At 38.8% G+C, this 288,358-nt stretch overlaps 1 protein-coding gene and 1 pseudogene across 1 annotated transcript; both read left to right on the top strand.

The window, feature by feature from the left end:
• Window positions 1-14,932: 14,932 nt before the first annotated feature.
• Window positions 14,933-239,818, top strand: FBN2 (fibrillin 2). The gene is made up of 65 exons (XM_055548444.1): window positions 14,933-15,556; window positions 16,375-16,457; window positions 21,837-21,935; window positions 25,051-25,146; window positions 29,149-29,244; window positions 72,789-72,986; window positions 83,825-83,950; window positions 115,733-115,858; window positions 131,598-131,750; window positions 133,242-133,475; window positions 134,407-134,544; window positions 136,950-137,069; window positions 138,769-138,894; window positions 139,738-139,860; window positions 141,495-141,617; window positions 147,304-147,456; window positions 149,921-149,974; window positions 151,519-151,644; window positions 153,841-153,966; window positions 159,185-159,304; window positions 164,504-164,641; window positions 165,231-165,281; window positions 165,745-165,870; window positions 169,206-169,433; window positions 169,965-170,090; window positions 176,061-176,189; window positions 176,958-177,083; window positions 179,692-179,817; window positions 180,277-180,399; window positions 180,564-180,689; window positions 181,010-181,135; window positions 182,243-182,365; window positions 184,837-184,959; window positions 186,664-186,789; window positions 191,724-191,846; window positions 192,410-192,532; window positions 195,214-195,375; window positions 196,105-196,173; window positions 196,899-197,024; window positions 198,431-198,556; window positions 199,164-199,316; window positions 202,607-202,675; window positions 203,547-203,672; window positions 203,851-203,976; window positions 204,682-204,807; window positions 207,148-207,264; window positions 209,549-209,677; window positions 210,116-210,235; window positions 212,985-213,110; window positions 213,764-213,916; window positions 214,828-214,893; window positions 215,197-215,322; window positions 215,905-216,024; window positions 217,142-217,264; window positions 217,714-217,845; window positions 220,876-221,001; window positions 222,533-222,739; window positions 223,679-223,804; window positions 225,410-225,532; window positions 226,192-226,308; window positions 227,267-227,395; window positions 229,499-229,618; window positions 234,329-234,560; window positions 235,913-236,084; window positions 237,902-239,818. Exons 1-65 carry the CDS (start codon window positions 15,303-15,305, stop codon window positions 238,274-238,276), a joined length of 8,739 nt encoding a protein of 2,912 aa, XP_055404419.1. The 5' UTR covers window positions 14,933-15,302; the 3' UTR covers window positions 238,277-239,818.
• Window positions 239,819-278,871: 39,053 nt separating this feature from the next.
• LOC129642547 (uncharacterized) lies at window positions 278,872-278,967 on the top strand (annotated as a pseudogene).
• Window positions 278,968-288,358: the final 9,391 nt, after the last annotated feature.

Consider the following 288,358-nt stretch of genomic DNA (forward strand, 5'->3'; position numbering starts at 1 on the left):
TTTCCAAAGACATACAGAAGACCAACAGGCACATTAAAAGATGCTCAATATCACTAATCATCCGGGAAATGCAGGTCAAAACCACAGTGAGATGCCACCTCACACCTGTCAAAAAGATATCAAACAAGTGTTGTCGAGGATGTGGGAAAAAAGGAACAATTGTATATTGTTGGTGGGATTATAAACTACAGCAGCCACTATAGGAACTAGTATGGAGGTTCCTCAGAAAATTAAAACTAGAACTGTTGTATGATCCAGCAATTTCACTTCTAGGTATTTACTCAGAGGAAACAAAAATATTAATTAAAAAACATACATGCACTCCAATGCTCAATGCAGCATTTTTTTTTCTTTTACAATAGCCAAGATACAGAAGCAACCTAAGTGTACCTCAGAGGAAGAGTGGATAAAGAAGATGCGGTATACATACACACAGGCACTCACACATACATACATACATAACATACATAATGGATTCTTACTCAGCCATTAAAAAATAAATTCTTGCCATTTGTGAAAATATGGATGGACCTAAAGGGTATTAGACTAAGTGAAATAGTAAGACACAGAAAGACAAGCTCCATATGATATCACTTATAGTGGAAGCTAAAAACAAGCAAAATAAAACAGAAACAGACTCACAGATACTTAGAACAAATGGGTAGTTGCCAGAGAGGTTGGAGTAGGAGAGTGGGCCATATAGGTGGGGGGGATTAAAAGCTGCAAACCTCCATCCAAGGGGATGTAATATACAGCATAAGGAATATGGTCAGTACCATAGTAATAACTTTGTATTGGGATGGATGGTTACTAGACTTATAGTGAACATTTCACTATGTATGCAAATGTCAACTCACTATGTAGTACAACTGAAACTAACATAATACTGTCCAGCAACTGTGTTTTAATAATAATAAAAAATTATGTGGACAATAGACAAAAACAAAAATAACATCTGTCATTGAATTCAGGGACCCAACATGCAGAATGGAAAAGATGGTCAAAGATAAAACAATACAAAATTTACAGAAAATAGTATGAGTTGAGTCTGTAGAAAAATATTATAATGTGTTCTAAGGAAAAAAAATCATAAATGATGATATATTCTGAAGTATGTCTTAAGTAAGTTCATAAAACTTCAAAAGTAGTGGAAGCATTTTCCAGGGAGAAAAATCAGGCTGAATGTGAAGTGGAAGTGAGAGGGGAGAATCAGGTTGACCACAGACTGATCCACAACCGCATTCAATGTCATTAAAAAATGCATCAATAATCTACAAAGAGCTAATGAAAGGGATACACGACTCCAAAATGTCATGCCTTGTGCCAAGCTGAGTAATTATCCAAACATAAGATATAAAGACATTCTCAGGCAGTAGGCAGATAGATTTAAAAATAAACAAACAAATCATAGAATATATATTCTTAAATCTTTAAAAAATGACAGCATTGAAATATTTTACCCAAGTTAGAAATAATAGGACAAACCATATCAAATACTGGTTATTTTAAATATATAACAATGACTTGGGAGTTCCCTGGTGGTCTGGTGGTTAGAACTTGGCACGTTCACTTTTGTGGCCCAAGTTAGATCCTTGGGAACTAAGCTCCCATAAGCTGTCTCGTGCAGGCCAAAAAAAAAAAAAAAGGACTATTATAAGATGCATAATTAGGGGAGAGAAATGTTAAGTTGGCATAAGTTGTAAAAATAATAAAACTGAGGGAAAAAAAATGTATTCATTTCTCATCTTTCTTGGTGATAAATCAATAAACTTATCCAAGTGAGCAAACTGACAAGTAGTAGTATATTATTTATATAACAGGAATCACCAGAATTAAAATAACAGTATACTTGACAAAGCAGAAAGTGAGGAAGAGAAGGGGTAGGAGAAAGAGAAGAAGAGAGTGATAGAGGATGAGGTAGCTGGATGGCATCACTGAGGCAATGAACATGAACTTGGGCAAACTCAGGGAGATGGTGAGGGACAGGGAGGCCTGGCGTGCTGCAGTCTCTGGGGTCACGAAGAGGCAGTCATGCCTGGGAGACTGAACCACAAGGAGAAAGGGCAGTGGGCTAATTGTCTAATATTTCAGAGAACATCAACAAATACTGTTTAAATTTGCTACATCAAGAAGTAGTGGTTAGATGGGCTTCCCTGGTGGCTCAGATGTTAAAGAATCTTCCTGCAGTGTGGGAGACCTGGGTTTGATCCCTGGGTTGGGAAGATCCCCTGGAGGAGGGCATTGCAACCCACTCCAGTATTGTATCCCCATGGCTATAGTCCATGGGTCACAGAGTCGGACATGACTAAGAGACTAAGCACAGCACACAGTGGTTACATATTACAAAATATATAAATTTACAAATGTTTCAGGGGCAACATCTAAAAAGAGGATAAAAGCCTTTCAAATGATAACAAGGAAGTATATAACGTATACATTTAACCCAAGTAACAGTAAGAAAGGAGAAGGCAATGGCACCCCACTCCAGTACTCTTGCCTGGAAAATCCCATGGATGGAGGAGCCTGGTGGGCTGCAGTCCATGGGGTCGCGAAGAGTTGGACACGACTGAGCAACTTCACTTTCACTTTTCACTTTCACGCATTGGAGAAGGAAATGGCAACCCACTCCAGTGTTCTTGCCTGGAGAATCCCAGGGACGGGGGAGCCTGGTGGGCTGCCGTCTATGGGGTTGCACACAGTCGGACACGACTGAAGCGACTTAGCAGCAGCAGCAGCAGCAACAGTAAGAAAATCCATGTACAAGAAGGCAAATGACAAAGGAAGCATTTGACACAAAAATAAAACATAAAACTAGATAAAAATTAAAACAAAATATATTGTTTTGACACCAAATATAAAAGGGATATATTTACACAAAGATGATCAGATTTGATTTTTAATCATACCAAACAATATGTTAAATACACAGGAAGCATCGAGAGCTATAACATACAGATTATATGGAAAAAGAAGATACAATAGACAAATATGTTGTAGTAATAAAAAGAAATCTCAAGTGAAAAATATATTACAAAGACTAAACCCAAACAAATGTCAGATAGAGTTCTATTTTATAAATACAAGGTATATAATTACAAGGAAACTAGAACTGCCATAATTAAATTCATTTATAATAAGAGATGAAACACAAGCTGCAGAATAAGAAATGGATAGAAACACAGTATTAGCAGTAGATTTTACCTTGCTTCTGTAGGCTTATGACTGACTGACTACACATCAAAATAAGCATACAGAGAATTTTAATAATATAATTATGCTCCAGCTAACTGATATGCCTCAAACTATAATATGAAAGGTTATATATCTTCTTTTCATGGAAAATTTAACATTTCTTTTCAAGGAAAATTTTCAAAATCAGAGCTGTATAAAGGACACAGATGATTTTCAAATATATACACAAATACATGAAAAAGAGACCATGATCCATGAATATATATACACTAAAATAAAACTAGAAATTAGTAATCATAAATAGAAAAAAACCCTAGCCACAGAAAACTGTATGCTTTTATTTTAAACACTTCAAATTCAGAATGAAAAATGAGGAAAATTTATAAAATACAGATAAAGAATACAAAAAATTTAGGGATTACCTGAAGTTGAGAATGCATGGTTTTACACATTTATGCTATTAAAAGGGAGTCTAAATAAGCAAATTAAGCATTGGACTAAAAAATCTGAGTAAGGATTACAGAATTAAATCATGTATTGTTTTGAAGGAAAACATAAGGAATAAGATTAAATAATGATTAAAGCAGAAATTTCTGTATTTAAGAAACAGAAAATGAGGAAAAGTGATAAAACCTAGAGTGTGGATAAAGTTTTGTCTATCGGGAAGGGAGAAAACATGGAGACAAGGGCAGATGAAAAAGGTTCTAAGGAGCAAGTCTGTAGTATTTTAAAATATCTTTTCATTATGAAAACCTTCAAATATACACAAAATTAGAGAGAGAAATATAATAAACACGCATGTATCCAATAATCACACTGTCTTGATTACAGTAGTTAATTCTTGAAGTCGGATATTGTGAATCCTCTATGCTTCAGTATTATTTAGGATATTCTGGGTCCTTTCCTTATTTGTATAATCTTTCAAATCAGTTTGTCAATATCTATGAAATAACTTGCTGGTATTTTAATTGGCATTGTATTGAATCTGTAAATCAAGTCGAGAACTGACGCCTTAACAAGTTTGAGTCTTTTTATCCATAAACAAACAATATCTCTCCATTTATTTAGACCTTCTTTCTTCAGAATTGTGTGGAGAAGGAAATGGCAATCCACTACAGTATTCTTGCCTGAGAATCCCATAGATGGAGGAGCCTGGTGGGCTACAGTCCCCGGGGGTGCTAAGAGTTGGACACAACTGAGCGACTTCACTTCACTTTCTTCAGAATTGTGTAGTTTCTCTCACATGTATAGATCTTGTACATATTTTGTTATCAGTTCAGTTCAGTCACTCAGTCATGTCCGACTCTTTGCGACCCCATGAATTGCAGCACGCCAAGCTTCCCTGTCCATCACCAACTCCCTGGGTTCACCCAAACTCATGTGCATTGAGTTGGTGATGCCATCCAGCCATCTCATCCTCTGTCGTCCCCTTCTCTTCCTGCCCCCATTCGCTCCCAACATCAGGGTCTTTTCCAATGAGTCAACTTTTTGCATGAGGTGGCCAAAGTATTGGAGTTTCAGCCTCAGGATCAGTCCTTTCAATGAACACCCAGGACTGGTCTCCTTTAGGATGGACTGGTTGGATCTGTGTGCAGTTGAAGGGACTCACGAGAGTCTACTCCAACACCACAGTTCAAAAGCATCAATTCTTCGGCACTCAGCTTTTTTCACAGTCCAACTCTCTCATCCATACATGACCACTGGAAAAACCACAGCCTTGACTAGACGGACCTTTGATGGCAAAGTGATGTCTCTGCTTTTTAATATGCTATCTAGGTGGTCATAACTTTCCTTCCAAGGAGTTTAAGTGTCCTTTAATTTCATGGCTGCAATCACCATCTGCAGTGATTTTGGAGCCCAAAAAAATAAAGTCTGACACTGTTTCCACTGTTTCCCCATCTACTTGCTATGAAGTGATGGGACTAGATGCCATGATCTAAGTTTTCTGAATGTTGAATTTTAAGCCAACTTTTTCACTCTCCTCTTTCACTTTCATCAAGAGGCTTTTTAGTTCCTTTTCACTTTCTTCCATAAGGGTGGTGTCATCTGCATATCTGAGGTTATTGATATTTCTCCCAGCAATCTTGATTCCAGCTTGTGCTTCTTCCAGCCCAGCGTTTCTCATGATGTACTCTGCATATAAGTTAAATAATCAGGGTGACAATATACAGCCTTGACAGACTCCTTTTCCTATTTGGAACCAGTCTGTTGTTCCATGTCCAGTTCTAACTGTTGCTTCCTGACCTGCACATAGGTTTCTCAAGAGGTGGGGCAGGTGGTCTGTTATTCCCATCTCTTGAAGAATTTTCCACAGTTTATTATGATCCACACAGTCAAAAGCTTTGGCATAGTCAATAAAGTAGAAATAGATGTTTATCTGGAACTCTCTTGCTTTTTCCATGATCCAGAGGATGTTGGCAATTTGCTCTCTGGTTCCTCTGCCTTTCCTAAAAGCAGCTTGAACATCTGGAAGTTCATGGTTCACATATTGCTGAAGCCTGGCTTAGAGAATTTTGAGCATTACTTTACTAGCGTGTGAGATGAGTGCAATTGTGCAGTAGTTTGAGCATTCTTTGGCATTGCCTTTCTTTGGGATTCAAATGAAAACTGACCTTTTCCAGTCCTGTGGTCACTGCTGAGTTTTCCAAATTTGCTGGCATATTGAGTGCAGCACTTTCACAGCATCATCTTTCAGGATTTGAAATAGCTCAACTGGAATTCCATCACCTCCACTAGCTTTGTTCGTAGTGATGCTTTCTAAGGCCCAATTTGACTTCACATTCCAGGATGTCTGGCTCTAGGTGAGTGATCACACTATCATGATTATCTTGGTCATGAAGATCTTTTTTGTACAGTTCTGTTTATTCTTGCCATCTCTTCTTAATATCTTCTGCTTCTGTTAGGTCCATACCATTTCTGTCCTTTATCGAGCCCATCTTTGCATGAAATGTTCCCCTGGTATCTCTAATTTTCTTGAAGAGATCTCTAGTCTTTCCCATTCTGTTGTTTTCCTCTATTTCTTTGTATTGATCGCTGAGGAAGGCTTTCTTATCTCTCCGTGCTATTCTTTGGAACTCTGCATTCAAATGGGAATATCTTTCCTTTTCTCCTTTGCTTTTCACTTCTCTTCCTTTCACTGCTATTTGTAAGGCCTCTCCAGACAGCCATTTTGCTTTCTTGCATTTCTTTTCCATGGGGTTGGTCTTGGTCCCTGTCTCCTGTACAATGTCACGAACCTCCGTGCATAGTTCCTCTGGCACTCTATCAGATCTAGTCCCTTAAATCTATTTCTCACTTCCACTGTATAATCATAAGGGATTTGATTTAGGTCATACCTGAATGGTCTAGTGGTTTTCCCTACTTTCTTCAATTTAAGTCTGAATTTGGCAATAAGGAATTCATGATCTGAGCCACAGTCAGCTCCCGGTCTTAATTTTGCTGACTGTATAGAGCTTCTCCATCTTTGGGTACAAAGAATATAATCAATCTGATTTCGGTGTTGACCATATGGTGATGTCCATGTATAGAGTCTTCTCTTGTGTTGTTGGAAGAGGGTGTTTGCTATGACTGATGCGTTCTCTTGGCAAAACTCTATTAGCCTTTGCCCTCCTTCCTTCCGTATTCCAAAGCCAAATTTGCCTGTTACTCCAGGTGTTTCTTGACTTCCTACTTTTGCATTCCAGTCCCCTCTAATGAAAAGGACATCTTTTTTGGGTGTTAATTCTAAAAGGTTTTGTAGGTCTTCATAGAACCATTCAACTTCAGCTTCTTCAGCGTTACTGGTTGGGGCACAGGCTTGGATCACTGTGATATTGAATGGTTTGCCTTGGAAATGAACAGAGATGATTCTGCCGTTTTTGAGATTGCATCCAAGTACTGAATTTTGGACTCTTCTGTTGACCATGATGGTTACTCCATTTTGTCTAAGGGATTCCTGCCCACAGTAGTAGATATAATGGTCATCTGAGTTAAATTCACCCATTCCAGTCCATTTTAGTTCGCTGATTCCTAGAATGTCGATGTTCACTCTTGCCATTTCTTGTTTGACCACTTCCAATTTGCCTTGATTCATGAACCTAACATTCCAGGTTCCTTTGCAGTATCGCTCTTTAGAGCATCAGACCTTGGTTCTATCACCAGTAACATCCACAACTGGGTATTGTTTTTCTTTGGCTCCTTCCCTTCATTCTTCCTGGAGTCATTTCTCCACTGATCTCCTATAGCATATTGGGCACCTACCGACCTGGGGAGTTCCTCTTTCAGTATTCTATCATTTTGCCTTTTCAAACTGTTCATGGGGTTCTCAAGGCAAGAATACTGAAGTGGTTTGCCATTCCCTTCTCCAGTGGACCACATTCTGTCAGACCTGTCCACCATGACCTACCCATCTTGGGTGGCCCCACGTGGCATGGCTTAGTTTCACTGAGTTAAACAAGGCTATGGTTCCTGTGATCAAATTGGCTAGTTTTCTGTGATTATGGTTTCAGTGTGTCTGCCCTCTGATGCCCTTTTTGCCAATAGTTTATTGATGTATAGGAAAGCAAATCAATTTGTCTATATTGACCCTGTATCCTGCAAACTATAATTATGTGTTAGTTTCAGGAATTTTTTGTTGGTTTTTTGGAATCTTCTAGATAGACTATTATATCATCTGCAACTAAGGACAGTTTTATTTCTCCCTTCCCTATGTGTATAGCTTTAATTTCCTTCTCTTATCTTATTCCAGTACAATACTGAGCAGGAGTGGTAAGAGGGGACATCCTCTCTCTGCTGGAGAGAACTACGTTTTGCTTCCTTCATCTGACATCTTGATTCCCCCTTCCTTTCTGAAAAATACCGTCACTGGGGATAGAATTCTGCACTGACAACTTTTTTTCAGCACTTGAGAAAGGTGTGCCACTTCCTTCTTGCTTCCATGGTTTCTAATGAGTAATCTGCAGTCATTTCAATTGTTTTCTTCTCTGAGTATGGTGTCATTTCTCTTGCTGCTTTGTCTTTAATTTTCATAGGTTTGTCTATGAGGAATTTCAATGTGAATTCCTTTGGGTTTATAGTGTTTGAGATTCACTCAGTCTCTTGAATCTGTATGTTTATGTCTTCTTCTGCTGCTGCTACTGCTCCTGCTAAGTTGCTTCAGTTGTGTCCAACTCTGTGTGACCCCATAGATGGCAGCCCACCAGGCTCCCCTGTCCCTGGGATTCTCCAGGCAAGAACACTGGAGTGGGTTGCCATTTCCTTCTCCAATGCATGAAAGTGAAAAGTGAAAGGGAAGTCGCTCAGTCATGTCTGACTCTTCGTGACCCCCTGGACTGCACCCTACCAGGCTCCTCCGTCCATGGGATTTTCCAGGCAAGAGTACTGGAGTGGGGCGCCATCGCCTTCTCCGACGTCTTCTGCTAAATTTGGCAAATATTCAGTCATTGTTTCTTCAAGTAGTTTTTTTTAGCAGCACTGCTTCTGTTTGAGATTCTGATAAATAAATGTTAAATATTTTTGTTATAGTCTCACAGGTCCCTGCAACTCTGGTTGTTTGTTTTTTCAATCTAGTTTCTCTTTTTGTTCAGTTTGGGTAATTTATATTATTTCATCTTCAAGTTCCTCGATTCTTTCTTCTGTCCTCTCCATTTTTCTGTCAAATGTATCAAGCTTTTAAATTTCAATTACTGTATTTTTTACTTCTAAAATTTCCAGTTAGTTCTTGATTATATGTTTTATTACTTTGTTGAGGCTTTCTTTCTTTTCTTTTTCTTTTGTTTCAAGTATGTTCACAGATACTCTTTGAAATACTTTTATCATGTCTGCTTTAAAGGCATGGTCCAATAATTTTAACACCTGCATCATCTCAGTGTTGGTGAGTATTACTTTTCTTTTCTCATTGAGATTTTCCTGGTTCTTGGTATGAGGAATAATTTTCTCACAAATCCTGGGCATTTTGGGTGTTATAAGACTTTGGATCCTATGTAAGTCATGTCTTAGCAGCCTCTTCCAATACTGCATGGGTTTGGGGGTTAAAAGAGAAAGGTGTTGCCTTGTTACTACTAAATGACAGTAAACATTCACATTCTGCCTCTGTTTACACAATTGAAGTGTGAGGAGCATTTTGTTACTGTTGAGCAGAGGTGGGAGTACTAGCTTCCCACTAAATTTCAGCTATACCACCTTGGCTGGGAGGGAGAGACATGCTTCATTAGTGCTCCCCATGTAGCTTCCCTTAGCTTCCCATGGGGATGGGCAATGATAGGAGTCCTGTCTACTAGGACTCCTCTCATACCATCCTAGCAGAAGGGGCTCTTCACTACTGTTAGGTGGCAATGGAAGTCCAGGTTCTCTACTGGCACTCTGGGGGTGGCTCCATGGGGGATGCAGTGGTCCATTACCTGGTCTTGTCTGACACTCTTTCCTCTTCTCTGACACCTCTCTGATACCTTCTCTCTTACTCTGAGGAGGGACACCTTGTTACAGCCTGGGATGGACGAAGTTTAACGTGTTCACTGGCCTTTGCTGGTTGGGGGTGACTGCATTTTTTTTCTATGATGTTGGCTGCTTATAAAGCAGTTATCATCTACAAGTTTTCTGTTGGCTAGTATGCCCCTTTCCTGTCCTTTGGTTAAAGACTGCAGGGTTTTTTGGAGGCTTTTGTGGAGTCTGTGCCAGTTGGTATTTCCAGGTTGCCACCTATTCCGGCACTCAGTCCACAATGTATGAAGCAAAACAAAACGAAAAAAAAAACAAACCTCAAGGGACACTCATTTCTATGTTGTGACTCAGGTCCCTGGCCAGTCTGCCATTTTCTCTACACCATTCAGAGTCCCCTTATTCTCTTTTCTATACATAATGTCTAGTATGTCAGCTAAGGATATTTAGCAAAAGGAATAGAAAAAAGTTGATCTACTTCATCTTTTTCCTATAGTATTTAAGAAAAATCCCAGGCATCATATCATTTCACCCATAAAGAATTTAGTCAGTATTGGAAAACATTATTTAAAAATATAGCCATGATATCATTTTCACACTTCCTAAAATTAAAAATAATTGAAAATATACTAGCTAATAATCAACTTTCACCCAGACCTCTGCAGATTGCCTCAAAATCTCATTTACACCTGTGTTCAAATAACTAACCCAGATAAGGTGCAATTGTTGGATCAAAAGCGTTCTCCTCCCTTTTCTCTACTCATATCATTTATTTGAAAAAAAAAAAAAAAAAAAAAAAAAAAAAACTGGTTCTGTGGTATTCCCTACATTCTAGACCTGGTTGACTACATTCTTGAGGTATCATTTAATGTGTTTTACTATATCCTCCATAGTTCTTAGAAACTGGTGAAAGTGAAAGTAGAAGTCGCTTAGTCGTGTCCAACTCTTTGCCTAGATCCCATGGCCTATACAGTCCATGGAATTCTCTAGGCCAGAATACTGGAGTGGCTAGCCTTTCCTTTCTCCAGAGGATCTTTCAAACACAGATATTGACCTCAGGGCTCCCACATTGCAGGCAGATTCTTTACCGGCTGAGCCACAAGGGAAGCCTAGAAACTGGTAGTTAAACATAAAGTTATGATTACATTTAGGTTCAATTGTTTTTTACAAAGATATCCCATAGGCAGTTCTGTGTGCCTCCAGTTGTACCACTTAAGCAGACACATAATATCTGATTATCATAATTTTCAGAAGTTGGCAATAATCAGTAGGTTCTGGGGGGTAATAGCTTGAATTACTCATTAAAAAGTTCCCCACTGACTTCACCTAATGCAAGGGTTCTCAAATAAATTGCTATTTTGGACCAGAGAATACTTTGTTATCAGGGACCATCCTATAAATTATAGGATATTTAGTGGGATCCCTGGTACTCTCAACACTCTTGTCCTGTACACACCATCTTATTGGTATATGAGACAATAAAAAATGTCTCCAGATATCGCCAAATGTATCTCAGAGAGAAAATGGCCCCCAGTTGAGAACTCTGACTTAACAGTTTTAGCAAACATTAATAACTATTGCCTGGATTATTATTTCATTAAAGTTTGCAAAGTTGTGATTTTTTAAAAATTCTATCATGCCTGTGTTTACAATTTTTTTAAAAGAAATTCTCTCTTAGACTATCCAGCAAAGGCAGAATAAGTGCTTGATTATTTTATCGATCGATGTTTCTAGAATAAGCTGTTCTCTAACAATCTCCAAAGTGACCAACTAACCTTTGTTTGGAGTATCATTTGTAATTCTTGAACATTTATACATCTCATATGTTTCAATCCTTTGCAGTAATTTTTCTTTTTGATGTTTTTTCCCACCTTTGGTCAGTGGAATCTTTTTCAAGTTAGGTCCAGTTTCCTTTCAACATAACCCTAAATTGTTTGTAATTTCCTTGCTTTCAAATATGACAAAACAGATAGTCCAGATTCATTTTACGTGGTTCTTGCCCCAGACCTGAAATCAGCCACCTACTCAAGAAACCCTCATTCCTTTTCCTGGGAAATGGTACTTAGGGACCATGATCTGGGCACAATAGGTGTTTATTGTTATTGGGTTGTCACTACAGGTCTTTCAATGCATGGGACTAGGAAATGCGTATTTTTGAATAATAAAGGTAAGTTCTGATTATATATATTGGCATTTTAACTAAATTTAACCTAGTGTTTTTACTTTTATATTTAATCTCTTTTCTCTTTTGCTGAAATCATGCTTTCTAATATCTTTCTCCCTCTTTCTCGTTTCCCCCTTTCAATCTCTCTCTCACATTACCATTATGAAATAGAATTTCAAACTTCTTTGTGCTCATTTCATCCTTAGGTTATATCTTACTGAAGATGTAAAGTTCAAACATTGTATTTAAATGTAACTTTAAATAAGTATTCTCCCCATTCTTGTGGAGAACCACATTATGCCACTAATAAAATATATACATGGCTCCAAAGTTAGAACTATAAAACAAGGCATACTGGAAAGATCTAGGTTCCACCATTATTTAATCCTTCGTATCCTCTTCCTTCTCTAAGATAACTAATTTTATTAGATTTGGTGTTTACTTCTAGTTTATAAAAAATGCACACATACATACATGCACATGTGTACCTCAGAAAGGTAGCCAACAGTATGCAATAGCCTGCACCTGACATTAAAATTTTTTATTGTACTAAAATATACATATGAAACTTATTTTAGCCATATTTAAGTATACAATTCAGTGGCAATAAGTACATTCACAATGTTGTGCAATCATTATCACATTATTAATTTTCAGAACATTGTCATCATCTTATATGGAAACTATACCTATTAAATAATGATTCTTCATTCCCTTCTCCCACCTCAGTCCTTGGTAACCTTTATTATCCTTTCTGTCTCAATTGATTTGCCTAATCAATCTGCACTTTTGTTTTTTGTTGGATTGTATATTCTAGGGGTCACTCATAGGCGTTTAGAGTGATCCTCATTCATTTTTTACAGCTGTATAGTATTCTACTGAATAGATTAAACTATATTCAACCAGTTCCTTATGGATGGGAACTTTGTATTTCTAATCTTTTGCCATTATAAATAGTGTTTCAATGAGCAGACTACAGCATTCACCAGTTCATTTTTTGCACGTTTATCTTTTAAATACATTTCTAAATGTGCAATTGGCAAGTCTAAGGATAAATGCATATGCAATTTTAAAACATTTGGATTTGATATGATAGACACAAATAAACCACAGAACTATGTAAGTATTAAGTAGAAACCCATTTAACGGGGTTTAATGTTTAGAAAGTATGATTAAAACTGCTATAACCCAAGAGATACTTTATTTAGTTGTTTTAGTTAAAATGAATTTGTTTGAAGGACAGCGCATGATGAATCCTCTATTGCTGTCTTTAAGTTCTTTTGATTTGAATAGATTGGTGTTGTGTCTACTTTTTCTTATGCCTTATGAGAACACTGTAAGAAGGGATACTACCTTAAAACTCTTTGCCTGACTACATTGGGGGAAAAAAGGAAGGGGTTATGCCAATTCTCAGAGAATTTTGGCTGCCAAATAGTACATCTGGGCAATTTGGGCCAGAAAAAAAAAAATGTTTACGTACAAAAATCTTTAAAGTAAGTTTCTCTAGGCCTGACTAATCCAGACTTTGCTCTCTCGTACTGTTTCCTAAACCATACTTGGATGGCCAGTCCCAGTTTTCAGGGATGTTTGATTTTTAATTATGAAATGCTGACAGACGAATGGAGCGTCACATAAATATCATGAAAGCGGAGCCACAAAGGAAGACCTCAAAATCGGGTGAGCATAGAGGCAGGTCTACAGGTCCAGAGGGCAAGTGACCATCCAGTCTGGATGCATCAATTGTTAGAGTTTAATCATTAATCAAGAGTCCAAACAGGGAACCAGGGATATGCCCCAAGACTCATTTACCCACCATGCCTGTTCCCCCTAAACACATTTCAGGGGCTCTAACTTGTCCCTCCCTGGCTGCAAACTCACGCAGAGTCCTGGCAGGGCTCAACCCGGAGCACACCTCCAGCACGGACTCCCCAGGACCGCGGCGCCTGCAAGCTGCCGAGGTCCCCCGCGGCAGCTCGAGCTCCCTCTTGGAGGCGGAGGGCGCCTTTCAATCCGGAAACGCCCAGCCCCTCTGCGGGTTCCGCAGACTGACGCCGCTCCCGGTGGGGAGGTGGGGGTAGGAGGGCGATGGGGAGAGCTCGGCCTCCTCCTCGGATTGAGGTTGCAGCCAACTCCCGCGCGAGTCTATTCCTGCTTGACCGAGACTCCTTCAACTCTGGGCCTGGGTCCGGGTCCCTAAAGGAGGACCCGTTCTCATCCTCAACCTTGTGGCCTCTGCCCGGCGGGGAAGTTCATCTGCGGGTCTAGCCAAGCCAGGCGCATTTAGAGATCCTCGTCCCTGGTCCGTGGCCCGCCGAAGGCGGAGGAGAAGGGAAGGGGCTGCCTCCTTTCCCAAATCCGGTCCCTAACCGCCCCCTCCCCCGTCGTCTGCTCGCTTTGTACAGGCAGTCAAAACAGAGCTAGCGGCCAATTGAGGGGGACGGGAAGCAAAGCCGACTAGCGCCTCGCCCCCTCCTCCCGGGCCCCCCGGCCCTCCCTCCCCTTTCCCACTTCTCTCCTCGCCCTAACCTCGCCCCCATCCCCCGCTCATTTCCTCTCGCACCCAAGCTCGCCAATCTCTCTTTCCAAGCCCCCTTTCCAAACCCTGACCTGCCTCTCCGGCTCGCCCCCTACTCCCTCTCCCCAATCTCAGTCCTCTCCCCTCCCTCCCCCCTTCCTTCCTCTTCCCCTCCCCCAGCCCTTGGCTCCCCTTGTTCCTCCCCACCCGGTCGCCCCCTTACTCTGTCTCCGCCCACTCTGCGCCAGCCCCTCGGTCAGGGCTGCGCCCCACGTGTGGACGGCGGCGCTCCAGCCCCCACTGACAGCCGCCGCCCGCCGGCCCGCCCAGCGCCCTGCCGGGCCTCAAAACCCCCGCGCCGCGCCCTCGCCTGCCGCATCTTCCCCGGCGTCCAGTCTCCCGCCCTCTCTCGCACCGGCGGTTCGCCCTGGCCCCGCGCACCTCCGCCCGGCTCTTTAGCCGCCGCCGGCGCGTCGCTGTCCCGGGGGACTCCGGGAGAGCCCCGAGAGGACCTTCCTCTTGTTTGTAGGGACAACTTTTGTTTGCTTTCCGGCTTCTTTCTGGTGACTTTTGCAGCTTCCAAGATCTGTGCCCGGAGCGCACGGGAATCCGCAGAGTCGCTGCGTTCAGGCCTTTTTTTTCCTTTTGAGGTCCGCTTTCTTTGTAACTTTACGCCGCGGCTGCTCGGGTTACTTTTGTAATTTCCCGCCCCCACCCGCTGGCGGTCCTGGAGTCGCTCGGGGCAGCGGCCCGGGGGATGCAACGTGGACCGAGCGGGGCTGCCGGCCGCTCTGCCGCCGCGCCTCGCCGCCCACTGCGCTAGAACCCGCACCCCGCTGGCAGCCAGGGGGCCGGCGCTAGGTCCCGGGCTCCCGCTAGAGCAGGGAGCCCGAACACACGCAAGTCTCCGGGGCCGACGAAGGGCTTGTTAGACCTGACTTTTTTCGGGCCGCGCAGATTTTGTCTTTGAGCGCTCCCTCTCAGCGGACCAAGGTCCGCGCGCCCGTAGCGCGCGCGATGGGGAGACGGCGGCGGCTGTGTCCCCAGCCCTACTTCGTGTGGCTGGGCTGCGTGGCGCTTTGGGCGCAGTGCACGGCCGGCCAGCCCCAGCCCCCGCCGCCCAAGGCGCCCCGGCCCCAGCCGCCTCCGCAACAGGTCCGGCCCGCAGCGGCGGGCTCTGAAGGCGGGTTCGCGGTGCCCGAGTACCGGGAGGAGGGCGTCGCGGCCGCTAGCCGCGTCCGCAGGCGAGGACAACAGGACGTGCTCCGAGGGTAGGTGGACAGGCGACGCGGGGGCGGGTGGAGGGGAACCTCGGCTTGGCAGCTTTCCATCCCACTCCCTCCCAGAACCTAGTTCTGTGGCTACAGCCGGGGCCCCCTTCCACCAGTAGACCCCGAAGAGTCCAAGAAGCGCCTCCTCCTCTTCCTCCTGCTGGCAAAAAAAAAAAAAAAAGCCCTCCCTCGGGGGTTTGTCGGCGGGTGAGTTGGAGGCCTCTGGGTGAGGATCGCTGAGCGCCTGCGGAGCCAGCTGTGCGGGAACAAGTCCCGAAAGTCTGGCGGAAGGCGCGCCTGAGTCCGCCCCGCGCGGGGGCCGGTAGAGCCTGCCTGCTCCCCACCGTCGGGGGCGCAGCTCCGAGCCTTTTGTTTGAGGACGTGTGCGGGGCTTACTTACAGCTCCATCTAATCATCAGGCCCAGCGCTCCACCTTCTGACACGCCATCCTTGACATGTCGGGGCCAAAGTAACAGTCGATCAAGGAGGGATGGATTTGGGGACAAGGGCAAGGATTTTTGAAACAGAGCATTCCCTTTGTTCTCTACATCCGGAGGCTAGAATGGTAGCAAATTATATGTTTCCCTGTTTCTTTTCGCTCTTTTTTAAAGAGCAGCAACAGAGGGTAGATGAAAGGCAGTGTTTAGACGTTTCTGATCCTTCCCTATTTCAGTGTCTAGCCCATTTACTTCCACGTCTGAGGCCCAAGCCCCAGGAGTTTGACGTGTAGTTTTGGTCGTCCTGAAAGCTTAGGAAAACCTCTAATATATTACCACATCCCTCTCTTAAGTGTGTGTGACTTCACTTGTCTCTCGCAGGCCCAACGTATGTGGATCCAGGTTCCACTCCTACTGCTGCCCTGGATGGAAGACGCTCCCTGGAGGAAACCAGTGCATTGTCCGTGAGTGCTAGGCTGGGATCGCAGCTTGGGGTTGCCCGCTCGGCCCCATCCCAGGGCGGACCTTTTGCATTCTGTGGTTTGGACACATAGTTCCGTTTCTAATCCGGTGGCCACTAGTAATGATTAGGGGTGACCCCATTTGAATGGTGGGGAAGAAGCAGCCGGTTTGCATCAGTTTAGACTTCACTTCTAGACTGTTGAAGGGCAATAATGATAAAGGTTTCAGAGATAACTTGAAAGTTTTATCTTTCTATGTCTATTAATACAAACTCAAGGGAGAGCACAGCAATTCCCCAGATAACCCCAAACCACTTTTTCCTGAAAGTTCTCAGATAAGACCACAAGGTGATTATGTAAACGATCTGCCTTTTGACTCTGCAGGAGGTTTAGACCTTCTGAAGATAAGGCTTTCTTAGCCCTTGGTACAAAACCACTTTATTATCTCTGGTTTCATCTCAGCAGCCACATAACATAGATAGGAAAGGAGCCTTCTCAGAGATTTGGCGTTGACCCAGGTTAACAGAAGTTTTAAAAGAGAGAACTCTTCCACATGGCTTGACTTTTAAGACATTTACATTTAGGATTTCCAGACCCCAGATCTCATAAAGTACAGTAGATTTCCAAAGTGTGAGCCTTAGAACTTCAGAAGTTTTGCGTGTCTGACCTTTCATGTTTTGATTATTTTATTCCATTTCCAAAGTATGCAGCCAGTTCTCCACGTTTTAATTGGAGAAGTCATTAGTTAGCAACTTCGCTGTGGTGGACTATGGGATGTCTTATTTCACATGCCTGTGAAATTGTGAGTTAAAGTGTGACTGGCCTTTTCTTGTGTATTTATATAGCACAGCCACATTTGTCTTCTTGGGAGGAGAGCCAGGTATGGTAGACAGCACGTTTATTTAGAGCCAATCTTGACTTTAGATTGACCTTGATGTTTTCCAGGAGAAGATAATGATGCCATATGAACAGAGAAAAAGAGCAAGCCACACTAACCAAGGGATAATAAGGATGTAGTGGCATCTCTGACTCTATAGTTATTGGTTTTGTGGTTCAGATAGACCCTTAATGTTATTTCTGTGCAGTTTTTTAAAAGGCATGACATCTTAAGTGTTGTGAATATTAGCTTCTCATTTTTTCTACCCTAAAAGTCTCACAATATCCGGTAATGAGGCAAAAATAGGAAGCAACAACTGTGTTCTTTAGGGTGATTCATAAATATATTAAATAAACCCTCCGATTATAAGCCTTTCCTTTTATTAAAAGGAATGGGAGGGTATTGGATTCTTTTCCCTCCAGCACACAAGTCATATATGGCAGGCATTTGTGGAGGGTGCATTTACTTTTCAGATCAGTAGGGCGTTACCGTGCCTGCTTTAAACTTATGTGGCTCCTAGAATCCTGAAGCAGCTAACGTCACTCACCACACACCTGCCATACTAGCCGGGAGTGACTTAGGCACTGCGGAAAGTCTGACTCACGGAATGTAATGAATGTGGCTGCCATTATTGAGTTGGAGAGCAGCCGAGGAGAAAGGACTGGTTTATGGTACGTGTTGAAAATCTGTAAAGTCAGATTTTATTGGATCAGTGTGGAATGGGAATTCCAGAGAACAGAGCCTTCTAGAATATTTGCAGTAGGAAAAAAAATATGTATGTGTATATATATATATATATATTCCTCTGAGTGTCAGCTTTAAATACTTGAGTGTCAGCTTTAAATACTTTTGGTCTTTGAGTAACATTGTGCCCTCTAACTATATAGAAGATCAGCTTTGGAAATCTCAAAGTAACAGTGAATATTGTAGCCCTCATTTCTACAACTTAGGGTATTTGGATGCTTATGAAATACATTGGAATGTAGAAGTACCATAACTCTATAAAAACATAACTTTGAAATGATCTTTATATCTCCAAGAAACATTTATAGCACTTGTGTCAAGAGATATCTACAAAAATATTTATTAGCACATGTAAATGATAATTCAAATACCCAAGACTAAAACAGTGTGCAAAAGAGAGGGAGAATGTAATGCACTTATATTCTCTTGGGTGGGTCTCATCTAAATTTTAGCATAATATTTTGCATTGAATTCAGTACTTCATTTATTTTGATATTGACAACTAAAGTATAATAACTGAAAGTATATAGAGATAATAACTGAATTGAAAACAAAGTCAAAATTAGGAATTTTCACTCCATGAAATTCTGCCATTTGCAGCAATGTGAATGGACCTACAGAATATTATGCTTTGTGAAATGTCTGACATAAAAAGACGAATACTTTATGATATCACTTCTATGTGGAATAGAAAAAATAATACAAATAAATGTATGTGCAAAATACAAACAGACTCACAGATACAGAAAACATGGTTGGCTTCCCTGGTAACTCAGTGGTAAAAAAAATCTGCCTGCAGTGCAGGAGATGCAGGTTCGATCCCTGGATAGGGAAGATCCTCTGAAGTAGGAAATGGCAACCCACTCCAGTATTCTTGCCTGTAAAATCCCATGAAGAGCAGAGCCTGGCGGGCTACAGTCTATAGGGTCGCAAAGAGTTGGGCACTGACACACACACATATAGCACAGTGGTTACAAAGGGGAGATGAGGTGAAGGGGCAAATTACGAACTATTATGTGTGAAATAAAAAACAAGGATATATTATACAGCAAAGGGAATTGTAGTCATTCTCTTGTAATAACATAATGGATAATGGAGTATAATCTGCAAAAATACTGAACCACTGTGCTATACGCCTGAAACTAGTATAATATTGGTAATGAATTAGATTTCAGTTGAAAAAAAGAATTTTCATCCCATGACTTTCTTATGATAACAAATTATTTATTATATTTATTGACTTTCCACCATTTAGCAGAAGAAAAGCTCCAACGGGACTTACAAAAAGAGAATAAGTAAAACACAAATAGAAAAGGAGGACCAAAGATTAATTTCCTCATATATTTGTACATCAACATTTTTTCTTTATAGAAAAATATTAAAATGATCAACTCCTAGAATTTTAATCTGGTTGGCCTTGACCAGGCTTCATGAGAAGATATTAAAATAAAAATATATTTCTCAAACTACTGGAAACCTAATGCATTTTGAGTTGAGTCTGTGTTTTGTTGTTATTGTTCTTGATTATGGCCTGCGAAAATCACTGAAGTACTTCCAAACTTCCAAATATTTGTTTCCAAAACGATGAAATTGACTTACTTTCCATTTGTGTTTTTTTTTTTTAAAAAACTCTTGTTAGGACATGAAGCAATGGAAAAGTTTGCTTATTAATTTTTCGTTGTTGTTGTTGTGAAATTATGCTATGAAGAGCATGTTGATCAGTGGAAAAATAGTGGGAAGGGGTTGGCCCCGAACCATACCGTTTGAGACCTGAAGAGACATCAGGACATTCCAATATAATCCCTTTGTTTTATTTTACCAATGAGAGCACTAAACCCAGAGAAGCTGTGGGTTTTCTCCAAGCTTGCACTGGGTCAGTGGCAGAGTGGGAGCTCAACCTCAGACCTGTTGCATAGTACCATTCGTTTACTATCGACTTTTGACTTGAGTCTTCTCCCAGCATCACTGAAATCCCAACACCCAGGTCCTCTCTACCTCCCTCTCTGGTATTTCTGGGCCTCATTTTTTTCCCCCCAATTGTGGTAGGGACAAATACTTAGATGAGATATACTATAGTTTGATATGAGTGTGAAGAGAAAGAGCCTAAGCATTCTGCTTTTCATGGGTTCACAGATGTAGAGGGTAGACCTGCGGCCATGATAGGGATGTGTCTGAAGATGACCAGTCTCCAGTCCATCAGACCTTCTTTGGGTTTAGGACCCGGGAAGGGGCACTTGGTATATAACCTAAGCCTAAACTAAATGTCTTTTGAGCAAACTCTGAGAGATAGTGAAGGATAGACTTGGTATATAACCTAAGCCTAAACTAAATGTCTTTTGAGCAAACTCTGAGAGATAGTGAAGGATAGGGAAGACTGGCGTGCTGTAGTCCGTGGCATCACAAAGAGTCAGACATGACTTAGCAACTGAACAACAACAAAACTAAATGTCTCCTTGCTGAGAATGAGGGGGCTTTGAGATAAAACAGTATTTTACTAAACTTTTGTCATTGGAAAGTTATAGGTGATCAGAAAGTCCAGTATACTTTAAGAATAGTCAACTCCATAGCAGGAGCCATGTTCATGCCTAAAATCGTTTTTTACTTTTACACTGTGATCTATGACATCCTCATTGTACTAATGGAGATGCAGGCCGTATTATGTGGGTGTCAAAGGCAATTTGGAGAAGCAAAACAATTACCGAGTTAGTTCACTTCTATAAAACACACCCTTTACATTATGTATTGAGGGGGTCTCATATCTCTTGGAAGACTGTGAGACTCCTCGCTAGCAGAAGATAGGTACACACATTTACATACATATGCACGGCTAGTTTCAGGACATTCCCATGCTCTCCTCTTCCTGTCTTCATCCAGCCACTCATGGAGCATTAAAACACTTGCCTAATGCTTTGCCGAGAGACAATTTAGTTGTGGGTATAGAGATAAATCAGCTCCTAAATGAAACTGACTCTGTATGGGAGAGACTTCGCATCTGAAGGCTACTGATTTTGAGGATCTGTGGTATGTGCTGTGTCAGTGAGCCTAACATTCTTTGCTCTGATGACCCTCATACCTTCGAGGTCACAGCTGCAGGAGGCTTTGACTCTCCCTTCATCAAAATGTCTCAGCAGCTTTTCTGAGCAGCAGGAATAGGCTAGGTGGTGGAGGTAATACAGGAGAAGAACGGCTGGAGAAAGGAGAAAGAGAATTATTAAGGGGAACAAAGATTGATGATGGGGCAGGTCAGATACCAGCCGGGAAGGAATGTGTATGGAACCCCTGGGGCTTGGCCAAGTTGTTAGACCGTGGAGTCTCCAGCTCAGCCAATTTCACTTTCTCTGTCTCCTGTGAAGGTCCTTTACATAGTGGGCTGTGTTTTCTGAAGGTACCCAGGACCTCTGGGTTTCCTTAACTCTCCTCGCTTCCTAGGATTAAGACTCTTCTCATGGTGAATTCTGAATATAAGCCCTCTGCCTTGAATGGAAAAGATGACCCATACTGATAAAGAGTTGAACAATTAAGATTATGGAAATTAAAATAGCTTCATTTATGTGCACTTTATCATAAGAATACTTAAGAGACTCATTCACTTGTCTACAATGGTTACTTTTGTTGCATATCTTCAATTAGGCATTATATATAGCATGCATTTTTATATCTTAGTTTTTCAGCTTTATTGTTTTTAACTATAGCTTCCTTGGTTTGTAGTCAGTGGTTTATTACCTTATTGTTCACACGCTTCCCTGTTGTGCTTTCCACAGCAATTTGTAGAAATAGTTGCGGAGATGGATTTTGTTCCCGTCCTAACATGTGTACTTGTTCCAGCGGTCAAATATCACCAACCTGTGGATCAAAATCAAGTACGTTTTTCATATGTGACTTTATTTACTGAATTATCTGTAAGTTATCTTTTGAATAAATGGTAAATGTCCTTTTCAATGAGGCTGTGGACCCATGATTATTTTCTGCGCTAACTAGGTCAGTACTAATCTTTGGAGTAAAAATCTTTGGTGGCTTAGCTGTTGCCACCAACAACTAGGGGCTCTTGGGGTGGTGATGAAGAAAAACGATTTCGTACCGGTCCAGAAGATATGCGTTTACCGAGTAAAAGAGCCTGGATTTAGTGAGAAGTAATTCTTTGTAATAGCTGGAATTTACTGTGTTTTTACCAGTGCTTATTATAGGTACTAAGTGTTTGACTATATCATTGTATTTAATTAAGCCTCACATGAATACAATGAGATACTATTATTACCCTATTGTCAGAGAAGGAGATTGAGGCACACATAAATTTTAACTCACCGAAAGTAAGACAGGTTTGAATCTGGGGATTCTGATGCCCAAGTCCGTAGACTCAAATCCTCAGCTTTATTTACTGCCTTTGCTTAACTCCTGTGTCTCATATACTATTTCGTGGGTTAACTAAAGGGGAAGGAGAAGAGCACTGAGATGATAACAGATACTCATTGTGTACTGAGCAGGTGTTCTACATACATTAACTTATTTTGCTTTACACAGACAACAGCTCTGTAAGATCTCTGTAACAGTGGACTAAAATCGTGCTTTACATGACCTAAGGAGGAATTGTTGGGTCTTTAAGGTCCAAGATTAATCTTTTAGGACAGTATTTAAGGTAATGTTTTATAGCCAAGTAGAAGCAGTTATTATTTATGTAATTGCTCAGTAATTAATAAATCTTTATCTGCCTCAAACTAATATGAAGTTGTTACATTTTTAACAGTTCTTTCTATAAATTTTTCCTAAGTAATAGATAATCTGTCTGATTGAGGAATATAAGATTGAAGATTCATACAACAGATATCATTGTCTCATGATGAAACTTCTGATTAACACTCTAGTTTCATTTTCTTTTAAAATATCATGTAATTGTCTAAACCTTTCAAAACCCAGAATTATGGGTTTTGAAGGGAATTATGTAGAATTCCTCAAGACTTTCTTGACCACCCTGAATACCGTTTCCTCCACTACTTTCCTGTCCTTCCCTCTGACTGCCTAGAAGATACCATTCCCCATATCTTCATTATTCTCTTCTCTTAGTTTTCTCAAATACACCCTCAGCAAAACGCCCAATCCTGGAGAAACGTTTTTACAATTCAGTTTAATTCCTCTAGCGGGACAGCTGAAGAATCATTGGTTGACCTTCAGTTTGTGGTATACAATTTAATAGGAGAATCCCTGAGTCATTTGGCATTGAGTAATACTGACTGCTTTTCCATCAGAAACTTTTTTCTCCTCTCTAGTCCTCATAGTGCTCCAACTTCACAAAGCATTTAGCACCATTAATCACTATCTTCTTGAAATGCTCTCTTTTCCCTTGGCTTATATGAAAGTAATGGCTCCCAGCACTCCTTTTCTTGATCAATTTTTCTTAGTGTCCTTTCTGTATCCCCTTTATTAGCCTTACATTCACAGTTAAGTATTCCCAGAAGTTCTGTCCTCCCTAGGTGAACTCATTTACATATATGTCTTCAGCTACTACTAATATGGGCCTTCCCAGTGGTGCAGTGGTAATCCACCTGCCCGTGCAGGAGATGCAAGAGACGGGTTCGATCCTTGGGTGAGGAAGATACCTGGAGAAGGAAATGGCAACCCACTCCATTATTCTTGCCTGGAGAACCGTCATGGACAGAGGAGCCTGGCAGGTCCTCTGTCCACGGGGTCACAAAGAGTTGTACGTGACTGAGTGACTGGGCAAGCACTAACCAGTATGTTGCTAACTCATAACGATTATCTCTAGAGTAGATGCGTCCACTGGGCTTCATATTCACGTGTCCCATTTCCTACTGGACATCTCCACTTGAATGAGTAGTAGGCATCCAAAACTGTGGCCTGAGACTCTTGATCCGTGGCTGACAACAGTCTGTTTCTTCCACAGTTGCCATGGTCCCAGCAAATAGCACTGAACTCAATGCCTTGCTATCATAATGGGCTTGGTATTCACTGTCACGGAGCTTACATTCCTGTAGAGAGACAGACAAAACACAAGTGAAGAAACCCCACAGTGTCATTAGAGATTGTGGTTAGTTCTTGGAAGGAAACTTGGCTGTGAAGAACAGCCTGGAACCAAGGAAGAATATAGACACAAGAGATAGACAAGATCGTGCTGATGCGACATGACATTGAAGCTGAGTTCGGAAGGACTAGGATGAACCAGGGAGGGATCCTCACAGGGAGAGAAAGGAGCAAATCAAAACATCTTTCCTCCACTTGAGAAACTAAAAGTTTCATGTGATGACAAAGAGGCAGGTTGGGAAAAGGAGATCTTAGAGAAGCAGGCAAATCCAGATAGATAATACATGGCCGCCTCGGTCATGGAAGGATTTGCGTTCTATCCCAAATGTGACATTAAAAGGGTTTAAATAAGACAGGGAAGCAGTGCTATTTGTATTATTACAAGATGACTGTAGTTGCTTTGCAGAGAAGGAATTTGAAAAGGGCAAGAGTAGAAGCTAGGGAACTCATCAGGAGGTGACTGCAACAATCCAAGTAAGAGATGAGGGTAGCTGAACCACACAATATCAGTGGCAACAGAAAGGAGAAGGATTTGACATATATTTTCCAGTGGAACCTACAGACCTTGTTAAAAGACTTGATTTGAGAGAAAGAGAAGCAATTGCTTAAGCACTGGATGGATGGCAGTGCCCAGCACTCAGCCATGGCATTCTGAATGGATACTTGAGTGCCTCCTGCATCCTAGAACTTACACTTCCAGTCACCTTAGATTTCCTTCCTTTAACATTAAAAGTGTAATAGATTTTAAATACATACTAAATAACATGTTGTCACAGATATGCTCATCTGTGTACTTACAAATAAATAAATGCATGCTTGGGTCATAACATTTACTTCTGTAGAGTACACTTGTCATTAATTGGGCATTTATTATAGTTTTATAACTCTCACAGATACTATAGTTTTGGTGATTGATAATTTTATGTTTTTTGTTCTTTGCAGTTCAGCAGTGCAGCATTAGGTGCATGAATGGTGGGACCTGTGCGGATGACCATTGCCAGTGCCAGAAGGGATATATTGGAACTTACTGTGGACAACGTAAGCAACATTAGAATAAACTCGATTTATTCGAATAATTTGATTGAGTGGGTATTTCATACCGAGTCATAATTAAGGTCTTGTAAAATGTGTGATCCTTTAAAAAATAGTTTTATGTAGAAAAGACATACCTTATAGCTGAATAGATAATTTTTTCCAGCTCCTAAAAATTTTTGTTTTAGAGTATTGATGTTGTTGAGTACCACTAGGGCTTTATCAAATTTGACATATATTACAATTAAATATTTAGCTGATTTTCATTTATCTAGTTCCATAAAACATGGATGCCTTTCTGAAAAAATGGTAATGTTTGCAGTGATCTCTCTCTCTCTCTTTAGGATATCCCAAATTTAACCCTGGAGAGCCAAGCTTATAAATTGTCCTTTGCTCAATTATATTTTATTACTCAAATCTATTGTAATACGACAGTAAAGGGCTATGAAATGATTTTTCAATGAATAGGGGAGTTCAGAGACAGAGGTGTCAGTCAGGCCTTATAAACCAAGGAAAGAAATTTGGACAATACTCTAAATATTATGTGATGCTATTGGTACAGTTTAAGCAGTAGAGTGAGACGACCTGATTAACATTTAAAAAGAACCACTTTGGCTGCTGTATTGAAACTGGATTGTAGAAAGGGAAAGAAAAAAAATAAAAAGGGTCAGTTAGGAGGCTAGACCAGTGATTCTGGTAGATGCTGCTGCTGCTGCTAAGTCACTTCAGTCGTGTCCGACTCTGTGCGACTCCATAGACGGCAGCCCACCAGGCTCCGCCGTCCCTGGGATTCTCCAGGCAAGAACACTGGAGTGGGTCGCCATTTCCTTCTCCAATGCATGAAAGTGAAAAGTGAAAGTGAAGTCGTTCATTCGCATCCTACACTTATCGACCCCATGGACTGCAGCCTACCAGGCTTCTCCGTCCATGGGATTCTCCAGGCAAGAACACTGGAGTGGGGTGCAATTTCCTTCTCCATCTGGTATATGATGCTGTAGTAACTCAGGATGTGATTTTTGCTTAGACTGAGCTTTCACTGAAGGTGGAATATATGGAAGGAGGTGTGTACTGATGGAATGGGTGTGATGCATGAGACTAAAAGGAAAACCAGAGATCCATAATGACGACTGGAAGACTTGAGTTGAGCTCTGGGCTGAATGGTGATGCCATTTTCTGATACACAAAAGACTGAGTGGGGATTAGGTGGGACGGGGGTCAGGTGGGGCTCAGAGCGTGGGGTGTCAAGAGTTTTTGTTTTGGATTTGATGAAGAAGTCTGTTAGACTTCTAAGTGAAAAGATCTATGAGCTCAGCCCTTAGGAGAGAGGTCAGAGGTAGACATACGAGTTTGGGAGCATATAGATTGAATTTTGATACGGCTAGCATTTTCATCGTGGGCCTGGACAAAGAACACTAGGAAGTTGGTGCAGGTAGAGAAGAGAAGTGGGCTGTAGTCGGAACCCTGATTGTTGCCCAGCATTTTGAGGTGGAGACGAGGAAGGAGAAACCAGCAAAGAGTGAGAAAGAGTAGGTAGTGAGACAGGAGGAAAACTGGGAGAGCATGATAACCTGGAAGACAAAGGAAAAAGGTAGCACCAGGAGTAGAGATTTATATTGTCTTGTGTGGAAACAACAGACTTTTCTTTCTTTTTTTAACATTTTTGACCCAGATTCTGGGAAAGATTGAGAGTAGGAGGAGAAAGGGGCAATAGGAATAGATGGTTGGATGGCATCACTGACTCAGTGGACATTAATTTGAGCAAACTCCAGGAGATAGTGAAGGACAGGGGAGCCTGGTGTGCCACAGTTCATGGGGTTGCGAAGAGTTGAACATGACGAGGAGACTGAACAACAAATCTGGTTTAGCATCTTTTTTATATCTGATGTTTGTGTAGTAGGAAGTAATGATAATTTCAGATTTGACTTAGGCCTCACTGTTTTTACTTATGTTGAGTGGTACAGGAGTCTGTCTGATAAAAACAGACACTTGTCATATTTCTGAGCACAGAGTAGGTGCTCAGTAAATATTTACTGAATAGAAATATTCAAACTTCAGCAGTCATGATCAGGGTTCTATTACCGAGCACAGAGTGGGTACTCATTAAATATTCATTGAATAAAAATATTCAGGTTTCAGCAGTCATGATCAGGGTTCTGTTTCACAGTCTGACCATCTTGAAATAGGGCTTGCTTCTCCCTTTTCCTCAGATCATGGTAGGCAGTTCATACTTCTTTCCATAGTCTTCTTTTTCTCCCCTGCCTTTTGCTTTGTCCCACACTAGGTGTAAGTACTTTTCTCTCTTCCTGTGTGGTCAGCATTCTTTCCATGGTGGAAATTTAGGCTTATACAAGTTTATTTTCAACTCCAGTTGAGAGGTACATTTGTTTCTGTCTTGTTTTGTTACCAAAACATTACTTTATAAAGTAACTTTCATCATAATTCATTCAAAAGAAGGAAATTGCTTCTTTTATCCCCCTTTGGTCCACTTTTATCTGTATTGTCTGCTTCTCTTCTTTGGCTGTTGCTCTTCAGTGTAAACTTTGGTTGCTATAGAGCACGTCATGTTTTCCATACAGATCCTTTTCAGTATAAAAAGGAAGGGGAATTAAGATTGTAGAACACCTTAAAGCATAGCCACTGTGCATTTTGTTTTTTACACCATTTTATTTTATCTTCAAACTATTAGCTCTACTTTACAGGCAGGGAAGCTGAGAATTGAAAGATGATGTGATTGAGATGTGCTGAACACAGCAGAACTCCTTTATCTATTCACTTTGTTGTTCCACCTCCCAAAAAAAGTGGGAAGAAGGATGCAAGATTTTGACATATGGCAGGAGATTTTGAGAATCTGCAGTATATCAAGTACTGTAGCAAATGAAGGAATACAAAGACACCCTCCCTGCAGTCACTCTGCTGGAAGCACGCTCTCTCATGTGAGAGCAGGAATAGAAGCAATGGCTGTATTGGCTTGTCCCATTCTTGTTCAGAGAAGCTCTTGATACTTTCTTCAATTACTGAAGATGCCAAGGACCTTTTGTTTAAATGGGTTATACCTGCTGATATTTGCTGTGTTAAAAATTAAAATTGAGAAATTTAAAAAAATTATTTCCTTTCAAGTAACAGAAAGCCATGTTACCTGTTAACATAATTTTTATGAATAATAACTATGTTTTCCACACCAGTAGAAAAAATTCGTGAGAAGAGAGGCATTGTTAGTCTGACCTGTGTAGGTGAGCCTGGTATTTACCTGTACTGAGCGAGCTCTCTGAGGACATGGTCCAGGCTTATCCAGCCCTCTTCTCCACCTGGAGAAGCATTTGGAAGCTCTGTCTTGGAAAACCCTGAGAGAAGCCCTCCTTTCGCCTCCCCAGGGATAGATCCTGAGGGTCAGTCATGGATGTGTTTTCCCATTCATGTCTTAAGGGCTAGCATGTGTTTAATGAGGGAGCATGTCTGGGACAGTGACTTTCATTTACATCTCTTACACCTTGATAGTATTTAAAGAAAATTCTTTTCCTTTTGATTAATTACATTAGGTAAGTGTTACTCATTTGCAGTATATCTTTAGAAATCAAAATATTCAAATACTTACAGTTGTTTCTGTGAACTTATACCCTGTGGAGAGTTTTCTCCCTCTCTCTGTTCTCTAGAGTCTGCAATCTTCTTTCATATTTTAATCACCTTTTACCTATGAAAATAGATTGTAGGGTTCATAGAACTGAAATAGAGGATTAAATCATTGTATTCTAACTGTATGATCAGAGTCAGCCAATTCTTGTGATTCTGATTTATAGGAAAAAAAAAAAAAACTTACCGAATGATTGCATAACAAGGTGATTTATGTGAATTGTGGAGGTTTTAGTCTCAATATACAATGAAATATATGTATTTAAATGCATGATGGGACATGTTTTGGAGGTAAGATCCATTATCAACTACATATCTACACTCCTACATTATACTTGGACTTTTACTGTATAATGAGCTTCTTGCTGTGTTTGTGTGCAGCTGTCTGTGAAAATGGATGTCAGAATGGTGGACGTTGTATCGGACCTAACCGCTGTGCCTGTGTTTATGGATTCACTGGTCCACAGTGTGAAAGAGGTAAGAAGAGAAAAAAGAACCTCCCTTTGGAGCAGTCTGCTGCTGCTGCTGCTGCTAAGTCACGTCAGTTGTGTCTATCTTATTGTAAATATGTGTAATATTTTTATTACCCAATGAAAATTCTTCTAATGAAACAATGTTTTCATTCTTTGATTATGTCTGTAACTTGCATAGTCAGATTTTGTGATGTAGCGAATAGCAGCTGAAGTATCTCAGTTTTTTCCACCAGAGCAACCTCAGTTTAGAAGGCCAACTCTGGTGCTATGGCTGTGGGGTAATTTTGAGTGAGTGACTGGATGGCAAATTCTAATAATTTGGAGTTCAAATTAGGAGTCACTGTTGGGAGCACTGCCTCAGTTAAAAAAAGATGTAAAGATGTAATATGTTCTTGGTTGCAAGACCAGCAAAAACCTGAAGTAAATGAACCTAACCAACAAGGAAATGTATTACTTTGCATAACAAAGTGTCCAGAGTCAGTGGGCTTCAGGTAGGACGTGATCAAGGCTTTCATTCAGTTGTTCTACTTCTCCTGGCCCTGCTTTCCTTCGTGCATCAGTTTTGCCCCACCCACCAGTTCTGTATGGTTGTGAAATGACTGTCAGCTATAACTAATGCAACGTGCTTTCTTGTTCACATCTAGAGAGAGAAAACCTCTCCTCTAACTATGGGCCAGTAATAGCCTTCAGTTATTTCATAGGCTGATCGGCTTCATCTTGAGTTTTTGAACCAATCCCTGATAAGAGGAATGGTATTAATATGCTCCATGTAAACGTATCAGGACATATGTTTGGAGCAGGAGATGATGAAAGCTTCCCAGAGTCACCTGAAAGGGGGAGTTTGGTCTCAACCCAGTGGAAGTTGTGGTGGGTAGGAGAAAAGGGGTAGAGGAATGGGCGCTGGGTGGGTTTCCATCCTTGTCTACCTTATTTGTGTAAACTGTTGGTCAAGCCCATTTGAAACCAGTTTATCATAATTTAAATAGCAGCAAAGCTTGTGACCTGTAGAGTACTGAAAATCCCCAGTGTTGATGCAATAAGTGAACTATTAGTAATGTTAATGTATTGCAAAAGGGCATATCAAAGAAGATGAATTTTATAAAATGTGATAAACAACTATTTACCACTGAACCATAAAAGTAAAATAAGCTTAAACTAAAATCAGTATTACATAATCTTTCATAATTGCATATATATTCAATTTACTTTTCCAGGATTTGTCATAGCATCTAAAGTTGTATAGTGCTTTCTCTGTCGTGAAACTTTGAGTATATGAAGTTATGTCATTGAAATGTTACAGATAAATAGTGGTGATGGTTTATGTATGTACAGAGGCTTTGAATTGCAAAGAAACCTTATGTTTTTCAAATTATATCCATTACACTGACAAAACTTAATCCTGGCATTCAGGTTAAAGCTCAAGAAGCAGCTGAGAAATTAGAATTATATGGTAAAGTTTGAAAAGTAAGATGTATGCAGCCTTTTAACATACACTTGTATGTATATGTACATTAAGATATTTATATTATTTCTGGGGTAATTGAGATTTCTTGGGACCGAAGTACATTCCACAGATGACAGAGTTTATAGTTATACTTAGGAGAAATTTAAATGTCTTCACCAGATGCTTTTATTTGGGGAAGAAAAATTAATTATGAAATGTTAGCATAAAGTGATAAGTTGTTGAGAATGGAATAAAACAAATTTCTGAGATGATGTTTATTTAAACACCATAGAATGGAAAAATAGTAAAATTTAAAATTTAAAACATAGTTATAATTGATGGAGATCATGTTCGTTTTTCTGGAGATCATGTAAACTTTTCAGTACTTTCATCCTAAAGCAGATTTCAAATTCAATTCCTAATTGACAAAGGAATTGGGTAGTTTTTTTGACAAAGAGGCTTCCAGGCATTACATCATTATTCTGTCTGCAACAGTTATTCATTCATTGGGTTTGTTTGTCCTTACTAAATTTATGGAAACTTAATAAAGACATTAAAATATATTTTACATGTACAGTAGCGTGTTTTCAGAAGAACTCCAAAATTAAGTAACAAACTGGCCTGAAGTATTTCTTTTTTAACGTGGGTTTGCTTCTTAAAAATCTTTTTACGTATTCACCTTCAGATGAAAATTCTAAAACTTCATTTCTTCCAGAGAAGGAATTAGCAATTTCCAACCTGAGATTGCAACTGTGAACTTTAATGTTCTTAAAATATATTTTTAATTGAATATTTAATGTGTGATAGCTAATCCCACTGAGAGTGAAGTTCCTAGTTTTTCTCAAGAAACACTGAATAGCTACAAAAAGAAGAACTTACTTATGTTGAGGTTAGTGAATAGCCCTGTGTGCCCAGTTTGCATTTAAGATTCATATTGTCTTTTTCAATTTGCGTGCGTGTGAAGTTGCTTCAGTCATGTCCGACTCTTTGTGACCCTATGGATTGCAGCCTGCCAGGCTCCTCTGTCCATGAGATTCTCCAGGCAAGAATACTGGAGTGGGTCGCCATGCCCTTCTTCAGGGGATCTTCCCAGCCCAGGGATCAAACCAGCGTCTCTAATGTCTCCTGCATTGGTAGGTGGGTTCTTTACCACTAGCGCCACCTGGGAAGCCCTATTTTTCAATTACTAAATTTAAAAACATATGTTCTTTGTTCCTCTAAAAAAAAGACTTTTGTAAAATTAGAGATACTTTTCTTCTTAGTGCAGAACACACAATTTCCCTTTAAATTGGTCTCTTGGGATCCAGTAGTATGATAAACCTGACAATTTTTCCAGTTATCTGGGCTTCTGGCAGACTGGTTTCCTGCCTGGAGATAGAGACTGGGTGGTGTTAATGACTGGCATGATTGTAGTGTTTAACCTGAATCTTGGTACTGTGTAAGCTGAACCTCTTTGGAGTTTTCTCCTCTTGCTGATACGTACAATGACCTTTTATACTTAGCATTAAAGAAAGAGTTCTTGTGGTCTCAAGCTGATTATAAAATGCAGATTATAAAATGACTTAGCTGTGTCCAAGGCACATGAAGATACTTAATTCTTTTTGCTTCTCTCTTCAAACAGATGGCATTTGAAAAAAGATAAATATTGTACTTAATGTACACCTGAGAACATGTAGAAATTGAATCATTATTATATATCAAGACTCAGTGTTTTTTTCTCTTAACGCTTAAAATGTATTTTATTATTTGTTGGTAGAAACTTGGAGGGGGCAGGCAGGCAAGAAACAAATATACCTGAATGATTTCTAGACTAGAAACAGTGATTACTTGATAATAAATGCGGCCTGCTCAAGGTCCCTGTTTCAGCTTCTTTACCTTGAATGATTGTTGAAATCATGTTTTGTAATTGAATTTTCCTTGAAGTTTATATAAGGACCATCTGTTAGAAATATATGAGACCCTTTCAAATTATGGGTCTCTGATATATTATAAATTACTGCTACAAATTGTTTAGCATGTAAACATGAACTCCTTTTGAAAAGTGTGTAAATTTGGTAACATTTCAAATATCCTTATGCTTAGTGACATTTCCTTTAAAATGTACGTCTTTCAGTAAGTGATGCCTTAAAGAGGATTGGAAATTTACTTTTTAACCTTTTGACATTTTAAAGAAAAATTCCTTTTGTTAATCTTAATCTGCATTGGAAGAAAAAGTGAGATCAAGTTGCAAATGTTTAAGTTTACAAAATCTAAACTTTCACATCTTTATGGAAAATGTAAAATAGATGGATTTTGCCTTCAGGGTAACTGTCATAAAATCATCCAGTTAACGCATGAATTCAGTGTCTAAAAGCATGTCCAGGAGGAGTCAACTCCACTTCTTCTCTAATGCTTCCGGTCACAGGGTGCTCACTCCCCCCTCCATCATGAAACAGTATTTCATTGTCAGGGTCCTGATTGTTCATTATTACGCTCCTGTTTAAGTGGACATTTGACAGACATACAGTGCATCTCTTACTGCCTCATTCAGGAGGAATGTGATGATGGTGACTTCCCTAAAGGCATCAATTATAATTTACTGCCCAGTATTGTGTGATGACACCTTGAGGTCTATTATAACCTCTTGAATTATTCTGTATATTTTTGGTCATCCACCCATATTTCAGTTGGTAAAGTAATTGTGACTATTATTAAACCCACTCAGACCTTATCCACATTCTCCAAGAACAGCAGTGGAGATTTCAAATTAGGGTTTTCCAGAATTCTAGGGATTCTGTAGAGCAGACTCAAATTTGTTCAGAAATAATTTATCAATGTTTATTCCATGGTCTTGGAATTTAAGTATAGTGAAAAAGGTGGAATTCTCTTTGGAATTAAATATGCAGTGGACTTGATGTTTTAAAGAAACGTATAGGCGGTATTTTTAGAAAAAATTCCTCCCATGGTGTCGTTCTTAGCTAAAGGTGACGTGTGTTTATTATAAGATAATTTAGAAAATAAAACAAGGAGAAATAAGAAACGCTGTTATTCATGATTTCTCCCAGAATTAGTTACTTTTAAGATTCGGGTTATACTTTGAGTCCTTTATTCTACTTCACATATATTGCTTACAAAGAGTGGGAGCTTTCCATTCTTACTGGAATCAACTATAAGAATATTTCATGTTCTATAACATGAAATGTGCTTATATCCTGCTTCTCCTTTCAGGTTACGAACTGCATTATATTATATATGAATTGTAATAGTTACACTGTATGTTGTAATAATGAGGCTAGGTTTCTACATTCTAAACAACCTTATGATATTTGTAAAGTTATTTTCTCTATCTCATTGGAGAAGGAAATGGCAACCCATTCCAGTGTTATTGCCTGGAGAATCTCAGATGAGGATATTTTGCCTACTTGCAAACTTCTGGTAGCATTGGGATATTAGAATGGAAGGAGGATCTCAAACAATTTGATTTCAGACCTTAAACTCAGTTGTGGTGATATATCTTCTTACTGTAGTTATATTTCTGATTAATTAATGTTTAACATTTAAGGTCATTTTCAGGTTTTCTTTTCATTTTGTTGGTTGGTTGGTTTGTATGTTAGCAAAGCTGCGATAAAAATCTATGTAGGTAAGTATTTATCTTTGATTTTAGTCTTAGAATATATTCTAGAAATGTAATTGCTGGGTCATTGAATATTTATTCCTTATATTTAAAAAGTCTTCCCCATTTCCAGATCTTACAGTATTTTCCTAGTGCTTTTGCAATTTTTCCCTTTTTTAACTACAAGTTAGAATATACAGGAAGGTAACTAAATTTATTTGTAAATATTTAGCACATATTGAGTATTTATTAAATATTAGGCAAAGTACTTGAAGCTCAACTTACAAATACAAATAATACATATTCCCTGTTATGAGGAGCAAATTATCTATTTAAAGAATAAGCCTAATCATTTATTTAAATATTAAAGTAAAATGTGACATAGAAAATACTATAATAGGAGTAGGAACAAATTTATGTGCGAGAGCTCAGAAATGGTTTCTGATTAAAGGAGAATTACAGAAGTCTTCTTGCAGTTAATCTGAATGAAAAAAAAAACCATCATAATGGGAATAAAACAGTATCAGACTAACGCTCATGTTGATATTATACTATATAGCATGATAGAATCGCATGCTAAATAACGTATTTAAACTCCATAATTAATACCAGTTATCACAGTTACTGAACTGATGTTGTTTTATAGAAATAAGAGGTCTCCCTCTTTCTTAGGCTCAGAGGATTTAGTGAGAATGAAATTGCAAGGAACAGAGGGAGAACATTACCAACTGCAGATGTCAAACTCACATGCTGCTGTACACACACACACACACACACACACAGTTCTGCACTCCTGAACGTTTTATAACCTTGCACTCACTAAGCTAAACGTAACCTTACATGGGCATCAGAGAAATACCAGAAGATCTGTGGGAACTTAACTTTTTGGCAGTAGCTCAGATGACATCCTTATCTTGAATGCCACTAAGAACACAAGAGAAGGAAAATGAGGAAGGGAAAAAAAAAAAGCAGGCAGTGGAAAGTGGAAGGAAAAGAAAAGAAGAATAGGACGAAGAATGATAGCACAGGGAACTGGAAAGCTAAAACTCAGAGTGGAGGCACCAGGCTATATAAAGAATGGCTCTAAGTTTGGGAGAAGATCAGCTCATTGACTGGTCTGATCTGGGAGAGGCCAGGCCTTCCACTTCTCACTGTCCAGTTTAAGCCTGTGCTCTTTCGATCTATGCAGTTGGATTGACTGTGTTGGCAGCCTGTTAGACCTTGATGCTTTATTTATAAAAGTCCTTTGAGTTAAACCAGTGAGTATTTTCATTTATTCCATCTCTAAGTGCTCTGGTATATTTATCACTTTATTTACCTAGAGGCAGAGGAACCTGCAATACAAAATAAAAATATTCAAGTATTTTATATTTGTGTAACTTCATAAACATTTTCCTATTTCACCATCAAGACCAGAGACATTATAGTTCTAGTATGAAAACTAGATGAAGCTGCCACACACACAGACAGACACGCATATGAGTGACATATAACGAAAGGTTGAACGCATAGGAGTCAGCCAAAAGCAAGAAATAAGAAAATGTGCATGTGTGGGGAGAGGGGTTTATGTTATATCATCATATATTTTTAAAAATTCCAAATACTAAAAGTTCTTAAACAACACCTGTTTCCAAAGGTTTCAAATAAAGGATTGTGGATCTGCAGCTACCTCATAGAGTTGTTGGGAAGATTAAAAGCAATACTGTGTTAAGCTCCTAATACCTAATAGGCAGAGTGTGTGACACATGGTAGACATCTGTTGAGTGACATTTCCTGTATTTTAGGAACACAGTGTATAGCCAAAATAGAACCTTAATATTAAGACCTATGTGACCTTGGGAATGTGATCGCCCTCTCTGATCTGTGTTTCTGCATATATAATAAGTGTCTCCTCTTTCAACCTTGAATTATTTTTAAGACTAAATAGTATAATACCTGGTATCCAATAAATGATAATTATTGATGCTAATCTCTTTTAAATGAACCCCCTAGTTATCAAAAAGATAACAATTCAGTATTAAAAATGGAATTGCAAATATGGAATAAAGGCATTTAAGTCATACAAATAAAGTTTAATGCGGTTTTTATTAAAAGAGTAAGGACTCAGAATAAACAGCATATTTTAAGAGTGGCTCACATTCCCGGGATGAGAATTAAGTGAAAGATAAAGTGCCTAGCCAGTGTCTGGCATAGAGTAAGGGCTTAATAAATAATAAGCTATAATTATGAGAAATAAAGCCAAGATATGATATGCTCTCCTAGACAAAATAGTCTTTATGGATGAGGGAGATTGTTCCAGCGTTACTAGGAATGTCTCAGATCAGAGTACATCAGTTGTGAACAGTGTTAAGTTTCACTGTTTGAATTTTTGTAGTGGATTTTTTTCTAATAATACCTATCAAATGAAAAATATCATATATCGTCATCACTGCCTTGCATGCTGTGCTGTGCTTAGTCACTCAGTCGTGTCCGACTCTTTGCGACCCCATGGACTGTAGCCCGCCAGGCTCCTCTGTCCATGGGGATTCTCCAGGCAAGAATATTGGAGTGGGTTGCCATGCCCTCCTCCAGGCCTTGCATGCTAGGCAGTTGAATTTTTAGACCCTGCTCATCTTGTTTTGAAGTATTGCTACTGTAAATATCCATGTTACTATTAGTAGTTACCGTTGTACTGGTCTCTTTAGTCTTAGTTTCGGCCTTCCCTGTGCACAGGGTCTTGTTCCAAGCATTTCACAGTGTAACTAATATATAGTAGAGTTTATTTCACTCAAGGTACTTGTAATCAGTGGGCTTGTACATTGCTAAATCTAATAGGAATAGGTCGGAAGGGTCTTCAAACAGTCCAGAAAACAGTTTCTCTGTGAAGCTTTCTTTGACCACCACCTGCCTCCCTGCCTTACCTTACTTTTCTTGGAATAGTTAGGCCTGCTCTTCTTTTGAGTAGACCTGCTGTATGTCCCATTCCTTTAGACTAGCTTCCTTCATCTTTGGGTTGTGCCTGCTTGCTTTCTTAGCTGTGAGCTTTTTGCGAGCAAAGCTTTTTATCTTAAGTTGCTTTTGTGTTCCTGTGCTCCACATAGTGCAGTATATAAAAGGCAGACAGTATGTGTGACTCCATAACCACAGCAGTTCCACGTAGAAGAAATAGGATGAAAAAAAGTACAGATGTAGTAAAGGTCTTTGAATGTTCATGGATGCTTATTTTTCAGTATGGCTCTACGACCCTGGTGAAAGGGATGAGGAGAAGATGAGGCTGGAAAAAGAGGCTTGAACCTTAATGTATGAAGTCTGGAATGCCAAAGTCAAGAGGCTGCTCTCTATTCAGGGGAGAGGGATTGTGAAGGACTTCTAAATTTAAAAGAAGTGCTCTGTAAAGGTCAACCTGAAGTGGCAAACAAAAAGAAATGGAAGTTTGAGAGGCTGAAGGCAGAGACATCATTCAGTAGAGCTCATTGCTTGCATGTCAGTTGGATAATAGCTACGAATCTGTCACCTTTGCATAGTCCGTTCAGTCAGATTATGATTTATATCTGCATAAGTTAAATCACTATTAGTTTGAAATGGAAAATTATGTAATATTGGTGATTGTGATAAGTTCTTTAGAGGAATTAATACTTACACCAGCGCAAAGATATTTTTAAACATCATATTACAAGAGAAAACTGAGGCACAAGGAGGTAGAACAATTTGCTGAAATTCACTCAGAAAATCAATTGAAGTAAGTCGGATTTGAACACAGTGGTATACCATCACAACTCACACACTTAATCACAACTTTATTTCAACTGAAACACAAAATTACAGAAGTAATGTGTTTCTACTCTTTAGCAATATATTGTATTAATTCATGGGAATGTTAGGTATACGATTCCAATTGAATGAAAGAGATGGCTTGTTATTTTATATTCTTTTGGCCTAGGGAAATCTTTTTGATATGTACATTTTTGATTATACCTCTGAATGTTTCTACCCAGAATTTCTTTATGTGTGTGATCTGCTAAAATGTTCATTCAAAACTCATAATACTTAAAACAAATTTGAGACTTGTATTTCCAGCGAAGATGGACTGACAGGATTCAGATTCAGCCTCCTGCCTGAGAAGAATTGGAAAATAGAGTAAAATATATGAAACAATGCATTTCAAGATACTGGATCTCAGGTAACAACAGAAAGTGATCCTTGAAAGAAGGACTCAGCTAGATTTTCAAGCTTGCTTGCTCAGGGGAGTTTTTTCCAGGCTGTGCTGTGGGCAGAAAGAACCCAGGCATAGCCTGACAGATTCTTTAAGTATATTCAAAGTGTCTTCTCAGTTCACAGCAGAATTAAATCAGAAAGCAATAATAGAAAGATCTCTGGAAAATACCCAAACATTCAGAAGCTGTGTAAACCCATTTCTAGTATCCATGGATTGAAGAAGAAATCAAAGGGGAAATTAGAAAGCATTTTGAACTGAACAAAAATGAAAACAGTATCAAATTTTATGAGATGCCACTGGAGAAATGTTTAGAGGGAATTGTATAGTTCTAAAGGTCTATATTATAAGAAGGAGAGGTCTTAAATCAGTGGTCTCAACTTCTTCATTAAAAAATTAGAAGAAGAATAACAAATTAAGCCAAAGGTAAGCAGAGGAAAAGAAATAATAAAGGTCAGAGTAAAAGCAAATGAAGTAGGGAAACGTAAAAAAATGAGAAAATCACTGAAACCGAAAGCTGGTTCATTGAAAAAAATCAATAAAGTTTTATTACACTAACAAGGGAAAAGTAAAGACACAAATTATCAGTATAAAGAGTATGAGAGGTAACATTAATACAGACTTTACTAATGAGTGAACTGAGGCAATACCATGAACAACTTCAGGCTAATAAAAATGAAGTGGACAGTTTCTTGAAAGATGTAAATCAACAAAGTTCACGAGAAAAAATAGCACAGATATCCCTATACCAATTAAAGAAGTTGAATATGTAGTAAAAAACCTTCTTATAAAGAAAAATCCTGACTCAACTTCATTGGTCCATTCTACTGAACATTTAAGAAGGAAATAATGTCAATCCTAAAGGCAGGTTTTTCTAGAAAAGAAACAGGAGTTAAAACTTACCAATTCATTCTAGGAAGCCAAATTACCTTGAGACCAAAGCCGGAAAATGGCATTGCAAGAAAAAGAAAATGGCATACAAATATTTTTCTTGAGGCAAAATGTCCCAATTTTAGCAAAGCACACCAACAGTATATTGAAAGAGAGTATGTTATCTCAGCATACTTGTGCTCAGTTGCTCAGTTGTGTCCGACTCTTTGTGACTCCATGCCCTGTAGCCCGCCAGGCTCCTCTGTCCATGGCATTCTCCAGGCAAGAATCCTGGAGTAGTTGCCACTTCTTACTCCAGGGAATCTTCCAGACCCAGGGATCGAACTTGTATGTCCTGTGTGTCCTGCATTGCAGTTGGATTCTTTACCTGCTAAGCCATCAGGAAAGCCCCCATACTAATCCTAGAATAAAAAATCAGTGTAACTCACCATATCAGCAAATTTTAAAGATCACATGATTATCCAGATAGATGTAGGAAAAACATTTGACAAAATCCATTCCTGAAACTGTCAACCAACTGGAGAATAAAAGAGATCTTCCTCAGTGTGAAAAAGGGGCATTTCCTAAAAGGCCCTAAAAACATTATACTAATGATGCATAATTATTTTCCATTTCCTTGATTATTCTTTCTTCCTATAATGGAGCATTCTTGTATTCTTAATCTGCTTTGTGCCTTAAAAAAAATGATAATATATTAGGTAGGTTCTGTCCAATTTCTTTTTGTCTTATGTTTGCTTAAAATGGGCAGCTCTGTCCAGAGCTTCTATTTGCACCAATTTGGTAAAAGTGAATTTTCCTTTTCTCCCTTCCTAAATTACCTAAGAGTTGTCTTCCTGTGTTTGCTCCTGTTTGAGAGCCAGGGATTTAAGTACTTGGTGTTCTGAGCCCAGAAGGGGAGCGGAAGATCTCAGCTGGGGTCTGGGCAGCTTCAGGGAAAGCATCTGTGCTCTGTACTTTCTCAGGATATTCTTCGCATGGTGTATGCCTGGATCACTCTGTATGGTATGAGGATTATTCTCTGTTCAAAGAGGATACCCCTGAAACTTGGGTGATTCTACCTATTTCAGCTACAGTCCCTGGCGCACCTTTGATTTCAGAGTCATGCTTGGTACTGATTTCTCCCCTGTGCCCCAATTATTCTCCAGCGGTAGTTTGTCTTCCCCATTGTCATCATAAGGGGCTTCAGTTTGGCCTCCTGCTCCCTGAGAATCTTTTTTCCTTAGTCCCTGGGTCTCCTCTTCTCCTGATGAGTACTGGGGATAATTACCCTGTGTGGCAAGGAGCATCCTGTCTTCACTGTCTGGTTTCCTCCCATCTGGTAGAGATCACGGTGGCTATTCCTCTCTGTTTTTCTGCTTTCTGATGAGATATTATGTTGGTAAGTAGGGACTTTCATTCTTTCAAATTTCCCCATAAGCTGAACTCTAATTAGCTCCCCAGGGAGAATTAGTGAGACTTCCCAGGATACTGATGAATTGTTCTTATTTTCTGTATTATTTGGGGAGCAGGTACCTTGCTGCCATTTTCAAATACTATGGCAGGAGTTTGTAACTGCTTCCTACTTCAGATGCTAAGAGTGAATTTTTGTTGTTGTTGTTATTAGCATTGACCTTTTTTGTTGCTGTTGAGGTTTGTTGTGGGAAAGGGAGTTTCTGTGATATGGTTTCAATCTCCTGTGTTTTCCAGGAAGTTGATACTACATTTTGACCTGAAATCAATCTAGTCACACAGAAAGCCAGGTATAGGCGTTCCTCATGGAAGATGCTATGATTTGTGATATTTACAAGTTGACATTTACAAGTATGATTGTGGTGGCTTATTAAGTGCACATTATGGTACCAAGAAGCACTGGTTCTATGGGTGCCTCATCTTCTGTGGATGAAAAACTATGTTTCCCATGACCATACTTAATGTCATGGCTTAATGCATGCAACATTCTTCCATATGGGCAAAGCTGAATGTTTGTGAATATCTTCCTCTGATTTAGAAATAGCATACAAGGCACATTCCAAATTTTGAACATTGTTTTTATCTTAAGAAAAATTAAGTTCTCAATGTCACAGAGAAATTTTAATTAGAATTTGATATATTAAGTACGCTCTAGCAAGGCAATGGCAACCCACTCCAGTACTCTTGCCTGGAAAATCCCATGGATGGAGGAGCCTGGTAGGCTGCTGTCTATAGGGTTGCATAGAGTCGGACACAACTGAGGCAACTTAGCAGCAGCAGCAGCAGCAGATGGTGGTGGTAGATTAGTCGCTAAGTCGTGTCCAACTGTTGTGACCCCATGGATTGTAGCCCACCAGGTTCCTCTGTCCATGGGATTTCCCAGGCAAGAATACTGGAGTGGGCTGCCATGTCCTTTGCCAGGGGATCTTCCTGACTCAGGGATCGAACCTTTGTCTCCTGCATTACATTCAGATTACTTACTGACTGAGCCACCAGAGCAGGTCAGTTCATAAGTAATCTCTTATTTGAAAAATAAGGTCACTGGGCTAGATCACTGTTTACCTGTCTTTGGTCATAAGAATCACCTGGGTTTTTTGGCCCAAAATACTGATTGTTATTCCTATATCCTAGATGCCCAAATTGAGTGTTCCAAATACAATGATTTTCAGCCATGGTTGTATATTATCATCTCCAGGAAGCTTCATCCAGATCGATTAAACAAGAATCTTGAGCAGTGGGACCCACACTTGAGCATTGGCATTTAATTCTTAAAGCCCCCAAAGTAATTCCACTGTAAAACGAAGTTTGTGAAATGCTAGTCTTACATGAGATTGTTACAAAATATCCCAGAATATTCTAATAATTGGACAAGTCTGAGAAATCATTTATTGAAGTATCTTCAGGATTTTATCAGTGATTTAATTTTGGCATTTAGAACCCCAGATGAAGCCATTCTAAATAAAATTTACTGTTGGGTCATTTTGAACAGATTTATGATGTTTTAACATTATTAGAATAGACTTTGCTTCTCTCTGAGGTGGCAAAATTGGATTTGAAAAGAGTCAATTTTATCTTTAAGTTTTCTCCATATCGCAAATTTTTAAATCCCAGTGACTTCAATAAAAAGTTAACATTCCCTGTAGGGGGCAAGATTGAGTCAACAATGTTTATAATGGTTTCAAATCGTGGCTTGGTTACTATATGGTAAACCAGGAAGTAAATCCAATATACCTTAGAAATCATAAGTAGAAAATGGAAAGCATTATCTAGGCCTTTTTAAAAGGAAAATCTCAGTTGCTTGAAGCAATCTTACGACAGCATATCTTGCTTAAACTCTGTAGCTTATTCAATGATAACATTTTATAGTTTTGGAGATCATAGTGAGATTTTAGTAGTTTAGTTTATAGTGAGATATACAGAGACACAATATCGTATAATTTTGTATTACTTTATGATACTTTTAAAAAATAATTGCTGACATTTATAAGTATTTCTGACTGCAGAATATATACCTTCTTTTGCTTATGACTCTGCAAAACTAAAAAGTATAGTTTATGCCTTTGTATCTGTATGGGAGCCAAGGAACTTGATCTCTTTCTTGTAATTGTTTCAGGAATGATTTGTGAAGGAGGTGGTCTCTGAAAAGCTGTTTGATGATCAGACAGTTTTGAGGGCTTGATGGAGGCCAGAGAATACCAAGCAGCATTTTTCAGGCACGGGCATTTGAGGAAAAAACCTGGCACTGGAACCAGACAAGATCAAACAGCCACTGAGCAGATGGTGGCTAAGGAGCTGAGGGGGTGAGGAAAGGACTTCGGGGAATCCCAGTTAAACTCACAACTCTGTGGCGTGATGTTTTTAAAGGGTTTTTGCTTATCTGTTAGGTATGAACAGGAGTGTAGTATTTTGCAAATGTCCTGGCCAAACCCTCTAGCAGTCTCGTAGTTCTTATGGGGACATGCAGGAACCATTTTAGTTCTCTTCCAATTGGGGTGGGTTTCTGAGGTGACTTCTTCCTGGAGTCCCCAGAGGAGGCAGATGTGCTGTGCCCTTGGCCTTCCCATTGCTGTACCTGACACCCCGTCCCCGCTCCGGGCTTCTCATGCTTTGCTTCTCCAGCTTCCCTCTGAGAGAACTCCTCAGCACAGAGTCATCCCTTCCTTTGGCTTTTCCTTCCTCACAGGACTTTCTCAAGTCTTATCCTCTTCCTTGAATGCGAGCTGCATAGCCAGTTTGGTGCCAATGAATGCTAGAAAGGGAGAGATTGATCTATAAGTAAGGGGCTCTGAATTGTGGATTAATTCACAAAATATACCCTGATATATAAAGAACTTGGTACATTGCTTGGTTTGTTTTAGTCAGTAAGTCGTGTTGAGCTCTTTTGTGACCCCATGGACTGTAGCCCATCAGGCACCTCTGTCCATGGGATTTCCCAGGCGAGAGTACTGGAGTGGGGTGCCATTCCCTTCTCCAGAGGATCGTCCCAGCCCAGGGATCGAACCTGTATCTCCAGCACTGGCAGGCAGATTCTTTACCTCTGAGCCACCAGGGAAGCACACTGCTTGGTAAAAATGTCTAAAAATAGTTTCTATTATTTAATTACTAGAGTTTTGAAAGAAATCCATCTAATCATTCAATTAAAAGCTATTAGGAGATTCTGTGTTACTTATTTTATGAAGTGTCACATTACAAAGGATCTTGAAATACAGCTCTAACCCTGTGTGCTAGCCCAAAGACACAATAATGAACTAGAAAACGTACCTCTTTCTGGAAAAAAATTTGTAATGATAAATGTAGAATTCTAGATTACTGTACTGTGAATTACTCTGCCTAGGTACTACAGTTTCCTTGTCCGGTGTAGAGTAGCTCTGTATGTAACAGCTCTCTTACGGCCTGCCACGATGATACAAGCAAAACCTCAAATACGGTAGTTACTTAACTCATAAGCACAGTAGTTCCTGACTCAGGGCATTTCGGAGAAGTTTGGAGTGAACTCTCTGACCCTGTACTTTATTCCTTGTTCATTTTGGATTAGATTTATGGTGACTGCCAAAGCAAGTCTAGGAAATTCCACTCACAATTCATAGCAGTCCAAGGAAATCTGGCTCACAAATCTCTGAGTATCTGGAATTTCTCGAGTGTGCTCATCTGTAACACACGTACACGTGTCACATGTTAAGTTTTCATGCCTGGCGTTCGGGATTGTGGGTGCTGACATCAGACTGCCCAGGAAATCCTGCCCATCAAGCTGTTAATCAGCATAAATCAAAGCAAGGATTCTCCTTTCCTACTGTACGCTCATTGGGGAATACATTTAGGAAAGAGTATCCCAGAATGTGAAGATAATTGTTTAATTCGTTCTTTTTTCTTCTTCCTTTTATAGAATATCTTTTTATTTTATATCTTCTTTAACAATGCTTTGTATTTTGAGAATGTGGTTTTTATATTTCCTGAGTCAAATTTTGTTAAAATTGTTCCTAAGTATTTTTTTCTCTGACGCTATGTAATTGAATTTGTTTTAATTTCACTTTGTCATTATTCACTGCTGGCATGTAGAAATATAACTAACTTTTGTGTATTGATCTTGTGTTCTGCGACCTTAAAGGACTTGTTAATTAGTTCCATCTTTTTTAGTGGATAGGGCTTCCCTGATGGCTCAGCTGGTAAAGAATCTGCCTGAAAAGCAGGAGACCTGGGTTCACTCCCTGGGTTGAGAAGATCTCCTGGAGAAGGGAAAGGCTACTCACTCCAGTATTCTGGCCTAGAGAATTCCATGGACTCTTTAGTCCCTGGAATTGCAAAGAGTCAGACACGACTGAGTGATTTTGTATGTATTCTTTTTTAAAATTCATTTTATTTTTGGTTGCACTGGGTCTTCGTTGCTGCATGTGGGCTTTTCTCTAGTTGCAGAGAGCGAGGGCAACTCTCTAGTTGCAGCGAGGAGGGCTACTCTAGTTGCGGTGTGTGGGCCTCTCTCGTTGCAGAGCACAGACTCTGGAGCACGCAGGCTTCAGTAGTCGCAGCACACGGGCTTCATTGCTCCACAGCGTGTGCAATCTTCCTGGACCAGGATTTGAACCCATGTCTCCAGCACTGGCAGGCTGATTCCCATCCACTGTATCTCCAGGGAAGTCCTCCTTTCTTGCTTTCTAATACACATGCCTTTTATTTTCTTCTCTTGCCTGATTGCTCTCCCTAGAACCTCCACTACAATGCTGAACAGAAATAAGAAGAACACTTTCATCTTACTCCTCACATTAAGGAGAAAGAAAGGAACCAGTTTCCCCCATTAAGTATGATGTAGCAGTGGGTTTTTGTCGATGGCCTGCAGCAGGTTCCCTTTTATAACAAAAGCTTTGTTCCTGGTTTTGAAGTGTCTTATGAACACAGCGGTCTGTGTCACCTCCTCCATCCTCCCCCCTCAGCACAGTGTGTGGTCTGTGAAGTGGGGCTCGTTCTCCCCCTCAGTTCGCCATCAGTAGCTGTGCCATCTCCCCAGAAGGGTAGCTTACAGTATTCCCAGTGTACATAGCATGTACTAAATGCATTGGGAGAATAAGAAAGGGGGAACTGGGTGTCAACCCTAAATTCTAGTCATGAAGTTCTCCAGTGGGAAATTCAGGCAGAGAGAGTATCAAGTACCAAGACATATGGTGAAAATGAAGAGCGTCTTTAGGAAGAGAAGGGAAAACTGGTCTACCATCGCTAGAGTAGGTATAATTTGGTCATACGAGGTTGAAGAATTTATCCTTATGAAGGGAAAAGGGTAGTAATAATGATGAAAATAACAGCTAACAATTTTTGAGCACTCAGTAGTTCTCAGACACTGGGTAAACACTTGACATTCATCATGTCATTGAAACTTGACAGATCCTCTAATGAGTAGTATCCTCTCATGATCTCAGGTTCAGAAACATTAATGGTGTGCAGATATATATATAAAGGACCTTCTCTGTCAAGTTAAGAAATGTGGACTTTATCATATACTAACAGGAAGCCAGCAAAAATATTTTGTTAGGTGGGTGTTGGGATTCCCTGATGGCTCAGTGGGTAAAGAATCCGCCCACAGTGCAGGAGACACTGGAGATGTGAGTTCAATCCCTGGGTTGGGAAGATCCCCTGGAGAAGGAAATGGCAACCACTCCAGTATTCTTGCCTGGGAAATCCCATGGACAGAGAAGTCTGGCGAGCTACAGTCCAGAGGATTGCAAAGAGCTGGACACAACTTAGCAACTAAGCACTTTGAAAATATTAACTTAGATGTGGAAGAAAGTAAACCCTGAAGACTGTAACACTGAAATAAGGATGCTGCTGAAATAGTCTAGTAAAGAGAGAAGAACTGAGCTAAGGCATAGGAATTGTACTTAGGGGAGGCTGTGCATTCTAGTGGCAGTTCAAAGACAGAATAGATAAGACTTAGTGACATATCTGGGAGACTGGAGTGAGAAATGTCAAGAATTACTCTAAGGGTTTTAGCTTGGATGATTGTGTGAAGGCCAATGACTGCAATCTGATGTGATGATCCCAAGAGAGAGAGAAAGAGTTATCGGAAATAATGGATTCAGGGTAAGACATGTCATAGCACAGGCACCCATGGGACAGTCAGGTAACTGTGTCCAGTAAACACTAGCAAATGTGGTCTAATTTCAGAAGAATAGGTGAAAAGTAGAGCCTAGGAACGGAGTAACATTGCTGAGTGGAAGCAATTAGCCCAGGAAAAGAATCAGAGGGAATAATAATATCTAATGGATAAATACACTTTCTGCAAAAAGTGGCCAGAAAGGAAGAAAGCTGATACATTAGAAAATAAAATGTTAATAAGACACATACAGGCCAAAGAGCTCTTTAATCTGGTCCTCAGCATTATTTTATAATAACCAAAACTGTTCAAAAATATTTTCAAAAGCAACCATTTTAAGTCTCTGAGCATTTCTGAGTTTGACGAAATGAGATGGAGGGAAAACATTGACTGTTATTTATGAACAAGTCTTAGTACCTTTTACGGATGTTAGGAGAGGAGAAACGTCATTCAAATTATGAAATAATTGCAGAGAATTTGTAGGTCATGGATCAAAATTAAAAATGATGATGGTGTTATTAGAAGTGGTTGTAACAGAGAATGGATCAAAGAGTTTCTAAAAACTTGGCATTGATTCCAACAATAAAATTTAATTATTTATCATTTAATTAGAACTGGGTTGAGATTAGATTTTTTACCTTTAAAATTGGTGGCAAAAATTCTTTATTCATCAAGATGGACTTTTTTTCTTGATTTGTTATTATTGTTGGATATTCCCCTCTGTGTTTCACATTAGAAAATTACCCCCTTTAGATGTTGGAATGATTTTGGAAGAAATAACTTCAGCGTTATTAAAGAGTAAGAAGACTGTCTATGAAATAAATGCCAGTATTGTGCCAAAGTCATTAGACTTGTGGCTTGTACTGGGCTCTGGTAGCATTGTGACATGGCAGCCCTAGCAGCCTTCAGTTGCTCCAGTTCTTGTGTGGACAGAATGGGATTATTTCCTAAGCTCCATTACTACCCGATCATGCAGGGAAGCGTGCCAGCAGTACTTTTGCCAGTAAACTGAATTTGTTCTCAGTAAATCCCAGAATCTCAAGGTCTGTCCCTGCCTGGAGCATAGTTTTCAGTGTCCTAAGAACCATTTGATTGCATTGCAGAAAAATCAAGTGTCTTATTAAGAAAATTCTGATTGTATTTTAGAAAGTGTCCTTTTGAAAGGTTACTCAAGCTGATAAAAGCCTGTTTTAAAACTAGTACATTCTGTATGTATCCTTTTAAATTATAACATGAGAAGGAGGCCTCTCTGGTTTTTGAAAGTAATTTTTTCTTCTTTACTTAACTCAAAATTTGTAACATGAGTTTATCTCTGTTTCTCTCATGTTACCATTTTCTTTGAATGTAGGGTGTTACCTACCTCAGCAGTTAAACATTAGAAGAAATTACATACAATGAACGTTTTTCTGAGTATTGGATCAAATCACAATTATGGAAATAGATCAGCAAAAACTCAGGAGCACTCTGTACTTGGAAGGAAAAAATGCATTCCAAAATTTCTGCATCATTAATGGTTAAGGAATTGATGAGTAACCTGTTTGCTTTTCATAGAAGCCCGTAATTGGTGAAGTAGAAAAATTGCAATTTATTGTTTATATGCTTGTTACTATTAATATAAACTTGCATATCTGAATATAAATGGTTGAACTTAGACATGACCCATGTTCCCTGGGTACATAACCGTGGGGCTGCATGTATGTTGCTGTCTGTCCTTCGTGTGTCCCTGTGGGCACTAGCATTGATATCTCCACCTCACAGTACATACAACAGCTGCAAGTCTGAGCAGTAAACTCTAGTTTTTCAGTGTATACCTGTGGCAGATTCATTTTGATATTTGGCAAAACTAATACAATTATGTAAAGTTTAAAAATAAAATAAAATTAAAAAAAAGAAAAAAGAGAATGAGTTGTGGAACCTTAAGGAATGGGTTGGAAATTTTTGTTATTCTCTTATTTTCTTTTTGTATTTGCTGTGGTTTCCATGATTCATCTCACCCTTTCTGGGGCTTTTTCTTCAGTAGAAATGCCAGTGAAAGTTCTTATAACTGATACTTGATGCTTTTTCACAAACTTTTCTCACCATCAGTACAGCTAACATATGTTGAGATAAAGTTGATACAAAATTGATCCGTTTTATTTTTAATACTTGATTTGATACCACTCTAATCTCAAATTGTCAACATTAAAAATTATTTTTTATATGATTTATTTTTTCTGTTTATGAAAATAATAATACATGCTTATCATACAAAGCTTGGGCAGTGCTGACCATTAAAAGAAAATTATTGAAGTCATGTCTAAATAATAATATGGTAAATAGCTATTTTTTAATGAGCACCTACTGTGTGGTAAGACTCTTTCCATTATTTTTTTTTTCCACTAAATTGTTGTCAGAAAGCCAGTAAAAAATGGCATTGAGATTAAAATCCATATCTGTCTGACTGTAATGCATATTCTGCCATTCTGCTATTCTATTGTGTTGGCCAAAAAGTTCGTTCAAGTTTTTCCATTACATCTTATGGAAAACCCTGAATGAACTTATTGGCCAACTCAATATATACTATATCATTCTCCAGTTCATGAATTATAACTAATAACATACACACGCTTACTGTTTTTTATGCGGCTATATTGCTTTGGATGTAGCACCTCGCCTCTTAGAACCTCTGTTTCCTCAAGTGTCTGTTGAGTATAGAGATCATATCTACCTCACTGTAATGAATACGTTTGCTACTATTTTTAATATTACAAAGAATCATAATTACTTTCCTGTTAAAAGTGAATTCATCTGTTATTTATGAATCATGATTACAAGGCATAGATACAAACACATTTACTAGAAAGCCAGGGTTTTTAACTTCATTATGGTATTAGATACATCGCCTGAGTGCATTTCCTGTGGAGAAAAGAAAGAAATATTTTAAATGCAAAAATATGAAAGGGACAGTATAAAAGCATATAAAAGAGGAAAACAAATACAGACAGAGGAAAGTATTGCTAATTCATTTCTACAAGAACAAATATTCAAAATAAAATTTGGATGGGTGTTTTGTGAGCTATCTTGGTAAGCTAGATATTAATGAGTAGAAATCCAGGTGCATTGCGGCAGGTGTAATTGCCATTGTTGACTCTGATCTAGCATGACTATATAGAAGTACTAATTTTTACCATATTTAGTCTCAGTTTGCTTCCTAGCAGGGGCATCTTGCCTTGTCTGAAGCTAGATCTTGAAATGTTATTGAGCTAAGATCTCCAGGCATGCTCAAGTCTCCCACAAAATACGTGGTAGATTGTAGCTCACCAACAATCCATGCTTGATATATAGTCGTTGGCAAAAGTGTGGCAGCTGACAGCGACTGTTAGTACAGCAACCGTTTTTACCTTACATCCTGGCAGTGGAAGGAGAAGATTTAGGACTTCAGTGGATGCCAGCCTGAAATTCATTTTTTCTAATAGATTCTTGAGTCTGAGTTTACTGAAGCATGAACTCCTAAGGTTTTATCCTGGCAACGAAAAATATGTGGAAAATGAAATGGTCATAAATATGACTGAAACGTTTATTAAATTGCTAGCAGGAGAATAAGGACTCCAGCTCAGTATATGTGTTCTTTACAGCTTCAATAAAATATCATTTTTGTAGCTTTTATGACTTTTTATATGTTGGGAAAGTTTATGTCTGTACTCTGTTTACATGCACTGCATCTGAGTTTAACTGGAATTATTTTTTTATGATAAATCAAGAAATCTTCTCTAATTGATGTTGTCTAAATTGGAGCAGTGGTGTCCCAAATGTAAAATAGTTTCTAAGTCGTAGGATATTCAGATTCAGAACTTTCATATGTGTCATGAAAATTTATGGTGCATTTTATCTCTTTGTTGTCATTGGACTTTCTTGCCCAAGCATGTTAACTGTATATCAAATTTTCTAAAGTACCCAACATATTATTTTTAATAAAATAAAGTGGAACAGTCATTCATTTAACAAATATTTACTAAGAAGATAGCATCTACTGGTCATTGTGCTGATATTTGAAATCCTTTTTGTATGTTGCTTATAATTTTTGGGGGGGGAAATGTAAAGCACAAACTAATACACTAAAAAAGTACACTGTGATAAATGCTCTGAAAGAAACAGAGTGTTTTCTGGATTACAGAAATTTCAATAATTGTGTAAGAAATTCCACACTGAAGAGATACCATTTAATCTGAGACCTCGGATTAGTCAGGATGGTCTAGGTTATGCTACCGGAACAACTGTGAAGTCTCTGATTTGTTTACTTAATGTCAAGTGAGTGAAAGTTGCTCAGTCATGTCTGACTCTTTGCGACCCTATGGACTATACAGTCCATGGAATTCTCTAGGCCAGAATACTGGAGTGGGTAGCCTTTCCCTTCTCCAGGGGGTCTTCTCAACCCAGGGATCAAACCCAGGTCTCCTCATTGCAGATGGATTCTTTAACAATTGAGCTGCAAGGGAAGCCCTGTTTACTTAATAAACAAAGGTTAATTTCCCTTCACACTATATAACCAAGTGTCCAGCATAAGGTGTCAGGGAACTTTGTTCATCATGTTTTCTCAGGGAGGCAGAATCAAAGAGACTCTGTTGCAACATATGCCTCCGTGGTCGCCAAAGCAATGAAGGAGAAGATGACTTGTGCACTGGCTCTTAAAGGCTTTTGCCCAGAAAATGACATACGTCTTCTTATGATTGGCCAGAACAGGTCACATGACATGGCTAGGCCTAATTTTTAAAAATACAGGTTTATATAGCTTTCTATGTGCCAGAAAAGAGAAAAAAATGGATTTTGATGATCAGTACTAATGATTTGCACAGACCTCAAGGATGAACAGGAACTAGCCATTTTAACAACTGAAGGAATAAAGTTATTGGAAAAGGAGATCACATTGGAAAAAGCCCCGAGATGAGAAAGAGGTGAGTGTTTTGAAGACAAAAGAACAGTGGAACCTGTAGTTTTGTGAACAATAATTTTTATATGATTAAATATTGATTAGGAGAGCCATTGTTTTGAATAATCATCTGTCATCTATTAAAAAATACTAATGTGGTAATAGTGACCAATTATTTTTCCAATTAGGAAATATTTTTCCTAATTATTTATCATTAACCTTTTCATTCATTTTCTGTAGGGTTATCTTGGGATTGTGAAAGGTTTTCCTACTGTATTCCATTTATTGTAGGTGTACAGTTGTATGGAATAGAAGTCATGATATGCTGATTTTCCTTTAGAAGACTTACATTTAATGTTAAGTCTTCTGGGTTTATAAGAACAACTGTATTTTTCTTTTCTGTTATTTAACTTGTCTCAAATACTCCTCAGAAGAGAAGTCTTAAGGATTAAAATTGTAGGGTAAAAGAATATAGGGCAGATAACATAACATTCTCACCCTAAAGTTATTTTCATATGTATTTTCATATAGTGAGATATGTCTGATCTCTTGCAGTTAAGTAAACCCTGAGCAATACCTCTAAGTAAATTCTCTGCTTAAATGATGTTTGATTTAGTCCTGGAAAATGGGACAAAATTCTGTCTGATCACCCAGCTAGTTAGGAATGCTCTGTTCTTAATTAAGTGGTCTTTTTAAGTGTAATACTATGGATAATTTTTAAAGTCTGGAATGTAACAAAAGACATTTCAGGAAGTCTTTCATGTGCATACCGCCAAATGAAAAGAAAACTAACTTTAAAAAAATTGTGTCAGATCACTTCTTGCTCTTTCTTTTGTTAAGAATACGACTTTACAGGTAAATTGAAATCCCCTTTGTTCTTTTTATTTCCATTTCTTCTGCTTTTCCAGAGATAATCACTATCATGAAGTTATAGTACATTTACCTCATTCATTTTATATATTTAGTGTTTCCATAAACTATATATATATATAATTGTTTTATATTTTTCATGAACATAAATGCTATCAGTCTCTATGTTATTTTCTAACTTATTTTTATTCAACATTGTTTTTGGGGTCTTTCCATTAATACATACAGAACTAGCTTATTCATTTAAACTGCTCTGCAATATTCCATTGCATAACTATAAAGCAATTTACTTATTCTTTCACTGATAAGCATTTAGATTCTTTCTCATTTTTCCTAATAAAAAATGCTATGATGAACTTCTAATGAAGTGTTTCCTTGTGCACCTTGTGCATATATACAAGAGTTTCTCTTGACTAAACAAGATTTTAGTTTTAACTAATTCTCTTTTACTAATTTCTTCTCTTACAATTTTTGCTTCAAAGTATCTAATATGTTAGTCACTCTGTCCTGTCTGAAACTTTGCAGCACCATGGGCTGTAGCCTACTAGACTCTATGGAATTATCCAGGCAAAAATACGGAGTGGGTTGCCATTCCCTTCTCCAGAGGATCCTCAATCTACGGATTGAAACTGGGTCTCCTGCATTGCAGGCAGATTCTTTACCATCTGAGCTACCATCTAATATGTAGCCATATTAAAATATTTAATATTCTGTATCTGTTTCATGCTTGAGTAATAATAACTTTAAAGGACCTAGAATACATGCATAGAGAGAATATGAGCAAGAATGAACATGCTCAAGTTTAGATAATATAACAGCATGAAAAAAAACTAATTATATGAAAATATTTTAAAAATTGAGTGAAATTTTACATTAACAATTAGTTTTTCTCACATCCTCCACCTTACCCATTCCATATGCAGTTCAATTTCTGGGAGTATATTCGACAGCCCAATCACTCACAGGCTTCCATCACATATGTGGTGGAAAATGTTACCTCATAGCAGCCAAACCATACCTGGCAGAAAATGCTGTTAAGTAGCCTCTACTGGCAGCCAGATTCATCTGATCTATGAAAAGAATTATACTATTGAAGAGAAGTACTATATACTTGAAAATTTTTCCAGCTATTATCAGTTAAGACAGAATGGTTTAAAAACCATCGATTTGTTCAAAATATTATGAAGATTCCTGATGTTTTTCCCCCAAGCAACTTATTTTTCAATGCTTGGGATACATTTATGGGTTCAGAGTCATTATATTTTCTGTATCCCACAGGCTTGCCTGTTGAGAGTTGTTCATTAAAATGTTAACAGAGTTAGTGAAAATCCAGAACTTGGGAACAGGTGGACTTTAAGCTTTCCTAAGGCTGCAGCCCCAAAGTAAAAGTTTGCTTGGAGACTATTGTGAGTCTCTTCCAAGATAAGGTAAAGTGTCAGCTGGTCTCAGGTGGTTTTTTCCAAAAGGCTGGATCTCATTTTCAACTGATAGATGTTATTTTCATGAAGTGCTTTTTATTCATGTCAACCCTAAATCACTGCAGACTGTCTAATTTCTTGTTCATATCTTTTAAAAACCTCTTAGGTGGTCCCACATCTTGGGCAAGTTAGTGTAAATTAGGCAAGAGCAGGTTTTCACATTCTAATGATTATGAAGACACTAAAACAAGTATGTGTACCTCTTAAGAGTTAAGCATCATTTAAATATCTTAATTATTAGCATTTGCAGATGGCATGGGAAAGATTAAAAATTGAAACTCCAGGGCATATAATTAATATATCAATGTTCTAAAATTCTAATCAGAACACAGATATTCTTGCAAAGAATGATAGCTACCTATGAACTTCACATCCTACCTACAAGAGTCCAAATGGAAAAAATTATGTGGAGTCTTAAACTTTAATTAACATTTTTAACTTTAATATTTTCACAATATATAGGGTGCTACCTAAAACAGAGGTCTTAACTGTAAAACATGAAAACCAAATTTGACTCATTGATTTAAAATAATAAATTGTATGTCATGGAAAGGGTAGATCTAGAATCTATAAGCAGTCTGGAGAGGCAAACTTGGAGAAGAGGTAAGAGCCAAGGGAATCTAATAGAAAAATCAGCTGAGGTCTTCACTGGTTAGCACCTAGTTAGTCAAAGGTGTCCTCTTCTGTCCTCTTGCTACTGAGACAGATTTCTGAATATATGCCTTTGTATCATTTCCTCCACCAAAACTCACACAATGGAGCTTTCTCTTAAATGGGAAATAGGTTTGGATGGAGAACAAGGCAAATATGTTCACATTTTCTCTACATAGCTCATCATATCTTTTGGCCATGATTTTCATGAACTGTATAAATCTGTTTTTGTTGAGAGTCCAGCTTTAGAATAAAACAATATTGAACATGGTGTTATTGCAGTCCTGTGGATCTCAACTATTCAAACATGAGGAATTAAAATAGAGGCCTTTCTGTTAGGCAGTTTAGTTGCCCTTAAAATGTATCATTGATTAAGGAAACCCTGTGGGGTTTATTACTTCATCTCTGTATTATGACAAGCATTCTGTAATGACCAAGGAATTAGGAAAACTTACTTACTGAGTAGAAATCTGATGAGCACAATGCTTATATTATATACCAAAAAAAGATAACATGAAAAATATGAGTATATTTATAGGTACTGGAGGAAGATGTTTTCTCTAGTAGGAAATTTCAAGTTTGATTTATTTTACTAATTAGTGACAGAAGATATAAATAGACAATATAAAATAAGAATCATAATCCTCTAATTTTTGAAGTCAGTCAGAGACAACATACTTAACCTAGGGAAACATCTGCTTGAAAATTTAAAAATTTAACTTAAGCGTCAGGATGTTTTTCTATATCTGGAATGTTAGTGAAGTTTTTAAACATGTGGACGTTGAACTGGGGTTTTCTTTGATGTTCATCGTGAGGCAGTTGGAGCGTCTCCCATAAGCTCAGATGCTGACATTCCCATTGTCTTCTGTGCCATGAGTCCTCTCTACGGAGGGCCTGCCCTTGGTGGCACGAGGCATAGTCTCCTGTCCAGGAGTCTGAAGATAGATAATCTGAAAACCAGATAATGTCATGGCTAATCACAAATTGATGATGGTGCTTTTGTTGCCAGGCTGGAGAGGTAGTGCTGGAATAAAGGCTAGGAGTCATGAATCAGAAGGGGCGCTTCCTTTTACAGACCACATTAATGGATAAACATTGTGCTTTTATATCTGTCCATTGTACTTTCTGGCGAGGTAAAAAGGGAGGTTTTTTTTTTTTTTCCACCGAGTAAAAATTATGTGGGTCTGGTATTTCTCTTTGCAAAATAATTTATTTCTGGCTGCACAGTATTAATTTTCAGGCTGTGAAACCTGGCTTTGATTCGAAACAGATCTTTGGGAAAGAAGGAGCTTGAATAATAGAGAAAATAACTCCGTAAGGAAGTATATTATTTCTTGGAAGGATCTTGCTATCCATTCAAGTGGTTTCTTCCATCTTTCACATCCAGGAAAATTGTCTCCATATATAATTATAAGGAACAAAGCTATGGTGAAGTAGATGGAGGCTTTTCTCCCTCCCTCATCCTTCACCTTGCAATCTCACTGTAATGGCTGTGATGAGATAAAAGCATAGGAAAGTATGCTATAAAATAGACAATGCCCTAAAATGTTAATAGCCACAATAGCCTCAGTCTTGCCACCAGCAGCTGAACGTTCATTAACATCCAGACACTGTGTTAACCCGGGTCTCCTGCACTATAGGCAGATTCTTTACCAACTGAGCTGCAAGGAAAGCCCAAGCTCTAAGTAAAGTTCTTGTTTTATACTCATTTTACAAATAAGGAAACTGAGTTACAGAGCCTCACTCAAGGCCATGGTTGAGTAATTTGTGAAGCATAGATGAATGGTTGTGAATCTAGAATTGTCTGACTACAATCCTATGCTCTTAATTATCGTGCAAAGTGCTTCTATCTGCATATAATGCTAGAGCCCCAAACAATGACAGTTTACCTGTGAAGATTTCAAGGTCGAAGATAAACTGCTTGAAAAATCTCAGTACTGTGTGGAATAATTGTATGTACCTTTTTGTATATATACCTAATTGTATATAGGTCGTTATCATGAGTCACTTTAGGAAGAAATCTTGAGAAAACGAATCCTGTGACTATCACCTCTTTTTTCCCCCTAGTTCAGCCACTTACTATCTTTGTGATCTTGGGCAAGTTACCTAACTTCACTGTGCCTCAGTTTTCTCATCCCTCAAATGGGCATCATAATAGTGCTTAAGTCACGGTTTTGTTTTGATAGTCAGAAAAGTAAAAAAAAAAAAATGTATTTACAATAGTGGTATATTACTCTATCTCTACCTCTACACATGCCACAATTTACATGTCTATTTCCTTGCATTGCTGACAAAATCCTACACAGGACTATGGTGTATGTATGTGTTAGTTGTTCAGTCATGTCCGACTTTTTGCGACCCCATGGACTGAACCTCTCCAGGCTCCTCTGTCCATGGAACTCTCCAGGCAAGAACACTGGAGTGGGTTGCCATTTCCTTCTCCAGGAATATGGTACTATATGCTTTCTGTCACTAATTATGGAATGTCAGATTTTAGGCTTTAAAAGAATAGATGTGATTTTCAATATATAGAAGAACAATGCAAGGAAACACAGAAGAATCTCTGAATTATGATCACTTACAAATATTTTCAATATTATTAGCAATTTAGGCAATAGTTTGGCAGCTGCTAAGAAAACTTGAATGCTGCAAGCATGTCATAAGTTTCTGAAGTTCTTCATGATATTTATGATAGTAGTGATGTCATCTGGAGGAAAGCCATCTTACACAAAAGATACCATTTTATTAAATCTATTCCAGGCAGCCATGTTTGAGGATACGAGGGACTCATCTGCTGATAAAGTTAGATAAGTGTTTGCCAAAGTGCATTTCATCCCACACTAATCTTGAGGAATGCTATTGAATGAAAATATTTTATGAGCAAGTAACTTTTGAACACTGCCTATGATAGCCTTCTCTTGGCAGTTAATAATGCACATAAGCACACTGAGGGCTCCTGAAAGACATGGAGTTTTCACCCTCACATGCACACACGCACACTCTTCCTTTTTTTTTTTTTAACTCAAATATATTTGATCACAGAATCCTTTTTTTGACATAATACTCAATACTCTGTGGAACTAGTGTTCCATTGACCACATCTTGGGAATTACTGAGTTAAAACATATTTCTGGATCTCAACTCAGTGGGTGTATTTTGTCATGAAAAGCCCTTGACACCCTAGACTCCATCAGCTGTAAGCCTCTAATTTGATCTTGATTACTACAGGAGAATGACTCAGGAGGCTCAAGCTGTTCCATCAAATCCTTTTGACGTAGGGCCAGTTGCTGAAACTCTCTGGACTTTATTTTCTGATCTCTTCATCACGTGGTCAGATAGTCTCTAAGCGTGTTCCATCTTTAAAAGTTGCTACTGAAAATAATTGACATTTAAATAATGCTATGTCGTTCTCAGCATGCTTTTCTATGCCTCCTCTAGAATGGCCTGGAAACCTTTCGGGAACCTGGCGGCAAAGCGCACCACCTACCTAGCAGTGCAGATTAGTTTGCAAGTTGACAGAGCAGTAAGTTTTGCCTTCTGTAGATAGCGTTTCTGGCTTCTCGGGCACTTGGCTAGCATTGTCTACAGTTTCAGGACTGCAGCCCCTCTCGGTATTGAAGTAATGACTCTTCATAGTCCACCTACTCAGAGAGTAGAAGCTAAGCTGCTGGTATGACTTGAAGTCAGCTGGATCATCATGCCGTAGAGTGCCTGCTGAAAGAGAATTTCCATAGCTGAGGAGTACTTGCTCACTGGGAGTAGTGGAAATTCTAAATCCAGTTGGACATGCAGCCGTCTGAGACGTGGTGGCTCCTTTTGGAGGCATATCGAAGTGGCCATTGAATTTGATAAACTGGACTTCATTTATTAGCTGAATAAAGGGGTTACAGTCTTGAAACCAGGGCAAGAATAAATGTATTTAGTAAAGAGTATTTAATGCAGAGTAAGAAGCATTAAACAGACACAGGACACGGCCCCCAGTGTTGATGCCACTGTGAGATAGCAGATTGTGGTGGTTAAGAACACAGGTGTGGGAGTTGTATACATTTGTCATTTAAATTCTGGACTTGTTTTGCACCATTTTGGGACTCTGGGCAATTTGATTTTTATTTTATTTAACTCACCTAAGCCTACTCTTGAGGCTTCCCAGGTTGCTCAGTGGGTAAAGAATCCGCTTGCAATGCAGGAGATGCAGGTTTGATCCCAGGGTTGGGATCCCCTGGAGGAGGGCATGGTAACCCATTCCAGTATTCTTGCCTGGGAAATCCCATGGAGTCTGGCAGGCTATAGTTCATGGGGTCGCAAAGAGTCGGACACAGAAGTGACTGAGCACGCAGGCCTACCATCATCTGTATAGAAAAGCTATTCATGCCATCCAAATAAAGTTATTGTATAGATAACTTTAAATGCTGCACTGCACAAACTTCATTTTAGGCACTGAAAAAGATAGGGATGCTTTATAGCTTCAAACATAACCTCTTAAAGAACTCTTGCCCTAAGACGAAAGGCTGTCTCCTTTTCTGTTTCCTCGTGGTGCTGGAAGACATCTCCTCCAGTGTACATCAGTGGAACTTTCTGGGATGACGGAAATGTTCTTTGTGCTGCCAGCGTGGTAGCTAGCCACTAACCGCATGTGGGTCTTAAGCACTTGACCTGTGGCTAGTGTGACTGAGGAACTGAATGTTTGCTATATTTAATTTAAATTTAAAGTTTAAATTTAGAAAGCCACATGTGGCTAGTGGCTACTGTTTTGGACAGCATGGTTACAGATTATAACAAACCACATTGGTGTGAAATTTATAACTGCTGAAGTTTCTTTCTCTTAAAATATTGTTTCATGTCACAGACAAATTCTACAGTTTAAAAAGTTGATTGTGATCCCTTAAAAAAACAGCAAGGTATTCTCTCCTGGTGAATGTCATCAGTCACAGTACTTAGAATTTTTCTATGCAAAGAAGCCTCCACACTGTGGAAGAAAAAATATTCAGTAGAAATACCATGGGATCTTTCGAAACTCACTGAAATAATGATGTGTTTATGATCAGGTATTTGATTATATTAATCAGGGTCCTGTAATAAAGCAATACCACAGTCTTTGTTTATATGGTTCAGTTCAGTTCAGTCGCTCAGTCGTGTCTGACTCTGTGCGACCCCCATGAATCGCAGCACGCCAGGCCTCCCTGTCCATCACCAGCTCCCAGAGTTCACTCAAACTCACGTCCATCGAGTCAGTGATGCCATCCAGCCATCTCATCCGCTGTCATCCCCTTCTCCTCCTGCCCCCAATCCCTCCCAGCATCAGAGTCTTTTCTAATGAGTCAACCAAAGTACTGGAGTTTCAGCTTTAGCATCATTCCTTCCGAAGAACACCCAGGACTGATCTCCTTTAGAATGGACTGGTTGGATCCCCTTGCAGTCCAAGGGACTCTCAAGGGTCTTCTTCAACACCACAGTTCAAAAGCATCAATTTTTCGGTGCTGAGCTTTCTTCACAGTCCAACTCTCACATCCATACATGACCACTGGAAAAACCATAGCCTTGACTAGACGGACCTTTGTTGGCAAAGGAATGTCTCTGCTTTTGAATATGCTATCTAGGTTGGTCATAACTTTCCTTCCAAGGAGTAAGCGTCTTTTAATTTCATAGCTGGAATCATCATCTGCAGTGGTTTTTGAGCCCCCCAAAATAAAGTCTGACACTGTTTCCACTGTTTCCCCATCTATTTCCCATGAAGTGATGGGACTAGATGTCATGATCTTCATTTTCTGAATGTTGAGCTTTAAGCCAATTTTTTCACTCTCCTCTTACACTTTCATCAAGAGGCTTTTTAGTTCCTCTTCACTTTCTGCCATAAGGATGGTGTCAAATTGTAAATCCATCTATGGAGGCAAGCTTTTTGATTGTATCCCTATTTATTTATTTATGTTTGGTTTTATTTTGGAGCATAGAGATATTTTTCATTAAAATGTACTATTTATGTTAATATGCAGTGGGATTTATAACATTTTTAAATGAATACAAATTTTAAAAATTTCTCAGTTTTAACTTATAATGCAGTAGTGTTGATAGATATAACCCACATGAGTAAAGGCTTTTGGGGAAAGTCAATAATTTAAGGATCCTGAAAACCAAAGAAGTTTGAGAGCTGCTGACCAAAGTCATTCTTAGGTGGATTTTTCTGTTAATTGCTGCAGAAATTGCTAATTTCTTGAATGACTTGGAGTAGATTTTTTTGTCTACTTGCTCTGTCAAATGTGAAAAGATTCCTTTTATAACTTTAAGCTTTTCTTGTTTTTCTGAAACTTTGCTCTTGATATTTCATTGTAGTTTTACTGTATAAATCTTATATCTTAATGAATTGTAGTTTTTAACCTTATGTAATACTTTTTTGAACTCAGTGATTGCTTTCTGTACTTGAGTTCCATTCTATTTGATACAATTACTACTTCTGTTTTATATCATTTATATTTTCCCTAATTTTTCTCTGTCTTGTTTTCTACTCTTCTTGTCATTTCATTTTGATGGTTTTTCTTATAGACAGAATAGAGCTAAATTTTGTTACTCTAATCAGATCTACAAATGTCTTTTTCTTTGATTAAAAACGACTTATGTTTGTGTTTATTGTTATTTCAGTATATTTGGTTTATTCTCATTATTTTACTTTATGTATAAAAATCATTATATTTTGTAGTTTGTCTTTTCCCCTTTGCCTATCATTTTTGGCTTAATCACTTATATTTCATGCCTCTGCTTCCACTGCTCTTCTTCCTTAATTAAGAAATTCTGTGAAGTGAAATGTTAGTTGCTCAATCGTGTCTGACTCTTTGCGACTCCATGGACTGTAGCCCGACAGGCTCCTCTGTCCATGGGATTCTCCAGGCAAGAATACTGGAGTGAGGCGCCATTCCCTTCTCCAGGGAATCTTCCCAACCCAGGGATCAAACCCGGGTCTCCTACACTGCAGGCAGATTCGTTACCATTTGAATGACCAGGGTAGCCCTAAGAAATTCTGTATTCTTCATTAAATTAATGATTACCATTGTATTGAAATCTCTTTCCTTCTCTTACACCTGTTGAGCAGTATAGAAATTAAATAATGCCTATTCCTCTCATTCCTAGACATTTTACTTTTTTCACATCTCCCAGTCTGAAGTTGAGATCTTAGAAGTAAATTTTTTCCAAGTCCTCATTATGGCAAGTATCTCCCCTATTCTTCAGTTCCTGAAATTATCATTTTAAGCTACTGTCTTACCATGTAGGCTCTTTTGTTTCAAGAATCCTTTATCAAAAATTATAAATTAATAACCTATAAATGTTTTTTCACTGTATTTTAAATCTCGACACTACAAATGAGAAAACTGCTGCTGCTGCTGCTGCTGCTAAGTCGCATCAGTCGTGTCCGACTCTGTGCGACCCCATAGACGGCAGTCCACCAGGCTCCCCCGTCCCTGGGATTCTCCAGGCAAGAACACTGGAGTCACTCAGTCATGTCTGACTCTTAGCGACCCCATGGACTGCAGCCTACCAGGCTTCTCCGTCCATGGGATTTTCCAGGCAAGAGTACTGGAGTGGGTTGCCATTGCCTTCTCCACAAATGAGAAAACTAATGCTAGGCTATTCTGTCTTCATGGTAGATAGCCTGTTCTTTCTTTCTGGAAATGGAAAAATTCTTTTCTTTCTGGTCTTAAGGTTCAAATATCTAGAGATCTCATGGGCTCTTTTTTTAAAAATATATCTTTCCCCCATTATTCTTGTCTAGGACATTCTGGTCTTCAGTCTCTAACAAGTCTCACCTTTTACTTATTAATTTCTCAGGAATTTTGCTCTGTGTTGCAAGCTGTTTCTTCCATCTGATCTTCTAGACAACTAATTTAGCTTGAAGCAGCGACCATTTGTTTTTCTGTTGAGTTTGAATATTGAAAGCGTGGTGGCTCAGAGGTTAAAGCATCTGCCTCCGATGGGGGGGGTGGGGGCCAGGTTCGATCCCTGGGTCGGGAAGATCCCCTGGAGAAGGAAATGGTAACCCACTCTAGTATTCTTGCCTGAAGACTCCTGTGGACAGAGAAGCCTGGTAGGCTACAGTTCACAGGGTCGCAAAGAGCTGGACACGACTGAGCGACTTCACTTTCACCTTACTTTCTTAAGCCAAAAAAAAAAAAAAAAAAAAAGAATGGCTTTAGTCTTTTAATATGTGTTTGTCTATTCATGAAGCGAATCCCCTTAGTACCTAGGCTAGTCAGGCTCCCTGGGTTTCTCTAGCAGTTACAAACTTGCCATCTTTGAAAGATAGGGTCTTTTTTATTTTACTGAGCTGGTATGGAAGTACTGTAACCTTCCTGGTGAGTGGTCACAGGGGCATCTTTTGCTCTTGAGCCTCTCCTGGTGCTTATGTGTGGGGAACAGGTATACAGCTCCAACCAGAGAGCCAGAAATGAGTCAATTCACTAGTGTAGGCCACCACCCGTGCTAGGCCACCCCTGCCAGGAGGATCTGGTGACTACCTGCTGTTCTTCATGTGGCAAGTACAAAGGCAGGGCCTCCCCCTTTGCAAGTCAAGTAGAGCCAATGATACATGTTACCTGTGTCTTTTTAGAAGTCCTAATGACCTATGGTATTTTTTGCTGTTCGGTATTTCCTTAAAACTCCCCAAAAGCTAAAACCCCAGGATCACATGGCACTTACTGTCTGCTCAGGAGAAATCCCAGCCCCACCCTGCTAGTTAGATGTTATATCGGAAGGTCTATGTCAGGACCAAATCACAGAGAAGGACTTTTGTTTTCCAGCTGTATAGTGTGTCACATTTCCAGGTAAAAGCTGTGGTTTACGAGGTTTGTTTGACTCAATATATATATATATATATATATATATATATATATATATATATATATATATAATGTAGCTGCCTGTGTGACTCAGGAGGAGATGATTTAGGCAGAAATATCAGAAAGAAAGCAATTGCATGCATATGATTGCATCTATATTATTATATAGAGAGTCTGTCATTAAATTGTGCCTAATATTTTATTTTATTCGCCGCTGCTTTAATCCAGTCTTGTGATCTCATTGTATTTGATTCAAGGAATGTATAAGGTCCATTCAGACATTGGTTTCCGTTGACTGTTTCTGACTTCTTTGATAATGGGTAAATGTTTTGTGAGCCTGTATTACTTTTCCCTGAAATTATTCAGGCTTACTTAATTATATAATAGGTTTTTCTTAGATACCATAAAATTGATACTTTATAGATTTGACTTGCTTATTATCCATCTTGTATGTGAATCATTTATGTCTGTGGGTCCCTGGTATTTTCATCTTTTTAACTTTTTTCTTTCAGAAGTGACAGTATCTGTCTGGTTAAATAATTTTACTAGTTTATAATCTTACACAATTTCTGTCATCCTTAAAGTAAGTTAATTGGTTTTGCTCTTGGGAGAGTGCACTTTAAGTTCATAGGCAGTGAGTTTTAGGACTACATCTCTGATGGCCCTCCTCCTTATGAAATGTGACATCAAAGATAGCAATTTTGTTTGCATCATTGGCCAGCACCTAATTATCTTTCCTGCCTCTTCATTCTTCAAGTGCCCTTTGATGTCAGCAGTAGCCTTGTGCTTTGAAAGACCAGAGAATGGTGAAAGGGGTTCTTATTTGCTGAGTCCACGTTCTGCTGAAATATTAAGTAACAGTATTATGTTAGAAACAAAATGCAATACAACTGTGGTAATTAAAGTAATTACTCATCTATTTGCAGAAGCAGGGTCTTTAATGTTTCTCTGTTAGAGAATTTCTCCCTAACGTAATCTGGCTAGATGTAGACTCATCTTTGGGAAAAATCAGAAACAAAGCAAGACTGGACTTGCCTGTTGGGAGTTAGGAGATTGTACTTGGGCTGGGAGGAGGCATTTGTGGAAATGTGACAGTATTCACTTAAATGGTAAAGGGGTTTGTTCTGTTAGGAGATAGCAAAGTTACCAAAAGTTGAGACCGAATATTCTGCGTCTTGGGGCCCAGCAGATGCAGCAGGTGTGAGGTAGATGGCCAAGTCCAGTGTCACTTCACTTTCTATTGGCTCTTTGATTCTCCACATACTACTTAGTGTATGATTTTTAGTTTTTTCATGGGTAAAAATGACACACACTTTTTTTTAGCACTTCAAAATAAATTGAGATAGTTTATAGAAAGAGTCATTATAAAGTGCCTGCCTTAAAGACTTAATTTTATTCTCTTGCTTATTAATACATGAGTTGGCCTGTCAGAGATACCGTTTTTCACTCATTGAATGAACACGAACCATTTGCTTCTACTCAGTGTTGGAAGGAATGGACTACTGTTGGAATGGACTGCTGTATATTGGTTACCATTTACTCAGAGAGCAATTCTGTAATATTTTTCAAACTGGCTAGTTTAGCCAGCAATTCCAGTGCTAGGAAGCTACGTTATAGAAAACCTGTCAAGCTATGCAGTAAAGACCCATGCAGCCTTCTGTGCCTTTGTGGGCAGTTGTGAACAACATCAATATCCATCCCAAAGAAGGTGGGCAGTGTGGAAAGGGGATGTTCCAGTGCCCTCAGTGGTGACTCTATATATAAAAAAAGACTCAAGGTTTTTTTTTTTTTATTTTGGTGTTAAAAACTCAAGTTTGTTTTATTTAAAAATGATTTCAAAGTCCTGGTTATTTTAGGAGTTTGTAAAAAAAAATTTAATTGTGTAGAACATATAACGTGAACTTTATCGTGACCATTTTTAAATGTACAGATCCATGGCATTAAATAGATTCCCAGTGTTGTGCAGCTATCATCACCAATCATCCACAAAACTGAGACTCTGAACCCGTTAAACACTAATTCCCCACCTCTTCCCCAACCCCTGACAAGCCCGGTTCTATTTTCTGTATCTATGAATGTGGTTATATTCGTAGACACAGACATTTTATAAAAGTGGAATCATTCAGTATTTTTTCCTTTTGTAACCGGCTTATTTTACTCAGAATAACTTCCTTAAGGTTCATCCATGTTGTAGCACGTGTCAGAATGTCTTTCTGTTTAAAGGCGGAATAATATTCCATTGTATGCATTTTGCTTATTCATTTATCAGTCAATGGACATGTAGGTTGTGTCTACCTCTTAGCTATTGTGAATAATGCTGTTGGATACATGGTTGTTCAAGTATCTCTTCAGATTCTTGCTTCAGTTCTTTAGGGTATATTCCTTGAACTTTTAAATTTAGCTTATAAATACCACTCATCTATTAATAAGTCTGGCAGATTTTAGTAGTCACTCTAAGAGGCCTTTAAATAGTATTTGGTTCCATTTTCATATGTTGTTAATGGAACACCTCCCTACCTTTTAAACTGCTATAATATATTGAATATACCTAATATCTCCCTTAAGTACTTAAATTATACACCTTAAAAACCTTTTTAAGTACTCAAATAGCTCTCATAAACCTAATTAAAATTTGAATGTCTAAATACTCAAATTTATAAAAATCTGAAGTTCACTTAAATGATCCAGTTCTGTATGTAAGCATAGTCACATTTTAACATGAAAAATCACAACTCCAAATAAGTTACCTAATTATTAATTTTAAATTGTGCTTACAGGATAATCTGATAGAGTGAATGAGATGCCATTAAACGTTGTTTAGTTGCTAAGTCGTGTCTAACTCTTTTGCAGCCCCATGGACTGTAACCTTCCAGGTTCTTCTGTCCATGGAATTTTCCAGACAAGAACATTTTGGTATTGGTTTCCATTTCCTGAGCCAGGGATCGAACCCGTGTCTCCTTCTTGGCAGGCGGATTCTTTACAACTGAGCCACCAGGAAATATTGAAAGTGAAAGTGTTAGTCTCTCAGTCCTGTGTGACTCTTTACGACCCCGTGGACTATAACCGGCCAGGTTTCTCTGTCCATGGAATTCTCCAAGCCGGAATACTGGAGTGGATTACCATTTTCTTCTCCAGGGGATCTTCCCAAGCCAGGGATCGAACCCAAGTCTCCTGCATTGCAGACGAATTCTTTACCACTGAGCCCCAGGAAACATTACAGGTGCATAAATTTTGCACAGGTTCTTAATTTAATGGCTTTGATTCTCTTCAACATTTCTGTACTTAATTCTAAAATTTCCTGAGGTTAGCAGTTGTTTGTCCATCGTAGAAGATAATTGCTGTCTCATTTATCTGAGTTAAATATTTAGACCCACCATGAAGTCTGGACTTGCAGACATTCAGGCAAATTTTATTGAGACTAAGGAAACTATATAATTTGAGGTGTTGCTTTCCCTGCCTGCTCTAGTTATATCAGTGATCAGAGATTTCAGCTGGCAGACTGACTAGATAGATTCTCAATCAGAACCATAATGGGATGCAGTCAACCTTATTGTCATTGCTGTGTCAACAACTCCATTACTCAAAGGAGGCGGTCATGTCACCAGGACCATTTGACTTAGGTTTCACACAGTCCAGAGATCTGCATTGTACTCACTCCTGTCTCCAGTTCCCACACAGGGTAATCGCTGGATTGCATGTTGCATTTCTTTGGTTCCTGAGAATGGAAATGCTGCCTTCTTGCTTAAGTTCAAAGACTGTGGAACTTGATGGGAAATCTTACATATTTTCATACACTGTCTGGGATCAGGGAATTCTGTATACTAAAGTGGGGATGAATGGAGTTTTGAATATCTTTAGGGCATTATTTGACTGCACAACTCCAGGGGATGTCATTTACATTAGAGTAGTTGTGGGTAGCTTTCCTGAATTATGCAGTGTCCATCTGTGCAGCTGTGGACCATAACTGCATTCTACTGACAGATAAATAAATAATGCAGTTAACTAAATAATACCACTTGGACAGCTGATGTATGGCTATCACTATGACTCATTTCCCTTCTCTTCTGGGGCTTCTTGGGGACACCTCGTCTGTTGACCTTACTGCTTTTCTCACTTGTTATCTGTCCATCTGTTCCTTTTCTCACTTCCCATCTCATCCAGTGTAGATTCCACAGTCTATAAATGTGTCCTAACACATTTGCTGTTCTGAATCTTTTTCTCCTCTGACAGACAAAACTCTAGTCCTGGATGCACCCTTATCTTTCAGAGAGTTTCTCTGCTGCCCAGAGCTATTGGAAAAAGTCACAACACAGACAGATGGAGCCCACTCTAAGTTCCATCTTGTTCATGCACCACAGAGACGTGCTGGATGTCCCCTGGGAATCCTCTGTGGATTCTTAGGACAGGTCCCTGTACTGAGAGGTATCTTCGGTGTCCATCTCAGTTAGTCCATGATCTGACACTCCAGCCAACTTCTGCCAGCGACCTAGCGTCCACCTCCTGCTTCACAAGGAAAGGAAAAGGTATCCAAGAGGTCATGACTCCTTCTTCTCTGCTGTATAAAATGCCGACCTCTCTGTGCAGTCTGCTCTTCCTCCTTTGGGTTACAAGAACAGGGTTTTTGTTCTTCTATCTAAGGATAGCTCCTCTACACAAATTCTGGTTTCGCTCTCAGCCTGGTTCCTTAGGGGTCTTGTACTAGAAATTATTATCTTTTAGAAATCTTTGTCTCTTCCACAAAACAAACAAAAGAATAAATAAGCAAAAAACGAAAACAAATTTTTTTCTCTCAATCCCAAAGCTCCTGCAGATCTATGTTTATCTTTACCTCCCGGAAACCTCTCCAAAGGTTGTCTGGTTGTCCACATGACGATGATGCTCACCTTTTGTTACCTAGCACTGTTCAGCATCTCTAATTATACTGAGAGGACTTGAGAAATACAGCAGAATTCTCAAATATATTGAATTGTATTCGTTTGAAATAAAATGGTAACATAGGCTATAATAATGATAGAAAACAGAAACTATTAGCAAGGATGTGGAGGAATTAGAATCTCTTTTATTACTGGTAGAAATGTAAAATCATGAAGATATTTTGATAAACAGTTTGACACTTTAACAGTGAAACATATATTCGCCATACAGCCCAGCAAAAGACTAATACTTGGTTATCAGATGTGATACATCCGTACAGCTGGAGAAGAAAATGGCTACGCACTCCAGTATTATTGCCCCTTGAATTCCATGGACAGAGGCGCCTGGCAAGCTACAGTCCATGGGGTCGCAAAGAGTTGGACACAACTGAGCAACTAATATAATATCCATATAGTGGAATATTATTCAGTAGTAAAAAGAATTGAAGTGCTGACTCATGCCACATAGCAAGCATGGATAGTCCTCAAGAACATTATGCTGACTAAAAGAATTGGTCAGATTAAAAAAAAAAATCACATACTATTTGACTTCGTTTCTGTGAAATTTTCCAGAAAAGGCAACTTTATAGTGAGTGACAGAAAGATCAGTAGTTGACAGGGCCTGAGGATGAGCACAAGGAATCTTCTTGGGATAATGCAAGTGTTCTAAAATTGGGTTGTGGTGATGGTTGCACAATTCAATAAAATTTATGGGAAATTATTGAATCTTTCATGTAAGATGGATGAATACATGCTGTGCAAGTTAAAGGAATTTAATTTCTGATGAGTTTGCTGATTGTACCAATTGCTTAATATGAATAAAAGTGGAATTTTATTAAAAAATCAAAATAGCAATATTTATGTTTCACAGGATAATTTTTAACAAAATTCTCTTCATCACATGGTAATGAGGAAAATATCTATTTACAGCTCACTAAGTCCAGCATGCCAGTTGTTAAGCAGCTTGCTCCATTTTGTCCTTTGTTAATGCACTGCACCTCTGACCTTCACTATGAATGGTTAGCATAGTATACAGTAACATTTTACCCAGAGTGAAACTGTGATGAAATGTATAGCCAGTCATAACATTTAATTAAGGCCTCTCTGTGCTCTTTGACCATAGTTAAAATGCTAGTAAAGTCTGGGACAGAATGTTTTTAATCTGATCAGGAAATTTAAATCTCTTTTCAATATCTAATATTTGTTCACATTTTACTTGTTAGTATTTCTGGAATAAGTAGGTTACATTGTAAGTTTGAAAGCAAAATGGAACCAGATAAGAAAGTAGATTCAGTGCAGTCTTAAAGAAGGGAAATACAAGCAAAAGAAATAAGGAATGGTTAACTCTGTTCCTGGAAAGGGGGGTCTGGGGTTGATTAATTAGGGCTTCACCTGGAAAGGTTCTTTGCAGAGGATGTTCTTGTCTAGATAGTCCTCTTCTCCAAAAAAGAGCTAAGAGGACATAATTTTAAGAAGGTGTTGTAGTTAGAAGAAAAGAATTTTTGACAAGTTGATTTACTTAAGAAAGAAATTATGACTCTATTCAGGCTTCTCTGTGGGAATCCTAAAAGTGTACAGAATGTGAACATAGGCATATATGAGTGAATCTATCATAAAGTAAGCATGTTAGATTTTTGGTGAAGAATGGACTTTTCCCTACTTGTGCAGGACTGGATATAGTTTATCATAAGTCTTATATTTATTTAAAAGGGGAAAATAATGTGTTGTCTGAAGGACAATAGAGTAGGTTTAAAAAATTTACAACCTGGCAATGTGTGATGTGGGGAGGGAGCATGTACAAGGTTGACATATCTACAAGTATAATACAAAGATTGTCTTCTTCAAAAATGTGATTTGTAGCCAGCACATATGTTGTTCTTATGTAAGGGATTAAAATGAGCTATTTTTGTTGAAGTTCAGCTGCAGAGTAACAGAATGTTAAACCAACTTGCTACAAAGGTTACCTATTTTGGATTTTGTTTCCTTTGTGTTGAACTTCTAAAATGTTTTTTTCTCTGACAAAGCCTTATTCTTCATTAAGAGACAGAATTTTTTTGCGACTTTAAGTTGTGTTTTTGTCATGTTACAGGATTCAGATGACATCTAAGTTGTTCTAGTTTAGCATTTTGAATGTTAAATTAGACCCAAGTTTGATTCCCCTCCTCCCCACCCAGGAGCAGTTTTTCATAAAAATGTTACCAAAATTATTGAGTATTTTTCCATTGAATGTAACGTTGTTTTGTTTTTACAAAACTCTGAAATAAACTTGTCTGTCTTTCCCCTTCACATAGAATTAGGTTATTTGCATAAAGGCTTATCAGGAAATCCTGAATATCACCTTACATTCCCAAGTGTTAATAAACTGTATGCGTACAACCTTTGTTTAAAGGAGGGGAAAACTTTTTTGTGTATTTTGTTGTAATTCTGTAAATGTTAGTCATTTAACTGGTCAGTCTTTAGGAGACTGATGTTTCTGTGATTTCTTGTGTCTTTCAAAGTACAAGCAATGAATTAAAAGCTTATTAAAGAACTGTGGTGTTGGAGAAGACTCTTGAGAGTCCCTTGGACTGCAAGGTGGTCCAACCAGTCCATCCTAAAGGAGATCAGTCCTGGGTGTTCATTGGAAGGACTGATGCTAAAGCTGAAACCCCAATACTTTGGCCCCCTCATGCGAAGAGTTGACTCATTGGAAAAGACTCTGATGCTGGGAGGGATTGGGGGCAGGAGGAGAAGGGGACGACAGAGGATGAGATGGCTGGATGGCATCATTGACTCAATGGACGTGAGTTTGAGTGAACTCCGGGAGTTGGTGATGGCATGCTGCAATTTATGGGGTCGCAAAGAGTCAGACATGACTGAGCGACTGAACTGAACTGAACTGAATGGTTCATCTCTGCTTAAAATAATACATATATATGTATGTGTATGTATATATGTACTAATCATCTTATAAGGTCATTATAGCATGGAAAGATAGAAATGCCCAGCTTTCAAGTTGCTTATAGTCTAGATCAGTCCTTCTTAAACTTTAAGGAGACTGTGAATCTCCTAGGTGACTCAGTGGTAAAGAATTTACCTGCCAATGCGGGAGACATGGGTTCAATCCTGTGCCATGAAGATTCCCTGAAGGAGAAAATGGCAACCCACTCCGGTACTCTTGCCTGGAGAATCCCCACGGACAAAGGATCCTGGTGGGCTATCAGTCCATGGGGTAGCAAAGAGTCAGACACAGCTGAGCGATTAAAACAATAGCAACAGTGCATCTCCTAAATATCTTGGGAAATGCATATTCTAGTTCAGTGAGTCTGGGATGACAGCTGAGTTTATCTCTAACCAGTTCTCGAGTGATGCATGTGTTGCTGGGCGCATGAACCACTTTGAGATGCAAGGGTCATAATAGACTATCCTTAATATGCATAGAAGAGCCTGCCTATAGATCATATGTGACATACATTTGCTGAAGTTTTTATTATCATGTAACAGAGCTGGACAATGGTACAAGCATCTTCTAGAAATCAGAGATCATATAATATTAACTTGGAAAGAATCCATGATCATGGGCCTCATTAGTACCATCTTTCTAGGTAAGCTACACAGAGAACTAAACAGACTGACAAGGAAACGGAAACCAAACTGTTAGTACTAAATGATTATAATCAATCTAGACCGCCTAAATATACATATATATGCGGTATGGCAGGGTGTGTCGTCATTGGTTCTGTTTTGATTTTCTGAACTTTTCTCGGGACTTCAGAATATTGACAGGTACAGAGGAGTCATTAAAGCAGGTGCCCTCAGGGCACAGGTGCGGAAGCCCAGTGAGTGGAGAGGGCTGGGTGGCTGGGCTGTGGTGTCATGGACGGGACTCTTCACCACCGCCATGCAACGTGACAGGCCTAGCATGGCCAGGACATCCAGCTTTTTAAGAAAAGCCAGAAGTATAAATTTCATGTGAAATTTCCCAATTTACAGTGTTGGCTACTCATTTTAAAACATTAGACGGGCCAAGAAAACACATCTGTGTCCCAGACACAGCCCTTGAGCCACCTATTTACAATGTCTAGGGTAGAATACATTGAAGTCTTGTAAGGCACTTCTCATTATCGGCAAATGCTGAGTTTTCACGATGGAATTCTCTGGCCTTTTGTCATTCAGCATTTTGACGGGAAGCAAGTCTCTTGTTTTATGAATTTGGAGGTGCTGGTTTTGAGATTGGTGCGTGGCTATAAAACCTGTCTCTCTGCCTTCTTTCACATTCCAGATTACAGGACAGGTCCGTGTTTCACTCAGGTCAACAACCAGATGTGCCAGGGGCAGCTTACAGGCATCGTGTGTACGAAGACTCTGTGCTGCGCCACCATTGGACGGGCCTGGGGCCACCCCTGCGAGATGTGTCCAGCCCAGCCTCAGCCCTGCCGACGAGGCTTCATCCCCAACATACGCACTGGAGCTTGCCAAGGTGAGTGAGCCTTCAGCCCGTGTGCACCAAATCGCCCACCCAGTTGTCTGGGCTCCTTTCACTGCACTGAGGGGATCTGCCTCGGTAGATGGGAGCCTTTAACCCAAAGCTGTTTCCAAGAGGGGCCTTATCATCTCTGATGATGAGGGGCTTGGCTACAGATAGCTTATCTTCTGGCCACTTAGCAAATTATTGTTAACTGACAGAGAGGGAGAAGAGGGATATGAAAAATTGGGGGAAATTTAAAAAATATTTAAGACAATCAGAAGATAAGCCATTCCATGTCTTTATCCAGATGGCATTACACATTCCCTACTACAGCCCCTCAAACTATGCATATGTAAATATCTGGGGGACACATTTTTTTCTGTCTTTCCTGTCTCATTAAAGATATGAGAACCTGAACTCAGGTGACAGGGAAAAAGTGAGTCATCTGAGATTATCAACAGTGTCTTCAGAGACAAAGCAGTAACCCCAACAGTGACTGCAGTTACTTCTGAGTTTATTAATCAGTCGGTTACAATCTTGTCTCTAGGCAATCTTCCCAACCACATCCTTACATATATGTATCAGGGCTAGATCCAGGCCCTGAGGATGCTACAACTATCAACTTTAACCCAAATAGTGGAAATTGTCATATACTTACTGAATAATTAATTAATTTTCAGCCAACGTGATTCTTAGTCTTCTTAACAACTTCTCTGATATATGGATTAAGTGCATTTTTAAAGCTTAGAACAGGGTGCTATGATGAGCTTTCAAGCAGTAGTAGGGTGAAAGGAAAGTGGAAAGTACTTTTGTATTATTCAGAGAAATGATGTTATTCATTATTAGACATGGGAGTTAGTTAAATTTTGTTACAATTAAATCATATACAAAGTTAGATGTGAAATCTTTCAAATTGATGTTAGTAACCAGTGTCAGCAGCCAAAGATGGAGAAGCTTGATACAGTCAGCAAAAACAAGACCAGGGGCTGACTGTGGCTCAGATCATGAACTTATTGCCAAATTCAGACTGAAATTGAAGAAAGTGGAGAAAACCACTAGACCATTCAGGTATGACCTAAATCAAAGTGAGAAATAGATTTAAGGGACTAGATCTGACAGACAGAGTGCCTGATGAACTATGGACAGAGGCTCGTGACATTGTACAGGAGACAGGAATCAAGACCATCCCCAAGAAAAAGAAATGCAAAAAAGCAAAATGGCTGTCTGAGGAGGCCTTACAAATAGCTGTGAAAAGAAGGGAAGCAAAAAGCAAAGGAGAAAAGGAAAGATATACCCATTTGAATGCAGAGTTCCAAAGAATAGCAAGGAGAGGTAAGAAAACCTTCCTCAGTGATCAATGCAAAGAAATAGAAGAAAACAACAGAATGGTAAAGACTAGAGATCTCTTCAAGAAAATTAGAGATACCAAGGGAACATTTCATGCAAAGATAGGTACAATAAAGGACAGAAGTGGTATGGACCTAACAGGAGCACAAGATATTAAGAAGAGGTGGCAAGAATACACAGAAGTACTATACAAAAAAGATCTTCATGACCCAGATAACCACAATGGTGTGATCACTCACCTAGAGCCAGACATCCTGGAATGTGAAGTCAAGTGGGCCTTAGAAAGCATCACTATGAACAAAGCTAGTGGAGGTGATGGAATTCCAGTTGAGCTCTTTCAAATCCTGGAAGATGATGCTGTGAAAGTGCTGTACTCAATATGCCAGCAAATTTGGAAAACTCAGCAGTGGCCACAGGACTGGAAAAGGTCAGTTTTCATTCCAATCCCAAAGAAAGGCAATGCCAAAGAATGCTCAAACTACCGCACAATTGCACTCATCTCACACACTAGTAAAGTAATGCTCAAAATTCTCCAAGCCAGGCTTCAGCAGTACGTGAACCGTGAACTTGCAGATGTTCAAGCTGGTTTTAGAAAAGGCTGAAGAACCAGAGATCAAATTGCCAACATCCGCTGGATCATCGAAAAAGCAAGAGTTCCAGAAAAACATCTATTTCTGCTTTATTGACTATGCCAAAGCCTTTGATGTGTGGATCACAATAAACTGTGGAAAATTCTAAAAGTGATGGGAATACCAGACCACCTGATCTGCCTCTTGAGAAATCTGTATGCAGGTCAGGAAGCAACAGTTAGAACTGGACATGGAACAACAGACTGGTTCCAAATAGGAAAAGGAGTACGTCAAGGCTGTATATTGTCACCCTGTTTATTTAACTTATATGCAGAGTACATCATTAGAAATGCTGGCCTGGAGGAAGCATAAGCTGGGATCAAGATTGCCAGGAGAAATATCAATAACCTCGACATGCAGATGACACCACCCTAATGGCAGAAAGTGAAGAAGAACTAAAGAGCCTCTTTATGAAAGAGGAGAGTGAAAAAGTTGGCTTAAAGCTCAATATTCAAAAACTAAGATCATGGCATCCAGTCCCATCACTTTGTGGCAAATAGATGGGGAAACAGTGGCTGACTATATTTTTCTGGGCTCCAAAATCACTGAAGATGGTGATTGCAGCCATTAAATTAAAAGACACTTATTCCTTGGAAGGAAAGTTATGACCAACCTAGATAGCATATTAAAAAGCAAAAACATTACTTTGCCAGCAAAGGTCCATCTAGTCAAGGCTATGGTTTTTCCAGTGGTCATGTATGGATGTGAGAGTTGGACTGTGAAGAAAGCTGAGTGCTGAAGAATTGATGTTTTTGAACTGTGGTGTTGGAGAAGATTCTTGAGAGTGCCTTGGACTGCAAGGAGATCCAACCGGTCCATCCTGAAGGAGAGGGTGTTCATTGATAAGACTGATGTTGAAGCTGAAACTCCAATACTTTGGCCACCTGATGCTAAAAGCTGATTCATTTGAAAATACCCAGATGCTGGGAAAGACTGAGGGCAGGAGGAGAAGGTGACGACAGAGGACGAGATGGTTGGATGGCATCACCGACTCAATGGACATGGGTTGGGGTGGACTCCGGGAGTTGGTGATGGACAGGGAAGCCTGGCGTGCTGTGGTTCATGGGGTCGCAAACAGTTGGACATGACTGAGCGACTAAACTGAACTGAACTGAACTGAACCAGTGTCAGAGGTTGTTTATCCAGCCCATGTAAATGGTATATTGTGAAAAGCCAGGCCACTGTCTGTCCAAACCCCAGATGAGAATTGATAGATTCAGGAGCCTGTACATAACCTCAATCCATCGAATTATAAAATCTGAGTGCTCTGCATAATTTGGTAAGTATATTTCTGACAGTGGCCTCCAAAGAGTTTTCTTAGTTTTGTAGTTTTATAAAACGTAGTTTTAAAAATGGTCTGCATCTGAACTCTTTTCAAATCAGAACTATAGGGATACCCAAGGGATGACCCTGTTGTTGTTTACTCTTTAAGTCCTTTCTGACTTTCTTGTGACCCCATGGACTGTAGCCCTCCAAGCTTCTCTGTCCATGAGATTTCGCAGTGGTTTTGCCATTTCCTCCTCCAGGGAATCTTCCTGATCCAGGAATTAAATCTGCATCTCTTGGGTCTCCTGTATTGACAGGCGGATTCTTTACCACTCTGCCACCTAGGAAACCCCAAGGGTGACCATATAACCCAACAAATTATCAGCTTTATATTTAATTGCATGTAAAAGCCTTGCCAGCTGTGGCCTTAGAATGGTTTTATGAATGTTTTGTCTCTTGGATTAGTACCAACCACAACAAATATGAAAATCAAGTTAAATATAATTTTTAATCTGTTGTTTACTGGGGATAATAAAATTCTAAATCATTGATATGACTAATGGTATGATTATATAGAGTTCCTGATAAAGCAACATTTTTTTCTCCAGAATATATACTATGCTATTAATATATCAGTTCAGTTCAGTTCAGTCGCTCAGTCGTGTCTGACTCTTTGCGACCCCATGAATTGCAGCACGCCAGGCCTCCCTGTCCATCACCAACTCCCGGAGTTCACTCAGACTCACGTCCATCGAGTCAGTGATGCCATCCAGCCATCTCATCCTCTGTCATCCCCTTCTCCTCCTGCCCCCAATTCCTCCCAGCCTCAGAGTTTTTTCCAATGAGTCAACTCTTCGCATGAGGTGGCCAAAGTACTGGAGTTTCAGCTTTAGCATCAGTCCTTCCAAAGAAATCCCAGGGTTGATCTCCTTCAGAATGGACTGGTTGGATCTCCTTGCAGTGCAAGGGACTCTCAAGAGTCTTCTCCAACACCACAGTTCAAAAGCATCAACTCTTCGGCGCTCAGCTTTCTTCACAGTCCAACTCTCACATCCATACATGACCACTGGAAAAACTATAGCCTTGACTAGACGGACCTTTGTTGGCAAAGTAATGTCTCTGCTTTTGAATATGCTATCTAGGTTGGTCATAACTTTCCTTCCAAGGAGTAAGCGTCTTTTAACTTCATGGCTGCAGTCACCATCTGCAGTGATTTTGGAGCCCAGAAAAATAAAGTCTGACACTGTTTCCACTGTTTCCCCATCTATTTCCCATGAAGTGATTAATATATAGCATATAGTATTTATTTACTGTACTACATAGAATTCCTAGATTAGATATAGATTACTGTATAATTTATATAATTTAACAGACTACTATTAAAGATAAAATACTGTATAGAACTACTAGATTAACACTGACTGGATTTGCTAGAGTAAAAACTTTATTCTCTGGCACTTTTCACCTTCTAATGCACTTGCCTGTCTATTGTCTTTATTGCTTTTGAAAGTGAAAGTGAAGGTGTTATTTGCTCAGCCGTGTCCGACTCTTTGCGACACCATGGCCTGTAGCCCACAAGGCTCCTCTGTCCAGGGAATTCTCCAGGCAAGAATACTGGAGTGGTTGTTATTCCCTTCTTCAGGGCATCTTCCTGACCCAGGGATCAAACCTGTGTCTTCTATGTTGGCAGGCGGATTCTTCACCTTCTGAGCCATTAGGTTAAGCCCCTTCTTGCTTTTACTCTCTCCCAACTAGACTGTAAGCTCCATCTCGGCAAAAATCTGTTATATTCATTAATGTTTCTGAGGCATTTGAGTAGTATCTAACACGCAGTAGATACTCAGTAAATATCTTTTGAATTAATAAATGGAATTGATATTAAAATATTCTTGAAAACCACTGTTTCATAGAAATAGTCCTGGTTGAAAAAAGCCCTTACTTTCTACCAAAAAAAAAAAAAGTCACAAATTACCAACTCTCCTCATCTTTTGTATTTGTAGTTAGACTTTTTTACGTTGATATTTTGTCAAAGAGGCCTAGTTTTTCTGAACACAATTATGGAAAATGTGTCATCTGATCTGAAACTTCCTGAATGTCCTTCAGGATTGAGTAATGTCTGAAAGCTTATTTGTTTGATTTTGTTTATGCAGCAAAGATAAGTTTTGGGCTCCATTTGACTAAAAATATAATGGATTAATACAGCTACAGGAGCAAAATGAAATTTGCCACATGGTTAAAATGTCTGGAAAAACAAGTTCTGCTTTATTTCAAAATCATGGCATCGTCAGAAGGCTCTCAATTAAATACTAATCTTCAGTTCAGGCTATTTTAAGACTACATCTTACTGTGATTTCATTTTCCCCTTTAAATTCCTAGACTGTTTCCCAAATACTCTGCCAAATTAATTTGGAAGGTAATAGAATGGGAAACAATAAGACAATAAAACATCATACATGTCATACTTTTTTTTATAATAGTGATCTTTTTAAAGGGGTAGTTGAAAATTTTTGTAGAGTTGAAAACATTTAGCTGTGTAGATGATAGCAGTAAATAGCTTAATGTTGGTTTTAAAATACGGTTTATATTAGCCAAGAGAGGACATTGCTGAAGTTCTAAATATAATACTATCCTGTAACTGGTGCAATTAGTGAATTACTTTATCTGCAGCCTAGGAGGGAATAAAAAGGATCTTATAATCAAAAAGGAACTGTGAAAAATGAGATCCAATATGAAATTAAAATGATACTTAAAAAAACATTAAGCTGTGAGGAAACTAGTAATTTTTTTTTACTTTTCACTGTTGCTCTCATGACTTTCTGGACTTAAATAAGCGATATCAGAAGAAACCCCTTCCTAGGGTGTTATGAGGTCAGTCATAATGATTCTTGACTCCTTCCGTGTTGAGAGCGTTTCAGTTCTAGTCCATAAGCCTAAATCTAATCTACATTTAGGCTTGTATAGTCTTTATTTTATTAAACACAAAGGAACCAAAGTTGTCTCACATAGGCCTTAAAATTTAAGCTAGCATAAAATGAGTGAATTAAAGGCATAAAAAAGTAGTATTAAACTGTTTTTCAAGAATATTTGTAAACTTCAAATAAATATGTCATGAACTGTCACTTGCATAAGTTGTATTATTATTATTTTTTACAATTAAGTTCTTTTTAAATCTTTACTGACTTACAAGTTCACTCTAATTAGAAGGAGATTTTATTTAAGATTAATACTTGATTTTGGGTCTTTGAGATTTTCAGATAGTGTAAACTTAAAATTTTAAAGAAAGTGCCGAGTTTGATAAGAAGCTGCTGCAGGCAATATTCCTTGTAGAAGTTTTCAAATCAACCTGATTCTTCTTAGCACTCTCTACTCTTTCTTCAGCAGAAAATGACTCCATTTAAAGATGAGTACTAAAGAGTAAAGGCTTATATGTAAAAACTGAAAAAAAAAAAAGAACATGAGGAAAAGATAGAATTATCTAAATTAACACAAATTTCATGTACTCTTTTATCTCATGGAAATGAAAAATAATGTGTTTCTACTCTTAACAGGTGCTCGAAGAAGCACTCTAAGAGTTCAGTAAAGACAATCAGAGATGCATAGTGCATACTGATCATACTCAAGAAAGAAACTGAAGGAATAAAAACTTTACCAAATGAAAGGCAAATATTACACATACACATACAGACTTAACATAAAACTGAACAAAATCATGACAAAGGTTGATAAGCTTGAGGAAATCACAAAGTGAAATGTCAGAGGACAATAAAGAATGATTGGAAAGAAGCAGAAAGGTGGTAAAGAAAGCTGAAGCAATGAACTGAAAACAACAGACAAATTTTCTAAAATAGAAGTTTCAGTTTGCAGTTTGGAAGGTATAGCAGTTGACTAAGAAAGAGAAGATAAAGGAGAATCTTGTGGGCATAATAAGACAGAATAAGCAAGTATCTTTTTTAAAGGGAATACCCTAAGGGGTCTCAAACTTCTCTCGAGCAACTCATAGACCAGAAAACAGTGTGACAGGGTCTACAGACTTCTGGCTTTGATACATATTTTTGTAAATAGAAGTATTTTAGGTGCTCTGCAAAGAATCAACTCTAGGGGGGACCAGAGTGGAAGAAAAAAAAAAAAAAAAAAAACTCAGAAGTTCCCTGTGACAGTACAGGTGATATATGATGAAGCTTGAGACCAGAGTAGAGGCAGAGAGCCAAGATTTGAGATATATTTGGGAAGCAAGCACTTGGTACTGATGGGAAGAAGTGAGAGGATGCCCAGTTTCTCTCTTACGTTTCTGATTTTGACATTGGGATAAACAATGATGACATCTGTTGAGACAATGGGGTTTGAGACAGAACCATGCTCTGTTTTATTTTATTTCAAGTTTGAAGTCCTACAGGTAGTAAGTTACCAATATTTACTTATTGGGATGATCATTTATTCAGCATTGGAATTTTGTGAATATATGAATAGATATTCTGGCCGAATCAAACCACACTGAACAGTTGCCAAGACAGCCTCTATGTCTTAGGCCCCAGATAGAGACAGGACTATTTTTCAATTGCTGTACTTAAAGACTGACATTTGTTTTTATAGAAATATAAGTACTGTGTATGAATATCTATGGAGTGTAGAAATAACTTACATTTTACAAGTGAATCTTATTTGGGGACAGACCAAGGTAAAAAATCATGCAGTATTAGTACAGTAATAGGAGTTGGTCCTCAGTTCCCACAGATATAAATTAAATGAACCATTTTTATATGTCTGTAGTGCTGGCACGTATTTTTCACATTTTAATGTCAGCTAAAAATAATATACCATCTAATACTAATTTATATAATAAAATCTGTTTATTATCTCTTAAGGCAAGTTTATTTGGAGAAGTTGGAGAATAACCGAGTTCATAAACTAGAATTACTATTGCTTTGTCACATTATTTATAACCTTAGTAGACATAGACTGAAGTGATTGTATAAGGTTTAAGTTTCAAAAGATTTAATTTTATTTGGTAAAATTCTTATATGTGATTTGAAGTTATCCAACATTTAAAGAAATAATAAGCCTCTGCCTGAATTGAAGGGAAGAACAGAAACACTTCTGTATAATTTGTCCAATGGAAAACCCATCAGACATTAGTGGTTCCTTATGCTAGCTTGGAAGATGCAGAAACTCTTGCATAATTTGAAGGTCTGAGGCTGGCTTCTTTTGTTTTTATAGGGAACGCTTGTGTGTGCCTCTAGGTTCCTGTTGATTATTTCAATAAGATTTCTTTAAAACTTTCTTTTTTATTTTAGTGATTAATGATCTCCCTAAAAGAAATTAATTCTGTATCGCTGTGTAGGATATTTCAAAAAATAAAAGTTCTATTTACTTTTTCTAGGAAAAGTACTTTTCAGACAATTACAAAATAAACCCTGTAAAGTCAGAATGCTTTTTCCTTTGAAAAATTACTGAATCTACTAAATATGTAGTCAAAGTTTTTATGAACAGTACTAACGGATTTATAGGGATTTGGCCTCATTTTTCATTTTATACCAAAATATTCTTTCTCTGATTTATCTACCAGGAAAAAAGCGGTTTCTACGGATGTTTTTTACCACTGTAATGAGGGTAGAAATGTAGTACATTTTTAAAATAATGCAGTTTGAAATGTTGTAAATTAAACTCTTCAGTATATAAACTTCTTGTCATATAATTCATTTTAGTTGCTTTTTGTTTGGATCAGATATCCTTTAATAAGACAGTGATACCTATTTTCATCTCAGGATAACAATATTTTGTGTGCTGTGCCCAGTTGTGTCCAACTCTTTTGCGACCCTGTGGACTGTAGCCTGCCAGGTTCCTCTGTCCGTGGGATTTTCCAGGCACGAGTACTGGAGTGGGTTGTCATTTCCTTTTCTAAGGGATCTTCCCAACCCAGGGATCAAAGCCTTGTCTCCAGAGTCTCCTGCATTGTAGATGGATTCTTTACTGCTAAGCCACTGGGGAAGCCCCAGGTTATACAGTAAGATATACCAAACTTGTGGGTTTACCAAAAAGTAACAGGATAAGTCAATATACACTGACATAGAAATGTATCAATAAAATGTTTTAATGGAAAAAGATAAGAGGCAAAACAACACATATAGTGTGATCTTATTCTGATTAAATTAATGGGCCACCACTCTGAATTTGTCTATGAATAATTCTAAAAGAACAGACTACTAATGTATCAATGGTTATCTCTTTTAATTTTCTGTTTTTCTGCATCTTTAATATTTCTTACGAGTACATCAATTGTTACATAGATATAATATTAATAAGTCTGTTATGTTGGCCTATCAATTTGGATAGCTAATGTAAATCTGCATAAGCTTATATATTGTATGCCCTTTTATATACCATGTTTATCATAACAATATACTGAATTACCTTTTACACAAAGAGAACTTAAGGTGAATTTAGATATAAAGTGAAAGACTCAGAAACTCTAAATAAAGAAAATTTTCCCAATCTCCTATAATGTGTTAGCTGTAGTTTTTTTGTACAGGGTCTTTATCAGGTGGAGGACATTCCCTTGTATTTCTGGCTTACTGAGATTTTAAAAAATCTGTTAGTGATCATGAATGAGTGTAGAACTTTGCCGTTGCTTTTTTCATATCCAAGAGATATTCATATGTTGTCTCTTCCTTAATCTGTTTGATGAACTGATTTATGTTTGAATGTGGAAGCCTTAAATTCCTGGAATAAATGTTTTACTTAGTCATGATATATTAACTTTTTATATATTGCTAAAGTTGACTGGCTAATAATTTTTGTATGCTCATCCCCAATTTAATCACAATTATGATGATTTATTTTAATATGAAGCTTTGGCTTCAGGGTGATGCCAACTCAGTGAAATGGGTTGGGCAGTGTCCTCTCTTCTCTTTTCTGTGTGATTCTGTGTATGTTTCTATCTTAAATGTTTGAAAGAATTTAACAGCAAAGCCACCTAGACCTGAAATTTTCTTCAGGCAAAGATTTTAAACTAAGACTTAAGTTACTTTAATAGGTGTAAGTCTTTTCAGATTATATGTTTGTTCTCCTGAGGTGATGGAAAGTTAGAGGCTGCTGACTATTCATCACCAGGAGAGTGGACAGACTGAGAAAGTAGCCTTGACGTATGTACATGATCATGTGTTAACAGCTAGTGGGAAGCTGCTGTATAACACAGGGAGCTCAGCCTGGTGCTCGAAAGCAACCCAGAGGGATGGGGTGAAGTGGGGGAGGTGAGCAGGGAGGGAGGCTCAAGTGGATACCAAAACAACATTGTAAAGCAGTTACGGTCCAATTAAAAATAAAAGGAAGTCTTCTGCAGCAAATCAAAGCAAGGGATTGGTTGTCCACAAAACACTATGGATGGATTTTAGAAACAAAATTCTAAAAGTCAAAACCAAGAGACAAAATGAGGTCTTTAACATATACCATTTAGCTAAATTAAAATACATGCATACAAAGGGATCCTGACTCCCCTCACACTGTTCCTTTGAGAACAAGTGGATTTCTGCGATACATTAAAAAAATACGCATGTGTAGATAAATATTCTGAAAATTAGTGATATCTATATCGAAAATACTTTCTTCTTACAGATGTTGATGAATGCCAGGCTATTCCTGGGATATGCCAGGGAGGAAACTGTATCAATACCGTGGGCTCTTTTGAATGCAAATGTCCTGCTGGTCACAAGCAGAGCGAAACTACTCAGAAATGTGAAGGTGAGTATCTCCCTTTCAAGGGACATGTCTGACTCTGAGAAAAATTTAATCACAATTATGATGATTTATTTTAATATGAAAATGAAGGAATAACCTTAGAGTAGTTTTGTGTTGGTTTGTATATTTAATGGGTTTCATTTGGAAAAAAGAACCAGTATCATTTTACATTTGGTTTAGCTCAGTTTCTGTATTGTAGTGAGAATGGTAGCAATCCAACCATTTTTATTTTTCCTTAATAGTTTTCTATTTCACTTATGAAATTATATCAAACATTAAAATTAGGTAAAGATAAGTTCAAGTGGAATATATTAAAGCAACGCATTAGAGGTACTCTGTCATATGTTATAAAATAAAGACTTTAAGTTTTGTATTGATATTGTGCATAACTGACCATCTAATAAAAGACAAGTATAATTGACTCAAGGAGGGTTTGGAAATTATCACAGCAGGTAATCTCCCAGAAAATAGCTTAGTCAAGTAAAGATCTTAAAAAAAAAACTAATACTTTTCGGAATATGAGTTTGGGACTATAATATTGAAATGTAAATTTTATCAGCATTCCTCAAATAGAATAAATTCACTTGTTATACGTATCTTTGAAAACTTTATCAAAATTATGAAATTCAGGAAGCTTCTAAGTGTGTCTAGTTTTAATTAATATAGAGGTTTAGGAAATTATGATGCTTCTGGTAGTGTTAAAGTATAATGTTTGTCTTTTCTGTTATTACTTAAATCAATTTATTATTAACTGAACTCATTTTCTGAAAGCTTTAATAGAGTATATCTTTTCTCATTTTGTTACATAAGTGTTTTTAATCTATTCAGAGTTTTAAAAAACAATTTTGGAGTTTTTGCTGGTCTAACTTTTCTGAGGTGGAAAAATATATATGGAAAATTCAATAATCTGAACTTATTCCTTATGCCTATTAGGATATTAACTGAGAGCATTTTTTTTGATTCAATAGTGCCAAACATATATAATAATTACTTCTGGTGAAAATATTATCACAAGTTCATTTAGACCTTTTACCTTCAATACCTGGTATATATAATTAAGTCTTTTTTTTTCCCCCTTTCCAAAAGGCAGTATTTGGGATTGTTTCTGTTCAGTTCAGTTCAGTTCAGTTGCTCAGTCCTGTCCAACTCTTTGTGACCCCATGAACCACAGCACGCCAGGCTTCCCTGTCCATCACCAACTCCGGGAGTCCACCCAAACCCATGTCCATTGAGTAGGTGATGCCATCCAACCATCTTATCATCTGTTGTCCCCTTCTCCTCCTGCCCCAATCCCTCCCAGCATCAGAGTCTTTTCCAATGAGTCAACTCTTCGCATGAGGTGGCCAAAGTACTGGAGTTTCAGCTTTAGCATCAGTCCTTCCAGTGAATATTCAGGACTGATCTCCTTTAGGATGGACTGGTTGGATCTCCATGCAGTCCAAGGGACTCTCAAGAGTCTTCTCCAACACTACAGTTCAAAAGCATCAATTCTTCTGTGCTCAGCTTTCGTTATAGTCCAACTCTCACATCCGTACATGACCACTAGAAAAACCATAGCCTTGACTAGATGGACCTTTGTTGACAAAGTAATGTCTCTGTTTCTGCTACTTGATTATAAAAATTGTGTCCCTCTCTGTCAACAAAAAAAGTGGGAAAAATAAAATCTAGAGTATAATGATGGAGAACAGATAGGAAGAGGAACTATTTCCTAGATAAGAAGTAGAGTATGAATACACACGGAATTGGACTAGAGAGTTAGGGATCTGCAGGAAGTCTGGGTTGGACTGCTATTTCCTTGCTATGTTCTGTATTTTTCTTCCCCTCTCTTTTGGGGTTGATTCTGTTGCTCAACCTTTTATCACCACCACCCCACTCCTTTACTTTTTTACTTCTGGAGTCATATACAAACTAGATCCAAGGGGGTGGACTTAGGAACAAAAAGAGAGTTTGATTATTGGTAAGAAGGTACAGCCACCAACTGATGAGAGCGGTTGTGGCAGTTGCATTAATCATCCAACAATGTATTACTTCTTAGTTGAAAACGGAATGAGCATTTTCTACATCACATTTCACCAAAACAACATGTAGAGCCAAGACAGAGTTTGGCTAAAGACAGTGCAACTCTTTATTCACACTTGTCTATGTTCTTTAGGAAAGGGGGCTATTGATGTAATGGAGGCACCACCCAGAGCCCTGAATCCAGTCGTCTCTTTCCTTATTTCCTCCCAGGCAGCCAAATCTATTTAACCAATGCCCAGAAAAAATTATATGATTTAATGTTTGGGACTGGTGGGGAATAGCAGAATTAGAAGAAGTGGTGATTAGAATTTGAAAACTAAAGGTTTTATGGAAGCCTTGACTTTGTGTCTAAGACATATTTATTTGGATAGGTCTTAAAAGTGACTATTATCAATTTTCTTTGAGTTATACTGTTTCTTTATGTAAAAGAACAAGTGGTATTTCCTTACATAAATTTATTTAATGTAATCGGTGGCATAATGTATCTGGAAAGACTGCAAACTGTTGTTACACTCAGTTACAAGTTTTAAATTATAGTCAGTTAATATAGTATCAATGTAAAAAGTGTTGCCATGAATTTAAAGTTAGTGTTTATTCTAAATAAAAATACAATGATAGCAATTACTTTGAACCAAATGTTGAAGGTAAGATATTTTAACTTTTGTATGGATTACAATGAATGTTAAAATATAGTAGAACTAAAAGATTTAAATGATCCCCTTCCTATTTCTGTTGTAGCACATTTTATATTTCTGTTCATATGTCAGTGAAATTCTCCAAAGAAAGCTTTTTTAATCTGTAAGTTACTAGATCTGTTCAGAAATAAGAAAGGTGACTCCATCACATTTTTCTGTGATTAGAAAAATGGTGGTAGCATTAACAAGAAATTGTAAAGTCAGCTTAATAACTTTGAGAAATTGTCTTATTGATTTCTTGTGTTACTTGTTTATTGATCATCTCACTTCAACACTTGAGTAAGGTCATTGAGGACAAAAACTCTGTCTTATTTCGTGCTGATAAATTTCATTTATTACAGACCCTGAAACAGTCTTGATATATTGTAAGCTACATTGATTCATTGGGAACAGGGTGTATACTAAGTTAAGCTCTTTTACTTGGGTTGAATGTCCAAATGAAAAGAAAATATGGGGCCAGAGTTGAGATTGTATTTGGAAAGAGGCCAGTGATCTTCATCATGGGAATTTTTGCTTTATCTGATTTTTTTCACTTCCTTAATAATCTTGTTTCACTTTGGTTGTAATTCAAAGGCTAAGAGGATAAACATTGTGCAGTTCAGCATTTTTAGATTTTTGTGTCATTGTCCCTCTTTCAGTTCAGTTCAGTCACTCAGCCATGTCCAACTCTTTGCAAACCCATGGACCACAGCATGCCAGGCCACCCTGTCCATCACCAACTCCCAGAGTTCACTCACTCAAACTCATGTCCATTGAGTTGGTGATGCCATCCAACCATCTCATCCTCTGTCGTCCCTTTCCCCTACCACCTTCAATCTTTCCCAGCATCAGGGTCTTTTCAAATGAGTCAGTTCTTCACATCAGGTGGTCAAAGTATTGGAGCTTCAGCTTCAGCATCAGTCCTTCCAGTGAATTTTCAGGACTGATTTCCTTTAGGATGGACTAGTTGAATCTCCTTGTAGTCCAAGGAACTCTCAAGAGTCTTCTCCAGCACTACAGTTCAAAAGCATCAGTTCTTCGGCACTCAGCTGTTATAGTTCAACTCTCACATCCATACATGACCACTGGAAAAACCATAGCTTTGACTAGATGGACTTTTGTTGGCAAAATAATGTCTCTGCTTTTTAATATGCTATCTGGGTTGGTCATAACTTTTCTTCCAAAGAGCAAGCTTCCTTTAATTTCATGACTGGAGTCACCATCTGCAGTGATTTGATTTTGAAGCCCCCAAAAATAAAGTCTGTCACTGTTTCCACTCTTTCCCCATCTATTTGCCATGAAGTAATGGGCCATGATCTTAGTTTTCTGAATGTTGAGTTTTAAGCCAACTTTTTCACTCTCTTCTTTCATTTTTATCAAGAGGCTCTTTAGTTCTTCTTTGCTTTCTGCCATAAGGGTGATGTCATCTGCATATCAGAGAAGACAATGGCAACCCACTCCAGTACTCTTGCCTGGGAAATCCCATGGACAGAGGAGCCTGGAAGGCTACAGTCCATGGGGTCGTGAAGAGTCGGACATGACTGAGCGACTTCACTTTCACTTTTCACTTTCATGCACTGGAGAAGGAAATGGCAACCCACTCCAGTATTCTTGCCTGGAGAATCCCAGGGATGGGGGAGCCTGGTGGGCTGGTCTATGGAGTCCCACAGAGTCGAACATGACTGATGTGACTTAGCAGCAGCATCTGCATATCTGAGGTTATTGATATTTCTTCTGCCAATATTGATTCCAGCTTGTGCTTTATCCAGCCCAGCATTTCTCATGATGTACTCTGCATATCCAGCTTGTGCTCTATCCAGCCCAGTGTTTCTCATGATGTACTCTACATATAAGTTAAATAGGCAGGGTGACAATAAACAGAGGTCAGGGACCTTCACTCTCTATCTAAAAGAAAGAACTGTCTTCTGCTTTGAGATATCTTCTTAACTAAAATCTTTTCCAAAAGGCTTGTTCTACTGAATCTTTGAGTTTGAACATACATAGTTTATACTAACATGAAAAAATGATGAGGGAGTGTTTGTCTCCTAATTTAACGTTTGAAACCTGTCAGTCAATATCTATCATTAAGGTTTGTTTTGTTTCATATCATTAGGAGAATTCTCTTGTGGGATTATTTTTTCACATTTAGATGTAGGCTAGTGTCCAAGCAGAGAGATGCTGCTGCTAAGTCGCATCAGTCGGGAATGAATATAAATATATATTTATCTGCGTGTATGTGTGTGTGTTTGTCTAAAAGAATCCCTTATCTTTCTCCATCACTAACTTAGTACCTGAGATTCAGTAAAATCTCTTACGTTTACTAAAGTCATGTCTTATTTTTCCTAAGTCTGTCATAAAATGGACAAAGTGATTCTTTCGTGTAATAAACTATTCACATCCAAAAAGAAGGTTGTTTCAGTTATTTACTCTTTTCAAAGAGTTATTCATCTAAATCTGTCTAATTTAAATTAAGAAAAGTAGAACACATCAATATAATAGGAAAGGGTATATCAGAATACTGTCCACATTTTTTTTTATATAACAAAAAATGTAAATTTGAACTTCAGTCCACTTGGATAAGCACAGCTAGGTACCGGATGTTCTTACATGATCTCCTCTTCCGCACTATACCTTCTCTGACATTCCTTGAGTTATTCTTTCCTGGCTTAAATGGAAGGCAGAAAAACAGCATCATTATATTGGAAAATTTCCCTTCAATGGCCCTTCATATGTCAAATAGTTGTTTGCAATTTATTCTGAAGAGTCTTCAGCTTTGTTCCATTACCACAGGATTTAGTTGTTTGGGATTTCTGACAACAAATATATTTATTTATACTCATGAAACTTATGAAAGTTTTTGGCACAGTGTCATTAGTGGCTGTTCCAACTCTGCTTTGATAAACCATGGAGAATAAATGTCTGTGCTAAACTGAAAAGCGCTTGCTTTTACTCATATTTCCAAAAGTGTATTAACTTTAAAATAAATAATAAATAAGCTCATTGACTGTTTCCCAAAAAGAACACTACATATTAAAAATTGAGATTCAAGTAAGAGAACTGTAAATTTGGGGAAATGTTTTAGGTCATTCATTTAAAAACACAAAACTATCATCTTTTAAATCTTCTTAAAAAGAAATTTGCAGCACTGTATTTAAAATGTAAATGAACTCCCTCTTAAAGAATCTGCCTGCAAGGCAGGAGATCCCGGTTCTATTCCTGGGTCAGGAAGATCTGCTGGAGAAGGGATAGGCTACCCACTCCAGTATTGTGGCCTGGAGAATTCCATGGACTGGACAGTCCATGGGGTCACAAAGAATCAGACACAACTGTGCGAGTTTCATTTTCACTTCACTCCCTTAAATAAGAAAGACCGGGCTCCTAAACCCAAACCTACTTTCTGCTCTCATAACAATAAGCACTTTTATTTTCCTTTATAAGTAATTTTTTTGTTTGCATCTGCCTGTAAGTAATGCACCAAAATAGCATTAATAAAAACTAATATTTATGGAGCACTTAATGTGCTCTCAGCTACACTTAAACCACTTTGCATAGGTTTTCTTATTGAGTCATAATACAGTGCTGTGAGTTTGGTTACTATTTTTTTAGTAGCTTTTTATTTATTTATTTATTTATTTATTTTTGGCTGTACCGGGTGTTCGTTGCTGCCAGGGCTCTTCTCTAGTTGGCAACGAGCAGGGGCTGCTCTCTAGTTGTAGCTTGTGGGTGGGCTTCTTACTGCAGGGGCTTCTCTTGTGAAGAGCGGGCTCTAGGGCATGTGAGCTTCAGTTGTTGCAGCTCTCAGGCTCTAGAGTACGGGCTTAGGTGCTCCGTGGCATATGAGATCTTTGCAAATCAGGGATTGGACCTGTGTCTCCTGCATTAGCAGGCATATTCTTTATCACTGAACCATCAAGGAAGCCCTGGTTACTGTTATTAACTCGCTTTACAGAAGAAGAGACTGAGACACAGAGAGTCTTAAGTAACCTTTGCAAGTTTTAATGGCTATGAAACCGTGGGGCCAGGATTCCAACCTGCTAGATTTATTCCAGAGCTTTCACTCTCAGCGAGCACTATTGAGCAAGCAAGGGTGGGTGACCAGGTAGCACACATCCCAACCCACGGACTGCATTTGTCGGGAAATGTATTTATAGCAGCAGCAACAGGAGTACCATTCTGTGCCCTGTGATCCAGAAAGGCCTGAGTTAGATCCATTTCAGTGATCCTGGCACAACCTGTAGAGTTTTTGCTGTATTTTCTACTTATTAAAATGACTGTTTATTCTGTACCACTGTGCTAAAAATAGTCCATCCTCTATGACTTGAGAATTGAAATTGGAGGTGAAGGAGAATGGGAGTAGTGAAAGATGGAACTGAACTAATTTTGTCTTCATTCATAGAAGGAAGTCAGTAGTAGAGGTCTAAAGAAATGAACGGTAAAAGAGGAAGAGGTCAGGGTGATAATTATGGTGAAGTGGATTGTAATTTGCTTTTGGCAAAAACATAAATAGTATTTAAAAGAGTGTATGTGATACTCTATTGTGACGAAAGTGAAAGTGTTAGTCTCTCAAGCATGTCTGACTCAGTACAACCTCATGGACCCAATAGGCTCCTCTGTCCATGGAATTCTCCAGGCAAAGATACTGGAGTGGGTAGTCATTCACTTCTCCAAAGGATCTTCCTAACCTAGGGATCAAACCCAGGTCTTCTGCCTTGCAGGCAGTCTTTACTGTCTGCTGCTGCTGCTAAGTTGCTTCAGTCGTGGCCAACTCTGTGTGACCCCATAGACGGCAGCCCACCAGGCTGCCCCATCCCTGGGATTCTCCAGGCAAGAATACTGGAGTGGGTTGCCATTTCCTTCTCCAATGAGTGAAAGTGAAAAGTGAAAGTGAAGTCGCTCAGTCATGTCCGACTCTTAGCGACCCCATGGACTGCAGCCTACCAGGCTCCTCCGTCCATGGGATTTCCCAGGCAAGAGTACTGGAGTGGGGTGCCATTGCCTTCTCCATCTGAGCCACCAGTAATTAGTGTGAAGAAAGATGTTCTTAAATCATCTTTAAGCAAAAAGCTGGTAGAATCCTGGTCATCAACTGCAAATGAGCTGCATGGCCCAGTGAAATCACAACTGATGTAGATGTCAAAACACAGGCTGGACGTTTGCAAATATATAGCTTTTAAAGCAGGGAACAGGTCAGTCTATCTATATTTCATGGTGATTGCATTTATTTCAGATTTCTTCTCTCTATACACATATATACACACATCTGTCTATCTATATGTCTGTGCTGCCTCTCTCAGGTGCATAGAATTGTATTCATCACAGTATCTGCTTCATGGCATAATCTCATTATTATTCCACCCGTACCCTGCTTTCTTTTTTTGTTTGTTTTTACCTATGTTTCCTTAGCTTAAAGCTTGCAGCAATTTCAGAGGCTTCCGCTTGCTCTTCCCAACTATGGCAGTTCTTGCCCTACAGGTCAAGTGCTATCTGTATCAGTTGTGTCAGCTGATAGGGATGTTCAGGCTAACTATACATTTGGGATCTTGGGAAATAAACACTGGGTGGGTCCATGCACTCAGTGGACCCACTGTGACCTGACCCGGGTCCTAAGCTTCATTTATTGCCTGGCTGTTCTGTATCTTCATGCTAATGTGGACTGTGATGCCACCAAAGGTGCCACCACCCTGTGTTTGGGTGCCATCGGTTGAGTTCAGTTCAGTTGCTCAGTCGTGTCCGACTCTTTGCGACCCCATGAATCGCAGCACGCCAGGCCTCCCTGTCCATCACCAACTCCCGGAGTTCACTCAGACTCACGTCCATCGAGTTGGTGATGCCATCCAGCCATCTCATCCTCTGTCGTCCCCTTCTCCTCTTGCCCCCAATCCCTCCCAGCATCAGAGTCTTTTCCAATGAGTCAACTCTTCGCATGAGGTGGCCAAAGTACTGGAGCTTCAGCTTTAGCATCATTCCTTCCAAAGAAATCCCAGGGCTGATCTCCTTCAGAATGGACTGGTTGGATCTCCTTGCAGTCCAAGGGACTCTCAAGAGTCTTCTCCAACACCACAGTTCAAAAACATCAATTCTTCAGCACTCCGGTTTCTTCACAGTCCAACCCTCCCATCCATACATGACCACTGGAAAAACTATACCCTTGACTAGATGAACCTTTGTTGTAATGTCTGGTTTTGAATATGCTGTCTAGGTTGGTCATAAGTTTCCTTTCAAGGAGTAAGCATCTTTTAATTTTATGGCTGCAGTCACCATCTGCTGTGATTTTGGAGCCCAAAAAAATAAAGTCTGACACTGTTACCCCTGTTTCCCCATCTATTTCCCATGAAGTGGTGGGACTGGATGCCATGATCTTCGTTTTCTGAATGTTGAGCTTTAAGCCAACTTTTTCACTCTCCTCTTTCACTTTCATCAAGAGGCTTTTGAGTTCCTCTTCACTTTCTGCCATAAGGGTGGTGTCATCATAGCCTGCTGTTATTTAGTGGCTTTAAACAATGTAATAAGCACTCGTGAAACTACCAGAAACAAACACTAAGGCCAGGATAATAATCCATATGTGTCATGGTGCCCCCTCAGCCACACTTCGTAGTCGGTAAGCTGCCTTTTCTTGCCTTTTTAAGATAGTTTTATTGCACCTATAGATATTTCATTTTTATTATTATTGATTATTGCAATCTTTTAAATTGTACAAAAACAATTTGATACGTGTGAACCTTTTATTTTAATGAAATGATTTATCTATACATATTAATATTTGCATGTTGTTCTACTTCATTCTTTAGAATGGGATATACTATTCCATTATGTGGGTTTACCTTTGTGTGTTTATCAACTTTCTCACTGATGGACATCATTTCCTGGTTCTTCCTGTTATGAGTAGTGGTTACATACTTAAAGACGCACATACTCTGATTTCCTGGAGGGATGTTTATCCTCTTTTTGATCCGTTTATTTCCTAAAGCGTGATGCATTCACATTTCCATTAGGATTGATGTCTGTGTAGGCAGCTTAGGTCACGCTGACGTTAGCATGTGAACCTTGTTTCTACCTGCTGTGGCTTGATGGCTGATTGGGGAACAAAGAGGCTGACACTGTGTAGTCAGGGTGCCTCTCCCTCATTCCAGGCCTGTGTGCTGCCCTGCCCTCCTCCAGATTGGTGGAGAAGCATCTGCTGAGTGATCAATGAGCCGTCCCTGGCTCACAGGACTAGACTCCATCTTCTAGATCACCCTTTATGTCTTTTCCATGGAGCTTTGGGCTCATGATACAGATTAAGAAATCATACAGGAGAAACACAGATATTGCAAACATTTCCGTATATTTTTGGTTGTTTTTGCTTTCAAATATTGCAGTTGATTTACATTTCCCAAAAGCATTAAGAAGTACCTATTCTTTAATTGAGCTATATATAGTTGGCTTACAGTATTATATTAGTTTTAGGTGTACAGCATAGTGATTCTGTATTTTTATAATTTATATTCCACTTAAAGTTATTACAAAATAATGACTGTTTCCTTGTGACGTACAATATATCCATGTTTCTTATGTATTTTATACATAGTAGTTTGTATATCTTAGTTCCATACCTTTATATTGCCTATCCCACCATCCCTCTCCCCATTGCTATCCACTCATTTGTTTTCTATATCTGTGAGTCTGTTTTGCATATACATTTATTTAATTTTGGAATTCCCTGGTGGCTCAGACTGTATAGAATCTGCTTGCAATGCAGGAGATTTTTTAGATTCCACATTTAAGTGATAATATACAATGTTTGTCTTTGACTAATTTCATTAAGCATAATACTCTCTAGGTCCATTCGTGTTGTTGCAAATGGCAAAAGTTTATTTTTTATGTCTGGGTAATATTCATACACACACACATACACACATATACATATATCACATCTTCTTTGTCCACAGTATGTTGATAGACACTTGGGTTGCTTCCATATCTTGGCATTACCTCATCTTTAAGCACAGTATTTTCCTGGTAACAGCCTTCAATATTTAGTCTCATTTTTAAGGCATATTGATAAAAGGGATGAGCCTATAACAATTGAAACTCCTCCGTGAGAACAGGATTAATTCTGGGCGAGGCCGTCACCCTTGCAAAGATTGCTAAAGCTCATCTTCCTCAATTCATCCGCTCTTGGTTCCAAGCCTCCTTCTTCCCAGTTCCCCAAACCCTCTCCCATGGAAGGAAAATTTGAATTTTAAAACACAGAGACAATAATGGAAACTTAAATAGTACTACTAGCTTTGAGCATCAAAGCCTGACTCCACTTGCCATGGTTTCCTATGTTTGCTAAGCAAAAATGACATCCAGCCGGGTCAGCACGTCTTCATCTCTTTCTCTCTCCTCTCTGTCTCTCCCCATATAAGATAGAGTGACTTGTAGTCAAACAAATTGATTGTAAAATATCTTTTGCTTTAAGGAATATAATTTCATGATGCATTTTTCTTGGGAAGCAGAGCACTGAGTAGCTTAGAAATTTGTTGTGTATGTATTAAAGTCCAGGTTCGATGCACGATACTGATACTGGATGCTTGGGACTGGTGCACTGGGACGACTCAGAGAGATGGTGTGAGGAGGGAGGAGGGAGGAGGGTTCAGGATGGGGAGCGTATGTATACCTGTGGTGGATTCGTTTTGATGTTTGGCAAAACTAATACAGTGTTTCAGGTTTAAAAATAAAATTAAATTAAATTAAAAAAAGTTAAAATCTAAAATAAGCCATTTGGGAAGGGCACATGGATGCAGGTTATCAGTGGGGTTTTCAAGTTTGACTTTTAGAAGCCCCCCAGGTGTCACACCCAAGAAAGTGAGGCCAGCTGGGAAGCACATCTAGGGGATCAACCAAACAGCAACCTGGAGCTGACATCTGAGGCAAAATTAGCACATATCACTTTCTAGTGTGTTTATCAGAAGTTGCCAGTCTAAACTTTTAGTTTCTTCCCGCAAATGACTTCCACTATTAAAATGCACACATTCAGTAACTTGGGCACTACCTTGGCAATCTTAGTCAACTCCCAGCAATATTTCATATGGAGTTACTGAAGTGACATGTCTCCCTTAATTTCAACCTAAACAAAATGGTTTTCATGGAAAGTTGCACATGGAGTTTTCTGTGAGAGCCGGGAGGAAAAAGAGTTCTTTATTTGAGGCATGATGGGTAACATCATCATCATAAACATGAAGTCTGTGAAAAATACGTATTCTAAAATAAAATTATTTAACAAAAAGAGATTCTGTAGCTTGTGATCTGGGTTTTAGATCAGAATTAGGAATATTCAAATCTTAACTTTCATTTAAAAGAAATTTAGTTTTTAGTTTTCATTCTGAGAACAAGAGGAAACTTGTAGAGAGAAATGACAATTTTAGTTTCAAGTAGAGTTCACAGAATAAATGTGGAGCAAGAAGAGCACGTGGTGGCCAGTATCCCAGATTTGGGGCCACATGTCAGGGTTTGTGCTGTAGGTGTGAGAGGGGATTGCATGATCTCAAGCAAATAAATGGATGCCTGTATCTTTAACAGTAGAGATAAGAATGGTCTTTCCTATGTAAAGGTTTTATGAGTATTATATAAGATAAAGAAAGCATTTGGCCCTTCTAGGTCTTCATTAAAGAAGGCAGGGATATATATCACAGACAATTTAATTATGAAATATTCAATAAACCATGTGATTTGAGATCTTAAAAAAAAATTGTAAAAGAGTTCTAATGTAACATTTCAGTTATGACTTGTACAGTTTCCTATAAATAAAACTTTTTTAATCTTAAACAAACAAAATTGACCTACTGGAGCATATGTTTGCCTACTCCAACCAGAGTATTAGCAAGCAAAGAAAGGGACCCAAATTCATCATCTTGATGAAGAAACATGGAACTGGGGATTTAAGATTATCTATTAATTGCTGATGAGTCTCAGCCTGTTTTTACTCCTCCAGCCCCAGCTTCACCCAAATTATAGAAATGGACGTTTGAGACCAAGAGGACTTGATTTATTTAGCATAACACAGTGGTCAGGAAATTGCATTTTAGTGGATTCAGGGACATTTTCCCAAATGCTGAGAACCAGTGTTGTTTCTCCAGTGCCACTGAATATTTAAATCCCTTTAAAAAATACTAAAAAAAAAAAACCAGGGTGAAGTAATTCACATAATTCTTGTAGTTCAGTTTCTGCTGAAGAACACTGGAAAAATTGAGAGCCTCCAAAACACCTTTCTCAGAGACTCGAAATTAGGTGTGTGTTAGTGATAGAAAAATCTTTTCTACCCTGGAATGAAAGAACCAGGTGAATGTTTTAAACTTTGACATGAGAAGAAAAAGATATAAACTCAAATATATTCCTTATTTCTTTATTTTACTTATAAAATCATTGCTGTTTCATAGTGAAATGTAAAAGCAATATTACAGGCCAAAATAAACAAAAATGCTGGTTTTACAATATTGTTGATATATCTGTAGCTTCAACTAAGTAAGAGAGAAACAAAAGCTGTCTCACAAATTACCATGGCTCATTGCCTGAAGAAAATTAGTCTACTCTGAGCAAAATCCTACTGTAGTTAGGTAAAAATGCAATAAAATTTGAAATATAATACCCTGATCCCTGACTGCATTTCTTACAAGTGTTGTCAGTTACTGACTGTGTATATACTTCATTCACCATCTAGGTATGGGAAAATGTATGGAGGGCTTCTCGTTTATTTTAGATGTTCCCATTTTAGTCAAGATATAAATAAAGAAAGCTGTGATAATGCTTGAGCTGTCTTTTTTCTTAGTCCCAAGTTAGGAATCACTCTTTTTCTTTCAGTATAATTTTATCCTATTTCAATGTATATGTTTCTCATCTATACAAAGTTCATATTAAATTTTTATGAAGACTTAATTTTTTTGGAGCAGTTTAAAGTTCATAGCGAAATTGAGAGGAAGGTACAGAGGTTCCCCTGTACTACCTGGCCCTGCACATGCAGAGCCTCCCCCTCCACAGTGGTACGTTTGTTGCATTGATGAACCTGTATTGGTGCATCATAGACACCCAAAGTCTATAGTTTACCTTAGGGTTCACTCTTGTTTCACATTCCATCGATTTGGACAAGTGAAAATTAGCCATATATCCATCATTTAGCATAAAGACTATTTTCAGTTCCCTAAAAATCTTCTCATTTAAATTTTTTAAATGAGTATGTATATTAGAAATATATTAAGTAAAAAGTAATGTAAGTGATTCAAGGATATAGCAAAGAGTATGGAGATGTGATTTTTAATGACTGCTAAGTCGCTTCAGTCGTGTCCGACTCTGTGACGCCATAGACGGCAGCCCACCAGACTCCCCCATCCCTGGGATTCTCCAGGCAAGAACACTGGACTGGGTTGCCATTTCCTTCTCCAATGTGTGAAAGTGAAAAGTGAAAGTGAAGTCGCTCAGTCGTGTCCAACTCTTAGTGACCTCATGGACTGCAGCCTACCAGGCTCCTCTGTCCATGGGATTTTCCAGGCAAGAATACTGGAGTGGGGTGCCATTGCCTTCTCCGTTTTAATGACTAGAACTTTAGAAATGATGGGCTTCCCTGATAGCTCAGTTGGGAAAGAATGTGCCTGCAATGCAGGAGACCCCGGTTCGATTCCTGGGTCAGAAAGTTCCCCTGGAGAAGGGATAGACTACCCACTCCAGCACTCTTGGATTTCCCTTGTGGCTCAGCTGCTAAAGAATCCGGCTGCAATGTGGGAGACCTGGGTTCAATCCCTGGGTTGGGAAGATCCCCCGGAGAAGGGAATGGCTACCCACTCCAGTATTCTGGCCTGGAGAATTCCTGGGTCGTAAAGAGTCAGACACAACTGAGTGACTTTGACTCCTTAGAAATGATATTGTAAGATTTATTATTATTATCATCATCATATTTTTTATTATTACTATAGTTACAGAGCTATTTTACTTCCAAAGATAGGTGTTTGCCAAACTGGAACTCAGGGCTACTATGATGTTTGCCAGAGAGTTCTAAAGGAAAAGGAATAGGCTGCTAATAACATAATAAATTTAGCTCTGTTATCTTTAATTCTAGGTCTATCTTATCCCCATTTATCATCTCCTGTTCTTCTACCCTTTCTTATTTTCTATTCTGCTCTGTTATCACCTAGACTATAACTTGTCATTCCTGAAATTAGAAGGAAGAAAATCTCTGTTGGCATCATTAACATCATCCCAGGTCATTCTATTCTTAAACGTCTGTCTGTAGATTGTCTATGAATCAATGCAGCACTTTAAAAAGAAGGGATGTGTGTGCTGTTGCAGTCAGTATTTTATTTTTAAAATAAAATTATTTAAACAAAAATGTAATGGAACTTTTTCTAAAACTGCTGCTATATGCTTATACATAAATTGGTACCTGTGGCGGATTCATTTTGATAATTGGCAAAACTAATACAGTTATGTAAAGTTGATTCATTTTGATATTTAGCAAAACTAATACAGTTATGTAAAGTTTAAAAATAAAATAAAATTAAAAAAAAGAAAAAAAGAAAAAAAAATAAATAAATAAAAATAAAAATAAAATAAAATTAAAAAAAAATAAAATAAAAAAATAAATTGGTTCTGTTTTAACATGAAGACATATAGAAATGCTTTCAATGATGCTGGAAAAAATATCAAAGGTCGCTTTCTTGTTTTGTCAGATTCTAAGCAGAACAGATTTGAAACCGTTGAAGATCTTTTTGAATAGAAAACATTTGAAGTTTGCTAAAAATTTCTCATCTAATACTTTAGTAAAACCATGTTGTGAAAATTTAGTAGTAGACTTAGAAAATTAATTCTGCTTAACAAACTCAGAATACAACTATTCATAAATTAGATTATCATAATTTTTTTTCTCCCCCATGGAATATTTTTCCTTAATTTACCATGATAGAAAAAAAGAATTTTTTTTATAATTAACAAAGAAAAGCAGGAAGTATAGCATTCCGGCCTTTGTTTGCAACTTGATTTTACATTTTAAAATATTCCCTGTAGCTTCAAGATGGAAGATGGGATTTTTTGATGGGTTTGTTTTTTTTCCCCCAAAGAATATAATGTTGCATTTTACATATAAATCCTGTATACTACTATGGACACTCTATTTGTAATGGCTAGTTAATTGTTAATATTTCTCTCTGGAATCAAGAATGTATGTGGATCTCATGAGAAACATGTGTTCTAGAATATGCTCCTCTTTAAGAAGTTAATTAAAATTCATTGTGTTTTCCTTTTGGGATTGTTGCTGTATTATGCCTCACAATTGTCTTTATCATTTGCATAACTTGTGAACAGTAGGGATGAGATGAGGAAGAAAGGAAAGAGGAAAGTTGTTCTGCCTTCAGTCTTCATCCCTCACCACCAGGCTGTGTAAAAAGAGAGATGGGATGGTGAACTTGATTTGTCTGAAAAATTGCATTTCCAGAGTTTGAAGGCCAATGGAATGGGAGGTAGTTTCCTACCTCCTAGGTGAGGACCCCACAAAAAGGAGAGGGGTTGAGTGGTCTTGAAAAGTGCTCCTGCCACACAGATTCCTATAGGGTAGGTGATCCTAGCCTGGGGACAAACTGTCAGAAATCTGGGGCTGATGAGAGAGTTACAACTGGTCAGATAGAGGAGGTATCTCTGGGATCAATAGTGAAAAATGAGAGAGCCTCAGCACTGAGAAGTCTCCCAAAGTATCAGCAGAAATATTAGGCTTTGGAGCCGCCATGCCCAGAGGGCCCTGATGCCAGAATCATTCATTCAGAAAAGTATTTATTGAGTTCCTAGTACATTGCTCAGAGAAGGCAGTGGCACCCCACCCCAGTACTCTTGCCTGGAAAATCCCATGGATGGAGGAGCCTGGTGGGCTGCAGTCCATGGGGTCGCTAAGAGTCGGACACAACTGAGTGGCTTCACTTTCACTTTTCACTTTCACGCATTGGAGAAGGAAATGGCAACCCACTCCAGTGTTCTTGCCTGGAGAATCCCAGGGATGGCGGAGCCTGGTGGGCTTCAGTCTATGGGGTCGCACAGAGTCGGACACGACTGAAGTGACTTAGCAGTAGCAGCAGTACATTGCTAGACCCTGGGGATAGCATAGTGAACAAACAGATAAAAATCCTTTCTTTCACGCAGGTTACATTATAAAAACAAGGGACAAACAAGAAACAAATAAAAATCTATTAGTCTGTCAGATGTGAAAAAAAAAACATCACAGAATCAAAGCAGGGTGAGAATGAAGGTATGAAGGAGCAGAGGGGGAAACCATGGCTGTCTGGGGGCAAATTCCTGATAGAGACCGCCAGTGAGCGGCTCTGAGGCAGGGATGTGCCTGAGGGATGGAGAGAACGTTAAATAGGCCAGTGTGGCTGGCACACAATGGTAAGGGGGACACTAACTGGGAAATGACAGATTTAGAGATGCAGTCTGGTGCCATACTTCGTGGGGCTTTGTAAGGTAAGTACTTTGGACTTTCTCATTCACTCACGGTTCAGTTGCTCAGTCGTGTTCGACTCTTTGCAACCCTGTGGACTGCAGCATGCCAGGCTTCCCTGTCCACCAACTCCCGGAGTTTACTTAAACTCATGTCCATCAAGTAGCCATCCAATCATCTCATCTTCTGTTGTCCCCTTCTCCTCCTACCTTCAATCTTTCCCAGCATCAGGGTCTTTTCCAGCGAGTCAGTTCTTTGCATCGGGTGGCCAAAGTATTGGAGTTTCAGCTTCAGCATCAGTCCTTCCAATGAATATTCAGGACTAATTTCCTTTAGGATTGACTGGTTTGATCTCCTTGCAGTTCAAGGGACTCTCAAGAGTCTTCTCCAACACCACAGTTCAAAAGCATCATTTCCTCGGCACTCAGCTTTCTTTATAGTCCAACTCTCACATCTGTACATGACTACTGGAAAAACCATAGCTTTGACTAGATGGACCTTTGTTGGCAAAGTAATGTCTCTGCTTTTTAATATGTTGTCTAGGTTGGTCATAGGTTTTCTTCCAAGGAGCAAGTATCTTTTAATTTCATGGCTGCAGTCACCATCTGCAGTGATTTTGGAGCCCCAGAAAATAAAGTCTCTCACTGTTTCCATTGTTTCCCCATCTATTTGCCATGAAGTGATGGGACTGGATGTTTTTTGAATGTTGAGTTTTAAGCCAAGTTTTTCTCTCTCCTCTTTGACTTTCATCAACAGGCTCTTCATCATGTTGAGGTTTGACAGAAAACAACAAAATTCTGTAAAACAATTATCCTTCAATAAAAAATAGATATTTTTTTTTTTAAAAAAGAGGCTCTTTAGTTCTTCTTTGCTTTCTGCCATAAGGGTGGTGTCATCTGCGTATCCGAGGTTATTAATATTTCTCCCAACAGTCTTAATTCCAGCTTGTGCTTCATCCAGCCCAGCATTTCACATGATGTACTCTCCATAGAAGTTAAATAAACAGAGTGACAATATATAGCGTAGATGTACTCCTTTCCCAATTTGGAACCAGTCTGTTGTTCCATGGCCAGTTCTAACTTGTTTATTGGCCTGCATACAGATTTCTCAGGAGGCAGGTAAGGTGGTCTGGTATTCCCATCTCTTTATAAATTTAACAGTTTGTTGTGATCCACACAGTCAAAGGCTTTGGCATAGTCAATAAAGCAGAAGTAGATGTTTTTCTGGAACTCTGTTGTTTTTTTGATGATCCAGTGGATGTTGGCAATTTGATCCCTGGTTCCTCTGCCTTTTTTAAATCCAGCTTGAACATCTGGAAGTTCACGGTTCACGTACTGTTGAAGTCTGGCTTGGAGAATTTTGAGCATTACTTTGCTAGTGTGTGAGATGAGTGCAATTATGCGGTAGTTTGAGCATTCTTTGGCATTGGAATGAAAACTGACCTTTTCCAGTCCTGTGGCCACTGCTGAGTTTTCCAAATTTGCTGGCATATTGAGTGCAGCACTTTCACAGCATCATCTTTTAGGATTTGAAATAGCTCAACTGGAATTCCATCACTTCCACTAGTTTTTTTCGTAGTGATGCTTCCTCAGGCCCAGTTGACTTTACATTCCAGGATGTCTGGCCCTAGGTGAGTGATCACACCATCGTGATTATCTTTGAACTTTAGAGTTCTCAAAAAAGGAGCCAATGGAAAATTTTGAACAGAAGAGTGACATATTCTGCACTCCATTTAAAAAAGATTTGCTCTGGCTGCTGGGTGGTAAAAAAGATGAGAAGGGAACAAATATGAAAGCAGAAAGACCAAGTAAAATGCTCCTGCAATAGTCTCATTGAGCTTTGATGATGCTCAGAGCAGTTTATTGGTAAATGTGACTGAAGAAGTAGCTGAATTCCATGTATTTTGAAGGCTGAACCAACAGAATTTGTTGCCAGTCACTTGTGAGACAGGATAAGAAAAGAATCAGGTAGTTCCAAGGTTTTTGGAATGGAGATTTAAAAAGTTGCCATTAACTGAGATGGAGAAGATCTGTGGGTGGAACATAGTTGAGTTGATGGTAGATACCAGGAGTTCAGCTTCAGATGGTTAATGTGAGACCCCTGTTAGATACTCAGGTAGCCATTTGGAGTTGCGTATATGGGTTAAGTTCCAGGGCAAGGTTGAAGCTGACAATGTCAATTTGAGAGTCTTTGGTGTATAGCTGATATTTGATGTCATAAGAATAGAGGAGATCATGAAGGAATCCTTCTGATAGAGAAGAACCCAACAGCTGAACCCCGGAACACTTCAGCATTTAGAGGTCCAGGAGATGAGAGAGAACCAGCAAAGGAGACTGAGAAGGAAACATCTGTATGGTGACATCTCCACCAACCAGGTGAAATCTTTGTTACCAAGACCCGTCCTCTCTCCTCCCCATCACAACATTGAAAGAGCTAGTGGTAGGTGCTGTCTAGGGAGGAAGGAATTGAAAAGGAAAAAAGACAACCACAAATCCAGTGCTGAAAGTTCTCAGCTTGAGCAGACTCAAACTTCGGGGAAGGAGAGGCTTTGACTGGATGAAAGATTAGGACTACGGGGTTGTTGGATTTGAACAACAAATTATTCATCTGAATAGTTATTCATCTGAAAGTGGTAGGAAAGCCTGAGGGCACTGCCTGAACTTTTCTAGGATCAAGAAAGAACTGGTCAAAAGAAAATGTGCAAAATAGCAGTAGGAGAAATAATAAAGTTGCTTTCTGCTTGCACCCTTGTGGTTTCAAATCTCATTGCCACATATTCTCAGTTTATTTGAAAACATTTCCAACTTCATGACTTATAGGCCTAAGTCTACATGCAAAAGTTCCACTTTTGCATAAATCATCAGACAGAGGCTGTAATTTAAAGAAAAGGGAATTTCAAATGTGAAGGTCTTTCCAAGTCTCAGTGAGGACCCCGGCCGTGCTTTAGTGTCCTTGAGAATTGTCCAGGTTGCTTCCTGTGGATGAGCAACAGTTCTGCCCTGTAGGATTCAAGTACATTGTGTGCGTGTGTCTGTGCTCTCTCGGCCCAGTTAGGGTGTGAGCCCAGTGAGGTCCACTCAGTCTTGGTGAGTTTTCCCAGTTAGCCGTCTTGAATTTAGCACTTTGCACAGAGAACGCTAGCGGATGAGATGTTGCATTTATGCAACTCCATCACCTCCTTAAGCAAATCACACTGTGTGCTTCCCAGTCTAAGTGACTCTTAGGAATGAACCCTGTGTACTCATCTACATAACCCCCTATACGCACATACACAGATATGGCTGTGCAATTCAATGTACATACAGTTACATTCTGAATTTAAACTGGATATATTAATATATGAATGTTATCTGTCCGGTCAATAAGGAAATCAACCAAACTCAGGAAAATACAACTGTAACAATTCAAAGATTAACTTTCTTTAGAAGAATTGCATATAGTGTGTTTCTTAGTAACTGAGAGTACCATTTTTGTTGAATTTATTTCCTTTTACGGTAATAAGTATGAAAAGCACAGAGGCTAATGAATATTTATATGATAATTCTGTAATGTAAAGTAGGACATATTTTCACTTAATGCCATTTATTTAGAAAATATGGAATAAGTACCTTGATGCATCATTAAATTATTGGTGAAATCAAGAAAAGTTCCTACTGCATTATGCCAAAGTACATTTAAAAATCCTGAGGGTTTTATGATTACATCTCAACGTACTGATGTTTAAAAAGAAAAATGGTAACAGAAAATATTAAATGCTTGCGTCTTTGCCAAGTCCAAATGGTTATAGTAAATTTAACTTTGGAATTTCCTGACTTTTATGTTATTAAAATTATAGGTTTTACTCAACATTAAAAGAGTCTTTCAATTTAATTTTCCTATATTAAAAAAATTTTAAGGTGGTTGTGGAGGGCAGACAGAATTGGAAGAAAGATTCTAGAAGACATGGTTTTAAACAGTTCATCCCTCAATTGTTAGATATATATATATATTTTTATAGAAGCTCAGTGTTATCCTTCAAGCCTTCAGTATTTTGCAACTTGTAAATAATTTGGTCTTATTTGTCTTGGACTAACAAAAGGTAACAAAATATTTCCACCCTGAATAAATAAAAAAAGAAAAGAAACAGAAGGAAAAAGCACTGCTGATAAATAGTAAAACTTCCCAAGAAATTTGGGGATGCAGACCAAAAATTTAGACTCATGTTGTTCTACTCTGTTATCAGAAATTTTTATGTATTTTGAAATAGAAATAGCTTTCCAATTGTTATGTCAGTTTAAAAAACACTATGATGGAATTGCCTCTTGCCGCTATTGCTTCATGCCTGAGTTACTCCAAATTAGTATTAATATTTAGAAAGATGCAGTATTGGTTTCAGGCCAAAAAGGCACCATGGATTACATTGCTACAGTAGTAGAAGACAATGCTATTATTTTACCTAAGTAGACAAAAAAGCTCTTTTAATATATAAAAGGTTCCTTTGCTGCCTGTTAATGTTATCACACAGAGTAACTTAGATATACTTCTCCAGATCAATAGCTACAGGAAAAGAGACAAAGAAAGTATATATAATCATACTATAGTAAAACGCTGAATTAAAATAAAGATATTGATATTACATAGTAGATAACAGGCTTCCATCCTCTGTACATTGGATTTACAGTGGATTGTAGTATTTTCCATGATCCTAAAAAATACCCTTTCCTTTCCATCTTTCCCTTAAGCCACTGCCCTCTTTTCCTTTCTTTCACCTCACACTTTGGAATTATCTACAGTCATTCTCTCCTTTCTTTCTTCTGACTTAACTCTGGAACCCATGGTAACCTAGTCAACTGAAACTGTATTTCAACCAGCTCAGTAGGTGGGCTTTTCTCATTCCTTACATAACCTATCCTCCCTGCCAAAAAAGGAGAAAAGAAAAACAGCACCTGTATGCACTTGGCTTCCAGAAATGGGACCTAGACCACCTTTGTATGCAGCTGCATGCCTGTATGCGAAGTCACTTCATGGATGTCTGACTCTTCGAGCCTATGGACTACAGCCTTCCAGGCTCCTCTGTCTATGGGATTCTCCAGGCAAGAATACTGGAGTGGGTTGCCATGCCCTCCTCCAGAGGATCTTCCCCACCCAGGGATCGAACCTGTGTCTCTCACATCTCCTGTGTTGGCAGGCGGGTTCTTTACCGCTAGCTCCACCTGGGAAGCTCCTGTGTAGCTGTATACCAGGCATGTATGCTTTGGAGGCCCCACAGTTGGCTCAAGCTCAGCATGCATAGACTGAGTCTCTAGTTCCACTACACCTACTCAATGTGTACTTTCCCAGCATTTCTCAAATAGCTTATCTCAGTGATTGGCCCCACTATCCATTTTCCAGCCCAAAGTGTAAATCTGGATAGCATTCTTAATACTGCCCTTTCCTGACACAACCATTTTATCACCAAGAATTTGGATGGATACTACATCTTAAATGTATTTTGAATCTATCCGCTTTTCTCTATCTTGGTTTCTTTTCTGGATTACTGAGACATCTTTTTTTGATGTCTTGTTCTGTGCAAGACACTTGTTCTACTCCATCTTTTTTCCATGTTACAACCACAGTGATCTTTCTAGAACGCAGATTTGGTCATGTTCCTCCTGAGTGTCCTGTTCTCGGGACATAGTTTCTCACATCACCCTGTGCTTGCATTTCTACACTGTGGTTCAGGCACGTTCACATTTACTCGTTTCCCAAATAAATCGTGCTCTTTGTTGCCTTGTCTTTGTCATCTTCCCTCTGCTTGGATAACAAGACTCCATTTCATTTTTGTAGCCTGGTTTACACCTATTTGTCTGTTATGTTTCAGTCTGTCTGTGTAACTCTCCGGACCCATTTTTTCCTGTGCATTCCCATGTTACTAGTGCCTGCCCTAGTATTTATCACACCATATCTTCCTCAGGGGTAATTCTGATCTCTTGGGCATCACAGCCAGCCTCTTGGGAAGGAGTCCAGCAAACACTTGGTTTCAGCTGTACTCACAGCTTAGTGATTCTATTTCTGGTCCAAGGAAATGTTCATCTTGTATTTTGAAACCAGCTGGCTCTTTCTGGTTTTCTTTTCCTTTTTTTTTTTTCCCCTTTTTAAATGTGATCTGTCACTGTTCTGTGTTTGGAACAGAAGGGGAGTACCAAAACATCCTGACGAGAGGTCAAAATCGGCATGTTTAATAAGCTGTCCAGGTGATTTTTCTGCACATCTAAGTTTTGTAACATCTGCACTCGCTATTTTATCCTATCGAGAAGACTGAAGCTGTTTGACATGAACTTACTCAACCTCAGATTCCCTCTATTACTACATCCTCATTTTCCATTTTCCCTGCATTTGATGAAGTGTCTTCCCTTCTTTTCCAAAGTAAAATGTTCTTGCTCCACACCTAATTCCATCACCTTTCTAACTCTTACTATTAATACATAAGTTCACTTTTCTAGCTTTTATCTCTTCTTTTTCCCAACTCTTCCTCTTTACCTATGATCAGTTCAGTTCAGTTCAGTGGCTCAGTTGTGTCCACTCTTTGCGACCCCATGGGCTGCAGCACGCCAGGCCTCCCTGTCCATCACCAACTCCCGGAGTTCACTCAAACTCAAGTCTATCGAGTCGGTGATGCCATCCAGCCATCTCATCCTCTGTCGTCCCCTTCTCCTCCTGCCCCCAATCCCTCCCATCATCAAGGTCTTTTCCAATGAGTCAACTCTTCGCATGAGGTAGCCAAAGTACTGGAGTTTCAGCTTTAGCATCATTCCTTCCAAAGAACACCCAGGGCTAATCTCCTTCAGAATGGACTGGTTGGATCTCGTTGCAGTGCAAGGGACTCTCAAGAGTCTTCTCCAACACCACAGTTCAAAAGCATCAATTCTTCGGCGCTCAGCCGTCTTCACAGTCCAACTCTCACATCCATACATGACCACAGGAAAAACCATAGCCTTGACTGAACCTTTGTTGGCAAAGTAATGTCTCTGCTTTTGAATATGCTATCTAGGTTGGTCGTAACTTTCCTTCCAAGGAGTAAGCGTCTTTTAGTTTCATGGCCGCAATCACCATCTGCAGTGATTTTGGAGCCCCAAAAAATAAAGTCTGCCACTGTTTCCACTGTTTCCCCATCTATATCCTAAACATCATTAACACAAACCTCTCTCTTCCATCTCTTTGGTCACCTCTCACTATGCCATTTTTATTCTGAGTTTTTTCACTGTTTATTTGTACCCAGTTGGACCCAGCTCTTTGCGACCCCATGGACTGTAGCCTGGTATGTAGTAGAACCTTGTAATTGTATCTTCTACTCCTTGTAAATACCCTCTACTCTTGGGAAACTCATCCAGAGTTTTTGGCTCACAGTTTTTCCCATCTCCTCTGCATGTTTCAATTCTGTCCTGTTCTTTAGGATCCTTTATCCTCCAGTAACTTGTTTCTCATACTTCTATTGAGAGAATATATTGTTAATCTTCTCTGGTGGGATTGTGTCTTGTTTTAAATTTATCTGCTTAATAAATCATTAATTCATGATAGTTAGAGATTACGTATAACATACATGTGACAAATCAAAGGCCTTTAATCAGCAATTACTTGATAAGTTCACGAATGAATGGTAAATGCTCAAAATCTATTTATTTGGTTTAAAGAGAGAAAATTGAGGCTTTCAAAGAATGAATACCATTTTCATTAGAATCGCTTATGAATATAGATGCAGATATCTTCCAGACACTGTGAAGCACACTAAATCCAGTCACATATAAAAATAATTATAGATTATTATCAGTTATGATTTATCCCAGGAATGCAAGTTGGTTCAGCATCTGAAAATCAAGTAATATGATGTAGTAGAATAAAGGATAAAAGCCATATGATCATCTTAGTACATGCAGAGAAAGTATTTGAAAAAAATCTGACACCCTTTCATGATAAAAATGATCAACAAATTTGGAATAGAAGGGAACATTCTTAATCTGAGAAAAGGCATATATAAAAAAACTACAGCTAACATCATACTAACTGGCAAGAGTCAGTATTTCCCTGAAGACCAGAAATAAAACAGATGTTTATTTTCACAACTTCTGTTCAACTTTGTGGTGGAGGTTCTAACTAGGGCAGTTAGGAAAGAAAAGGAAATAAAAAGTATCCAGGTTGGAAAGGAAGAAGTAGAACTATATATTTGCAGATGACATGTGTTTAGCGGATAAAGGATCAACTACAACAAGTAACGTATACACTAAAGTGGAGAAGATATCCTCTAAAAACTCTTAAATTTAATAAATGGTCAGCAAGGTTGTTGTTATAGAATATCAACATATAAAAATGAATTGTACTTCCATACATTAGCAGTGAACATTGTGAAACTGAAACCAAAAATTCACTTATTATAGGATCAAAAGAATAAATGCTCATGAACAAATATAATGAAGTGAAAGACTTGTACACTTAAAACTACAAAACCTTGTTGAAAGATGTTAAAATCTAAATAAAAGGAAAGATATCCCATGTTTGTAGATTGGAAGACTAAATATTAAGATGGCAGTATTCCTCAAATTGATATATAGGTATAACACAATTCCTGTCAAAATTCCAACCTTTTTTAAATACATAGTCTAATCCTAAGGTTCATATGGAAATTTATATGCAAATCATTTATCAGATATGGGATATATATATAAAGAACTCATACAACTCAACTATTAAAAAACAAATAACTTTATTTAAAACTGGGCAAGATAATAGAATAAATATTTCTCCCAAGTAGTTATATAAAAGCAATAACCACGTTAAAGTGTGCTTGACATTATTAGTCATTACAGAAATGCAGACCAAAAGTATGATGTGATACCATCGCACATCCTTAAAATAGTAAAGGTAATAATGAGTGTTGGCAAGGATTGTGGAGAAATGGGAATCCTCATACATTGCAAGTAAGAGTGTAAAATATTCCAGCTGCTTTGGAAAGCAATTTGACAGTTCCTTAATAAGTTAACATAGAATTATCATATAACTCAGCAATACCACATGAGATTAAATCGTATGTCCACAGAGAAGTAATACTGAAATGTTCGTAGTAGCTTTGCTTGTAATAGCCAAAAAATGAAGCTAATTAAAATATTCATCAACTGATGGATGAATACATAAAATGTGGTATATCCATACAGTAGAATATTATTTGCAATTAAAAAGAATGAAGTTCTGATATATCCCACAACATAGATGAAATTTGAAAACATGATGCTAAGTGAAAGAAGCCAGTCATGAAAGATCCCTTATTTTATGGTTATTTTATATGGAAAATGCCCAGAATAGGCAAGGATATAGAAAGAGCTTATTAATTAATAGTTATAGATCTAGTAGTTATAGATTATCTATTGCCTATGTCTGGAGTGAGGTAGAGAGAGTAACTGCTAAAGGGGTAGAATTACTTTGGCAGGAAAGAAATTACTCTAAGATTAAATTGTAGTGATGGTTGTACAATCATGTAAATACCAAAAATTGTTGAATTTTGTACTTTAACTGGATGAATTACCATGCAATTATTATATTTCACTAAAGCTGTTTATAAATATACAGTGAAATTTTGAGTAGAATTGATATGTATCATTCTTTCAGTACCCAATTAATTTTTATTTTATCATTTTGAAAATGCCTTTTGTCCCTGTAAAAGCTTGAAATAGCTTTATTCTATGTAAAATTTAGTGGTAAGCTTTCCTAGTTTGGGGCTTCCCTTGTAGCTCAGCTGGTAAAGAATCTGCCTGCGATCAAACCTCGGTTTGATTCCTGGGTCAGGAAGATCCGCTGGAGAAGGGATAGGCTACCCACTCCAGTATTCTTGGGCTTCCCTGGTGGCTCAGATGGTAAAGAATCCACTTGCAATGTGGGAGACCTGGGTTTGATCCCTGAATTGGGAAGATCTCCTGAAGAAGGGAAAGGCTACCCAGTCCAGTATTCTGGCCTGGAGAATTCCATGGACTGTAGAGTCCATGGGGTCACAAAGAGCCGTACATGACTGAGACTCTTTTCACTTCACTTTCCTAGTTTCAAATAGTATGTTAAATAAAAATTCAATGTATGCATAAGAGAAATAATATTTGCCTTTTTTCTATAATAAAACAAAAATTATATGGAATTAGGCCAGATACATGTGGTTCCTTGGCATGGATGGAAAGAAAATATTGTATAAGCACTTTTTTAAAAACAATTTATTGTTTTATTTGTTCTAAGTTCTCTGTAACATAATTGTTATGTGGATTCTGCTTTTATGTATGACATGTACATATTGGAACTGACAGAATCTCTAGGGCAATGTTCTTAGAATTCAGTGATATCTGAGATCACACTTAGCACTACTTACCAAATTATTCATTATATCTGCTTAGAGTAAGATTTATAGTAAATGTTGTAAATGTTGGTTGACAAATACGAGGTTATGTGGCTTGGCAGTCAGAAATCTGTCAGATGGTTTTGCTTAGATCTAATTTTCTTTAAAAAAAAAAAAAAAGAAGTCTGTGTTCCATTTAAATTACCAAACACTTTCCAATCCTTCTTTTTCTTTATCCTCCCATGGCACACTTCAAGTCCCCTCCTTTTTGACAAAGTTCTTCCTTACCCTCCTCCCATCATCATACTCTTGTTCTGACCTCTCTGGTCCTTGCTTCCAGTCTCCTGTGCTGGCTTTTCTTCTTTTGACTTTCCCTTGGATGGTGGTGCTTCTCAGAGTTCCCTCCTCAAACTCAATTCTTTTCATATATGTGTCTTCTTTGGAAATCTCATTTATTGCTACAACTTCAAAAACAATCTTCAGACTTGGTGATAAACCACAAGTATACATATTGATGCCTTACTTTTTTACCGAGTTTCAAATTTTTCGCTGCATAGTTGGAGTTTCTGCTTGGTTCTCTCAAACATTTCATATTCAGAGTGTCCCAAACTCAACTGGAGCTCAGAATGTGTTCTTCCCTTGGTCCTGTTTTCTGTTAATAGCACTACCATTAGCTCCGTTCTCAAGCTGTAAGTCTGAGGTACTTATCCAGGGGCAAAGTCCTGCTGAATTCTCCTAGAATCTCTTGAATATGTGTGTTCTCTCACTCACCATAAAGCTTACTTAAGGTTCTCATCATTTATCACTGGGTTATTTATTATTATCTATGTACATTAAACATGAGGACTGTCTTTCTGATATATTGATTTGCTTATGTAATGTTCTTATTTAATTTAAACCTCTTCATAAATACCATAAATTATTTCAGAAAAAAAGCCTAAGTTTTGGGAAGGCTCTCCAGGGTTCAGCATATGGCTAACTAGCAAAGCTTATATTTGTCATTTTCCCAATCATGCTGGTACACTTTCCATTCTTTGACTGTGCTGCACTTTCAGATTTTTGTTACTTTCTATTAGTCTAAGGCTATGTGTATTCTGGGCTTCCCAGGTGGCACATTGGTAAAGAATCCACCTGGAGTGCAGAGACTCGGGTTCAATCCCTGGGTTGGGAAGATCCCCTGGAGTCGGAAATGGCAACCCACTCTAGTATTCTTGCCTGGAGAATTCCATGGACAGAGGAGCCTGGCAGGCTACAGTCCTGGGATTGCAAAGAGTTGGACATGACTGAGCAACTGAGCAGTCACGCACACCCAAAACTATTTTCCAATTGCTACAGTAATTAGTTCAGGACTCTGGGCCTTATGAGCCCGTTTTCCTGGCTATAGGAATAATTCAAAAGGGTTAGTATGTGACTCAATTCAGGACATTAGGAGAAAAGGAAAGATTTGCTGAGGGCTCCTGGGGAAAAATTCGCTTCCTCTTAGGAGTGAGCCATTGGAAGAGACAACTTCTCTTACTCTAGATGTCCTAGTCAAAGATCTAACCTAGAACTGCTCAGCCAGGGAAGACAACATTAAAGATGTGGTCAAAGCCAGAGGAGAACATAAGTGAGTAGATCTATTTTTCATATAAAAATCTTAAGTACTTTACTGAGAGCCTTTTACATATAATTATTTTGAAGCTGATCTTTTAAGATTCTTAATTCTAAAGAAGAAACGTGGAGTTTTTGCAAAATAAAATATTTAGCACAAAACTCACAGATTTAATCTTATTCCGTGTGTTTTTCTGTGTTCCAGGGTTTTTTCTTTCCGCTTGAAAGAAAAGTCAAACGTCTTTCAATTTCTACTCTTTCTGTTGTCAGAAAGCTATTTGGAAGTAGAGCACAAAGAAGTACTTTATTATGAAAGGAAATGCCTGAAAATAAGAGTAAATGCTTAAATGAAAGACTTTAAGGAGCCTAAGTTTTAAGAATTTGGCTTAGTGCTAGGTTCCATAAGTGCCTTGGTTGTCGGCATACCTTTAGACGTAGGAGGATCAGAAAGTAAGTTTTGGTTCTTCACTTTTGTAGTGCTTGCTGCTTTACCGTATGCGGTTTGCTTTTTCTGTCTTCCTTATCTAGAAGTGCTTATCAATTTATCTGGTGATCACAGTATAGCTGTTCTAGTTTCCTTTCTCTTCTGAATCTACGTCCAGTTTTATTAAGATGCCCCACACTAAGATAGCAACACAAGATTCAACAGACCCTAGTTTTGCACATATGGTTTTGTTTTGTTGGATTAAATCTGATGGTAACTCTTTCACCACATTATATGTTTGGTCCTCATGTAACCAATTCATGTTAGAATTCTGGACTCTCTAGGGGAATTGATAGATTATGATTTGTACCACTGTGCCTTCAGCGGCTAACTGTTAAGCCTCTAATGAAGATATTATTTTAGAGGCTGTCTGAATCTGGTAATATTTTTGAATTAGAACATTCCAAGAAGACATAGGCATATAGTTATTTCATACTGCTTATAGGCACGAATGACTTGTCAGAATAAATGGTGGGGGAAAAAAGAATGAATAGAGCAATTCAGTTCACTTCAGTTCAGTCGCTTAGTCATGTCCGACTCTTTGCAACCCCAAGGACTAAAGCACGCCAGGCTTCCCTGTCCAACACCAGCTCCCAGAGTTTACTCAAACTCATGTCCATTGAGTCAGTGATGCCATCCAACCATCTCATCCTCTGTCATCCCCTTCTCCTCCCACCTTCAGTCTTTCCTAGCATCAGGGCCTTTTCAAATGAGTCAGCTCTTTGCATCAGGTGGGCAAAGTATTGGAGTTTCAGCTTCAACATCAGTCCTTCCAATGAATATTCAGGACTGATGTCCTTTAGGATGGACTGGTTGGATCACATAGAGCAATAGAGGAAAGAAATTTAAGGCATTGTCAATCATTTTTAAATTGTGGGGTTTGAAATTTATTCCCTTGTATTTATAATTAGAATATAATTTTTCTGTGCTTTTTATCAATGCACTTAAACATATATATGTGTGTATATAAGTGTATATATATACACATACGTATATGGGACTTCCGCCTTGGCTCAGCAGTAAAAGAATGTGCTTGCAATGCAGGAGATGCAGGAGATACGCAGGTTCAGTCCCTGGGTGGGGAAGATCTCCTGGAGGAGGGCATGGCAACCCACTCCAGTATTCTTGCCTGGAGAATCCCATGTATGGAAGAGGCTGGTAGGCTATAGTCCATGGGGTCACAAAGAATCAGACTCGACTGAAGCAACTGAGTATACATACATATATATATTTATATATATGCTTGTGTATATATTATACATCTTTTAAAAAACTGAAAGCTCAGGTTTACTTTTTGGTAATCATCTAGCCTTATGGCTTTTATAATTGTTCCCTGTATTCACTTGGTCTTTGCTAGCTCTGTTGCTTAGAGAGGACAGCTAATTCCCAGGCATCTCTGACTGGATTCTCTTCATACTGGCTCATTTCCTTTTCAATATATTAGCAAGTCGCTCCCAGTGTACCTAATTGTAGCTTTGTTTGACTTTCCACCTCTCTCTGCTTATTGAACTAGAAGAGAAGTACATTAACGCTTATATAAATGGCCAGGTTTTCTGGTTTGGGGAAAATTTTAAAGAAAGCAGACCTTTCATTAATGTGAAAGGGAGTGGACTAGTCCCAGCACTGAGTAAGCTGAATGGATAAATTTAGGGAGGCACAATAGGAAAACTGGATAACTCCCAAAGCCACCCACATTTGCCCTTTGCCATTTTACTGTATTATTTTAGGTTTGAAGTTAATTCCCAGAATGCCAGATATACCCATATTCAGATGTAAGTACAAAAACATATCCTGAAGCCAAATAGAAAAAAAAAAAAAGGTGTTTGCCACCCTCCATTGGTTCAGATAATTAATGTGAAAATTAGCTATAAAATTTTAAATGTACTTATTTCATATTTAAAAATGTAATCCTTGCATATGTGTGTGTTTTTTTTAAGTCTCTAGTAGGATAAGTCCCTAAATGATGTAGAATGGAAACTAAAACATTTACATCTTTACTTATTTCCAATTTAAATTGCATTTGAGGAGGAAAAAGAGGATATGGAGTTTTGCTTTCATTGGCCTTGTTTTCCTGCCATGGGAGTTTACTTTCATCTCAGTTCCCATAGATAGTGTGAGAAATTCTTTAGGGCCTGAAACAAGAGTATCTTCAAGGTTATACGATCCGACCTAATCAACCATCAGTGCTCTCATACACTTTTTTTAAAAGCTATTTAATGAAAGCCTTTCTCAGTCATCTTCTCCTTCTTTCCCTGATTAGACATTGACGAGTGCAGCATCATTCCTGGGATATGTGAAACTGGCGAATGTTCCAACACCGTGGGAAGCTATTTTTGTGTTTGTCCACGTGGATATGTAACCTCAACAGATGGTTCTCGGTGCATTGGTAAGCCTCCGGGTTTTGAGGGCACAATACATTGCTTCTTTCTAATGACACAACAGCCCAAGCAGGTATAGAGATGGCAACAATTATAAAACCTTTGGGAAAGTGGCTGAAAGAGTTGTTTATGGTACTGCTATCAAGGGATTGATCAGCCAGGTGCTCATGTCACAAACTTCAGTATCAGAAGCCATTTGGGTTTGCTTTATGTTGTCAGAGTCATTTCTGAAATGAAGAAAGATTTCCTCAAGACATTGCTGAATGTTACAGATACAAAGGCCTGAGAAAGATTTTTTAAAATCTGCTTTGGGAGACAAAGTGTAGTAATTAACAGTTCTTTCATTGTTATGAATCATGAATGTAGTCAGTGTCTTATTTACTTAGCATATGTTTATTCTAGTTCAGTTCAGTTCAGTTCAGTCGCTCAGTTGTGTCCAACTCTTTTCGACTCCATGAATCGCAGCACGCCGGGCCTCCCTGTCCATCACCAACTCCCGGAGTTCACTCAGACTCACGTCCATCGAGTCAGTGATGCCATCCAGCCATCTCATCCTCTGTCGTCCCCTTCTCCTCCTGCCCCCAATCCCTTCCAGTATCAGAGTCTTTTCCAATGAATCACCTCTTCACATGAGGTGGCCAAAGTACTGGAGTTTCAGCTTTAGCATCATTCTTTCCAAAGAAATCCCAGGGCTGATCTCCTTCAGAATGGACTGGTTGGATCTCCTTGCAGTCCAAAGGACTCTCAAGAGTCTTCTCCAACACCACAGTTCAAAAGCATCAATTCTTCGGCACTGAGCTTTCTTCACAGCCCAACTCTCACATCCATACATGACTACTGGAAAAACCAAAGCCTTGACTAGACGGACCTTTGTTGGCAAAGTAATGTCTCTGCTTTTGAATATGCTATCTAGATTGGTCATAACTTTTCCTTCCAAGGAGTAAGTGTCTTTTAATTTCATGACTGCAATCACCATCTGCAGTGATTTTGGAGCCCAGAAAAATAGTCTGACACTGTTTCCACTGTTTCCCCCATCTATTTCCCATGAAGTGATGGGACCAGATGCCCTGATCTTTGTTTTCTGAATGTTGAGCTTTAAGCCAACTTTTTCACTCTCCTCTTTCACTTTCATCAAGAGGCTTTTTAGTTCCTCTTCACTTTCTGCCGTAAGGGTGGTGTCATCTGCATATCTGAGGTTTATTGATATTTCTCCCAGCAATCTTGATTCCAGCTTGTGCTTCTTCCAGCCCAGCGTTTCTCATGATGTACTCTACATAGAAGTTAAATAAGCAGGGTGACAATATACAGCCTTGACGTACTCCTTTTCCTATTTGGAACCAGTCTGTTGTTCTATGTCCAGTTCTAACTGTTGCTTCCTGACCTGTATATAGGTTTCTCAAGAGGCAGTTAATACAAAAAAGAAATCAGTACCTTTAATTTTGTGTTTTAAGCATATTTTAACTAAAGCCAGATATATTGCATGTTCTCTTTTATTTAGAAAGATAAAACAGTGCTTTCAGTCATATGTAGGTCATCTATTTTTTAATAAGCTTTAGACTTTAAGATCACTAAAGATTCCTGTAGTACAGGAATTTAATTAAGGAAATCAAACCAGCACCCAAAGACTATAGTTGCTTGGTTCCCTAGAGGATGACTGTCTGGGCAGTGACCATCTCCTATCCCCATTGGGAGGGTGTGTGAGTCCCTAAGCACCATGGACTTTGTATATCCAAATGATGTACACATGAACTGGATTGATGGGATGGAGGTTACAGAGAGTTTAAGATGTAAGCTAGAGGTCATAGGGTACCAATAAAAAGGCTTGAGTTCACTTGTTGAGATGCCAAACACCGTGCTGTGGCCATCCAACAGCAAAGAGATGAGAGAGAAGATCCTGCCTTCAGAATGCTGTGTTGTTATCATAAACAGTAGTCATGCATAGAAGTCAAGTCAAAGAAGAAACTGTGGCAGCAGTATTAAAACCGAGAGCTGCCAGTTATCAAGCACACACCATTTTTGAGGCCCTGGACATCTACTCCTTACTATCACATAGTGGGAGCACCTTGGGTAAGCTACTGACCTCTCTGTACTTCAGTTCCTTCTAGTAAATATGTGATAAAATATTCCTTATTCCTTATACTTACTATCATTAGGAGGAGGAAGAGGTATAGGAGAATGAGGATGTAATCCTTCTAATAGCCCTGTGTGATAGGCATAATTATTCTGATTTGTAGATGAAGAAATTGAGATTTAGAGAGGTTAAATGACTTATATGATGTTTCAGGGCTGATCCATGGAGCCAGGATTTAAATCCAGGTCTCCATGCATCTGTGTTACTCTGGTTCTGTACTGTCTCCTTAGATACTCTAAGTTAACGGAGAGCCTCTGCCTAGATCTCAAGGCCTCCAGCATGAGTGGTTTCTCTCCCACCACACGGACAGTTGGTTTTGAAAAGATTTGAATGATGATTATTTGTTCTTTACAAATGAATCAGAGTTCTGTCTTACACTTGGTAATACATTATAGATGTTAAGTCTATAAAACTGAGCAAATTAACTGATTTTAGGGTCAGCGTTATCAGTTGGCTCACAGTGTACTAAGTCTGATTCATTTCACATAATTTAACAGAATTGCAAATTAGCAGAACAACCTACACTTGGCTTAATTTTCTTAAACTGTATAGGAAAAGAATGTGCGCGCGCACACACACACACACACACGCAGTCTTCCACTTGAAACAGGCATGAACTCAACCCTATAGGGAAAATGTCAGGTTAGGAGTCATCAATGAACATTCTTGGCTGGATGCCATAAACCCTGACTTTAGGAAACTTATATTCTTGAAATGACCAGAAGAAATGTGCCTGGAGACATAAGTGAGGTTATTACTGTGAAGTTCTGAAAATGCCAAATAAGATGCATGTGTTTTATGTGGTAGATGGTGTGGAGTAACTGAAGGCCTTTGAGAATGAATTGTACAACTAGACCAACTAGTGAGAAGGCAGAATTTGCCATAACAAGTGTTTTAGATCAGATTTCTAAGTTACTTCTTTCTCCCTTATTTCTTAAGTTTCTAAGTCCTTTTTTTAGTCACAAACTCCATCATATTGAAATAATCATGATGAAGATCCCCAACAATTTACAGAGGTTGTTTTCTTCAATGTCAGACATTTGGTTTACCATTAAATCATGATGAACTCTTTATCTCTTGCTTCTTATATAAAGTTCTAAGCCTTTACCTGAACTTTCAAAGCCCTTTAGAGCCTGACCCAGCCTGTATTCAGGACTCATCTCTAACCACCTGCCACCTCACACATTGCTCTTATTGTGGTACATAATACTGCCCACAGTATTTCCTCTGCCTGAAGCATCTTGACTTCCCCCTACTATGCTCATTAAAACCCAACTCATCCTTTAAATCCCCACTTAGACATCACTGTTTTTACAGCCATCCCTGCTTAACCCACATTTACTTCTTGGACAAAGTCAGTTGGCCCTTCCCATAATATTTTTTACTTTCTTTCATTTCTGGGTTTATCACAGTGTCACAAGTATTTTTGCTCTGCTCATTGGCCAGACTGTAAGCACCATTAGGTCCTGCCTTATGCAGCTTTTTGTCCTCGGGACCTGATACGGTCCTTTCCATAGAAGTTTGGGCTCAGTAAATCTTTTTCTGAATGAAGAGGCAAACCAGCAAATGAATGAGATGGGATTGAACATAAGAATTTCATTAATATTAATTAATAGCTTCTTTGCATCCTTTGACTGCTGGAGATATGTGATGGCACTGAGTTATGGTCTCCAATGCTCAGAATGTGAGAGAGCTTGCTTGAGCTCCAGGAGCTGTGGCACATGAGTCCCATGCTAACCAGGAGTCTCCACTCATTTCAGTATCAATATCCAGACCGAGAAACAGAGGAAAGCCCCTAAGGAGGGGAGAATGACATTCCAAAATTGCAAAACCAATGTTAAAATTAAGTAAGCAGCTGAAAAATTTTTTGAATTTAACTATGTTTCATTTGGAATAAGTTTATGTTTTCCACATAAGAAAAAAATAAGCCTAAAATTTTAATAGGTAAGAGATCTTTGATTTTGATTTTTTTTAAAATCTGAGTCTGTATTTTGCTAGATGGAATTTATTTATGATTAAATTATATATGTCATAAGTATTTCCATGCTATTTGTTTTGTAACCATATATATGCTAACAATAATGAGCTGGATGCTCTCAAAATTTTTTTCTTGAGCAGGAAACTGCATGTTATCTGCAGCTTTATTCTAAGTGCAGCACATACTGAATGCTGCCCCGATTCCTTAGTTAGTCAAAACACCCTGAATATTTACAACATTATAAGGAAACAATAAGCTTCCTTTTTCTCTATGTGTAAGAAATACCCTCATATGGCAGGACAGTTTAATGGTCATTTAAATTATAAAATGGGATAGTTTTCTCATTTCGTTTTATGCTAAGTGTAAAAATGAAATTCTTAATTTGTTTTTATTTTATGTTTTCCATCAAGTTTTTTAAAATGTCCAGGAAACAGCCCTCCTTTTTAACAAAGATTACTAAGAGATGTCATTTCCAAAAAAAGTAGACCCATACCTAATTTTTTTCTTTTTTTTTTGAAAATTTCATGTTCTTTATTATTCAATGAAATTAAGAAATTAATTACAATGTTAAAATGTAATGGAAGAAGACAATGAAGCATTTTTCATAGCACAACTTAATTACCCTTATATCATTTTAATGTTCATGACATTATTAATACTTCATTTCCACGTTGCAGTGGAGGCAAGAAGAGTGACTGGCAGTCAACAATGAGTCCGTGATGATTGACAGGCTCTTTGCAACTCATTTCAACCCCATGGAGCCTACCAGGCTCCTCTGTGGAATTCTCCAGGCAAGAATACTGGAGTGCCATGCCCTTCTCCAGGAGATCTTCCTGACCCAGCGATCTAACCCACATCTCCTGTGTCTTCCTGCATTGCATGTAGATTCTTTACCTTCGGAGCCACCAGGGAAGCCCGATTGACAGGCAGCAGTGAACAGATTCTGTATCCAAGTTAATGTGCCAGCTATCGCTGTGCACACAGAACTAGCAGGGACCCTACATGGGTAACTCAGAAGTGCCAGTCAGCAACAAGCAAAGTTCAGAAAATGGAGAGTAAGCATTTAAAAGTCCTTAAGGTAATGTGACGTTGCCACAATATCCTAGTGGATTTCCTTGAGCTTTACAGACATTTCAGTGCACAATATTGCCATGGAGTATTCTCAAGAAAACATAATGTGAAAAATAAAAATATAAGAGAAAGTTGGAGGCAGTGGGTAATTAATTGCTAAATAATTCCTTAGCCAATAAATGCTGTAAATCCAAAAGAAAGGCCTGACTGTCATAGTTAAAATTCTCTTGAAAGTGAGCACTGATAAGATACAGACCTTGAAAGATGGGTGGGAGCACAGCAATTGGACTGTGCTGAGCAAAGAGAAAGGCCTGAGCAGCACTGCAGATGCTGAAAGTGAGTAGACGTGGGAGGCAGTGGGAAGAGTCGCCTGGGGAGGAGAGCTAAGTAAGAAAGTGGTTGAAGATGGGTTAAGATGAAGATTCTATTGCTGAGGCTCTTAACTGCCTTTCTAAGAAGTTTCAGCTTGATCCTGAGGACTATGAGAGCCCATGAAGAATTGTGAGCAGCACAGAGACAAAAATCAGTGGGGGAAATCTCTTTAAGAGAAATGAGGAAGATCTTTAGAGAGTGATATATAGAGTGGTGATCAGGATATGCTGTCCCTGTGCAGCACTCTGTGTGATAATGGATGTTGATTGCCTGCGTTACATGCATGCATGCATTTGCAAATGCTTGAAGGATAACCCCAAACACCTAAATATGTTTAACTACTATCACAGTAATCCAAGTCTATGCCCAACCAATAATGCTGAAGAAGCTGAAGTTGAACATTTCTGTGAAGACCTACAAGACCTTCTAGAACTAACACCCCCAAAAGATGTCCTTTTCATTATAGGGGACTGGAATGCAAAAGAAGGAAGTCAAGAATTAATTACCTGGAGTAACGGGCAAATTTGGCCTTGGAATACAGAAGGGCAAATGCTAAGAGAGTTTGCCAAGAGAACGCACTAGTCATAGCAAACACTCTCTTCCAACAACACAAGAGAAGACTCTACACATGGACATCAAAAGATGGTCAACACCGAAATGAGATTGATTATATTCTTTGCAGCTAAAGACTGAGAAGCTCTATACAGTCAGCAAAAACAAGACCAGGAGCTGACTGTGGCTCAGACCATGAACTCCTTATTGCCAAATTCAGACTTAAATTGAAGAAAGTAGGAAAAACCACTAGACCATTCAGACATGACCTAAATCACATCCCTTATGATTATACAGTAGAAGTGAGAAATAGATTTAAGGGCCTAGATCTGATAGACAGAGTGCCTGAAGAACTATGGATGCAGATTCGTGACATTGTACAGGAGGCAGTGATCAAAACCATCTCTAAGAAAAAGAAATGCAAAAAGGCAAAATGGTCTGAGGAGTCCTTACAAACAGCTCTGAAAAGAAGAGAAGTGAAAGACAAAGGAGAAAAGGAAAGATATACCCATTTGAATGCAGAGTTCCAAATAGCAAGGAGAGAAAAGAAAGCCTTCCTCAGTGATCAATGCAAAGAAATAGATGAAAACAATAGAATGGGAAAGACTAGAGATACCAAGGGAACTTTTCATGCAAAGATGGGACAATAAAGGACAGAAATGGTATGGACCTAACAGAAGCAGAAGATATTAAGAAGAGGTGACAAGAATACACAGAACTGTGCAAAAAAGATATTCATGATGCAGATAATCATGATGGTGTGATCACTCACCTAGAGCCAGACATTCTGGAATGCGAAGTCAAGTGGGCATTAGGAAGCATCACTACAAACAAAGCTAGTGGAGGTGATGGAATTCCAGTTGAGCTATTCCAAATCCTGAAAGATGATGCTGTGAAAGTGCTGCACTCAATATGCCAGCAAATTTGGAAAACTCAGCAGTGGCCACAGGACTGGAAAAGGTCAGTTTTCATTCTGATCCCAAAGAAAGGCAATGCCAAAGAATCCTCAAACTACCACACAATTGCACTCATCTCACATACTAGTAAAGTAATGCTCAAAATTCTCCAAGCCAGGCTTCAGCAATATGTGAACTGTGAACTTCCAGATGTTCAAGCTGTATTTAGAAAAGGCAGAGGAACCAGAGATCAAATTGCCAACATCTGCTGGGTCATGGAAAAAGCAAGGGAGTTCCAGAAAAATATCTACTTCTGCTTTATTGACTATGCCAAAGCCTTTGACTGTATGGATCACCACAAACTGTGGGAAATTCTTCAAGAGGTGGAAATACCAGACAACTTGACCTGCCTTCTGAGAAATCTGTATGCAGGTCAAGAAACAACAGTTAGAACTGGACATGAAACAACAGACTGGTTCCAAATCAGGAAAGGAGTACGTCAAGGCTGTATATTGTTACCCTGCTTATTTAGCTTCTTTGCATAATACATTATGAGAAATGCTGGACTGGATGAAGCACAAGCTGGAATCAAGATTGCCAGGAGAAATATCAATACCCTAAGATATGCAGATGATACCTCCCTTATGGCAGAAAGCAAAGAAGAACTAAAGAGCCTCTTGATGAAAGTGAAAGAGGAGAGTGAAAAAGTTGGCTTAAAACTCAACGTTCAGAAAACTAAGATCATGGCATCTGGTCCCATCACTTCATGGGAAATAGATGGGGAAACAGTGCAAACAGTGAGAACTTTATTTTTTTCTGGCTCCAAAATCACTGTAGATGGTGACTGCAGTCATGAAATTAAAAGATGCTTGCTCTTGGCTATGACAGCTTATTCAAAAGCAGAGACATTTCTTTGCCAACAAAGGTCCGGCTAGTCAAGGCTATGGTTTTTCCAGTAGTCATGTATGGATGTGAGAGTTGGACTCTATAAAGAAAGCTGAGTGCCGAAGAATAAATGCTTTTGAACTGTGGTGTTGTAGAAGACTCTTGAGAATCCTCTGGACATCAAGATCCAACCAGTCCATCCTAAAGGAAATCAGTCCTGAATATTCATTGGAAGGACTGATGTTGAAGCCGAAACTCCAATACTTTTTGAAAGTATTTGAAAAGACCCTGATGCTGGGAAAGATTGAAGGTAGGAAGAGAAGGGGTTGACAGAGAATGAGATGGTTGGAAGGCATCACTGACTTAATGAACATGCATTTGAGTAAACTCTGGGAGTTGGTGATGGACAGGGAGGCCTGGTGTGCTGCAGCCCATGGTGTTGCAAAGAGTTTGACACGACTGAGTGGCTAAAATGAACTGAAAAGGGGTAGAGGAGACAGGGATGAAACCATACACTATATAGCATTTTAGTTTTAATCAGAAAAATCATATAAAAGTGACTGGTCAGTCAGGGGGTGTAGTTTTAATTAAGAAAGAATGTCCTTGAAAGAGAAAGTTAGGTGATGAGGAAGAAAAATTCCACTGCTTAAAGGAAGAAGTAAACCAAGGAGCCACAGTGGTTCTTTCTCATTCATTCTTCCTAGTTCTAGTTAGTCGTGTATGATGGCAACATGAAAGCAACATGCAAGTATTTTAGAAATAGCAAGAATCTGCAGAATTAGTCAAATGGAACTCAGGTTGATGCCAGACCCTCAGAGAAGCAAGTGCGGGCCTGCAGAATCAGGGGATGAAGTCTGAGGCCATGATTTTTTTTATCTATTGAACACATACTATCACTAGTCTTCTGACTTGAGCTCACCTCATCATGGCTTTCTGGTTGACCCCTTCATTTTTAACGAGCTAAGCTCATTCAACAGGAGATGTATTTTTTCAAGGTACAACCTCCCCCATCTTTTACCAAGTTTTCATCACATTGTATAACTAACTGTTAGTTCTTTTAAATCAAGTTTACACTAAATGTCAAGCCATGAAACAAACTCTGATAAGAGTACCATTATTTTGTTTCAAGGTAGATTTATATTTTAATCAGAGAAGATGGATTACTTCCTCTTTCTCAGTGTGGCTTTCAATAAGGCTTGATGTAAACCTTCTTCTGGGAGTATAGCGAGGGTGATAAGAGATTATTAGAGGAATAGACATGTTTTCATTACTTACAACCATATCAGTTCTGCAGTTAAACACATACCAAGCACTAGAAGAATTTGTTCTAATGATGTTATAAACAGGCCTCATCTTTCTTTGCCCCTAATAATTCCATATTTCAAGGGATGGCATGTCTTGACAACTCTTAGTTGTATGGGATGTTCCTTTTTATTCTTCCATATGGCACATTTTCAACAGAGTACTTTCTAAGGACCATGCAGTTCAGAGATACAAACGAAATAACCCATCTCTCAGGCACTGTTTTCCTTTTGTAATGTATTTTTGGAGAGATCTTAACTATGAGATATCACACTACACGGTGTCTGTATCTCATTTTCATGCTTTTGATGCAAAGGATTGAAAGTAGATTGTTTATGTCTCCGATGTTATTGCTATTGTTCAGTTGTTAAGTCATGTCCCATTTTGTGACCCCATGCACTGCAGCATGCAAGGCTTCCCTGTCCTTCACCATCTCCCTGAATTTGCTCAAACTCTTGCCCATTGAGTCAGTGATGCCATCCAATCATCTCATCCTCTATCGCCCCCCTTCTCCTCTTGCCCTCAGTCTTTCCCAGCATCAGGGCCTTTTCCAGCGAGTCAGTTCTTCGCATCACGTGGCCAAAGTGTTGAGCTTCAAATTCAGCATCATCCTTCCAATGACTGTTCGGGTTGATTTCCTTTAGGGTTGACTGGTTTGATCTCCTTGAAGAGACCAATTGTAGAATTTATGAAAATTAGTTATGATTTACTTGCCAGTCCTCTCTGCCTGTCCCTCAGTCCTTTCAAAAGTGACATGGTTTCCTCCAGCATATCTTATAGGACTGATGAAAGGTTTTCAAACTACAGGAGTTAATTATAGTTAACTAATTATAGTTAATTAATTATAGTAGTTAATTATGTTTACTGAATTTGAAGACCTCCTCTTTAACATCAAAAATGTTTTCAGATCCAGATAACCCAATATCTTTGAGAAAAATACATAATGAAACAAACTACTGGATATTTAGTAATAATTTTAAATGAATTTGTATTTTACTAGTCAAAGTAGAATATACATTAGTGGAAAATGTAGTAGTGCCTGTATATTACGAGGCATTTTTATTTGCATTGCAGTGTTCAGTGTAAGTACACATTTGTGAACTCTCACAATGTCATTGAAGACTTCCAAATTCTGAGCCTAATACAGATTCCTGTTCAGCTCCTACTCATTTTTTTTTATTAACATATTACCTTATTTCCAGTATGTTGGTGTATTTGACACATTAGTGGTTTAGAGGTGTCAGGGGCTCCCCTGATTTGAAAATCTTCTATGTGGGCTTGAGTTTTGTGTTTTCTCGTTGGATAGCTATATCTGTTAGATCAAACTTGTTAACTGTTCTGTTCAAATTATTCCTAGAACTACTAGATTTTATCTGCTGTGTCTATCTGTTACTTACAGAGTTGTATAAATGTTCCACCTTGGTAGTAGATTTCTCAGTTTCTCCATGTGGCCTTTTAAGTTTTTGCTCTAATGTTTTGATGCTATGTTATAAGGTAATGACTGCTTAAAAGTGTTATATTTTCATAGTGAATTGAACCTTTTTTGATACGTATTGACTGTCTGAAGTTTTCTTTCTTTTCCTCTTGATACATTTCTAAATATTTTCTTTTGATATGTTTTATCTAATGTCTTTTTCCACAGCATTTTGTGAATTGGAGAGGAAGATTTAATTATATGCTATTTGGATATTTTTTCTCTCAATCTTTCTGCTTCCTTTTGTTTTAAATATGTTTCTTTAAACAGCCTGACTCTAAATTTGGGGGGACATGGCTTCAAAATCTTTATCTTGTAAATTGATATTTAAATTCATTTGTGTATTACAGTAACTGATGCATTTGTTTTATTTCTATTATAATCATTTTTTGCTTCTCGTTTATTGTGCTTTCTCTTTTTTGTTATTTTCTGTTTCTCACTTTCTTTTTTAGATTTATTTTGGCTTTTGTCCTTTCATTCCCTCTTTCCATTCTTCCACAGCCCATTCTTTTTCATCTGTTGTTTAGAAATACATACTTTATTTCTGTGGTTTTAGTGATTATCCTGGCTGCTTGAGGATACATATATAATAACTTAAAGCCTAAAATTGTCTGTATTTTTACCCACCTATAAACAGTAAAAGAACATTAGAATGGTTACACTTTGGTCTCTCCCTTCCAAGGTAAAAAAGTCCAACCAATTTCCACTCCTCATTTGCAACAAATTAATCATTATTATTATTATTGTTTGATATTTTATTACTTGTCCATGTATTTTAACAGTGTTTTCCCTCTTTATTTATTCATATGTTTCAAACCTTCCACTGGAATTGCTTTCCCTTTTACCTAAAACACTCTTCTAAAATTTACTTAGACAAGAACCTTTTTGTAGAAAATTCAGTTTATGTTTTCCTGAAAATGGCCTTAATTTATTTCCCTCTGGAAGATGGTTTTCTGGGGTACAGAATTTTAGGTTGACAGTTATTTTATCACAGCATACAGAAAATAATGTTCTGTTGTGTTCTAGCATCCACTGGTGCTACTAAGAAGTCAGTGATTGATTTAAATATAATTTCTTAGCAGATAATCTATCTTTTTTTTCTAGCTATTTTTAATATCTTCACCTCTTTTCTTTGTTGTTCTGCAGTTTCAGAGTGATGTGGTGCAAACTCTGGATTTCTTTTTAGTTTTCCCACTTTGGATTTATTGGACAACCTAGATCTGAACTTATCTTGCAACATCATTAGAAAGTTGTAAACTAATATCTGTTCACTATGGCCTCTCCCCCTACTGTCTGCTTTTGACACTTTCTAATACTCTTATTAGTCTTATTAGATGTAAATTACCTTTTCACACTCAGCCCCATAGTTCTTAACCTCTTTCCAAGATTTTCCATCTCTTTGACTCTGAACTACACAACCATGATATATTCAGCTACTTTTTCCAGCTCAGGAATTCTCTCTTCATCTATGTGTAGTTAGTTAGTTAAGTTGCTCAGTCGTGTCCAACTCTTTGCAACCCCATGGACTGCAGCACACCAGGCTTCCCTGTCCATCACTAACTCCTGGAGCTTACTCAAACTCATGTCCATTAACTGTACTATGTGCAGTACACTGCTTAATATAGTCACTAAGTGTTTTATTTCAGTTATGATTATTTTATTTACAGACATTTCATTGAATGTTTTTAAGTCTGTTCTTTCATTGTTTGCAGACTTGTTTTCTCTGTTCACATTTTTAGTTTTTTAATTGCTTAAATGGATTAAAGGTTATTTAGTTATTAATATATAATGCTGCTGCTGCTAAGTTGCTTCAGTCGTGTCTGACTCTGTGTGACCCCATAGACGGTAGCCCACCAGGCTCCCCTGTCCCTGGGATTCTCCAGGCAAGAACACTGGATTGGGTTGCCATTTCCTCCTCCAATGCATGAAAGTGAAAAGTGAAAGTGAAGTCGCTCAGTCGTGTCCGACTCTTAGTGACCCCATGGACGGCAGCCCACCAGGCTCCTCCATCCATGGGATTTTCCAGGCAAGAGTACTGGAGTGGGGTGCCATAATTATCATTAATTAAAAACAATTAATGATTTTTCAAAATTGATCTGACCATTCCAGTATCTGAAACCTGCTATTTATTCAGCTAACTTTTGTTCATTGAGCCTTGTTCCCCTGGCTGTTATTTATTTACCTACTTCTTTAGTTACTTTACTGTTAGCTACTCCTTTTTTCCTGGAACTTTATATGTGGAAATACTTTGAGACCTATGTCAGTATTAAGTCCTCAGTTGTGTTGGTTTTTGTGAGGTACTTTGAATATCCCTACCTGGAGACCTCTTTATATAATATTCCTCCTTTGAAATTTTCAGAACACAAACTTAATATTTTGACAACAGAGCCATCTATGTGAGAAAGAGCTTGTGGTTTCACATTCTTAGGAAGAGTCTTTTTTTTTTCCCCCTCATCTAGCACGGAGGTAGAAACTGGCACGTCTCTTAGCTGCTTTTCTCTGCATTAGCCATATAACAAGGATATAGCTGCTTGGGACCCCTGCTTTATGAGGGAGTGTCCTGTTTCATTTTGTATTAGAGAGGTGAATCTGGGCTTTTATCTCTTAGGTTCTGGCCTCTGTAAAACTATCAAGAGTTGAAAACCAGAGTCTCCTGAGTTTACAGAAGCCAAAAAGCTGAAACCTTGGTGTGCACTTAACTTCCAAAGATTCTTGTTTTCACTTCATTTTGAGACTCAGTTTTTCCCCTTTTTCATGTCAGTGAGATGATTTTTTTAAAGTAGTTTTTCATATTTTATCAAGAATGTTTCCATGGGGAGGGATACTCACGGTATCTAATACATCGTTCTGCTGGAAACAGAGCATATATTGCTTTGTTTAATCCTTCCATTAACCCTATTTCATGAATAAGAAGTAGGTAGATATGGTTACAGAATAAAACAATTAACAATATTTTGATGTAAACCTAGGTATCCCAACTCAAGGCCATGACTCCTTTTTCTTCCCAAATCTTATGGTTCACCTCCTCCTCAGAGATCCTTGAAGAGACAAATACGTTCAGCATACTGTGTAGCACTGAATGTATTTTGTAACAATGGTTACTGTGAAGAGTTTAGAAGTTCCGTATCTTAATTTTCATCCTATTCATGAGGAGTAAATCAAGTAAATTTAAGAATATAATACTTTAGGTTTCTGGAATGAATATTCTAAAAATGACTTTCCTGGATCATTCTTGGGAGTTGAAATCTACCTATGAAATTATTCCCAATGACAAACAGCCTGTCCACACCCAACTGGTGACCCAGCAATCCCACTGCTGGGCATATACACCAAGGAAACCAGAATTGAAAGAGACATGTTGTACCCCAGTGTTCATCACATCACTGTTTATAATAGCCAGGACATGGAAGCCACCTAGATGTTCATCAGCAGACGAATGGATAAGAAAGCTGTGGTACATATACACAATGGAATATTACTCAGCCGTTAAAAAGAATACATTTGAATCAGTTCTAATGAGGTGGATGAAACTGGAGCCTAGTATACAGAGTGAAGTAAGTCAGAAAGAAAAACACCAATACAGTATACTAAAGCATATATATGGAATTTAGAAAGATGGTAATGAAATGACCCTATATGTGAGACAGCGAAGGGGACACAGATGTAAAGAACAGACTTTTGGACTCTGTGGGAGAAGGCGAGGGTGGGATGACTTGAGAGAATAGCATTGAAACATGTATACTATCATATGTGAAACAGATCACCAGTCCAGGTTCGTTCCATGAGACAAGGTGCTCAGGGCCGGTGCAATGGGATGACCCTGAGAGATGGGATGGGGAGGGAGGTGGGAGGGGGGTTCAGGATGGGGAACAGATGTACACCCATGGCTGATTCATGTCAATGTATGGCAAAAACCACTACAATATTGTAAAGTAATTAGCCTCCAATTAAAAAAAAAATTGTGACATTTGTAAAGTGTCTGCAGTGCCTTTAAGTAAGCCTGCATGAGTTGAATTATGTGCTTTCTCGGTCATACTAGGTTTCTTTTGGGGACTGATAGGCATTCTGATTCTTACATGGAATAATACCTAACTAAAGCTAATTCTTTTATTTAACAACAGCGTGGAAGCAACCTGAGGTAAGCTTTGGACCATTCAAGGAAATAATATATTTATTTTTAAACTCAGTATCTAGTGTACAAAAAATTAGGCCTTCCCTATTAATAGCATTATTTATAGTTAACAGTTTCATCTGCATCAGTGACATGTAGCTCCTGATGGTTGTGTGTGTTTCTTCTTGTGGTCACGGACAGAACTTCTTGGAAGCATCTTGTTAAAAGTTAAATAATATGCAGTGAAACTGGACTCACTCTTTTTGGCGCTCCAAATAAAATCAGAAAGTACTTCCTCGTAGTTTTTGAGTCTGTACGTGCCCTTGCCCTCTGTACGCCTCTGAGCTCAGAATCTTCTACCTCCCTTCTGCCTTCTCTTTTCCAGTCACATTGACTCCTCATTTCTCATGCACGTGAAACACATCTTCTTTCTCTTTGAACTTCTCTGCTTTCAGGTTACTTGTGTGGCTCATGCTCTCCCCTTATTAAAGTCTGCTCAGATGTCACTGCCTCAAAGGAGCTGTTTTTGATCAGTCTTTCTAAAATAGTACCTGTGACAGTTTGGTATTGCTGTGTAATAAATAACCATACAATTTCTGTAGTGAACAACAGTATACATCTGCAGGTCTGCTGGGTGACTGATTGACTAGTCTAGGCTTAGATGGGTTTTTTGCTTTCCCTCATTTGAGCTCTCTGTCTGTCTGGGTGTGGCTTCTTACTGCATGTGGGCTCATAGCTGCTTCATGCCTCTCTTTTTTGTACACCTGGGGTATGGCATGGCACAGGTGCTCAGTGAGTATTTGTTTGTAAATAGACAAAAGTATGAATAAATGTGATAGAAATGGAAAGAAAGAGATGTAATAGAAATTGAGTAAAATAATCCCCTTAACTCAGCATCTCCTAACGTGTACAGTAAATGATGTGAGGACTCAGGGTAATTCTGTCGTGTCTTCTGTTTTCTTTTCCCATGTTTAGATCAGAGAACAGGCACATGTTTCTCGGGCCTGGTGAACGGTCGCTGTGCACAAGAGCTTCCGGGCAGGATGACCAGAATGCAGTGCTGCTGTGAGCCCGGCCGCTGCTGGGGCATCGGAACCATTCCTGAAGCCTGTCCCGTCAGAGGCTCTGGTGAGCTGTTGGCTGCTCATGTGCTCAGGACACGCAGTGGCAGGAAAATTAGTAACAATAATGTGCTTTGGTGTTTTCCTTAAAGACAGATCATCTTTGCATTCCTTTTAGTGTCTTCAGTATGACTTGGGTGATTTTTGTGGGGGCTAGGGTGACATTGTTTATTGCAATAAGTCTTCATTCTATTCTTTTTGTTAATATTAGGAAAAACCCTAACCGCTGATCATGTATTAACTTCTTTAAATTTTATTTTATTTTTAAATTTTACAAGCAAGAATTTTAATAATTATTTTAAATGTCAGTATTTAAGTTCAGTTTTAAAACCTAATCTTCCATTTGAAGCTGGAGTAACAAAGTTTGGTCTTCATTTATTTTATTTTAGGCATACCCTCAGCTTATTGTGCTCCAGTCCTTAAGAGATATTTCCTCCCTTTTCTAATGACCTTGAAAATTCAGAATACACTGAATTTTGTATTCAGAATTCACTGTCATTCACTTTGCTATATTAACTGCCGTGTAGCTGAGGCTATACCAGAAAATTGCTCTAAGATGAACAAGAAGTAGTTCGTCTTGTTAATATAACATGCATAGTAAAGTGTAGTGTTCATCACATAAAAGTATATTGATACTATGTTATTATATTGCCTCCATGTTATAAGTATGAAAAATAATTCAGCTTTTTGAAATATGCTTATAAACATACACATCTGTATGTTCTGTTATGGAGGGAAAAAAATAAGGGCCTTTCTTTCTAAATTTCTAATCCTTGAAATTCCAAAATTGAGTAGTAAAATTTCTTAAAAACCAGAGGTAATGCATAGTGTGTAATTTTGGAAACCCATCATCCTAGTCATATTAATACTCAAACAATTACTTGAGTTAAACAGTTTTCATTTTTTCTTATATGGTGCCCTAATTCTGAGAACAGTTAAGAAAATAAGGCAATTATACATTTTTCCCTCAACTTTGATACTTGGACAAACAATTAGCAGATTTAAAAGCTTATTAAATGCTGTATTCTGTTAAGAGTCCACATTAGAAAAAAAATTATTCTAAATTATATTAATCCCTTAGAAAAAGAAAAGAGGGAAAATGTGTAGGTAGGATACTGATGGAGATTTAAGTAAAACCAAATATAGAATGAATTACTTAAAGGTTTAGTATCCATCTATTCAAGTGAATTTCTTGCAAATGCAAGTTATATCTGGAATTTTATGAGTTGCACTTAGAGACATAAAATCAAAGAATATGTATAGACAATTCTTTGGGTATGCAACTCAGTTAAAATATGGCTTATAGATTTCCATTTTTTCCTGAAGCACCTGTATTTTTCCTGCTACTGCTAGCATTGAAAACATTTATCAAGCTAATAACTGACTTATTCATATCATGAAGCATAGATAACCTAAAATGATTATTACAACAGACAAATTACCTTTATTATGCAGAAATATATCCATTTGTGTTTAACTGAACTTTCTTCTCTTTTAGAGGAATATCGCAGACTTTGCTTGGATGGACTTCCAATAGGAGGGATTCCAGGGAGTGCTGGTTCCAGACCTGGAAGCGCTGGGGGGAATGGCTTTGCCCCAAGTGGCAATGGCAATGGCTATGGCCCCGGAGGAGCAGGCTTCATCCCCATTCCTGGAGGCAATGGCTTTTCTCCTGGCGTTGGGGGAGCTGGTGTAGGGGCCGGGGGGCAGGGGCCCATCATCACGGGACTAAGTGAGTGTTCACTTTGTGTGTAGACTCTTTAGCTTTCCCCCTTAAAAGATATTATAATATCTAATCCTTTTTCCCAAAAGGTGTGTGTGTGTGTGCAGAAACCTACTTCGAGGTCTAAAGCATAATACAGTAAAACAGTCTTAGTAAAGTGTTATTTTTTATGTTCCATAAACTTTCTAAGTTGGAGAAAAGACTGAGTGACCCAGGTTCTCTTTGAAAATAGAGGTGAGAGTGGGGTAATATTCCAAGACCAGATGATGCCATTAAAGAGCATTCTTTTTGGTTCCAGTGTATTTCATTTGGCTGCTTGTAGCTGTCTCAATCATACACTCCTTGAATTATTTTCCAGAACCATTTCTCAACTGAAATAAGTTGAATATGTCTTGCTTGTGCCTAAACAAATATTATAATGAAATATCTTTTCTTTTCCTCGCCCTCTTTTGTTGAATAACTTGAGAAATTGAGAACTGTGGGCTTCTAGCCAGAATTGGCATTGGTGTGCTTGACATTTAAGTTCATTCTTTTTTAAAATAACTGCTCTTGCTAATAATATTTAATGATGTCTTACAGTGTTATGTTTGTTCTTTTTGGCATATTGCCTGTTTACTATATCTGGATATTCAGCATGCTTACCAAAAAAAAAAAGTGGGAAGCATTCAAATGTACAGTAGAACATTCCTGACATTTTAAAAAGACGACATTATGGGCAAAGTTTTCCAGATATATAACTTAACAAACACAAGTTATAACCATGTGTCTCAAGAATAGTTTTTAAATTCCAACATTAAAGTTTTAATAAAATACAGAATAATATAGGCTTTTGATGTGTACACCTAAATAATGTACTTAAACATCCTTTTGAAAATCGACTTTAAAGAAAGTAATCCGTGTTGGAGTGATGGAGTATCATTTGTGCTCTGATTTTTCATAGCTATTCTGAACCAGACAATAGACATCTGTAAGCACCATGCTAATCTCTGTTTAAATGGACGCTGCATACCTACTGTCTCTAGTTACCGATGTGAATGCAACATGGGTTATAAGCAGGATGCAAATGGGGATTGCATAGGTAAGTTCATGAGTCCTTCATTCTTCTTAGTTTTTTAAATAGCTTTTAAACTACAGGAACAAGTAGGGCTGAATATGATTTTGAAGTAAAACTAATTTCCAAGTTGTCTTTCTTACGTGTTTACGTTTCCATGTGCTTCCTTAACCTACTACTGAGCTGGACTATTTCAAGAATCCCCTGCCTGGGACTTCCCTGGCTGTCCAGTGGTTAAGACTACATGCTTCCACTGCAGGGGGTGCAGGTTCTATCCCCTGGTCCAAGGTCCTACATACTGCATGACATGGCCAGAAAGAAAAAGAAAAAAGAATCCCCTGTCCTTTCTGGTTCTAAATGTTATGATTTCTGTCTCTGCCCCTCCCTTTTCTTCCTTCTTCACTGAGTAACACTGGATATATGGTGACATCATTAACAGGAGCTGTAAGGCAGAGATTGGGAAGAAATGGTTGATGAATCTCTTTGGGGCATGTTGAATTTTAGGTGTCTTGGGTATTGACCTGTAGAGGGGTAAAGCTAAGAGGAGTGTTCAGGACTTGAGTTAAAAATTTAGGAGTCAGCAACATATAGGTGATTATTGCAGCCAGGCTGAAAAACAGGAAGAGTTAAAAGAGAGCAGGAGTAGTACAGCTAGAACCCTGGGGACTAGCAACATTAGTAATAATGTTGGTGAGATGGCAAAATAATCTAGAAAATATGTATCACGGAAGCCTTGAAAAGGTGTGCTTTCAAGAGAAAAGGCGTGTTAAGTACAGCCAAAAAATGAAATACAAAGAGGACAAAAACACTGCTGTATTTGGCAATGAAGAGAGTTTTGATGATCTTTTAAGGACCGTTTTAGGACCATGGGGCTTCCCTTGTGTCTCAGCTGGTAAAAAATCTGCCTGCAATGCCGGAGACCTGGGTTGGATCCCTGGGTTGGGAAGATCCCCTGGAGAAGGGAAAGGCTACCCACTCCAGTATTTTGGCCTGGAGAATTCCATGGACTGTATAGTCCTTGGGGTCGCAAAGAGTCAGACACGACCTGCAGCACTGTCTACTGAAGGTGATCTGGCCTGTTGCACAGACCATTAGTCATACTTGATACGCTTACTAACACTCTCAACTCTGTCTTTTCTCATTTTGCTTCATTCTTTTGGCTCAACCAAAAGCTTAAATGTGAGTCTCAATGGAGGCATCTTTGGATGCCAGGCATCTTTGGATGAATGGAAAAAGTATTTACTCCTGCTTTTCTTTGTTGTTTTTAATTTTATTTGCTCTGTTTTTTCCCCACTCTGTTACCAGAGAAAGTTTAATTGCTTTCAGTCTAGGTGTTTGTATTAATGAAGTTGGTGAGTTTGTTAGAGTACAGTTCCTCTTTTAAGAATATCTGTGAAAGAAGCAATATGTTTACAAAAATGGTAAAACTGTGAATTGATTTTACTGTTGTGCTCACCAATTTAGCTGAAATTGTATATGTTAATGGCTTCTCTGTGTCTATGAAAGGGCAAATCATTGTGCCCTAACCAGTCAGCCAGGCTTTTAATTCACCGGCATTCAAAATAATACTTAGTGGGCATTGCTTTTTCTAACACAAACATGATTTCTCTAGGATTTAACTAATCCTTGCTGTCCACTTTGTCATTCAGTTGCACAGTCCTTGAATTCTGTGATAAATTTGCATTTGATCAAGACTTAGAGAATTTAAAGAGAGAGTAGTGACGTTTCTCACCTTTAGGATCAGAATCAGTATTTCCATAAAACTTCATTTTATACAAAAAAATCCCTGTGCCAATTTTAAGATCCTAGAGAAACCAGCAACTACTGAATATAATAAACTTTTTTTTAAACTTAATTTCCATTTTTACACTATCCTGTGTTTTTTGCTTCAAAATATTATCCAAGCCTTAATACATAGTTACATACATAGTTGAGTTCACAAAAAATGGTTAACAAAAAATTCCATAATTTATCTGTCTTTTTAAAAACTAATAGAAGTGACAACATATAATATAAATATATATCTTTTAAAAATCTTTTAATTAATCTTCTAACTCTGTAGTAAGCCTTAAAGAGGCTATTACCTTGCCCATATTACTTAGATAATAAACATTTTCTAGCCTCTGGGAACTCATGGCTGTGTCTTCCCCAAGCTCATGCTTTTGATCATTGTACATTATTCAAATTGAAAGACCATTATTTCTTGGTTAAAGCAAATTCTCTTGTATTCTCCAATAGGTGATATTTTTGTAACTCTCCAGATGGGCCTCTGTAGTTGAAGAAAGGAATTTTTATTCCTTTATAAATACTCTGCTATTTAGACTATTAGCACTGACTGGCCTTCTCTCAAATTTGGGAGGCCTAAATGTATTTTAAACAAACATTTCTAGAAATGGAGTGAAGTCTGTAATGGTTTCTTTTGCTGCTCACAGATGTTGATGAATGCACATCAAATCCCTGCACTAATGGAGATTGTGTTAACACACCTGGATCCTATTATTGTAAATGTCACGCCGGATTCCAGCGGACTCCTACCAAGCAAGCATGCATTGGTAAGGCAGCTTGCTTTCACATATGAAAATGTTCCATGAAATATAGTGACCCAGGCTGTTGAGGTTAAAAGTGAATTTATTCAAGAAAGACATGGAATGAAATAAGTGCTGTTACATTATTTCAGATTTACTGCATGTCACCCTCAAAGTGCTCTCTTCAAACATAAATACTTCTTTGCATATGTAACACAGGCAGTGTGGTATCTGGTGTCAGAAAAAAACCCTGGTATATCTTCCTTCCCTAGATTACAGCTTCCTTTCTCCAAGTAAGATCAGTAGCATTACTGCTCTCTGATTAACGGAGTTTAAGATTTATTGTTGTTCTCAGCTACTGTTTTCTTTGAACCTCACACGTAGTCCAATACCACATCATGACTGCTCTTAATGCAGTTTCATTGCTACACCCACCAGCATCGTCCAAATGCTCTACCTCACTGCTGATTCATCCCAGAATTCTTTTAGAAAATAATCCTTCTTTTCCTTTTTAAATTTCCTATTCATCTACTGGAAGTTGCTTGAATCACTTTATTCCAGCAGTTTTTGTCATGTTGCTCTTAATCCAGATATTCTTTAGTGATTCCATTCTTATTCAGCTCCTTGCTTTGTCTTTTTTAAAATTAATTTTTGATGGACTATAGTTGATTTTCAATGTTGTGTTAGTTTCAGTGTACAGCAAAGTGATTTAGTTATACTTTTACATATATCTGGGTTTCCCTGGTGGCTCAGTGGTAAAGAATCCACCTGCAGTGCAGGAGACACAGGTTTGATTCCTGGGTCAGGAAGATCCCCTGGGGAAGGAAATGGGAACCCACTCTAATGTTCTTGCCTGGGAAATCCCATGGACAGAGGAGCCTGGCGGACTACAGTCTATGGGGTCACAAGAGTTGTTACACCACCTAGTGACTCAACCAGCACCACCACCCATATATCCACTCTTTTTAGAGTCTGTTCTCATATAGGTCATTACAGAGTATTGAGTAGAGTTCCCTGTGTTATACTGTATGTCCTTGAAGTGAAGTAATGTGAAGTGAAAGTTGCTCAGTTGTGTCTGGTTCTTTGCGACCCCATGGACTGTACCCTGCCAGGCCCCTCTGTCCATGAAATTCTCTGGGCAAGAATACTGGAGTGGGTAGCTGTTCCCTTCTCCAGGAGATCTCCTCAACCCAGGAATCGAACCAGGGTCTCCGGCATTGCAGGCAGATTCTTTACCAGCTGAGCTACCAGAGAAGCCCACAATAGGTCCTTGAGTTTTTTGTTTTATATATAGTAGTCTGTATATGTCAATTCCAGTCTCCCAATTTATACCTCCCCACCTCACCCCATTGGTCACCATAAGTTTGTTTTCTGTGTCTGTTTTGTAAATAAGTTCTTTTGTGCCATTTTTTTTAGATTCCACATATAAGCAGTTTCATTTGCTCTGACTTTTAAGGTCTTCAACCACTGTGTCAGAAGCAGCTACATTCTAGCTGTACTGTCCACCCTCTTCTACATTCACTGTACACTCCATTTCATTTTTCTTTTTCTTCTCTCCTTCAGCTATTATAAGTCAGGGCTGTAGAACTGCTTACACCTACCTATCCAATAAAAAAAACTGGTGAGAGATGAACATTTTTCTAAAGAAGCACCATGACCTGGATATTACATGGATTGTCTTATTGCTTTTGTGATTTTAAAAGACTAATATTGTTCATTTCCCCAGATATTGATGAATGCATCCAGAATGGGGTTCTTTGTAAGAACGGTCGATGTGTGAACACAGATGGAAGTTTCCAGTGCATTTGCAATGCTGGCTTTGAATTAACTACAGATGGAAAAAACTGTGTTGGTATGGAAAGTGCCTACTCCCTTGCAAAAGATTTTTTAAGGGATATATACACTTTTATTTAGAACCATATAGACTATTTCCATGAAAGCTCATACAGCACATATATAAGAGTCATTCAGATGACTTAGGTAAAATATAAATACATTTAACAAAAGACTATTAAAGTGAAGGGACAGAATTTTTGGAAATATAATAAATGAATAGTTCATTGCTTCTGGAAATTTCTTGTGTGGCATATGTTTAATTAAAGTAACAATTATTCTTTGTAATTTTTAGCACCTACTGTATTTTGACTGTTGGGGTTACAACATTGATAACACAGAAAAGACCCACCTCCAGTCTAGGGAAGCACAAAAACACTTGATGTATGTGATAATCAAATCTCCAAATTTGTGGTCCTGGTGATGTCTAGCAGTGTAGTAAACACCAATATGCCACAGAAATATTCTATTTGCACAGAAGCACATATTTCACCCACTAATCAAAGTCCAGATCATTTCACGTGTAGTGAGCTTTGCCATTGCTTTATTCTCTCATACAATATAAACATCCGATGAAAGAAATAGTAACTTTTTGGTAATCAAAATAAAACTCTATTCATGTGATTTTAATAGAAACTACACACAAAATTTCCTTAATGCTTTTCCTCTGTGTCCTTTACACTAATGGTCCTTCACATTTTCCGCACTATTTGCTCTCACTCAGTTGGCATTCATAAGGAAAAAAAAAGTCTGTGACCACTTGGCTCATTTATGCAGTAGAATATGCCTGGCAGTTGTTTGTAGGAAGGGGGGAACTGGCTTCCTCCAGGCCAGTTGTGTAAGTCACTCTCTGCTTCTGTAGACCATGATGAATGTACAACTACCAACATGTGTTTGAATGGGATGTGCATTAATGAAGATGGCAGCTTCAAGTGCATCTGCAAACCAGGATTTATCTTGGCTCCAAATGGGCGTTACTGCACTGGTACGTATGGCTCTGAGATGGGAAAGTAACCATGATTGAAACCATCTTTTTTATCTGAATGAATCATACAAGAATTACTTCGGTTTCTTCATGTGGATTTTGTATTATTCACAACTCTCGGTAATTCAGTACGGCAGGTGTCTAAAGCTTCCTAGAAAAACATACTTTGTGGTCTGTGGAACACCAGTGTCTTTACAAAAATAATAATGGCATAGGAAGAATTAAGGGAATGACAGAGTGGTTCTAGCAAATCTGGAAAAGACAATGAAGAAATAAGTTCTCTCAACTTTTTACATAAAAAAAGAGGAAGAAAAATATTGTATTCTCAGAACTAGATTTTCCACTGTCATTCATTACTGGTTTTGCATTATAACTTTTCCATAAGCTAATTCACATATCATTTGTTACCATGTCCATATCTAAAAGCCTTGTATTGATTTCATGAAGAAGTAATTTGAATATTTCTAGCAACTCTTTTATTTATAAAACCATTTTGAAGCCCAAGCTCTAGTGGTAACTTTACTAAGCAAAAGATAAGTCTTGGAAATAAATAAGACTACATTATGTTTATATTCACAGTTGGAATTTAATAAGATGCAACAAATTTTGTAGTTCTACTACAAAAACAAGTTTTATTCCAGTTTCCTCCTTTTGGACAAAATTAACTCCATGAATACTTCCTGCCTTCAGTCACACAAATTGATCTGAATAGCAAATAATACTCATAGCCAAACCCTATAATGTCAGTGAAATTCCAGGGACAGTGGACAGAGAAAAATCAAGACTGATTCTTGTATTTCTGAATGAAAGTAGTTTCTTGACTATTCATGAAAAGGAAGTTCACTATTAAATAGAAATATTGTAGCTTTGCTGATTGAACTCAGGACTGGAATGTCATCTCAAGGTTAGCTAACTTGGATTAATCACAGGATATGAGATTAGCATTCTGTTCCAGTGCGTAGCATTACATTACAGCCTGTAACTTTTTCAGCATTTCTTAAGAAAATTAAATATACAAAAAATATGACCTAAATCTCACCAGTTCTTGCTTTATTGAAACTTTTATTAATTTTTATTACAAATGCTGTAATCCATAAATTTTGAAATGCTCGTGATTTGGCAGCTCTGTGTTTTGAAGGCTGTTCCCCTTTACAGGGAAGCCATTTAATGGTGGGTTACATTTCATAAATTTAAGCACTTTGAAAATTACCAGAGACTTCAAATTATTTTGTTACTGTGAACTGACTGAATTAATATTAAAACAGCATCTTGGAATTTTATGTATGTGTAAATGAAAGTTAGTTAAAAACATTTACCTTGGTTTTAAGAATTTGTTTCACTTAACTAATTTGAGTTGAATATCATTTAATATTAAACAGAATTGCCAAATAAATAATGAAAAATGAATTTGTCATACTCTTCTAATGGGTAAAACAATCTACTTTCATGCAATCTTTCTGAAAATGTGTTTGAAAGAGTTGCATTTGTGTAAAAGATTCGCTGTCACATCTGTGTATTCTCGCACAAGTTATAAAATTGAAAACCAAATGTTCAAAGTGTACAGCAGTGGCAACAGGTCCACTCTGTAATAAAGTTAGAGTAATGGCCCGGCTTGTGTTCCCCTCTCTGGGCAGATGTTGATGAGTGCCAGACCCCAGGAATCTGCATGAATGGGCATTGCATCAACAACGAAGGATCCTTCCGCTGTGACTGTCCCCCAGGTCTGGCTGTGGGTGTGGACGGACGCGTGTGTGTTGGTAAGTGAAACATTCTGTAATGGCCCCAGTGACCGAATGATCTTTGAAAACGGGAAAAAGGTGTATCTATACAATAGAATAATATTCAGCCATAAAAAGGAACGCAATACTAACATACGTGAAAGCATGGATAAGCTTGAAAACATCATGCTAAGTGAAAGAAGCCACACGCAGAAGACCACACAGTGTACGATTCCAAATGAAATGTTTGTAAAGGTCAGATTTGTCGAGACTGAGCAGGTGAGTGGTTGCTCAGAGCAGAGAGTTTGAGGGTGGTGGGAGAAGGAGGTGATTGTTAAAGGTGTTTATGAGAAGATGAAAAGTTCTAACATCAGCTAGAATAACGATTGTCCAACCCTATGAATGCGCTAAAAGCTATTGAATTTATTTACCTTAAATGGATGCATTCTTTGTATGTGAATTATATCTCAATAAGGCAGTTTTTAAAAAGGTACAAAGAGCCCAACTAGCTCCCTTCAGTAGCCTCTGATGAGATAGAAATGCTAGAGAAGGAAAAGAAAATTGTCCTTTACCAGTGTCCTTCATATTGTTAGATAACCATGTCTCTCTGGTCTGACAGAAAAGAATCTGCCTGTAATGCAGGAGACCCAGGTTCGATCCCTCGGTCAGGAAGATCCCCTGGAGAAGGAAATGGCTACCCACTCCAGTATTCTTGCCTGGAGAATCCCATGGATAGAGGAGCCTGGCAGGCTATATAATCCCTGGGGTCGCAAAGAGCTGGACGCAATCGAGAGACGAACGCTACATACAATGGATATATATTTTATAATTAATGAGACATGAAACAGGGACAGCAGTTGTATTTAAATAAACTCTTATTTTTACCCAAACAATATTTATTTTTGTGATCTGAGCTTTAACATTTTTTTAAAATGTGTGTGTTAGTCGCTCAGCTGTGTTCAGCTCTTTGTGAGACCCTATGGACTGTAACCTGCCAGGCTCCTCTCTCCATGGAATTCTCCAGGCAAGAATACTGGTGTGGGTAGCCATTCCCTTCTCCAGGGGATCCTCCCAGCCAGGGACAGAACCCGGGTCTTCTGCATTGCAGGCAGGTTCTTTACTGTTTGAGCCACCAGGGAAGCCTTTTAAATTTTATTTTTATACAATCTTAAAGGTTAATTTCACTTACAGTTATTGCAGAATATTGGCTATATTCTTCATGCTGTGCAGTACGTCCTTAAGCTGTCTTACACCCACAGTTTGTATCTCCACTCCCCCATCCCTATGTTGCCCCTCCTGCCATCCCCACTGGTAACCACCAGATTGTTCTCTATGTCTGTGAGTCTGCTGCTTTTCCCAAAAAAAATTTTAAATGTAAATAATTTATATGTTAGAACTTCAACTTATATCAAAAGTTGGAAATGTTTCTAAATAGTTATTCAGTGCCGTGTAATGATAGAAACGAGGAAAGAGTATGAGAGAAAATGTATATTTTATTTGAAACCATTCATCATTCCTCTTGGGAATAATTCCTACTTTTGAGTGAACAGGCATCAGCTTTAAAGAGGCGGGCAAAACGAAAATATCTTTGGCATTCAAAACCCCAACCACTATGTCCTAATGATATCAAGAGCAGAGGGAGTAGTTGTGAAAATACATTGAATGCCATATTCTCTCCAAAGCACTTCCATGAAAGTGAATTAGCCATTGTGCACCATCTATTTCTCAGGTCATAGAGTAAAAGACAGACATACTCAGTGGTTTAAAAGTATTATTTGAGAGAAATGAAATTCTTTCTCAGACATAGCTGGTTATACTTTATTCTTAACCTATGGGAATCAAAACATTTGGATTCTGAAGGTTATGTAAAAAAAAAAAAGAAGAAGAAGCAACAGCAGATGGAAATAATCTGTCCACTTAAAGTTTCATCCACTCTATCCAGGCTAGGATTTATTTCAGCTTACACGATTGTCAGCACTTTCGTTCAGGACTCTTTCAAATACAGTAACTAGAAGAATGTAGCTCCTTTCTGCTTAAAGGGCTAAAATATTTTCAGTTGCCTTTTTCCTTTATCTAAATGGCTTTGCTGAAATCTATGATTGGTTCAAAACCAGTTTTGGAGGGAGAAATTTTTCTTTTAAGCAACCGACATATGAGAAGTTGTTAGGAATTGAGTGTTCAAACACAAATACTCATTCTCTTGTCCATATACAGAAAAAGCATTAGAATTTTGGGGGAATCTCTCTCCAGTTTTTCACAGTTGTAATTACTTAAACGTTTTAAAATAAAAACACCATTTGTTCTGTGTGTAAAATTATATAGCTCTTCTTTAACATGCTGGATGTGTTTTCTTCATGTCTTCTGCCTTTTGAGATGCTTTTAGACGCATTGATTGTTGAGGTTAGAAATGAATCATTACTATGAATTATTATTAGAGTTCACACTTTAATTTTACATTTCATTTGTTTGTTCATTTTTGTTTACCTACATACTGAGATGGGGTTTTTTATTTTCAGAAAATTAAACTACTGTTGTAACCAGGATATTGAAGAAGCATGATTCACAGACAGGATATGAACAAAAGGCAACTGTATTTTCTCAATCCTTTCAAAACATATTTTTAATTATTCAATGGGAGCAGTTTATCTAATAAGGAAGAAAACTTAGGTACCTCTAACTTTACAGTTTTTAGATGGCAGAAATTTAAAAGACTGCTTGAGGTAATGAAAACATTCTGGATTTAGCAGTTAGAATGTCCAGTGATGTATAATAGTCAATATTCTGAACTTGATTTGAAGTTATGACTTCCCTTCCCAAGCTCACACCTTCATGAGCTTGGGATGTTTCTGACTCTACCAGAGCAGTCAAAGCACAAGGGGAGAGGAAAGAAGGCAGAAGCACACTCTTCTAGGGTTACTTCAAGATTTCTGGGCTTGACACAAGTTTAAGCCAGCTTCATCCTTGTGAGTGATTTCATGAGGGTGTCAACAGTATTGGCCTGCCCGTGACAAGATGCAGACGCTGCATTTTTCTCCTGGTGGCTGCTCCTGGCCCAACCCCAGGTCTTTGTGCAGTCCACTTTAGACAGACTGTCCCTAATGGTGTCTCGTCTCCTCTCTATGCGTTCATTTTAGAGCCTCCAGTTACCGTGGCCTCGTCGAATCCACCGGACATGCCACCCTTTGCCCTGTGAACTGAGTGAACAGAGGTTGCTCTTGCCTTTGTCCTTTGATTCTGCGGTGGGAATAGCAGCCACTCTCCTGTGTGCTAGGGGTCCCTGATAGAGTTTGGTACAAATTCTTCAAGCTGTTCCCTGTGAAGCTCTTTTCTCTTGCCCAGCAGTGAAGATGGAAGCATGCCCAATTTGTAATCTGGCTCTTGCCCCCAAAAAATCCTCCTCAAAAACTCTTAATTGCCTCTCTCTAAATTGTATCCTGGATATTGGGAGGGGTTTAAGAACCTGGCAACGAATCTTCCGTTTCTACTTCCTTCAGGATGGAGTCTCAAAATTCACCTCGTTATATGTTATTTAGCACCATGAGATTTCAGCTTAAATTTACTTTTTAACATCCTGTTATGTTAGCTTAAGAGTATTTCAGCATCTTCATGAACACTCTTTGACAGTTCTGTCAGCTAAAAGGTTAATTTTTGTTCTTTACCCTAGTTCTGCTCTTTATACTAGCTGTGTGGTCTTAGGCAAGATACATTACCTCTCTGTGCATCCTTTCCTCACTGGTTGTTTTGAGGATCAAATAGGTTAATATTAGATTTATTGGTATAAATCTTGAATGATGTCTGGCACATAACACATACCCAATAAGTAAACTATTACAATTACTACTGTTTTGTTAAATCAGAATAGTAGTGTTACATTAAACATAGTCTTAAGAGTTGCTGCTTTGAGCTATAAAGAAATGTTGATACTGAAAAATGAAGAATAAAGTAAAATTAGCATTTGTGCCCATATATACTTTACCTTTGGTAAATACAAAGGTAAAGTATGCTAATTATCTGAGAAAATCCTTCAGCAATTCCAGTCTTTAAGAAAGAAAACACATGGAGAAATTTGATAACACATGGAAAAGGCATAGCATAGGGTTTAAGTCCAATCACCAACCAAAACATTCATGTGAGCTCGTACTGATGGTCCTGCTGCTATCGGTGTCTCTAATCCTGTCTACTGTGAATGCTGGCTTGTTTACACTGAAGAGAATAAAATGAACTAGAGTTCCAATCTGGGGTCTTTGAAAAGGGAAAACTCAACTGTTTTCATCAAAGGTAGAAGTGAGTACCATAGGCTTTTTATCAACTTGCTTCTAAAAATTGCCCCTGGCTTACGTTCTCAGCATGAAAATAGAAATAACTTTGACCATTCTGGGATGCCTTTGAGATAAAGGGTACCATCCTAAGAACTCACAAAAATCTTACTGCAAGTCATGAATTATGTTGTATTTGTTGAGTCCTATACTTGTAACTCAGAGCTGACCCTCCCAAACGAGGTCATAGCAGAGGCAGAAAGGAACAGCGCTTCTACTCCCCAGGGTCAGTGTCGGAAAACCTCTTCCATTTGAGCATACACACATCTCTGCTTCATGCAGCCACACATCCATCTCATTGTTAAACCAGAAAAAACACCAGATCACAGGACATAAGTACTTTGCATAGCAAGCAGATAAAATTAATTATTTCCAACAAATTGTGAATAATTATAAATATTTATAATAATTATCTCTTTGATGGAATTACTATATAATAGACTGCTTAAAAGCTCTACTGCTTCTCTGGCCTGTATGATGATCTGAGTTTTTTTTTAATAGTTCACCATTTACCATCTCATAAAGTTGTCCTGTATTTTATGAGAATTTAGATGAGCACAGTAACCAGGTTATGTGTCTTCAGGGTATAATCTGACATAGTATAAAGAAGAATTGCTTTGGAGGTCATACAAGCCTGTGTCTGAATTTCTGCTCAGGCAGTGGATAGTCTAGGACTTGGAGGTACTTACATAATGCCTCTGAACCTCACCTTCCTCATCTATGAAAAGTGGATAATGATCACTACCCTATGGAGTTGTTGAATGTTCAATGACATAATGTCTATAAAGCAACAGGCACAGCACCACAGACACATAGTAGTGGTAATATTTATAGAACTGGATTTGTTGAGAGTCAGAGATTAAAACATAGTCATAACAGAGCTTCCCTGGTGGCTCAGTGGTAAAGAAGCTGCCTGCCAATGCAGGAGACACGGGTTCGATCCCTGGTCCGTGAAGATCCCACATGCCCTGGACTAAGCACACACCACAGCTACTGAGCCTGTGCTCTGAAGCCCAGGAGCCTCAACTGTTGGGCCTCGGTGCTGCAACCACTGAAGCCCGAGTGCCCTAGGATCCGAGCTCTGCAACAAGAGAAGCTTGTTTATAGCTGTGGAAATATACCTGGGTCAATGAGGGGCCTGTGAGGATAAGTGGGATAATTGATGCTTGTGTAATGCATAAAAATTATTGGAGAAAAAAATTGTTCGTATGCATTTATTCTTTTCCTCTCACAATAAACATTTGTTGATCTCCTAATGCTATGAGATGCTAAAGATACAAAGAAAAAGAGAAGTGACAGATGCTATCCAGAAGCTTCCTATATAGTGGCCACTTAAGTTACAAGAAGCCTTCTGTTTTGAAATCTCTTTGTCTCTGTATCACTATCTCAAGTCATTGTTTTCTCCTCAGACACTCACATGCGTAGTACATGCTACGGTGGGATCAAGAAGGGAGTGTGTGTGCGGCCCTTCCCCGGCGCCGTGACCAAGTCGGAATGCTGCTGTGCCAATCCAGACTATGGTTTTGGAGAGCCCTGCCAGCCATGCCCTGCTAAAAACTCAGGTAGACACCTTTGCCAGTTCCGTACCTGAAAAGGAATCTATCTAAGCTAACATTAGATAGTGGGTCAAAGAGTACCTCGACTCTGAAGTGTCTTGTCTGTCTTTAACGAAAGGAAAGAAATCCAAATCTGTGTTGATATGTGAGGCATATAGTAAGATCTGGCTTATATTTACTTATGATCTCTAGGGAAAGAGAACCCATAGTGAATAGGAAAATTTACCTTATGATCCAATTATGACCGTTAAACCAGATTCTTTACATGAATATGCTAGCCTCAAAGTCTTTCATCTCTCATCATTCTGAAGATAAATAGCATAAAATTGACTTACCATTTTCAAGGTTATGATAAGTTCATGAGAACCTGATTTTATTTATTTTTAATTTTCATGCAGAATGGTATTAGGATGCAGTCTATCAGAAGTTTGGTCTATAAGGAATCTATCAGTAGTTCCAGAGAGTGATAAATTTCTTTCTGAATGTTACCATATGTTACAGGCACATTAAATGGTTTAATCTGACTATTCTGTGACTGGTTATTCATACTTTTATGAAAACTGTATTGAATAGATATAAGTACAGCAGGGACTCAAACACAGTCTCTCTTTTTTTTTTTCCCTTTAAAGTCAAGAAGAGTTGAAAATATAGGTAGGCAAATATATAAATTACAATTTAGTATGATTGCTGCCTTGAAAAGAAACCTAAGGAGCCAGGAGAGCACAAAGGAAGGAGCAGTTCCTGGGGAGACTGGGAAAGACTGCAAAGAAGGATGCATACTTACTTTGGTCTCAAAAAAAAAAAAGTAAGAATTTCCCAGGTGGAAAATGAAAGAAATGCATTCTAGCAAAGGAAGTGGCTAGTAATTCTGTTAAAAAATACTGAATGGACTGTTCAAACCTTAGAAAATTAATTAGCATCCCTCTGGAAGAATTACTGAGTATGACATTTTTTTAAAAAAGGAGTTAATGAAGTATCTTAATATATCTAAGTGAATTATGCTTATTATGAAAGAATATGCATATTATTTAAGAAAGGAGTTAATGAAGTATCTTAATGTATCTAAGTGAATTATGCATATTATGAAAGAAGTATAAAAATTGATAGCTAGACTAGATAAAAGGATCAGTGAACTAATAAAATGCATCTAGGAACAATTGTAAATATAAATGGGATTATAGAATACAATAAAGGTGACATTTAGATCAGCAAGAACAAATTGAACTAAAAGTAATGAATATTGTTGATAAATATTGGAAAAAATATGAAGGTAGCTCCCTATATTAAATGTTGCAAAATAACTTTTTTGTAGAAGATGCAAACTTTTTGCTATCTTGTAATGATAAAGGACTTTCAAAACATGCCCCAAAGACGTGTATGAATTAGAAAAATATTTTCCTTAATTTATAAGAAATTTACATTAATCAATAGGCAAAGTTGAAATCCTCTATAGAAAAAAATACAGTGTACACAAAACTTGACAAAGCAGAAGTGCAAATGATAGAGTGCCACATAAAAAGATGCCTAATCTGTTTAAAATTAAAAGAAAAAATTTTTAAGTGTCATTTTTGTTTATAGATTGGTAAAAATGATTGATTCTCCCCGGAAGGTTGTACCAATATGGGTATTCTCTTACACTGCTGCTGAAAGTGTAACCTGGGATATTTTGGGAGAGGAAGACTATCAAAAACCTTAAAAGAAACCTAAACTTTGAGCAGTTTTACTTCTAAGAGATTAGCCTAGTGATATTTTGAAATTTGTATTATTTATTATATCAGTAATTGCCAAAAGTTGAACAAACCTAATTTCATCAATAAGAGATTGAATGAGTGTAATACATCCACATAACTGAGAAAAAAATATTAATCTATTAAGTGGGCTATTACGTGAAGTGTCTGTTTTAGAATACAGAGGGTCTAAGCCTGCTCCCCCACTTATAACCTCTGTGATATAAGCATATTACTTCCCATCTCTATTCCAACTTTCTTGGCTATAAAAGAGGGAAAATAACAGTATCTAGTTAGTGGTATTGGGAGGGCTAAATAAATTGTTAGATTCAAAATGCTAGAAAAGTATCAGGCATATGACATAGTAAATGCTACTTATTACATATGTTTCCTGTTATTGAGAGAAGGAAAAAAAAGCTTAAAATTAATCTCTATAATACAATTTAGATTTTTTTTAAGTTTCCATAAGTAGAAAATATTTGTAATATTTATCAATATATTAATGATTAAAGTGATAATCACAAGTTTTGTTTTTTGTTTTTCGTTTTTTTACTTTTTTATACTTATCTCTGATTTTGGAACTCTTAAAATAATTATGTGCTAGAAAATTGTGATTTGTTTTCAATTTTAAGTTATTTCAGATAATTCTTTTTAATGATAGTTTTGGAGTTATGAAAGTGACTTGTGTATGAAACTGATGTAATTTAGAGCTTTTGATTTCTCTGTGTGTCTTTATCTTACAGCTGAATTCCATGGCCTTTGTAGTAGTGGAGTAGGTATCACTGTGGATGGAAGAGGTAACTGTTCAATTCTCAATCTTATAATAATTATTGCACATCTTTATTATTATAATATTATAGATATGGTATATTTATATTATAAAATATATCCGTGCAATGTAGTAAGATAAATTTTCTTCTAGAAGAGTGGTTAAAAGCTAGATGATATTAAGCAGTATGTAGATGATCATTTTTTTGCTTAGTAGATATATAATTATCTGTTAAATACGTGTTGTTGAAAACGTCACTAACAAATTACAGCCATGATTTTACGGATACCTTGCTTAAGAAGAAGCTGCAGTTGGTTAAAAAAAAAGGGAGTCAGTTTGAAGAAAAAATGTAAAATAATGGCACTGACATAGAATAAACAAAAATAATCTGTATGAGGTATTTGATATGGATCTTCAAGAGATATTTGAGATATACTGCCCTTATGGCTAGGAATATACTAAAATGTTTCTATCCATGTATAGAAGTACAAAGTTTCAATGAAGTTTTCTTTTAAATTTAGCACTATGATAAACAAAATTCCAATATGGAATTTGAATATTAAGTACATATGTGTTTATAATTTAAGTCCTTTTATATGTTAATATAGTATCTTTTGTTTTTTTAAAACTGTAGGGTGCTATTCACCTTTAGTTTGCATAAATATTCCTCTACTTTCATATTTGATGAGACTTTAGACAAATTATAGATTAATTGACAGTAAATATCACATCTTTGCAAAGAACATCAGAAACAAGAGTAAAAATGCAAACTTTTACAAAGATGCTTCTCTCAAAAACCAAAAGACGGACATTTCTGGAGTATTTAAGGCTTCCTAAATTCTAGAAAACAATAGTTACTGTTAAAATTTGAGCATAGTGACCAAAATTTTGTTTTACACCATTTTTTATTCCCTCCCATCATTGCCTCCCCAGCAGAGCCAGCTGCCCCATTGGAACTTAGTGGCTTCTCATACAAGCACATCATTCCTTAAGTCCCACTTCCTATCGTGACAGAGAGTAGTCCTGTTCATGGCTTGTAAAACATTGTGTTCTCAAACATCCACATTTGAACTGACCTCCCCATCAATTTCAACTTATCAACAAGGAGAAACATTTACTAAGTATCATATTGCTTAGTTGACTATAAAAAATGATAATAAAATAGAAATATTCCATGCCTTTGGTACCATAAAATTATATAGAAATCCTAATAAATCTTTGCCTTTTAATTAGATGGTTATAGTACCTATCAAGTTGAGTTTTCCTTTGGGTTTTGAGCCAACAGCCTATAAATTTCTTTATTAATTTTATCATAAATGCCAGCACATTACGTGGCTTAATTCTTTGAATTTCTGCCAGTTCCCTTCACTTTTCATTTTTACCAGGGAAGTGTCCCATATCTCTTGATTTTATTCTCACTCCTTATTTTCACTTCCTTTCCCTTTCTGAACAACAGCAAATTGGAGGGTTGCAGGGTTAAACACTATGTGTTTTGAGTGATCTTTACTGGACATAAGTGTATCAACAGACAGTAAGTGACTGTGAGCATTAAACTTTGCACATTTAATGCAGATATCAATGAGTGTGCTCTGGATCCTGATATATGTGCCAATGGAATTTGTGAAAATCTACGTGGTAGTTACCGGTGTAATTGCAACAGTGGCTATGAACCAGATGCCTCTGGAAGAAATTGTATTGGTAAGTTATTTGTTTTATTATGCAGGAGCCTTCTGTGTAGTTTAATCCCATGGATCATAGGAGGAATCAAACTATAAATGAGTAAAACTAGAGGTCTTACAGTTTCTCTTGTTTCCTTTTTAGTATAGGAATATAAAAATATTGGAATCAAATACTGTTAAACAGTAACAGACTTTTTAGTGCACAATTTAGTATTAATATTTAAATTAGGTTTTTCCCCCAGATGAATGGACATATAGCCAATTATTGGCCTGTTTTATCTGCATATATCTTAATCCTATAATATTTTACTAGGAAGTGGGATTCAAAAATTAACAAGGTGGTATGCATGTATAATATACTGCTAAGTCACTTCAGTCGTGTCTGACTCCGTGCGACCCCATAGACGGCAGCCCCCCAGGATCCCCTGTCCCTGGGATTCTCCAGGCAAGAACACTGGAGTGGGTTGCCATTTCCTTCTCCAACGCATGAAAGTAAAAAGTGAAAGTGAAGTCGCTCAGTCGTGTCCGACTTCTTCGTGACCCCATGGACTGCAGGCCACCAGGTCCTCCACCCACGGGATTTTCCAGGCAAGAGTACTGGAGTGGGGTGCCATTGCCTTCTCCTCAGATAATATACTACATTAAGAAAATTAAATATTACAGGTTGACTTGGAAAGAAACAGTCAATTGCTGCAATATATCCAAACATGATAAATGAGATGGGTGTTTCCTTTTGTAATTTTTAAGGGAATGTTTGAAAAACCTCAAGTACATAATTCTTATATTCAAGAATTTGTGAAAAATCTAGATTTTCCAGCAGAGCATTTGAGTCCACTTTTATAAAATGAATGTTAATCAATCCTTCATTATATATAATAATTTTTACATCTACCACTAATAACTCAAATACAAGTCTAGAATGATTAGAAAGAAATCTATTTTTCCATATTTATGGTTTTGAGTTTTATTACTGATATATGTTACTATATATATCCATCTCACCTTGGGTTGAAGATACACATATAATGGATGTATAAAGTTATATTAAATATCATGCACTTAAAATAGATTTTGATACCTACTGGCAAGGGCCCCAGCCAGAGATTGTTGAACACTTATAAAACTATGCAAACGCCTAGCTTTTATTCCCTAAAAGCAAAGTCACTTCCAGCGTAGCATCTAAGTACAGCTGAGTGCATGGGTACCCTACTGAAAACAAGGAAATTCAATGAACATTCACACACTGAACACGGTTCATGGCAATGCTCAACTCTTTAAAGTAGGTACATGCATAATTTTAATAAAATTAAAACTAGATTTTGAAAATAAAAAAACAAATTTCAATTTTAGTTTACTTAGGTCTACCCTAACAAAGTACCCAAAATGGGGTTACTTAAAACAATGGGAATCGGTGTTATAGTTTGGGAGTCAGAAGTCCAAAATCGAGGTGTCAGTGGGGCCATGCTCTCATTAGGGGAGAATCCTTCCTTTCCTCTTCTAGGGGAGAAGGGCTCGGTGGGAGAATCCTTTTCCTCTCCAGTCTCAGGTGTTTGCAGGCAGTCTTGAGCATTGCTCAGTTTTTAGATGCGCCACACGCCTGTCTTTCCCCTGTGCATCTTCACATCAACTTCCCTCTGTATGTGTCTGCCCCTGTGTCATAATTTCCCCTTTATTGCCGTCGTTGGTGTCCATACCTATACTGGAATACAGCCTACCCAAAGGATCTTATTTTAATTTGATTACTCTATTTAAGAATCCTGTTTCTAAATCAGGTCACATTCTGAGGTACTGGGGGTTAGGGATTCAAAATATTTTTTTGAGAGACACATTTCAACCCACAGCATGGCTCGATGGATAAATACATTGTGATTGGGCCTCTTGGTAAAGTATATAATCTTGGGGGAGACGATAATGATGCTTAAAATGTGAGACTACTGCAGGTCAACAAGTAAATGAAGAACAAAGTAGTAATGTGCCTTTTCCAAAGCATTAACACACATCCCAGGGACTTTAGAACATCTTAAGAGTAAGCACAAGATTGTTCCGTTTGAGTAAAATGTATTTTGCTTAGGGTCAAGGAATGTGCTTTGGGTACAAAGAGACAGAGTAAGGTATGGGATGAGGAAGAAAAACAAATAACAAAATTAAAGCATTTTGAGCATCGTACTGTACGTTTCACTGTGTGTGTCTCCTGTCTTCTAACGGTGGCTTCCAGACATTGATGAGTGCCTGGTAAACAGACTGCTGTGCGACAATGGTCTGTGCCGAAACACACCTGGGAGCTACAGCTGCACCTGCCCACCTGGCTACGTGTTCAGGACTGAGACAGAGACGTGCGAAGGTAAGAGCCACTTTTCTTCATTGTGACTAGTAAGCATCTTAATATGCATGAACCTCAAATACATTATCAAGCAATAGAGCAAAAAGAATGTTGTTTGAATATGTTTTAAATTTTATGATCTCAGCTGATCTGCCAGTTTTAGAAATAGCATGCATCTAGCCCAGTTTATAAACCATCAGTTTTGTCCCATTCAGAAGAAATATCAACACACATTTTGAAGTTAATGAAAATAAGTGAAAGAAGCCAGTTTGTTTCACTTGCTGATAAAATATCAGATTTTTTTTTGTTTGGTTTTCCCTTTTTAAAACCAATGTAACACATTAGCCTAGGAGAACCTGAACTCACAACAAAGTCAGCTCTTAGGCATTTTATTTATCAAATGATTGATAAACTTCAGAGGTTGGCCCAGAAAATAGGCTAACCTATATTTGAGGCCTGAGTAAAAATGGTCACCTAAACTAAATTTATAGTCCAAGAAAATTTTCCTTTCCTTTTGAAAGTTATGGCTTGGATTTAAGGATCATGAATTGCTGTTTAAAAAACCTTCCTTTTCTTTTAAGCTCATTTTTCTGCAGTGAAAGTTATATGAATCAGTTAAATGCTTCAGAAAGGCCCCATTTTCAGTGAGATACTAGCTAAGCTATGAGTATCTTCAGTTATATTTCTGTTCCTTGATCAAAGTACTGTGTATTTCAGGATAATTTGCTGTATGACTACTGGTCATTATTCCTTTTCAGTTGCACTGTGTGGGCCTACAGAAGTGTCCCATGACATCCTCAAATCCAATAACTACTTCTGAATAGTAACTTAAAAAAAAAAAAGATTTCATCTTAAGTTATTTGGAATAACCCTTTTTTTTAATCTATTAAAGTATTTGTTTCCTGGTAACTTCATAGCCAAGAAAACTGCAATAGTAATATTATGCAAAAAGATGTTAACATTCTCTTCTTCTTGTTTAACTTCAAAGCATTCTTATGAACAGAAACAACTTAGGACTCAAACAAGATGCCAAAATACAGATGACTCAGCTGAAGTCAATGAAATGCAATTACAAAGTGCAATTCTAAGTTTGGATTGAATTTGAGGGACCAGTGAAAAACAGTAATTAGCCTGAAGAGAGAAAAAAAGGAAAGAAAAATGAAAACCTCAGTATAAAATGCAGTTTTTCTAAACTTAGTTCAGATAACTGTTGAGTTCCCCTCCTGTCCACACCTTTTTCAGGAGCTCCTCAAAGAGAAGCATACTTTCCATTCCTGACTAAAGTACTTGAAGATTCATTCATCTTGTCCATAGATGAACAGAGACATCTGTTAGTATTTTTTTTCTCTTAGTATCTTTTTTCATTAGTCCAAGCTTCCCAAGTGTATGCATCCAGAGTTTTTATCTTTTAGCACCCATACCCACTGTCCTTGGGCTTCTCCAATGCCTTAGGGGTAAAGAATCTGCCTGCAATACAAGAGATGCAGGAAATACAGGTTATTCCTGGGTCAGGAAGATCCCCTGGAGAAGGAAATGGCAAACCACTCCAGTACGTTAGCCTAAAAAATGCTATGGACAGAGGGGCCTGGCGGGCTGCAATCCAAAGGTTTGCAAAGAGTAGGGCATGACTGAACATGAGCCCCCTCCCCTCAACACCTTTTATCCTTCAGAACTGCCATGAGAAATGCATTTTGTAAAAGAACATAATTCCAAACCATGAGTTTACTCCGTGAGTTTTTTGGGAGGGTAGGAGAAGGGATTTCAACAATTGTGTTTCCTTTTGTTTTTATTCCTGAATTTCTACACCTCCTTCCCACTGTCCTTTTTCAGTTTTATCTATTGCCTATTGGAGTGATCTATTGTTAAATGTCAGGAAGCTCTGAAAGCAATAATAACTTAGGATATCATCTTCATTTAACTGAGAAGCTGATGATTATTAGAACTGGTTTCCCTGTCCAGTGACAGAACCCTTTTGTGCCATTGTGAGGGAGACACAGCAGGGAGCTATATGGATGGTGTCTGATTCAGTTTGGTCAGTTTGGTTTGAATACCAGATTGTCAATATTTATAGCATATTGCTTCCATTTTGACAAGTAAGATGAACTTGAAGCATACTAAGAGGTAGAATATCAAAGCATAAATAAAAGGGATTCACCTACTTAGGTGACAAAGTGAAGAGTGGTGTTTAATAGTATGACATTGCTGTGTTTAATCACTCAATTGTATCTGACTTTTTGTGACCCCATGGACTGTAGCCCTGCAGGCTCCTCTGTCCATGGGGATTTTCCAGGTAAGAATACTAGAGTGGGTTGCCATACCCTTCTTCAGGGGAATCTTCCCAAACCAGGGATCAAACCCAGGTCTCCCACTCTGCAGGCAGATTCTTTACCATCTGAGCTACCAGGGAAGCCCAAGAATACTGGAGTGGGTAGCCTATCCCTTCTTCAGGGGATTTTCCCAACCCAGGAATCAAACTGGGGTCTCCTGCATTGCAGGTGGATTCTTTTCCAGCTGAGCTACCAGGGAAGCACCAGTATGACATTAGATGATTACATAAATATTAGCGCATAGTAATACCAAATCAAGCAGCCGTGATGGTTTAAAAGCATGGTCTTTACTTATTTTGCCAAAGAATAATTGTTCCTGATAAACTAGCCTTTTCTTTAATATGAAATGTTTTATATCTGACATTTATAAGAAAGAAGTTCATGTTATGTAAATAAAAGAGAAATGATAGAGAAATATTTGGGTTCTAGCCTTATGACATTGGTGGAAATAAAAATGATTTATTGTGAAAAACTCAGCTAGATAAGTGTTATTTCTACGCTTTCATCCCACTATTAAGTTATTTGCATTTAATTAAAGTGTTTTGCAAAAAAGAAATAGACCTAAAGGCCATGGAAATCTTTTCCCCTTGGGTGTCCTCCTTATTTCCAGCTTTGCATTCACACGATAAATTTGTGTGCCTGAAGCAGTTCTCTGCATGCTATTCTTTCTAAACTAATTTCCAAAGACTAGGCAGGGAGTTATTAGCCAATTCATTGTCAATTCTAGCTTTCTCTATATATATTTGCTATATGTACTAATTTTACTTGTCATTCATGTTTTCAACAGTCTATTTTAAGTAGGTATTAAAAAGCAGTAATCAGATTTCTCTGATATTTCAAACCAAAGTTACAAAAATGTATTTTACGTTTTTTGTTTGAGCTCTGAGAGTCTGTGAAAGTTAAAATTTTTACAGCAAGCGCTGTGGTTTAGGTTGTGTTTCCAGTGACATAACTAGTTAAATGTAAACCAGATGTGCTTTGAAGTTTATTTCCAGGAATGTACAGTGAACTGTTTCAGTTCCTGGTTCCATGACATTTATAACATAAAAACAATGTATTTAAAGAAAAATTAAACAGTTGATATCTGTAGCTGTCATTGCATGTGTTTATACCTTCTGAGTTCATAATTGCTTAATATAAAATCAGGATTTTGCACGTTGATGAAATTGACATTTTTCTTTTTGGGGAGGTTCTTAACAGATTAAATTCATAGGTGATATATAGTCTGTCTTCAGATTAAGTATCTGCTTCTTTTTTGGCTATCTGATTAGTTTTTATGTTGTGTGTGTGTGTTTTTTTTTTTAATTTAGTACTCTGGAGTAGATGTTTTCATTCCAAATCTGTGCTGTATTTACAAAACCTGCTCTTATATTTTTAGGAGGCTTTCTTGCTACAAAGGACCTGAAAGAAAGATGCGTTTATATTTCTTAAAAACAATTTCTACTTCAAGAATCCATTAAATACCTGGGTATTTATTTAGTAGTTTTGAAATAGCAAAGAGGAAACATAACTGTTTTCCACATGGATTTTTAAGTTTGCATTTCAAGTCTACAGACTTGAAATTAGCAATGAGCCCTTCCTTTTCAGAACCAATTTAGTTTATATTTGACTTGAGATGTTCAAGAGTAAATGTTATGATCTTCTAGTTATTTGCATGTTTTCCTCAATTTAATATTCCTGTTTAATTCAAAGAGGTGTTTAGAAAAAAATAATAAATACTATGGTGAATTCAGAAATGGTAGTATTCAACAAAAGGGTGTCTTAAAGTATGTTGACCTGTTTCATATAATTAACCAGTTATAGAAAGAAATCTGAGTATCTTTTCTTTAAATTGAGTGGTTAATTTATACTGAAAGTCAGTCTTTGATATTGTTTTTAGTAGTTTAGCTAAATCTTGTATTTATTTTTAATTAACTTGTATTAAACTATTTAACTTTATTGGTTTAACATCTTGTTTAGTCACTACTTGAGAATATAGGCTTACTCTAATTCCATCATACTTCTGACCATCAACAGGAATTGTTTAGATTATGATATGCAATTTGACTTCAGACTCAAATCAATGATAGTAAAAATCTATTTAATACAATTAAAAGTTTATTTTTCCTCTTCTTTTATTTTAGCACAATGAGTTGTGCTTTAAAATGTCTCACACCAGGACTTCCCTGGTGGTCCAGTGGTTGAGAACCTATTGCCTTGCAATGCAGGGGATGTGAGTTCCATCCCCAGTGGGGGAACTAAGTTCTCATATGCAACAGAGCAACTAAGCCCATGAACTTAAGACCCAATGCAGCCAAATAAATAAATAAATATTTTTTGAAATGTCTCAAACCAAACATGGAAATGTGAACAGGAAGGTGGAGAAGGGCTGGAAGAAAGGGCTATACCTGGTGTTAAAGTTTCATCCCTTATTTCCTGATTTGTATCCAGGAGTTTGGAATTAAAACCAGGATTGCAATGTGTTGTCTCTACTGTAGGCTTTTTAAATTCTTCCAAAACCTCATGGAATCACCAGTGACAGAAACAGTCACCTTCGTGCATAGCACTCATTGCACCTAGGAATATGTTGCTTTCATGGACTCAGAATTTGAATTTCCCACAGGAAAATTATATCTCATTACCAGAGAAAATTAATCCAATTTATGTAAAGTTGTAGTGAAACAGTAAAGATACTGAACCCTTTCAAAACAGGCTGATTCCTGTAGTCCTGCTGAGTCCCCCAGCTGTGCACATGTGTATCCACACTGTAAAATGCACGTCTCCATTCCCCATTCACTTTATGCCTCATAGATCCATATTAAAATTACAAGAGCCAAGTTTACCAGACGTTCTGGCATAGTGTGGCTTGTTGGAATAATATTTTCCAGAAACACATGGCAGCTCTAACAGAATCTTTTCCTTCTGGATTGTAGATATAAATGAATGCGAAAGCAACCCATGTGTCAATGGGGCCTGCAGGAACAACCTTGGATCTTTCAATTGTGAATGTTCTCCTGGCAGCAAACTCAGCTCGACAGGATTGATCTGTATTGGTAAGATCTGTGCGTGGTGCTGATGTTTCAGTTTCACTCCAAAGATAAGCAGAGACGCCAGGACTTACTGTGGGTAAACAGTACATGATCACAGGAAGCTAATAATTTAGGAGTTACTTCAGTTGTTTTCTCTTGTTATCCAGGTAGGAGTAAAACATGGTAGTTTAAACTAGACAGACTCTTAAATTTTGTTAGATTCTAGGAAGCATTCTTTTTGTGTAAGTGTGTGTGTGTGTGTGTATATATATATATATAATGTATTATACCATAAATTATAAGCGTTTCCATACCACACACATATTTATTTATATTCATTCCCCAGGAATGCCTTAGGCAGCAATACAATCAAATCCTTACTGCATACTTTTTATAAACAACCTTCAATGGTAAACAAAAATGTGATCACATTTGGACTCAGTTAACAGGACAAGAACTTGAAGAGTTGAAACTTTAAACAAATAGAAAGAATTTGTTGGTTTTTAAAAAATTTCTTCTATCAATCATAACTTTATGAATGCCAAAGAATTCTTGCTTTGGAAAATCTCTAAGAGAGAAAGATTTGAAAACTTCCAGGACTAACATGTTTCAATGTATCTCAAAATGTAGAAGGTCAGTTCTTGATAAAGGCGTGCGAGCGTGCTCAGTCACTTCAGTCGTGTCCAACTCTCTGCGACCCCATGGACCATGACTCGCCAGGCTCCTCTGTCCATGGGATTCTCCAGGCAAGAATACTGGAGTGGGTTGCCCTTTCCTTCTCCAGTGATAAAGTATGAAGTGAGTGAAGTGAAGTCTCTCAGTCGTGTCCGACTCTTAGCGACCCCATGGACTGTAGCCTACCAGGCTCCTCCGTCCATGGGATTCTCCAGGCAAGAGTACTGGAGTGGGGTGCCATTGCCTTCTCCATTGATAAAGGCAGTAGGACATAAATAAAATGAAGTAGTCAGATCTATTATAATGTTATTATAAGCAACTCTTCAGCTTATGGAAGAGAAAAAACCGATCTCAGTAGTTCTTTCCTGCTTCTAGTGTCTAAGGCTACACTGACTAGATATACATACTTCACATTTTTACCTAGTATCCACTTTTGGCGGTGGTTTAGTTGCTAGGTCTTGTCCGACTCTTGAGACCCTATGGACTATGGCCTTCCAGGCTCTTCTGTCTGTGGGATCTCAAAGTGAACTAAATATATATTTCCAAATAGTTAGGGAGGTGTTACAGCTTTACGTAGTGCCAAATAAATTGGCAGTTTTTGTTTGTTATCTATTCAATATGAATTTTCAGTTTAGTGTTTGCCAAAGACAATAGAATTTTCCATATTATATCTGATGCTAACAGTATTTAGCTGGATACTTAGAGTACCTGTCTGTCACAGGAAGGAGAAATGATGAAGTCCAAAGTTTCAATGAAAACCTTCCCTTTGGAAATGCCAGCATTCAATTTCCCAATGAGGTACAGCTGGTGAAATTTGAGCCTTGCTCCGCTCTCCATACTAGAAAATAGGCTGCCATCTGCCTAGGGCATTACTTTCTTTCTCACAGAATTCCTGGTTGGGGGTGGAGGGGGTGCATATGGATTGGATCTGGTAAGGCAGAAATATTTTTGCTAAGCCACAGTTTCCAACTGAGATAGAATCATTTTATTATGTAAAGGAAATAAAGTCAGCATTAGTCAATTAATGTCTCAGAAAACTAAATCTGTATGCCACTTGGGCATCAAAGATACCTTAAGAGTTTTTGCTTCATCATAAACACTTCTGGGATTTTGGCCTCTTACTCTTATAGTTAATTATTAATGAATAAAAAAAACAAAGACATTTTATTTCCAAGTTATTATGTTGGACACCTAAACCCCACAATATTTTTCTAAGCCAATGTATTATGTATATTCATTCATTGTGATAGGATTTGAGTATCTCAGCCAAAAGCTGCTCAGAAAGAAATTTACTTAATATGTTTACATTTTAGACATTATTTTATCTGCTTTTTTCATTAAAAACAATTCAAGTTTTAAAAATAAACTAGTAAAATATACATAAGAAATATTATGAATGTACTTTTTAAATAAGACTGTCAAATGGCTTTAATCAGTGTTTAGCCTGCAAATTGCCCCTTGGTAGGAACCAAATCTCTAAATTTAGAACTGAATAAAAATCCCCTGATGTAATTTCAAATTTAAAATTAAATGGGAACATAAATGAATCAGTTAGATACAAAGAATATTTCAGGATTTAGAATGTATTCTGCAAGCTTCATAAACATAAACCAATCTTCAGCTGTTCTAGACTACTTGAAGAGACTATTATTTTCTGACTGAAGTGATGAAATATAATAGAACAATATATTTGATTAATCTTTCTTGCATTATACTGCTTCCATCTGATGGCTCTGCATAATCCATACCAGTTTCCCTCATCTTTGGCCTGGATCTGAGTTCTGTCCTCACATTTCAAGGACACAACAGGGGCAGTGACCTCTCTGTTGTAAAATCCAATGGTCAATTCTTGTTCCTCATCTTAGTCTATTAATAGTATTGAACACAGTTCATCACTCATCCCCTCTCAAGAAGTTTTTCCTTTTGGCCTTCTCTTTTTCTCTTTTCACTTGCCTGGCCGCTTTCCTCAGTTTCCTTTGTTAAATCTTTCATTTTCTCCTGCTATCCAGTTGGAAATGTCTCACAGGTCAGTCTCGGGGTCCTGGGATGTTTTCTGTGTTTTACACGCATGCTTAGATGTCCTCTACATTAACTCTCACGATTCTCTCTCTATCTAGCCTTAATCTCTCCACCAGTTTCAGACTTGTCTTTCTAATTATCTGCATAGTATCTCCACTGGGGTGTCTAATTGGCATATCAAACAGCATGTCTAAAACCAAATTTCTATCTTTCAGCTTAAATCTGGGTCTCCTAGAAGCAGTTCTGTCTTGACAAATTGTAACTCTGTTTTTATAATTGGAGTCATTCTTGATGCCTCTCTCTCAAGCTTCAGGTTGAATCCATGTAAATCCTGTTGATTGTACTCAAAGTTTTTCCATATTTCAACCCGTTCTCACCATCAATTTCAACAACCCCCAATCCAAGCCACCATTATTTTTCTTTTTGACTATTCCTATAGCCTCTAGCTTATCTGCTTACCCTGCTTTATTTTTTTGGAGAGCTTAACCAACCTCTGACTATATAACTACATCTATATTGTGACTGCATGTGTGTGTGGTTACATATATACCTATACACACACAAGAAAAAACAATAAGGAGAGATGGATTGTGTATGAATGTATATCTGTTGATTTTGTGAGTTTTCAGTGTTGATACAATACCAGTCTAAAGAAGCACTAACTTGCGGAATGAGGCCTCTAAAATCACACAGTGCAAGTTTGAATCTTGATGCTGACCCTCTCTTGGCTGGGTGACCTTCCTCCGGTAAATTAGTTGACCCCTGTGCCTCAGTTTTCTCTTCTACCAGTTGTCTGTATAGTATAGGGTTGTTTTAATGGGTAAATAAACTAATATATGGAAAGCCTTTCACAGTGCTTGTTGCTGCCTCAATAAATATTAGTAAATATTTATCACAGTGTATCTTAAAATGACTACAGTCAAGGTGATGAATCAGTAATTAACCCAGTTCTTAAAAGACCATTTAAATACACGGTAGCCTTACACTATCATCTCTGTTTCCTCTATGCTATGGAATTTGCAGGTTTAAGCCTATAAAAAAAATTTATAATGTGATAGTTGATACAATGCATATGAGCAAATCTCTTTCATTTGTGCACAGTTTTTATCCAAATTAAATCTCAAAAAAGAAAAAAGCAGACTACCCATCTCTTCTCCGAATCCTTGCCCCATAGCTCTTTGTATTCAGTCAAGGACAGAGGTGTTTCCTTTGTTTTACCCTTGAGGTTTGATTCCTGGGTCGGGAGGATCCCCTAGAGAAGGGATCAGCTACCCGCTCCAGTATTCTTGGGCTTCTCAGGCTCAGATGGTAAAGAATCCTCCTGTGTTTCTGGTTATATTGTTTTTATTGTAAAGCCTTATTGGTCCTTATTATTAAATGAGTTTTAAATAAAATAAATGCTGTAGGAATATGTTTTTACTTTATTGCCTTCCACGTCTATGACTGCAATATGCTATTAAGCTTTTTGTTCAATCATTTTACACATCACCTGCAGAGAGACCATCTCAGGAGCTTTTCACATGCGGACTCCTAGGCCACACACCTGGAGAATCTGCATTTTGAATCTGCATTTTAGTAAGAGGCTTGGTAATGTTACACACTAGAAACTGAGATCCACAGTACTGCGAGGAAATCATCACAGACTTATTTTACCCAGTTAATATTTGCTATGTCAACTTGGGATTCCTTTTCTCTGCTTCAAAATCTTTTTTTTTTTTTTTTTCTACTATCATTTAAGGAGGAAATTAAATTTGGTGTGGAAACATAGTCTAAAAAGTTAGGAGTAGTTGCGTCTGGATGGTAGCGTTACAGGTAGTTTTTTTATTTTCTCTGCTATTTCTTCAAATAGTTTATCATAAATATGTATTACATTTTGAACTAGAGATAAAGCTGTACATACATACCATAGAAAAAATCCTGAAAGAAAATTCATCAAATATATCCATGGTGTGTCTTAATGGTGGTTTTAAAGGTTTTATTTCCTTTTTTATCTTTAAAATTTCTTTTTTCAAATTATTCATCAAATGATTATCTTCAGTTGGAGAAAAACTGGCTTCTCTCTAATAGAAGAACCATTGTATGTGGTTTATTTGATAGGGACTGCAGATACCTACCAAATTGGGAGAGAAGGAATTGGGAGATTATTTGCAGAGTGCCATTGGATAAAATCTTAAATATCAAAGTATTTGCCATAAAGAATAAATCTTACAAGTATTTTTCATATAAGTAATGATCTTATAACAGTCATGGGCTGTTATTTGCAAATCCCAGTATTGAAGTCTTGGGCAGTAGCAGCTGCTTCTAGAATACCCAGATATATAATTGTATTAATTCAAATATCATGTGAAATTGACATGTATGTAATATGCATTTAAATGCATGTACACGTAAATGTGTCTAGGATATATAAAAGTTTTTAAGATAACAGTTTTGTTTTTTAATACTATCAAATAATATTTTTGGTGTATAGAACAGAGTTATATTTTCTTCAGAGATGAGAACTCCCCATTGTTTCTTATTCCTTTTCAGATAGCCTGAAAGGGACCTGTTGGCTCAACATCCAGGACAACCGCTGTGAGGTGAACATCAACGGAGCTACTCTGAAATCTGAATGCTGCGCCACGCTTGGGGCCGCCTGGGGGAGCCCCTGTGAGCGGTGTGAGCTAGGTAGGAGCCTGCCCACTAGGATTCTGGGCTCCACATCAGAAAGCTTCCTCCTCAACTAAGCACTGCTTTCTCTATATAGTTCCCTAGTGAGGAAGACCATAAGGTCATTGCCTTCCCTAATATGATATCTTTTCTGGTAAAATGTATTCATTTCTTGAAATATGTATTGGGTTTATCCTCTTACTATAAGCAGACCTTCTGAATATTTTAGACAAGGAAGGAAGTCAACTAGAATTTAGCTGCTGGATGACTATCAGTATCCTCCAGTATTCTTGTTTGCCTGTGTCCCAGTAGAAAATGATATCTCGTTCCTTTAAATCTTTTGTTTACTTATGATTCAGTTGACAACATGATAAAAAAAAAAAGGGAATTGTAGGGAAAATTATGACAATCTCAATATGGGTCAAAACTGATAGGATTACCACAGCTCCACTGAATTAACAAAGGCAGCTGGAGTCTTTTGCCTCTAAAACCCAAATTTTTGGTTTTTATTTAGTTCAATTTTGATTCCATTATTCTGTTTGTTGCGCTTAGGACAGTCGTATTTTGTTTTGTAATGTGGAAAAAAATATGTCCTTCATTCTCACAGATACAGCTTGCCCAAGAGGGTTTGCCAGGATAAAAGGTGTTACTTGTGAAGGTGAGTAGGTTCTTGAAAATATTGTGAATCTTTAGGAAAGTATTTAAAATTGACATTCTCTCCCATACTTTGGAGATACTTACCATTCTCAAAAACCTTGGAATTTCAATAAATATACTCTTATGTTGTCAACAAATGTTTTAGAATAATACTTTTAGGAAACAGCTTTGAGTTTCCCATTTCTCCTCTTTATGCTGTGGGGTAAATCTTCATCCCTCACCTTGAAGGCATAGAGCAGCTGGCAAAGAGCTTGCTCGGCTGTGTTTTATGGACGAGCAAGGCTGTGGCAGTTTTCACAGCTGATACCCAGGGGACCCAGTAGCTTCGTTGTGAAATATATCTGCTGAACTGAGGTAATAATCCATATTATTGCAGAATGAATATGCTATACTGGAAGTAAGAGTACACCTGCTTTTTCTATCGGTGACATCTTTATTCCTCTGCTTGCTTCATTTCCCTGCAGACGTTAATGAATGTGAGGTGTTTCCTGGCGTTTGCCCAAATGGACACTGCGTCAACAGCAAAGGATCTTTTCATTGTGAGTGCCCTGAAGGCCTTACATTGGATGGAACTGGCCGTGTGTGTTTGGGTAAGATTCATGAACCAAGCATACATTTTCTTATTTTGGAGTGGCCTGACCAAATGTATTAGGTTGGTAGCTGGAAAACTTGCTTTCAATGAAGTATTTTGGAGAAACTCACTAGAGAATATTTTTTAAATGGATGAATTTAAATGAAATGGGCTTCCCCAATAGCTCAGTTGGTAAAGAATCTGCCTGCAATGCAGGAGACCTGGATTCAATTCCTGGGTCAGGAAGATTCCCCTGGAGAAGGGAAAGGCTACCCACTCCAGTATTCTGGCCTAGAGAATTCCATGACTACAGTCCACATGACTGAGCGACTTTCACTTTCACTTTTCAATGAAATGGTTTCTGTGTAATACAGAAAATTGGTACTGCTCAAAAATTAATCTCAAAATTCCTCTTCTCCTACTGAAAACTCTGAACCTATTAAATACTTCTATTTATCCCCTCTCCCAGCCCCTGGTGTCTATACTTCTGCTTTCTTTCTCTGTGGACTTGACAGCTCTAAGTGCCTCATATGAAAGGAATCATATGATGTTCGTCCTTCTGTGACTAGCTTGTTTCACTTCGTGTGGTGTCTCCAGAGTTCATCGATGTTGTAGCATGTATCAGTATTTCTCTGCTTTCTCAGACTGAGTGGTGTTCCATTGTATGTAGGTACCACATTTTCTTGGTCTGCTTACCTATTGATGGGTACTTGGGTGGCATCCACCTTTTGGCTGTTGTGAATAAGGCACCTATGAGCATGGGTGTACAAATACCAATATATTTACAAGTTTCTACTTTCACACACCTGGCCTTCCCAGGTGGCTCAAGTGGTAAAGAATCCACCTGCCGGTGCAGGGGATGAAGGAGATGTGGGTTCAATTCTTGGGTCAGGAAAATCCCCTGAGAAGGAAAGGGTGACCCACTCCAGTATTCTTGCCTAGAAAATTCCATGGACAGAGGAGCCTGGTGGGATACAATCCACGGGGTCACAAAGAGTGAGACTGAGTGACTGAGCACACGTGCAGCACACATTCAGTGAGCTGCTCACTACTGAGTGACTTCTGTGAGCCTGGTGTGTTAAAAAAAAACTTACATGCACAAAAAAATTTTTAAGTTTTTTAATCAGGTGTTTTAGTCCTGTTTAATCTTTTACACTGAGTCAACGTAATAAGAGACCTTCTATGTTAAACATAGAAGAAAAATTGGAGACTCGTGTTTGAAGTTAACATTCAGTAGTCCATTGCTGCTATGCTTCTAGACAAGACAGTGCAGAGAGTCATGGCAAAGTTATGTGGCTTCTGTGTGCACACATTGACTGATCTTGTCCCTTCCTTTACCATCTTCAGAGTTTAAACTTTTCTTTTTTTTTTTTTTCTCTTTATTTTATTTTTTTTAATTTTATTTTATTTTTAAACTTTACATAATTGTATTAGTTTTGCCAAATATCAAAATGAACCTGCCACAGGTATACATGTGTTCTCCATCCTGAACCCTCCTCCCTCCTCCCTCCCCATACCATCCCTCTGGGTCATCCCAAACTTTTCTTAATGCTCTATTTTTTAAAAGATTGTAAATAAAGAAGCTCTGTCTATCAACATTGTATTATAGAAATGCCTAGTTGACTTTATTTATCAGTGTCATCCTTGATGAAAGTTAAGCTTCCTGATTGAAAAAGAAACTTCTAATAATTCTATGTGGTCTCTGAACAATTTTTATTTACCTAAGGAATTTTTCCCCAATGTGTTATGAAAAATAACTTTTCAGTTTGTAATATAGCTTTACATAGGCTTGTATTTGAAATTCAGTTTGTAGACAAATTGTGATCAATGGTAGTATTACAGTCCAAGATCTTCAAGGTATTCAGGTATTTTAAAATTATAAATTAAATAAGTATTCAAATAATTATATATTTAAAAAGTATTCAAAATGCTAATAGTAAATATTTTTAAATTATTATATTTGAAGATCTTTAAAGTATTTTTAAAAAAAATTTTTTTTAATTAGTGGTAAGTAAAAAGTTGGCAATATCATACAGTTTAGTTACTGTAATAACACAAATTTTAAGTTAATTTCTGACAGCATATTTAAATTTGATACAAAGTATGACTATAAAATCATATGAAATTTTTTAGTAATATCCAAAATCCAATAATAAAGAAAATTTGTTTTTGGAATTTTAAATTATCTCCAAAGTTTAGAAAAAAGTAAAGTACCTTTTGAAGATGACAGAATAATAGTACCAGTATGGCTTAAAACTCAGCATTCAAAAACTGAGATCATGGCATCTGGTCCTATCACTTAATGACATATAGATGGGGAAACAATGGGAACAGTGACAGACTATTTTCTTGGGCTCCAAAATCACTGCAGTTGGTAACTGCAGCCATGAAATTAAAAGATGCTCACTCCTTGGAAGAAAAGCTGTGACAAACTTAGACATCATATTAAAAAGCAGAGACAATGCTTTGCCAACAAGGGTCTGTTTAGTCAAAGCTTTGGTTTTTCCAGTAGTCATGTATGGATGTGAGAGTTGGAACATAAAGAGAGCTGAGCGCCAAAGAATCAATGCTTTTGAACTGTGGTGTTGGAGAAGACTCTTGAGAGTCCCTTGGACTACAAGGAGATCCAATGGGTCAATCCTAAAGAGAATCAGTCCTGAATATTATTTGGAAGGACTGATGCTGAAGCTGAAGCTCCAGTACTTTGGCCACCTGATGCGAGGAGCTGACTCATTAGAAAAGGCCCTGGTGCTGGGAACTATTGAGAGCAGGAGGAGAAGGGGACAACAGAGGATGAGATGGTTGGATGGCATCACCAGCTCAATGGACATGAGTTTGAGCAAGCTCTGGGAGATGGTGAGAGATAGGGAGGCCTGGCGTGCTGCAGTCCATGGAGTTGCATAGTCGAATACAACTGAGCTACTGAACAACAGCAACAGTATGATCATATAACTAATGAAATCAAATTGCCTTCAGTAACTTAATGATGCTATATATGAATTTATATCGTTGACTTTTAGTTATCACTCAGCAAAATAAATTCTTAGTAGTAATATCACTCCAGATGATACCTTTGTAACATTCTATGAGGATGTATTGGATTTTCTTCATCCTTATACCTTGGTTAAATACATTTTGTCACTACTTCAGTTTTGCTACTGTGGCTGTGGATGTGAGATAGTTTAAAGAAGAGACTTGCATAAGCAAATGGGAAATGTTCTGCAAACAAAAGAGACAAACTTCCCTGATAGAATTGATACCAGTCCTGCCAGGGAGGGACTTAGCAGGTGATCGGTATGTGAATCTTCAGTGACTGACAGCTTGACCTCAATCTGTGGTTCCCCCTCCCTGTAGACATCCGCATGGAGCAGTGTTACTTGAAATGGGATGAGGACGAATGCATCCATCCTGTACCTGGGAAGTTCCGCATGGATGCCTGCTGCTGTGCGGTCGGAGCAGCTTGGGGCACTGAGTGTGAGGAGTGCCCCAAACTTGGCACCAAAGAGTATGAGACCCTGTGCCCCCGGGGGCCTGGCTTTGCTAACAGAGGGGATGTCCTTACCGGGAGGCCGTTTTACAAAGGTAACTTTCAGCAGCGCATGGGTCCCTCCACACTAAAGCTCACCTTCCACGTTCTCTGAGGCTTGATTTTGCTCTAAACATTTGGTTCCCTACTTTATTTTCTTTGTTAAAACATACACCCAGCCTATGGCCCAGGAGCATAAATCCCCTATACAAGTTGGTACTGAAGAGAAGACACTGGGACAGCTGATAACACTTTGCTTACATCCTTCTACTGTACCACTGCTTTTCTCAGCACAGCCTGATGAGATGCAGCCCTGATGTTGCAAAAAGTTCTCTGTGCCCACTAAACTTTACAAAACAAATGGTCAGAAGTAAAGGGATCAGAACACTTCATTACAAATACAAACTCTTTTTCGCAACTGAAACTTTGTGTGGCATCAGTGTAATCACTTAAAACTTAACACCACCACCCCCCTCCATTCTCACTTGAGTACATGAATTTCCATCAAGGTAGGTTCTTCACTTAAAATGATGGACCTCCTCATTTGTTTCGACCAGCTCTACATTCCGACTCTGTTCTGCTTGTAGATATCAATGAGTGCAAAGCGTTTCCCGGGATGTGCACCTATGGAAAGTGCAGGAATACGATTGGGAGTTTCAAGTGCCGTTGCAATAGTGGCTTTGCCCTAGACATGGAGGAAAGGAACTGCACAGGTAAGACTGTTCTTCTGTTGTATTAGGTAAACCCTGGCTCTCTTTCTTCTGCTGTTTTGAAAGTACTGCTCCATGTATACGTACATCCCCTCCCTCCGAAGCCTCCCTCCCACCCACCGCCCCATCCCACCTCTCTAGTTCATCACAGAGCACCAAGCTGAGCTCCCTGTGCCATGCAGCAACTTCCCACTAGCTTTTTTCTACACATGACAGTGTATGTGTCAATGCTACTCTCTGAATTCATCCCACCCTCTCCTTTCCCATTTGCTTTGTAGCCTCGTGTACTTTTGAAGGCTGTTCTCCCTTCTTCTGCCACATATATATATATGTATACACACACACACACACACACACACACACACATATCACACAGTCCCAGTGTGGTCCTCAGTACCCCTCACCACTCTGCAACTGGAAGGCACATCAGAATTTCTTGAGTGTGTGTGTGTGTGTGTGTATAAACTCTTGCAAAACACCTTTGCTAAGTTCAAAACTTATTTCTCTTGGTGCCTATTCTCCTTGATCTCTGGTCAAACCTTCTCCGTGATTTTCGTCTCTTTTTCTTTTCATGCTGTTTCTTTCAATTGTCCTGTCATGCCTGTGATGTTCCTTTTCTAATCTTCACAGACTCTTCTTGCCTTTGGCATTTTCCAGAGTCCTCTGGTAACCTCTCAGAGTTGCATGTGCCACCATGACTTTTTTGGATGGCCTCTGTCAAGCTGACTCTGAGGTGCTGTCTCTAGCCCTCTGTTCCTCCTGAGTTCCACTCTCAAATTTCTGACTTTCATCTAGACAGTTTCTTTTTTCATCTCCCTTTGTCCCACCCCGCTTCCTCTGTCTAGGGTCTTCTTTTTTTTTTTTAATTTTATTTTATTTTTAAACTTTACATAATTGTATTAGTTTTGCCAAACATCAAAATGAATCCGCCACAGGTATACACGTGTTCCCCATCCTGAAGCCCCCTCCCTCCTCCCTCCCCATACCATCCCTCCGGGTCGTCCCAGTGCACCAGCCCCAAGCATCCAGCATCGTGCATTGAACCTGGACTGGCAACTCATTTCATACATCATATTTTACATGTTTCAGTGCCATTCTCCCAAATCTTCCCACCCTCTCCCTCTCCCACAGAGTCCATAAAACTGTTCTATACATCAGTGTCTCTTTTGCTGTCTCATATACAGGGTTATTGTTACCATCTTTCTAAATTCCATATATATGCGTTAGTATACTGTATTGGTGTTTTTCTTTCTGGCTTACTTCACTCTGTATAATAGGCTCCAGTTTCATCCACCTCATTAGAACTGATTCAAATGTATTCTTTTTAATGGCTGAGTAATACTCCATTGTGTATATGTACCACTGCTTTCTTATCCATTCATCTGCTGATGGACATCTAGGTTGCTTCCATGTCCTGGCTGTTATAAACAGTGCTGCGATGAACATTGGGGTACACGTGTCTCTTTCCCTTCTGGTTTCCTCAGTGTGTATGCCCAGCAGTGGGATTGCTGGATCATAAGGCAGTTCTATTTCCAGTTTTTTAAGGAATCTCCACACTGTTCTCCATAGTGGCTGTACTAGTTTGCATTCCCACCAACAGTGTAAGAGGGTTCCCTTTTCTCCACACCCTCTCCAGCATTTATTACTTGTAGACTTTTGGATCGCAGCCATTCTGACTGGCGTGAAATGGTACCTCATAGTGGTTTTGATTTGCATTTCTCTGATAATGAGTGATGTTGAGCATCTTTTCATGTGTTTATGAGCCATTTGTATGTCTTCTTTGGAGAAATGTCTATTTAGTTCTTTGGCCCATTTTTTGATTGGGTCATTTATTTTTCTGGAGTTGAGCTGTAGGAGTTGCTTGTATATTCTCGAGATTAGTTGTTTGTCAGTTGCTTCATTTGCTATTATCTTCTCCCATTCTGAAAGCTGTCTTTTCACCTTGCTAATAGTTTCCTTTGATGTGCAGAAGCTTTTAAGTTTAATGAGGTCCCATTTGTTTATTTTTGCTTTTATTTCCAATATTCTGGGAGGTGGGTCATAGAGGATCCTGCTTTGATATATGTCAGAGAGTGTTTTGCCTATGTTCTCCTCTAGGAGTTTTATAGTTTCTGGTCTTACGTTGAGATCTTTAATCCATTTTGAGTTTATTTGTGTATATGGTGTTAGAAAGTGTTCTAGTTTCATTCTTTTACAAGTGGTTGACCCGATTTCCCAGCACCACTTGTTAAAGAGATTGTCTTTAATCCATTGTATATTCTTGCCTCCTTTGTCAAAGATAAGGTGTCCATATGTGCGTGGATTTATCTCTGGGCTTTCTATTTTGTTCCATTGATCTATATTTCTGTCTTTTTGCCAGTACCATACTGTCTTGATAACTGTGGCTTTGTAGTAGAGCCTGAAGTCAGGTAGGTTGATTCCTCCAGTTCCATTCTTCTTTCTCAAGATCGCTTTGGCTATTCGAGGTTTTTTGTATTTCCATACAAATTGTGAAATTATTTGTTCTAGCTCTGTGAAGAATACTGTTGGTAGCTTGATAGGGATTGCATTGAATCTATAAATTGCTTTGGGTAGTATACTCATTTTCACTATATTGATTCTTCCAATCCATGAACATGGTATATTTCTCCATCTGTTAGTGTCCTCTTTGATTTCTTTCACCAGTGTTTTATAGTTTTCTATATATAGGTCTTTAGTTTCTTTAGGAAAATATATTCCTAAGTATTTTATTCTTTCCGTTGCAATGGTGAATGGAATTGTTTCCTTAATTTCTCTTTCTGTTTTCTCATTATTAGTGTATAGGAATGCAAGGGATTTCTGTGTGTTGATTTTATATCCTGCAACTTTACTATAGTCATTGATTAGTTCTAGTAATTTTCTGATGGAGTCTTTAGGGTTTTCTATGTAGAGGATCATATCATCTGCAAACAGTGAGAGCTTTACTTCTTCTTTTCCAATTTGGATTCCTTTTATTTCTTTTTCTGCTCTGATTGCTGTGGCCAAAACTTCCAAAACTATGTTGAATAGTAATGGTGAAAGTGGGCACCCTTGTCTTGTTCCTGACTTTAGAGGAAATGCTTTCAATTTTTCACCATTGAGGATAATGTTTGCTGTGGGTTTGTCATATATAGCTTTTATTATGTTGAGGTATGTTCCTTCTATTCCTGCTTTCTGGAGAGTTTTTTTTTTATCATAAATGGATGTTGAATTTTGTCAAAGGCTTTCTCTGCATCTATTGAGATAATCATATGGTTTTTATTTTTCAATTTGTTAATGTGGTGTATTACATTGATTGATTTGTGGATATTGAAGAATCCTTGCATCCCTGGGATAAAGCCCACTTGGTCATGGTGTATGATCTTTTTAATGTGTTGTTGGATTCTGATTGCTAGATCGTTTCACTCGGGCTTGAAACCTAAGACTTAATTTTGACCCCTCCTTCTCCCAACAGACAAGTGACAAGGTTTTGTATATTCTTCCATCAAAATGACTGTTTCGTTTCAAGTATTTCTTCTACACTATTCCTAATGCAGGTTCAGCTCTTCAGGACACAGACTCTGAGCAGAGATGAGCATGCTGGAATCTTATTGGGAATTGGTTTTGGGGCCAACAACTTGGGGAGGAAGGGAAAGGAATCAGAAGGGGCCTGAAGGAAAAGTTAGGCTGTGATGCAGTCCCAGTGTGGTCCTCAGCACCCGCAATGGTGAAGCTCTGCATCTTTCTGGAAGGCACATCAGAATTGTCTTGAATTAGGGCACAGGGGCTTGGTGTTGACGTAGCTGCATGATGAATATTTGGGTACATCCACCCAGAAGAGGCTGTGATTGTGGGGAGCTGAGGTTTCTCCTGAAGGTAGCCCCCACCTCGGGACTTTCTGGCCTCCACAGTCCCACAAGCAGAGGGCAAGGGCGTGTGAATGCTTCCTTCCTGAAGCAGGATCTGAGCAGCACATCACAGTCTCTCCTACATTGCAGATTCCTCCAGCATCTCTCACCCCCCACCCCGTAACTTCCCCCAGTCAGATCCTTCAGTTTCACACCCACCAGGTTTTTCATGCTAAAAAGCAGGGCTTAGTTTGTGTAACTTTCTACAGAGCAACTTCCATTGACTCAGACCACCCTAGACCTGGATAAGGAAGCTTCTCCAGTTCTGACTGCTCTGATTTTGGCGTGAAATTAGCCACATCATTTAATGACTCTGAAACGTGCCTTGTTTAAATTGTTCAAGAGAGAATTTCATTAACAGCACTGGTGCTGTGAGCTATAGTGTGAAAGGCCAGCAGGACATGGGTGGCTGCCCTCCTTCATAGCGCAGAAGGCCCATCTGCTGCTCCCCACGTTGTCACCGTAGTCAGCATACCTGTCTTGCCTAGACTTGCATCATCATCAGCCTCTCTAACTCCCTGTTCTCAGAAGTGCATTAATTTTCTTTACCTAGGCATTTTATCTCTTGACTTTCTATTTGTTCTACACCTTTAAAGTTAGAATTTCTGTGCAAACCTTCCAGGATCAATTCAAAAATCACCTCCTTTAGAATACTGATTATTAACAGAGAATAGCTTTTATTTATATGTACAGCACTCTTTCTATAAGATAAAGAAATGTCGATTCACTTACTCCTATGAGACAGGGTCTAATACACACCCCATTTTACAGATAAACAAACTAAGGCACAGAGAAATTAAATGATTTTCCCAAGACCCTACACTCAGAAAATGACAAGGGTGGGATTTGTGTCCAGCTCTCTGGTTCCAGAGTTCAAAGTCTGCACTGTGCAGCTCCCACCACATCACAGCAGCCAGAATTTGTCCCTCCTCTGCCATTGAACTTGTTCTGTGTTTTCATATGGTTATCATTACCAGTTCCTAGATACTGACAGATAAAAAATAAGGTAATTAGCATACACATTATTTACCTGCTTAATTGAGTCAATTGATTTTGTTAAGACTTTTGTTCAAAAGAAGGTGTCTGGATTTTCAATATATATGTCCTGCAATTGGGAAAATCAATAGAGAAAAACCAAAAGCCAGGGGAAAGCTGGGACTGAGACCACCCTCTGCCCAAGGAAACATGTGCAAATTAGCTATTTATAAATCCTGTGAGAGAACAACTTAAAAATTAAAATTCACCAAAATAAACATATGCTGGCAATAACATTTTCCCCCCACTGTGACAAAAATGGTTAAACAAGTCATATTTTCTTAATCACATTTTATAGGTATGACTACTCTGTTGAAAATCTTGATTTTAGGAATGGGAGATTTCTCACAGAATCCTGTTTTTGAGAACACATGTGCTACTATTAAAGATTCTTATTCACCATACTGTATAAAAAATGACAAACCCAAAAGCCCATCATTGTCCTTTGTTTTCGATGTTAAAAATCAGATCAGTAGGCTCTTCCATCTGAATATGACACAAAAGCACAGTTGGAGCATGTTCCGTGACCCCGCCATGAATGTGTGTTCTCTGGCTCAGGGCTCAGTAGTTGCATCCACCTCTGAAGCTGTCCCTGGGCCAGCCCAGCACCCCTGCTCAGAGGCAGCAGCCCCCACAGGCCCCCACAGGGGTGGACACGGCTAGTGCCTCGCAACTAGCATGGCCTTCGGGTTGTGCATGGGACCCCGTCTGTGTGGCCACTGCTTCCTCGCCTGCCACCCGCCTTGTTCCTCTCATACCACAGTTGCTTGCTTCATCCTTCTGTTACCATTTCTAAACCATAAAGAGAAATCCACAATTTCAGAGTTCTTAAAGGCCAAAAGCACCTCCCTGTTGGCTGTGACAGTTTTGGCAGTTGGGGAAAGGAATGTGCCTGCAGCCCTGTCCCCATCTAGGGGATCTCCTGAAAACACATCCTCCTCCTGCTCACCCGATTCCTCCAGCACCTTCACTTAGAAGGCCACATCTCTCTGTTCCTTAACACCGTCTCCTCTCACTCTGGTTTTTTTGAATTTCTTTTAAACCCTGTGGATAGACATTGACGAGTGCAGGATTTCTCCTGACCTCTGTGGGAGCGGCATCTGTGTCAACACGCCGGGCAGCTTTGAGTGCGAGTGCTTCGAAGGCTATGAGAGCGGGTTCATGATGATGAAGAACTGCATGGGTAAGCCGCTCAGGTTTGGAAACAGGTCCAGCACAGACTCGTCAACGCGACCTTGGCTTGTCTCAGAGCTGTTAACAGTGTGCTTGGCAAGGAGCTGTGGCGAAAGAGCACAGATCTAAATGTCAAACAGGAAATCTGCTCCTCTCTAACTCTAAGGGAGTCCCAGCCTCTTTGCGCCTTAATGACAGTGAGATATTGAGACTGAGTTCTGTTTATTTATAGAATCTGAAATCACCACAGACTAACTACTGAGCAGGGATTCACTTAAAATGTATGGCGTTGAATGTTGACCCCCAAATTTATTTATTGTTAGGAGAATCCCATGTTCTTTTCCTGACATTACACAAGCTCTTGGCATCGCCCACCTTTTAGCCCACTGTTTCATTTTTAGCAACTTTTAGGGCTCACCTCATGGGATGTACAAAGTGATCAGTCTAAGATTTTTTTATCACCTTGATTGGAGATAGAGACATATGATGTCTGGAGTTTAGACTGATGGAAAGCAAGCACTGTTTATTTTTACCTCTTCTGAGGCTGGTCGTTTCATACAAGTAAATGCCTTGAGAGCTCACTGTCTTTCAAAGGAGAACGTGATACTTAAATCTACTAATCATAGAGAAAGTGAGGAGAACCTGATCCCCTCTTGTATTAACCCAGCTCCTACGTTTGAATCACCATGACTCAGATAATGAATCTTTCTCCCAGTCTGTGTCCGTGAACAGTTTTTCCACAGAGTTCTTTAATGGCTCTCACGTTTTTACCTTTCAGACATTGACGAATGTGAACGTAACCCTCTCCTTTGTAGGGGTGGCACCTGTGTGAACACTGAGGGCAGCTTTCAGTGTGACTGCCCACTGGGACACGAGCTATCACCATCACGTGAGGACTGTGTGGGTAAGTCTGTCTCCTCAGCACATAAACCCTCCCAATTCAACCTGTAAAGAGCATAAAGATCAGAGGTTTTTCTAGTGAACTTGTTTGGGGCATATGAAATCTAGCTGATTAAAATTTGGGAGTTCAGAGTCCACACATCTGGAGTCAGGCTGTGTGTCTTTAGAGAATGCTTTGGTGACACACTCAGATGAGTGGCATTACCCCTCTTCCCCTCTTTTTTGTTACAAGCATTCTGGAAGGGACCCTGCCCTGTGTCAGGCCTTGGAGTTCCCTCCTCCGGGTCGGCAGGGGTGGGACGGCAGCTTCTGTTGGAGGGGCTGCTCCCTGATGGTTCATCTGTGTACAGAATTCTGTGCACAGAATCCACCCTATGCCCTGTGTCTGCCATCACAGGGTCTGCTCACCTGGGTGTGAGCACATGCGCTCCCTCCAGCCGCTCCTCACAGAAGCCCTGAGGCTTTCCTGGCCCTGAGCTCAGCAGGTGCGAGAAGAGAAGACCACCGCTAGGTCCTGAAGCATTCCACAGGCTTTAAAACTTTACTTTAGCCAGGAAACGTTTTCTTCACAGGAAATCTTTCTCAAAGATGTAAGCAAATAAAACAGTTTAAAATAAAACAGATCCCACACTCCCAAATAAAAGCATTTGAACACATCCTGGTCTACACGTGTCTATTTATAACCCATATTTATATCACTGGGCTAATGATTAGGTGAATCTTAAATCATAGACCAGACATTTTGTTTACTTTTATTTATTTTTTTTTATTGCTATATTTATTTGAAATAGTTACCCATATAATCCACAGATAATTTCTATAGAAGACAATTATATGGAATAATTTTGTGCAGATTAGTATATAAACTTCACATGGTTTAAAAATCTATTTCTGAGTGATTCCATAATATTATACAATTAATAAGAGTTTGCTGCAAAAATAAAGTCTTCCTTGTTTTCTTATTTTATTGTGGCTAATAAATTTATTTGTAATAAACTGACTATACATTTGTATCCTGAGCAGATGAATTCTGATGGTGGCTTCTCTGGTAGCTCAGTAGGTAAAGAAACGGACTGCAATGCAGGAGACCAGGGTTTGATCCCTGGGTTGGGAAAATTCCCTGGAGAAGGAAATGGCAACCACTCAGCATTCTTGCCTGGAACTTTTAATGTTTTTACTGAAGGAGTCTTTAAATTTTATAGAGCTTTACAATTTTTAAAAGTTTTGCATATGCGCTTTCATATAATCCCATAACACTTTTTTAGCCCCACCCCTATTTTGCCCCTCCCCTTTCTTCTCCCTACTGCTAACCACTAGTGTGTTCTCTGTATCTGTGAGTCTGCTTCATTTTTCAAAGTTATTATAAAAAGGTGAATTTAAAGGTTTTAAATATTTTAAATTCCACATTAATAATAGTACAAAAAGGTATTTCACACAGATAATTACAGAATATTTATTCATATTTGTGATACTAGTGACTCAGATCTGTTTCTTAGTTCAGAAGTTTATTTTGCTAATTAATTTTCATATTTTTATGAATTTTTTATGACTGGATTTTATAGCTGAAAAAGTTTCCCTCAGTGTTATAATGCACATTATAAGATGTGTATTTTTGCATGTTCAATAAAATATTTCATGACTATGAACATAAATCACATCATCCTCGTGATCTTGAGAATTGAAAGTGAATTTCTTGTTATATCTGATTTTTTTCCTAGATCATGTTTGACAAGTAACTTGTGTAAGGAATGTCTCTCTACCATTTTCTTGCTCTTCTATTTTTGCATTATTAGTACTAGTTTCTTCAACAGATCTTTTCAGGAGTTTTTTTTTTTTTAAGATATCTGCCCATCTTATAATAGCTTATTTAAAAGCAGTCAATATAATCTATAATCCACCTGTCCAGGCTCACTAAACACAATGCCATGAAAACTTGAAAAGTGAGGGCCCTGTTTCCAGCCCTTCTGTTTTGTGGAACCAGCCGTCTTCCTTCCGGAACCGTCATGTTATTTAGACAAGTGACCATCCTGTTTAGGACCAGCTGAGCATGCGAATTCATATATTAAGTATCACCCAGCTTTATTTCTGGCATGTGCTCAGTGGATGCCTAGAAAGCATCCTATATCTCTGTCTCTATATATTTCATTTTATATTGTGTTTCTGAGTTCTTTAGTCGTAGGTTACTAGAGCTAAATACATGTCAAATGAAACACTGTCTAAAAGGATGGGGTCTAATGTGGTACTCACTAGCCACATGTGGCTATTTAAATTTGATTAAAGTTAAATAACATTAAAAATTCAGTTCCTTAGTCATACTCTCCACGTTTCAAGCACTCAGTAACAGCTACGCATGGGGCAGCATGGATGTGAAACAGTTCCGTTAACATAGAAACTTCCCCCGGACAGCGCTGTTGCAGATAGAACTAAGAGAAATATAGATGGCAGCATTTTCTTTGAATTCCCCCAGGAGATCACCTCTCTTCCCCCTGAAGTATTGATAAATAAAACCCTTTGGATAATGATAAAGCCCATTGCTCCAATGCAGCATATTCTTGATAGTTTAAAATGACATTGTGATTTCATAAATGTTAATTCTGTGTATCTTTTTATAGATATTAATGAATGCTCTCTGAGTGACAATTTATGTAGAAATGGGAAATGCGTAAACATGATTGGAACTTATCAGTGCTCCTGCAATCCTGGGTACCAGGCCACGCCAGATCGGCAGGGCTGTACAGGTAAGGAGGCCAAGCGGGTCTGGAACTTGCATTTCTCAAGTCAGCCTAGGAGTGCTTCTGATACTGAATATATAATGACGTCAATGGGAGTCCTTTGTCCTAAAAGTGAATCTAAGTATGGGGGCAGATCTCTAAGATCCCGTGGTTTGGTGGTTTTGCAGAGGAACCTCTGCTTTTAGCCTAGAAAGCGTCCTATATCTCTGTCTCTATATATTTCATTTTATATTGTGTTTCTGAGTTCTTTAGTCGTAGGTTACTAGAGCTAAATACATGTCAAATGAAACACTGTCTAAAAGGAAATGAACTAAGAAAGACTCATGGTGCAGTGATAAATCAGCATGAATGGTGGGGAGAAAAATCCAAACCTAAGCTTTATCTGTTTAAAAAGAAAAACTCTCTTTAAAAAAAGGGGGGCGGAGAGTGGCTCTGACAAGTGACGTGGTGGTCATGTTTTCACAGATATTGATGAGTGCATGATAATGAATGGAGGCTGTGACACGCAGTGCACTAATGCGGAAGGAAGCTATGAATGCAGCTGCAGTGAAGGGTATGCCCTGATGCCGGATGGGAGGTCCTGCGCAGGTACGGGAAGGAAAATCCACGGACTGTGCGTGCATGTGTGTGTCTGGTTAATTTTCTCTTACGAATCTGGCTTCAGATATTTTGAGTGGAACTGGATGGAAAAGATACGTGAGCTTAATAAAAGCCGTTCTTGTTTTCATTTGATGTTGATTTTGTGCCATCAGATATTGATGAATGTGAAAATAATCCTGATATCTGTGATGGTGGGCAGTGTACCAACATTCCTGGAGAGTACCGTTGTCTGTGTTATGATGGCTTCATGGCTTCCATGGACATGAAAACGTGCATTGGTGGGTATCATGCGAGCAGGATAAATATTTATGTACAGTATGCACACACACATATATACATATAAGAAGAAGAGGCTTTTTTGGTTATTTTTAAAATTCAAACCATTGGATTAGAAGGTGTAAAAGCGGAAAAGGAAGAACTGTTTGAAAGAAAAGCCTTAAAGACAGAATATTTATCTGCAGTACTGGGTCCTGCAGAAATTAGACACTATATTTGAAATTTTTTTTGTATATCTCAATATTATTCTATTCATTTTTTAAAATAGCTTTTTAATCTATAGAATGAATAAATATTAACCACGGTATTGAAAATTCTCTAGACGTGAATGAGTGTGACTTAAATTCCAACATCTGCATGTTCGGGGAATGTGAGAACACCAAGGGATCCTTCATTTGCCACTGTCAGCTGGGGTATTCAGTGAAGAAAGGGACCACAGGATGCACAGGTAGGTGTCAAGCTTGTATGCCCTGTGTTTCAGCTTCTTGCCTTTCGGAGGTTAACCTGCAAAATCGTTTGTTCCCTGGAATGTCTTGTACTTTCACCCACACCAGGCTGTAGCAGTAATGTGATGAGAAACTGGCCCAGAGCACGTGTAATGTGTTTAGTTCTTCTCTGTGGTAGATGAGCATGATCTGAGCCATCGAGCCACAGACCTCGCTGTGAACGGGCTTGGACCCAGAGCAGGAGGATGGGCGTAGAATGTGGCCCCCGTGGTTCTCATGTGCTCTTGGGGCAGCATTCACTTTCTTAATAAACCTGCTGCCCCATCAGGAGATATACATAAAGAAGGAGCACCAAAAGACCTGGGGGAATCTCAGTTGTTGCTAGGTTTCGCAGTGCTTTTAAACCAACAGAAATTAATCTAAACTTTATATTTAGACTCTTTTTCTTCCTTTCTTTCCCTCATCTTTTTCTTTTCTTCTTTTCTCCTCTCTTTCCATTTGCTTTTACCTTCTTTTCTCCCTACCCAAATTTACTCTTTTTGCCTTTGTTCTTGGTTCATCCCACCCACTTTATCTCTTATTCTGTCTCTCTACTAAATAATTTCAGCCTTTTAAAAGAGGGGATGGGGGTTGAAGTCCCAAGGTCAGTTCTTTGGGCCAGATGTCCATCACTGCTTAAGGTTCTTGTAGGGGTATTTTGCTCAAGCCAAGTGGTAAGTAACTTAGACTGTAGCCCAGACCTTCCTTAAGCCTGAACCTCCAGGAAACAGCAAGTAAGGAAAGAACTGTGCGTGTTCATATATGTACACGTGTACACACACAACATATGCAAGGTACTATATACATATACTGATAAGCATCTGGTCATTTTCCAGGTAACATTTCCAGGGAATATTTTTGTATATTGTGGCTGGTAATTTCTTTCAGGGAATTGTTTGACTTGGATCATGTACTTCCAGATTCTGTTGGAATCTATAAACATATTAAAAATTAATGAGGTTAACATTTTCTCTGTGTTTCCTTTAAAATTTTGCCTGTACAGACATATCTTGAAAGTAGAATTAATTAGGTTGTCTCTTATCTTCTCCATATTCACTATGGTTTCTCAGATGTGGATGAGTGTGAAATTGGTGCCCACAACTGTGACATGCATGCCTCGTGTCTAAATGTCCCAGGAAGCTTCAAATGTAGCTGCAGAGAAGGCTGGGTTGGAAATGGCATCAAATGTATTGGTGAGTAGTTTGCAAATGTAAATAAGCTTTGCTAAGACACAAAATTCCTAGAGGCTGTTCTTTGCACAGTTGTTAACCCACATACTTGAATAGGAACATGCCTCTTATTTTCATTTATTCTCTTGGAAAATCAAAGGCTGTATTTCACTGCAAGATAATTCCTGTCCAAGAAGTTTCCTTTAACCTTGGTATAAGTGATCAAATTATAACAATATGCCTTGGCATCTGCATTTTAATGTGTTGTTGTTCAGTAAGTTATTTGATGTGCTGCCAGAAATCTAAACAGCTGTAGGATGAAAAATGACTCATGTATTTTCAGTCTTTTCCTAGGGTAATCATAAGATATAAAACCCAGTGAAATAAATGAAGGGAATGTAAAGGGGTTTTTTTTGTTTTGTTTTGTTTTTTCAGAAAACCTAAGTCTGTAATAACTGATTGATAGCAAGCTTTTTAATAGAAAATAGAATTCTTCTTCTAGGGAAACCTAAATGTTTTGGATTCCAAGAGGCCAGATTAGAAGGAGAATGGGAAGACAGTTGCCATTCTCCAAGTTTTATGGTTCTTGACCAGAGGCTAGGAAGTCCTTTATAGCTGTAAGGCAGGGACCTGGATTTTACTCTTATATCATTCATAGTGCTGCTTGGTATGCTCAGTGTTTTACGTGCCTTAACAATAAAGTGTGTTCCAACATATAAAAATTATCCAGCTCAATTCAAAATACCAATTAAAGCAGGTGAAACTGGCCTCCCCACAATTCCTCATTAAAACCCGATAAGCCTGTGGTAAGGATTCGGTGATAGTTTTAAGATCTCTTATTAAAAACAAATTAGTTTATTTGAATGTACTTTCTTATTCACTCAGTTGTTTTATACTTGTCAAATGTTTGTAGCTGACTAGAATTTGAATTATCATAGTTTCTAAATAACTTTGCTAAGGAACATTCAATCATGGCATCAGTAAGTCCACTAGCTCCCTACCCTTGCCTGGACATCTTTTTATCATTAATCCAATGACTTTTCAGCCATATCCCCATTCCCGTTATTCTAGTACTATTTGTTTACTGTTTTTCTCCTTTTCTAGCCTCCTTTTTTTGTGCTTATTGCCCATCTGTCACTTTGGCCAACTATTGGAAAATAGGCTGCCTTCAATACAAGAGGTTTAACCACGTCCAGGCACCAGATCCATCTGCTTCTTTCCAGCTCCATCCCCCTGCTCTTGTTGCAGCTGTTTTCCGTCTCAGTCTCCCCAGCCGCCTCCTCTCTGTTAGTTGCTAAAAGACCTCCTCATGTGTTTGCTCCCTCCCTCTCTGGTCCTCCTGCAATCCATTCTCCACATAGCAGCCAGACCAATTTTTTAAACCATGGGTCTGATTTCTTCATAATTGTCGTTTTAGCCCATTGAATTCAGGATAAAATACAGCTTCCTTCACATGGTTTAGAAGACCTTGTGTCTCTCCTGCTTCACCTTCCATTATCCTGAGTCTCCTACATTGTGCCTTATCACTCTGACCTCCTTTAATTATTGTCACACCAAACGTTTTTCCTTCTCACTGTCTTTATATATGCTGTTCCCTCTGCAGGGAAGACCCATCCCTACTTCTCTTTAGCAGGTCAACTCTTGCTCATCCTTCAGGTTCAAAGTTAACTAAAAATAATTTGTCAGTGGGACCTTCCTAATTCCTGCATTCCAAATTAGACTCCTTTTCTTATTTCCTCGTATTTCTTCATGGTACGTGTATAACAGTGTTTAATTTGATTTTCTGTGTTTAGCATGTGTCTTTTCCATTAGACTAGGGGCTCCATGAGCTTCCCTGGCAGCTCAGTCTGTAAAGAATCTGCCCACCAATTCAACAGACCCAAGAGATGTGGATTCCATCCCTGGGTCGGGAAGATCCCCTGGAGGAGGAAATGGCAACCCACTCCAGTATCCTTGCCAGGAAAATTCCATGGAGAGAGGAGCCTGGCAGGCTACAGTCCATGGGGTCACAAAGAAGTCGGACACAACTTAGTGACTAAACCAGGGGCCCTGTGAGGTCAAGAATCATATCTTGGTTTCCGCATCTATAACATGAACTTGAAAATTTTAATGGTAATTGTCTTGCTCTGAAGTTCAATATTATCTTGAAAATTACCCACATTTTTAGCGATAAAGTATCCAATGATAAAATTCACCCTAAGTAGAAATCGGAAGGAAATCTAGCCCTGGTTTTCTTTTAAACATTATAATTCTAGTTGATTAGATAGCTCAAAAAGCACTTGAACTAATTATTTTGGTCCATGTTTGTAGCGTGAACATTTTGGATCATAGATCGGAGGTCTTAGAAGATTAGAACTTTTGGCTTTACCAGTCAACTACAACATATTCCATTCAGCCACTTTACATTTAAATTAAGATAAATGAAAATCTTTCTGGGTGTTTAAATATTCCATCTTCATTTCTGAACTCTGCTGCTCTGTTCTCTTGACATGCAGATCTGGACGAGTGTTCTAATGGAACCCACCAGTGCAGCATAAATGCTCAGTGTGTTAATACCCCAGGCTCCTACCGATGTGCCTGCTCTGAAGGGTTCACTGGAGATGGATTTACCTGCTCAGGTGGGTGAGGTCCTGATTTTCACAGCGCGCTGCGTATGTGTTTGTCATTGGAAGAAAACTGTAGTTAAAGGAGGTTGAAATTACTACCTCTGTTTTTACACTTGACTTGAAGTGAATGTGTATTTTTGCTTACGTTAAACACAAAAACTGGGAAATGTTTAAAAATAATGACATTTTTTACTATTATGTGGTCTTAACGACTGCCATTTCCTTTTATTCATTAATTAACACGATGGCCAAAAACAGGTTCTGATTGAGACCACCTGGATTCAGACCTTGCCTGTGCTGCTTACTGGCTGCGTAGCCTTAAGCAAGTTACTTAGCCTGTGTGCCCTTAGTTTGTCCATTTTGGAATGGACATGGTGATAGTAATGATAATAATACTATTTCCCCCCTTTTTTTTCTATCACCGAATGGACGACATATGGGAAAACTATTCAGCTTCTTAAAATCTGTGACCTACCCAATCACGGTTATTTATTGTGTTTATAAAAATCTCAGTTTATCATATGGTTTTGAAAGGATTAAATGGAATGATATAAGTAAAGAGCTTAGAAACATGCATCATAAGAGCTCAATAAATGCGACTAAATTCATACTACATTCTTTGAGGATAAAACATCCGTTCATTATATTCATGTAAAAGGCTAGAATCATCTTGCTGGACATAAAGAACAGTACTTTTCAGCTTGAAAGATAGGTGTGTCTCAGTTTAATGTACATACATTTAACCCCAAATTAAAAGATAATTTTTTGTTATGATTATTGATGTCAAGAACTCAGACTTAAAATTCTCTAATGGCTCTTTAAGAAAACACGTATATTCAGTTGTAAAGCTTTCTTACTTTTAAACCCTGGGTGCTGCGTCTTTCTCAGCATGTCTGTGCTCTGTGCTGTGAAGACAAGGGCCTGGCCTTGGAGTCAGACACGGCTGGACTCAGACCCTGGCTCAACCGCACGTTAGCTCACTGTGCCTCCCACGGCTCAGTCGGCTACTCTTAGCCTCGGGCCCTTCCTCTTCTGAACCTCACAGGGTTGGTGAACTAAATGAAAACATGCATGTCAGGCAACTAGCACACTCCGTGGCAAGGGTTAGGCCCTCAATAAACATTGTTTTCTGCCCTTAACCCCTTTTTCCATGTGATAGAGTCAAATGAATTGTCTTTAAGATCTATAAATAATGCTCATTTGTGTAATTAAAATAAGAATGAGATTCTTCTTTGTGTAATTAAAAAATTTAATGAGATTGTAATGGCATGCAAGAAACTTCCCTCATTCCCATAGAGTGTCCCTGCTTTACGTAAAAATGCTTGAATTAATGAAAGTAAGAGTTGTTCATTTTAACTCTAATGTTTTCAGATGAATTAATGCCATTTTAAGGTTAATTCCACCATTCTTGGCTATCTCTAAATGATGTTGCTATAGCATTGATGCATCAAATTAGCCTTAAAGAGAACTGAGACAGATGGGAGAGAGATCGTATACCTCATTCCTCCTGTTTATCGTGATGGAATTGCATGTTATAGATTAAACAGCTTTATTGTCAAGTGGTATACCTTTATTTAGGTGTGTATGGATAATTGTTTGATGTTAATGAACACTAACTCAGGCCAGTGAGATTGGTTTAGTTATGGAACAGAGAAAAAAAAAAAATGTGTCAGGAGATTTGGAACTTAATAGAGATGTAATTTGCTCCTTCAACAGATGTTGATGAGTGTGCAGAAAACATAAATCTCTGTGAGAACGGACAGTGCCTCAACGTCCCAGGCGCATATCGCTGCGAGTGTGAGATGGGCTTCACGCCAGCCTCAGACAGCAGGTCCTGCCAAGGTGGGTCACCAGGATTCCAACTCATTTCCAAGTTGGATCAACTGCAACAAATGAAACCACAAAAAGGGCTGGAACGGGCTCCACCTGGAAGCAGAATACACAGCACATGCTGCACATATAAAAGTCATTTGTTTAAGCATGGATTATTTTGCCGAATGAATAATGATGAAGGCGGCTTTCATCTCTTATGAAGTTTTCCTGGCCAAGAGCCAATAGTTTGAACTTTGGCTTATTCAATTTTTTTTAACTATTTCTCTCTCTTTTTTTAAACGTTTTCTTTTGTTTTTAATCACTAAATGAATGACATGTGGATAAACTGTTCAGCTTTTAAAATATGATACATTATGTACCTCAATCACTGTTATGTAATGTGTTTGTCAAAATCTAGGTAGCTCATTTTTGGCGTTACCTTCTTACCTGAGTCGGCTATCTGCATGTCTGGGACTGGAGGTCCTCTTCAGGGACTCATCGAGAACTGCACCTTTTGCTGAATAGTCATGTCTCCTTCCTCTTAAGTTATGACATCACCCCCTTTCCTGGAAATGGGACTTTGTAACTAGTGTGATATCTTTCCAAGTAAAAGAAGTTGAATTTTCTTTTACATTAGAGACTCAATTCACATTGCATTGAGTTTGGGTCATCATTGTGTTCTTAAGAGTACATTAAAATGTAAATAAAGGAAAGGACTGAAAATGATTCATATGCCATAAGGTTTTTAACAAAATTAGTGATTCATAAAAAACCTTAAAAAAATAACTCAGGCTGGCTGCTAGGCAAAGATTTTTAAATGAAACCAGATTATAGGCTTTCCCTACGTGAGTATCTAGTCAAATGAACAGAAATAGTAAATGCCAGCTTACACACACACACGCACACATGCATACACTTCACCAACCAAACGAAAACTATACAATCTGGGGCAGCTTGAACTAGAGCCTGACTCTGCCCCACCACCAGCGTATCACTGAAGAGAAAAAGTGTGCATAAAAGATCATGAAATTTTCCATAAATATGTACCAATTTGGATCGAATCAGAACAAGAGAATGAGTAGTAGGCTCTGGGAAAATACTACAAACTGAAAACATTTGTGCTTCTACTTTGACCTGCTAGGTTGAGCAGAATCTAAAGCATTTTATACAGAGCAGCTATAGAATGAGCTTTATTTTTTTCTTAGTCCTGCTTCTTTATAAGCATTGAAGCCAGTTAGTAGAAACTGTGAGTCAATATGGTCATGGAATTACATGATTTATTATGCATGTCAGCTAGACAAGAATTGGTGGGAAAAGGAACAAGTTACCAGTATCCAGACACTTTTGCCAACATAAAATTTCAAAATTAATCCTTTATACTTAAGACAACATTTGCCCTTCATAGTTCTATTCCATTATGTGGGGCCTAGGCCCTTCTAAAACTTTTCCTAGAACCTCCCCCAGGGTGATACTAAATAGTTTCTCTTTACTGTACTTCCTTCCTGTGTTGGCTTTCCCAAAATATGTCATTTCCATGTAGAGAAATCCCAATTGCTAGGGCATCTGAGAGTGGCACACACATAGCTCACCCTCTGCTCCATTTAGATTGATGTCAACTTTTGAGATCCCCAAAATGTAATTCTGTGATTCTGCCTGTTTCTCCTTTGTTTTGTTGTTTCTTTTTCTATGAGATCTGGCACATCCAGACAGTTTATCCTGAGTTACGTTAGTTTCTTGACATTTTTCCATCTTACTATAAATGTATGCCCCTCTGAATTAATCCTCTGATCAACATAGTCCACTCAGCATCTACCTCTAATTTCTGTAGAGTTTAAATGTTTGCTAGAGTTGGCCATTTCTCAGTATTCTTCACCAAAATGGAAGCATACAAAACCTGCAGGAACCGCCTCAGGGACAGGTTAGGACTCCCATCACGTGGAGTGAACCCAGAGACAAGAGCATTTCTTATGATGTCGGAAGAGAGATCAGGGGTCAGGTTCATCAACAAAAAGCACACAGAGCCCAGCAGAGGTCTTCCCATCTGTGTTTCTCATCTTCCCCCACCTTATGAAACTCTGGGCCACATTGCAGAAGCTTTAGTGAAACCCATACCCCAAGCTATCTTCCAAAAAATCCGAAGATTAAAAAAGAAGGGAGGATGTCAAGAAGTTCCATCTAAACTGTATGGGAGTACAGTTGACACTTGAATAATGTGGGGGCTAGGGACGCCTACCCTCAGCTCGGTGGGCAGTCCGTGTACAACTTGTAGTCAGCCATCGGTGTTCCGCATTCCTCTGTTTTCATGGATCCACATATTTAACCAACCGCAGATAGTGTAGCTGTACTACTACACTGAAGTATTTACTACTGAGGGGAAAAAAGCCATGTTTAAATAGACACATGCAGTTCAAACCTATGTTGTTCAAGCACCAACTGTATATAAAAACTCTCAAAAGAGCTGACCAAGTAAAGTGTAAGTAAACTGAAACAACAGCTTCTATGCTGTTATTTCTATGGAAGTAACAACAAAATAAGAACATACAAAAAACATTAATCAATTCAGAGTAGGAGAAAATTAGTCAAGGGACAAGAGCGGATTCCATGTAGGTATGTTGTACCATAGATAATCGTAATAAAAACATGATTGCACAAGTTCAAAGTAAGTATAAGAACAGAAAAGACATTGCAGAGTTGGGAAACAAAAAACACAGTCCAATCAAGGAAAATAAGAGAACTATTAAATAGACACAGCAAAGAATAGTGGAGATGAAAATGTAATTACCAGTGAGATAATCACAGTGAAAAAAGAGGGGAAATAAGACAAAGGCCATAAGCTTAAGTATAATGGGTGTTTCTGACATGAAGAGTTCCTAAAAGTTGAATAGAAAAACATATTGAGCAACTAAACATTTTCCTAAAATAGAAGAAAGAACTGAATATACAGGAAGGGGTAAATCATAAGACAAATTTTAAGCTTTATTGTATTTGTCAGCTTAAGTCAGAGATTCTTCAAACTCCAGATAGAAAAGGCAAGCCTTGAACAAGACAACCAAATACACATTAGAATGCTGCCCTCCCAGTTATAAGAACACATGTGGCAAGAATATTATACCTCAGAGTTCATTAATTATATAGACATAGACATATCCTGACATGTGAAATAATTCAGAAAGAAAGCACCTACGGGTTCTCCTTTCTTGTCTTGGGGGAAGAAAACAACACAACTTATCAGCAATGAAACAACCAAGAACTATAAATGGGGAGGCAGGAAGCAGTAATTGGAGAAGTGACAATAAAAACATTATTGATTTTAAAGAATTAGTACTAAATTCTTTAGAGATTATGGTAAATGGCATGAACATTTAAAAAGTGAAAATAATATGAATAACAAAAATGAGTTGGAAGCATATATATATTCATGCTAATTTTAATCATCATTGTGTAGAATCCACTGTCTTAAAATCATTTGAATTTAACATAAAGCCAAAAGGTGATAAGGGTTTAGTATTTTTCATCAATTCTTTATGTTAGAATTTCAGAAGCTACTGACATAATGAAAAACTGATTTAATGCTTGAAAATGGTTCAGTCTCTCTGAATATGCATTGAGAAATATCAGTATTTGCAATATTGTTCATCCAATTATGATAAGTCTATATAGAAGCATTTTTGAGTGATTTTTGTTTTTGCTGTCTTATTTTCTGTGTTGTTTCCTATCTTTTCTATTTGTTATCAATACTTTTCTATATTGTTCAAATTTCTGAATATGCATCAAGTTTATAAAAACAAGACAATATTCTTTTAAAAAACCTTATTTCACACAACTTTTTCATCATTCCAATGGAAGTTATTTGTAATAAAATTCATTTAAAAGTACAATGCATACATAGGGCTGATAATACAATTACATTTACAGCTTACTGCAACTCAGTTATAAACTAACTTAATGAGTCTTTACCCATTTATATAAAAAGAATAACTTTATTGCCCCAACGCAAGTAAAGACAACTTTGCACATCAGTTGAACTTCTAAACACAGTTTGAACTATACTTTAAATATAAGATAATTGAAATGCTTTATTTTATCTATCATGAAAGACCCTTTTATACTAAAGATATAACTGTCTTGAGACAGCATTTTAGAATGACTTGTCTAGTCTCGCCTGAAATGGCATGCCTGGTCTGCATTCTCAGAATATGAGGTTATTTGTGTACAAGAATGTCCATCTTCTTCCTATGAGTAAAAATACAGATTATTTCTACAGCTGGACAGGCATACATATGCCTTCATTTTCATATGAATGAGGAGTAATAACTTCTCATTTATTTTGAGTTAAAGCTTCATGGAAGACTTTTATAACCTGAATTTATGACTTGAGGCCAACAGAGATGTTTTAATGAAATTGAAGGAATGTGGGGCAATGATGATCTTATTACACACTACTAGGGAAAAAATTCTTTCCCTGTTTATAACTGACCTTATTAAAACAGGTCAGATTACAGAATACAAAAGTTTAAATAAGTTAAACTTAAATAATTTAAAAGATACATTTAATATTTAAAATGTTATATATTTTACATGTTGTAGATATTTCTAAAACATCTGAAGTTTTCATTATTGGAATCTTTGAATTTGTTTTTATTTTTCATTTTTTTATAATCTTATTCCCTTCGCATGTTTGTACTTAATTAAAAAAAAAATGTTTAAGCCCCAGGCCCACTTTTTCTTAAGTATTTTACAACCCAAGACAGTTAAAATACTGTCAATAAAATGAAATAATATCCTTTTATGTCTCTGCTCCATCTGAATGTTAGTTGGTTGCTGTTTATGTGACATCCCTGGTCAAAGTAAAAGAAAATTTTTTGCTCCATAAAAACATCTGAGGAGATGGAATAATTTATTAATGTCATCCAGTAAATTGAAATCTTTATAATCAAGAGATTACTATTTTTTTTAATCTCCAGATATCGATGAATGCTCCTTCCAAAATATTTGTGTCTTTGGAACATGTAATAATTTGCCTGGAATGTTTCATTGTATCTGTGATGATGGTTATGAATTGGACAGAACAGGAGGGAACTGTACAGGTATGGCCAGTTAAGGGCTTAATTGTATTCTTATTAATTGAAAAGAACGTTTTGTGCTAGACATAAAAGTTCCCCAAATTTCTGCTTAGCCTGCTATGCCTCAGGTTATGCATTTTTTTTGAAAAAGGAAATTACATTCTGATACATTTATTTCTAACTGTGAGATTGATTTTTTGTAATGTAAACAGCTTAATTTTAAATATTCAACATGAAATTAGTAAAATATCTCGTATATATTTATGATGTCCACATACGTGTACAGTTATACATATATTTAAGTTTAATTCAAGCAAGAAATGATACCATGATTTTCTTCAGAATTGCAAGATTTCAATGTAATTTACTTATTTATTTATTAAAGATATTAAATGATACCATCATGAATACTGTCTGATTGATATATGGAAACTGCTTTAGGTGTGTACCAGTATTTCATTGTGCTGAGTCCCTCCTAAAGATTTTTAGTCTACTGACTTTCAGAATTTCCACCAAATCCTTTGGAACTGCAGCATGCACAAGGAAAGTAAAGATGTTGATGTGGGCGTTCTAAATGTTTTTCCTAGATATCGATGAGTGTGCAGATCCAATAAACTGTGTGAACGGCCTGTGTGTCAACACTCCTGGTCGCTACGAGTGTAACTGTCCACCTGACTTCCAGCTGAACCCCACCGGTGTGGGGTGTGTTGGTAAGTGAAAGCACTATGAAACCAACAGATAGAAGCACATAGAGTTGAATACTCATACTCTCTTGATAATGAACTGTAATATGAGCATTTGCTACAATTAACTTAAAGTAGTACTCTTTTACCTGAAGTAAACTAGACTGCCAAAATACATGGTCACTTTTATTCTGCTAATCTTCCAAGTCATATTTTGAAACAGGAATTTTTGAGACATCTGCTCCCACATCCTCCTCTCACAGACGTGAGAACCACAGCCCTAGAAGTGCAGTGACTTGTTTTAAGGTTGCAGAGCTTGCAAATGGCAGAGCTGAAGCAGTGTCCCCAAGTTGCCTGGCTCCCTGCCCAGTGCATTAACCAGGACAGATGCCTTTGAAATGTGGACTCAGTTTTACAAAATGAATATGTTTCAGGTTCATGCATGACAGTTGACAAGGCAAGCAATTAATGGTATTTATACCATTAGTTTGGAGAAGGCAATGGCACCCCACTCCAGTACTCTTGCCTGGAAAATCCCATGGACAGAGGAGCCTGGTAGGCTGCAGACCATGGGATCATAAAGAGTCGGACACGACTGAGTGACTTCACTTTCACTTTTCCCTTTCATGCATTGGAGAAGGAAATGGCAACCCACTCCAATGTTCTTGCCTGGAGAATCCCAGGGATGGGGGAGCCTGGTGGGCCCCCGTCTATGGGGTCGCACAGAGTCGGACACGACTGAAGCGACTTAGCAGCAGCAGCAGCATACCATTAGTTATATAATTCTTCAAAACCAAGGGAAAAAACCTGTATTTCTATAGGTATAAGAAAAACCTGTCTTTCTATAGGTATAAGAAAAGCCTATATTTATATAGGTATATATTTCTTCAAAACCAAGAAAATATGGAATAAAATTTGTTAGTTATGATTAAATTCTCATTAAAAATTTTAATAAGGTTGTGCCTTTTTCTTATGAAAATTATTTTCAAAATTACTTACAAATATGAAAAGTAAAAAGGTTTGTTGGATGCAGACGGCAGATAACACTGACTGTTTTTCCTAAGAGGAGAACCAGCAGTTCCTCTCGAGGCTCTTTATATCAAAGAAAGTAATATCATCACAGGCCCATCCAGAAAATAAGGAAACATGTTCAGTGCCTTGTTATTTGTGGTGGCAAGAATTTAGAAACCATTTTGGAGAGTGGGTTGATTAAAAAAGAATGGCAGTTGGGCACTGTGGAGTTGACAGCATGTTATAAAGATAGAATGAGGCAAATGACAAAATAGCATTCATAGAAATTTTAAATGTGCACCAAAAAACCCCCCAAAATACTAATTTTGCAACAGTGCAGACCATAAAAAGTAATATTAAGCACTTTCCAATGTTTGAGTAGGGGAAGAGGAAGGAGATGGAGAGCAGGGATAAAAGGGAAAGAGTGATAGGGAGGAAAGAAGGAAGGATGAATGAATACAAGCCTAGTAAGAGCAGAACCTTGAGTTAACACTTGTGTCAGCACCTGAGATTCGGCAACAAAAATAAAACTTAAAAGAATTAAGAAAAGAAAGGAAAAGAATGAAAAGCTCCCCAAGTGGTTAGCTAGACTGTAAAGAACTTTGGCTTGTACTCTGATTTGAGACGGGACGCCATGGGAAGTGGCCTGACCCCAGGTAATGCTTCTGAAGGAAGCTATGGAGGGAAAAACAGACTGTAGGTGGGTCAGGAGATGAGCTAGGAAACGGTTGCAGTAGTCCAGGTGGGGGTGATGGTGGCCTGAACTCAGGTGGCAGTGATGTTGAAAGCAGTGGCAAGTCATCAAATTCCAGGTATATTTTGAATGTAGTGTTGACAGATCTTATTAACTGGATTGAATAAGGAGTCAAAGTTTGACTCCAAAGTTTAGAGCCTGAGCAGTTTTTAAAAATGAGTTTTCTGTTTATTGAAAATGCAAAAAAAGCCTGGGAGAGGATTGGAGCAGGTTTTTTATGTGGAGGCAAGAGTATCAAGTGTTTGACTTTAGACATGGTAACTTTAAAATAGCTGTTAGATATCTAAGAGGAGAAATAAAATACTAGGCACTTGGAAGAAGGATCTGGAGTTCAGGGAGAGGTGAAAGATGGAGCCACAAATTTGATCATGTTTAGAGAGATGGAACTAATGAGGTGATCTAGATGATACTCAGAGATAAGAGAAAGTTTGAGAGTCACTTATTCTCTTAAATATCCTTTCTAAACTTGTTACAGACTGACTCTTCCAAAACTTGCAAAGCTTGATGTGCAAATTGAAGCAAAACTTTGGGAGAATAAAGATTATGGGAAGGAGAGGAAGGAGGTTGCGTTATCACTATTTTAGTAATAGGATACATTGTTTTAACTTATACTGGATTTCATTTCCTTTGTTGATAAACTCATGATACAGACTGATTGATTATTAGGAAATGTTTTTCTTGCATTCATTTTATTAAAAGTCCAGAATGTCCCAGGTGAGTAATTGCTTACTCTCTTTAACCCATGATCTAGATGGATATCTAAACATGGGAAATTGTTGTAATTGATTTAATTCCTACAACTTGGAAAAACTCTAAAGCAAGTGATGATTTCTTGCAGGGAGTTAATGTACAGAATTTGAATTTCATCATTTGAGTGACCTTTCTCCAAAATGACATTCTTACTACTGTAAGGACCATTGTAAACTCCTGTGTTGCTCTGCAGACAACCGCGTGGGCAACTGCTACCTGAAGTTCGGTCCTCGGGGCGACGGGAGCCTGTCCTGCAACACTGAGATTGGGGTGGGCGTCAGCCGCTCCTCCTGCTGCTGCTCTCTGGGGAAGGCCTGGGGGAACCCCTGCGAGACCTGCCCCCCTGTCAATAGCAGTGAGTATGAAGCCAAAGAAGAGGACAGGGACCCTCTGGGAGCTGAAGACTAGCTGCCGATTTCTTCTGGTGCTGGGGACAAGGGAGGAAGTGAGAGTCCGAACTTTGAATCTGGACTGCTTTCAGTGATTATGCTAAAACCAGCCAAGAAGGCTTCATATAAAAAGAATCTGGATTCCTCTCTTCTTATTGTTTTTCTTGATACGATAAAAAGAGAAAACAATTTTTAACCACAATCCACTATGAAGGATGATAATATCAGTTCTCCCTGGTATCACAGATAAAGGCCATTCCTGCTTCTTTTCCAGAGTTGTTTTAGTTGAGGCTCATAGATGCATTGTATTCCTCAAGTCCAACCAAGTTATATTTTAAATGGAAATGTGTGTCCTGATATGAGCATAGGTGAAACTCAACATTGTTGAATCTTTGGGTTTTCATTTACTGGCCAAAAAAAGTTGTTGATATAAATTGTTTGAAAGTAGTTTTTTATTTAATTAAAAACAAATGGGTTTTGTTATTCTACTTTGTAGTTTATGAAGTAATGATCTTATTTCAAGTAGAACGTTAATATACTTTTAAAGATACTGTGTTTGAAAAGGCACCTAGGAAAACATAGATACACCCCTTAGGATATGTGCTTTGAGCTTGTCAGTTGTTAAGTGCTAATTCCTTGTCTCGGCCTCTTGCACACAGGTTATCAAATTTCTTTTTCTTTCCCTTGTTTTGTAGCTGAATATTACACTTTGTGTCCTGGAGGGGAAGGCTTCAGACCTAACCCCATTACAATCATCTTAGAAGGTGAGTATACCTCTGATGGCTGTTGTTGCTACTGCTGCTGCTAAGTCACTTCAGTCGTGTCCGACTCTGTGTGACCCCATAGATGGCAGCCCACCAGGCTCCCCCGTCCCTGGGATTCTCCAGGCAAGAACACTGGAGTGGGTTGCCATTTCCTTCTCCAATGCATGAAAGTGAAAAGTGAAAGTAAAGTCACTCAGTCATGTCTGACTCTTAGCGACCCCATGGACTGCAGCCTACCAGGCTCCTCCATCCATGGGATTTTCCAGGCAAGAGTACTGGAGTGGGGTGCCATTGCCTTCTCCGCCTCTGATGGCACCAGATTTAAACAAGAGCTTACTTTAGAGAAAAGCTGGTAGAAAAGTTAGAACAGCCCAGACAAGATTATTTTGCAAAATTACAGGTAGACAGTTGCCAGTTTGCTGAAAAATCATTCGTAAGTCAGACTTGATCCGTTGCAGTGGTGTGTGATTGTTCTGCAGGGAAACTCTTTTTATAATTATCCCCAACTTTCACCATTGTTAGATTTAGTTATTGCTCTTTTCAGATTATAGCAGAGTTCCATGACTAAGCCAGGGGAATTCATGATCACAATAAACCTCCAGTCTTAAGTGTGCATTCACTTGGATGCATGGATGTCTGCAGGTCTTACAGTACCACACATTTGAAAGCCCTCATAGTGACTCTTGTCTTTCATGATAGTATCTGAGCTGTCTCCCCTTTTGCAGATATTGATGAATGCCAGGAGTTACCAGGACTCTGCCAGGGTGGAAACTGTATTAACACTTTTGGTAGCTTCCAGTGTGAGTGCCCTCAAGGCTACTACCTCAGCGAGGAAACCCGCATCTGTGAAGGTGAGATGAATTCATACCTAAAAGTTATTAGTGGCTATTTAAAACAAAATTACTGGTCAGGTCTGGAGAAAAGAGTCCATCTTCAAGTTTTATCAAGGGACATGATGAGACTGGTTCATAGTTTTTTTCTTGTCCGTCAGTGCTTCTAAGTTGTATAATGATGCATGATGCCAAGTCACTTCAGTCGTGTCCGACTCTTTGTGACCCCATGGACTGTAGCCCGCCAGGCCCCTCTGTCCACGGGGATTCACCAGACAAGAATACTGGAGTGGGCTGCCATGCCCTCCTCCAAGGGTTCTTCTTGACCCAGGAATTGAACCCGGGTCTCCTGCCTTACAGGCACTTTCTTTACCATCTGAGCCACCAGGGAAGCCCTGTATGATGATAGCTAAATTTACAGATTATTTGCAGTAGTTGACTGTTATTTTTCTCTGAGGAAATAGGTTGATGATAAAGGGAGAAAGCTGAAATACTATGAAAGCATTCAATATAAGTTATTAACTCATATTTTAACTTTATATTTTATATAGAAAAATATGTATATTTGAAGTGGGACCATTAGGTTAATACTTTCAGTGACTTTTTAATGTTGCACAACAGCATATGAAACAGTTCAGAGGTTATGCAGATGCCTTTCTTGGTTCCATCCCCCACTTCTCTTGTGGCAGTGTAATCATCCTTTAGGGGCCTGGTCTTCCCACTAGACTGGGAGCTTCTTGAAGCAAGGGCCACATCCAATTTCATCTTTATAGCTATAAGTTCTAGCTTACAGTAGAATCTCAGTATTTATTTATGGAATGAATGAATGGATGCTTCTAAAAATAAACATTAAACACTTAGTGTAATTATTTCCATTATAACTTTTCTATTGGAACATTTTAGATAAGTACATCTGGAAGAAATATGCTGTAATAAGGAGAATAACCAGAAACTGTGCTACTTCTAGAATCTCTTAATGGGTGTTAATTTGAATGGAGCTATAAAGAAAAAGGCTTGTATAAGTGCCTTCAGTTTAAAGTTGGCACTAAAATTTGATTTCAGTGACATAAGAGGAAAGTAGCTTTAAAGCAATTCCATCTGAAGAGTATGAAATTTCAGTTTAAAAATATAGGCACCATTGGAGATATTTTTTTTTTGCCACTTTGGAATAATTTATTTGGATCACCTTTATTTTTAAATGTTAGATTTTTATTTTTCTGAAGAAGGGCATATTGTATGTGACATAAATGCATTTTGGGGGTGTTTCCTATGTAATTGCTTTAAATTCTAAATTTTATAAAAAGTAAGATGAATTCTATAAAAATAAAAATTGGGGGACTCATCTGTATGCTTTGTTCAGTTGTTTAAGTCATGTAAATTCATGGGGAAAATATTTACTAATTAGTGGATATTCTTGCATCCCGTAGATATTGATGAGTGTTTTGCACATCCTGGTGTGTGTGGGCCTGGGACCTGCTACAACACTCTGGGAAATTACACCTGCATTTGCCCACCTGAGTACATGCAGGTCAACGGAGGCCACAACTGCATGGGTAGGTAGAGCTCTGAAGCGGATGAGGTTGCTGTTGCTGGCTTCCTGGCCATCAGTTATCTCTCAGAGGCAAACGGGTCATAATTATGCAGAAAGTTTGGAAGTTAAATCTCTATGAATAGTAAAGTATTTCAAAGTCTTATAAACTTATGGTTGTGTATCATATTTTTAATGTATTTTGGCTGCATAGTTACATGTTATAAAGCATGAGTCTGCGGTAGAAAATTTCAACAAATATTATAATTATATATTCTTACATACTTTTATTTTACATTCATATAAATTGAACATTGTTTTACAAATACTAGAACATTTAAAATCTAACATGTAATGCTTTTTAAATTAAATAAATGCATTTGAATAGAGAAATATCTATTAACTTTGTCCCCCAAGAGAATTAAAAGTGAAATCCCTTACTTAAAAACAGGAAAGACGCTTAACTAAAAATGATTTGTGTTCAACTTAAAGAATTATTTTTAAGATACTTCCACATGACCATGAAAATTTTCAGAGTTAGTGGAGGAATTTTAGTGTCTCCAGGTGTATGGGGTTTATTATTAGCTGCTTGCTGGCAGGATGGGTCGGCATGTTTGTTTTTCTCTATGTAGACATGAGAAAAAGCTTCTGCTACCGGAGCTATAATGGAACCACTTGTGAGAATGAGTTGCCTTTTAATGTGACAAAGAGGATGTGCTGCTGCACATACAATGTGGGCAAAGCCTGGAACAAACCTTGTGAACCATGCCCAGCGCCAGGAACAGGTAAGCACTCAGCGCCTGCTTCTGCGGACAGCCAAGTTAGTGACACGGGGAGGCATGTGACGCTAGAGTGAAAACACAGGGGTTCTAAAAGCAGACGTAGTTCTGAAAATATCCAGGAACTCATGTGCCTGGTTTCTCAGGCAGCCAGTCCTCTTTAAGGTCCAAACACTAATTTCTGAGATGTCCCTTGAGTAAAGTCTGGATCCTGAAAATAAGCCCCATTCCTGAAGAGTTAGAATTTTATAACACCAGTCCATTTAAACATGCTGCTTTAATTACTCTTCTCTTCATAAAAGAAGTATTTATTGAGAATCTGTGTCATTGTGTTATACTTAGAAGATGTCATTTTGGTAAATTGTGATTATTTAAATTCCAACATGCTCATTAAGTTTGGTCTTGGAAAACATGCAAAAAAAAAATGGATTTGATGAGCAAACTTTATATAAAAGCAACTTAGTATCAGAGTTCTCCTTATGCATCCATTCCCTCAAACTTACATGAAATTTTTAGACAGTGACGAGAACTGATCTTTACACAGTAAAATTTTTTTCCAGACACAGATTCTCTTGAAAGAAAAACTGAAAGGTAGTAGAGACAAGAGCAACAGAATCATTTTAAAATTGTTGCCCACTCAGGTTCTTTTATGACCTGAAAAGTGGCCACTCTTAATAGCTGTAGATACTAAGAGTTGAACCAATAGGACAAATAAGAAACAATGATTATGCATTTGTTACCATTATTATTATTATTATTACCAGTATTATTTAGGGCACAGTTATTAAAATATTTCATTTAACATGATGAAATGAAATTAAGGAGAGATGGGGAAAAGTGACATATAGGGCCTTTTTCAGTGGCTCAAATTCACTGGGCAAATGGATTTTCTCTTTTGTATTGAAGTATAATTGATAAATAATATTATATTACTTTCAGGATTACAGCACAGTGGTTTGACATTTATACACATTATGGATTTATCTCCACGATAAGTCTAGTAACCATATGTCCTTGCACAACTGTATTGCAATTTTATTGACTATATTCCTTATGCTGAACATTACTTTGCTGTGACATATTTATATTATAGCTGGAAATATGTACCTCTTAATCCCTCGCATCTATTTTGCCCTACCCCCTACGCCCCTCCCCTCTGTCAGCCACCAGGTTTTTCTTTATAACAGAGATTCTTATTTCTATTTTGTTTGTTCATTCGTTTTGCTTTTTAGATTCCATGTATAAGTGAAATCATACATTGCTCGTCTTCTCGGTCTCACTTACCTCACTTAGCAAAATGCCCTCTAGATTCATCCATGTTGTTTAAAGTTGCAAGATTTCAACATGGCTGAGTAATAATATGTGTGCGTGTATATATATACACGCACACGTACAATATACCATCTTGTTTACTGTTTGCACATCAGCGGGCACTTAGGTTGCTTCCGTATCTTGGCCCTTGTAAATAATGCTACAGAGAACATAGGAACGTATACGTCTTTTTGAATTAGTGTTTTGTTTTCTTCAGATAAATGCTCAGAGATGGAATTGCCAAACTATGACAGTTTTATTTTTAATTTTTGAGAAACCTCCATGCTGTTTTCCATAGTGACTGTACCAATTTACATTCCCACCAATAGTATACAAGAGTTGCCGTTTCTTCCCATCTTCACCAGCACTTGTTATTTGTGATCTTTTTGATAACAGCCATTCTGACAGGTATGAGGTGACACCTCATTTGCATTTCACTGATGATCGGTGATGTTGAGCATCTTTTCATGTGTCTGTTGGCCATGTGTGTGTTTTCCTTAGAAAAATGTCTATTCAAGTGGTCTGCCCATTTTTAACTGGATTATTTGTATTTTTTATATTGAGTTGTGAATATTCTTTATATTTTGAAATTAACCCCATTGGATATATCATTTGCAGACATCTCGTTCTATTCAATATATTGCCTTTTCCTTTTGTAGATGGTTTCCTTCACTGTGAAAAAGCTTTTTAGTTTGATATAGTCCCGTTTGTTTATTTTTGGTTTTTTTTCCCTTGCCTGAGGAGAAAGATTCAAAAAAATATTGCAAACACCAATGTTGGAGAGCATCCTGCTTATGTTTTCTACTAGGAGTTTTATGGTTTTCAGTCTTACATTTAAGTCTCCAACTGTTCAGAGTTTTATTTTTGATATGGTGTAAGAAAGTGGCCAGTTGCAGCCTTAGGCAAGTGGCTGTCAGTTTTCCCAGCACTATTTATTGAAGGGATTGTGTTTTCCCCACTTAACAATCTGGGCTCTCAGATGGCACTTAGATTATAGTTTTCTGTATGTTACCTGATACTGTTTTCAAGAGTTTTATTCCTTTGTGTAGCAGTGGGCATTCGAAGAATTATGCTACTTAAAAATTAGAATTCCTAAAAGGTCCTGTTAGTTTGGTGAATTATGTGTAGTAGTGACTCTCATGCTGCTGCTGCTGCTGCTAAGTCACTTCAGTCGTGTCCGACTCTGTGCGACCCCATAGACGGCAGCCCACCAGGCTCCCCCGTCCCTGGGATTCTCTAGGCAAGAACACTGGAGTGGGTTGCCATTTCCTTCTCCGGTGCATGAAAGTGAAAAGTGAAAGTGAAGTGGCTCAGTCATGTCCGACTCTTAGCGACCCCATGGACTGCAGCCTACCAGGCTCCTTCATCCATGGGATTTTCCAGGCAAGAGTACTGGAGTGGGGTGCCGTTGCCTTCTTCGAGTGACTCTCATAGTCTGTTTTATTCCATGAGATGTTGTTTTTGATACCTCAAATTTCACATTCCAACAAACAGACGTTTATGTTAAAATAGATAAAAGTCATGGCTCATTCATTACTCATTGTGAACATGTTTCAGCACCACAAAATTATCTTTGCATGCCTATGCCTTTGTGCAATTCTAATTCCTTTTTAAATTCGTACACTAACCTAGTTTTTCAATTTACATGAGTTGGATCATTTTTAAAGCCCTGCGTATCAAAATAAAAAGAGCTTAAATGCCTTAAGTAGATATTTTGAACTCATAATGATTTACTTATTTTCTAGTATCCGAGCAGTAAAATGTTTAATATGATAAGAACAGCAATAATAATAATGATAAAAGAATGCCTAGATTCATTCACTCCATGCAAAAACTGATATTGTAGTCAAATAAATATAATTGAATCAAAGGGTCTTGTGAATAATATAAAATATATTTGTCAGTTAAAGTAATACTATATAAAGTGTTATTTTGAAGGAATATGAGAATTTTAAGAGTGTATTTGCTTTGTTTATATTGTAAAGCTGACTTTAAAACCATATGTGGAAATATTCCTGGATTCACCTTTGACATTCACACTGGAAAAGCTGTTGGTGAGTTTTTCTAGGTTATGTTTCTTTTAATACATATATGTAGCATGTTGTAAAAATTTGTTCAGTGTTTTTTAAGTTTAAAGTATCATAAAAGATAATACTCTGCAGTTGGATCTGATATGGTTAGACAAGAAAGAAGTAGCGTGTTTACAGATAACCGAGTGTCAGTAGTGGGACTAGTCCATCAGCCTGGAGTGGGTTTCCAGCCTGGTGATTGAGTTATGATATGATAGTTATGTGACTACCTCAAGATTTCATACATATCAAGCTAAAGCTTTAGTTTTTCTCATATGAATATTGTATTATCAATACATGATTCTAAGTAATCCACTTTATTTTACTCACGTTTATTGTCTGTTTTCATGAGTATATGTTTAAGTTCTCTATGTATTTTTACAGTATTTTTCTCCCTATCTACTTATGAATTTGCAGAATTATTACATAAATTTCTTTCTTCTGAATGTGCTTTCCCTTGCACAGTCTACTTTTCTTCCTCAAAGATTAAATGAACAATATAATTTTAAATGTCCGTTATCAATGCACACAGATAACAAAGGACATAAAATTAGGAAAATACAGTTGGATTTATCAAATGAGTAATAGCAATTAGGTAAGCCTGACATGAAACTTAAGAGGAAGCTTGATTCCCTAGGAAGTTCATTTGCTCTATTTGATCAACTACTTGTCCGTTCTTTCATTACTGTTCAAAGGAAATAATATTTTGTAGTCTGTATGCTTTGTAAACCACAAAATCATTCATACCAGTATAGGGTTGATTTTTGAGACTGAGTGTGTGTTTAGCATTATTCAGTGTTTTATGATAAATACATTAAGCAGAACCATATATTTGATCAAATCTGTTAAATTGCAGACATTGATGAATGTAAAGAGATTCCAGGCATTTGTGCAAATGGTGTGTGCATTAACCAAATTGGCAGTTTCCGCTGTGAATGCCCTACGGGATTCAGCTACAATGACCTGCTGCTGGTCTGCGAAGGTAATCTGAGCAATAAGTGACCTTATCCAGGCAAGTTTGGCAGACATAACTGGTTTTTAGAAGTTTTCTGACTTACTGTTTCTACTACAGCATTTAGGAGTTGATCACCAAAATGATTATCTGAATGTCATACTGATGCCATAATGAAGTTTGAAAAATGGAATTGTTGCTCTTCCAGATATCGATGAGTGCAGCAATGGTGATAACCTGTGCCAGCGAAATGCAGACTGCATCAACAGCCCAGGCAGCTACCGCTGCGAGTGCGCTGCAGGTTTCAAACTTTCACCCAACGGAGCCTGCGTAGGTAAGAAGAGAATGACTCATTCTTTGATGCTGAACACCATTGTAGGCCTCTGTGGTAGCTCAGATGGTAAAGAATCCGCCTGCAATGCAGGAGACCTGGGTTCAGTCTCTAGATAGGGAGGATCCCTTGGAGGAGGGAATGGCAACCCACTCCCGTATTCTTGCCTGGAGAATTCCATGGACAGAAAAGCCTGGTGGGCTACAGTCCATGAAATTGCAAAAAATTGGACACAACTGAGTGACCAATACTTCCACTACTTTCACCACATTCTGTATACTTAGTTCCTGCACTAAAAAACTGCTTATGCTCTCCTATCAAAAAAAAGCTATTTTCAAATATAATTTTGAGGAGCTTTTCCAAGTAAATCTATTCATTTATATTGAATCTATTTCACCATATCTTTTAGATTCTTTTGTTAGGACAAGAAGTCTCTCAATGGATTTTTCCTAGAATTGAAACTAAAAATAATGTCCTTGAGATATACCAATCAATGTGTAAAAAGATCGCATCATTTAAAATTTTTTAAAAAGAGGCTTGTATGCTTTAAAGCCTTGCCTTATTTTTATTCAACTCTTGTTATGGTTCGTTTTCAGCCTATCTGTAGTAATTACTAGCAGGCTATAGAAACAATGCCTGTGGGAAAAAATGAAGGAATCTTAATAAAGATCAGACACGTGTAACATGTGTTTTATTTTTTTGTGTTAGATCGCAATGAGTGTTTAGAAATTCCTAATGTTTGCAGTCATGGCCTATGTGTGGATTTACAAGGAAGTTACCAGTGCATCTGCCACAATGGCTTTAAGGCTTCTCAGGACCAGACGATGTGCATGGGTAAGAAGGAAAACATTATTTCCAGGGGGTGTCATGGAGCTGAGACTCCAGAAGAGATTACCATTTGGTCACCCACCACAAGTAACTACCCTGTCTCTGTCAGGAACAGTCTTAACAAAAAATGAGCTATGTGAAACTGTTTATGGTTTTAGTCAATGTAAAATTTGCAAGCAGGACACACCACAATATGTTCTTGGGTTTAGTGGTAACAGCTTTCTTCCCCAGATGGCTTTCACATGCTTATTAACCTGAGCTTTCAGACAAGTGTTATATGGAAATCGCCATGGTACCAGCTCTCCATTTACCCCTCTTTGTTCCCACTCAAGGGGCTTCCCAGGTGGTGCTAGTGGTAAAGAACCCACCTCTCAATGCAGGAGCTATAAGAGATGCAGGTTTGATCCCTGGGTCAGGAAGATCCCCTGGAGGGAGGGTATGGCAACCAACTCCAGTGTTCTTGCCTGGAGAATCCCCATGGACAGAGGAGCCTGGCAGGCCACAGTCCATAGGGTCACAAAGAGGTGGGCATGACTCAAGAGACTTAGCACACAGGCACAGTTCCACTCAGAAAAGCCTTTTGGAATGCTAGAATGCAAGGGAGCAGTAAGGGTAACAGGGTTGAAATGAACACATACGCACACACACATATGCTTCTTTCCCCCAAATCACTGAACATATGAGATATATCTGCTTGCTTGGCTGTTTCAACTCTTAAAACCAGGTTTTAGAAGCAAAGATGGTGAAACTTTGAAAAGCCCCAGTACAGTAGCTAACGTGATGGTTAGTTAAGCAATAATTGTGTTCTGTAAGTACTTGCTGAGCTGATGATTAATAAGATTTCAAAAGCAGAGGGGCTTTTGGAACTCAGCTTAACTTCGGAACTCACCTTGGAACTCAGCTTAACTCCTTAAACTGATGTCAGCCACTGGCTCATCTCCACTGAAGCACTCTGCACTTGCAGGAGGAAAATTAAATTTAAAAGTTGACTATTTATAATTAGCACTTCTCAGTGTAGAACAAGCTGAAGTTGTGCGTCTACTCTTTTGGAATTCAAGATACACTATCTTTTTGAATTGTACAGACTTTAATACAGTAGAACGGCAGAATTAGATTCCTTTGTGGCATGGGGTCAGTCGTGAAGAGTCGGATACGACTGAGCGACTTCATTTTCACTTTTCACTTTCATGCATTGGAGGAGGAAATGGCAGCCCACTCCAGTGTTCTTGCCTGGAGAATCCCAGGGATGGGGGAGCCTGGTGGGCTGCCGTCTATGGGGTCGCACAGAGTCAGACACGACTCATGCGACTTAGCAGCAGCAGCAGCAGCATGGCATATCTGTACAGGAGCACCCCCTGGAGAATGTCTCCATTCTTCCAGTGCCTCCTAAGAGATCCCCTGCAGACATCTTCCGTGGTCGCAGGAGAAATTCTCTAGGGAACGCTTGTGCGAAGGACACATGGAGGATGTGGCCCTATTTGCATGAACTGTCTGAGATGGCTAGCTTATATGTTTCTCCTGGCTGCTCTCTCTGAGAAAGAGGATATGATTTGCTAAAAAAAAAGTGTATATATATATATATATATATATATATATATGTGTGTGTGATATTTATGATTCAGAAATTCATATGGAGAAAATCTGTCCTCAGTTTTAACAATTCACCCATAATGAAAATCAGCTAGACTCCTTGGTAATATCTCTCTTAAACAAAGCTTCTTTCCGAAGGAACAATAATACCCCCCTTTTGTTTCACAATGAAAGAGTTTTAGCAGCCTGGAATTCATAGTCTAGGGAGTCTCCTCCTTTATATGACTGTGACCTTTCTAAATATTAATTCCATGTTTTTGAAGGCTAATAACATTGAGCTCTAATAGACTTCTTCAATTTAGAGTCTACCGATTGATAAAGTTTAGGAAGTTAAAGTTTACCTTTGTTGTGCTAATCAAATTAAGATATGAACATTTCTGGGGAAGCATTTATAATGCTTAATAGAACAAATTGTTCCAGTGTTTCAAAAGATTTATTTCCTCATAATTGAAAAGCAAACTTATTCATTAAAAAAACTCACTAAGGAAATGTAGGTTAATCTCGCTTGCTTATTAGTCCAGTTCTTTTCTGAATCTTATATGTTGCTGTAAGTTATCAAGTGCCAATTTTTCTTAATAATTTTCTACCTTAGAGTTTTCTCTACCTCTTACTTACTATCCTTAAATAAATGTGGGTTCTTAGTATTGAATGAGAAAAATCTAAGTAAGCCAGTAGTTAAAAAAAAATCTAAAAGTTTAATAGGCTACATTTTTCTGGTTAAAAACTGAATTCCTTTGAGCCAATGTTTCTTCGTAGATGTTGATGAGTGTGAGCGGCATCCATGTGGAAATGGAACTTGTAAAAACACCGTTGGATCCTATAACTGTCTTTGCTACCCAGGCTTTGCACTCACTCATAATAATGATTGCATGGGTAAGTACTCGGTCCTTTATTGCTTCTCTTTCATGTCTACAGAATATCCTAAACACAGAATAAAGGCAAAGAATGAATAAATTTTTATTATTCAAATTGTGAGCATGTGCCATAAGACATGTAATGTCATTGACTAACTTCTGGTTAACTGAAGTCACAGTACTGCCTCCAGTAATCCCAAATCACTGCAGATGGTGACTGCAGCCATGAAATTAAAAGACGCTTACTCCTTGGAAGGAAAGTTATGACCAACCTAGATAGCATATTCAAAAGCAGAGACATTACTTTGCCAACAAAGGTCTGTCTAGTCAAGGCTATGGTTTTTCCAGTGGTCATGTATGGATGTGAGAGTTGGACTGTGAAGAAAGCTGAGTGCTGAAGAATTGATGCTTTTGAACTGTGGTGTTGGAAAAGACTCTTGAGAGTCCCTTGGACTGCAAGGAGATCCAGCCAGTCCATTCTAAAGGAGATCAGTCCTGGGTATTCATTGGAAGGACTGATGCTAAAGCTGAAACTCCAATACTTTGGCCACCTCATGCAAAGAGTTGACTCATTGGAAAAGAGTCTGATGCTGGGAGGGATTGGGGGCAGGAGGAGAAGGGGATGACAGTGGATGAGATGGCTGGATGGCATCACCGACTTGATGGACATGAGTATGAGTAGACTCCAGGAGTTGGTGATGGATAGGGAGGCCTGGCATGCTTTGATCACAGAGAGTCGGACACAACTGAGCTACTGAACTGAACTGAATCATGAGACAGTCTGCTAGGTTTAGTACTTAGGTCAGTCAAATAGATTCAAGGGTAAAGGCCATGCAGATGATAGTAAACTATTGGGCCTGATTTATGATTTTGGGTTATTTTTACCACTTAGATGGTATCAAAGGCAGACCTCTTATGGTTTCAGGTTTATTACAAGTATTTCATATAATCCATTCTTGATTTATATTCAAACACGGACAGTCTCCAACTTAGAAACATATTGTGTCTTGAAACTGTTTTCAGTCAGCTCTTGAAGCCAGGGCTGCCTTTTCCCACAGGAAGAAAGCATGGTGACTAGGTTTCTGAACCAGCCGCAGAAGCCTATTTAATTTTCAGTGGAAAATAAAACTGTCTTCTCTACATGGCACAGAATTTTAGTCTTTGCCTCTAACAGACAGTGGTTGAAATAAAAATTGAAAGTGACTGGAGGAGGAGGAAGAGCATCCTGTAGTTGGTGGAGAAGTTATTAAAAGATACAACGAAAAGCATTAATGATATTTCATTTACCATGTGCCAGACTCTATAGTGCTTTCCTGGTGGCTCAGATGGTAAAGAATCCACCTGCAATGAAGAAGACCTTGGTTAGATCCCTGGGTTGGAAAGAGTCCCTGGAGGAGGGCATGGTGACCCACTCCAGTATTCTTGCCTGGAGAATGCCATGGACAGAGGAGCCTGGTGGGCTACAGTCCATGGGGAGGCAAAGAGTCAGAACACGACTGAGCGACTAAGCACAGCACACAGACTCTATAGTGGTGCTTTCCAACACAACATCTCTTAAGTCACATAATCCCATGAGTTAATGGGAAAGTAACTCAGGCTTCCTGCTTTTATGGAACCATCACCAGTCAAACGCACCTCCTAATTTATTCCAATATATATTCCTTAATTTTCCTGGGTTTTCAAAATTCTTCAACTGTGGAAAATTCAGACCTGATTGAACATTTTATTCTACCATCTTGTTGTCTTTAGCTTCTCAGACCCTTGATACAGCTGAGGAGAAGGAAAGCTACAGATATGGCTCTGATTGAAGTATGATCTGTAAACGAACAAAAAATTACTCATCCCTAAGCTTAACCGAAAACCTAACAGTTAAGAACATGTTTTTTCAGATTCTGTTTTTTGTAAGCAAAACATGTCAGCAATTCTAGAGTGTTTTTCACAAAATTGATTTTTCTATATTTTATATGCTTTGTTATTTGTCCTTTGAATACAGTCAGCTTATCTCCAGATACAGTTCTCTACAAACTGGACAATCCAGTTAAATCCATGTGTCCTCTTATATCCAGGAAAAGAGCTGTTTTTTTGGTTGGAAAGAATGGAAAGCTTAAACCAACAGGAGAGGTCTATGTGACATTATTAGTCACCTGATCCTTATGACATATGACGTTTTTCTCTGTTGATGAGGGATTGTAATGTAGGGTCTCTGTAAATGTCTACCAATAAATATGTTTTTAAGTTGCAACTTGTGATACAAAATATGTGTGAGAGCTCTCTCTGAAAAGCTAACTGTTATTCACTTACAGACATAGACGAGTGCAGTTCCTTTTTTGGTCAGGTGTGTAGAAATGGACGGTGTTTTAATGAAGTTGGCTCCTTCAAGTGTTTATGTAATGAAGGTTATGAGCTTACTCCAGATGGCAAGAACTGTATAGGTAAGTATCTAAACAACAAATAATAAAATAAAAGTCTTTGTGTTGTTTTGTTTTGTAAAATAATGATGTGACTCCCCCCACCTTCAGCACCACCAACTTTGGGACTCATTTGCATTTCATTTGGTCATCTGAGGTACATGGACCAAGATAAGTTTCATGGGAAATTTTGGTAAAAGGTACAAACCAAAAATTTGGAATTGTATGCAGTGTTTTGATTGGGACAGAGCACGAGGCTATCTGTGTCTCAATTAAAGTAGACAAAGGAAAATTAGCCTCTTGCCAAATGAGTAATCCTCAGTTTGTCAAAAATCTCTGACGGCATATTGCCCCAGAGTGACCTGGCAGATCAGAGGGCTTGAGTTGAATTCGTGTTACTGTCATTTGGCAACAATGATGTCATCTGTTAGTCATTTTTTTTTTCCTTGTTTCTCTTTAAAGATACTAATGAGTGTGTTGCCCTGCCCGGCTCTTGTTCTCCTGGCACCTGTCAGAATTTGGAGGGGTCTTTCAGATGTATCTGTCCCCCAGGGTATGAAGTAAAAAGCGAGAACTGCATCGGTAAGGCTGATGTTTGAGTCCGTGAACCGTTTAGGATAATGAGACCTGGTACTTATTCTGTGGATATATGTTAAATCTAAACCACTGTAAGCATGCTGACTGAGGGAGTTAAACGCTTAGCTGCCTACATCTGTTTTATTGAACCATCAGAAATGATTTGAAGGTGGAATGGTGGGAATAAAAAATTGAGGATGTGGGATTTTTTCATTAACAGAAATCTTATACTAGTCAAAGAATTTTCAGTGCACTCTAATCTTTTTTCCAAATGTCAATAGAGACCTTCTACTGAATTTAAAGAGTGTCTACAAAAATTGTAATCTTTGGCACCCAATTTTAAAACAGCTATTAAAGGTGTCTAGAGTCCTAGAAATGTGAAGCAGAAAATCTTGACAATGCTGTGAGACATTTTTTTTTCCTTGGGAAAGCCGCATGTCAAAACAGAAAATATTAATCCATTTGTCATAACAGATGTTTCTCTGTGGAAACCCTCCCAGCATACAAGGAATCTTGTAACCACATCAAAAGTGAGTCCCAGAATTGCCTGGTGGGCATGATGAAGACTGACCTTTTTACAGTTACTTTATTTCACTTTTGTACAAATTATTTTTAACAGTCTTGTTGAAATTCAGAAGCACCAGCATCTTAGTGTGATTCTTCTAACATGAAATGATTGCTGAGAGTTTTTTTGCCTTTGAATTACTCAGTTTCTTAAGTTCTGTATTGCTCTTCTGTTCACATTCAAGGGACTTATATAGACAGAACCTAAGGAAACAGTTTACATAGTAAACTAATTATTTTTCAGATCATATAATTACAAATAATGGGTATCCCTAGTCATTCTAATTTTGTGTTTATATCTTTTCCCCATTTTTGTCTGATTAGTATAGTTCATTGTAAGATTTTCTAGTGTTTTTAATATTTAAAAATAATAATAACACTAGAAGCATCTTAACAAAAACTTTCTTGAAGAGTTTAAGATCTTTTCTTTCATCTTCTTTGTTTATACTTAATCTTCATCATCTCTGTGATCCATCTCTTTATGGAATAAGCATAATAGTAGTGTGTGAGCCATTAGGAGAGAAATAAAAATACTTGTGCCTCTTTGTATCAGAAAGACTTGGCTACCTTTTATCTTGGTGAAAAAACAATCTGTGATTCAATTAGATGTTTTTTAACCTCGGGAGTATTTTATTTTCTTTATTCACTGATAAACACCCACCACTATTTCGCATGTCTTAAAAACATGTTTTCAATTAACTTACTTCACTGTAAGACTATTTCTTTCAGCCTACAATCTCTTCTACCAGTTTTTCTAGATGAAATGCTTCCTACCACGAACTGTATGCGCACGCGCGCGCACACACACACACACACACACACACACATCCATTCTGACATTCCATAGACATTACTATAGACATGCAGCACCTTTTAGATGCTGGAAATACAAAAATGCAGCTTTTGCCAGTAAGTAGGTAACCTACTGCCTAAGAGAAAAGACAGATTTTGTAAATCACTCCATGTTGTAAAGCTGCCCTTACAATCCAATGCCACAGACACTGCACTGGGGTCTGTTCAGGATGTAGGTCGCAGTAGGAGGCTGTGAATAATGATGGTGGTGGTGAAAGGAGAGCAGGTCAGGAAGCCTAGCATAAGGATTGGCGACATTTGAGGTGTCCCTGAGTTTGATGAATTGACTAATCAAAAAGGGAAATGGAACAGAGAGGCAGCTTGAAAACAGAGGCAGAACAAATGTGGTAAGGGGCATCGGTGGCCGGCTCAGAAGATGGCTCTTAGTCCTGCAGGCAGCACAGAGAACTGCAGGTTCTTTTAGAAAGCAAGTGATACGACTCACTCACTAAAATTCTGCCAATATAAATTGAGAACGCAGTATGTGCCAGACCCTGAGCTAGACTCATGCTGAGGATGCAGCAGTGATCTAGACAGACACATGATGTCCCCGTTGGACTTATGTTCTAATGTGCCTGGAATCATGTAGTGTTCATTCATTTAGTTAAAAACCACCCATTAAATAAGCACTTCCAGTGCAAAGGGGCCAGATATCACTGGTAAGGAATCCTTGTCTGTTTCAAGGGATCATTCTGAGGTAAGGTGGAAATGATAAAATTCTCATCCCAACGTCTAAGCTCCCTGGTTCTGTAGGCACAGATTCTCAAATAGGTACATGTTTTAGAAAGCAGACCCTGGTGGCGGTATGGAGTGGGGAGAAGGAAGTGAAGCACGTCTCCCTAGTTGGGAGACGTGATAATCCAGGTGGCAAATGATGCTGAGTTTGAGTGTAAATGAGGAGGCTACATATTGCTTGATTATGAAAGTTGAACAATTAAGGAGAGGAAAGAATGTGACTCCAGCTCCCCAGTGTGGATTGGAGGGCGAGGGGCATCAGAGAAGAGGACCAGTGCTGAGGATGCGATGCCCCTGAGACATGGAAGTGGTCCTCTCAGGCCTGCAGGCAGACATGCAGACACCTCCTAGGAGTCAAGTCCAGAGAACTGGAGACTGACTTAAAAGTCTGGGTCATATGGATCATTGAAACTGGATATAACCTTTGACTTTTGAAGTAGTAACAGTTTATTTTAAACATAATTAATCATATAGACAATGTAATATATTGTTTCACATTGAATATCCAATGGCTAGTGAACTGTACAATGTGGACAAATTATTTTCACATATTAAGCAGTGTATTGAATTGATTAAATCAGTAAATTATCTTGCTGATCTGCAGATATAAATGAGTGTGATGAAGATCCCAACATCTGTCTTTTTGGTTCCTGCACCAATACTCCTGGGGGCTTCCAGTGCATCTGTCCCCCTGGGTTTGTATTGTCTGATAATGGACGGAGGTGCTTCGGTAAGTTTTGAAATGATTTCTCTGTCATCATCAGCCCTCAAACTTCAGAGCTAGGGAGGAAGCCATGATGCAGTGCTTGTCACTAAAAATATGTGTCTCTGGCAGATGTATCATCTGTAAGTTTAAAACATAAGGTCCCGAGTGTATATGCACTGGACAATTTTTAAGGTGCTTCAAATTATTCTCTCTGTTTCTACATTTTTTTAAAAATTCCATACTAAAAGAAAAATGGTTGTCTTATTTGATCATTTTCATTTTATTGTTGGCATAGATTTTTCTGTACATTGGTGATGAGTTGCTTCCGATATGACATAACTTACTGAAAGCTACCTAGGTTTATTTTGTTAGGCTGTAATGTAACAGTGAGTAAAGAAGACATGGAAATCATTTTAATATTGAGCATAATTTCTCAAATTTCTGAAGCACATTATTAAGATACATAATTAAATGCAGTTTTATAGAGTGGTCGACTTAAACTGGCAAATGATATCAGCAATTAAGAATTTCCAGGCCTGTCTTTTAACCGTGAATATAATCTGCATCACATGTTCAACCCATGAGAAATGTTCTATCAGTAACAGAATTATGTGTAAATTACTCCATCTTTTTAAATGACCAGTAAGGAGGTCTGTGATGTTTGCTTTCTTGATTAGATACTCGCCAGAGCTTCTGTTTCACAAACTTTGAAAATGGAAAGTGTTCTGTACCCAAAGCTTTCAACACCACAAAGGCAAAATGCTGCTGTAGTAAGATGCCAGGAGAGGGCTGGGGGGACCCCTGTGAGCTGTGTCCCAAAGATGATGAAGGTAAGAGTAGTGAAATAAAAAAGCCGCTTTGTACTAGTTTTGGACTGTCTTAGCAGAACTCAAGTGGGACCCTGTAACTTATGAATGTTTTGAAGATGAAAACATCCCCTCATTTATAGACCTTCATGGTTCAATGATCTCCGTAGTCAGGAACTTCTTTCAGCTTTCATATTCAGAATGTGTAAATGCAGGATGTTACCCCATTATTTCATTGCTTCCCCCAACGTTAGTATTACTTGCTTTGAAAGGAATGAATTTGAAGGGTGAAGGGCAGTAGATCCAAGGAGGGGGTGAAAATTACATGCCAGCTTGCTGCAGGAGTCCCACATGGGTATTGTATCACAGGCTGGGGCTCCCAGAATCTTATAGCAAATTCTGGGAGGCTGAGTTAGCACAGTAGCCATTTGCAAGAAGAGATGACGAGCCTCACAGATTTTATTAGCATAGCTGAACAGTACAATTGTTCCCAGCAGGCTCGGAACTGGCCTGGTCTCTAGGTCAGAGGTGGCTTCTGTGTGTAATGGGCAGAGAATGCTCTGTTAGTTGCTCAGTCATATCCGACTCTTTGCGTCTCTGTAGACTGTATTCCACCAGGCTCTTCTGTCCATGGAATTCTCCAGGCAAGAATACTGGAGTGAATGTGGCTCTTTGGCTGCCCAGAATTAAATGAGCAAGCAGACAGAATCAGACACCCTGAGTGGTACCCATAGGTGGCCACCCCAAGCTCAGGTGACCTTCTCTAAATATGCTCAGTGGTGCTTTTAAAGTAAATTACAAAAATAAAGACTCTTACTAAAAATAGCTTTGTAGAGGAAAAATAAGTCTAATTTTATGTATATCATTAATCAGTTCTTAAGTTTTCTGATGGTTATGACTCTTTGATAATTGGGAATTTGTCTTTTTCTCTGTAGTGGCATTCCAGGATTTGTGTCCCTATGGCCACGGAACTGTTCCTAGTCTTCATGATACCCGTGAAGGTGTGGTTTAATATATTTTATTTTCATAGTCTCATGTAAATACAATATTGTACATTTGTTTTATAATCATGCTGTTTTTACTGTATAACATATATTGTATTGCATTTAATGCACATATATGATATTTATTGTATATCATATGCACTACATCATAAGACTGTGTTGTGACATATGAAATACATGTTTCTCTGATAAAAGAAATGCTCATATGTTTTAACGCTTTTAAGTCTCTTTTGAATAGATACATGCAGTTTTGGCATATCTTTTTATATAAGAAAGTTCATGGATGATTCTGTATTTTAGATGTTAATGAATGTCTTGAGAGTCCAGGCATTTGTTCAAACGGTCAGTGTATCAACACAGACGGGTCTTTTCGCTGTGAATGTCCAATGGGTTACAACCTTGATTACACTGGAGTGCGCTGTGTGGGTAAGTGCTGAGTTAGTGCCACATTTCACACTTGTAAGGTTTTTTTCTTTCTTATATTCAGCAAAAGGTCTCTCAGGCACTCTGGGTGGCAGTGGGATTTACAAAGCCAAGATAAGTAGCCATAACTGCTTTTTCTTCTCCCATTCTACATTTTCCAGCAACATGGGTTTATTTGAAGATGGAGCGAGTTGCCCAATCTCTGCCTTCAACCAGATATACAAACTCTGATGTGTCTAGAGCTTTACAGCTGCCAAAACCACTAACTGGGAAAGAGGTCTATTTTACTTTATGACTTTCCACTTCTGCTCTTGTAGCAGAAGATCACATACCTCCCTGGGTTTGTGATATTTTTTTTTAGGGCAAGCACAGCTGTCTGAAAGTTCAGAGCATTTCATACTTGACCCTCAAGGTTCTCTGCCCTGCACAAAGGCTGGCCAGCCATGACCAAGGGTGGGGGGTGCAAGAGTCGTGTGTGCCCTGCACAGATCTGGGACACCTGTGAAGGCCAGATGGATTTTCCTGGGCATACTTTTATTAAACTAAAACCTCCACAGTTTGTGTCACTTTCTTATTCTTTTTCAGATACTGATGAATGTTCAATCGGCAACCCATGTGGAAATGGGACATGCACCAATGTTATTGGGAGTTTCGAATGCAACTGCAATGAGGGCTTTGAGCCAGGGCCCATGATGAATTGTGAAGGCAAGTGATACTTTACTATTATTTCTTCTTGATATAGAAAGCGTTTTTAATGCCTCAGCTTTTTTTTTTATATTGTTCTTATGTTCTACTGATGATTATATTCATCACAAACATATGTTCCTTTACCACAATGAGCATAGTTACTAAAGCTACTCTGTAGCCCTTGTCTGATAATTCAGCATCTCCCCCCTCTCAGAATTGGCATCTATTGCTTATTTATTCCCTTGAGATTAGGTCACATTTTCCTGGTTCCTCAGTCTGTTGGTTAATTTTGGATTATGTGCTGGGTATTGTGACTGATACCTTCAGGAATCAGTTACATTATTTCAGAGAATATTGATGCCTTTGTTTTAGCAGGCAGTTAATTTACATAAAGTGGACTGTCAGGCCTGTGGAAGACAGCGGTTCACATTTAAATTCTTCTCTTTAAAGCTTAGTGGTTAGCTTCTTTGATTTTGGCCCACACGTGGCATGGTTAAGTCAGCAACTTGTGCTGAGTTTATGCAAAAAAAATGAAAAAGGTATTTCTCCCCCTCTGGCCCTCTCATTTCTGGGATTCCTCCACACTTTTCAGCAGCCTTGGTTGCCCCAAGGCTCCCTCCCCTGATTTCTCGGGACAGAAGCTCAGAGAGTTCCTATTGGAGATTTAGCTGCCAGATGCTACTGTGCCAGGACTGATATGATCCACAGGAGGAAAAAAAAAAAACAAAAAAACTGAGCACCTCTACTTTGCCAGGTGTTTACTGAGTTTTAATGCACTGCTAGAAACCACTTCAGGTGTTGTTTTTGTATTTATTTCAGATAAATACAAAATACCTCCTTTCTCTGTTGCATAAGAAGATTACATGTTAAGAGCCAGAAGACCAAAAGTATGACTTCAAAATACTCAACGATAGCCTGTTCATGAATTTGTCTTATTTTTTTGTTTTTCCTATTTCAGAGTTTATAGTTGTTATTTGTTGGAGGATGAGTTAGGTGCCCAGTTCTCCTTACCAGAAACGGAAGTTCTGTTATCCTATTACTTTCTGTGTGACTGCCAAATAAATACATCAGTGTTTATTTAAGCGAGTAATTAGAACTCTAGGCTGAGCGCATGCCTGTCTGTTTCCTTGATCAGATATCAATGAGTGTGCCCAGAACCCACTGCTGTGTGCTTTCCGCTGCATGAACACCTTCGGGTCCTATGAATGCACATGCCCAATTGGCTATGCCCTCAGGGAAGACCAGAAGATGTGCAAAGGTAAGGCCCCAGACCAGGAGGGAGTCAGCTCATTATTTGTGATGCCAGCAATATATTTTAATGACTTTGTAGCTCTCAGCTGTCTTCTTGTAGAGCTGTGCAGAAATGTATTCTTTGCAGCATTGCTGGTAGATTTCCGTATCTAGGTAACAAGATACTTGATAGTCTGTCCAGTCAAGTCAAAAATAAAGATGTCACATTCTTGAGCTCTTACTAAAACAAAGATAGCCCTTCCCTAAACTTCTTATCTTGAGGACCAGTGCTGAAATTTTTATAACTCTAGAATATAGCCAACAGTTGAGACTGGGCTCCTCCTTTCTCTGTTGCATAAGAAGATTACATGTTAAAAGCCAGAAGACCAAAAGTATGATTTCAAAATACTCATGAATGATAGCCTGTTCACGAATTTGTGTTATTTTTCTGTTTTTCCTATTGCACATATTCTCTAGACCTGGATGAATGTGCTGAAGGGCTGCATGACTGTGAATCTAGGGGCATGATGTGCAAGAATCTGATTGGCACCTTCATGTGCATCTGCCCGCCTGGGATGGCCCGCAGGCCTGACGGAGAAGGCTGTGTAGGTAAGGCTGTGCGGGATAATGGCTGCTCGCTTAACGCTCCTACCCCCAGTCAGAAACATATGAACTTTAGTTATCACAGTGGAAAATACAGTGTATTGTTTTCTGTGCAAATAGCCAAAGAGATCAAAAACTACAAGAATCTGTTAAGTTCCTAATACAATATATGTGGAAGGTAAAATATTATTAATCTTGTCTATCATTAATTGATTTCTGTAGCAACTTGGAAAATCTTATGCTCAAGAGAAATTTTCCAACATTTGTTTGCATTGTCAGGAAAAATTTTTTAAAAAGAAAGAAAATAAATGTAAGATTTGTAGCAATCAGATCTTTTTAGATACATTTCTGTTATGCACTTTGAATTCAAAGGAGACAACTGAAACACTAATCAAAATGAAGATAACAGCATTAGGATAGGATTAGATCAAGAAGACAGACTTAAACCCTCATATTCTAGAAACAAGAAACACTACAATTTTTTAAATCCATAAATTAATTTAGTACTTTTGTATATACTTTAAAATGTATGTAGAAAGTTTCCTAAAAGAAAAAAATACCTTTAACAAGAAAAAACATAGTGTCAGAACACTAGGAGCAAAGTGAGAATTCTTAAAGCTTCCCAGGGAGCAAAACCAGATTTCCTACAAGTGGCAGTTAACAGTGGGTAAAAGAAAACAGTGGAGAAGCAATGTTTTCAGGGTATTCTAAGGTAAAATAATTTTGAACTGAAACTTTATATTCAATCTAGTGATAAAACAAAAATATCACATTGTCGGAAATGTGTTTTAGAATACTTATCACCCACATGCCCTCTATATCATATCCAAACTGTATCCTCCAATATTTTTTAAAGTTAATTCAAGAGGAAGCAATGATAAGCCAAGAAACCAGTAACCCTGATTATATGGTTTAAATAAATGCTGGTGTTCCATAAAACAAATACAACAAATCAAAATTTCTAGACCATGTCAGCATGGCAGGTAGCACAAGGAGAGAGAAGAAAGGAGTAAACTCATGCCAAGGATACTTGCTATGGCCAGAAGCTATTGAAACAGATACTTCTTGATATTAATAGAAAAATGTTGATTAACAGTGTGTGTTGAAGTTGTCTCATGGCTACCACTGGATGAACAGAAGCTCACAGCTTCTAGACATGAGTTGGGGATGACAGTAGCGCAGAGAAAAAATTAGACTAACCTGAGAAAACGAAGGTCACGGCATCCGGTCCCATCACTTCATGGGAAACAGATGGGGAAACAGTGGAAACAGTGTCAGACTTTGTTTTTTGGGGGCTCCAAAATCACTGCAGATGGTGATTGCAGCCATGAAATTAAAAGACGCTTACTCCTTGGAAGGAAAGTTATGACCAACCTAGATAGCATATTCAAAAGCAGAGACATTACTTTGCCAACAAAGGTTCGTCTAGTCAAGGCTATGGTTTTTCCTGTGGTCATGTATGGATGTGAGCGTTGGACTGTGAAGAAAGCTGAGTGCCGAAGAATTGATGCTTTTGAACTGTGGTGTTGGAGAAGACTCTTGAGAGTCCCTTGGACAGCAAGGAGATCCAACCAGTCCATTCTGAAGGAGCTCAGCCCTGGGATTTCTTTGGAAGGAATGATGCTAAAGCTGAAACTCCAATACTTTGGCCACCTCATGCGAAGAGTTGACTCATTGGAAAAGAGTCTGATGCTGGGAGGGATTGAGGGCAGGAGGAGAAGGGGACGACAGAGAATGAGATGGCTGGATGGCATCACTGACTTGATGGACGTGAGTCTGAGTGAACTCCGGGAGTTGGTGATGGACAGGGAGGCCTGGCGTGCTGCAATTCATGGGGTCGCAAAGAGTTGGACACGACTGAGCGACTGAACTGAACTGAAGAAATATTGAGAGAAGGGGACAAGTAGCCTGATAAATATTAAACAGTATAAAGTGACAAGACTCCAAACATATCAGTAATCACCATAGATAGAAACAGCTTAAATTTCTGGTTAAAAGGCAAATGTACTTTTAAATATTCTTTTAAAAGTGCAGCTTGGTACTTTTTACAAGACATGTACCAAATCAAAATGTGAGATAGATGGAAGATAAAGGGGTGGAACAAGATATCCAAGGCAAATGTTGATAAAAAGCAAGTGCATGCAAAATAAATATTAATAAATTAAAGATTAAAAAGCATAAAGATGAAAGGAGAAATTCATCAAAGGGATTTGTCATGAGCTCTCATGCCTCTGACAACATTGATTTGAAACATACCTCAAACAAAATTTACAAAATGTCAAATAAATACAAGTAAAGATGTGGGAATTTTAATGTAACAGTTTTGTTCTGATACATTTATTTGTCAGAAACCAAAAGAGCAGTACTATCTAAATTCCTTCTTCCTCTAGCTGCCCTAACACCCTGCATGGCTCCTGTGATTTTCACTCAAGTCAGTGAAGGAGCTTGTCCTTTATCCCTGGCCTGAGTGCCCTTCACCCTGCTCTCCACCTCTCCCTAACACCTGCCACTGCTCAGCCCTCAGCCTCTCTCTCATGTCACATGAATTGGTATCTTCTTTCCCAAAGTTCTTTCTCCCGGTCAGTAATCCTTTATGGAGCCACTTTTCCAATTTTCCATCAAGCATCACCTCTTCCCTGAAAAGAGGAAGAGAGAAAGAGAAAAGCGGCTGAGGGTAGGGGGGAACACTTTGTTCACCTAGAACCTATCTTGGAAGGATGTAAGTAAGTAAAGTAGCTCAGTCATGTCCAACTCTTTGCGACCTCATGGACTGTAGCTTACCAGGCTCCTCTGTCCATGGGACTTTCCAGGCAAGAGGATGAGATAAATTTAAATATGATAAATTTAAATGTAATATTTTTTAACGTAATATTTTTAATATAATACTATAAATTTAAATATAATAAATTAGTATTCTATCATATTAGTATTTTGATGAAGAAGTTTTAGGCAAGATATAAACCATTAGAAGATAAATGTTTGTAAATGATAAACTTTACAGTCTATTCATGACTCATATTATTTGTTTTTCTAAAGATGAAAATGAATGCAGGACCAAACCAGGAATCTGTGAAAACGGGCGTTGTGTTAACACTATTGGGAGCTATAGATGTGAGTGTAATGAAGGCTTTCAGTCCAGCTCTTCTGGCACTGAGTGCCTTGGTAAGTTGATAAAAAGAGTATATTTTACTTGGTGAATAAAGCATGTGTTTTGTGATGTAATCACAGAAGAGTTCTATATATATATATATCCTTGTCTGCAAAATAGATCCCCCAATCTGAGTAATCCATGTACCTCTTCCTGAAAATAGACATCTATTAAAATGATGTATTTGTACACGTGTGTGTAGTACGTACATCCATGCTTAATGTAAATAACCATCTTAAGTAGTCTTTCCAAAATTAAGATTAATTAAGCTGTATGGAAAATGTGACTCTAGTAAAACTTACATCAGGAAATGATTTAATTCCAAAAGAAAATATTTGCTATGTGAGGTAAGTTTTGCTATATTAATGATATTAAAGAAAATGCCACATTTCAAAAATGCAGTGAGAGTTAATTTTTATTTTATGATACAGAAAAGTGTTTTACAAAACATTTTCTTGTGGAAAATATAAGTCTCAGGCATTTTAATGATAAAATGCATATATCATAAACCATTTAGTTAATTATGAGCAGGTGTAAAAGTATGAAGTAGTCAGATTTAAGGCAAACAGAGAAATAGTACTCCTCATGGGCTTTGATGCAAAAGCAGCACATTTCAACTACATCAGATTATTCTCAGAATGATGTCATCTGCTTCAAATCCTAGGAAATTATTAGTCATGAAAACACATTTTGTTTATTATTATCTTCAATCTAGATCTTCATTAGGAAATAGAAAAGCTGACCTACATAGAAAGTGTAGTTTTCTGTCCATATTACTAACAGTTCATTAGGATGGTTCTTAAAACCCCATTAAAGATCTCTTTGCCAACTTATATCAGTGAAATCCCTTTATTTATAATAATTTAAAAAACTACTTAATCCAATGTTTAAACAGTCTTTTAGATGTCTAAAATATAGGAGATTAGATTGAATACGTACCAAGATGATAACATAGTCCAGAATTTGCTTTTCAAAAACAAATCCTGTTCTCATTTGCTTACTTAAAGGGAAGTATTTTTCTTTGATTTTTCCTTTCAGTTGGATTCTATAGGAATGGTAGTTTGCTGTCACTTAGCTGCTGAGGAAAAGAAGAAAAAACTCACCTCTGTTTCTTTAGTATCAGTTATTAAATTTAATAAACTGTTGCTAAAGAGCACTGTGAAATGAACCTCCAACAGAACTTTCTAACCATTGTCTTAAGCAATGTGACTCTTCACATAAAAGAATATTTAACCTTTAAAAAGGTATTGCTATGGAATTTCCCTGGTGGTCCAGTGGCTAAGACTTCTCCCTGCCAGTTGCAGGGGGCCCAGGTTCAATCCCTGGCTGAGGAACTAGATCCCACATGCCACAACTGAGAGTCCACATGTGGCAGCTAAAGATTCAGTATGCTACAACTAAGACCCAGCACCACCAAAATAAATTGATTTTTTTTTAAGTATTGTTATGAAGGAAAACATTGATTGTCCTTTTTAATGTGAAGACCCAGATAACGAAGTGTCAGTCCCTTGACACTTGTGCTTTTTAACCACATTGTCATTTCAGACAATCGCCAGGGCCTCTGCTTTGCAGAGGTGTTGCAGACCATGTGTCAGATGGCATCCAGCAGCCGTAACCTTGTCACAAAGTCAGAATGCTGCTGCGACGGGGGGCGAGGCTGGGGTCATCAGTGTGAGCTCTGCCCACTCCCTGGAACTGCGCAGTACAAAAAGATATGTCCTCATGGCCCAGGCTATACCACTGATGGAAGAGGTAAGGAGTGGAGGAAATCCATGCATGTTATCAACACAGTGCATGTTAATTCACATTAATTTGAAGGAAATAGGATAATGGCTAAAATATATGTGTGTATGTGTGTGGTCGTATATGCTTTTCACTAATGCTTCCGCAGCTTTAAGAGGCATAATCTTCGTATCAAATCTAAGAGATAGAATCTCTTAATTATTCCTATTTTAGCAGACAGAAACTGAAGCATGAAGCTTAAGTAACGATAAATAAATGTCCCCAAGATCACAGCCTTTTTAAAGGCTGGAACAAGGAATGGAATGTATCTGTCTGACCCCAGAGGCCATCTGCAACCCACAAGCTATGCGTGCTTCATTTAAGTAAAGGTTGCTTCTTTGTTTGCGCACAGGAACTCATTCTGTTTGCAGCTTATTTACAAACCAGCACGACTCACACATGATTAATAGTTTCCAGGTTTTTTGGTACAACCAATATGCTAATGTCCTAAAAATAACATTTTCCTCTATTACTATACAGATTCTAGATCTTACGCTTGATTACATTGCTAATGAAACCCTTTCTTAGGATCTAATGCAACTGAATTTAAAGCCAATCCATGGAATACCATCACTAATTCCAAATTAGTGGAACTTCAGAAGGGTAGCTTTCTATTGATAGAGTCCCCCAAAAAAATTCATGCTTAGATTGCAGAACAAATAGACTCCAGAGGGGCTTTCAGCATAGCCTTCCTTATGTTTGTCTCTTCCTATCACTTCAGATTCTTTCGTTATTTCTTCCTTCTATGTTGCCACTCTGTTGAATGATGAAAAAGTACCCCAGCACAGTTATGAACATTGGATTTTGGTTATCTGTCGATTCCTTAATTTCTTTTAGTTTCTAACCAGTTTTATTCGTGCATCTGTGTTGACTTGTGCTTGTTCTTGCCTTGGGGTTTCTGGTGCACAGACATTGATGAATGTAAAGTCATGCCACACCTCTGCACCAGTGGTCAGTGCATCAACACCATGGGCTCCTTCCGGTGTTTCTGTAAGGTTGGCTACACCACAGACATCAGCGGAACCTCATGCGTAGGTAAGGAAAGACAAGGCGTCTCTGCGTCTGAGTGGTTGTTAACTGCTGTTTTCTACAAGTCCTTTACTGTTGATAGAATATCTTTATTATGGCGTTTGGATTGTACATTTTGCTAAAGTGATGCTATTCCTTTCATTAGTGCGGTTCTTAATATCACTGGAGTTGTCAAGGCCTTGTCTAGTAATGTGAGACATAGAACTATTAGATTTATCAAAAAGTCTGTAAAGTTAGGGAAACATTAAAATTACTTAAAAAAATATACTTTCAACATTTTACATTTAGTTTAAAATGTATAGAGGCACGTTTGTTTTGTCATTTTTTTAAATGAAAGACCAGGACTTTTGATTGTGAAAGTATGTTTTTGCATATGGAGAGAATGCTTTTTGCTTGTTTCTCGTTGCAGTTATTTTTGCATAAAATATACCAATTAAGCATCATCTAAAATTTCCAGTTGCAAAGCAATCTCAATACAGAAAACCTTCTACACTTTTACAATCTCTTTTTCTAATTTATTTTACTGTCTCATCCAAGGAAGGGGTGGTAGCTTGCCGCTATTGAGTCTTTCCAAAATATTTAGTTTTCATTAAAGAAAAAAAATCTTTTCTCCTTCATAGTTCATCAGCTTAATATCAACTTGTTTTGATAACAAGCACATCTGGCAGGAAGAGGTTAAGAAGAACCAACCTAAATCTTAGTAAGCATTCAACTCACTTGTTTGGGCAAGATAGTAATAGAAACTAGGCTATCAGTCATGAGCTTTTAACATTCTTTGGGCATCAATCAATGTCTTTTATGGGGGAAGTGGAGATGGTTTGCTGTCAGAGTCCTAGCAGAAAAAAGGTGGCGTATTGAAATGAGGACAGTTTAAGGAGACTTGTTTTTTTTTAACAAAAGGACAGTGTATAAAGGTGTGAGCAGAAAATGCTAGGACTAGTGCTGAGTTCTGGGGCTGTTCCACCTCTGGGCCAAAGATAAGAGGGAAGGATTACTGAAACCTAGAAGATGGAGAAAATTGTTCCCAGAGGCCTGCCTTTAGAGCACCCGTGACCCCTGACCCCATGACTCAGTCAGCCTCAGCCCATCTTGTGAGAAGGGAATCAAAGAACTAAGGACCAGACTGAAGACAGGGGGCAGGAGGGTCTGCTAATGGTGTCTGTGTGCAGTTCAGCCTCCTGGGCCCGAGAACAGGGTGGACCAAGGTAAGGACTGCAGCTGGAAGGCGAAGTGGAAGGTCTCCCGCACAATCTGTGATGCCAAACAATTCCTGGGGAAGTGGGGAGAACATCCGCCACATCCGCATGTCAAAGAGAAGAAACTCTAACCTTCAGGTTTATGATTCTCAAACTGTAAACTGAAGAACACCAATCTAAAAAATCTAGTGTCTTTTTTTGAACCCAGTTGTCTGGATATTTCATTATTTGTCCAAGAATCGCCTGACAAAGTTAAACCAGTAAATTACCTTAGAAAAAATTGTTCTGTGCCTCGTTTCTCTCTGGCTATTTTCCATTTTAAGTTGAAGAGGAAAACAGTGAGAATATGGAGGGAGGAAAGAGACTGGTCGTTCCTTCTAACCAGTAATTTAATCCTCACATCACTTTTACTCAGATCTCGACGAATGTTCGCAGTCCCCAAAACCCTGCAACTTTATCTGCAAGAACACAGAGGGGAGTTACCAGTGCTCGTGTCCCCGGGGCTATGTCCTGCAGGAGGACGGGAAGACCTGCAAAGGTGATGAAGAGTCTATATGTGTGACCCTCTCCTTTTTTTCAGATTCAAAATCAGCTTATCGGGGATCAGGCCATGTGCCTTACTTTTTACTGTGGCTTCCCTTGTGATTCAGATGGTAAAGAATCTGCCTGCAATACAGAAGACCCGGGTTTGATCCCTGGGACAGGAAAATCCCTTGAAGAAGGGAAAGGCTACCCACTCCAGTGTTTTGACCTGGAGAATTCCATGGACTGTATAGTCCATAGGGTCGCAAAGCGTCAGACACAACTGAGCAATTTTCACTTTCACTTAATAGGATTAAGTAGCCAGCCATGTACTCAATGGTGCATCAAATACAAGTATTTTAACCTTTGAATACTAGCTTTGAAAACAGTTCATGAACATCACTATAATTCATCCTTTCAGCTTTTTGTTTTAAAAAAATTTTTGTTATATATCACCTTAGCCATCCTGTCTTAGTAGCTCATAGTATTTACGCTGCTTAAGTATGTGAAAAAAAACCTCCTTGCCTTATGCATATGGAAATCTATAAAGCTTCCAACAAAAATCTACACAAAATACTCCTGGTAGAACATGCACACCTCTCTGTGGCTTCATGAGAAGGGAAGCATAGCCAGATAACTCTGCTTGGATTTTCATTGGCTTGTCTTTCATTGCAGACCTTGATGAATGTCAAACCAAACAGCACAATTGCCAGTTCCTGTGTGTCAACACTCTGGGAGGTTTTACCTGTAAATGTCCACCTGGTTTCACACAGCATCACACTGCTTGTATTGGTAAGACAAAACTACAAAAGGGAAGTTCTGCACACTACTAGTAGAAGCCTAAAACTGTAGTTAAAAATGGTAGTACGTACATTAAAATCAGTCCCTCATAATTAGTGGTTTTAAAATGTTGTTAATAATTTATTTTTTCACAAGAACAATATCCAAGCATAGTAGTCCTGTGTAGTCCAAGCACATGCACAGTAGGTGTATTCCAAGCAGCACCTTTATATTGCGTTCTAAGTATAATGTGTGCTCAGATAAAACATGAGTAAAAGGCTCACTATAATTTAAAGCATGCTAATGAACATGTTGGGATTTTTTAATGTCAGAAGACACACAGGTCTTAACCTTAACTTTCAGTCTGTGCAATCGAAAAACCATGTCCTCAATTGATCCAAAATATGCTCTGGTTTTCAATCTCTTGAAATACACTTCTTTCTAACCATTTTTGTCTTTAATATGACCATGAATAGTGGCATACTTTTCTGTAAACTCTGTTTTCACATTGTGAAACTTAGGCTTTCATACCTTACTTTTTACTTCATGTAGTAAAATTTGAATCCTATAATAATTGGAAATCCTATAATAATTGGAGAGGGAGAGGGTGGGAAGATTTGGGAGAATGGCATTGAAACATGTAAAATATCATGTATGAAATGAGTTGCCAGTCCAGGTTCGATGCACGATACTGGATGCTTGGGGCTGGTGCACTGGGACGACCCAGAGGGATGGAATGGGGAGGGAGGAGGGAGGAGGGTTCAGGATGGGGAACACATGTATACCTGTGGCGGATTCATTTTGATATTTGGCAAATCTAATACAGTTATGTAAAGTTTAAAAATAAAATAAAATAAAAATAAATAAAATGCTACAGAGGTAATATGTAATAAAGACATGTTTTTTTATTAAAAAAAAAAAAAATAATAATTGGAAAGCCTGACACTCTTTCCCTTTTGTCCTCTGCTAGACAACAATGAATGTGGGTCCCAGCCCTCACTTTGTGGAGCAAAGGGAATCTGTCAAAACACCCCTGGAAGTTTCAGCTGCGAATGCCAAAGAGGGTTCTCTCTTGATGCTACTGGACTGAACTGTGAAGGTGAGTTTATTTATTTAAATATTCTTATTCTTTTTTTTTTTTCCTGGATTTATTTTTTATTTTATTTTATTTTTTATTTTTATTTTTTTAATTTCATTTTATTTTTAAACTTTACAATATTGTATTAGTTTTGCCAAATATCGAAATGGATCCGCCACAGGTATACATGTGTTCCCCATCCTGAACCCTCCTCCCTCCTCCCTCCCCATACCATCCCTCTGGGTCATCCCAGTGCACCAGCCCCAAGCATCCAGTATCATGCATTGAACCTGGAACTGGCAACTCGTTTCATACATGATATTATATATGTTTCAATGCCATTCTCCCAAATCTTCACCCTCTCCCTCTCCAACAGAGTCCATAAGACTGTTCTATACATCAGTGTCTCTTTTGCTGTCTCGTACACAGGGTTATTGTTACCATCTTTCTAAATTCCATATATTCTTATTCTAATACAGCAAACTGTTTTAATGGCTAAGCCACTCAATGAGAAATTGAGATCATCTCAAACAACAAAGATTAACAAAGTAAAACCCAGAAGTTGATTTTTTTTTGTTTATAAATGTTCATATATAATTTTGGGGACAGAGGAAAACCTTAATGTGATGAAACAAAAATTCTGTGAGTACACATGGGCTTCTGAAATAACTGTTTACCTAGTTACTGATCTAAAAAAAGAATTTAACTGAAAATGAATTCCTGTACCTAATTTAGCTGCAGTAGTATATGAGTAAACCAGAAAAAAATCTGATGTCTGTTCCATGATACTTGAATGTAAAATGTATAAATGTTAAGTGTAAGACAAAGAACAAGTTGTAGGGAACTGGGCAGATGAACAGAAAGCGCTGGGGGAAACTGATGGCAGTTTTATTTGTCTGAGAGTCCCAGTTCACTGTCTTTTCTATAAAGAGTGTTTCCTATAAAGTGTTCATCACAAAAGATATTTCCTGTTAAATCCAAGGGAAAATTTAAGTGGGAATAAAATAAGAATTTGCCCTTGGCCAATAAAATATTGTTCTTCAGTATTTTCATTGCAAGTTCTAGCATATGAGATAAATATACTACAATTGGTAGCTTTTACAAAATACTCATGCCAGAGGTTCTGAGAGCATGTACTTCCCCTTTATATTTTTATATACTAGTGCAATTTACATCTTTATTGATTTTAGTCACCCTTGAATTAACTATTCTTAGGAATACATGATTTTGAACTCTAGAAATATATTTAGAGGTTTTAATATAGTCTGAGAACTACAGGACTTTTACATGTATCTAATCTTCAACCAAAAAAAATTCAACTGAAAAATTTCTATTTTAATATTTTGTATTTGAAGTCATTGAGACTTTGAAAGTATTCTGAGCATACAGCTGGTTGCCATGTGTGAGTTCAGCTTGTGACTATCTACATAAGATACAATTTATTAATTATCCATATAAAATTTGTTACACATATATCAGACATGCCAATTTCACTTCTCTTTTTATTGGTAAATTTCAAAGCCTCAGTTGTCATTCCAGAAGAGTATGCATGTATGAACAAAGAAATTATTCCATATGTGTCATAATACTATATCATGTCTAAAAATAATGTATTTAAATACTTTAAACTTGCATCTAATTAATCTCAAATAGTAATAAAATTTTTTGCATTCCCAACCATTATAATTCTTTAGGTATTTCTGTAATGCTTGTATTTTCCCGAAAATGAGAATTAACATGTCAATCACTTTTGAACTTACTGGAATATGTGATGCAAATATATTTATATCATTTACCAAATAAATCATACCATATGTAGTTAATCCATCCAAAATGCACAACATTTGTGGTTGCTGTGGCTGATTTGCTGAAATTAAGATATTATTTAGAGCACTGACGTGGCATGGCTGGTGGATAGCATGAGAATGATGTGGTTTCTTATCTCAGAGCCATTCACTGTACCACCACTGACGTAATAACCATGTGCCTTGGAAAAAATCACAGCCCCTCAGCGTGTCTTGTTTGTTTGTTCCTCTGATAATAGTTACCCCGTGTTGTGTTTGGAGTACATTTAAGAATAATAGAAGAAAGGTGAGGAAAATCTTGCCGGGCTTGTTTTTACAGATGTTGATGAATGTGACGGAAACCATAGGTGCCAGCATGGCTGCCAGAACATCCTGGGAGGCTACAGGTGTGGCTGCCCGCAAGGATATATTCAGCATTACCAGTGGAATCAGTGTGTTGGTGAGCACGCGCTTGTTACATGGCATCTGCTTTTCTTGCCTTAAACTATCTTTCAGTAAAACAAATGAGCAATAAAGATGGTCATTTTCAGTGTAGCCTTTAAACCCTAGAACTTAAATAACCAGTACTTAGGACTGATGCCTGGGAATCTATTAAGCTACTTTGTATACTTGCGTGTATTTGAAAATATACATAATGTACTTTAAAATGTTAAGTACCTAAAAGGTAACTCAGTTAGAGCTTTGATAATTTTAATTTTCTGCTAGCTGATAATTTTAAGTTTCTGAAGATGATGTCAAGATGTCAAGACTCATATCATCTTCATTTGCTAAGGTCAAAGGCTTTTTTTTTTTATCAGTAATTTAGTGACTTTAGATTCGGGGTTGAAGGGTTACCCATCTATCTGCTCATACAAATCTAACAGGAATCAGATCAAATTAATGAGCACCATTCGTCTGTGCTCTCCAGTCACATATTTAATGAAGGGGGTATAACGAATTTTAAGGTAGAAAAAGTAACTAGTTAGAGCAAATTCTGTTGAAAACGCCAGACAAAAAAAGTGTTTGTAAAATAAAATCTGTAGACACTCAACTGTCTTTCTTGCGCTGATAGAGTCATGGCAATTCTCCTTTTAAGGAGAGTTTGATCGAAGAGAACATTACTCTCTACTTGAATAGCCAGCTGACTTAGCATATGCCTAATTTCTTGGCTCCATTGAATGCCCTTCCTAGACGCGGCATCCAACACAGTGTGACAGTAGACGCGGGCGCAGCTTGAGCAGAAGGGGGAACAGTGGGTCTGCTGAGAAACAGCAGGTTGCTTCCTGTTTCTCTGTAGTGACTGAAATTACCCCACGTGTATTTCAAGTATTTTACTCTCAGGGAGCCACTAAGTGAATTAACTTGATTTTATCCATGATGATCTTCTCAAAAGAAATTTCTAATGACAGTTTAGTGAATTGAGAAAATCAAGACAAATTTCAGAGGTGGGAAAGCAACTATGAAAGTTGGTGCAGCTCTGCTGTGGCTTTGTGCCAGGCCAAAGACAGATGCTTAGCCACACCAGGAACACACACTCATGGGGGAAATGCGAAAACCGGTGATGACCTGGAAGTTATGGATAGAGTTTGAAAGGATTATCAAAATGATGACTTAGGCTGTCGATCAAAATGACTTTATAAGTTAAGTTTACTTCTTTTCTCTTCATAGAAAAAAAATGTTGCAGAAGTTATTATGCCCCAATTTATTGATTCATAAACAGATAAAGTGTAGGGACACTCTTCAGAACATAGGAATTGGTCCTTTTTTAGGTAACTATTATAAGAGTTCAAAATGATTTTTATTATATTGTGTTGTTTATAAAATGCGAGGCCCACCACTCTATTCAGTTAATACCATGGACTTCTTGGTTACTTCTACAGAACTTAAAGCACAAGAATGATCTGTAATACTTCACATGTATCAGTTTAAATAAAATTCTTGTTTTTAAAGTAATCATAAGTAGAAATTGGAATGTGCATGGAGGATCAACTCAATTTCTGAGTTTTTAAGTTTCCTGGAATTTCTGCCTGTAAGCATTTAGTGTGAAAACAGACACACAGGTCTTCACTGAATACAGTCTGACTTAAAGTCAGGGCTGTGTGGTGTACCCAAGTTCTTCTTGGTGGGATCCTTTGAGTAGTCACTTAAGCGAGGCAGTCACCCCAGAGCAACTCACACTTGGATCCAGCCAGAAGCCAGTGGGCCTTCTAATCAGCAGAGACCCCCATCGACAGAGGGATATGTGGTTTCAGAGATGAATTAAAAACTGAAGACACATAAGCAGATACCCCAACTGTAAGAATAAATGTTATCTTGCTCTGCTAAAATGGGCACCTCTAAGCAGCAAGCCTCTGGGTAAGCAAGACAAAGCAGGAATTTATTTTGAAAGATTAGAAATTCTTCTTTGCAGGGTTGAGCAATCCAGCTCATCACTAATAAAATCTAACTCTCTTGCAATTTTGAACCCACAGAACATTAGAATTATAACTCAAATATATTTCAGTAATAGAATCAAACAACCATCAGGAACTAATAAAAGCAACAAGTTAGCAAAATAGCAATATTATTACAAAATGCAAATCAAAAGGCCACAAATCATTTTTATCTGTCACTATGAGTATGATGAATATCTTGTTATTCATATGATTGAAGAAGGAATATCCCATGAAGTATCTCAGACAGATGTAACTGGGGTCCCCTTGTAAATGGCACAAACAGTGCATCAGATAATTTAAGTAATAGTAAGTTGTAAACCTGCAGTGATGTTAATACTGCTGCCAGTGTAAGAAAAATGACAGCATTTGAAGGGTTAGTATTGAAAACGTTTTAAATTCAGATGGATACTTTAAGAAGTGTTCAGCCAGGTACCACAGAACACATATAACATTCTGATACATAGATTGTACAGATTTAGGAACATTCCCATGTGTTCCTAAGTAATATGCAAGCATTATAATTATTCTAAATTGAACATAAGGTAATATTACTAACATTTGAATATGATTACATCTTAATATATGAAGATTTGGTTTACTTGGTGTTAGCAACCTCTAGTTCCTTGTATGTCCTTTTCAAAATAATTTGAACATCGTTTAGTGAGACTTGAGTCAGCTCAAAGTATGGTTCAAACCGGAACATATTTTCAAAGTCAGATTACCTATACCTATAAAATTATGCTATGGCGTACATTTATAGGATATAAATATGACGTCTGTCATGGTGCCTCCAAAAGTTTTAACTATATAAAAATGTTCTTGTCAGTGGCATGTTTAAATGCAGTTTATTCAATTAATTGCCTTTCTTGGTAATTTTTCCACATTAACACAGTATCTAATACTATGCTCATGGCAGGATCCTTTTGTTAGACTATCACCTAACTCACATTCTCTATCAGGAGAGAAACACCACATATAAAAATAGTGTCAGATTTAATTATAAAAGCAGATGAACCTTTGAGGCAGCATTCCAAGTCTTTGATATATCGAAATAAAATAGTAGTTATATTTATGTCATAAGTAGCAGGTTTGATCCCTGGTCTGGGAAGATCCCCTTTAGGAGGAAATGGCAGCCCACTCCAGTATTCTTGCTGGGAGAACCCCATGGACAGAGGAACCTGGCAGCTACAATCCATGGGATTGCAAAGAGTTGGACACGACTTAGCAACTGAGCAACAATAGCAAGCTTACTTATTAAGAATTTATTCATTATACTTTCTTCCTGTGAAATGAAGGCTGAGAATTTGTCCATATTAGGTAATCATATGGTAATTCATATCCAGTGATTAAGAATGCTGTATTTGGCAGTTTGGTTTAATTCCTAAACTGTACTCATGAGACAGAAATGTGCCTAATAATTTTGGCCTTTTCAACAACCTCTGTATCGTAGTTAATGAAATATAATTTCCTGTGTGAGAGGCCTTTCCAGCGAGACTCCATCTGCATCCTCCATAATCTCCCTGAGCTACTGCAGATAAGCACTTGGATCTAACTGCTGTGTCCCAAGGGCACACCTAGTTGCAAATGGGCCTGTTTCCCCACGTGAGCTGAAACACGGACTTGTCATGTATTTGGTAAAAACGCTACGCTCTAGTACAGTCACAAGAATCTGAAAGAATTCCATGGACCAGACATGACTGGTGCCCAGGGTGAAATTTGGGTGATGATGAAGCCCACAGGGGTCAAGCTGCAGACTAGGTATCTACCAGACAGTTAAGAGCAAAATTGTCATCTCCAAAGCTAAAAGCACAGTCAAACTTTGATTTTGTAAAAATGATAAGAGTAGCTGAAAGTATTAACCTGAAATTATCTTACTGTCAGGCATTTGTTGTGTAGCGTCAGTCATTAAAAGTAAAACCCATGTCAGCTGATGGCTTGGTGCAGACCCACATCAGAAGGCAAAGTATGTACATGATAGGTTCTCAAGTGGTTAAAAGTGTATGAGGCTATTGGTTCAATAGGTTCAATTAATGTTTATCTCAGTTATTTTCATTTAGGATATTTCAATTTTTTAATATACTTTTCTCTCCATGTATATAATGAATGCTTTGTAAATTGCTAGGAGAATGGATAAAAAATACAGATATAAATTGAGGCTTTTTAAAAATTGAAATATAATTCACATACCATAAAATTGCTTTTAAAATGTCCGGTTCAGTGGTTTTTAAGTATATTCTCACAGCAGTGTATCACCATCAGCAACACAACATCTCCACCCCGAAAAGAAGCTCAATACCCCTTAGAAGTCATTCTCTGTTTCTCCCTCCCCACAGCTCCTGGCAACTACTCATCTACTTTCTGTCCTTGTGAGTCTGTCTGAGGCATAGACTTTTGAAGTAACCTTCTGAAAAGTGATTAGAAGAGTTACTCAGTAGTCAGACTGCAAATATCTGTGCCCAAAGGCTGCCGGGGTATTCAGAAAAACCTAGCACAAACAGAATATAAAAGCGTGGGGAAGCTTTTGTTTAAGCCATAATTTTAGGGGAATTTGTCAGGTCTTGTTTTTGTTTTTTTTTAATTTCATATGCTTTGCAAATCAACCATCATGGTAACATTTAAAAATATGGTTCTAAAGCTACTTTCCCTGTAAAATCATAGATATTTGATACTGGGGCTCTTCTTTGCCCCACTGCCCTCCCCTCCACTTGTAAAAGTCTCTTGCTTTATGTTCTCAGACGAGAATGAATGCTCCAATCCCAATGCCTGTGGCTCTGCTTCCTGCTATAACACCCTGGGAAGCTACAAGTGCGCCTGCCCCTCCGGGTTCTCCTTCGACCAGTTCTCCAGTGCCTGCCACGACGTGAATGAGTGCTCGTCTTCCAAGAACCCATGCAATTACGGCTGCTCCAACACAGAAGGGGGCTACCTCTGCGGCTGCCCGCCTGGGTACTACAGAGTGGGACAGGGGTAAGGCCCTCCACCTCCCCACATGCAGGAAAGTGCACAGGGTCCAGTACCTGACCACCTGGCACTGGGGGAAGGTAAATGGTGATTAAAAGCTGACTAGGGAAAAGCATTGATCAGAGCATTTAGGTATGGGAGGAAGAAGCTCCAGGAAGGCATGTGGATTCCCCGCTTTGTGGTAAGCATTGGACTCGAACTTGTATATGGGTATCATTCTCTTGTGTTTTAAAATGGCCTGAATAAATCCCTTAAGGCCAGAGACAGCAGATGTTTAAAGATACTGTGGCTCCTGTGTTATCACAGACACCTGGGCTAAGAGATACAAATGGAAATGGCTTCGCCCAGTTTCTTACATGAGTTTTGGCAGGTACTAGCCCTGTGCTAGTGGCTTAGCTGGCTCAGTGGGTAAAGAATCCGCCTGCAATGCAGGAGATGAGGATTCAGTCCCGGAGTCAGAAAGGTCTCCTGGAGGAGGGCAAGGCAACCCACTCCGGTATTCTTGCCTGGAGAATCCCATGGACAGAGGAGCCTGGCAGGCTATAGTCCATGGGGTCACAAAGAGTGGAACACGACTGAATGATTAAGTACAGCCCTGTGCTCCATGAGGAAGGAGCTGTCCCTCTCTTTGCTCATCTGGCTTTTTGCTGCACAGAGAGGACATGCCTGGATGGTGTGACACTGTCTCCACAAGGCTGGGTCCCTTCAGCTAGTCCCCTTTCCCAAGTGCAGCCGTCTCAAGCCCTATCAGCTGAGGTGCTGGCCACCTGCCTCCTTCCTTCAAGGAAGCCAGCACTCCACAGCATAGAAGATGGGAATTTAGGAGTCATCTTCCCCAGAAGGAACAGTGTGTGAGTCAGACACTGAGGGTTGTTGGACTAATATGTCCACCGTGGGTACATAATAATACTTGAAACAGAAATCTCGGTGTAGACAAGGGTCATTTAGCATCAGCTCGCTAACTCTTTCATTAATCAAAATAGGAGTTCAGCAAGCTCAGTTGGTAAGCAGCAGATGTAGGCTTCAGGTTTTGGAATCAGTAGAACTTCTAACACTCTGAAAATTCATACTTGACTTTTACCATCTTGATTTAACTACACAGAGTGCTTCAGTCTAATCAGGATTGAAAATTGGGGAAACTTGGGGCTCACTCTTGGAAGAATTTTGCTGTTTAAAATAAAGGAGAATCTCATGCATTAAGTGCTGAAGAAAAGTTACCAAGGCTATTAGGTTTTTATGTTTATGATCTTAGGGTTTGCTTTGTGGGTTTCTTATTTCGGAAAAACCTCTGCTCTACCTCTGGAAAACAATAGAGTTATGATGAAGTCTGACATCAATTTGCATCTTGTTGCAAATAGCCACTGCGTCTCAGGAATGGGATTTAACAAAGGGCAGTACCTATCGATGGATACAGAGGTAGACGAAGAGAATGCTCTGTCGCCGGAAGCGTGCTACGAGTGCAAAATCAACGGCTACTCTAAGAAAGACAACAGACAGAAGAGAAGTGTGCATGAACCCAAACACATTGCTGTGAGTAACTTCACTTTATTTTGTCACCAGATTTTTTCCATATGGAGTCATGTATACTATTGCAGTAAATTTTTATGTAGGTTTCAGCCTTAGTGGAGCTAAACCTCACCTCGTGCAATTCATCAGCTTAGTTAATGGACAAACTATGGCAGAGACAAGTAAGTTAAAATTAGTGGTGTTTTTAACTCAGAAAGGAGTGGGGGGGCTTTAAGATTCATAGTTTCAGATCACATGTTGGCATTTTTGACTTGTGCCAGGAGGTAATAAGATGTCCTTCCAGGAAATAACTACTTTGAAATAATTCAAAAAATGAAATTATTGTGAATCTGTCCAGTTCTGTTGTATACATATTTAGTATACTAGGCTGATCTTAATTTTCAGTAGGTAAGCCAACCGCGTGTCACATTTTGTGACATTTATAAGACAGATGTTGCTTCCATAAAAGTTTTATCTCCAGATAACTTATATTTTGTAAGGAGCTGAAGATCTGAATTGCCTGCTGCTGCTGCTGCTGCTATTTCTTTCTGTCTGTGGTATTTTGCACAGTGGTTAAATGGGTCGGCCACAGATTCTTGGTTTTGAATTTATTCCCTGACCCTCTGTACTTACTACCCGTGTTACACAGAGCGTATTTACTTAGCCTCTCTCTACCTCAATTTCTTCACCTGTTAAAATGGGAATAAAAATATTTACCTCCAAAGGCTGGCAAGAAGATTAATGGAGCGATTACTGTGAAGCTTCTGAAACGGTGCCTGGCATAAACATTGATGCACGTTCTCCAAATAACACCCAGTATCTGGAGGTGTTTTCCCCCAGAGATCAGGGAGACCATCTCATCAGTTAGTGCCACTGCAGAATTCACCATCAAAACACCTAGTCAGCAACTAACTGGCTGGGTGCATTGGACAACTTGCTTCAGTTTTCTGGGCCTCAGAAATTTATAAGACGAGACTTCTCTAGCCACAAAATCTCTGGTTCTGTTTTATAATCGTACGTAGGCTAGCATTACATTTACCTTAAATAGATTAAGGTACCTAGCTGATGTTTAAATATGGCAACTGAGCTATTCATTAAGTAAGCCAAACTATAGATCCAGAAATTCTGCTTGTAAAACCCTCCCGTTGTGATTCTAGGGGGCTGCATGCTGAAGTGGGCACCTCGGTACCACAGTCCCCAAGTTCTTGGCAGGCGCCCACTCAAAGCATTGATTGTTTTTGCCCCTGTCTTACTGAAATAGCGTTCTTAAACCTCCTATACATTTGACAGAGAGAGACTTGGTGTATCTGGGCCCTGCCCCATTGGCTTTTAACCAAAGCTGGTTCAAACCTGAGCCCTGATGACTCTGGAGTTTGCTCCCTCTGCACTGACAGCTCCCAGAAAACACATTCACATATGGTTTGTGGCCAGAAAATCTACCTGGGCTTTCAGAGTGAAGATCCCTCTAAGCAGAGTTAAAATAGCTGCACTTCTCGTTTTAACTCCAACAACGAAAAAATTACCATCATTTCCTAAATTGTCTCTTGTTTATTAATAAGTATGATATTTCATAAACCCCTCCAAAAAAACTTGAAATATGGGTGCCCCCCATCAGCTCAGCCCTGTAACTTTACCTGGATAAGGTGCGGGAACAGTCATATAAAGATTTACAGGGCACACTCGGCGGAAGTGGCCTTTTCTCCCAGCCGAGGGTAAGTTGCATGCAGACAGGCAGAGACAGTATGTCACTGTGGCTGCACCCCTCTGATGGCCGGCTCCTGCAAGTCCTCGGTTTGTGCTGTCAAAGCTGTTCCCACACGGTTTTCCTGCTCTTCTTCCAGGTTAAACAGATCAGCCTGGAGAGCGTCGACATGGACAGCCCGGTGATGATGAAGTTTAACGTCTCCGGCCTTGGTGCGAAGGAGCACATCGTAGAATTCATGCCCGCCATCGAGCCGCTCAACAACCACATCCGCTATGTCATCTCCCAGGGGAATGACGAGGGCGTCTTCCGCATCCACCAAAGGAACGGGCTCAGCTACTTGCACGCAGCCAAGAGGAAGCTCGTGCCTGGCATGTACACACTGGAAATCACTAGCGTCCCTCTCTACAAGAAAAAGGAGCTTAAGGAACTGGAAGACAGCAATGAAGATGACTACCTCCTAGGGGAGCTGGGGGAGGCTCTCAGAATGAGGCTGCAGATTCAACTCTATTAACCCCTTGCAGACTTGGTTCCAGGCTCAAATCCCTGCACAGCCAGCCTTCAGAAGCCTCTGAGAAATCAATGACTAGTTTTAAAGAGGAAAGAAAAAAAAAGACTTTTGTTTCTTTCCTCCCTGTCTCAGACTTGAGAATGTTGACCCTCACAGGGAGGGATAATGTAGACTCTGGTGTGGCCAAAGATTTGAGTACAAAGGCAACCGTGGTTACTGTATTTTTTATATAACTTCACTTTAAAGTATATTAAAAAACTAAATATTCAAGAGATCAGCATATGGCACTAAATGCACAAAAATAATGTGAGCTTTTTTTTTTTTTTTTCCTGTTAGCAGTCTGTAACACTTTGGGTATTTTGCTATAGTTGCTAATTAAAAAAATATAGATGTTTATTTATTTTTAATGCAGTAATATATGGAGAAATGAACAAACTATGTAAACAAAAAGGGAAACTCACTCGTTTTTCTTTAGATTTATAAATTTGAGCTATTTCTTTTAGAGGTGCTTTTTTTAAAAAAAAAAAAAATTTCCGTAGATTCAAGAGATGTTTCCTTTGGTTTTCTGCCAGTCGTCCAACTGGTACACATCTGATTATTTTAAAGGCAGCCTCACAGAGCTGAGTGGGCAGTAATCAATGTGTCATTAGATCCTTTATAAAGGAGAGCAAAGCCAGAGGAGCTCACTGTGATGATACTTCACGTCAGCAGACACACCAGGCAACAGAGGATGAAGCACAACCACTGTAGCAAAATACCTTGACTGCTTGTGAGACCCGTAGCATTGCAGGCCAAACCGTACTGTATTTCCTTCTCGTGACCTCAAGGAGGCACATGTGCTCCCCACAACACCTCATTCTTACCCAGGGCATGCTGCATACTTGTGGTACTGTAGGCAGCTGAAGAACTGCCGTTCCTTCGGCGAGGAACACCTGGCGTTCTGTAGTGTTTGGTGCTGTCTTCGATTAATGGTGCATTTATTACATTCAAGCTATTTCAGGATTGCCATATGTGCAAACAAACCATGCAGTACAGACAAGGAATATATGTTTTTTTTTTTTTAATCCATTTCTTTTTTTTTTTTTTAGAATTTTCATTAATACTGTAGTTATACACCATATGTCTCGTTTTATCATAGCCTATTGTGTATGAAAGATGTTTGTACAATGAATTGATGTTTAGTTTGCTTTTAGTCATTTAAAGAGATATTGTACTAGGACGTGCTAGTAAGCGTACGTCCCCGCATTCTTCTCAATCCAGGAACCTGTCCCTGGACCAGTGAGCAAACCTCATATGTGAAATGGCCAAAGCACATGCAGGCTCTGGGTTGTTCCTCTCACACCTGAGCTGACCAAAGATTAGTCACCGGTCATATCCAGTTCGGGACTTTGTTTTGTTTCCTAATAAACTAAAGCAAAACAAACAGTGTAAATTTGTAATCAAGTATTTGTGAGGAAAAACTTACGGCTTTTGGTTTTGTTTGTTTTCCGTAGGTCTGTGTATCAAATATGACACTTTTCTTGCAATAAAGCTTATTTTGGGGTAGCTTTGTGGCTGAGAGTTCTATGAGACTGCAATCCCTGTTATGTTTGTGGGCTGGGGGCTTTGCTTAGAGGGACCTGTATGAAAGTATCAGAAGGAGAGCCAGGCACATTTTTTACAAGAAATCAAGGGACTGCTGTCAAGTCTGTGACACAAAACAAGCGGGAGTGTTCAACTGACAATTCACGATTTGAGGTGGTACTCAAACAGAAGGACATAGTCACGGCAGTTCATTGTTCACCTCTGTGTAGACACTAAGCTGCCCAGGACTCATCATCCTAGAGACCTCAGACTCTGTTGACTTCATCTTCACCTGTGCTTTGAGTACCATCATGTTAAAACACCCAAGATGAAGTGAGACATTCAAAGAATCTCCCTTCTTAGGGTTTCTCTGAACTTAAGTTTTTAAGCAAAAGTATACAGCAGGCATACCGCAGGCCAGATGGTACCTTCACCGCAAATAACCCAGAGCTTCCTCTCTCTTGCAGTGTTGCATACTGTCCCTCAGTGGACAAGTGTATAGATAGGAGAAGTCATTTGGCAGGGGCTCTCGTCTGATAGCACAGCTGAAATGAGCACAGATAGGTCTCCGAAGTTAATTAAACACAAAGGTTGAGAATGTGTGTGCTGAAATTCTTCATCTGAGAAATCAGAAAACAAGGAAATACTATGACTGATTTTAATGCTGTTCTTAGCCAACCAGAAATTAAGCTGCATGGAATAAGGGAAGTATTTGCCTTGGGGCATCCTTTAAAACTTAACATGCATCTTCGGTTTCATCTGGCATCTGTTACTAGTACAGCGTGAACTCTGTAATATGAAATTACCTGGAACCAAGTTTGACTCTGGATGTTGAGCAACAGCACTCTTAGTTTAGCTTTAACTTGCTCTTGAGGAAGTTCCAGAATCCACACCAATGGGAGCTTCTCACAAAAGAGGGGGCAAAAAAAAAAAAAAAAAAAAAGACCATTGGATGCTTTACACAGAGGATTGTACTAGAAGGAAATGACTACCTAAAGATGATCCTTCCGGGAAGAACCTTTTTGGGCACCTCTGATAGCTTTACTGCAACTCTCTGATTCTGAGCACTGATTCTAGCTGTGATTAGTTTGTGCCTCTCTGGTAACTAAATGCTAATGATATATCCTGTACCATTTGGTCTTTCTCATTAACTGTCTCCTCAGAAATTACCTTGGCTAAGTTACAGAAAACTTCATGCAAGACTAATAATGTAAGCCCAGACATATTAAACCAAATCCAGCAAGTACATGTAATAGTAATATAATAAGCAATAATTTGGTCTTCACTTGACATAAATTCCTTTTCCACTAGCATTTAGATTTGGAGCATTTAAAACCTTAGTCCACATTAGTACTTTTTGACTTTGTTCCTTGTAGTAGATGAAGTTTGGTTACATTTGCACATGAACCTTGAAAATAACTTAGAGTAATATATAAGGATTTACTCTATATTCTAACATCTGCCCTTTTTCATGATCTTGGAACATCAAACAGGATAATTCATACAATCTGTCATCTAAGGTTTTGTTTTTGCCTTCTTGGTTCAAGAATAAATGCTTAGGGTGGAAGGTGGGGAACACAAAATTTACAAAGCATCCGTCTGTTTGAGACCTACAAACCTTTGATTCATATCTTTGATGCTTCAAGAGAAATGAGTTAATTTATATGTTAAACCAAACCATGAGGAATTGCCAATATCTGGCCATGTTTGACCTACAAAATGTAATTTCATATGGTTTGATAAATAGTTTAGAAATACTCATATTTCTCAAGAATAGGAGGGAAATCTGAAAACTTCCTTTCTCTTTGAAAGAATCAGTTCTGCTCACTGCTTTCCATGCTGCTCCTGATTTACAATAGTCCACAAGAGAATGTACATAATTTATTCAAACACCCACTTTCTTCCATGCTCCAAAGACTTTGGAAAGAATCACATGTCTCTGGGACCTTGAGGGGATTACTGGAGTCTGTTTAAAGACAAAGACAAATCCATTGGGAAAAGTTAAATATAGCCCAATGTTTTTTTTTTTTTTTAAAGAGGGGAAACTTTAGAAATCCCTACTTCTAAAGAGACTGGAAAGATGGTGATTCATTAACACCACACAGGAAGTGAAGGTGACATCTGTTTTGCAATCTCAGCCAGCCTGCCTTTGATATCTAGCTTATGGTTCTATTTTATTTTTTTTTTAGTATGATTGCTTTCTCAAATAAATACAAAGTCATGGTTTTCTTGCCTAATAAGAAGTACGTGTTTCTGACCTTAGTTCTCTTTGAAAATCTATTTGATGTACAGAGCAAGAGTTCTGAAACACAATGAACAGCTCACTAAATTCAGCATTTCAGCCACTGAGGCAGTATCACTTTGCAGGTAAAAAGATCTTCAGATCAGGCCGCCCTGAGTTTATCAAGTGGGAAATGGGACAAGCTCACTGACTCCCTTGGATATGCCCCGTCTGAGATCTTGTCCACCCCACTTTTGGATGGACGGATGGGTAGAAGTCTCCTGGGTGTTCTGGTGTGATATGCAAGGCACTTTTGTTCAGTCGTGAATGTCCAAGTCGTTGTAAACAAAAGATAAAAAAGACTCACTCCAACCAGCTACCTGACATCCCTGAGCTTTGGTTTCCTTCTGGAAATGATATTCCCCTGCAGAGCGTCTGAGAGGATGGGGTGAGATGGTGCTGGCGGTGCAGTGGGTGGAGAGCCCAGCACACTCTAGGAACTATCACCTGCTCTTACTCCTCCTCCCCCTGTTCTACAGTGCGCCACCATATTCACACAAATCTCCTTCCTAAGTGTGGCCCTGAAATTGCAACCTTCCCCATGAATCGTATGGGATAAGTGGTCTGTACCTCTAGGGTGTCCTTAGAAGTCCTGGCGTGGTCATGAGCATTTATAATCTCCACCCTGCCCTTCACTTATCGGAGTCATTGGCTATAGCCCTTGACGTTCAAGCCACCAACAGCTAGAGCCCTCCTACCTCCAGATGCCTAGGAAACCAAATGTGAAGGAGAACACAGACACTGATAATCCTTTCTGGAATGATGTAGTGTCATGGAAAGTCAGAGCTGGAAAGGCCTTTGGAAACCCACTCATGTGTATGTGTGAGGAAACTGAGGTCCAGAGTCGTTAACTGAGCTAATTCACTGCTAGTTTCCACTAGAAGTGAGACCAGAACCCTGAGTGCACAGTTGGAGTCTGGTGCTATTCATATTTCCACTCCATGGTAAGCCTACTTGGATCTCTTTTAAACCCTGAGGATGTAGGCCAGTTCCCATGGTTTTGGCTCCCATTGAATCCAAAAGTGTTTTCCAAGCACGACTCAAACACTGCTTTTTGTTTTGTCTACCCCACCCTCTGTGCAACTGCTCCCACCCTCCTGTAGACCAGAGGTTTGGATACACACTGGAATGCCAAGATACCGGCTGCCACAGAGCAAACCCCACCTAAATCATACACTGCTTTAAAGCATACTAGAGCTCTGACTTTCAAAGGGTTAAATGTTTTACTTAAACCAGACCTTCAAAACTTCAAAAAAGAAAATACATACACATTTGTTTTACGAAGAACGCTTAAGGGAAACACACTAGTTGCTTGTGTTGCCTAATTGTCATTTTTTTCCCTTTTCCTGTGAGACTAAAAAAGATTACTAGATTAAGCTGGCTTACTTTTAAAGGAGCCAAGAACCAACAGCTCACATTAGTCACCCCCGTTAGGGCTGCAGATTAAATGTCAGGATGTAGTGTAGACATTTTCCAAAGGAAAACAGGAAAACGCTTTACATGACTTTTTAGAGCAAACTGTAGGGAAAGTTAGCATTAATAGCCTTCCCCAGACAACTACTGCTACATGTGTGAGTTCCATTAATGAAATAGCAGTGGAGGCTGTGAATGGCCAATTCCTGGAAAATGTGTCAAAAAAGCAGCCCCTTGGCCTGTACAAGCTGCCTAGTTCTCTGCTCTTGCGTTTACCACCTTCCTTTCACCTATCGGACCTCAGCACCCTGTACTGAGGGAACTCATTCATGCAGGGGTGAAATTAGAGCCTCAGGCCTATGCATGCGTGTGGGCCAAGTCACTTCAGCCGTGTTCAACAACTTGCAATCCTATGGACTGTAGCCTGCCAGGCTACTCTGTCCATGGGATTCTCCAGACAAGAATACTCGAGTGGGTTGCCAGGCCCTCTTGCAGGGGGTCTTCCTGACCATGGAAGTCTGCCATGTCTTCTGCATCGGCAGGTGGGTTCTTTACCAATGCCCAGTGCCAGTGTCCCAGTGCCACCTGGGACACCCCCTCAGGCCTGTGTATTCATGAATAATAGGCCTGAGGCTGGCTCCTAAGACCCATGGTCATGTATCAGCACCTGGGAACTCAACCTGAAATGAGTCTGTATCTTAGTGTTAGTAACTCACAGAGCAGGACCAGAAAATACTCAATGGGTAAGTGAAAGGAGTGAGAGGATTCTGAGCCTCCCCACAGGATCTTCCACCTTGGGTAGCAGTGGACTACCACCAACCACCATGGACCTCCCAGGGGGAGCTGGGCCTCATCTAAGGAGTAGGTTGTTTCACAGTAACGATTTCACTGGGTCAGTCTAACAGTATCTTCTTGTCTCTCTGGAGGATTTTATTGATTTATCCTGCTTTTTTGTGCCTTTGTGGGGTGCCTCATAGGTCTTACACAAGATGAGAGCATATTGAAGGCTCTTGGGAGGACTGACTATAACAATGTAACAAATCTGGATTTGTTACATTGATGCCCCCCCCTCCAAACCTGAGCTCAACTTGCTTAGTAGGAGGAGAGGCCCAGTAACTTCTCTTAAAGGGAGATTACACAGTTCTTTTTTTTGAAATAAACTGATGCCAGGACATTTGGAAAACTCAGCAGTGGCCACAGGACTGGAAAAGGTCAGTTTTCATTCCAATCCCAAAGAAAGGCAATGGCAAAGAATGTTCAAACTACCACACAATTGCACTCATCTCACACGCTAGTAATGTTCAAAATTCTCCAAGCCAGGCTTCAACAATATGTGAACCGTGAACTTCCAGATGTTCAAGCTGGTTTTAGAAAAGGCAGAGGAACCAGAGATCAAATTGCCAACATCCGCTGGATCATTGAAAAAGCAAGAGAGTTCCAGAAAAACATTTATTTCTGCTTTATTGACTACGCCAAAGCCTTTGACTGTGTGGATCACAACAAACTATGGAAAATTCTGAAACAGATGGAAATACCAGACCACCTGACCTGCCTCTTGAGAAATCTGTATGCAGGTCAGGAAGCAACAGGTAGAACTGGACACGGAACAACAGACTAGTTCCAAATAGGAAAAGGAGTCTGTCAAGGCTGTATATTGTCACCCTGCTTATTTAACTTATATGCAGAGTACATCATGAGAAACGCTGGGCTGGATGAAGCACAAGTTGGAATCAAGATTGCCAGGAGAAATATCAATAACCTCAGATATGCAGATGACACCACCCTTATGGCAGAGCAAAGAAGAATTAAAGAGCCACTTGATGAAAGTGAAAGAGGAGAGTGAAAAAGTTGGCTTAAAGCTCAACATTTAGAAAACTAAGATCATAGCATCCAGTCCCACCACGTCATGGTAATGAAGTGAAATAGATGAGGAAACAGTGAAAACAGTGGCAGACTTTATTTTTTGGGCTCCAAAATCACTGCAGATGGTGACTGCAGCCACAAAATTAAAAGACGCTTACTCCTTGGAAGGAAAGTTATGACCAACCTAGTGAGTGATAGTTGCTCAGTCATGCCTGACTCTTTGCAACCCCATGGATTGTAGCCTGCCAGGCTACTCTGTTCATGGAATTCTCCAGGCAAGATTACTGGAGTGGGTTGCCATTTCCTTCTCCAGACCAACCTAGACAGCATATTAAAAAGCAGAGACATTACTTTGCTAACAAAGGTCCGTCTAGTCAAGGCTATGGTTTTTCCAGTAGTCATGTATGGATTTGAGAGTTAGACTATAAAGAAAGCTGAGCACCAAAGAATTGATGCTTTTGAACTGTGGTGTTGGAGAAGACTCTTGAGAGTCCCTTGGCCTGCAAGGAGATCCAACCAGTCCACCCTGCGTGTTCATTGGAAGGACTGATGTTGAAGCTGAAACTCCAATACTTTGGCCACCTGATGTGAAGAACTGACTCCTTGGAAAAGACCTGCAATCTAGATCCTGGGAGCTATTACTTTCTATCTTCTTTCTAAGCCAAATTCTTCAGTTTTCCCAAAGTTCTCCTTTTAATCAGTTACTTTAATTGTCAGAGTAAGTTGTTGCTTGCACCTCAAGAATGCTAATATTTACCCTACTGTTAGGATTATTATGAGCTTCCCCAGTAGCTCAGCAGGTAAAGAATCCACCTGCAATGCAGGAGGACCCTGGTTCAATTCCTGGGTCAGGAAAATCTGCTGGAGAAGGGAAAGGCTACCCACTCTAGTATTCCTGGGCTTTCCTGGTGGCTCAGCTGGTAAAGAATCTGCCTGCAATGCAGAAGACCCAGGTTCAATCCCTGGGTTGGGAAGATCCCCTGGAGAAGGGAAAGGCTATCCACTCCAGTATTCTGGCCTGGAGAATTCCATGGACTGTATAGTCATAGGGTCACAAAAAGTCAGACGCAACCGAGCAACTTTCACTGTGGGGTTATTATAAGGATTAGAATAAACTGTGGGACCTTCCAAGCACAGGACCTAGAATGTAGGGCATACAATATACCAACAACTGCTTCAGTGATGTCAAGAAGAAGGAACCCTTTCAGTCTCACCCCTGGTGCCCTCTCTGATCATGAATATCTAAGCCAACTCGGGTCTGCCATTCACCAGAGCTCTGCCACTTTTATTCATTATTTCTTGCATCTTCTCCATCCCTTTAGTTTGGTCAGGGTGGAGTTGGGTTGGGTGCACTGGACTGTGTCCCAGGTGAGGTAAACCACAGCCAGGCCTCTTTGTTTCTGAAGCATATGTTGGAGAAAGGTGGGGTCTCCTCTGCCCAGGAGGTAGATTTTTACATTTCAGAAAGGACCAAGGAAAACTGCAATAAGAACCATCAATGATCCCCAAGGATTATGTCCAACAGCCCCAAGAAGGGTGGAAATAGCCCAGCTAAGTAAAAGAGATAAATCAAGTGCCATAGTTTTATGTCAGCTACTCTAATTGTTTTTTCCATGCTGTCATCCTTTGCTTTTCCTGTAATATCCTGCTAAACTGTTTCATGGGCTGATCGAGTACATGCACGTGAAGCTTTGTGTAGCATAAATAATTACACAAGATGTTTTTGAAGGAGTAAATGCACTTGGCCTAACAAAACTAATTCACATCTTAAAAAACCATCTTCTCCAAATACCAGTTATGTCAACTAACTATTCCTCCAGCAACCTAGCAATTTAATTCTTCACCCTGGTCTGCTTGGCCATCCTACATGCAAATGGTTTTCAGAATAGGAAAAAAAAAAAAAAGCTTTCCGATGTCTGTTCTAAATTTGTTTTGATCTACTTTATGTTTCTAACTTTGTCCTTGTATTTGTTTTACAGCAGAAACTAAATAGAGGAAAGATATCAACCATGTCCCCAAAGGTTTATATATCTGCAAGTTCCCTTTTCCTGTTAATCATAAAAGCAATTCTGTTTTATAGCATAGATTTTGTCCATAAACTATAAACATCCACTTTCCTCACTTCTTCAAGTCTCTTTTGAGGGCTAATGAATGAAGGGAAAGCCAGTGACATGTAAGTGCCTCTCCAGGGTGCTCCTAATACCAGCAGCCAATTCTGCTTCAAGGAATCTAGTTTCCCGGTTATTTGATCTTTTGCAAAAAAGGAAACAAATTGTGTTGGAATCAGATAAAGCCGGGATGAGGAGCTGTGTTTCCAAGCCCTGGCCCTGACTCTATCCAATAGCTGTCACCTGACAAATCCTCAAACAAATCCTGTCTCCTGTGTGACCTGTAAGCCTAAATGTGAGGCAACCCCAAGTGTGGGCTCCCATTTTCTGAACTGAGACTACTAAAAGGAGAGAGTGAATGTGGGGCCAAGTTGAATTTATAAATGTTAGGAACTGTATAAAACAATAATGTTTACTTCTATTTTTCCAATTTAGTCATTCTATTTATAAATTATATCATATTTAAGTATATTTAGTCCATTTTATTTCTCTACATTCACATTTTATAAACCATTTTTATTTACATTCCTTTCATGCATTTTTGACCTGTGTATGTTCTGCACTTTTTAAATCATTCAACACAAATTTCCAAAACATGCTATCTCCAATGTCACCTAAACTGTTTTTGCTTTGTTTTCTTTATTTTAATTTTATTGGCATATAGCTGATTTATAATGTTGTGTTAGTTCCAGGTGTACGGCAAGGTGATTCAGTTATACATATACATATAATCATTCTTTTTTAGATTCTTTCCTCATATAGGTCACATAAACTGTTTTGGGATATGACACTTTTCAAGTGAGACTGTACTGCAAATTTTTTCCCAAGCAAAAAGTGTTCATTTGCATGGTCTTAGGACCACTGATTATTTCCATCCATCCTATAGATGTGTATTCATGATCTTCACAGAGAAATCACTCATTATATTGCCTTTGTAATGGTTCTTAAAAAGCATCTTTAAAAGATGGTGAGAAACTTCCATTTATGATATCATACTGTAGGAATAATTAATCTGTTAAATTTATTTTCCTTAAAAAACTACAGCTTTATTAGATGACCTTTATAAAAACAAAAGTTATCATTGATTGAAGTCATTTCAAGATAATATAATTTCTCCAAACCCGTATTTTACTTATAATGAAGTTATTGGATGCACACCACATAAAGAAAATTTATAAAATTAGTATGAGTAAACAACATCTTGCAATACATGCCTGGCCAAATATAGTAACTATCTATCATAAACTTAACATTTCTGTGCATAAATAAGTAAACCAAAATGCTGTAATTAAAATTAATGTTCATATACATTAATCAGTCAACAAAGAACAGTAACTTCATGGTTGGTGCTTATTAATATTACATGTTTCATGGGAAGAGCTTTTTATTTTTTTTTATGTTTTTATTTTTAATTTTTTAAATTTAATATAAATTTATTTATTTTAATTGGAGGCTAACTACTTTACAATATTGTATTGGTTTTGCCATACATTGACATGAATCCGCCATGGGTGTACATGTGTTCCCCATCCTGAACCCCCCTCCCATCTCCCTCCCCATCCCATCCCCAGGGTCATCCCAGTGCACCAGCCCCGAGCACCCTGTATCATGCATCGAACCTGGACTGGTGATTCGTTTCACATGTGATAATATACATGTTTCAATGCCAAATCATCCCACCCTCTCCCTTTCCCACAGAGTCCAAAAGACTGTTCTATACATCTGTGTCTCTTTTGCTGTCTCGCATACAGGGTTATCTTTACCATCTTTCTAAATTCCATATATATGCATTAGTATACTGTATTGGTGTTTTTCTTTCTAACTGACTTCACTCTATATAATAGGCTCCAGTTTCATCCACCTCATTAGAACTGATTCAAATGTATTCTTTTTAATGGCTGAGTAATACTCCATTGTGTATATGTGCCACAGCTTGCTTATCCATTCATCTGCTGATGGACATCTAGGTTGCTTACATGTCCTGGCTATCATAAACAGTGCTGTGAAGAGGTTTTTATGGCTCATTTTTTAAGCTCAGTCCGAGAATCTTTTATTTTTTAAATAGCATTTTAAAATTTATAAATAAACAATTATTTGTAACATTCACTATAGAATATTTGGAAAATACAAGTTACGATGGACAACTTCTGGAGGACGTAGGTCACAGCAGTAATCCAGGGAAGATGTGGTGGAGGTAGTAGGAAGGAGGTGCTTCTCGGTATGTCTGAGGTTCAGCCCACACAGTTTATTGACAAGATAGGTATGGAATTAAAGGGAAAATATAGGAGTTAATGATCATGTTGAAATAGGAACATCCCTGAATGATGACTGAGCCTAACAAAGACTGTGCCGGGACAGGCTGGTTCCATGGTGTTGAATAGCCTTTGCTGTCATGTAACCAATGACATCATGAAAATACCAGACAATTGCAGTGTATCCCTTTTTAATTGCTCTGGTAGGAGCGCCATAAAAGATAGAGTTTGTTGGAATGAATTTCTTTAAACCACCATGTTTTTCTTCCAAGCTAGAGGTTTACATTGTCTTTTCCTCGGGTTGATATAAGTCTTCCCATTAGGATGTATTTGCCCTTCGGAAAGTGTTGCCCCAGAGAATGGCTTACTTTGGCATCAACATTATCTGAAAAAGTGACCAAAAAAATATATTTTCTCCTAATTTCCATCTCCATTGAAAATGCATAATATTTAGAAGTCACGTGGTCTTTGTCAAGCAAAGAAAAGGTAACCCAAACACAGGATTTTTCTGAATCTTTGTTTTCTGAGTCCTCCTCTGCTCTACACATCCATTCCACATGCAGAGCATGAACCAGGCTCTTGGAAACAGTGCCACAACTCATCTGGTTCCCCATACCCTCCTATAAATATGTACAAGGAGAAAAAGAAAAAAAGACATTCAAAACATCTGGATCAGTAAAACATCACCGCCATGTGGCTTTCTTTTCACAAAAGAAAAGGAAAAGAACCAATACAAAGACCTGACAATATTCAGAATGAGTTATGGGAAACGGTACTGGTAACTTCAGGAGAAAGAAGACATGCATTGGTAAGCAATAAATAGACATCCTAACAGCATCTGTGTCTCTTCTCCAATCCTGGTCTGAAACCAGCAGCACAATGAACCCCTCCTCCAACCTCCTCCCAAATAAAAAGGCACCTCTTCTAAAAAGAGGTGTTGAAAAATTCAATCCGGTTCTGATAGTCATGAATCAGACCTGCCACAAGGATGGTTCAAAAACTAACAATATTCAAATAACATTCCCCGTGGGAAATGCTAAGTGAAACAACCAAATCCCCAAACTCTGCTTACAAATCCAGCACTCTCCACACATGTACTTTAAGCACAGACCCAGCACTGTGAATGCCAGCTGCACTTAAACCTGAGCAGCCCCGTGAATAGTCCAAACAATCCCCCACTAAAAGCTTACTGATGGGAACGGTGGTGGAAAGGGATGGAAAAGCACAGCAGAAGTGCTTGAGTCAACAGACAAGAGTTTAAAAATAAAACTGCACCTATCAAAATGAAGGATGAGACACAGATAAGAAAATAACAAGAAATAGACGAGAATGTTATTTTCTGTTGTAGCATTGCCTTTTTTTTTTTTAAGATTTGAGTTTTTGTGTTCTGAAAGAATTTTACATGGGGCTCTGAACACTTCTTTGTGCATTCTATCTGTGTAAAACAGTAGAAAACATCCATCAAACTCTGAGAGAAACAATTGATTGATGTACTGATATAGCAATTTGACTGCATGCTAAACTCATCGATGAAGGATTCCCTCAAAGTCATGGGAAGACACTTTGGGGGACAGTCAGAGGGAAGACCTTCTGTCAAGGCTTGGTTAGAGATGAGCTTTGCAAATTGTAATCCCTAAGTAAGGTTGTGGAACACCTGCCATAAGACTCCTAGATGGCTTTTGGTTTTCTTTCTTCCTCCAGAGTTAACAGTTTTAAAATGATGCACAATTCCCTAGCAACTCTAGGGAGAAGTCACTGTGAGACTGAAATAAGATATATGAATAGCTCCCCTTTAGCCATCACAAGGTCTAAAAGAATGTTATCTCCTGATTGTCAGAGGAAGGTAAAATTCATTTGATGTGGCCTGTCTTAGTTTGCTGGAGTAGCTACAACAAAAATACCCTCAACATGGATTGTCATAGTGAGTGAAGTCAGTCAGACAGAGAAAGACAAATAGCATATGATACCGCTTATATGTAGAATCCTTAAAAAGTATATGAATGAACTTATCTACAAAACAGAAATAGAGTTCCATATGTAGGAAACAAACTTAATAGTTACCAGAGGTAAGGGTGGGGGGTGGTAGGGATAAATTGGAAGACTGGGATTGACATGTATGCACAACTATATCTAACATAGATAACTAATAAGGACCTATTATATAGCACGGGGAACCCTATTCAGTACTCTGTAATGAGCTACATGGGAATAGAATCTAAAAAAGAGTGGATATATGTGCATGTGTAACTGATTCACTTTGCTGTACATGTGTGTGCTAAGTCACATCGGTCGTGTGCGACTCCGTGCGACCCTGTGCTGTACACATGAAACTAACACAACATTGTAAATCAGCAATCCTCCAGTACAAACTTAAAAACCCAAAACCCCCACAACAACAACAACACAAAACCAACAAACGAAAAAGACCACAGACTGGGTGGCTTATCAACAGCAGAAATTTATTCCTCACAATTCTGAAGGCTGAGAAGGTCAAGTTCAATGCATAAGCAGAGGATCCACTTTCCGGTTTATCGAAGGCTGTTTTGTTGCTCTGTCCTCACATGGTCAGAGAGGCAAGGGAACTCACTGAGGTCTTTTTTAATAAGATTACTCATCTCCCAAAGGCCCCACTTCCAAATGCCATCAGATAGAGGGATATGGTAGACACAAAAAGTCAATCTACAGTAGTGCCCTTGAGGAAATATTTTATCATTTCTAAGTATAAAAACCGCTTTTGAGATTGTTTCGAGTGTTTATTTCAGTTTCATGGAGAGGGGGACTGATTTGGATTTGTGGTTTTCATGTGAGTAAATTCTGGACATTCTAGGGGAGAAAAAATGAGTTTCAAATGTTCTTCATCCGTGAGTAAAAAGCTGCTATCAACTAACATAAAAAGACCTTTCTTGTTTCCTATCTGAGCTCTCCCCAGGCAGCATAAGAACAAAGATGATGGGAGTTTGAAAGAGACTAGAGTTTGAGGTCCTGCTCTGATGTGTGCTGTCTCCATGACTCTGCAAATCGCCTCACTTCAGTGACTGAGTAGGGATTACTCTTGACCTACCCAAAACTGCCACAGGGCTTAAAGGAAGTGAGACGTTTAGAACTCTGAGCACAGAGTCAGGCACAGAGGAGGTGCTTAGCATCTGTCTAGCTCCATTCCCTGCTTGGTGCTGGTTTTCCGGCAGGTAACACTCTCCCATGAACACTCCACCTCAAATGACTGCTTGTCTCTCCTCTTCTTTCCATATGGAGAAAGTCTAGGTTAGAAGAGGTGGAACAAATTCTTTCAGTGTGACCTCCAACTATCTGTAGTGTTACTGTCAAAATTAATTTATTCAGTGATTTGGCTGATTTTTTTGTACACCTCAGTCATCAGATAGCTGCCAAAGAGCACTTAATCCCTGCCAACCCAGAAATGTCAGCTCTTTTTTCTAGCCATACCAGCCCCTCCTTCCATAAACCTTCTAGAAAAAGTAAAGTTCTTAGGAACACACCCAAAGTATACCTTGATCAAAGGAAAGCAAAGTATAAGTCTTGGGAGCCTGTGGGCTTTACCCTGATCCAGGAATGGTCTGGGCTTTCTTCTCCACAAGTTCATTTTGGGTAACTTTTCGGAATTGTGAGTTATTTTTCTTCCTGTCATTCTTAATACAGTGGGGGAAAATAGGCACATGCAATAAAAAGCCCAAGTATTATACAATACCTGAGCAGTATAATCGGCTTGGAAAGTGAGGTGTCATAGAATGAAGCCAGTCATATTAACATTATTAATGAACTGGAGTCAGAAAACACTCTAGGTTAAAAAAAAAAAAAAAAGTGTAGGGAGAGAAATTGCCTAAGGGAGATTAATTTTAAAAGCATATTTTATAAAGACATCATGGCTAACTCGTTAATATTGAAACTACAATGATTTTTTGGCAGGGAGTAGAAGTTCTTGCTATGGGATTCCAGCAATTAACAGTGGGACAATGTGAGGTTTAAATAGTTATGCTTTCCTAGCATTTTTTGCATTATCAAACTGTACCCACAAATTGGCCCTCCTCATGACATGCTTGCGTCCCCATCTGTATATCACATTCTTTGTGGTATGTGGGATGCTGCCCTTGGTGCAAACCAGGGAGACCACCATGCAAGATTCAGCACACCCATTTTTTGGTAGCATCAGACACCCTTCAGATTTTACCAGGCTACGTTTCCCAGTATAGTGCACCCAGAGGAAGCCAAGGAAGTTTAAGAAATTTTAAGGACTACTCTTTATTCCTGGGAAAGCTTAATTTGTTGATTAGTGGGATTGGAACAACGCCACCTACAACAGATGCTTTAGCAAAGAGGGACAGTAAAACAAATGATTGGTCTAATGTGTAGCATCTGCAGAGAATCTGGGTAAGAATTACTGGTGTTTAATGACCTAATCCCAGCAAGGTCAGCCAACAGAGTTTAGAAAGAATCAAACTCAGTTCCTTGGCACAAATGAAGATGTAATGTGGTGAGATCCTGCACATGTTAATTGTACCTGGTTTGGCATTAATATCTCTAATAACTGCTCATAGGAGATTTTTAAAATTATCTTTTAAAATAGGTAATTGGTGTTTAATAAGCTAATTTCACACCTTTATTTATGGTGTCTGTCTATGGAGGACAATGAGACCCTAAAAATGGTGCTAAATGAGATCTATTGCTGCAACAAATTTGGTAGGGCCAGAGCAGTAAGATGATTAACAGGGCTTCAGAAAGATGCACTCCTATTCAGAGTGGGAATTTGCATTGCTGCCCATCCTTAAGACTATGTAACACCTAGCCACAGATTGGGGAGGGTCTCTTCTATAAACAGTCCAGGGGCCATAAAATGTATTACGAGTCCCATCAACTTGTGAAGTCAGTGAGTCAGCCTCACCAAAGAAGCCAAAAGAGCAGGCATTGCTGTATTTGTCCATCACCAGAGCCAGGAAAGTGGTATGTATATGCTATGAGATCAGAGAACCCACCGATGGCCAAGTGTGTCATTGCTGAGGATTAGTATAGATCAGCATAAAATATGTGTTAGTATGCTGTGGGCCCATGGGTACTGATCTCTACCTCTCTTTCCTTCTCTCTCTCTATCACACACACACACACAAACACACACACATACACAGAGGTTAGTATGGACCCACTGCTAAAACAGCCTGGTGGAGGAGAAATTGCACTGAACTAGCAATTGCTAAGCATGGATTCTTGTTCTGATTTTCCTACTACTTTAGCTGTGTGACCCAGGCAAGAAACTTTTTTGCTGTTGCTTTGTTTTCCTTACAGTGAAAGTGTTGGATCCAGATCATTCCTGCGGTCCCTCCCAATTTGACCTGAGTTTATTTCTTATCCCAATTCATGTTTTGTCTTCTACTCTTTAACTCAGAAGCTTACAACTTCTTGGAGCTCCCTTCACCCCGCCAGCTCTTACTATGATATTCAGAATGAATAAGGGAAGAAGCTTAAAGAAATACATACAATACATAGGGTGCTGTGGTTCTTCAAGGGGCCACAATTCTTACTCAAGGAAACCCTGGTGGTCAGAGACAGAAATTGTAGAGAAGACACAGATATGATCCGGGCCACAGTTCTCTTCCTGTCCCAGCTCCTCAGAATAAACACTCCACACGCTCCTCTCCATGGCAAGGGGCCACTGGGCCTACATTTAGGCCTGTCTGTCCTTTTTGGCACACTACCTCTCCCAGAAAAGCAGTGTCCTCCCTACTTCCAGGAACCCGGGCCCCAAATGGCTAAAACACCAGCAACTCCACCCTTGGGAATTCCTTCCCACTTTCCTCACCCCACCCCCCATTCTTTAAACCCACCTCTTTCTTCCCAGCTGCCACCAGGTCAAAGGAGGACACTAGGAAGTCTCCATGTTTCCTTTGCTTTCTTCTCAGGGCATTTAATAATTAAGGATTGCACCATATCCAGTTGGCTACAGGAAAGAAGGAAGTGGCCATTTTTTTTCTATTGCTGACCACATCTATTTCTTTGTGACCCTCCTACCATCTCCCCTGGTTCTACCCATCTGTGTATAGCACTGTCTTCTTTCAGTTAAAAATTCAGCATGCTGATCTACTTCGGAGGGGTTAGGAGGGTGACCAAATTACATTATTTGAAGGAATAGTACAAAAGAAAGTATCTAAGTAGATGCTTTGATACAACTTAGAAAAGGTAAAGTTAACCCCAACATACGTGCTCTGGTAACCAGGGAACTCACCCCCATGGCTATGGAAGCCAACCTCAGACTTAGCTCTTGATTATCACCATCTCCCTGGTGTGTTTGTCGGGGGCTACCATCTTGCACAAAATGGTTGAGATCACCCAGTTCTTTGATGGATTGCATCTGCTCATTCAGGTAATGAGTCTTGATGAAGTCACACAAATGGGGGGTGTTGAATTTTCAGAGCCTTTCCATCAACAGAATTTATACTTTTATTCATTGAGCTCTGTAAGGCTATTGGGAATCTTAGTAATTGGGAAGACTGACAAAGCTGTGCATCATAGAGCAATTATTGGCCTGGAACCATAGGGAAAAGTAGGCTGACAATGGATGGTAAGTAACTCACAGACCTATCACTGCTACTGCTAATGGCTTTCTTTACTCACCTTGCCAGGAAGCCCTAGGGCTTCCAAAGGGCTCAAATGTGCCCACTATACATATCTGGAAAGGCCATGGAGATGCCAAATTGAATAAAGACTTACAGATTTTTACAATAAGTAGAATTGAAGTACTGTAAGGATGTCAGTCAGCCTCTCATGGGAGCCCACAGGCATTCTGTGGTTGGACCTTGGTCCCACTGCGAAGGGTAGTGACTGATGCTGTCACTTGACTCTATGACATTGTCTTACCTCCAAGACTCATCTGGCCCTTTCTGGTGGCACAAATTTCATTCAGAGTCCAGTCTTTCCATGCAGGCTTAATCTGCTGTAGAATCTCCACTCTGTAAGTTTCCCCTTCTACTCAATTTCCCCCTCCACTTCCAAGTTTCCTTCTTGGAAGAAAAGAAGAGGCCCCCATCTGCTGCAAAACCAAGCAATTTTTAATGGAAGTGCAGCTAAAAGATGGATTCAGGAGAAACACAGTACTGGGATTTTATAACACTAACATTCTTTTCGTTCTCCTCTTCATAAAACGACTTCAAAGCCACATTATGTCATATTGTGGATAAAAAGAGGCTGGGTTCAAAAACAGGAATTTCATTATTAACATCACCATGGTTAACCCCAGTGCCAAGATTAACAAACCAGCCTAACCCTCTGGCAATTCATTGTCATTTAATATATATTTAGAGCCCACCCTGTGTGAAGAAATGGGGAGAACACACACGTGGCCCTTCCCAATCAGATATTACAGCCTAAAAAGGCAAGGCTCACATCTGGCATGTCCTTTTCACAGAAATATTAAAATGCCACACAGGCATGAACAAATCATTTTTAAATGGGCCTATAAACCTTAATGTCTGATAGGTGTAAGCTCTCTCTGTCTCTTTCTATTCCACACTGAAACATCTTATGGTGATTTGGAAAGAAATACCAGTATGCTTCTTTCCCTTTCTCTGAATTTCAATGTTCTGCTATTCCTGCAGAGCCTGTTACATATCAGGCTCTCTGCAAGGCTCAGGAACTCAGAGCTGAGAGATGCAGGGAACATACTCTGAAAACACTCAGACTGGAAGGGAAAGAGGGGGATAAGAGAAGGTGGGGCCAGACAAGGATACAAGGTGTTTGTGACCCAGATCATGAAGGGAGCAGCTCAAGAGTTTAGATATGGTAGATAAAGAGGGTACTGTTTCTGGAGGGTGGGAGGGGAGAAGGAAGATATGGGCAGTGAACTTTGTAATCTGAGGAGGAAACTGGTCAAGTTTGTCCTTCTGAGAGATAAGCTTGATGACTGAATGGGGAACAGAACAGAAGGGAGATAGGGGATTAAAGCTACTGAAATGGCCAAGGCAGAGATGGGGAAGTCTGAGCTCAAAGGCAGCAGGTTTCCAAGTCTAAGTTCTACCCAGAGAGAACTTCCACCTTCATAGATTTTCTTTCTTCAAACTGGTCGTTCTGAAAACAGGCCTGCAGAGTCTGGGCTGCTTCTTCTTCCAGAACACACCCTTCTCTTGCTAATGAAAGAAAGGCCTCTCTCACCACCAGGAATCTTACTATGGTGTAATGTCCCAGAGTAAAAAGACTTGGGGTGGGGACAGAGAAGTTGAAAACAAAGGGACAATTCAAACTGCAAACATTCATCTAATTAACAAATACATTTCCCCCTAAATTTTACTTTTTATGTAAGCCATTTAATATAAATTTATATATATTAATTACCAAAATTTAAGATATAAATATATCAGAAATCTGTTGTTTTGGTACATTTTGAACTACTATAGATGACAGAAATAACTCTATCTAACCAGCATTTTAGAATTTCTTGTAGACTTATGATCAAAAGGAATCTTTTGATGTCTTAGTTTTCAACTTATATATACTTCATAGAGGAGAAATATAATGGGGTTATCAATAACAGACTTTCAACTATAAAGATATATTGCATTAGGATAAAATTCTTGGGGAGGTAACATGGAAATGAAAATTTAAAAAGAAAAAGAAATGGTGTAGAAATCTGTAATTATTAAAGAAGATGTAGTTCATACGTATATACTACTACTACTACTAAGTCGCTTCAGTCATGTCCAACTCTGTGTGACCCCATAAATGGCAGCCCACCAGGTTCCCTCATCCCTGGGATTCTCCAGGCAAGAACACTGGAGTGGGTTGCCATTTCCTTCTCCAATGCATGAAAGTGAAAAGTGAAAGGGAAGTTGCTCAGTCGTGTCCGACTCTGGCGACCCCATGGACTGCAGCCCACCAGGCTCCTCTATCCATGGGATTTGCCAGGCAAGAGTACTGGAGTGGGGTGCCATCGCCTTCTCTGCATACATATATATGTATATATAAATTGACATACAATAAAATTTCCTCTCTGGAGTTTACTTTTGTACCGATTTTTGGCAAATATATTCAGTATCAACCAAAATGCAGAACAGCTGCCCCTGCCTCCAAATTCTCATACACTGACCCTTTACACTCTATCCTTCCCCCAGTTTCAAGCATCAGTAACTCCTGATCAATAGTTGTTGACACAGTATTATAATCTTTTCCAAATATCATATAAATGGAATAATGCAACCTTTGGAGATCTGACTTCAACCATTTTACCATTTTACTATGCTCACCAAGAGTTCATTCCTTTTCATTGCTCGGTAGTATTCCATCATGTGGATATGTCATAGCTTATACATCACCAGTTGAAAGACATTTGAGTTTTTTCCAGTTTCTGGTCATTAGAATAAAGGTGCTATAAACATGTGTGTGAGCATAGATTTTCATCTCACTTGGGTAAATACTTAGAAGTGGGTTGCTGGATCAAGCAGCAAGTATGTAATTAACTTTAAAGAAACTGTCACACTTTTGGCTGTCCATTTCCCACTGTGGCCAGCCAACACAATGCAAAAATGTACCATTTTCTATTCCTACCAACAATGCATCCTCACTAGTGCTTGGTATTGTTTTCTGGGTTTTGTTTTTTAGCTTCAGCCATTTTAATAGGTGTTAGTGATATCACATTAGAGTTTTAGTTTGCATTTTTAAAGATATTGAGCATTTTTTCATGTACTTGTCATCCATATATATATATATTTTTTTTTTTTTTTTAATGGTATCCAAATAGTTTGTTGCCCCTCCTGACCTTGAACATGGAGTAGCTCCTCTCAGCTCTCCTGTGCCTGTGCAGCCGCCGCTCCTTGGACGTGGGGTAGCTCCTCTCAGCCGCCCCTGCACCATCGCAGCCTGGCGCTCTCGGTTGCTGCCCCTGACCTTGGGCGTGGGGTAGCTCAACATTCAGAAAACTAAGATCATGGCATCCGGTCCCATCACTTCATAGGAAATAGATGGGGAAACAGTGAAAACAGTGTCAGACTTTATTTTGGGGGGCTCCAAAATCACTGCAGATGGTGACTGCAGCCATGAAATTAAAAGACACTTACTCCTTGGAAGGAAAGTTACAACCAACCTAGATAGCATATTCAAAAGCAGAGACATTACTTTGCCAACAAAGGTCTGTCTAGTCAAGGCTTTGGTTTTTCCTGTGGTCATGTATGCATGTGAGAGTTGGACTGTGAAGAAAGCTGAGTGCCAAAGAATTGATGCTTTTGAACTGTGGTGTTGGAGAAGACTCTTGAGAGTCCCTTGGACTACAAGGAGATCCAACCAGTCCATCCTAAAGGAGATCAGTCCTGAGTGTTCATTGGAGGGACTGATGCTGAAGCTGAAACTCCAATACTTTGGCCACCTATTGCGAAGAGTTAACTCATTGGAAAAGACCCTGATGCTGGGAGGGATTGGGGGCAGGAGGAGAAGGGGACGACAGAGGATGAGACGCCTGGATGGCATCACCGACTCGATGGACATGAGTTTGGGTGAACTCCGGGAGATGGTGATGGACGGGGAGGCCTGGCGTGCTGAGATTCATGGGGTCGCAAACAGTCGGACATGATTGAGTGACTGACCTGAACTGAACTGAAATAGTTTGTCATAATTTTATTGGATTGGTTGTTTTATTATTATTTGAAGACCTACAAGTCCTTTGCCAGACATGTGATTTTCAAATATTTTTTCCCAGTCAGTGACTTGTCTTTTCATCCTCTTTGGAGTGTCTTTCACAGAGCAAAAAATTTCAATTTGGTAAGGTCTACTTTATCATTTTTTTTCTTGTATGGACTATGCTTTTGTTGTTACATGTGAAATCATTTTACTAACGCAGGTTTACAATGTTTACAATGGTCCTATATTTTCTCCTAAAAGTTTTGTGGTCTTAGGTTTTAAATTTAGGCCTATGATAATTTTGAGTTAATTCTTATGTAAACATGAGGAGGTATGGGTTGAGTTTCAGATTTTTTAATATGTACATTCAAGTGTAGCAACACCATTTGTTGAAATATATATTATTTAATATGAATGATGATGAGTATAAATCATTAATATTAGATTTTATTGGATACATTTAAAGAGTAATAATGAAGAATTAAATGCTTTTCTTTTCAAGTGTCAGTATTCATAATATGTTGGATTAGATTCTTCACAAATATTTGAGATCATGAAAAACATTTTAGAGGGAAGAGTGATAATATGTGGGGGTTACATAATTTTCCAAAATTATTTTAGGGAATATTGAAGAAGGAAAAAAATGTCTGAAGACCTCTCTTAAGTACCAGCAGAAGAAATAAAGAGAGGGAAGGTTTTACCGAGGAATACTCCAACTCTGAAGGGTCACAGTTTGACACTAGCAGAGAGAAGAGTTAGAAAGAAAGAAGTAAAAAATAAAATGATGGCCTGGTTTCTAACTTAAGGGGGCTTTTGTTTGTGTGGTGGTGTTGGCACAAACCAAGTTCAAAAACACAAGAGGAAGAGTAGACAGGGGTGGAAGAAAGGACAAGAGCTCAATGTGGATTATGCCTTTGGATAAAAGCATGGAAAGAAGCAGTTATTATTTTACGAGGTTTGAGTTTGTTTTGTTTTGGTTTGGATTGGGTGGAGATTTTTCTTTCTATTCTCTTTTCTTTGTGTATGTGTGTATGTGTGTGTGTGTGAGCAAGCATAAATACATGGGTACAGTGAATGTTTATGTTGGACTATTTCTTTATATAAAAATCGATGTTTGAGTCAGGCTAGCAGTAGAGAACTTTGCGTGGTGTGATGGAAAAGCAAAGATGGGAAACATGAAAGCATGAAGTATGAATCCCACCTCTACTACCAGGGGTTGAGTGGCCTTGGGCAAGGTAACTTACTTCTCTGAATCTCACTTTCTTCGTGTGTATTATGGCAGTAATAACACCTACTTGAAACAGGATATTAAAATGGGATGTTTTTCTCTTGGAACTGCAACCAAGGACAGAGGGCAACAAGTACCCCCCCTCCCCCCCACACACACAGTCTAATAAGAGAGGCTAGACAGATGCAGACAAGTTTGCCTATTTGTTTATGCCAAGTGAGTTATTAGGTCTGGGAGAGGGATACTAAAGTATAATTTTCAAAAAGTTATAAAGCAAACGAACTACAAGATTACCCACATATAAATACAAGATTACCCACACAAACTCACCGCTAAAACCCTGGCACTAAGAAAGGGAAGAGCTGGGGAGGGTACCTAAGGCCATGGCATGCAGAGAGGAAAACAGTCCACCTGATTTGCTGTCCCACTGATACCTACAGTCCTCCTCTCATTGCCCTGCTGACCACCAGTACTCCACATGGCGCCATGGACATCTCCAGGGACCCCTGGCCTCCGTCTGTCAGGTCCATGGGAGTTACTCTGTGGCTGTCTAACCTGACAGCCATGGTACCCAGGGGTTGTAGGCTGTCTGTCCACTCTCTTCCACACCCTGATCAGAGAGCCACTGAAACTTTGGGGTGCTCTCTCATAGTATTTTGAGGGATGAGACTGGGCCTGCCCGAGGCTCCATGAATTCCCCCAGGTCTATTGGCCTCAACAGAGCACACCCTGGACAGGGAGGTTCTTTCCAAGTCTGAACTCTGGGAATCAACTCACAGGGTCTCTTTTCTCTGGGATCACCAAACCCACTGGAGATAATGGTATTTCCTCTCCAGGTCTGACCCAGAAAATAGAAGGATAGGCTTGGGTTCAGAGTCCTCTCAAGCACAGTCAATTCAAACTCTTCTTTCCTTTCTCTCATCAACAACTCCTTGCCCCAGGCGAGGGCACCTCTGTCTAGTGGGGGTGGGAGATGAGTTGGTACTAGCTATGGTTGGTTTTCTCAAGCTCCTTAAAGAACTGAACCCAAGGCTTTTGAAATTAAGAGCTGAGACTTTGCAGTGTTTGTTCTCCAGATCCCTCCTGATGTTCCTCCTGGGTCTGAGGGACAATGCCAGGCTCTGGTCTGATATAATTTTCAGGCCAGCTGGCAAGAGCATCAGGGTGGAAAGAGGTGGGAAACCCCAGTTAATACTTCACGTCCTCTTACCACATTCATTTTACGTGACGTACACCTTAGGTATGATCTGCAATATTCCTGTTCTCATTAAGACCCGAATGGCTCAGTGTCCCATGGCAGCTGGTCCTGAGTCATCTTCCAGCTGTGGGTCTGCGGTCAAGTTCATATGAGCACATTAAGGCCATGGGCACAGGCCACAAACCCCGGGCCTGAGACAAGCTGTTTGGCTCCCACTGGGAGTCTCGAAAACCCAAGCCTACTGCACAGCAGGGGAGCAGGAAGGGAGAGCAAGAGTAAGGGGAGGCTGGTCTCCCGTGCCTGTCCACATCAGGGCAGAAACCCTGCCAGGATCAACAGCCTGCCTCCTGGCAAAGCCTCTGCCAGGCTCCCTCAACACTGTGGTCACCAAAGGACTGTGTTTTTCCTGAGATGTGGATTTTGAAAATGACCTCCTGAGGTCTGGCAAACAACTGAGTTCTTAGAGGAAAGAGGACAGGGAGGTGACGCCTCGCTCCAAGGGGGTTATGAAAGCAGAGCAGGCTGTTCCTGCATGGGAATAGTGCTATAGCAGCATCAGTGAATGCTCAGTGTTCACCTCCATGGGGCAAAACTGCAGCCAGGGTGTGAAATCAAGTCACAGAAATGTACACCCCAAAGGAGACCACGGGGACAAGTTCTAAAATGCTGGTTCCACGGTTCAGTGGTCGATACTATTCCACAAACCACTTCTCTTGGCTCATCGCTGCTCTCCTCTGCTCGAGCATGCAAACTCATTACCTTACCAATCTCCTGCCTCTGCTTCCTGCCTTTGTTCCTACTCTTTGTCTTCTATCTTCTCTCAAGACCTTTTCTTCTAGAGAGGAAGCTTACCTTTACATATGCATGCTAAGTCACTTCAGTTGTGTCTGACTCTTTGTGACCCTATGGACCTTAGCCTGCCAGGCTCCTCTGTCCATAGGATTTTCCAGGCCAGAATAGTGCAACAGGTTGCCATTTCCTTCTCCAGGGGATCTTCCCGACATAGGGATCAAACCTGCGTCTCATTCATCTCCTGCATTGGCAGGAGGGTTCTTCACCACTAGTGCCACCTGGGAAGCCCACCTTTACATATGTGCCGTGTGTGCTCAGTTGCCTCAATCGTGTCTGACTCTTTGCAACCAATGGACTACAGTTCACCAGGCTCCTCTGTCCGTGGGATTCTCCAGGCAAGAATACTAGAGTGGGTTGCATGCCCTCCTCCAGGGGATCTTCCTGACTCAGGAATCCAACCCTTATCTCTGGCATCCCCTGCACTGCAGGCAGGTTCTTTACCCACTGAACCACCTGGGATGCCCACCTTTACACATACTTAATTATGGAGTATCTTAACACTTGGTGCATTTTGCTCCACAGCAGAGAGCCCCAGCCAGCTGCCATGGGACACTGTGCTTTCTGTGTCCTGCCCTGACCATCCTCAGCTGTGCTCCTCTCCATGCAGTGGAAAGTCTGCTGGGTCAAGAGAGCATGATGACCCAGAGCCCTCAAACCACCAACCACAAACATGGTCCCCAGATTTCCCACTCCACTAGCTCCAGACAGCTTCTAGAACCCACACTAGCTTCTTCCCTGGGTCTTTCCTCCAAAATTCATAAAGCCCTGGGGGTAGAGGGCAAGGGGAAGGTGTTTGTGAGAAGAATGGACAGAATATGGACATGTGGACTGAGGTGTTCACACACTTGCACACAGGGTCTCTTAAGCAGCCAGGAGTCGGCTCTCCCTGTGTATTTGTGTTCTAGGGCAGGATCTCGGGGCCTATGAGAATCCAGACTACTTCCAGGACATTAGGAAGGTATACTTGTCAACTTAGGATGATAGAACATATTTTATTCAACAGCTTTTAGCTCGGATGTATAAAACTAAAATGAGATAATATGGAACAAATCTATTTGTACTCCTGCCCCCAACTTTGTAAATATGAGGGGGTGGGTCTGGACTCTAGTATCATGTGTGGGGTTTGTATTCACTCAGATTTGTCTCCTTTCCTATAAAGACTCATCAACTGCCTTGAAGTAAATGAAAGGCTACGTGGAGCAGTTAGGTTGGCCTTGATGACATAGTAAGTGAAAGTGAAGTTGCTCAGTTGTGTCCAACTCTTTGCGGCCCCGTGGACTGTAGGCTCCTCCGTCCATGGGATTTTCCAGGCAAGAAGACTGGAGTGGGTTGCCATTTCCTTCTCCAGGGGAACTTCCCCACCCAGGGATTGAACCCAGGTCTCCCGCATTGTAGGCAGACCCTTTACCGTCTGAGCCACAGACATAGTAAGAAGCATGAGCAAACCCCAACTTGGAATTAGATTGGCACATTTTTTTTCCTTCCTCTTCAATTCTTCCAATCTGAGCCCTCAAAGTCAAGATATTCCAAAGGCAGCTTTTAAAGGGCTTTTTAATATTTTGCTCACTGTGCTCATCTGAAGTGCTACTAACTTCACAAGGGCGCGCTTGAGGAATTATTTACTATCATGCTGGTATTTTAGAAAGATTTGATTGGTTCTGATGAGTTTCTTGACTTCACAAAGGAGGTACATATAGTCTATACTATGAAGACTCTGAATGAGCTTCCCTGTACTGGTTATGAGCTTATCCACTGTTGCCTTTAACCCCCTACTGGAAGTGGAACTTGCTAAGCTCTAATGCTAAGTCATCATGATGGACTCACGATAAAGAGCAGTTTGATAATATGAAAAGGTTGCTGCCTGGTGTCACTGTGGGAAAAGTGTTTCCTTGACATGAATTTATACTTGAGTAGTATGGTTAAGAAATATTTTTGTTGATTTATGAGATGGAAGTTTGTAAAAACTTTGCACCACATAGCTTTTTTAAGTTGGCAACAGTACCATTAAAAAATAAGCAGGCTGAATTTTCAGTCCACATGCATGCTAAGTTGCTTCAGTCATGTCCAACTCTATGCAATCCTATGGACTGTAGCCCACCAGGCTCCTCTGTCCATGGGATTTCCCAGGCAAGAATACTGGAGTAGGTTGCTATTTCCTTCTCCTTAAATGTCATATATATAAAGTACTCATTCACACCTATACCCATGCACAAATTTGACCTGAATATTTTGGGTAGGATACTCAAAAATCTAACAATTAAAAAAGTATTTCCTCCAACCCCACGGGCTTCTTTATTTCCCATTCTTGAAATGTACATATTTATATATATCATATATATGCTTTGAAGGTTCATCCTGAAAACAGTGCTGCTGCTGCTGCTGTTGCTTCAGTTGTGTCCGACTCTGCGACCCCATAGACCTGAAAACGGTAAACTTGCCTTAATCTTGACCAGCTTTAGACACAGTGAGACATATTCATCTTATAGTTCAGAGAAACTGGTAAAATGTCAGACAAGCTTAAACCAGAATTCTGACCAATCCAGTGACTGACTATAAAGCCTCAGGGAAAACCCTTCAATTTGCTGAAAGCCTCATCTGTAAAATGGGACTAATGATTATTACTACCTTATAGATTATTCTGAGAACTACATAACAGCAGATACATAAAATACCTGACCTACTACCTGACTCAGCAAACACTCAATAAATGATGGATGTATTTGTAATATAATTATTACCATTGCTTTTTTTTATTAGTTCCTGAAATTCACTATTGTAGAAGTATATCAGTTCTACAATTTGTCTACCAGTTTCCTCCAAACAAGTATCTTGAGTACTTTATTTCAAAACTGGTAATTTGGTAGATTTTTGTCAGCTCCTGACTGCTTCCTTTGATGAGGTCAGAGCAAAGGGCCCAGGGTTAGTATAAGTTCCTTCCCTATACCTATTCTTTTGGCTACACCTTAGAATATAAACGCACACCCTCAAAACAACAGAGAGCTATAAAAGGCTCATATGATGTTGAGAGAAACTCTCAACTTCTAGTGGGACAATGAGTGCATTTCTAATACAACTGAAACATTTTAACTCCAGATTTTGAATGTTTTCCCTAGTGGCTCAGCAGTAAAGAATCTGCCTGCAATGCAGGAGGTGCAGGAGCCCTGGGTTCAATCCCTGGGTTGCGAAGATCCCCTAGGGAAGGAAATGGAAACCCACTCCAGTGTTCTTGCCTGGAGAATCCCATGGACAGAGGAGCCTGGTGGGCTCCAGTCTATGGGGCCACAAAGAGAATGACAGGATTGCTTTAGCTCGCAGCACCTCACATTTCACCAGCTTCTAACAAGCCCCTCTTTGTTGCTGTCATTCAGTCGCTCAGTCATGCCCCAACTCTTTGCGACCCCATGTACTGGAGCACACCAGGCTTCCCTGTCCTTCTCTGTCTCCCAGAGTTTGCTCAAACTCCTGTCCATTGAGTCCATAATGCCCTATTTTCCCCCCAAATAAGGGCAACATCGCCATCTACTGTTTCCATTTCACAATCACTGAAAAGAAATTGCTTGCTCTCAACAATGTAAAGCTGGGAAAACTTCTCTACCTTATAAAACTAATAAAACAGCTTCTATTTCAATTTCCAGAATAAACTCCATTTTAGGGAGATTCACTGTTTGAAAATCTTTTGTTGGGGCCTGACGGTGGCTCGATATTGAGAGTAGATCTTGGCTAAAAATTTAGTTAAATTTCTTCTCCTGAATTTTGTACCACGTGTATCTGCCTTCACTCTCAATTTAGTTATACTTAAAACTGACTAATAAGGGGCAAATCATGTGTGGTTTGGTACCTCTGCCTTGAAAATTGAACTGGGAGGTGGGAGAAGCCTGAGAAATTTTGAGAATCCAATCTTGTGGTTACTGCTCAAAAAATAGTTACCCTTGCTTGACAGAGCTACCTAAGACCTAGGAAAAGTAGAGTCAGTTATGTAGATCAGCTCTGTGGTACCCCAACCCCAGATCCTCAACCTGTCCCACCTCATAGACAGCTGACAGCCCTGTCATCTCCTGAATATAATTTTCTCCTGTGCTTCTACCATGATTTATTACTGCATACCAACAAATGGCTAATACAGAGCTTTTTATTAACTGTAAAGTGGTTTTGGAAACAGTTTGTATGAAAGGCACTTTGCAAAATCAAGCCCTAAGTACTGCACGAAGCTGGAGGAGAGGTACCCTTTCTACATTTATGTATGTACTTGTCTAGCATTTTATTTTTCCATCACCTCACTTGGCCCTGGGAAACATCTTTCATCTTGGAATGGCTCTCTTCCACACTTTGGTGTTAGTTCAATTTCTGGTGAACTGTTTCTGCCCCTGGGTGTGTTCCTCAGACACCAAGACTGCAAGATTCCTGTGTAACAATGTGGGAAGAGACAGTTAATTTTCCACAAACAATAAAACATAAAGTCCCTTTACCTCCTACCAGGATAAACTGCACACCCTCACAAAAAACAAGGACCCCAGTTTGCCTGTTGGGCAGAAAGCAAGATGATTTAGAACAAGTGAGGTTTTTCTCATCTTTGGAAGTATGTTCATCTTCACCACTAGCCTGGATTCCAGCCCTCAGATTCCAGTTCTTTTAGGGGTCGTTTCCCTCCTGGAATTGAGATCAAAGTAGACACAACTCATGGCCTGGCCAGGGTACACCCCTGGGGGATGTGGCTTGGTTTACTTTAGAGTAGGCAAGGTGTTTTCCAAAACTAAAGTTACTGGGAAAAGCAAGAGGGAGAGCATTCAGAACAAATGCTGTTAACACCTGATGTGCACTTCTCCCCCAGCTCCTCCCCTGCTGCTCATAGTTACTCATAGATGTTTAGGAACAGCCTAAGTAACCTCAACTTCTATAGTCCCTCGACACGCGAAGCCACAGAAGCCTCACCTCAGCGCTTCTGATTCTGGTTCAAATGTAATTAAAAACACAACTTAGTTGTTTTTTTTTCTTCTGTTTTGATTCCCTTATCTCATTTATCCCACTCCTTACCCCACCCTCCTGGAGAAGGAAATGGCAACCCACTCCAGTATTCTTGCCTGGAGAATTTCATGGACAGAGGAGCCTGACAGGCTACAGTCCATGGGATGGCAAAGAGACGGACACAATGGAGTGACTAACACACTTAGCCCACCTTCCACCTTGAGCAACCACTAATAAATGATCTGTTCTCTGTATCTATGAGCTTGTTTTTTTTGGGGTGGGGGGTGGGGGGTTGTCTTGTTTTGGTTTGTTTTCTTTAGACTCTATGTATTACTACCCTGGGACAATTATAATAAATTAGGCTCATAGATAGAGTTTTTTAGACTCCGTAAGAATTCCAGTTGCAAATTCTGGTTATAGGTTGTTTTTGTTTGTTTTCCTTTACTCATTATGTCAGTATATTCACCTGGAGTCAGGAGTTTGGACAGATCAACTTCCAGATCTCCTTCATTTCATAGTGGGAATCTCTCTAAGATTGTCAGCATTTTCTAAGAGTTTCTGCTTAGACTGTTACCTTGAGTGTGCCATGAACTTTGCCTGCTGTCCCATGTGACTTTTGAGGTCGTACAACTGAAATGCATATTAAAAAGATAGAGAAATGCAAATCAAAACCACTATGAGGTACCATTTCACACCAGTCAGAATGGCTGTGATCCAAAAATCTACAAGCAATAAATGCTGGAGAGGGTGTGGAGAAAAGGGAACCCTCTTACACTGTTGGTGGGAATGCAAACTAGTACAGTCACTATGGAGAACAGTGTGAAGATTCTTTAAAAAACTGGAACTAGAACTGCCCTATGATCCAGCAATCCCACTGCTGGGCATACACACTGAGGAAACCAGAATGGAAAGAGACACGTGTACCCCAATGTTCATCGCAGCACTGTTTATAATAGCCAGGCCATGGAAGCAACCTAGATGTCCATCAGCAGATGAATGGATAAGAAAGCAGTGGTACATATACACAATGGAGTATTACTCATCCATTAAAAAGAATACATTTGAATCAGTTCTAATGAGGTGGATGAAACTGGAGCCTATTATACAGAGTGAAGTAAGCCAGAAAGAAAAACACCAATACAGTATATTAACGCACATATATGGAATTTAAAAAGATGGTAACAAACATATATGGAATTTAAAAAGATGGTAACAATAACCCTGTATACGAGACAGCAAAAGAGACACTGATGTATAGAACAGTCTTTTGGACTCTGTGGGAGAGGAAGAGAGTGGGATGATTTGGGAGAATGGCATTGAAATATGTATAATATCATATATGAAACAAGTCGCCAGTCCAGGTTTGATGCACCATACTGGATGCTTGGGGCTGGTGCACTGGGACGACCCAGAGGGATGGTATGGGGAGGGAGGAGGGAGGAGGATTCAGGATGGGGAACACATGTATACCTGTGGCAGATTCATTTTGATATATGACAAAACCAATGCAATATTGTAAAGTTAAATAAAATTAAAAAAAAAAGATATGAAAAATGCCTTCTGGGCACTGTGGTTTCAACTTTTTTGTTCTCCACCTTCTTTTAGATATTGGCCCAATAATTCCTTATTATTCAGCATCTTGCTGCTTTAATAAACACTTTTTAATATTTTATCGTGTATCTTTACTTTTTTCCCACTGGGAAGGTGGATTTAAATACCTAGCCCACCTTATGTGTTGAAATAGGGACCACTTCAGTTTGAATCAATAGTTGTTATAGCAAATATGAATTTTATAGGATAAGTTTCTTTGCTTAACAATAGATACAAATGTTTTACTTGCTTTAACTAGCAGGAAAAATAAATTATTAATGCAATGTAAAGCCACTCCCTTTCCTCCGCTGGCTAAAAATTTCTTCTTTGCCAATTCAGTTCTAGGACCTTTAAATTTGCAAAATTGAGGCAATGAATAAGGAAGAATGAAAGGCTTTGAAACATGTTTGAGTGGTTTATATTGGAAAGGGCTCAGAGTTACTGGCAATAGAAAAAAATTCAGAATCTGAGAAAGAAGGGATGAAAATATAGTCTGTAGAATTGGTCTTGGAGTCAAGTTAAACATATGGAGAAAGGGGGAATAAAGTCTTCCCAGGTAGCTAACTAGTCTCTGAGATAGTAAAAATAAGATATACAGAAAGATAATCTTAAAAGTTTTTACTGTGCTTTTGGAATGAGGGAACTCCTAATAAAGTCTTGAGAGCTCTTAGAAGAGAATTAGATTGATTCTCTAAAAATTTATTAGGTTTCAGAGTGATATTCCTTCAAATGACTCTCTCCATGGAATCTGTTTTACAAAACTACCTGGGTTTAATCTGATTATGTCATGTGCCTGACAAGTGTTCATTTTTAATGACAAAATAATGTATAAAATTCAAATGGCATGCTGCTGCTGCTGCTGCTAAGTCGCTTCAGTCGTGTCTGACTCTGTGCGACCCCATAGATGGCAGCCCACCAGGCTCCCCCATCCCTGGTATTCTCGAGGCAAGAATACTGGAGTGGGTTGCCATTTCCTTCTCCAATGTATGAAAGTGAAAAGTCAAAGTGAAACCGCTCAGTCGTGTCCGACTCTAGTGACCCCATGGACTGCAGCCTACCAGGCTCTTCCATTCATGGGATTTCCAAAATTTATTGAACATTTAGAATGTTTGTAATTGTTGTTAATATATTGGAGTGAACATCTATTTTTTTATTATAAAACATTTCTAGCATGAATGTTCCTCTGTCAAATCTAAAGTTTTTGACATTGTTTCAGATCTTTTGCTTTTAAGAAAAAGAAAAGTTAAAGATGTGGTAATAGCCCCATTCTTGATTAAAAAAAAACTCCCAGATCCCTCCAAAAGATGATCAGTAATGTGAATTTAATATGATTCCTAGTTGAATGTACACTTTTAAAAATAGATGTATGCATCAAAAAGCAGTATGCAATATTATTTAGCTTTTAAATTTTTTTCCTAAATATCATCATACTGTATGTGAGCTTTTCTGTTAATATTATGGTTTTGAAATTTAGTCATGTTGATACATGTAACTCTAATTAATTTATTTTAACTTAGATTTATTATATTTTACCTATTATTTCAAGATGTCTATAGTGAGAAGATTTTCAGGTAACCAAATCTGTAATACTACTAGCAATAGAAGTTCTCAGCATCTTCATATACAGTTTTTAATTTCTTTTCTATTATGCTTTCAGAGAAAAAAAGAAAAAAAAAAACCCAGGAGCAAAGTTTACAAGATAAACATTTTTATGTTTAGGGCCACCATTTCCATTGTAGAGTTGTGCTAAGATCCTATTGGTAGACATTGACTAATATTGTCATATAGCTTTCCAAAACAGTTGTAAAAATAAATCTGACTCACTACAAACACATTAGCATATTTGATTATCATGTTCAGATATTTCCTAATTTAAGTAGTTGTAAATGGCACTTCAAATTTGCTTTAATTTGTATTTCTTTGAATTTGCACTGGGAATTTACACTGGAAGGAACATTTTTCCTGGATAAATATTTGCATTTCCTTTCTTGTTATAAACAGATATTTAAAATTTCTTGAGAGATCTTTATATTGACTCAGCCTTTTGTGATCTTTCTAGAAAACAGCCACTTCTACTTGAACTGAATATTTCTCAATGGCCAAATAGACACTTAAGGCCTCAGCTAGAAGAGGCAAGAAATAACTTCTTGATCTTCAAAAGCAAAAAACAGAGGTGGACACTTCAGTAGAAAGAACTAGTACAAAACCACCCTGCATTGTCATTACTGTTGAGGCAAAGTAAATAGAGCCACAAATGAAATAAAACAGATTGCAGGTTTAATTCAATTTAACAAAATCCAGTGGAATCAATTTTGAGCAAGAACTGTCTGCTCTGAGGCAAGGAGGAGATAAGGAGCTTAGTCTTCAGTGTATGGCTGGAGAAAAAGGAGGATGGCCTAAGGAAAATAAAGACAGACACTGCTTTCTGGTTCTTTGCCCAGCCCCATAAGACAGAAGGACGATAGAAATGGAAAGGGAGACCAACTATTGCTCTGGAGGAGAGGGGAGAGGGGGGCTGGCTGCCTCTCCTAACAACCAGTGAAGAATGGAATTCCCCAGTGCTGGTACCTTGGGTCTGAGCTGTTCTGACCTACACCCAGCAGTAGAGCTGGCCTCCACAGAACTTTCAGGTGACAGCAAGCTGTGAGAAAGCACTTCAGTGTGGGGGCCTTCCTGGAAGCTTTCTACCCACTTGGCTGAGTGTCTGTGTGACACAGATTGGTGATGGTAAGGAGTATTTACCGTACTTGCCAGCTCGTGGACTAAGCGTGGGCTATTTTTCCTTCCTCAACTTTCTGCTTTGATCTCTGGACCTCTTCACTTAGCAGATAGCCCCTCTGAACAACAGCTTGGCTTTCAACTTGGGTTTAAAATTTTTATCTCTGCTGTCATCATAAACAGTTCATAGATTAATATGTATGTGCACATATTTCTAAATAATACAAAAAGCTTTCCTTTTTATAATCTTCATATGCAATAATTCATGATCTAAATAGGATTTTTGGTTCTCAAATAGACATGGAGTCATTAGAAAATGCTTTTAGTTGTAAGAGGGGAGGACGTTAATGAATGAGAAATTTCCTAACCCCTCCCTACTACAAACTACTATAAAGCAGATTACAGCCCTCCACCTCCATCACTACCACTCCTCCTGCAGTTAAGTCACAAGGAAACTTGCATTCCAGTTGTGAACCGTGCCCTTAACAGGCGATTTGATGACCAAAACAGTGTACTGCTGGCACTGACTATTCACTCTCCATCACTATCATGCATAGATGAATAAGAATGAAAAAGAAATGCATTTATCTTTTAAGTGGAGCTATTTGAATTTGACTCAGTTTGCAGAAAGATGGAGAAAACCATCCTTCCTTTTAAGTTGACACTATTAATGCGCACAATTATGTTTGTCAGCGCCCTACTGAAATGTGAAAATGTGGTTGAAACAGTTTTTAAATAAAAACATAGTGACCTACAGCGGAGAGCAATTACAAAAAAATTTTTCAGCACTCATGCCAAGTAATGGACCTTCCTCACTGGCCCTAACTGAGCGTTTAGATACATGCCAAGTACAGCACTCACTCTACTTAATTTCCTTTGCTTCAACTCTCATTATAATTATGTTTATTTTAAAAATCAATGCCAAATTGGCCTCCTTAGATGTTGGCCTTGCAGTTTAAAGAGTTTGTGTAGTTCCTAAGATAGTGTAAATTATCTACCACAAATATCCCAAACCATTTGGTGGGGGGCAGGAGTATGAGGTTTTACTTGTTTAGAATTATGACTTAAAAAAAGTTTCTGTGGTTTTCCCTTAGAGTGGGCACTAGAATTTAGTCTCTTGGTTTTTAACTTAGCCATGACCCATTCTCTGAGACCCTGCTTCTATGTCATTGTTTGTGGCAATATTTCTTTGTCCTGCACATGCTTCTCGCAGGCACATCAGGACAGTACATCTGTGAAGCCCAGTGAGCTTCTCAAGACAACACTATATGAAGTGCTTTGAACTAGGGATCAGAAGACCTGGGTTCTGTTCCAGATATGCCCCTTACGAAGTCAAAGCCTGGGTCATGTAGCCTCTCAAGCTTCAAGTTTCTTCACCTTTAAGATACAGACGAAAATACCCAATTTCACACCTTCCAAGGTGAGCAAGGATCAAATAAGACCATGTGAAAGCTTTGTAAACACTAACATATATTTCTAAATATCAATCTTTGGGGAAGCCAGTTATGGTGTAGTCTAGAGAAAAATATTGGTTAGCGCTCTTTCAGTTCCAAGTACTTAAAAGTATAAGCAGGATTAAGATTAACAAAAATATATTGGCTCAATAGGCAAAAATGAACTGAATTTCAAATATAGGCATACTTTGTCTTACTGTGCTTCACCTCATTGCACTTCGCAGATTCTGGACTTTTTACAAATTGAAGGTCTGTGGCAACACTGAATTGAGCAAGTCTATTGGTGCCATTTTTCTAACAGCATTTGCTCACTTTGGGACTCTGTGCTACAATTTGGTAACTTGGAATATTTCAAACTTTTCATTATTATTATATCGGATAAAGGACTTGTATCTGAGATATATAAACACTCCTTTTTGTTGTTCAGTCACTAAGTTGTGCCTGACTCTGACCCCATGGACTACAGCATGTCAGACTCCTCTGTCCACTGTCTCCCAGAGTTTGCTCAAATTCATGTCCATTGAGTTAGTGATGCTATAAACACTCATACAACTCAATAATAAAAAGACAAATATCTCAATTTAAAAATGGGCAAAGGATCTAAGTAGATATTTCTCTAAGAAAGTGGCCAATAAACACAAGGAAAGATGCTTGACATCATTATTCACCAGAGAAATGCAAATCAAAACCACAATAAGATATTACTTCACACCCACTAGTATGGCTAGAATTTAAATGTCAAATAATAGTAAGCATTGGCAAACAAATGTGAACACTTGCTGCTGGTGAGAATGTAAAACAGTGTGGCCACTTTGGAAACAGTTTGGCAGTTATTCAATTAAACAGAGTTATCATATGATCCAGAAGTTCCACCCCGTGATATATATATATATATTCAAAATAAATAAAAGCATAAATCTACCCCAAACATATACATGAATTTTATAGAAGTATAATTAATAATAAGCAAAAGTAAGAACAACTCAAATGTCTATCAGTTGATGAGTGGGTTAACAAAACGTGGTTTTTGTGTACAATGAAATATTATTTCACCATAAAAATAAATTATACATGCCATAATATGAATTAACCTTGAAAACATTAGGCTGAGTGAGAAGACACAGAACACCATATATTAATTATATGATTCCATGTATATGAAATAACCAGAATAGGCAGTTCTGTAGAGACAGAAAGATGGTTGCTAAGTATGGTTGCTTAGGACTGGAGAGAAGGGGAGAAAGGGGAGTGATAACTAAAGGGGATAGGGTTTCTTTTTGAGGTGATGAAAATATCTTAAAATTGACTCTGGTGATGGTGGTACATATCTCTCAGTGTACACTGAATTATACACTCTAAATGGGTGAATTGTATGATATCTGAATTATGCCTCATTATAGCTGTTTAAAAAAAATGACTGACTACTCCCCACGGGCCCTACCACCCTGACCCCAAGGCAGACAGGCGACACCCCCCCAGGGGTCTTTAAACCTCCGCACGGGGACGTGCTAGATACCTAGAAAGGGGGAGGCGGGCAAGGGGCATGGCACACCCCACGGGCCACCGCCCCGACTGTGGGAAATTCTGAAAGAGATGGAAATACCAGACCACCTGACCTGCCTCTTGAGAAATCTGTATGCAGGTCACGAAGCGACAGTTAGAACTGGACATGGAACAACAGACTGGTTCCAAATAGGAAAAGGAGTACGTCAAGGCGTATATTGTCACCTTGCTTATTTAACTTATATGCAGAGTACATCATGAGAAATGCTGGACTGGAAGAAACACAGCTGGAATCAAGATTGCTGGGAGAAATATCAATAACCTCAGATATGCAGATGACATCACCCTTATGGCAGAAAGTGAAGAGGAACTAAAAAGCCTCTTGATGAAAGTGAAAAAGGAGAGTGAAAAATTTGGCTTAAAGCTCAACATTCAGAAAATGAAGATCATGGCATCCGGTCCCATCACTTCATGGGAAATAGATGGGGGAACAGTGGAAACAGTGTCAGACTTTATTTTTCTGGGCTCCAAAATCACTGCAGATGGTGACTGCAGCCATGAAATTAAAAGACGCTTACTCCTTGGAAGGAAAGTTATGTCCAACCTAGATAGCATATTCAAAAGCAGAGACATTACTTTGCCAACAAAGGTTCGTCTAGTCAAGGCTATGGTTTTTCCTGTGGTCATGTATGGATGTGAGAGTTGGACTGTGAAGAAGGCTGAGCGCTGAAGAATTGATGCTTTTGAACTGTGGTGTTGGAGAAGACTCTTGAGAGTCCCTTGGACTGCAAGGAGATCCAACCAGTCCATTCTAAAGGAGCTCAGCCCTGGGATTTCTTTGGAAGGAATGATGCTAAAGCTTTTCGAAACTCCAGTACTTTGGCCACCTCATGCGAAGTGTTGACTCATTGGAAAAGACTCTGATGCTGGGAGGGATTGGGGGCAGGAGGAGAAGGGGATGACAGAGGATGAGATGGCTGGATGGCATCACTGACTTGATGGATGTGAGTCTGAGTGAACTCCGGGAATTGGTGATGGACAGGCAGGCCTGGCGTGCTGTGATTCATTGGGTCGCAAAGAGTTGGACACGACTGAGCGACTGAACTGAACTGAACTGATAGCTGTTTAAACAAAATAGTAGCTCATGTACTGATCAGTCTTGGGTCCAGACCCACTGTCACCCATTCACAGCCCTTTCTCCATCTGTCGGCTTCCTTTCTTGGCAGCAGAGATGATGACTAGTGGCTCCCCGCTGGGCTTTTACCACTTCCTTTCTCAGCTCAGGCTGCCATAACAAAACACCATGGGCTGGGTGGCTTAAACACAAAAATTTATTTCTCATGGTTCTAGAAGTTGGGAAGTCAAACAGAAAAGCTTCAACAGGCAGGATTCAGTTCCAAGTAAGGACTCTCTCCCTAACTTACAGATGGTCACGTTCTTTCTGTGTCCTCCCATGGCCTTTCCTTGGTGTGTGCATATGTTGGGGGTTTGGAGAAGAACACATTCTGATGTCTCTTCCTCTTCTCATAAGGACTCTAATCCTACAAGATTTGAGGTCCATCTCATTTAACCTTAGTTACGTTCCAAAAGACCCATTCTCCAAATACATTAGAAGTTAGCACTTCATCATATGAATTTTGGGTGAGGCATAGGCATCCAGTCCATAAAAACTCCTTTTTCAAGCCCAGGTGAAAAGTACACTTTTTTCCTAAGGGGTTAGCAAACCCTATGGCTGTCTATCCTTGGCCCAATTTCGACCATAAGCTTGTTTTTGTAACTAACACTTTGACTTGGTAGGCCAGAGTCAGGTGTCCAATCCAAAAGCCTCAGGTGGGTAGTCCCATCAAAACAAGATAATAAGGAAATTATAAACTCTCATCAAAGAAAAGGGGCAGAGCGAGGCCAAACGCTAATGCCTACTCCACAGTGCAAGGCTACAACCCAGAGAGCCTGCATGCCAGGCTTGGGTGGTGCAGAGACCACTTGTGTGCGCAAGGGTAAATCATTAAACCCCTCTATGGCCTTAACATCACCAGACCAGAGCACTGAAGACAAGGGGAGACAAGACGTGAAAGTTCTTAACAATGAGAATCCTCAGAACTGGAGGGCTAGGAGGGAACTTGGTGATCCTCTTATTTGACAAACTAAAAAAAAAAGATCTACTCTAAAAGAAGACGTAAGACAGCCTGCTATGAGAATCAAAATGGCTTTCACATCACTAGACTTGAGAAAGAAATTTATTTGCTAATCATAATAACTTTAAGCATACCACTTCACCTTCCTTGGTCTCACTTTATAAGTTAACTCTCAATAATACTAATACTACTAATAACTAATACTACTAATAACAGATGTATTAGTTAACTATGGGCTTCCTTGTTGGCTCAGATGATAAAGAATACGCCTGCAAGCAGGAGACCTGGGTTTGATCCCTGAGTTGAGAATATGCCCTGGAGGAGGGCACGGCAACTCACTCCAGTATTCTTGGCTGGAGACTCCTCATGGACAGAGGAGCCTGGTGGGCTACAGTCCACGAGGTTGCAAAGAGTGGGACACGACTCAGCGAGTAAGCACAGAACAGCACAGCACAATTAACTAGTTAGGGAGAATTCCTTCACAATGTTTATTACATCATCACAATCTAGTACATTTGAAATATCTTGCAATTTTAGTTGTCAATTATACATCAGTAAAACAAATTTTAAAAAATTTCATTACTATTCTTGAGACTAAATGTGCAAATGTAGCACACTTTACAAAAGCCAAAAGTGACATACTCAGATATAAGGTTATTGGATTTGAAACATAAGGAAATTTCTGTGGAATGTAACATCTCTAGGGAGAGGAAATTGAGTATAAAATTTTACCTTTTTGTAGGTAGTCTCATTACTGCAAAGCTCTGGACTCAGCTCTGGACAAAGTTCTTGGACCGCCCCCCCCCTTACACCAGTTTGAGACCCTGGACCTCTGAGAACTTCAGTTTCCTCTTCTATAAAAAGGGGATGGCAGTGCTCACTTTGGTAGCACATATACTAAAACTGGACCAATACAGAGATTAGCATGGCCCCTGTGCAAGGATGTCAGGAAAACACATTCTTCTATTTGGAAAATAGATAAGCAACAAGGATATATTGTACAGCACAGGGACTTGTAGCCATTATCTTGGAATAACTTTTAATGGGAGTATAATCTGTAAAAATACTTAATCACAATGCTGTACATCTGAAACTAAAATTGTAAATCAACTATACTTCAATTATAAAAGTGGGAATGGCAATTCCTACCTGAGATACTCTAAGATTAAATAATGACATAAAATGCCTTAAATCTAGTGGGTATTCATTCAGAGGTCTCCGCGACTCCTTTCTCTCATCTATGTGACAACAGCAGCGTTGGAGTATCCTGCAATAACCCTACCCCAAATTGTTTCCCAGGCAGTTCAATTACTCCGCCAGAGTCCACGTTAGTCTAAGAAAAACAAAGTTTTCTATTCTGAGGGAGACAAAATGTGCTAAGGAAAAACAAGGAGTATCCATCTCCGCTCCTGCGGGCAAGATCCAAGACTTCTTCCCTTCTCAAAAGGGAATGAAGTAACATTCAAGTCACAGACGTCGTTGTCGGCAGGAGCCACACGAGGGAGCCTCTGTCAGAGAAAACACACATTCTGCAGTTTCACACACCCTCTAGCGGGCAAGGCACGCAACGCTCAAATATAGCTTCCGCGTGGGGGAGAGGTGCTCGCTGCCTTGTGAGACAGGGTCTCCACGTGAGGTGAGATAGGCACCAACTGCCCAGTGGGGCGGGGTCTCCACGTGAGAGCGAGGCGCGCGTTGCCTTCTGGGGCTGGGTCTCCACGTGAGGGAGAGGCGTGCGTTGCCTTCTGGGGTGGGGTCTCCACGTGAGGGAGAGGCGCGCGTTGCCTTCTGGGGCGGGGTCTCCACGTGAGGGAGAGGCGCGCGTTGCCTGGTGGGAGGGGGTTGCTTCGTTGCCAGCGGTGATACACTTTGCTTCGCCCCTGAACACCAGAAAGCTGGCGAGATCCTAGCCAGTCAGTCTCCAGTTGGCTCTAATTGGAGTTTGATAACACTGAAGTCAAAATAAGGACGTAAAATCTTTTTAAAACTTTTAATAGCAAATACGTTCAAGTTACATTATTTTTTTCCCAAGACACTCCCCACCAAAGGTAAGACCTAAGTCACAATGACAGTTGTATTGCCTGGACGAGAGGGGACCAGAAGAGAGGAAGCAGGGAACAAGGAGAGGAAGGCAGGCGGGCAGACTCAAGGTTTCTTCAGTTGGTCTGCACTTGAGTTTGGTGTGACCCAGGTTAAGCAGGAAAATCCCCTTCGTTTAGGATCCTGGGATTAAGACTGCAGGTTTAACAACAAATGAGGATCTGCTTCCATATGTGTATTTTTCGACACAGTTTTCTCAAAACAGCGGGCACCTGTGGGACCGAAGTGTTCAATAATCCTCAAAACAAAAGCCACCGGGAAGCGGTTAAAGGGCAGTTAAGATAACAGCCTGGGCTTGGCCAAGGAGGTGACTAATTTCTTAAGCAAATACTTTGGCACCTAACTAAACATTGGCACCTAACTAAACACTGGCACCTTTTGCTTGTCGACTTGAGCTTTTCACCCCAACCCTATCACCCTCAATCAGGGTGGGCTGGAGCTCAGGGCTGCCCCTACCATGCTGACCCCCAAACTGGCTTCTCACACAGTTTGGGAGTTATATCGCCTGCGATTGACATTTTAAAAATACTTTTAAGGAGGGTGCCTTTGTCCAGCTCCCCAGCCACAAGCATCCTCCCTTACTGTTCTCCTCTGCTTCCTCCCCTTGTTCATGAGTTCTTATTTATATTTGTTGTTGTTTAGTTGCTAAGTCGTGTCCAACTCTTTTGCGCACCATGGACTGTAGCCCTCCAGGCTTATCTGTCCTTGGGATTTCCCAGGTAAGAATACTGGAGTGGGTTCCCATTTCCTTCTCCAAGGTATGTTCCTGACCCAGGGATGGAACCTATGTCTGCTGCATTGCAGGTGGATTCTTTACTGCCGAGCCATCAGGGAAGCCAAAGTATTACAGATATAATAACTAATAACCACATATTAAATGACCCTTTCTTCAAATAATTATATCCTAGTGATTGGCATGAAGGAGACCAAGTTACTGACATGAAAGAGTAGTTATTGTAGGTTTGGCCTCAAGAATTTAAACATATAAGAAAAACTGGAACTAGAACTGCCCTATGACCCAGCAATCCCACTGCTGGGCATACACACTGAGGAAACCAGAATTGAAACAGACACGTGTACCCCAATGTTCATCGCAGCACTGTTTATACTAGCCAGGACATGGAAGCAACCTAGATGTCCATCAGCAGATGAATGGATAAGAAAGCTGTGGTACATATACACAATGGAGTATTACTCAGCCATTAAAAAGAATACATTTGAATCAGTTCTAATGAGGTGGATGAAACTGGAGCCTATTATACAGAGTGAAGTAAGCCAGAAAGAAAAACACCAATACAGTATACTAATGCATATATATGGAATTTAGAAAGATGGTAACAATAACCCTGTATACGAGACAGCAAAAGAGACACTGATGTATAGAACAGTCTTTTGGACTCTGTGGGAGAGGGAGAGGGTGGGATGATTTGAGAGAATGGCATTGAAATATGTATAATATCATATATGAAACGAGTCGCCAGTCCAGGTTCGATGCACCATACTGGATGCTTGGGGCTGGTGCACTGGGACGACCCAGAGGGATGGTTCGGAGAGGGAGGAGGGAGGAGGGTTCAGGATGGGGAACACATGTATACCTGTGGCGGATTCATGTTGATATATGGCAAAACCAATACAATAGTGTAAAGTTAAAAAATAAAAAAAAGAAACATGCATATCATTACTATGTAGTTGTAGTTGTTACTGGTAGTTGTAGTTGTTAACTGGTAGTTGTAGTTGTTACTACTAAACAAAATCACCCATTTCAGAAAGCTCCAGTCCTAACAAAGTTCCATGCTTATAACTTCATCCATTCTCCTGTCGTCAGCAGACTTCCCCTTTATATAATTTTTTCATTAATTATTTCATTCAAAAATCCTGTATTTAAACCTTCTATCTGCTCACAACTAAGATAAGCCACTGGAGATAACAAACTGATTACATCAGTTACTCAATCTAATTGGGAAATCAAATATATAACAATGCTATGGGCCAAGAAAAAAGATGGAATGGCTGCAGTGGTTTGGCAATGGGATGTGAGAGGAGTTTCACAAAGAAGCTGTCTTTTAAGCTGTGTTATAAAGAGCAAAATTTTTCCAGTTGGGAAGAATCATCTGTAATGTTTACATAACATTTTCTCATTCATAAAGTTTGTATAAGAGCATGGGTTTGGGAGATACTTGGTCTTTAGATACTTGACAAGATAAGGCATTAATGGCAGATGCTTTTTCACAATGATAAACAAATTTGTTAATTTTTAAAATATTTCTGCACTCTCATTTAGTTCCAAAATGTACTGATACCATAGTATCTGTGAAGAAGTCAGAATGGAGTAAAGTGGGAGAGAGAAAGGATGTGAAAATCCCTAAAACTTAGAATCAGATCAGATCAGTCGCTCAGTCGTGTCCGACTCTTTGCGACCCCATGAATTGCAGCACGCCAGGCCTCCCTGTCCATCACCAACTCCCGGAGTTCACCCAGACTCACGTCCATCGAGTCAGTGATGCCATCCAGCTATCTCATCCTCTGTCGTCCCCTTCTCCTCCTGCCCTCAATCCCTCCTAGCATCAGAGTCTTTTCCAGTGAGTCAGCACTTCGCATGAGGTGGCCAAAGTACTGGAGTTTCAGCTTTAGCATCATTCCTTCCAAAGAAATCCTAGGGCTGATCTCCTTCAGAATGGACTGGTTGGATCTCCTTGCAGTCCAAGGGACTCTCAAGAGTCTTCTCCAACACCACAGTTCAAAAGCATCAATTCTTCAGCGCTCAGCCTTCTTCACAGTCCAACTCTCACATCCATACATGACCACAGGAAAAACCATAGCCTTGACTAGACGAACCTTTGTTGGCAAAGTAATGTCTCTGCTTTTGAATATGCTATCTAGGTTGGTCATAACTTTCCTTCCAAGGAGTAAGCGTCTTTTAATTTCATGGCTGCAGTCACCATCTGTAGTGATTTTGGAGCCCAGAAAAATAAAGTCTGACACTGTTTCCACTGTTTCCCCATCTATTTCCCATGAAGTGATGGGACCGGATGCCATGATCTTTGTTTTCTGAATGTTGAGCTTTAAGCCCACTTTTTCACTCTCCACTTTCACTTTCATCAAGAGGCTTTTGAGTTCCTCTTCACTTTCTTCCGTAAGGGTGGTGTCATCTGCATATCTGAGGTTATTGATATTGCTCCCAGCAATCTTGATTCCAGCTTGTGTTTCTTCCAGCCCAGCGTTTCTCATGATGTACTCTGCATAGAAGTTAAACAGGGTGACAATATACAGCCTTGACGTACTCCTTTTCCTATTTGGAACCAGTCTGTTGTTCCATGTCCAGTTCTAACTGTTGCCTCCTGACCTGCATACAAATTTCTCAAGAGGAAGATCAGGTGGTCTGGTATTCCCATCTCTTTCAGAATTTTCCACAGTGTATTGTGATCCACACAGTCAAAGGCTTTGGCATAGTCAATAAAGCAGAAATAGATGTTTTTCTGGAACTCTCTTGCTTTTTCCATGATCCAGCGGATGTTGGCAATTTGATCTCTGGGTCCTCTGCCTTTTCTAAAACCAGCTTGAACATCAGGAAGTTTCACAGTTCACATATTGCTGAAGCTTAGAATACCCACCATATATTCCTGATAGTACTTCACCTATCAGTCAAGGTTAAATGGAAAACAAATTACATGGTCCATAGGGTTCATAAGATAAAAAACAAATCAGTTCTTTCGCTCATCATTCACTTCATTTAATCAGACATTCAGCAACCTTCAGTTCAGTTCAGTTGCTCAGTCGTGTCCGACTCTTTGCGACCCCATGATTCACAGCACGCCAGGCCTCCCTGTCCATCACCAACTCCCAGAGTTCACTCAAACTCATGTCCATCGAGTCGGCGATGCCATCCGGCCATCTCATCCTCTGTCATCCCCTTCTCCTCCTGCCCCCAATCCCTCCCAGCATCACAGTCTTTTCCAATGAGTCAACTCTTCACATGAGGTGGCCAAAGTATTGGAGTTTCAGCTTCAGCATCAGTCCCTCCAATGAACACCCAGGACTGATCTCCTTTAGAATGGACTGGTTGGATCTCCTTGCAGTCCAAGGGACTCTCAAGAGTCTTCTCCAACACCACAGTTCAAAAGCATCAATCCTTCGGCGCTCAGCTTTCTTCACAGTCCAACTCTCACATGCATACGTGACCACTGGAAAAACCATAGCCTTGACTAGATGGACCTTAAGTGCCCATTAAATTGTAAGCCCTGCATAAGGTCACTGCGGTCAGGGCACTTCCACACTGGTGTGAAAAACATAGAGCAAAGAAAGCAACTCCAGTGCAGGCAATGAGGCTATGGCAGGGGCAAGTGGATTAGCATAGAGGGGCAGAGCAGAAGAGGGACCTCTAATGCAGCCTTATGGAATCAGAAAACTTGCCATAGCAGATGATTCTGAGCTTCATGTTGCATAAGGTCAAGGACAGACCAGGCAGTTAAACTGGAATGTTCCAACTACAAGGAAGCAAAAGCTCTGGGCAGATGGTTAGTCTGGTAGGAGTAGATAGCTGCCACTGGATAGTGGGAGCTGAAAATGAACCTAAAGAGAGGTTCATTTTCAGAATGATGTAATTAATATGGGAGGCAAAGAGACAAGTGAGAACTATATGATCTTTTTATATGATCTTTTTGGTCAGTCCACAAAGTTTGGGTCTAAGTTAGAGGGCTAGAAGAGAATAAAGGTTTGGACTTAGTTTTAAGTGGGCTTTGCTTGGGTTTGCTGAGGAATTAGCATAGAAAACAGTTCAAAAGACACAGAGTCAATGAATGCAGCTCTAAGGTGGCCCCTTAGTTCCTCAGGAATGTATCCAGCATGTTCAGAGGATATGGAGGAAGAGAGCCTTTAGTAGAGAGGAGCCCCAAAAGTTGGCCCACATCAACATCCAAGGAAGTACACCTCCACCAGGTGTGGGAATTACTCCTCTGCCCTGGCTTTATAATTCCAACTAGTTTCTTCTCATCATGTTAGAGTTAGAGCAGGCTTAACATTGTCCAGCTCCCAGTGTTGGAAATCAGAACTGAAGTCATAGCAAATCTATTGGTTGAACAAAGATAGAGATTTGAGTTGTTTAGAAGGAAAACATCAATAAGATGAGGTGATGGATTGTGCTAAGGGATGAGCAAGAAAATAGTCACTCATGGTGCTGTGATTAACTGAGTATCATTTTATTTCTAATTTAGGAGAAATGGGGGAGAAAGAGCTTACATCAACTGAACACTGTCCATATGCCACCTGTTTACATAATTTATTTAAATTTCATAACCCCTCTCTGAAGTGGACAGTATTATCCTCATAGAAGAGTTAAAGAGCAAGACTTTATAAGGGCTGTGATCACAGTAAATAACAGAGTCAGGACAGGAACAGGGGTCAGGGTCAGTTTCTCTGGAAAGCCACATCTACATTTTGATTTCTTCTCACAAGACAACCTTCCAGTATATCTATACTCAACTTCCCTGAAAAAAATATGCCTCCTGTAGTGACCAGAAAATAATATTCCTTTCACTGTACTATACTGGTGACTTTATTTATTTATTTTTTAAGTTCAAGAGATAGCTCTTGTTTATCAGCTATTCCAGTATAACAAGTTCATCCAACAGAACATGTCAGCTCTCTCTCTGTGTAGCCTGAGATAATTTGCAGCTTTCTGCCAAGGAGCTAGTTCTGTGCCATGATTTTAGAAACAGAAGAGTGTCTTTGATGTTTTGAAATAGTTAAGCATGTTGGAGATAGCAGTGTGACTTTTCCTTTATCTTCATATTGCTATTTGCAAGATAGTGATACCTTTTGGAAACTAATGAATATTTCCATAGATTTATATCTTAGAGTGTACTTTTCTGGGATTAAGAGAAAAAAAGACCTCATATTCCATGTGATTTAGGAAGGGGAGAATTAAATGTAGAGAGCATTGTTTCTTTGTTTCTTCAGCCAAGACACCTGTGAAAATTAATGAAGGTGATAAGTCCAAGTGCGTTTCTTCTAAGGATCAGAAACAAATCCAATCAACAAATGAGAAAAAATACAAAAAGGAAAGGAATATATGAAGTGATTAGAGTTTGAAATTATAAAGTCATGCTCCAATTGCTAATAAATTTCAATACATAGGAATTAACATTTAATGAAGGATTATTAAAATTGACACAGCAAGAAATAGAAAACCTAAGCAAACTGTTAACGGTGAATCAAAACCAACATAATTTACGTGTTGCTTCTAAAGAAGGTTCTAGTCTCAGTGATTTTTTTGGTAAATTATTTCAGTGGATAAATAGCTAATTGTCATGTTGGGTTCCAGAGCCTGAATCTTATCTTTAACTCATGTTCTAAACCACCCCTTTATTCTCCTGCCACATGCATACCTTTCCCCAAACTTGCTCAGCTTCCTGTTTCAATATCAGATCCACCCATGGCCCAAGCCAGAAACTTTGATGTCTTCATCATCTCATCCCCTAGTCTCTCCACCTAACCTCATTACAATCCTATTGCCTTTAATTCTTTCTTGATATGGTTTCTGAATCTAAACTCTTTTTAATTCTTCCTGCTACTCAACTTGATTCAATCCCCCTTCATCCCTGACATTTCTCTTTAGAACTATTTTAACTACCTTCCATCTGATACGGATACCACCAGTGCCCACTGGCTCCCCTACTGTAGCCCGAAGGTAATGGATGTCTTCTAGAGAAGTTAATTCTGCATTACACTTCTTAAAACTTTGGGGGGCTTACCATTGTATGGGCATCGTTCAAGGGTAACAGTGATCTGCTGAGAATTTAGTGCAACATATTTGGAAAAAATCAACCAAACTGCTTTCAATTAGAAAAAATATAGTACTCTGTTTTGGTGAGGGAAGATTCTGTTGCCATTCTAAATGCATTTCTAAATGGCTATTATATTTCTTGATATTGTAGGAAAAGCATACTCTTCTGTGATGTGGACCCTACTAAGAACAGATTTTCTGCATTTTTCCACAAGCCATGAGGATCCATTGTCAGGGAAAGGGGAAGGGAAAGAAAGACTTGTTCTTGTTCTGGGTTGGGGGATTTTGCCCCCTGGAGTGGGCAGGGACTGGGGTGGGAGTTCTGGAGATACTAGCCTAAGGAGTAAGGACAACAGGGGTGTGCAAATGGGAGTTGTTGCAAACTAGGGAATCAAGAATCCTCTGCCAAATACCCTGTGAACAGAAAGTTTGAGGCTGGGATGGCTGTGGGACTGCTGGGCTAGGGTAGAAGGTGGGGAGTGGATGGCTCAGGGATGGGGATGGAAGGTAGGGGTGGGAGTGGAAGGTGGGGAGCAGGGTGGAAAGCAAGGAATGGAGTGGATATTGAGCATCTGAGTGCAAAGCTTGAGGGCCTAGTCAAGGTGTCAGTGGCTTGGGTTTGGCCTACAGAGCTGTTCACCTTTGAATCAACCTCTGGAACTGGGGCAAACCAGCACCTGAAGTAGCCAGTCATCAGTGAGATCAAAGAGCTGAAGCAGCCCTTCCTTAATTTTCTGAGCGACTACATAAACACAAGAAATTAAGGGCACTAGCTGCCAACACAGCAGCCCACTGCCTTTTTTTTTTTTTTAACTACAGTCATTGAACTACTGAGATTGATCTCCCCCACCTCTCCCCTCAACTGCCCAGAAGCCATAGAGCACAATATGCCCTGACAGTCTTACCTGAAGAATCAAGTCAAGCCTAGAGAAGCAAACCAGAGAGAAGAAAAGGTAGAGACAGAACTCTGATGACACTGTTCTGAGTCCCTGATTACACAAACTTGAGTCCAGGGACTCATCTCAGTTGTCTTCCTGGACTGCTTTTTCTGTTAGTATGTTTTGGGTTCTATTCCTACCACTAAAGATGATCTAATACAGATAGAAAACACTCAGCAATGCGGAAGAATGGTCATTATCTGAATTCACAGCTGAGAGGAGATGGAAATAAGTGTACTCTTTAAGAGACTCGATAGGCATGGGTAAAGGATAAAGGGAACCATAAAGAAGGGAGGGTTATACTGAAAAGCTGTGTTTGTGAAGGGGAGGAATTTCACTCAGAACAGAGACTGGCAGGAACAATTATATTTTAACAAACCCTCAAGGTGATTCCAATACACACTGAAGTTTGAGAACCACTGTTCTCAATACAGTAATATACCTGTTTTAGTACATAATACACCTGTTATTCCCTACTGTCAAATCTCTGAAAAACATCAAGTGGGACATTTACGTCAACAGTGTTAAACTCACAGGTGCA

The sequence above is a fragment of the Bubalus kerabau genome, chromosome 1 (genome assembly GCF_029407905.1).
Source record: "Bubalus kerabau isolate K-KA32 ecotype Philippines breed swamp buffalo chromosome 1, PCC_UOA_SB_1v2, whole genome shotgun sequence".
In the NCBI taxonomy this organism is placed as follows: domain Eukaryota; kingdom Metazoa; phylum Chordata; class Mammalia; order Artiodactyla; family Bovidae; genus Bubalus; species Bubalus kerabau.

Coding starts and splice junctions, on each gene's coding strand:
- FBN2 (XM_055548444.1), top strand. CDS start 15,303: ATGGGGAGACGGCGGCGGCTGTGTCCCCAGCCCTACTTCGTGTGGCTG. Junction 134,545..136,949: donor TGCAAATGGGGATTGCATAG/GTAAGTTCATGA, acceptor TGCTGCTCACAG/ATGTTGATGAATGCACATCA. Junction 229,619..234,328: donor CCAGTGGAATCAGTGTGTTG/GTGAGCACGCGC, acceptor TTATGTTCTCAG/ACGAGAATGAATGCTCCAAT.